Source organism: Mytilus californianus, unplaced genomic scaffold (genome assembly GCF_021869535.1).
Source record: "Mytilus californianus isolate M0D057914Y unplaced genomic scaffold, xbMytCali1.0.p SCAF_1, whole genome shotgun sequence".
Lineage (NCBI taxonomy): Eukaryota > Metazoa > Mollusca > Bivalvia > Mytilida > Mytilidae > Mytilus > Mytilus californianus.
Window position 1 is genome coordinate 99,345,704 of NW_026262581.1, and position 220,193 is coordinate 99,565,896.

Genomic DNA, 220,193 nt, shown 5'->3' on the forward strand with positions numbered 1-220,193 from the left:
ACAATTATGCATATATCGAACCAGCTTTCCGTGGTAAAATAACCAAGGGAATTTAAACATCAATGAACGGAAAAGGAAAGGAGAGGTTGTCCAATATGTCCTATATTTCTTTTATGAAAGTGTAACCTCAAGATCAAAGATTTCAAATTGCTAACATTCACACTGCATACCTTCATGAGTTCCATTTGAAAATCAGCATCATTTTTACACATTTCTGAACATGAGACCAAATTATAAATTTTATAGATGGCACAAAACTGCATTGTTGAAAGATTTTACCCATTTTAAATATTTTACCCATAAAATAATCCAAACCCAATATTCAAACGGAAGTAAAGCTATGCCACTATGCATTAACTTTTGATATCAATTAGTTAAAAAAGGAGATGTGGAGTATACGTCAAAGAAACAGAAACCCTACAACACATAAAACCAAAAGACATCAAGAACTAGGTCAACATACGGTGACCTTTGATGAAAATTTTATATAGACAAAAATATATAATAGTATTTACATGCAATCATAACAAAGTGGGTTTTTTAAAGCTGGTTTTATAATTGCACAAAATGCATGAGGGTCTGGATGGGGGTCCTTGAATTCTGTATTCTTTAATTTTTTGGGCAGTTTTCTCTATTCTTATTAAAAGTTTTGCCAAAGGGTTATTTTTTAACCCCCCATTATTCTCTATTCTTTTTTGGCCTAATTTTCTCTATTATCTATATTTTATGCCCTTTATGATGCACTTTTTGCCCATTATTCTCTATTCTGTAAACCCCATCCACATCCTCATGTATAGTCGTAATAGACTTGTTTTATTTTTATTATAACACCAAGAACCACCCTTTACAGCAAATTAAGAATAGACGATATGAATAAAGACGTCTAAAACATAAAAGATATGATAGAAATTCCATAAATGAAACAGATGGCAAAAAGGGAAAAATAAAAGATGCAAAATATGTTACTTCCCAATCATTAAAAATAAAAACAGAGATTTTACACTTTCTCCAACAAGTCCAAGAACAACCAATACCTAGATCTCAAAATAGTAGATGGACCACCTGAATATCCGCAAAATAGCGAAAAAGGGCCTAGGCAAACTCCATACTATGATTCATGCATTGTAAGAGGGCCTCAGTGTCCGAGTTGTCTTAGTAGTTCAACTACTGTATCAATAGCTTGTGAACACTGAGGTTACGCAGTGGCGGATCCAGAAATTTTCATAAGGGGGGCCCGTTCCAGTCATGCTTCAGTGATTCCTTATATAATCAACCAAATTTTTCGCACGAAAGGGGGGCCCGGGCCCCCCAGGCCCCCCCCCCCTTGGATCCGCCTATGTTACGAGTTCGAACTCCGCACGTGGCAGGTGCGTTCGACTCCTATCTAAATAGACTATGAATGCCGAAAGTCGGTGGTTCTCTAAGGGCACTCCGGCTTCCCCCTCAAATAAAATACTGGCCCCTGCTACTGTTAAAACTATCATTAATTTTAACCACTCCCGACGACACTATTGTGGTCGCATAAAGTGCCGAGAGCGTCTATGAGAGAGAGAGAGATTAAAAGCTACTGGTAAGCATGAGAGACATAGCAAATTAAACACCAAAAGGCAGCACAATATCATATTCTTTTTTTCTTCGTCTGGATTTTTATTGACAGGTGGTAACGTATATAATTATGTTCCGCATAACAGAAGTTCCCCTGGAAACTTTGTTATAAACAATGTCATAATGTCTGTTCCTGTTGGAACAAATATTCTATACCCTTTATTCCGCAAGGAACAAATACTGTGATATTTGAATTTGTTCCAATGGAAATACTATTGCAGAATATGTCTTCCACTTGGAACTTATATTATGAACAATCTAATAAAAATTAGTTCTCCGCACTTGCTCCTCATTTTCGTTCGGTTGTTTATATGCCGCGCGTGGGAGACAATGGTTCTGGAATTTCGTATATGATGTAAACTAAGTATAAGAATAAGGATGGACGGATGGCTCAAAATGACCGGTGCATGATTTACTAACATGTATATCTGAAAGAGCTATATTTAAGGTCCATTTTGAAATTTTGAGATCTTTTTTAACTAAGCATTACGATTGTAAGAAATACATAGTTTAACCTTTAAATTTGTCTTTAGGCTACTTGTAAAAACTGTACATTGACGTGGGATCATGGTCGTGGTCAAGTGGTTTTGCGAGTAGTTTTCTTAAGTTTGGGGTGTGACTGGTTTGAAATTTTTCATTGGTTTGGTCTTTTGTTAGCCGGTGTAAGATTTCCCGCTCAATTATTTCATTATGTTCTTTGTTTTTAGACGACCAAGAATTCGCAGTAGATCTGCGTGTAACTAAAATGCAGATGCAAGGTATGACCCAATTATTCTTAGCTGGCGTTTATCGTTTATCAATTTGAGAAAAAAAAAATAATGGCATGTCTAACTTTCAAATGTTTTCTCATTTTGAAAACTATCATTGACATTATCATTGTTCTTTATTTCCGATATTTTGTTTCCAGTGCTGCAAAGTTGGCCTTTTAGTTCCATGGTCAAGCCAAATAAACGACTCATATCTTGGTCAGTCAAATTACTTACTAATCCTGTCAACTTTCGGAAGACAAAGGACAAAGAGGTAATAATGGAAGAATTAAAATTAAATTATTTGGACTGAACCAGAGACATATATACACATGTCTCTGACTAAACATTTCAAAAGTAGGAGCAGTTTTAATACAATGCCGGAATTATTTCTTTTGAAAAAAAATCGTTTCGTGTCATAATATTAAATGAACAATTAATAACACTGTAATACAGCTGAGACCAAAGTTTCCTGCTACTGGTGCACACCTTTTAAACAAATCAAAGGACTTTTCGAAAGTCAAGGTAAAAAAATAAGGAAGTAGAGATAATGTTTTGGTACACGACTTTTGAAGATTCATTTTACAGTTCCTTCCATGGACAGGAAGTTATCTCTTTTTTTCTTTTTTACCTATATATTTTAATATAATATAGGTAATTTTTTTTTCAGAAACAAGTACCTGTGGTTCCTTCACTGAATGTTTAGCTCAGCAAGAATGTGTATAGAATCAAAATCCTTGAGCTAGGCATGCAAATTCGAAATTGTTGATATTAGGTAAAAATGTATTCTGAAATTTTTAATCCGGCTCTCATCCTGAATATGCATAAAATATTTGCCACTGGACTATTAAAAATTGAAAGAGAAACTGTAAAGAGCAAAAACGATCAGAAAGATAAGATCTGGGAAGAGTATACTGACTCAATATATTATGTCCCAGATAAGATCTACAAATAAGTCAACTAAACAAAAATAGTTGAAACCTTATAAAGTTATCATAGATAGAAACTGTTAAGACCAAAATGATCAGAGGATGAGATCAACAAAAAAGTCAATATCAAATTGAAATTGTCAATTGATTGCTCATAGGTTGTATGACTTATCGCGGCCATAAATTTACGAATTTTACCCATTTAATATGCATTTTTGGAATTCATCTTGGAAACTTTTACAGATATAAACTACAAACAGCAAAAATGGTCAACAGGTTAAAATCTACAATTGACTCAACACTGATATTTCCATTAAACAATGATAAAGAGAAACAGTTATATAACAAAAATGATCAGCAAGATAAGATTACAACTAAATTTTCAATCAACTCCTGATAGGAGTTCTTGCTCTTGATTGTCAATTTTTATCAATTTTTGGCAATTTTTTTGTTATTTGTTTTGCAAAAATTAAAATAAACAGTAAAAATTATCATATCAAAAATTCTACAATTAATTCAGGTGAAATAGTCAATTGACTACTTACACCAGTTATTGCCCTTAAATTAGGATATTTACCAATTGAATGTTTTTTTGATAATTATCTTGAAAAAAGTTTTGAATAGAAACTTTAGACAGCAAAATAAGATCTACAAATAGGAATTCTTCAGTTCAATTAAACACCCATATTTGGAATTATTGCCCCTGAAATGTTAATTTTTAGCAAATTTTAGTTTTTTGGTTATTATCTTGAAAAGTATGCTAGATAGAAACTGTTCACAGTAAAATTGACCATAAAAATAATATCTACAAATAAGTCAATATGGCTGAAATTATCAATTTACCCATTTTAAGAGTTATTGTCCTTGAAAGATGATTTTTACCCTTTTTACAATTTTGAGGAAATTATAGTAGATAGAGAAATTTTTATTTAGTAAAAATTATATAAACAATATAAGATCTACAAAAATGTAAACATGACAGAAATCATCAATTGGCTCCTCATAAGAGTTATTGTCCTTAAATGACAACTTTTATAGATGGAGAGAAAATGATCAGCTAGAAAAGATCAAAAAATATAAACAATCATAACTTATAGCAATATATATCAAAATGGCATATTGTTGCAGGGTCAATAATTTAGGATTTCAGGAGACTCTAGTTGTAGAATAGTCTTACATGTTAAAAATTGAGAATAAGAGTTTAGGTTAAATCCCTCATGTGACCTAGCATTGGCTCCTCCTATGTACTGATCCAAGGAAATAGTTTCGCCCTGCCCAAAACAGCTGTTATGGTTTTCTGTCTGACATTTCCAACTAATACAAGGTACGTTTATTTTCTTTGAGGGGGGATGTCTTTTTTTTTTAAATAAACTGTTTTGATTCCAAATTCTTGAAAACAAATAATTTGTCTCAAAAAAAAAATTCTCAAAAATAAGTGTATTGAAATAATATGAAAAAAAACAGCATTAATTGAAAAAAAAATTTCTTGTTCCTGTATTTTATTTAAAATTTTTTTATTCTTTTAAAGTTGAAAAAGATTGAATGTCCTAAAAGCAAATTAATGGTTGATGCAGAAGAAGAAAACTCATGGTAGTCCTTTGATTCTGGAGGTAAGTAAATTCAAACATGTTTGTACTTCCACACACATGAAATAAAGGGAAACACTTATATATAGAGTGCTAAACTCTCATTTAAAACTTTGACACAATAAAGGGGAGGTAATTTCAAGATTATTTTATTGGTTTGCTACCAATATTTCACAATATACACTGTGTTGCACTGAGAGAGATACCTTCCAGAAGTCAGACATTTATAGAAGGGCACAAAGAAGTATTGAATAGCCAATGAATATCATAGATTATATGATTTTAGTTTATTTCAAAGATAAAGTAAAATGTGCAATTTCTACAATTTTTTTATTTGAAGTGACCTATCCTTAAAGGATCTTGAGGGAAATCTAGCTAAAATTCGGAGACAAGAAAATAAGTCTTTAAGATGGGTTAAAAATGTGAGTGCAAACTACACATATCAAAATTTCAATCTTAAGTGTGACATCATAATTAGGTTGAAAATATTAAGCATTTTTAGAATAACATTTTTTTTTTATTAAGAAATGTTCAGCAAAACCCTATAAACTCTTTTTCACAATTGAATTGTTCTGACGATTTTACAAACAGAAAATTTTAAATAGGGAACTGATAAGAAATTGCCATGTTATAGAGTTAACTGTCAATTGTTATAAGATGTGTGTCCACTATTATTTTTCTTCCTTTATTCATTTGTTGGGTTGATATTGTTATATACCTGATACAACTTTTAATTTATACTTAGGCATTGATGCAGTAACTGAATTGATGTCTGTGTACATGGAAGGTACAGATTCCACTGCCAATCTCAACTAAAACTTGCAGGTATTAATGTATTGATGGAATGAAACATCTGTTGATTCTGTTCACTGACTGCATGGTAAGTATTTAAAAAATTGTATAGCAAAGTTATTAAGAAAACATTATAGTTTGGGCTTTTATGAATATAAAAACATGTATTTTTTAAAATAGCTTAATCTTTAGCTTTTAACTTCTAATGAAAATGAAATGGTTTTCAATTTACAGATGTTAATTTTTAGATTAAATAATACAGACCCACTAAATTCCACAAAATTTGATCTTTTTATACCTCAAAAAGCTTTATACTTATTAAATATTGAATAATAATGAGAGACATCTATAGAGGTCTTCAACTATAGACTGATGTTTACACAATCAGTAAAGTTGTAAATTGTTTCAAGTCAAAAAGAGTTGTGAACGAAATGAACAGAGACTAACAAATGTGAACACCAAACTCTGACAGGCACATGAGCATGTGGCAGACATTTTTTTTTATATCAAAGCTCACCATAGTAGTGAATTCTTGCATTTACTGAAAGCAAGCTCAAAGTTCTAGACCTGTTGATATGAAATCTTGTGCAATGCCTAAACCAAACTACAAAATATCAAGCAGAACACTTTTTTCTAAATGGTTTCAAAACGTTAAATTAGCTAATTTTTGTCCTTTAAAAAAAAATACTACCGGTAGATGCAATTGTTGAACAACAAAATTTTTTGAAAATCTATGAGTTGACATCAAGAGAAAAATGTCACTCTTATTATTTCATTTAACATTATCTCATTGGGCTTTAAGATTATTTCAATTGCTCTGGTACATTTTCAAGTTTTTACAAGTGAATGGAAGTTGTTTTTATGAAGTTTACTTTTGATCAATGGGAGATAACTTTGACCACATGTATTGAAATTTTGAAAACTCAGTTGTTACATCTGTGATAAGCATTAAGATTATCATTTCTTTTTTACTAGTAAACGTTTCTTTCCATTTGTTTTTGGCACAGAAAATAATACTTTTCTTATAGTAAATCAGTTATTTTATTGAAATATGTATAATTATCTCTATACCTTTGTAATTTGGTTTGTGAGAATAAAGATATATATAGTTATTGCCTTCTTATAAATGTTTAATCTTCTTGTACTAAGTTGTGTCAAATATGTCAATTCTAAAATATTCTCCACCATTTTAACCTTTATCAGCGAAATGAATTTTTATTTTAATTTTTACTTATTTTATTTATTGTATTTCAATACTTGATTTGTCGCTGTGATATAGCCTTTTTGTGCTGATGCGGCATATTAATAAGCAATCACCAATCAATCAATCAATACTTGATAAATTTATTCAAGTGAGTTATTTCACATGTATGCTTTTTCTAATTTTGGGTTTTTGATTGAAACAAAATTTTATTTTCACAAGAAACTATATTTCTTTTCTCAAATCTTCCTTTTGTTAGTGACTTTGATATTCATAATTGATAACTAAGATAAAGAAATACAGAAATTGGTAATACAACATAACCCTTTGTCATGCTTACATCAACAAACAAATTTGTTTTTCATTTTCCACAAAAATAATGCAATGATGTAGGATGCCATTCTTCTAACAAAACAAGTTAAGCATGAAGACCCACATCAGCACACTAACATGTCAAATGTGTATCCTACTTCAGCATGGAGACCCACATCAGCACACTTAATATGTCAAATGTGTATCCTACATCATAAAGCATTGTAAAGCAAATATAAGACCTGTTGGTGACCTTCTGCTGTTGTCTGTTCTATGGTCGGGTTGTTGTCTCTTTGACACATTCCCCATTTCCATTCTCAATTTTATTTAGAATATTTATTACTTAAAGGGACATACGCTATGATTTAGACAAAAAATAACAGCATTTTTTTCTTCCAAACATTAATTAAAGTGGAATAATAAAGAAATAATTTGCTATTAGCAGCCAGTGGGGTTAAATTTGGTAAAAATGAGCTCAAAACCATTGCTGATATATTGTTTTCCAAAACAATAATTTAACCTCATTTTGGTCTGTATGCATATAACATTTAATTTGACTCATAGTAGTAGATAGTTGCATATATGCTCAGCATGATCAGATATAAAAAATAAAGGAATGTCAAAATCAAAAACGGTTTCGCCAACTGATTTGGACCACAAAATTATTCTTTCACAGGTAAAACTTATGCTTCAACTTTTGACAAGCTTGAGAGAAATTTTCTTTGAAAAGTATAAATCTTATAATGTATATTGGCAGCAGTCATATCACCTAAAGTTTTATGGAAAAGTGAACTAAAAAACTGTAATCATTTTTTTGGTTTTAAATATATTTAGATTTTATAAAGGTTTAAAAGAAAATTTAAAGAATTGAAAATAAGGTTGGTTGATCCATTTTATTTTATATGTTTGTATTTATAATGTTGTATATACATTTATATTTCATTTCAGAGTTCACCCACAGATGTTTAATTTATGATTTTGATTTTTGCAGATGCAGCCCAGAGAGGATGTTACAGTTATAGACCTTGAATATGGCTCCGTTGTAGCAGACTAGGGAGAGTGGCATATAGATTTCCGTAACTCTATACAATAGTAGCAAGATCAATCTACTCTGAGCTTGTTAAAGGGCCTGTTTGATGGAAGTGACACCAACGTTCTCTAACACACTACTTATCATAATTTTATTTTTGTTACAGATGCAGCCCAGTCATAGACCTTGAATAAGCTCCGTTGAAGCAGACCAGGAAGAGCGGCATATAGATTTCCCCCAGTCTTTACAATAGTAACAAGATCAATCTACTCTGAATCTGTTAAAGAGCCTACTTTGATGGAAGTGACAACAACTTTCTCCAACATATCACTAATCTTTATTATTTGTTTCCATTACAGAGTTCTTACAGAGAGGTGTATAGGTATACTGTATTGTATTATTTCTAACTTGGTCGTTATATGTCTTATGCACGTTATTGTTTGTCTTAAAGAAATATCAAGTGGTATTAATGGCAATGGAATAAAACACACAGAAGAAATCAACTTGAATACCTTTATAAGTATCAACACTGTTCTAAGCATTTTATAAACTCTGCAAAGACTATCATTGCAGCATTAAATGTACAAGCTGATTGAGTTCTTATCAGGATAATTACAATAACCACATTGGACAGTATAAATGTTCATGTTCAGTAGCCATGTGCAGGGTGAGAACATATATTTTCTTAAAGCGAAATCATTGATTTCTGAATTAAATGGTGTAATTTGAGACTGAACTCCCTGGTACACAAAAATATATACCACTTCACAAAATTCAAGTCATGAAACATCTTAAATTTTTCCTTTTTTTTCATGAAACATGTCAAAAACTTTAATATAGTAGAACTTAGAAGGTGTCCATGTCCTAGAACATCTGGGAATGGCTTATCTCTAATAGTATTTCCACAATTATCCTTACGTTTCAAACAGTCAGGTATATGATCAACAGAGATAAATATAGATTCTACCACTGCATCGAGTGTGATACGATATTTATCCACTCGAGACAGTTAAATTTTCAAATTTAAAACGCGAGGCTCGCCGAGCGTTTTAAATATTTAAAATTTAACTGTCGAGAGTGGATAAATATCGTATTACACGAGATTTGGTGGTGGAATCTGTTTCTCTAATGATTTTCAAACAATATGCAGGCAAACTTATTCCTTCTTTTTGAATGATCTGCAAAAAGATGTGTTCTTTCTATGTGACGTCATCAGGCATGGTCGCCTTTTTTCATGCCGTCACAATAGGAAATTCAGAGGAAAGCAAGAAAAAATTCGACGTCATAATCGGATTTTAACCAATGAAGAACTGAGATCAAACGAACCACACGTTGATTAAATTTTTTTTATACAATGGGTGCAGAAAGGGATAAATTGAAGAAGAATTAGAGAAACAAAAATATAAGATACCAAGGGGGCAATCTTAAACCATGGGGTGAAAAAAGACAGACAACACATAACCAAAAGATATCACAGACAATAGTCTACGAAACAATACTATTGTACAACAAGCCTATCAAAGACCAGGGATGAACTTGGGCACTGCCGAAGGGTAGTAAGTATTTAATATGTTAACTAATTTACAGATTGACAAAGTTTAATGCTTTTTTTTTCATTCATTTGCACAAAGATTTTTTTCAATTTTAAATGATAAATACCTTTGTGACAAGTTAAAGATGGCAAATAAAATGCGAATACATTTTTCAACTTATAGTTATTTTTTGTCTGTTAATTTGTATATCATGTTTCACACATTGTAGCTTTGGATTGTTATCTCATGGACATATTCCCCATGTCTTTATTTATTCTAATAAAAATTGTCAAAATGCAACATTGATCTTATGTGTGTTTTTTCATCTATTTCTACAAAACATTTTTACTGATTAGAAAAATTTTAACTTCCATTGAACTACACAATGTATTAAAAATAATAAGTAAACAATTTCTTGAATAAAACAAAATATTGAAATGTTATTTCAAAAATTTTCAAACCTTTTTCATACATAAAATAATTAAATTACTGAATGTGTTAAATAACAGACAAATTTCTATATTTAAAAAAAAAATATATAAAGGTATGCCTCTATGATTTTTTACATTTAAACTGTTCTAAAATGTAATTGATAAACCCTTTTTTTTTAAAGAAAATATTACATCAAGTAAAACAATGAAAAATGATGACTCAGTCTTACTGCATGAAAACACTGATATCTTACATGACGGTAGAGAACAAAAAATATTACTCAATTAGAAGGGGAGGTAACTCATACGAAATGGTGATACCAATCTGAAGCATGTCATTTGGTCTCTTGTGGAGAGTTGCCTCATTGGCAATCATACCACATCTTATTTTTATATATATTAATGTGCAACAACATGGCAAGCAAAAATAGTGATTGAAGATTAACCCAGGGTGAAACCCATACTTTACTTATTTAAGTTGTTTTTTTACTTTGGATGAGGTTGTAATACATTTCTCTGTAATTACTCCACAACAGACTGTCATTTGATTCAATGATGGACAGATTTTTTAAAAACATTTTGAACATTATCTTCTTAGCTCTATCAGTGCAAAAAATACATGTAGTTTTGTTTGTTGTACAAGTGTAAAAAACGATTATCATTAAAATTAGTTTTTTCAGATTCATATTGAATTAATTTTTCTAAAATTTTTCTATTTTCAATACATTGTGATTGTCAGATTGTAGAATAACATAGTTCTCGAAATTCATTTAAACACTTGGTCAAGTTCATTCAAAGTTTCATAGCAGAACACAAATGTTTTATCTAAAATGTAAATTTTTAGACTAAGCAAATATCAAATTATCATTTCAGAAATACATTGTGCTTGGAGCGCTGCGTCTTTACTAACATTTAACATAGTTACTTATTGGTGTATAAGCTTGCAGTAGAGTTGGTTAAATCTTCTGTTTGTTTCATTTGTTCTTTGGATGGTTCTATGGTTTATATGTATTCAGGATATGGTGTATATAATTCAAAAGGATCTTTAAATGTAATTCTGAAGTGAAATATATTTGATATTTTTACAGTCATTAAGATTTAAAAAAGCAATGTTAGAGCTAAATGCTGCTTTGAACTTTGAATCTGTACAATGGTCATTCTTTTTTTTATTTCTTATTTTTAAAATTATGTTACAAGCAATTATCTTAAATTCAAATCTAAATTTTATTTGACACATTATGATGCTTTGGAAATGGAAAAAGTAAAACACATATTTTTTGTATGCATGTTGTATTAAATTGAATTCAAGTGTAGTGAAAAATGATCCAAAAAGTATATATTTACTTCGGCTTCTTCAAAAATTGTTTCTATGCATCTGATTCTTCAGACAAAGCACTGATTGTTAACAAGGTAATGATATGAGGCACATATTTAGTCAAAATTATTGTATTTAAGGAGGTCCTGAAATTTCAATAATTATGATGAAATCAGTGCCTCATATAATCATGAAGTAAAAATAACATTTAAATACAGTCTTATGTGGATGTATCTCTTATTTATCATATACCAGGATAATCACTTAATGTTTTGACTAAAAGAAAAGAAAATTATATTAATAATTCCCAAATACCCAAACAAACTTTCATTTAGAGCTATCTGAAACTATCATCATCTCCCTGAGTGACGGCTTCAAACATCTCAACCTTAGGTTAATTTTCAATTCTCACCAACACTTTCATTCAGGCATTGAATGATTGGAACTTTAATTACTTTCAATCCTGTTTAACCCATTCTCCATACAAGCCTTTAGAAATTTATTTTGTCGAAGACTAAATTTGAGGTTCACCTGAATCCTAAAAGTTGAGTAACCCAGGAATAATAATGAATCCACAGACTCAGTAGATTCTTTTTGCTTTCAACAAACCTGTATTTAAACTCCATTATAAAGCTTGAAATGGTGCATATTAGTTATATATGAGTAATAATTTTGTTGTTTCTTTACACTGCTATAAACCAGTACTATGTATTAAGGGGGATAACTTGCTTCAAATATTTATTTTCTTATTAAATTCAAGTTTCTAAAAATGAGTTTTGGGAACAGGCTATTTATTATGTCTTTGTACATTTTGCGTCATATTTTACTAAAATTGTATTTTTATTCTTTTTTAAATCACTTAATGAAGTTACAGGAAACCTATTTTGGTTTTTACTGGGGATCTGTTTCATCTCCCAATAGCCAAAAAGATCTGTTTCCTGTAAGTCTGTATATTAAATGCAGAGCTCTGGTTCAGTTTTGACTGTTTAAGGAACCAGTGGTTTCCAAGAGTTACCTTGTGTCAGTCCATCTCTATTAATGACAAGATATCAGTGTTTTTCCTTCTTATCCAACAGAAGTCATCGTAAGCAGTCTTTTGAAAAATGAAATTTGCTGAAATCAATCAATATGCTTCTAAACATATGATAATTTTGGAACAGTTATTATTTAAGTATTATTTAAGTATTATCGTTTAAAAAATTTATTGAAGTGACACCTGAATTTCACCAACATGGTTGGCTTATCAAGTTTTTCGTACACAATTCCATTATGCATCATATTTGTATTTTTTTTATTTCAGTGTTTTTTGTGCCATGGACAGCCATTTTCAGTTTGCCTCAAAAAAGTTTTGTTGATATGTTTTGTTGATATGTTCACTTCTTTCAAGGCCTAGAAACTTAGTCATTTTCATCAAAATTTACAAAGAGCTGTTTTCTGCTCTTTGATCAAGTTGTTGTCTTTTTGACACATTCCCCATTTCCATTCTCAATTTTACCAATTTTGTGTAATCAACTCCTGCAGTTTTTAATCTAGATCCTTGAAACTTCACATAATGATTACACAAACATAGAAATTGTTCACCTGCTACTATGGAATTTTTTTTCCATTTTTCCCCAACAGGAATTTTTATCAGCAAAATATTTCAAAAGATTTGTTTTTAACCCAGATCTTTGGAATTTCAGATAGTTTGTATACCAGCTGAGGTTGAATGCCTGTCAATATGGAGTAATTTAAAGATTTTTCATTATTTTTATTTTTTATATTTCCATAATTTAAATTTCAGTATTGGCCATCCTCCATTTTTTAAGAAACAATCTGTGTAACTGAGCAGTTTGAGTCCATGATCCATTTATTGACCATACATGAGTACTGTACCATGAAAGTTAAGCACAAATTCACACCTATGTGCACTATTCACTGGTAGTTAACCTATAAAAGAAGAGGTATTAAACTATGCTTCAAAATATTTTTAAAAATGTGATTGATTCATTTTAAACAACTCATTCTTGCTGTACATTTTTGTTTTGTCTTCAATGAGAGATGCAGTTAGAAAATAGCTGGCAACAAAATTAAAAATGATTTTCTATTTTATACCATCACAGACTTGTTAATGACTGAATGTATTATACCTAGCCTATCACTTAAGGTATTGTGTTTGGAGTCCTAACAGGGCAAGGGGAGGTAATACCCCTGTTTAACTCCTCATACTGGAAGATCCCCAAGTGTTAGGCAATTACTAGACTTTTTTTTATTACATTTGTATAAGTATTTACATATCAGATGTCTGCTAACTGATGTATAAGCTATTATTTAGAGCTCTGTAAATAAAAAAAAATGTAAACATAGTTCTAAAAAATACCTTTAATGGGTGGAAGAAATTGGGGGTTACTGAAAACATTTGGTAAATTTTCAAAAAACAAGTAACATGTACAAAAGCACATCTGGTATTTTTGCATTATTTTATGACTGAATTTAATAAATTATTTGTATTTTACACATTGATAATTACTCCAGTTGCCGTGATTGGAAAAAGAAAATGTTGTGTGATGCTTTGGAACATTCTGGTGACAAATGTATATTTTATCAAATACATTCTGTACAATGGAAAGGACATTTTATTAATTTGATAAAATGGATTCAGTGAATTGATTAGCATAAACAATAAACACCTATATTGAAAAGCCTATTAAAGCAGTCACGATAGAAGATCCAAGGAAGAAGGCTAAATAAATCTTCAACTAAGTCTGAGGCTTTACCAAGAAAATAATAAGGCAAGTTTACTTAAGCCAAACAATTTGTATACATTCTCAAGAAATACTTGATAAAAAGTGAAAATCAAAACAACAAACAGCATCCTTCTTATTTTCTGCATGCAAAACACCATTGACCAATTAATTTACCAGTTTAATATTTTAAGATACCAGGTATATGAACAAGATTTTCTATTAAAATATCAATAGTAAATCCTGAGATGAATACAACTTCAAGGGGAGACTAGTACAATTAACAGGAAGATTTGTTTTCCATCTTTTATATAATGATATTGTACAAACTGGTGTTGATGTTATACTACATGTAATGTGTTCATGAAGTGTTTAGTAAATTTGAGGATGACAGTTGAATGGATTTGTAAAATGTATAATGTATCAATTTTAATTCCTTTTTAGGTTCCTTCTGTGATGCATTTTCATGGTGTGGGAATAAGACTTGGTGGTCTTATACAGCTAATATGATGGTAGGTACCAGTATATTATTCCTGTTTTGAAAAAAAAACCAACAAATGTATTATAAAAATTATTTGGAAACACTATGTCCTTTAGGCTTGAAGGTTTATAAGCTGTTGGTCAGAATTCTACTCTCTCTTCTATCAGTACCATTATATGAGTGAATTAAAGGATCTGAATTGATTACGTATGTAAAATTTTGTTGGATTGTTTGATTGGTGTCTTATCGATATATTTTCAGCATCTATTACATATATATAACCCATTTTCAATATAATATACATACAGTAAACCAACAGTGATTCTTTTAAACCATTTTCAATGACTAAACCATTTATATTTCAGGTTAGCATCACAGCTTGTCCATAGGGATTGAGGCTGGGAATGGTCATTGGAGCTGACTTTTATGGTGAGAAAAAACACAAAAGATTTATGTTATCTAAAATATTCTCCATATATAAAAATAAAGAGATTTGGTATGATTGCCAATGAGACAATTATCAACCAGAGACGAACTGACGTGGATGTAAGAGACTAAAGGTCACTGTATGGCCTTCAACAATGAGCAAAACCTATACTATATAAGAAAGCTATAATAGTCCCTGAGGTAACAAAATGTAAAACAATTCAAATGAGATAACCAACTGCCTGATATATGATAAAACAATAAATGAAAAAAAAATATTTCGGGCATCGACAAGCAGCTTGTTTTTCATTCTTTTTTGTGTAAAAACACTGGTAATTTATGGCAACAAATCTGTTTAAAACAAGGTAAACATAATGTTATATGCATAATAATTGTAATGCCCAGTCATTTATTCTAATGCATTCAATATTGTTTCAATTTTCATAGTTTTGACAGATGTGTTTAAGAATGTCTATTTCTTTTTCAGGTAACTTTTACTGTGGCTGCATAAAATAATTGTGTGATATAAGTGTAACAGTTAAGGATGAATTTCAGACAATTTTTGTGTATGTTTGAGAAAATGTTTATAGTTTTTTACAAAAAAAAAAAAAAAAAAAAAAAAAAAAAATAATGTAAAGATTCTCCATTTTCAACAATATTGGAAGTTGTAGGCTAAACTTGTATTTGAAATTTCTAAAATTTTTCTTTTTTCCATTAAAATCCATGGATATATTCTGGTATCTCTTCTCATGTCCATTATTGCCGTGACATTTTTTGTCATGCTTATGGAGACTAAACTGGTTTTTGGTATGTTGTTTTGTAATGGTGAGTTCATAGTTCAGATTCTATTCATTAATTTTTCCCCTGTAACTAGATTTAATTCGTACTTTGAAACTGAAGTGAAACAGACCAATTTGACAATTTTACTTGTAGACCTACATAAGATATCTTAATAATGGTCCATGTCTAGTCAAAACACTTTCAGTAGGTTTAGAATGGAGAATCTATATAAAAAAAAAAAAAGAAAGAAAGAAAAAAAAATGTTATTTTATTGAAATGTATTTTTGGGGTTTCCTGAATTGTTAGATATATATTTTTAGCTAAAAAAAAGTGAAGATTATTTCACAAAAGCATAGGAAAGGAACATCTTGGTGAATAAAGATTGATTTTTGGTGTGAAACACCATCTTCAGCCCGATTTGTTATATCTTGGTGGCCATTTTTGTTTATGGTTGAGATAGTTTGAGTAACTTCAGGCAGGAAAACTGGCAAAACTAGTCAATTAAGATTTGAGTCGAACACACCCACATGCTGGGTTTGAACTATCAACCTCAGTATTGACAGGTTGGTGATACAGTAGTTGGAACTACTTAAACCACTCTGCTATCAAGGTTCCTAGGCGAAAACTGATGTGCTTAAAATGTTATTCAAATGTGTTGGATTTTTTAAATCACATTATTTTTTAATTTTAATTATACCATTTTTGGTATTTTTGTTAAATATAGCAATGATAAGGAGTCTTAACAGGGTGAAATTTAGGTCAAAGGGAGGTAATTTATTATACCCCTGTTTAACTCCTCATACTTGAAATTTCCTCAATGTTAGGGAATATATAACTTTATTTACTGGAATATTCACATTTGTATATTTTTTTTTTAAATATCATATGCACACTAGCTAATATTGACTGTTATTTAGAGCTCTGTAAATAAAAAAAAAATGTAAACAGAGCTTTAAATAATAGATATGAAGGGTGGGAGAAATCATGGGTCACTACTGGTACAAGTGATTTGGTGAAATTTTCAAAAAAGGCGATTAATTGAAAGTGCATCTGATAATTTTTTTACACATGTATATAACTAATTTTTAAAAGTAATGTAAAAAAATGGATTGGCAATAAGATAATGAGGAAAGCCTACTTGGCAGCCAGGAAAGCAGCTCTAAGGAAGATGGTCAATTAAATCTTCAACTAAGTCTGAGGTTTTACCAAGAAAATAATAAGGCAAGTTTATTTAAGCAAAACAATTTCTATACATTCTCTAGAAATATTGGATAAAAGTGCATTTTATCTTTTGCATGCAAATGACCATTGAATTAATTTAGCAGTTTAATAATTTAAGTTGCCAGGTGCATGAACAAGATTTTCTATTAAATACAATAGTAAATCCAGATATAGGAATACAATTTCAATAGGAGACCAGTACAATTTACAGCCAGATTTGTTTATTCAATGGGAGATAACTCATTATAAAATATGCATATGATTTTTGTCCATTTGAAATTCAAATCTTAAACCCAAGACTCTTTTTTCTCCTTTCTTTTATATTAATTTTACAAACTGGTATTGGATGTTATACTATTGTGTACATGAAGTTAGAAATCAGAACAATGCTTGGTAAATTTTATGTTTACAGAAATGGATTTGTAAAATATATAATGTGTCAATTTTAATTTCTTTTTAGGTTCTTTCTGTGACATGTTTTCATGGTGTGGGAATAAGACTTGGTGGTCTAATACAGCTAATACTTAGGTATGTACCAGTATGTTATTCCTGTTTTGAACAAAATTACAAATGTATTATAAAAATTATTTGGAAAAATTGTCTTCTAAGCTTAAAGGTTTATAAGATGATGGTTTGAAGTCTACTTTTTCTTTAATAAGTACCGTTATACAATGTATTTAAGAATCTGATGTAATTAAGTAAAAGTTTGTTAAGTTGTTGGATTGCTGTCTAATCCATATCTTCTCAACATCTATTATACATTTATAGACTTTTTCTTTTTTATATACATACAGTATAGTGGTACCAACAATGACCCTTTTAACAATTTTGAATGACTAATCATTTTCTATTCCAGGTTAGCATCACAGCTTGTCTGTAAGGATTGAAGCTGGGAATGGACATTTGAGCTGACTTTTAATGGTAAGAACCAATATAAAGATTGATGAACTAATCATCAAAGAGCATGTTAATGCCCTAGATTTTTATTCTGCACAGATGTAGATCTTACATTTTAATGTTAATTGAATATATATTCTTGAAGGAGGTATCAAGATAAATATGGGAAGTCAAAACTTGTAATTTAGAAAATCATCTGTTATCTAAAATTGTCTCCATATATAAAAAAAAAAATGACATGGATGTAAGCAACTAAAGGTCGCGGTTAATTTTTCTTATGCATTATATATTGATTCAATTTTCATATAGGTTTGACATATATTTAAGAATAAATATTTCTTTTTCAGGTAACTTTTACTGTGGCTGCATAAAGATGATTGTGTGATATAAATGTAATCGTGAAAAATGTAATTCAGACAATTTTTGTGTATGTTTGAGAAAATGTTTATAATTTTTTACAAAAAAAAAAATATGTAAAGATTCTCCATTTTCAACAAGATTGGAAGTTGTAGTTTAACTTGTATTTGAAATTTCAAAATTTCTTTTTATTTTTTCCATTAAAACCCATGGCTATATTCTGGTATCTCTATTGCCTTGACACCAATTTTACAATTTTACTTGTTAGACCTACTTAAGATATCTTAATAGTAGTCCATGTCTTGTCAAAACACTTCCAGTTGGTTAAGAATGGAGAATCTAAAAAAAAAAAAAAAAAAAAATGTTATTTTAATGAAACGTATTTTTTGGGTTTCCTGAATTGTTGGATATATATTTTTTTTCCAATTTTTTTTAATTTTTAGCTGAAAAAAATTAAGATTATTTCACAAGAAGCATAGTAAAGGAACATCTTGGTGAAAAAAGGTTGATTGATTGATTTTTGGTGTGAAATGCCACTTTAAGACCAATTTGTTATATCTTGGTGACCATTTTTTTTTTGGTTGAGAAACCAACTGTCAGCAGAAAAACTGGCAATCCTAGTCTAATGCACCCACATGCTGGGTTTGAACTCTCAACCTCAGTATTGACAGGCTAGAGATACAGTAGTTGAACTACTTTGTTCTACCACCAAGGCCTCCTAGGTGAAAAATAGATCAAACTATTTTTTGATTTTAGTTATACCACTTTATGTATATTTGTTGAATATAACAATGATGTGGATCCCAACAGGGTGAAATTTAGGTCAAAGCTAATATATGCTATTTAGAGAAGGTTTTCATTGAAACTTTCAGATTATCATCTGTAACTAATGGCAGTGTTCTTTTCATTTTATTATAGTTAAATCTTGGGGGGTTCCCAATTGAAATGAATGGACCTTTTGAATATTTTGATAATGTTGGGAAGGAAACTTCTCACCAAAATTTTGTCATGTGAAGGATAGGTTGGTTTGAATATCTTTTATTGTGTTTTTAATTTTGCTTTTAATAATTAGATCTCATTATGACTAAATTTTCATAACATTAACAAGAATTCAGGATAAATTCTGCTTTAAGACACTGATATATTACCATGGTAGCTTTTACGTAAATTTTATAAGGCTTTGCTGTAACAAGATTTGTGTTTTATCTGGTTTTATATTATTTTAGTGGTTTTTATGTGATTTTATTTATTTTATTGTCAAATCTTGTTATACCAAACTTTAAACAAAGTTTGAGGGGGAAAATTAATAGATTTTGTTTACAATACAAAATACTTATTAACATAATGAGATCTGACATTTTTTATTTCTTGATGGTTTAAAAAGAAAATGAATGTATTTTACTATTGCTGAGTTCTTGAAGATTGACCAAATTGCAAAATTCATGGTTGCAAGTTCAGCTACAACTTAATCTATGTTGATATCAGCTGAACCATCCTATTCTTCAAAACTAGTAATAAGATGTAAGAATGTTCAAATCCATTTTTCGATTGGAGAACCTTAAGAAATTACAAAAAAATGGTACAATGTCGACAGATACTGAAGATTATTTGAAAGTTTAGGAGAAGCTGATTTAATCCTTTAATTGTGGGTTAAAGTTAGTGATGAACAAACATATGATACACTTGCTCACTACAGTACATTTCCTAATGGATAAATCAGACAATGAAATAACTTGGTACCAGTAACCTCCTTCCTTTGCAAAAAAGTACTGGTTCCCTTAAATAAAAAAAAATATATATATATCTCATATATACTACTTCAGTAAAAAAAATAACTTTGCATAGAGATTGGGTGGAAGTAAAGAAACTGTATATAATAAAAACAGCTTGGGGTTAAAAATGAGGAATTAAATGCTGTTAACTCTTTTGGTGATCTAATAACTTTTGCACAGATCAAGATATTTAGTTTATTTCAATTACCCTTTAAATAAGTTGAGTGCACCTCAAAAATTAATTTGATTCATGAATTACATAGGTTTCTTCTGTATAAAAATTGTATTTATAAAATACCCTTTTTAAAAGTTTGAGACAAACTGGGGATTCTTATTTTTTATGGAATTCTATAATTTTTTTACAAGTTTGGTAAGTAATGGAAAGTCTCAAGTTTATATATTAAAATAAAAATAGTTACTTTGATAGGAACTAATGATAAAAAGATATGGTACATGTATCCCAAAACAGACATGATTTTCTTTTAACAACCAGCAATCAATTTCACTAAAAACCTAGTAAGTCATGAACATACTCAATTTTAATCTTTTATTTTTGTGAAAAGAGCCAGAGTCTGAGAGACTGATATCAAGGAAATAAGAAAGAAGCCTCAGTACTGTCAGTTATTTTGTATAATTGTAATATTTTCCTAATAGTATACAACCCATGATGCAGCTCCTTTTTCTCATTTCAATTGTAAAGTTGATATACAACCATGGTCAAAAGCTTGGTTTTTTGTCGAGTCAGATTATTTTGTTTTTGTTTTTCGACACTATCAATGAAATTATTTTTTTTCAAAATTTAACACTATAAGGTATGGGGAAAATCTGGATTCAGAATTTTTTTTTCAATCAAATTGGGGATCAGAATATTTTTTAGGAAAAAAACCATAACCCCCCCTTGAAGTTAAATGGTCGTTCCCTTACTAGTTATTTCTATTTTAGATATTCAATACACACCTTATGAATCAGATTATGTCTTGTACATTTTGGTATTGTATATTTTGATGCATGATAATAGTATAATTAATTGATAAATAAAATGTAATGAAGAAAATCCATCTTATATTTCATGTGAGTCTGGATGACAAATGAAGGGGGAAGAGGTTTCTGTGGTCGAGGGTATGACAAAGATGATTTATATTTCCATCAATTGGTGTCTATCATCATCATTCTTTAAAAAAATTTAAAATGTTCATGAAACTTCCTTGCTGGTTTGAACAAGTGATGCTTTAGGTACTACCTTACAGAATGTTCATTGGACTTGCTGATTACCTTAGCTACCAATGCTTTAAATAGACCAAGAATGCTAACATGATCTTATTGTCTTGCCTGTACCACATGCAAAAAAAAGGGATACTAATCTGGCAGCGTAGTCGTCATCATATAAAACTTCATTATACAGACGGTAGAAGAGCTGGATATACCATTTCTGGTATGCTGATGCCTTATGGTCAGGTTTTCATCTGGCATATGACCAATGTCGACCTCATTTTTAAGGTTCAATGACCACTTAAAAAAGTGTATAATTTTTCTTATAAAAAGAATTTGACTGTTTTGTTCGTAATAAGGACAACTATATTTGGTATATAGATTCATTGCAAGGTATACATGTCCTTCAGACAGGGATCACCTTATAGTGGCACCATGTCATGGTTCAGTGATTAATGTTTAGTTTCTCAGGTGCTCTCAGGTGCTCGAGAAGGGTAGGCAGATCCTGCTTCACATGTGGCATACATAGAATTCAATTACCATCAGTTACACAGACCAGTGGCAGATCCAAGATTTTTCTAAAAGGGGGGAGAGGGGCGTAATTCCATTAAACGGATTATAAACTACCTAACAAAGCCAGTAGAAAAAAATTTTGGGACAATTTTATGCTAAAAAATCATATAAATCGTGAAAATTATGTTTTGGGGTGATCAAAGGCACACACCCCTGGATCTACCACTGATAGACCATTGACAGATGTGATATATATTGTACTATAAACAATACGCCACTGTGTGTAATTATGAGAGTTTTGTATTTAAAGAACTAAAGAAGGTCATGCTGCCAGGGCGGATTCAGGCGGGGGCACACACGCCCTAAAATTTACAAAGCATTGGTTGTCCTCAGCTTCATAGAAGAATATTTCGATAATTTCAAAATAAAAATTTTGCCTCGCTCTGCTCGGTGAAAATTTAAGTTTGCACCCCCCCTTAAACCTAAAATCCTGGATCTGCCCCTGTAAGAATCAATGTTTCAGTTTCAAGCATTTGATCATTATGTGTTCATGAAGGAATTATGATACTGTAACATTGTATGTGTACTTTTGAACAGTGTTAAAATGGAATTTATCAATCATTTTCACAATGTTGCCATTGATAACATAGAAATCCTCACTTTAACGTGTAACTTGAAAAAAGGTTTTGCATCTTCAATTTACCAAAATCAGTTAAAAATAGTAATGAATAGTATGTTGAAACTTTGATTTAGACAAACATTCTTTGAATAATATTTAATTTAAAGTGTTATTACTGGTCAAGGTATAACGACTTATTATCGTAAACTAAAACAAATCTCTCTAATAACCAAAAAGAAACATGTCAATTAAAAACAAATAAATGATTGTGATTTTGTCATCAATGATAACTGAAGTTGCCTTTTAATTTTATATTTCGATTGTTGACAATTAAACGAAATACAATTAAATTAAAAATGGTTTGAATATTGGGGAACAGACAAGCAAACAATTTAGTACATTACGTCCTTCCTTTATTTGCAGGTTCCTAATCATACCATAAATGCACCGGCAAAATCGTAGAAGTTTCGACTGAAAATGGTACCAATTTTGCATTTTACTGGTTTATTTCTACATGAATTTATGTTTCAGATTCTTAAGAGAAAGAAATGTTTTCAACTTGTTAATGTAGACTATTTATTTGAAAACTCATAATTTAGAAAGTGAGTTCCCAACACTGTCTCGTCCTAAACAGGCATGCAATATTATAATTTTGCTACTGGACGTTAAGGAAACATCAATCAATTCAACATTTTCCATTGTATTTTCATTGACAAAGGACAAGCAACATACGTAAATAATGAAATTCTCTGCAATATACTTGATTAAACGTCACGTCTATGACTAGTTAAAGTGAGCATGTAAAAATGAAAATGTTGGAAAAAAAAAAAAAAAAAAGAAAGATTAATTTTTTTGTTATGAATTATGTTAAATTGGCAAACCTACATGGTACATGACAACACCTACCTTTGTCAAATTGTACTGAACCTACTCATACTTTTACCAACTTGTTCTTCAGTCTTCACCAACTCGTACCAAGGATTTGTATAGTTAGATAAACAAATCCTTGCTCGTACCCATTGCTTTTTACTTGTCCGAGACATGTAGTACATGTATGTCTGTCTCTGATCTAGGCCAAACTTAAAAATATTTTGGTTTGCCCAAACCCTACCCAAAGGTAGAGACAGTGGGTAGGTAGGTAGGCATTTTCTTTTTTTTTTGACAAAGAGAAATTGAAGTGTCAGATGTTTTTTAGTCTTCATGCCTATCAGATTAAAAAAAAAAAAAAAAAATTCACATCAGGATAATAAAAGATATTGAGTAGGCAGCTATTTTCTGGGTAGGTAGGATTAGGGCAAACAAACACATTCTTTTTTATGGCCCTAGTGGTAAAATATGTTTAAAATTTATTGGTTGACTTTTTTTTTGTTTCGTTCTTTTTTTTTTTAATCAAGTTTTCGAGTCCACTGTTTAGCACGTCGGGAACATTACCTTATATGGATATGCATAAATTAGCATACTAATGTCCTCGAAAATATAATTTTTTATTTACGCAATTTTTTTTACCTGGGTCAGGAAATAAGATTAACAGGGGCCCAGTAGCCAATGCTACTGGAAATTTGGCTGGGCCCTAACTTTTTAACAGAATATTCCCATATGGTCAATACAAAATTTTCACATTTTGTCAGTTGGGCCCCTGGAGTGATATTTCAAAGCTTATTCCTTGTGGGTTTTTGACCAATCCACTATATGAGTAACAATGCATGATGGACTACTACATGTTGATGATCTATCGAGAGCATTTGTTATTTACTGAAATACAACACTTTTTTTCATGCATTGCGAGATTAACAATTTCGCTTAGTTTTTCATCTTTTGTATCTACATTTATAGTCCATGGTATAAAGTATTTGTTCCATGCTCAGATTAACAAATAGCTGTTTCTATGAGAAGAAACTACTCGAGTGTTTGAATTACCTGAAATATAGTCATTCAGTCTCTGATTCATGATTTTTTATTATTAATTGTTTTGGCTTTTAACTAGCTGTCAGTAACTGCGAGTACTCTCAAATCGTACTTTCTTGTTAATTTGACCTGTTGATACTAGTTGTAATGCTTTTTTGTTATTTAATGTTAACATGGATCTTGTCTACATACCAGCTTTGATTATTTGGAATTAATACAAATTTTCACTTCTTCGTACTATGAACATCAAAATTATTTCATTTCTCCTTAGATAATGTTCTTGCACCTGTACAGGAAATTTTATCTAGCACTAATTGTATAGTTTTATTGTTGATATTCACCCCATATGTACCAAGTGTTAGATTAGTTTTATTGATATTAAAGAAATTTCTTGGTATTCCTAAACGGAAGATTTTATCCACACAGAAGAAGAAGTATACTTAACAACAAAATTATTTCCATTTACCTGTGTATAATATGACGCAGTTTTTTTCAAAAGTGATAATTTTCTAAATATTGTTTAACATTTCACAGTGGTATCATACTTTAACTTTGTTTCAACCTGTTTATTTACTTTTGACCTTAGTTATTTATCCCTTATGATTTTTATTAACTATGTATTTGCATTCAGGTATCACAGATAAAAGTTATTCGTTCATTATGTGTTAATTTACGTTTTTTGATTGAGTTAAGCCTTCCAATTGATATTTTATAGTGTGTCTTTCTATGTTGTGATGTTATACTATTGTTTCAGAAAAAGGGAGAAGGTTTGGTACTATTAAAACGTTTAATCCTGCTGCAAATGTTTGCACCTGTCCTAAGTCAGGAATCTGATGTACAGTAGTTGTCGTCTGTTTATGTAGTTCATACGTGTTTCTCGTTTCTCGTTTTTATATAGATTAGACCGTTGGTTTTCCCGTTTGAATGGTTTTACACTAGTAATTTTTGGGGCCCTTTATAGCTTGCTGTTAGGTGTGAGCCAATGCTCCGTGTTGAAGGCTGTACCTTGACCTATAATGGTTTACTTTTATAAATTGTTACTTGGATGGAGAGTTGTCTCATTGGCACTCATACCACATCTTCCTATATCTAATTAATATTATTGATGATCAGATATTCGTCAACAAGACAGCAACGAAACAACAGTGAAAAACATAATTACCCATAAGATGAACTTTTATTTGGATAGATAACTAGAGGCTCTCAAGAGCCTGTGTCGCTCACCTGATTCTACTTTGGTTTTGGAAATCATGTAAAAATAGATTAAAATCATACCAGATACCCTAATAATGATTGAGGCCAAATTTGGTTTAATATTGGCCCTGTAATTTAATTTAAAGCAGAAGACTTTTGTAAAGTTTACAGAAATTACCAATAAATTCATTGAAATTGTAGAACATGACTATAAGGACAGTTACTCCAACAAGATGTCAATTGACAATTTTGCTCATGTTGACTTGTGTGTAGATCATCTTTTCTTGATATTTTTGCAGTTTACAGTAGATCTCAATCTATAAAGATACATGTATTAAGGTCTTCATCAGCACCTCATAAGGAACATTTATGCCATGTTTGGTTTCATTCCATTCGGTGCTCCTCTAGAAGAAGCATTTGTATGTACTTTCCATAGGGTCTTATGTTAAATTAAGTCCCCTGCTGGCGGCCATCTTGGATGATGGATCAGCTTCAAAGTAACAACACTTGGTCAGCACCTCAAAAGAAACATTCATACCATGTTTGGTTTCAATCCATTAAGCGGTTTTCTAGAAGAAGACATTTGTATGTATTTCCCAAAGGGTCCTATGTTACAATAAGTCCCCGCTGGCGGCCATCTTGGATGATGGATTGCCTACAAAGTTACAATACTTGGTCAGCACCTCATAAGGAACATCCATGTCATGCTTTATTTCATTCCATTTAGTGGTTCTCTAAAAGAAGACATTTGTATGTATTCTATAGGGTCCTATGTTAAACTAAGTCCTTCTCTGGTGGCCATCTTGGATGATGGATTTGCTACAAAGTAACAACACTTGGTCAGCACCTCATAAGGAACATTCATGCCATGTTTGGTTTTATTCCATTCAGTGGTTCTCTAAAAGAAGACATTTGTATGTATTGTCCATAGGGTCCTTTGTTAAACTAATTTCACCCTTGGTGGCCATCTTGGATGATGGATTGGCTTCAAAGTAACAACACTTGTTCAGCACCTCATAAGGAACATTCATGCCATGTTTGTTTTCATTCCAATCAGTGGTTCTCTAGAAGAAGTTCAAAATGTAAAAAGTTAACGATGACGGACGCCAAGTGATGAGAAAAGCAAACTTGGCCCTTCGAATAGCCTCTAGGAACAAAGGAAAAGAAATTGAGAGCATAATTCCCCTGTTTGCATATTTCAGTTTTTTTTAATTTTTTTTCTATCTCAAACTGTTTCCTTTGTATACGACCAAAAAATTTTGCGTTTGTATAATGCTATTGTCGTCGTCGTTGTCCGAGGACACATTTGGTTTCCTGACAATAATTTTAGTTTAAGTGAATGGATCTCTATGAAATTTTACCAGAAGGTTCAATACCACAAAAGGAAGGTTGGGATTGATTTTGGGGGTTATGGTACCAACAGTTGAGGAATTAGGGGCCAAAAATAAGCATTTTTGTAACTTCCAGACATAACGTGTGTGTTAGTGTATGGATCTCTCTGACATTGTACCACAAGGTTCCATATCTCAAAGGGAATGCTGGGATTGAATTTGGGGGAACTTGCCTCAAAATTTTAGGAATTAGGGGCAAAAAACAAGCATTTTTCTAGTTTCAGGACAATAACTTGTGTGTAAGTGTATGGATCTTTATGAAATTGTACTACAAGGTTCCATATCACAAAGGGAAAGCTGGGTTTGAGTTTGGGGGTTATTGCCCTAAACGTTTAGGAATTTGGGGCCCAAAAACAAGCATTTTTCTAGTTTCCAGACAATAACTTGTGTTCAAGTGTATGGATCTCTCTGAAATTGTACTGCAAGGTACCATACCACAAAGGGAAGGCTGGGATTGAGTTTGGGGGGGGGGGGGTGAATCATAAGGGGGTTCAAAAAAATTTTGGGGGGGGGGTTTCCTTTTTTTATACGACCGCAAAAAAAAAATTTTTTTCTTTAAAATTTTCCATTTTAAATTTGTTATTTCTGATTTATATATAAAAGCAAATAATAATGATATGGTTTGAATAGGTAAATTAAAAAATTTTAAGTTCTTAGACCACATTCATTCTGTGTCAGAAACCTATGCTGTGTCAAATATTTAATCACAATCCAAATTCAGTGCTGTATCAAGCTTGAATGTTGTGTCCATACTTGCCCCAACTGTTCAGGTTTTTTTTAGGGTTCATATTTTTTTCTTCAAAAAAAAATTTTTGGAGGGGAATTTGTTTTGAAATTATTTTTTTTTTGGGGGGGGGGGGGGGGGACAAATTTTTTGGAGGGATTTTTTTTTAAAAATTTTCCATTTTTACATTGATTATTTCTGATTTTTATATAAAAGCAACAAATACTGATATGGCAGGAGATACACACCAAACAGGTTGTGTAAATTATTATATATAACAGATTAAGTAAGTATTGTGCAACAGCACAGTATTGAGCTATAGCACAGTATTGAGCAATAGCACAGTATTGCGCAATAGCAAGAAATTTTCAATTGAAAATAAATACAAATCTTTTAACCAATTTCAATGGGATTAAATTAAGTCTTTAATTTTTGGGAGTTCTAACCTTGTATTACTATTTTGGATATATTGGGCCCCATTTTTAAATTGGTCCACATTGAGGTCCAACGGGTCCAAAATTAAACTTTGTTTGATTTCATCAAAAACTGAGTAATTGCGGCTCTATGATATGCTGAACCTTATTGTGCATTTAGATTTTTTATTTTGGGCCCTGTTTTCAGATTAGTCCATATTAAGGTTTAAAGGGTCCAAAATTAAAGGAGTAGGCCCAGTAAGACCCCTTTTTGGCCACAAAATATAGCAGTTTTACAAAATTGTTAAAATGTAAATTTTAAGCTATTTATTGGAAAGAAGAATACTTCTGTTACATAAATATGTGCTGTTTTTGACAATACAATGCACATGTATCGGGTACTAGCGTCATTAAGTCATGCTAAATTACTGAAATCTTCGAAATTTTCGCATTTTGGTTAATTTTTAGACGGTTTTCGTCTGAAATGGAAGTGGCCGCATTTGTGTTCATTCTTAATATTTAAATTTAAGTTGTATTTGATGATAATACATAACATATATAAAGGTTGAGAATGAACACGGATGCAGCCACTTTCATTTTTGACAGAAACCATCTGAAAAGTGACATATTATGGCATATTTGATAGATTTTTCATATTTAAGCTTGAATTTGAGCGTCTTTAATGACTAAATCAGTTCAAATCTTTCACATAAACTAATTGAATCGACTGAAGTAGACACTTAAGTGTTTAAAAAGTGTCCAAAATCTTTCATCAGATGAACCTGAATTTTGAGGCCAAAATCGGCCCTTACCGGACCTACTCCTTTGTTTGATTTCAACTAAAATTAAATTTTTTGTGTTTTTTTATATGCTGAATCTAACTATGTTGTTAGATTTTGGATATCAGACCATACTAGGTAAATTAAATGTCCCATTTCAAATTTTTAAGATCTTTGACCACATTTATTTGGTGTCAGAAACCTATATTATGTCAAAAATTTGATCACAATCCAAATTCAGACAGTATCAAGCTTGAATATCGTCTCCAAACTTGCCCCAACTGTTCAGGGTTCGACCTCTGCTGTCGTATCAGGCTGCGCTCAGTGAAGCATTTTATTAATGTTTGCGATTATATTTCTCTAATATGAAATCTAAGCCCTGATGAGCATCAATGCGACCACTATGGAAAAAAAGACTCGTGTTTATTTAAACAATTTCGAATTTCAATGTTTTTGGAATAGCATTAATTATACAGGATATAAAAAATCCAAGAGTGTATATATATATATATAGAGAGAGAGGCGTGCAACCGATTTAACGGGTTTCAAAATCTCAAATAATTTTTATACTGGATACAGGTCACTTCATTGGAAATTTCACTGTTTCATGTGAAATTAATGCACAGGTAAAATGGACAACACGTGTTCAACTACTTTTACAAGGCCAAAAAGAAAGTTGAATCTTGTATCCAGTAAACAAATTTTTTTCAATCTGAGCATGCAAATTGAAGACTATGTTTTACATTTTACATTTAATACATTGGTGGTACAAAAATATTTATTATGTGAGTCCCAGACACTATATAGGTAGACAGTTTTTCCACTAATTCCATGTGTTTTTGAGTGGTAGTAAACTCCTAGTAGCCCACAATGCTTTGTAGTTCATTGAATCAATTGGTTATTTTTTCATGGCCATGTTTACCTTGGAAATTACTATGCAAATATATACTGACGTCAGAAAATGTAGTGATCCTGACCTGTTTAATGACCACTAATTAGTATGTTTTATGATTATAGTTTGAAATCAAAATATCTATATTTCTGTTTATTTCCTTTAATTTTATATGATAGAAATAACTACTATATTGCACTGAAAATTGAGTACAAGTTAGTAAAAATATGAGTTAGTAAAAATTGGGTACGAGTTGGTTGAGTACAAGTTGGCAAAGGTACGAGTTGACATGTATCAAACCCACATTAGTTGTCCACATCAGTCTTGAACAAGCCAGACACGGGATGAATTTTGCAGGACATGTCTGGAAAATCAGACCATTTTGGAAGCCATGTCAGATTGAAAAGTTGTCTTTAAACTGATAAAATCTAAAATGTGACAGGTGATACATGTACATGTACCTGATGAGCTCCTTGAGGTTATTGGTTTTTAAAGTGGATTAGCTGCTTGTTTATTTTACTTACCCTCACACTTTTCAGTAATCACATGTACAAATTTATGGGAAACCATATCCTAAATGACAGTTTGAGGAAGATCCTCATAAACAGGTATTATCCTATTATATGGGTACTATACCCTAAATCAGGTACAGTGGTACACATTGACTTTGTATTCATTATAATGGCCATCATGGCACACACCATGTAAATGGCAACATTTTTCCTTTTAAGATCTCAGTTCAAATTAGAAGTGAATAAAACTAAATGTCCAACAAAATTATAATTTGTGAAGACTGTTAACTTTTATGCAGATGATAATTCAATCATGGGGTCTTGTGACAAAATGTTGCCTATTACATGAATATTTGCACCATTATTACAGCAAATATCTTGAAATCCAATGTTCAATTTTATATTAATTTAAATTGATACTTGTTTTGGGATATGATACCCTTTTAATAAGAGGATCGCCCCCAACCTGTTTAGTGTTATAATGTTTTGTAAAAAATTGCAGGTACATTTAACTGCACTGCCTTCAACAATGAGCAAAATACAATGTATGGTAGCTATAAAATGCCACTGAATTACAAAATGTGAAGCAATTCTCAATGACCTTATTTATACTACAACAATACATGGAAAACTAGAATCACTTCATAGATTAATTTTGTAAGACTTCAGTTTTTAGGCAAAACATGTACAGGGCCCATCGTTTTTGTGGAAAATGCTTAGATTTTCGTTAGTTCTCAACTACATGCAGTTTATTGATCAAAAATATTAAGCAAGTTACAGCAAGTACAATTTGCCAACTAAATAATTTACCATGTTGTTTGTCTATATGAACGAAACCTCTCATGTAAATATTGATTTGGTACTTGCATGTGCTCCATATTTCTTACTTCAAAATATGTGTTGAAAAATCAAATAAACACAATTTCATATAGCAGTCCTAAGTATGAAATCGTTCAAATTATAATGGCATATTGTTATTCTAAACTGTTTCCCAAAATTGATCGCCCTGAAGATCATAAAAAACAGTTTATTAAAATAAAGTATGTCAATAAAGGTTTTGATTTTGTAAATATTGCCGGTATTTTTAACGACCATTCTGTTAAAGAACAAATTCCGGGATATTTTGATAATACTGAGCTCCCTCTTATTTGTTATATTTACAAGAAATCTACCTGGAAATTTGTGTTTAATTATAGCCAATTGTGTAAAGATGTTAATATCAGTGAAAATACACCTACTTCATGTAATTGCAGTAATTCTGATTACATTTATGGACCCATTTCCCATGTTATAACAGGAGATCTTAACATCGTTCAAGACCGAGAGTTAAAACCATTCCTCAGTAAAGGACCTAAATATCGTCCCCCGTCAATTATTAATTGGAATGAGTGTCGTAATATCATCCACGACTCACTCCATACTTACTGTTTGAAATGGATAAAACGGGAAAAAGCTGACAAAAAATCTTTGGACTCTTTTTTTAATTCAGTAATGAACATAGTTGATATACGTATTCAACATTTTAAAGAACATTTTACTCTTAACAATAACCACAATAAACCTATTTCTCGTATCAAACATAAACTAAAAGAACTAGCCAAGGAATTTGTTTATGTCCCGGCCGATAAAGCTGCTAATAATATTATTATTGTTTGACGTAAATTTTACATTGAGGTTCTGAAAAAAGAAATCACCAATTCACCAACATTCCAACTGACTCCATTTTCAGAAAACGACATCTGTAACAAACAAAAACTTTTAGCTACTGCTTTACAAGCAGAACCAAATACAATGAAAGTCCCAACTATGTATTGGCTTCCGAAGCTACACAAAACACTTTATAAATATAGATTTATTTCGTCTTCAAGCCATTGTTCCACTACTAAATTGTCTATTCTTCTTACCAGTACACTTGGTACAATCAAAAACCTGATAATAAATTGTTCAAATAAGGCCTTCGAAAATAGTGGAATTAATTACTTTTGGAGTGTCAAGAACTCGTTGGAAGTACTTGATAAATTACATGCATATATTGGTGATTTTGAATCTGTTCAAAGTTTTGATTTTTCTACCCTATATACCACATTGCCTCACATTCTCATTAAGAAAAAATTCACACACCTAATTAAATGGGCATCTAAAAAGTCAGAATGTGAATATATATGTTCAAACTCTTTTAGGTCATTTTTTAGTAGCAATAAACAAAAAAACTATGTCAATTGGACATGCTTTGATACTATATATGCCCTTGAATTTTTACTAGATAACATTTTTGTTCGCTGTGGAGATTCCGTATATCGTCAGGTTATCGGAATTCCAATGGGGACTAACTGTGCACCACTTATTGCGGACCTTTTTTTGTATTGCTATGAGTTACAATTTATGACAAAAATCAGCAAAGACCCATCGAAACAACATCTGATACACAAATTTAATAATACTTTTAGATATTTGGATGATATTTTGGCTCTCAATAATGACGACTTCAGTATGTATACTAAAGAAATTTATCCTGTTGAACTTACTTTAAATAAAGCTAATACTAACAATGACCACTGCCCTTTCCTCGATCTTGATATCTATATCATTAATGGAAAGCTTAATACTAAAATATATGATAAAAGAGATGATTTTTCATTTCCTATCGTTAATCATCCATTTTTAGATGGTGACGTTCCCTTGTCACCATCTTACGGTGTTTATATATCTCAACTTGTACGATTCGCTCGTGTATGTAGCAATGTTTTAGATTTTAACGAGAGAAATTTATGTATTACTGAAAAATTATTACACCAGGGTTTTCGATATCACAAACTAGTCAAAACATTTACTAAATTTTATCATCGGTATAAGGACATCATTCGTAAATATAGCTCAACATGCAGACTTCTTATACGTTCAGGTATTTCACATCCAATTTTTTATGGAAATATTCTTTATAAAGCACAAAAATGTCAGTATTCACCTCTGAAGCTAACAAAACCTTTAAATAGACTTATTAAGAAGGGATATAGTTACGATACTGTTGTCAGGTCATTAAAGATTGCATATTTTGGCGTTAATATTGATTCACTTATAGGGTCTTTGCATCGGCACTAAACACATTTATTTAAAAACCAGTTGTTGGCATGACACTGGTTATGTTCTTCTCATATATGTTATGATGGTATGATACTAAACCCCTAACGGGAAGGATTGTGCCTGATATTCATATGATGAAGACATAATCTTTCAATCAGTTTAATTGAAGTCTGGAGCTGGCATGTCAGTTAACTGCTAGTAGTCTGTTGTTATTTATGCATGTTATGTATTATTGTCATTTTGTTTATTTTCTTTGGTTACATCTTCTGACATCAGACTCGGACTTCTCTTGAACTGAATTTTAATGTACGTATTGTTATGCGTTTACTTTTCTACATTGGCTAGAGGTATAGGGGGAGGGTTGAGATCTCATAAACATGTTTAACCCTGCCGCATTTTTGCGCCTGTCCCAAGTCAGGATCCTCTAGCCTTTGTTAGTCTTGTATTATTTTTAATTTTAGTTTCTTGTGTACAATTTGGAGTTTAGTATGGCGTTCATTATCACTGAAGTAGTATATATATTTGTTTAGGGGCCAGCTGAAGGACGCCTCCGGGTGCGGGAATTTCTCGCTGCATTGAAGACCTGTTGGTGACCTTCTGCTGTTTTCTGTTCTATGGTCGGGTTGTTGTCTCTTTGACACATTCCCCATTTCCATTCTCAATTTTATCCTCTCTCGACTTCAAAATCTTGGTAAATTTTCATAATGTTTTTATATTCTTTAGGGTAAGAACTTTGCATATAGTCATAAACATATATGTTTAAATCACCTCATTTTGTAATTAATCAAGATTTAGGCCAAGAAGAGCCCTTAGTGCACCTCCATTATTTAATTTTGACATTAGAAAAATACCTTATGAAATACACTTTGTCTAACAGACAAAAAGCCAAAACAGAATATTTTAACCTTTAAAAGATAGAGTTGTATACATTTGTAATTTATTCTGAGGTTTAGACATTCAAAAAGTATCTTTGTATGACAGTGACTGCCAAAGTCCTTTCTCACAATTTTGACTACAAAGGGAATATATTTGTAGTTAAACATGATTTGTTGATGGAACTACAGATCTACTTTTTTCAGTGGTCCATTCCCTGTGTTAAATGTACCTGGATACAAATGTAAACAATTATATTTATGAAGAAAGATTTTTACATGTAGGATGAATAAAGTTATCATTATGTGTTAGCAGAGTTCTGTTTTATTTTTTTCAGCTGCCTTTGTCCCTGTTGCGGACTGCTGTAAACCATCCTATGGTAAGTCTCACAATTTTCTCTTCTAAAAAAATAACTGAAACTATCATTTAAAAATTCTGTCACTGTTCTTCTTTGTACATTTTTTTACTGGTCAGGATCATCTGTAATCCAGTATTTTGGGAGCTAAGCTGTCTTGCAAGTAACCATGGTAACTGTAACACAGACATCAAACGTGATTATAAATTCAGTTACGTATACATGTATCAATGGGAACTCATTTCCATGCATCCCTCCGAATTATTTACCTTTTTAAATAGTTTAAATTCATACAACAGAGAAAGAATTTGGTGGTCAACCTGGCATATCTTTCCCTGTTCTTTTACACTTGAATTATATGGTAAGTCTGTACAGAGCTTCCTGCTTTGTTATTATCATCATCTCAGAAAGTAGGTCTGAAAAAATGAGCATTCCAAAGGAGCGACATATCCATTTTTACAGGGATTTACAGTAATTTTAGTTGATTGTAAACAAAATTTAAGCTATGTGTCATTTAGATAAACCCTTTTTCTGTTCTTTAGTGTGTTCATATTTGGCAAGAATATTTAGATGTGTGTTGAGGTCCATTGCTTAATAACTGTAATTTATAAATTCATTTAACAATGATATTTTAGTCACCTTGACCTACATTTTATGCTGCCAATAGGATGAATTTGATGAATTTTTGTATTAATGTTAAGATGCGATTTTATGGGACCTATGATAATATATATCAGTGATATGTTGACATTATATTTTGTTTACTATGACTTAAATGTCACAATCAAACAAATTTTGTTAGTTTAGCATGTAAAGATCCATTTTGAAGATTTGATAATGATATTGTACAACCACAGTCCTTTATTTATGTTTGAGGAATGAACATTTTGTATAAAGCTGACTAGTAATGTTATACTGTGGACATTTCACTACAGTACTCATATATGATCAAAATAATTCCATTGTATTTAGTAATTATACCTCAATAGGAATGAAAGTACTACTTAATATACTAGACATTTCAACAGACCACAGCAACAACCACAAATTGACATCTCTGACAAAAAACTATACAAAGACAAGCAGCAATAAACATTAACATCCATATTTCTTGCTTGAGGAACTATGGTTTGGTTCATATTTTGACCCAGAGATAGACATCATTAATGGTATTTTAATAATATTTAACTTCTACATTATTAAAATATTTTATTGGTCTGAAACATTTGGATCATCATTTTGATTGCATTTAGTTTTGCCTTGAGGTGTACATTGTATTTAAAGTGCAAGTTTTTCACATACCGGTAGTTCTTTTAAGGCAAAAAGCCACATTATCAGTATTATGTAATGCACTTATTTCATATTCATAGTTGCAGACAAGATGCATAATATAAATAACATGTTAAATTTACTAACAAAATATTCAAAGTTTTAGTAATTAAAAAAAAATTTGACACCCAGAACAAAGTACCGGTATGCTAAACCCAGTGATAAGGGGCCATAAGAGCAATTTTTTTAATTGAGGTGTGAGCATTTGTTCAATTTTAAGTCTTCCCTGTGACTGAGTTGTAGCCTTCATAAATGTTTACACAAATCTCTGAAACCAGTGGACCAACAGTTTCTGTGCAATAACTTATGAACTGTTCAACCAATGCTTTTCAAAATTTGATATTGACGATTTTCACTTTTACTGTTCAGGAGTTATGGTCCTTGATAGACTGGAAAATGGCACTTTATGTCGTTTCTGGCAATATCTTATGAACCTTTCAACTAATGCTTTTCAAATTTCATTACATTGTTACTGATGACAAAATGGAGGTCAAGCCAGATATTGACTATTTTCACTTTTACAGTTCAGTAGTCATGGTCCTTGATAGATGTGAAAATGGCACATTATATCATTTCTGTGTGAACCTTTCAAACAATTTTGATATGTTGTCACTGATGACGATGTGGAGGTTAAGTTTGATATTGACTTTTTTCACTTTTACTGTTCAGGACAAATGATTTTGGTAGAATGGAAAATAGGGACAGAAAGTGGCATTTTAAACAAGCCTAAATGGCTATATATTAGAATACTTCAGTTTCATTCGTACAAGCTGCTCTGTTTGGTTCAACAATGGTCACCTTTAAAATAATAAATGGACTTGTCCTGCTAGAAACCCAACAGCTGTTACTAATAGAGCAGATGACTTCAATAGAGAGAAACTGAATAAGAGCAGTAGACAGGAGCTTATTTTATATAATTATGAAAAGCAGGATAAAAATTGGCTTATATTATTGAAGAAATTGATAGTTAAGATACATAACACATATGTGACTAATAGTGTTTTAAATTGTCAAGAAATCTCAACAAATAAATAAACTTGTGTAAAAGAATGATTAAAAAGTATTTAATCATATTTGAATCCCCCTTTGTTTACCATAAAATAAAGACATGTGCTAATTTTAGAAGAAAATCTATAAATCTAATATTTTGTAAATATATCACATATTTGTGTTGAAAAGGTGTTTAGGACAAAAGATTTTTGGAAAAATATTTTAAGAAATTTTTGGCATTAACTCAATACCTTCTATGAAGTACTAGTAATTCTTTTACCATTTTTCTGTTGCATGCAATATAAGAGGACCAAACTTCCAGCAAGGGATTACATTGCAATATTCTTACTTTAAAGGGTGATAAGAGTACATTCTCCTTTCTCTATAAAAATTTCCTACACTGTATGTCTATGGACTCCTGAGATCTCTGTAAATGACTTTGTGTTAAAACAGCTTCTTGTATTTTTGATAGTTGGTGGAGTTAAAGAATGGAGAAACATACAATGGACATTTAGTCAGCTGTGATAACTGGATGAACATCAATCTCAGAGAAGTTATTTGTACCTCCAGGGTAAGTTAATATATGCAAGGTGGTAATTAAGATAAAAATATACACACAAAAGAAAATGATTGATTGATGGTTGATTTTAAATGCCATTTTCAGCACTCTCTGTACTGGTATTTCATAGCAGCTAACTTTTATTGACCTAAGGCAGAAAAACTAGCAATCCTAGTAAAGATTGGAGTCGATCCCACCTTGCAAGGAATGGGGTTTGAACTCTCTCCCTTGATGTTGACAGGCTTTTGATCACTGTAGATGAACTACTCAGACCACTCTGCCACCTAGGCCCCCCCCCCCCAAATTGATATTACTTGACTCCTTGATCAAAGCCCCAAAAGACTAAGGGCAATGCTGCATGAAATGGATTTCACAAATTTAAAAGTCTTGGCTACCATTTAAAGAGTGCATGTTACAGTTTCACTAATAAGATTTATTTTTTTAAATCATTTTAAGGTAAAAATGAAAGAGGGTGTGGGATAATTGTCAGTGAGGCAGCAACCAAAAAATACAATATAGATGTAACCTTAAATGAACTAGTGCCAACCCGATTATAGAGCTCCTACTGACAACATATATGACAGAATCTAAATGTTTTTGGATGTTGATGTAGTCTATAACAATTGACATTAATGTGAAAGTCTGTTCCCTAGTCAAAAAGTCTTTTTAAAACTTACACCTCATAATTCTTGTTTAATTGTCTTTCATAAATGATTGTCGGTTGTTTAACATTCACTGACAAATCTTTCATGCATATTCAGGTAATATCTTTATGGTGGAATTGGATAATAACAAAATATGTTTGTTTGCCCTAAATTTACACTTTTTTTAATGGATAGGTAATGAAATAGAGGAAATGTTGTATTTTTAACATGTTTTTATCCCTGATTTTCTTGTTTGAAATGAAAACCCGATGAGGAACTTTTAAACCTATGTCATCTCATATACAAAATACATATAGATCTGATTGAAACTTGACTTCCAAATTCTTTTTTAAGTGCTTCATTTTGAATTAGCCATGTTCAGTGACTATATTAATGAATCTATACATGTCATTTTTGTTGAGCCTGCGACTTTTGTTGCAGAAAGCTCGACATAGGGATAGTGATCCGGCGGCAGCGGTGGCGGCGTTAGCTAACTTCTTAAAAGCTTTATATTTTAGAAGGTGGAAGACCTGGATGCTTCATACTTTGTATATAGATGCCTTATGTTACGAAGTTTCCGGCTGTCACATGTCCATTGTCCCTGACCTCATTTTCATGGTTCAGTGACTACTTGAAAAAAAAGTTAAGATTTTTTGTAATGTTAATTTCTCTCTTATTATGAGTAATAGGATAACTGTATTTGGTATGTGCGTACCTTGGAAGGTCCTCATGCCCGTCAGACAGTTTTCACTTGACCTAGGTTTTATTTGACCTTGACTTCATTTTCACGGTTCATTACTCAGTGTTAAGTTTTTGTGTTTTGGTCTGTTTTTCTTATAAGCAATAGGTCAACTATATTTGTTGTATGGAAGGATTGTAAGCTGTACATGTCTGCCTGGATGGTTCATCTGACCTTGACACATTTTCATGGTTCATTGGTCAATGTTTAGTTTTCTTGGTTAAGTCTGTTTCTTAGAAACTATAAGCAATAGGTCAACTATATTTAGTGTATTGAATGATTGTAAGGTGTACATGTATTTCTTGTTCGGTTTATATGACCTTGACCTCATTTTCTTGGATCATGTTAAGTTTATGTGATAGTTGTAGTAAAGCTTTATATTTAGGACTATCAACATAAATATCAATGATTAGTGGAGAAGGCGAGACATTTCAGCATGTGCACTCTTGTGTTTATTATCGATTGAAAGGTTTATTAAATATACACATACATGACATGTAACTAGGTTGAGCCATTGAAGGCACATTTCTATCTGTTCCATTCAAGTTTGCATCACTGTCATGGGTGCTGGAATTTGGTTAGTTTGCCCAAATCTTAATTTTGACACTCATAATGCTAATGGCATTTTTTGCTTTTTTGTCCTTTTGTCTTATCCTAATTTTTCATTATTAACATAATCACATGATCAGAGGGTTGAACTTTCATGTTTCTAGTATGATAGTTATTGTGAAATTTTCATACTCATACATTTTTGGAAATCACAATTAAAGTTTAACTCATTTGAATGGTTGCTAGAAATGAACATTAATATTTGCTTTTCACAGAGGCATATTTTCTGTATTTGTAAGGGGTCTTGGTGGCCGAGTGGTCTAAGTTGTCAAACTACTGTATCACTAGCCTGTCAACACTGGGGTTATGAGTTCAAATCCTGCATGTGGCAGGTGAGCTCGACTCCAATCTTAGAAGACTAGGACCGATTGTCTGTTTTCTTTCCCAAGATCTGTGGTTCTCTTCAGGCACCCTGGCTTCCTCCATCAATAAAAATGACCGCCAAGAAATAGCACAATAATGCTGAAAGGGGTGTTAATTACCAATCAATCAATCGATCTGTATTTGTGTTGTTCTTATATTTGTTTACTCATTGTTCCTATCATTCTGGCTTTTGTTTTACCATCCTATATTAGATCAGATCTTGGTCAATCTTTAAAATCTTTAAACAAGTAAAGTTGCTTCCCAAAGACTATTTTAAGACTATAGATTTGTTTGCATGCCAAGTATAATGTATTAGTAACTTTATAAGATCAGAATTATTTATTTTTAGGATGGTGATAGATTTTGGAGAATGCCAGAATGTTATATAAGGGGAAGTACAATTAAATACCTCAGAATACCTGATGAGGTCATTGACATGGTAAAGGAAGAGGTCATACAAAAATCTAAAGGTCGTGGTGAAGGAAGAGGTGGAAGAGGAGGTCCACAAAGGGGAAGAGGAGGAAGAGGTATGATACTTTTCAGGATGAAAAGTTTGAATTTAATCAATTTCCCACAGTAATTTAAAGTGAATTTCATCACTAGTTAAATCTTTTATAAAGCAAACCTTTTTGTTCAAATATTCTCTTGTAAAAAGAGGGGTGTCTGGCCTGAAGGATTTAATCTGGAAACACTATCTGATTGTTGTTTGACTTCGGGTCTTGTAACATTGGGGACTATGCTGGGTTATTAAGCCTATATTTCAAATTTGCTCATATTATAGGGAAATGCTTAAAATCTAAAAATATAATTGAAAATATAAATAAAAATTAGAATAAATATATAGAAAAAAAAATGAATAAAAAGGCAAGTTTGCAATGTTGTGTCATGATTATTACATTATGTATACTGATAATTCATGAAAATGAAGAAAACTGCCAATTTTATGAATTTTTCCATCTACATATTTTCCTGTGTCAAAAAAAAATTGTCCACAGCAAAATAAGATAATTTTAGAGGAGCTTTCTTAATGCTATTTACACAATACAACCAAATATTAAGTTGTTATGTTGGTGCATCCATTCTTCTCCAGTCCAAAATATACTCAAAAGCATAACACAGAAAACCATGAAATTTGATAAAATATACTAATTTCTTCAATGTTTGTTTTCATAATAACTTGTCAAATGCAAATTTTGTTTCTATTTTCTGAACACCTTTTACCTTGTGGCAAAACGAAGATCATGTACAGACCCAAAATCTTGGGCAAAATTAGGGCTGTATCAATCTTACTCATTTGCCAATATTCCAAATCATTAAGGTGCATAAAAAACTCTAGAATAAAATATTTTACATTAGTCAAATTTAATACACCAAATCATTTAACAACTGTTTATATGACAAACTTTAATAATTGTATGGGAATGCGTGGAAAATATTAAAAAAAAAATTGCTCCATCATCTCACTTGTATTACAAAGTGGTCGGGGCCTCATATTTTTACCCTCGTCTGTCATTCTGTCATTCTGCAACAAACAATTATACTGACTTTTTTTAAACACCTTCACATATTGAGCTGATTTTTAGTATGTGAGTCTACTATGATGAGTTACATATCGAGTTTACATTTCGTTCCGATCTTCTGATTTTGCCAAATTACAGTTTAGGTTCGTTCCTCTCCGCTGACGATTTTGCCAATCTTTTTTTGCAAGTATGGCCATTCGTGTCATTCTGACACATCTAGTTTTAGATACATGCTCACCTCAACATCCATGATTCTGTGTTGATTGTTTATTAGGTAACAAATGGTAAACTATGACACCAAAACCTGAAAGTTAATTTGTAGCCAAAGTTTTCTATTACCAATTGCAATATTTTTTTTTGATTTTACCTTATGGATTTGTATTAAATGTAAAAAAAAATGTGCACAGAGGGCTTAGTTTAGAAGTTTTGTATGTATTGGTTCAATGATTTCCTAAACATTATAATTATCAGAATCTTGTTTCATGTGACTTTAAGTGGTTTATTTGATTCATATTAAAGTCATGGAGCAGAAACCTAAAATTTGACTATATTTCATATTCTTAAAGTATTATGGGTGTCTTTTGCCATCTTGGATTGTAAAAAAGCCAAACACAAAATTGGTCTAAATTTTCAATCAAATCAGCAAAATTTGATAGGGGACTGCAATTGACTACTGAGAATTTTTCTTTTTCTTATAATAACTATTTTTTTTACAATGGTAAATTATTTTTGCTTGATTTCTTGTTTTTCTCTCTTAGCATTTCTAAGGGGTGATTATTCAGAAATAGTATAATTTGTAAAAGAATCTAGAGGAAATTTGTCTACTTTGTGTTATTTAGGGAAAAACACACGGTGACCCCAATTATTCTTTTGATATTCTGAAAGTATCTTCTTGTATTTTATTATAAAATTTTATCATTTAGTTTACCTTCTACCAGGAATTACATAATAATGCTTTTTCTCTGTATAACCCATACAAAATGCGTCATTTTTTCAGAACCTGTGGCTTGAAAACTAGCTCAGTTACCTATCATTTTTATTATAATTTTTAACATATCCCAATGTACACTTCATTTCATGTATGAACAAATTCTTTCATTTTTTGAAATTTTCATTTATACTCCCATACCACCTTAAGGGGTATAACTCTATGATAAAAGTAAAATAGGTCAAATTTGTCTAGTATTGTGTTTAAATTTTTTCATTGAAGTATACAAGTACGGCAAGTACCTAAGTAAATGAAAAGAGATGTTTTCGTCAGTTCCAAGGGACATAACTCTTGAACAATAAATATGAAGTATAACTAATATAAATGTGAAACATATTTAGTATACTTATTTCTAAACAACATTTCCAAATTTCAAATGATTTTTCCAGTATGAAGGTACATCAATTTCATGATGTAAAGATATATGGACAAGGGTAAACTTGGGATCAACAATTGCCTTTTGTCTGAGGAGGTACAGAAAATACATAAATAAAAACCTCATTTACTGCATATAACATAATCCAGTCGATTAAGTAAAAAATATGCATCAATCATCCATCTACTATTATCCTTTTCACAATATTATAACATTAAATTTTATCTTTACACATCAAAATTTAATCTCTTTAATCTTCTCATGAAGTAGGAGGGAAAAATAAAATGAAGCATTTAAATCTTAATAACATTACATAATAGAAAACATTATAATGTAAATCCTATGTGATTTCCAGTGCAATTATAACTATGCTGATATTTTGGCATTAAAAATAAGAGGTGTTTATATTAGATCAAAGAGATAGATTTTCTTGGTTGAAAATGATACTACTATGAAATGATATCTTAGTGAGTTTTATCTGTACATCTGAGGAAATCATATTTTTATGCCTGTTTTATGTCTATTGTATCTGGGTGAGAAAAAAAAAAGATTCAGAAAACTGATAAACGATATAACTTACTTACCTGTTTATTAAAATTATTAAATACAAATTTTTAAGGTATAATTTTTTGTTACCCTGTATAGTTTTAATGGGATGTTGTTTATTATCAATGATTATAGGTTTCTGTCTGCAGGTGGGCTTTGCATGTCCAATTTGACCTGTTATAAAGTCATAATATCCAGATTTCTTCAAAGTACTTTTATAAATAACAATGCATAAAATATGAATTTACATATCGTATAAAAGATACAATGTTGTACTTTAATGTTATACACGATGTAACAAGTTCTACAAATGAAAGGAGACTCTTTAAACCTTACACAATTGAATTAATCATAGAAATATCTTCAACTTTTCAAGTGAAATATTCTTTAAACAGCAAGTGAAAGAAACTGCAAATATGATATTGAGAAGATAATCTGTCAGTGAATACCATTTTCTGAATCCTCACAACCTTTTTTTACTCCCTAAAAATTATTTATTTCTTGCCACTAATGCCTTAGCTTGAGAATACCCTTTGGAATGAACAAGACCCAGTAGATTTTGGATCAGTTGGTCAAAGGTCAAGTTCACAATACCCTATTTTCCATCATTAACTTATATTGTCAGCAGACTTTACAGTCTTCAATACCGTACCAAAAAAAGAAAAAATTAGTACCCAACACAAAAATCTTTTTCTTAATGCAATGGTTTGGTTTTTAGCTCACCTTTCCAAAGGAAATGTGAGCTTTTGCCATCACTTGGCATCCGTTGTCGTCCGTCCGGTGTAATCTATTTCAAACATCTTCTCCTCTGAAACTACTGAACCAATTCCTACCAAACTTCAGCTGAATGATCCCTAGGGTATCTAGAATAAAGTTTGTGTTTTATTTTCTGTTTAGTCAAAAAACATGGCCGCCATGGCTAAAAATAGAACATAGGGGTAAAATGCAGTTTTTGGCTTACTGTGGATTCATTTATTTTTGTGGGTATCAATTTTCGTGGATAGAGAAAAAAAGATGTTTCGTGGTATACGTAAATTCGTGGATCGCTGATTAAAAAAAAAAAATCAGATACGTAATTCGTGGATTTCTTTTTGATTTAGGAGATCATATAACCTCCTTGGTTTGATCAATAATAAAATAAACAAAAAAGAAGGAATTCATTGAAAAAGTTTTGAAATGTCAAAATCCTCGCTTGGTCATTCTAGGTTAAAGTGTTCATTGAAAACTTCTATTACAATAATGGACAGAGACAACTAATTATTTGTTTGTTTTACAATTTATAAATTCTGGCAGAATTTTATAAGGCATTCAAAACTCTATGATTGAAAGCTCATTCCATAAACACGATATAATAAATAGTCATATAAGTAAAAGGTGTGAAAATAAATGTTCCTGTCATAAACAATATTACCTACGGGCAATATCCCTGTACTTAATCCTATTGATTTTTAATCACCAGTAAACCAAACTATGACACGGTAATTAACAACTTGCAGTTATTTTCCATGAACAGTTTTAATCAATTTTAAAAAGTAAATTATCACTGATATTCGATATATTTATTATTGATTTAATCAAAATACTTGTTTCTTCTTTCATTAAAATGTGTTATGTTACAATGTTTATCGCTAGTCAACACTATACTAGAACTGCATAACATAACCGGAAATAAACATCCGACTCCATACACATTTCTTGGGATTATTCTTCGTTGAATTCTTAAACCCAAGAAAATTGGTATACCACGAATAAAAATGAATCCACAGTATATCTCAAAAACAAAAGCATTTAGAGCAAATCTGGGTACAAATGTTCATTAGGTCAAGTTCTATCAGTCCTGAAATTTTCAGATGAATCTAACAACCCATTGTTGGGTTGCTGCCACTAAATTGGTAATTTTAAGGAAATTTTTCAGTTTTCGGTTATTATCTTGAATATTATTATAGATAAAGATAAACTGTAAACAGCAAAAATGTTCAGCAAAGTAAGATCTACAAATAAGTTTTCTTATGACCAAAATTGTCATTTGACCCCTTAAGGAGTTATTGCCCTTTAAGGACAATTTTACACAATTTGTTTATCATGTTTTTTAACTTTAAAAAATCTACTCCTCTGAAACTACAGAACCAAATTAAACCAAACTTAAGCTGAATGATTCTTAGGTTATCTAGAATAAAGTTTGTGTTTTATTTTCTGTTTCCTAAGAAAACATGGCCTTGGCTAAAAATAGAACATAGGGTAAAATACAGTTTTTGACTTATATCCCAAAAACTAAAGCATTTAGAGCAAATCAGACAAGAAGTTAAAGTATTCATTAGGTCAAGGTCTACCTGCCCTGAAATTATCAGCCAAATCGGGTATCTGATTTTTAGGTTATTACCCCTGAATTGATGATTTTAAGGAAATTTTGCAGTTTTTTGTCTCGCCTTGACAGAGTCAAAAAGCAAGACATAGGTATGCTGTTTCAGGCGTTGGCGGCGGCGGCATCAACAATGTATTAGTTTGTGATTAGGTCTAGTTAATGGTGAACCACTAGTGGTAGGTCAAAGATATTTGATATGCAGCTGTATTAGCATTGGCACATCTCATTTCCATTGAAATTATTTGGCCCTGCCCCCTCAGTCATGGTCTATTGACTTTGAAACTTTTGCTTAGTTTACATGTATTAGTTTGTGATTAGGTCAGTTTATGGGGAATCATTAGTGGTAGGTCAATGATATTTGATATTCAGCTGTATTAGCATTGGCACATCTAATTTCCATGGAAATTATTTGGCCCTGCCCCCTCAGTCATGGTCTATTGACTTTGAAACGTTTGCATAGTTTACATGTATTAGTTTGTGATTAGATCAGTTTAAGATGAACCGCTAATGTTTAGTCAATGATATTTGGTATGCAAATTTATTGGCTTTTGCAAGTCTCGTTTCAATGGAGATTATATAGCCCAACCCCTCAGCATGGTTCATCGACTTTAAAACTTTTACATAGTTAACAAGTTTATGTTTGTGTATAGGTTTGTTAAAAGGGAACGACTTATAATAAGTCAATGTTATTTGGAGATTGTTAAGCCATGTACCTTCAATCATGGTTCATCGACTTTGAATATTTGCATAACTTACATGTTAAAGTATTGCTATATTAATTTCAACATTTGCATTATCAAAATTACAAAAAGGCGAGACATATCTCTGTGATAACAGTTTATGGTTATTATCTTGAATATTATTATAGATAAAGATAAACTGTAAACAGCAAAAATGTTCAGCAAAGTAAGATCTACAAATAAGTTTGCTATGACCAAAATTGTCAATTGACTCCTTAAGGAGTTATTGTCCTTTAAAGACAATTTTTGTCGAGCCTGTGACTTTTGTCGCAGAAAGCTCGACATAGGGATAGTGATCCGGCGGCGGCGGCTATGGCGGCGGCGGCGTTAGCTAACTTCTTAAAAGCTTTATATTTTAGAAGGTGGAAGGTCTGGATGCTTCATACTTTGTATATGGATGCCTCATGTTACGAAGTTTCCGTCAGTCACATGTCCAATGTCCTTGACCTCATTTTCATGGTTCAGTGACTACTTGAAAAAAAAGTTAAGATTTTTTGTAATGTTAGATTCTCTCTTATTATAAGTAATAGGATAACTATATTTGGTATGTGCGTACCTTGCAAGGTCCTCATGCCCGTCAGACAGTTTTCACTTGACCTCGACCTCATTTCATGGATCAGTGAACAAGGTTAAGTTTTGGTGGTCAAGTCCATATCTCAGATACTATAAGCAATAGGTCTAGTATATTCGGTGTATGGAAGGACTGTAAGGTGTACATGTCCAACTGGCAGGTGTCATCTGACCTTGACCTCATTTTCATGGTTCAGTGGTTATAGTTAAGTTTTTGTGTTTTAGTCTGTTTTTCTTATACTGTATGCCATAGGTCTACTATATTTGGTGTATGGAATGATTGTAAGGTGTACATGTCTAGCGGGCAGGTGTCATCTGACCTTGACCTCATTTTCATGGTTCAGTGGTCAAAGTTAAGTTTTTGAGTTTTGGTCTTTTTTTCTAATACTATATGCAATAGTTCAACTATATTTGGTATGTGCGTACCTTGCAAGGTTCTCATGCTCGTCAGACAGTTTTCACTTGACCTCGACCTCATTTCATGGATCAGTGAACAAGGTTAAGTTTTGGTGGTCAAGTCCATATCTCAGATACTTTAAGCAATAGGTCTAGTATATTCGGTGTATGGAAGGACTGTAAGGTGTACATGTCCAACTGGCAGGTGTCATCTGACCTTGACCTCATTTTCATGGTTCAGTGGTTATAGTTAAGTTTTTGTGTTTTGGTCTGTTTTTCTTATACTGTATGCCATAGGTCTACTATAATTGGTGTATGGAATGATTGTAAGGTGTACATGTCTAGCGGGCAGGTGTCATCTGACCTTGACCTCATTTTCATGGTTCAGTGGTCAAAGTTAAGTTTTTTTAGTTTTGGTCTTTTTTCCTAATACTATATGCAATAGTTCAACTATATTTGGTGCATGGAAATATTTTATGATCTATTTGTCAGTCACGCAGGTTTTATTTGACCTTGACCTCATTTTCAAGATTCATTGCTCAGTGTTAAGTTTTTGTGTTTTGGTCTGTTTTTCTTAAACTATAAGCAATAGGTCAACTATATTTGTTGTATGGAAGAATTGTTAGCTTTACATGCCTGCCCAGCATGGTTCATCTGACCTTGACCTCATTTTCATGGTTCATTGGTCAATGTTTAGTTTTACTTGGTTAATGTTAAGTTTATGTGACAGTTGTAATAAGCTTTATATTTAGGACTATCAACATAATATCAATGATTAGTAAAGAAGGCGAGACATTTCAGCGTGTGCACTCTTGTTCACAATTTGTTCATCTAATTTGCTGACTTTAAAAAATCTTCTCCTTTGAAATTGCTGAATCAATTTCAGCCAAACTTGGGCTGAATGAGTTTCAGAGTATCTAGTATAAATTTTGTAATTTTATTTCCTTGTACGTCAAGAAACATAGCCACTATGGCTAAAATGGAACATAGGGGTAAAATGCATTTTTTTGCTTTTGAAGAAAATATGACAGATACAAAGAACATTTAAATGGCATTTTTAAGCCACTCATTAATATATATTGAAAAGCAAAAATAATTATTGATGAAAGATTTAAGCAAAAAATTACAGGTGAGCGATTCAGGCTATTGAGAGCCTCTTGTTTATTTGTTCTTTTTTGTTCTTTTTTACCTGACCTGGCCTGAAGGGCCAAGTGAGCTTTTCTCATCACTTGGCGTCCGTTGTCGTCTTCGTTAACTTTTACAAAAATCTTCTTCTCTGAAACTACTAGGACAAATTTAACCAAACATGGCCACAATCATCATTGGGGTATATAGTTTAAAAAATGTGTCTGATGACCCCATGGCTAAAAATAGAACATAGGGGTAAAAATTCAAGTTTTGTCTATTATTTTGAAAACCGTTATGAATAGAGAAAATCTGACGGAGCTGAAATGTTCAGAATGCTGAGCTCTACCAATTGTCCGATACGTCTAAACTGTTATACAACTTCTTATAGGAGTTATTGCCCTTAAATGACAAATTTTACCTTTTTTTTTTCATTTTTGCCTATTATCTTGAAAATTATGATAGATAGAAACTGTAAATTGCAAAAATGACCAGCAAGACAAGTTCTACAAATAAGTTTAACATATTACACAATAACTCTAATAAGGAGTCGAAAGCGTCAGTCGACTCCTTATTAGAGTTATTGCTCTTTGATGCTAATTTTTACCAGTTTTTTGCGTTTTTTGCCTTATATCTTAAAAATTATAATAGATAGATAGAAACTTAAATAAGCAAAAATGATCAGCAAGACAAGCTCTACGATTAAGACAACAAGTATATGTCGATGAAAGTACCCCATTATACAAGTTTTTATTGATACAGATGTTTGGAAACTGCCATTAGGAATCAAGGGGATACCCAGCACTTTGACTAAAATAGATTTGGCTTGTTTAATTTTCATAAAATTTTGACACAATATTTACTTTGACCTGTTGACAAAAATATGAAAGAAATTTGATCCACACAATTTAAAGGATAAATTACATTGAAATAGCAATGTGATAAACTCAAATTTTGATCATTGAGAAACTTGATTTCTCTTTACTCATAAAATGTGATTAAAACATTCAGCTGATTTTTAAAGAGTTAACTCCCTTAGGTGTTCCATTCCCCCTTGATTGGATGTTATAACATATGTTACAATGAAATACAGTGATTTCCAAGTCAAATAAAAACCACTATTTCACATGTGAAACATATCCTGTATTTTCACCTCTCTGATGTCATACAACAATATTTGACTTGAAGATCTTATCATTAAAATGAAGTGAGAATATGTAAAAAAAAAAACGTAATTCTTGCATTCTCTTCTTTATTAACAGGAATAATGTCAATGCAAAAGAAAAAAAGCTTATCATCCAAGAATTCAAGTATGGGGGAAAAAATTCAGCAAATGACTATCTACACATTAATTCAGGAATGTCTGCAGTGCAATTTTTTTTTATTATGAATAATTCTATCAGTATTTTATCTGATTGCACCATTACAATACTGGTTGCCTATTTCAGGTGCTTTTGGTAGCCGAGGTGGAGGCAGAGGAGGAGGAGGAGGAGGTGGTGGACGAGGGGGAGGCCAACAACGACCAGGCAAAGGAAGAGGAGAATCATAGTGTCTATCTTTGTTGTGTTGTACTGTATGAATCCATAGTGTATGTTTGAGCTGATCAGTAAATTCTGTATGGATCATTGATGTGTTACTTAGATCTGATCTGTTGATTGAATGAAGGAGTAACTGAGTGTGGATATGACAGATGCTACAATAAAACTTAAAACTTCACATCATTAAATCTTAATCATGATTGTTATTGTACTTACATTCCTTTAATTTTGAGAGATATTTTTACTCCCTTAGAAATTTGTAGTTCACTTAATCACTTTAGTTTGAGAATACAAGGTGTGTTGACATCAACAAGTATTTTCACTTTCAGAGTCATACATCAGGTGCCATAAGAGATAGGATCAAAGAATTTTGCTATTTTTCTATGTCCTTAGATGAAGTTCCATTCTATAACAAACATAGATCAAAACGTTAAAATGAAGTTTTACATCAATGCATTTTAGGTCCACCACTTGATACATCTCATAAGACCTTTTGTTAAAGTTTACACCAACATTTATATCTTGGATTCTGATCATTGTGGGATTATGGAAATGTGTGGTTATAATTTTTTACTACAAAAATAGACCATCTGATGTTGAATAAGTGGAGAGAGATGCTTTGCATAGTCAATGAGATAAACCCAACAACAATTTATCTTTATTTCATCTTGCCTTTTCATCACTTGTCATTTAACAGCATTGTTGTAAATATTTGCAATATCTTCTCCGCTGAAATCAGTGCAAATTTCAACCAAACTAGGACTGAAAAATCCTGTGTTTGGATATGATTCAATATTTTAATAGGGTATAGAAATATGTAAATCCTTGTCTTCTAAACTCCAACAGTAAAACCTGTGCTCAAAAGGGTATCCATTTGGTTGTGCAGAATGTATAGATACACATGCCATGCATAATCAAAATTGGGACGTTAAATCCAATGCTAAGTGTTTGAAGAATGCCATGTTCTCTGCATATTAAGAACCCTTATAACTACCAGCATTTTTGCTTTTTATTTGAAATATATACTAATTAGTTCGAGAGAAACTGTAACAACAAAACTGATCAGCAAATCAAGATCTTCAAATAGGTCAACATGATAAAAATTGTTAATAGACCCTTAAATGTCAAATTTTACCCATTTTTATACGACCACAAAAAAAAATTTTGTGGTCGTATATTGGTATGACGTTGGCGTCGACGTCGTCATCGTCGTCCGAAGACACATTGGTTTTCACACTCTAACTTAAGTTTAAGTGAATGGATCTCTATGAAATTTTACCATAAGGTTCGATATCACAAAAGGAAGGTGGGATTGATTTTGGGGGTTATGGTACCAACAGTTAAGGAAAAAGCGGCCAAAAATAAGCATTTTTATAACTTCCAGACATAACTTGTGTGTTAGTGTATGAATCTCTCTGACATTGTACCACAAGGTTCCATATCACAAAGGGAATGCTGGGATTGATTTTGGGGGTAATTGCCTCCAAATTGTAGGAATTAGGGGCCATAAAGGGGCAAAAAACAAGCATTTTTCTAGTTTCATGACAATAACTTGTGTGTAAGTGTATGGATCTTTATGAAATTGTACTACAAGGTTCCATATCACAAAGGGAAAGCTGGAATTGAGTTTGGGGGTAATTGCCTTAAACGTTTAGGAAAAAGGGGCCAAAAATAAGCATTTTTCTAGTTTCCAGACAATAACTTGTGTTCAAGTGTATGGATCTCTCTGAAATTGTACTGCAAGGTACCATACCACAAAGGGAAGGCTGGGATTGATTTTGGGGACAATTCCTTCAAAATTTGAGGAATTAGGGGCCATAAAGGGGCAAAAAAACAAGCATTTTTTTAGTTTCAGGACAATAACTTGTGTGTAAGTGTATGGATCTTTATGAAATTGTACTGCAAGGTTCCATATCACAAAGGGAAAGCTGGGTTTGAGTTTGGAAGTAATTGCCCTAAACGTTTAGGAATTTGGGACCAAAAAGGGGCAAAAAAACAAGCATTTTTCTAGTTTCCAGACAATAACTTGTGTTCAAGTGTATGGATCTCTCTGAAATTGTACTGCAAGGTACCATACCACAAAGGGAAGGCTGGGATTGAGTTTGGGGGTGATGAATCATATAGGGGGTTAAAAAAATTGGGGGGGGGGATTTTTTTTTTCCTTTTTTTTTCTTTTATATTTTCCATTTTAAATTGGTTATTTCTGATTTATATATAAAAGGAAATAATAATGATATGGTTTGAATAGGTAAATTAAAAAATTTTAAGTTCTTAGACCACATTCATTCTGTGTCAGAAACCTATGCTGTGTCAAATATTTAATTACAATCCAAATTCAGTGCTGTATCAAGCTTGAATGTTGTGTCCATACTTGCACCAACTGTTCAGGGTTCGACCTCTGTGGTCGTATCAAGCTGCGCCCCAGGGGAGCATTTAATTGCTTTTTGGGTGGCTTTTATCTTGAAATCTTTTATAGATCAAGATAATTCTATTTAGCAAAATGATCAGCAAGATAAGATCTACAAACAATTCATATAATCAAAATTGGCAATGAGGGTTTTGATTGGTTTTACAGAATAGAGAATGATGGGGCAAAAAAATTAAGGATTGAGAATTATTGCAAGATGGAAATGAAGACATCCAACCATTGAGTTTAAAGAACTTTTCAGACTAATATAAGAGTTCTTTAATAATGATTGTAATCCAATGTGAATATTTTTGTCTATTAACTATAATGGGTTAAGGAAACTGTAAGCATAAAAAATTATCAATAATATAAAATCAGAAACAATGGGATTGCAAAAAGGGTAAACTTGGAAACAAACCACATTGTGTCCTTGTGTATAAAAACATGTTTGTCCAACATAACAAGTCAACACGATTAAACAGAATTATTTAAAATTGTACATTTTAATATGTAAATACTTTTTGATGAAATAAACAGCAAGCTGCATAATTTGATATTATGTGAGTAGGAATTGCAATTTATCATTTTTTGACTGATTGGGACAAAGTCCAAAACGGGCTTATGATATGGTGGTATCGGGTTGCCAGACAAAAATGAAAACCTAATTTGCATTATTAACTGGAGTAGAATTACACTACTTTTTGAATTCAATCCTATGTAAGATCATAGTAAAAATTATCAGAAGAATTGCAGACTCAATTGATGACCACCTGCATAAAGAACAAGCAGGTTTTTGCCCTAGGAGAGGTTGCATTGGCCAGATCTTTACATTTAGAAACATAAAACGGAACAGAATGGCAATGGCAACTATATATATACATTTTGTTGACTGAGAAAGCATTTGACAGCATCCACAGGTATAGTCTCGAGAAGATATTAAAATCATATGGCATTCCACAACATCTTTTTAATCTCATAATAGCATGGAGATCTGGGCAATATCCCATCTGCACCAAACACTTTACAGACGATGTGTCTTCCCTGTACTTCTGTACTGTATGGATCAGAATGTTGGAGGATGATGGATTACACGAATCTTTTGGCCACAAAAAATCACAATCCAGAATCTTCTCACCAGATGCCAACAAGAAGATATAGCCACTACTATAATTAGAGGACGATGGAGGTGGATTGGTCATGTCCTATAGAAAGAGAAAGAGGAGATCACTAAGACTGCACTACACTGGATCCAAGAAGGTAAAAGAAAGAGTGGAACATCTAGAATGACATGGAGACGAACTGTAAAAGCAGAGGCTAGTCAACCGACATGGGGCACTCTACAGAAAACTGCCAACGAATGACAGAAGTGGAAGAACTTTGTTACTGCCCTACATGCCAATGTCGTCCAGGGCAGAAAGTAAGTACTGTAAGTAATTTACATAATCAACTCAGATCCCTGAACTGCACATGTCATTATGGAAATGTTTAAGAAGGTTTTGCTATTTTTCTAGAACATAGTCTTTTTTCAGCAAATTTACAAAAAAGGATACCAGTTTGATGTAATTAACATCACTTTTCAATCTAGATCCCAGACGTTTTACTGAAGGATTGCACTAATGTTGAAATAGGAATTTTTTCCAATTTTCCACACTTGGGAACTGAATCATTTTTCAGCACAATTTTTAAAGATGGTTCAGTATTGTGTAATCAACTTCTACTACAGTTATCAATCCATATCCTTGAAACTTCAAGAATAATTGCACATATATTGCAGTTGTGCACCGTCTTATATGGAATTGTTCATGTAATTTTTCCCATTTCTCCAAATCTCAGAACCTAGTTATTTTTTCAGCAGAATTTTGAAAATATGGTAACATTTATTTTTAAACCAGTTCTTTGGAACTTCACGGAAAGTTTGAGGTTGTGCACCTTCCATTATTGGGTTGTTTTAAGTGTTTTTCTATTGTTGACTATTCTCCATTGTTAAAGTAACAATCTGTGCAACCGAACCTGATCCATTTTTATACGATTCGTATATTGGTATGACGTTGGCGTCGTCGTCTGGCTCCGGAGTCTTCGTCCGAAGACACATTGGTTTTCGCACTCTAACTTTAGTTTAAGTGAATGGATCTCTATGAAATTTTACCATAAGGTTCAATACCACAAAAGGAAGGTTGGGATTGATTTTGGGGGTTATGGTACCAACAGTTAAGGAATTAGGGGCCAAAAATAAGCATTTTTGTAACTTCCAGGCATAACTTGTTTGTTAGTGTATGGATCTCTCTGACATTGTACCACAAGGTTCAATATCAAAAAGGGAATGCTGGGATTGATTTTGGGGGTAATTGCCTCAAAATTTTAGGAATAAGGGGCCAAAAAAGGGGCAAAAAACAAGCATTTTTCTAGTTTCATGACAATAACTTGTGTGTTAGTGTATGGATCTTTCTGAAATTGTACTACAAGGTTCCATATCACAAAGGGAAAGCTGGAATTGAGTTTGGGGGTAATTGCCCAAAACGTTTAGGAATAAGGGGCCAAAAAATAAGCATTTTCTAGTTTCCAGACAATAACATGTGTTCAAGTGTATGGATCTCTCTGAAATTGTACTGCAAGGTACCATACCACAAAGGAAAGGCTGGGATTGATTTTGGGGGTAATTGCCTCAAAATTTTAGGAATTAGGGGCAAAAAACAAGCATTTTTCTAGTTTCAGGACAATAACTTGTGTGCAAGGGTATGAATGTTTATGAATTTGTACTACAAGGTTACATATAACAACGGGAAAGCTAGGTTTGAGTTTGGGGGTAATTGCCTTAAACGTTTAGGAATTTGGGGCAAAAAAGGGGCAAAAAAACAAGCATTTTTCTAGTTTCCAGACAATAACTTGTGTTCAAGTGTATGGATCTCTCTGAAATTGTACTGCAAGGTACCATACCACTTATAAGTTCTTAGACCACATTCATTCTGTGTCAGAAACCTATGCTGTGTCAAATATTTAATCACAATCCAAATTCAGTGTGTATCAAGCTTGAATATTGTGTCCATACTTGCCCCAACTGTCCAGGGTTTGACCTCTGTGGTCGTATCAAGCTGCGCCCAGCGGAGCATTTTATTAGCCAATAACACCTGGATAGACGTATCAATATCTTTTTTCAAATTCCTCACATGCAGATTTATTTCTTTGACATATTAAAAGTTTTATCTTCAATCTCCTGCATACTGCTATATGTATGGTAACAAATTACAAAATATATTATTTTCTTTTTGAATTCTTTTGTATCCACCTCTTTTTATCGAAATGATCCCATTTAACATTATACCTTCTATTTTCAAACTCATGCTGAGGATAAAACATGGGTTTCATATTTTGTGTCATTTTTACTTGAAAACATAAAATGTGAGTATTCGATTTATAGAAGAATGTTTTGATGTTATGTGGTATTTTATGTAACTGTCAGTAATATAAAAACACTCAGCTGTTCATGTGTTAGAAATAACTAATTCTTAACAGTTTTTGGACTATTTTAGTAAATTTTAATTTAACATCACCTGCAAAATCATCCACTTAGTAGATTATCCAATACTGTAACAGACTTCAGCTGCAAAAATTAACATAAAACTGATTTATTAAATTTACCTTTAATTTCATTAAGTGTGTAATATCTTTTTTTATTGTAAGTATATGATAATTTTATGACTTACAAAGAATTACCTAAGATTTTATGATTTATTGATTATGTTTGCTCACCCTGATGGAATAGCAGGATTTTGTCACCAGCCAGGTGAAGCCATGCAAGTTCGTGATCTACAATATAGATTAATGTCTTATGAATATGTTGATCCACTTAGCTACTATTACTGTACTTTTTTATATCCATTAAATTTCATATCCATTAAAATTGTACTTAATGTGCTCATAGGATCATACTTTTGATTACAATGAACATTTTGTCTGAAAAATATCCTGGGCCGACATAAAAATATGTCCCAATTACAATAGATAAATCTGAATTCATGTTATACCCTTTTTAATCTAATGATAATCTACATTTATAGATTTAAGTCATCATAATAAACGTATTTTTTCAATACTACTATAGAATAAAATGCTCACCAAAAGTATATGCTGTCTAGTTCATATAACTTTTAAAGTATTTGAAAAGATGCCACTATCCTAGGTAACAAAAGTTGTCTAGTATCTCTCTGTAAAGTAGAAGTCTTCAAAGTGACAAATGATCATTAAGCTAGATTGATATTGACAGAGTTACAGTATGCAACTATAGGTTTGAGTTTAAGGAAAGTAGCTATTTTGTTTTACCTAAGAACAGACAGTTATCCTTAGCTAGAGGCTTAGAGTAGAAGTTGGAACTATGAAAATCAAACAATAAGACCCTTGTCTGAGAAAACGGTCTGTAACATTTTGCTCAACTCCTTTTGTGAAAGGAAAGAAGGAGCCTTTGTTCAAGAAAGAGCCACAAAGAACATCCATGCAACTGCAGATAAACAGATCATACCTGTGTAAAAAATTTCCCTGACCTGTTTTGATGATTTATCCAGACATTTTTCCTCACCTGTCCTTTCATTGTTCAACATTCAGTTTGAAAATCATCTCTTCTAAAGCACTTACTGGAACCAAGCTTAGCTTGGGTCATCTTTAGGGTGGTCTTCTTTGTATAACTAGCAATTAGTTTATTTCTGACCAACCAACATGGCTAAAAAATAGAAAATAAGGTAACACCAACATAAATTCAATTAAAATAGTTCTAACAAATTAAGTAAAAGACCAACATTTGGTGAAGTGATTTATTTTCTCTACATTGAAAAAATATGGTTGACAAACTTAAATGCCATTAAAAAATGCATCCACAACTGAACCTAGAAAATTTGACAAAAAAACAAATGTTTTGAGGCTATTTGCTATAAAAATCCCTTGAATGGCCAATTGCTACTAAACTTTTGGAAGCAATTAATTTTGAGCCCAGATGAAACTGCTTACAATCCAAATGCATTCAGACTTGATTATTTTTTTTGTCATTTCTGCAATATAAAGACCTAAACTATTAGCCAAGTGCCTTACTTGTGAATGTCATTAATATATTTGTTTTAATGCCTGCATTAGGTATGAAAAATAACACCAATCTCATCCATACCATCCAGTAGTGTAACAATACACTACGAGAAATATCATTATATGATATACTATTGTTAACACTAGAGAGATTGATGGGTGTTTATGTACTGTTAAGTATTATTCAGTAGTTTTTCCATGTCAGACGAGGGAACACTATGCATGTTTCGTTGCTCAACAACCTGATGGGTATTTTCCAAAAAATTGCATCATCTTTTTTGTTTATATTAAGCAAAAGAGCCAATTATTTAACAGAATTTATAATAAATGTTTGAAACAACACTTCAATGATCAAGTGTGATTTCTAACTTTAGCGGTCTCTGTTACATTTAGGTGGTATCTCTTTTCAATAGATCATAACTATCATCTCTGCTACCTTGAAGTGATATCTTTTTTAATGGGTCAAGTTCAGTCAACCCATTGTAATTAATGAATTTACACCTTGGGGTTTTGTTGCTTGATATTGATATCTTTATCATTGTGTATACACACTGATCTGTGTATACTTTAGATCTTTATCAATGAGTTAACTCTGTGATATCTGCTACAATGGAGTGATATCTTAATGAGTTCACACTACATTATCTTTGTTGCCTTAACAACGAGTTTACACTGTAACCATGTAGTGACATCTTTATCAATGTGTTAACACTATGTGATCTCTATGACCATAGTGATATCTTTAATATCTATGCGTTAACACTATGATCTATAGTTTCTGGGTTGATATCTTTACCAATGGGTCAACACTAAGAAATCATTGCTACCTTCGAGTAATATCTTAATCAACGAGTTAACACTGTGATCTATGTTACCTTGGAGTGATATCTATACCAATGAGTTAACACTACGTAATATCTGTTACCGTGGCGTGATATCTTTATTGATACTTTGTTATCTTTGTTACCTTAGAGTAATATCTTCATCAACGATTTAACACTTTGTGATCTCTGTTACCCCGGAGTCATATCTTCATCGATGATTTAACACTCTGCTATCTCTCTAACCCTGGAGTGATATCTTACCGATGTGTTAATACTAAGCTATCTCTTATTACCTTAGAGTGATAACTTTATTAATGAGTTAACAATGTGACCTCTGGTACCTTTGAGTGATATCTTTATCAATGAGTTAATGCTACATGATCTCTATTGCCATTGAGTGATATCTTCATCAATGATTCAACACTTTGTGATCTCTGTTGCTATTGAGTGATATCTTCGTCAATGAATTAACACTTTGTGTTCTCTAATACCATTGAGTGATATCTTAGTCAATGAGTTAACACTCGGCTGCTCTCTGCTTCCATTGAGTGATATCTTCATCAATGATTTTAACACTTGGCTGCTCTCTGTTACCATTGAGTGATATCTTCATCAATGATTTAACATTCTGTAATCTGTTACTATTGAGTGATATCTTTGTCACTGATTTAACATTATGTGATCTCTGTTGCCATGGAGTGATATCTTCATCAATGAATTTTAACACTGTGTGTTCTCTGATACCATTGAGTGATATCTTAATGAGTTAACACTCGGTTGTTCTTTGTTACCATTGTGAGTTATCTTAATCAATGATTTAACACTCGGCTGCTCTCTGTTACCATTGAGTGATATCTTCATCAATGGTTTGATTCACTCATTGAGTCTTTGCATCGGAAATAAACACATTTATTCTAAAACCAGTTGTTGGCATGATACGGGTTATGTTCTTATAATATATTTTATGATTGTATGATACTAAACCCCTAACAGGAGGGATTGTGCTTGATTTTCATATGATGAAGACATAATCTTTCAATCAGTTTGATTTAGGTCTGGAGCTGGCATGTCAGTAACTGCTAGTAGTCCTTTGTTAATTTATGTATCATTGTCATTTTGCTTAGTTTCTTCTGTTACCTATTCTGACATCGGACTCGGATTTCTTTTAAACTGAGTTTTACTGTGCATATTGCTGTGTGTTTTTTTATTCTACATTGGCTAGAGGTATAGGGGAGGGTTGAGATCTCACAAAACATGTTTATCCTCGCCGCATTTTTGCGCCTGTCTCAAGTCAGGAGCCTCTGACCTTTGTTGGTCTTGTATGTTTTTTTTTTAATTTTAGTTCATTTATATGTTTCGGAGTTTAGTGTGACGTCCATTTTCACTGAACACATTTTTGTTCAGGGGCCAGCTGAAGCCCGCCTCCGGGATTTTCTCGCTGTGTTGAAGACCCATTGGTGGCCTTGGGCTGTTTTCTGCTCTTTGGTCGGGTTGTTGTCTCTTTGACCCATTCCCCATTTCCATTCTCAATTTTATTTAACATTCTGTAATCTCTGTTACCTTTAAGTGATATCTTGATTTACTGTGACTTGACTGTTAGTGTTGCTCTCCACCTATTGCAGTTAATTCAAAATTCTGACCAAATTGCAATTTGTTTATCAAACCAAACTGTTCAGCTGGTCAGAACTTTTGACAAATTACTGTAGAAAACCACAGTCAAGTCATCAAAGTGACGAAATTACAAAACACTAAGGCTGTGAGTTTGAACCTGCACATGACTCTAATCATTATTGCCTAGAATTGCCAGTTTTTCTGTCGAAGGTCTGTGGTTCTCTCTGGGCACTCTGGATTCCTCCAACTATAACTGGTCGCTACGAAAAAGCAAATAGTGCTGAAAGTGGCCATTGTCACCACCTGGCGACCGTCTTCGTCGTCATACCTTGTTGTTAATTATTTATGAAAGTCTCTCCTCTGATTTCAATCGAACTTAACTTGAATGATCGTTAGGGTATCTAATATAATGTTTGTTTTTTTTTTGTCCCCGCCAACCAAACGTCATGGCTAAAAATAGAACATAAGGATAAACAATAAATAATTATGTGATATCCTTAAAACGATAACAGAAAGGAAAAACAATTGACAAGTTAACAATGCTGAAAATGTCAACCAAGTTTCATTAATACTTAAATTAACAGACGGCTCTTTATTGGAGTTATTGCCCTTCAATGACGATTTTTATTATCAATTTAAGCGTGTCTGCTTATGTTATGAAAACTGTGATAGATAGACAGAAAGTGTAAACAGCCATAACGATGACCAATACAAAACCTGCAAACATGCCGACGAGAATAGAATCTTCAATTGATTCCTTATAAATGTTACTGTCCTTATATGATGATTGTTGACAAATATTAGCGTTTTTGTCTATTATTTTGAAAACTATAATAGATATACAGAAACTGAAAACAGCAAAACTAGAACTTCGAGTCAACTCGCAAGAGAATATCCCGCCCCATACAAGTAGTATTGTGAAGTAACTTCTATAGATATTCCCATCATCATGTATAGTGTTTAACAATTGTGTAAAATTTTATCAACATCCGTCAAGCTGTTTAGAAGTTGTACTAACAAGGCAAATGGACAGACACAAATTAGAGTACATCCATTTCAACATGTTGGATCAGTATTATGTGCACATTCTCATATAGTGTTCTACAACTCTTTATAGTTTCATCCATGTCCGTGTAGTCGTTTAGAGGAGTGGCGCTTACAAGACACATTGACAGACAGATTGACGGAGGGGTTGCCGGACAGAGTGTAAACCCTCAAAAAAAATTGTTTGCAGGGGACATTTAACTGTTGCTGAAGACCGTCTGTTGACGTCTATATGTATTTTAGTCATGTGTGTCGTGTTGCTGTCTCTTCGAAGTATATCAAAATAGCTGGAAAGAGGTAGTTTGTAAAAATTTGACTTCAATCATTATTATACATTTATATCATTCGATAAAACTTTACTGTTATACATTTAGTTATATAAATTATTCATATATATTGTCAACTACTTTTTTTCAAATTAATATAATTTGCGATGATTCATTTTTTTAAACCAAATTCGTTTGCACGAAGTACACGATGCGAAATATAGTGTTGATTCATTAGGGAGGCGGAGCTAATAATTCTGTAATCTTGTTGCTTTCATACGGCATGGGTTGTTTTCATACAAAATGAATGCAAATAAAGGAATCAAATGGTTTTTCTTTCGACCAATAAAAGATCAGCAATAGTATAACTAAATGATATTTACGATACTCGAGAATTGAAAAGTTTCAGGCGACACGAAGACAGCAGAATCAGTTTGTTGTAATATTCTGTGCCGACATTTGGGGCATTTTGGGTCGGCAGGAAATCCAAAATACTTACCGTTCGAGATAAGGATGGAAGCAAATTAATCCTTCACTGTTGCAAATGAAAACAGTAGCTGACGGGATAACTCCCAAGGACTCTGCTCTATATTGCTCCAGTCCACATTCTATACGCCAACAGGTACTTATATGTCACTGGGTATTGTATTAAAATGACAGTCGTATGGTAAATGAAAATGAGAAAATCTTATATGCAATGAGAATGAATGAAATAGGGCGGTGCATTACATTTGCGCGCATTACCATTACGTTTGCGCGCAGCTTTTGATTACATTTGCGCGCATTTATTTTACATGTAAATACAGGTAATAATACTTAACTATTTACAAATACAAGTGCCCCTTCCGTTGGTCTTAGTCTCCTGCTCAACATCGAGGAGGTGGAAGTGGGATTTCGAGCAGGATAAGTCCAGAAATATATACAGATAAAAATGTTAAAATGTTAAAACATATATATATATAACAAATCTAAAAAGTAAAAGTACTGATTTTACATGTCGGTACGTGTCGAAATTTGCAGCCCATTGCTTTTAGAAATGAAATTCTGTTAACTTCTCCATCCTGGTATTTTCTCAAACTCTTCATTTCTTTCTCAATAAGTGTTTCTTCTTTTATATTCAGTAATTCACAACGGACTAATTTCATTGAATTTGAACTGGACACTTTGTCAGAATGGGTCAAAACAATCGGGTCTCTGATAAAACGTCGCATTCATAAGTTGAAAAACTCTGTGAATGATCGACCAAAGTCCGTTTTAAGAGCCAAAGAGGCCGTGAATTGTCTATCATCTCTTCACGATAAGTATGTTGTTGTTCCTGCGGACAAAGCTTCGAATAATTTTGTCTTTGTATGTAAATCGTACTACTACGAGTGTCTTGTAAAAGAATTAGGAATAAATGAGCACTCAGGTAATCCCACATACAAAAACTTATCATTTGACAAGGGTGAGATTTTGGCGAAGCATAAGTCCTTCATGGCTTCAATGGACATTACATTGAACAACAAATCGGAGGACTTACCTTGTTTGTATTGGATACCTTAGCTTCACAAAATTCCGTACAAACAACGGTACATTGCCAGCTCATCTGCATGTTCGACTAAAGAATTGTCCATTAGATTGACAAAAATTATATCTGCAGTGAAAGAGGGTTTTCAGAAATACTGTGAAACTGTTTACTCGCGTAGTGGTATTAACCATATGTGAATTCTAAAAAACTCAAAAGAACTTCTGGATAATTTTAAATCGCGATCTTTTTCTGAAATAAGTTCTATCAAAACTTCTGATTTTTCAACCCTGTATACCACCATTCCCCATGTGAAATTGAAAAATCGTCTAAAAGCAATAATCCACAATGCTTTTCAACATAAAAATGGTAGCATACGCTATAAATTTATTACTTTGGGATACCATACGGCAAACTTTGTTAATAGTGAACAAAAAGGTAAAACATGCTACACAGAGGAACAAGTGATCAGTATGCTGGAGTTTCTTATTGACAACATATTTGTTGAATTTGGAGGTAGACTTTTTCAACAAATTGTCGGCATTCCTATGGGAACGAACTGTGCGCCTCTCCTTGCCGACCTCTTCTTATTTTCATATGAATCGGACTTCCTTCAGACACTTGTCAAAAACAAGAAGATCAAAGAAGCCAGGTCATTTAATTTCACATTCAGATATATTGATGGTGTTCTTTCCATTAACAATCCAAACTTTTCTGATTGGGTTCCATTAATATATCCCCAGAACTAGAAATTAAAGAAACAACAGACACGGCTCCTCCGCCTCATTTTTAGACTTATACCTCGAATTTGACATACACGGTCATCTCAGTACCAGAATCTATGACAAACGAGACGATTTTAATTTTGAAATTATCAATTTTCCCCACCTTAGTAGCAATATACCAACTTCACCTGCATATGGGATATACATTTCCCAACTTATTCGGTATTCAAGAGCTTGCAGCTCCTACTCAGACTTTGTAAAACGTTACCAGTTTCTGAATAGAAAGTTGATAAACCAGGGGTAATGTCAAAGAACGTCACGTCCTTTTTCTAAAAAAGTTCATCGGAAGGTACCAAGACCTTGTTGATAAATATTCCGTATCAATTTCACAAATAATGCACGATGGTCTTGAAGTCTAGATTATGAGTACTGGCGTTGTTTATCATCTTAATAACGTGTTATGGTATTCTTTTATTTGTCTTTATGAATATTACTTTTACTGTTTAGTCTGTTTTTGGTGATATCCATTTGACGTGGCTCTGTACTTATACATCCCGTCATTGTGTTATTGTTCTATGATAATTTTTGTATTCTTGTCTTTCAAATTTTGCTAATATGCTTTGTCTATATGCCTTTTTGTGTTTCTTTTTTACATATGACGTAGCTCTGTACTTAAACACCCCGTCATTGTGTTATTGTGCCATGGTAAATTTTTATACGACGGTCGTATATTGGTATGAAGTTGGCGTCGTCGTCGTCGTCGTCCGAAGACACATTAGTTTTCGCACAATAACTTTAGTTAAAGTGAATGGATCTCTATGAAATTTTACCATAAGGTTCAATACCACAAAAGGAAGGTGGGGATTGATTTTGGGGGTTATGGTACCAACAGTTAAGGAATTAGGGGCCAAAAAGGGGCCGAAAATAAAGGTGTATGGATCTCTCTGAAATTATACCACAAGTTTCCATACCACAAAGGGATGGTTAGGATTTGCTTTGGGGGGTTATGGCTCAAACCGTTTAGGAATTAGGGGCAAAAAAGGGGGAAAACAAGGGTGTCCTGGTTAATGGACAAATACTTTAGTACAAAACATAATTTAAAGCAGTGTAAGGGAGGTAATTCAAATACATCATTTGAATTACCTCCCTTACACTGCTTTTAAATTATGTATAAAGTAATGGTTAATGAACAATTAAGACAATTTAAAAGCAGTGTAAGGGAGGTAATCCAAATACAACGTTTTGATTACCTCCCTTACACTGCTTCTAAATTATGTTTAAAGAAATGCATATTTATAAAGGAAGACCAGTAAAAATATCTGCAAATGTTGCATCTTTTTTTTTTTACAAAATCCATATGAAAGATTTGACACCATATTTTAAATTCTATTATAAAATAGATTAAGTTAGCACTATGGTAAATTTAAATGGGTGGTTATGGTTGCAAATTCCATTGGAAATTTGAATTGAGATGATGACCATATCTTGAGGGAAAGAATTGTTTGGGGGGGAAAGGGGGGGGGGAGGTAAAAAGAAATTGTGGGGTCAATTTTTTCTCATTTCAGATTTCAGAAATTAAAAAGAAAAATTCTTCAAATATTTTTTTTGCAAAAAAAAAGTGTTTGGGGTGGGGGGTTAAAACGCAACAGCATAGTGTATTGCACAAAAGCAAAAAAAAGGGGGGGTACATTTTTGTTTTTGGTGGGGGGAGGGGGGGGGGGGTCAATTCGCAACAGCAATGTGCATTGCACAAAAGCAAAAAATTGAATATAAATTCAAATCATATAACCAATTCTAAGTTCTTTGACTACAGTTATTCTGTGTCAGAAACCTTTTATGTGTCAAATATTTAATTACAATCCAAATTCAGACTTGTATCAAGCGCGAATATTGCGTCTATTTTTGCCCCAACTCGGTTCAGGGTTGCACCTCTGCGGTCGTATCCAGCTGCGCTCGTCGAAGCAATTTATTGTATTCTTGTCTTTCATTTTTGCTAATGTGCTTTGTCTATATGCCTTTTTGTGCTTCTTTGTTACATATTTTTTTGTTTTTATAGTGATTGAGATTATAACACAATGCTGACTGCTGTACCCCTATTTTTGACATTTTTACCTATTATATCTGTTTGTTTTGTTCACACATCGTTGTCAATATAATGGGATTTTATGCGACTGTCATACAAGTGAGATGTTTAGCTAGCTATAAAACCAGGTTTAATCCACCATTTTCTACATAAGAAAATGCCTGTATACCAAGTTAGGAATATGACAGTTAACTTGTTGTCCATTCGTTTGATGTGTTTGTGCTTTTGATTTTGCCATTTGATTAGGGACTTTCCGTTTTGAATTTTCCTCGGAGTTCAGTATTTATGTGATTTTACTTTTTTCATAGGCCTAGCAGTTATGTCTGCTGTCGCTTTTTTATTTACAACAACACGGATAATCTGCCTCTCAAGTTTTCTAGCATCAGACTCATGTGTATGTTCACAGTTACCATTTAGAATGGCACTTGAATGTTCATCAGTTTTTATCCTGGTATTTTTCCCCGATTTGTTTCTGACAAACAAAACTCCATGTTTGTGCCTTGGCGCAACCTTACAAACTGACTTAAATTATTTACTAATTTATAAGCGATCACTATTAGGTAAAATTAGGAAACAGAATACTATTTACTCTGAAATTACATGTTTGCCCTAAGCTATTACGGGATTTCTTGATCACTATATATATTTTTTTAGAAGTCAATATGAAAAATATATAATTTGAATTAACAGATATTTCCAAAATTAATAACTTATAGTCATATTTATTATAACTAGAGGCTCTCAAGAGCCTGTGTCGCTCACCTGTATCTACTGTGGTTTTGGAAATCATGTAAAATAAGGTTAAAATCATAATAAATAGTATTAGATACCCTTATAATGATTGAGGACAAGTTTGGTTTAATTCGGCCCAGTTTGGTTTGATTCGGCCCAGTTGTTAAATTTAAAGCAGGTCATCCCATTGTAGTCTTACAATATAGTTACTGAAGACCCGTTAGTTTCATAGAGATAAGCCAAAAACTGCATTTCACCCCTATGTTCTATTTTAGCCATGGCAGCCATCTTGGTTGATGGGCGGGGTCATAGGATACGTTTTTTAAACAAGACACCCTAAGGATGATCTAGGCCAAGTTTAATTAATTTGGCATAGTAGTTTCAGAGGAGAAGATTATTGTAAAGTCGACGATGGACAACGGACGCCGGACGCCAAGTGATGAGGAAAGCTCACTTATGAGGAAAGCTCACTTGACCCTTTGGGCCAGGTGAGCTAAAAATTAATATATTATAGCCATATTTATTATGAATTACCTTTATTTTTACCTGTGTTACCTGTAAAATGAATGCGCGTAAATGTAATCAAAAGCTGCGCGCAAACGTAAAAAAATTAATCCCCAAATTCGCGCAAATGTGGGTCTCGCGAATTTGAATTTTGACAGGTATTACGTTTGCGCGAATGTACCTGTAATTTACTTGAGTTTTTATCTGTGTTTTTATCCTGAGAATAACCTGAAATTTATGATATTTTTTTTAAATTAAGTATATTAATAGATAACTTTAATAATCAAAGAGGTCTTTGTCCGTTTATATAAACATTAAAAAAAACATTACATGTATGAAGAATAGCAAAGTTTGGAATACAAAAAGTTGTTCTTTCTTGGAAGGGAACATCATAAGTATATCATCCTTATTCTGCCAGAATAAACACAGTATGTAATCTCCACAGGAACAATATATAAGTCAGTCCTTGTTGTGACTTTTGTGCTTTTATTTGGAACAGTCGTCCACATTCTTGGAGGTATTATATACTTACTGGTGACGTAATTTTTAACTAAGTAGTTGGCAAATAGTTTGCGGCTTTCATTCTAAGTAACATTTGACATGAAATCATCTACAAAACTGCCCCAAACTTTCACCGCAGGAAGAACTGACAACCAGAAATCCTGGCCGTGCTTAAACTTGGCCACTTTTCAATTTCAGTTGACGAATTTTGAATTATTTATTCTTAGAAAATTTAATTGATTCGAGCAAACGTAGTAACTTTTCAAAAAGTAAATTTCGCGCAAAAAACGTAATGTGTTTTGTCGTGAAAACATGGAAAATTGTTCGCGCAAACGTAGGACAAAATCGCGAAAACGTACGTAACGCGTCCATGAAATGTCCGAATATCTGTGATTGAGAACCTTGAATTTAGTTTTCCCTTTTTACATACAGAGGCCACATGTTTAATTCAATTTTGAACAAGGATGTTTAAAATTTGATCATGGTACTTCAAATCATTTCTTTCATCGGAATAGTGCCATCTGTTCTGGGACAAAAATATTGTCGCCAATTATCAGTTTTTGTTGTGCTGTAATATGACACAAAAATGGTCGGCAGCTACTGAGACTACTACTTGAATTGGTCATAAGCATCTACTTAATTGTAAAAGACACGCGACTCATAAGTGGACACCGGCGAGTCCTCTTACGGAAAATCTCATTATGAAAATAATCTTTCGAATTTTTCTGACCAATATAACTTGCCAGATCTGATATAAGTGTTATATCTCCAGTCAAGGAAAAATCCTTGCTTCATTTTACAGTTTTGAACTTTCTAATTTATATAAAAATATTTGAGATATTTTGAAGCTCCAGTTTACAAAAAGACATTATGTTTGCAATTTATAATTAATAAAACATTACATATCTTGAAGTTCCAATTTACAATTTAAAAAAAGTCACAGATATTTTGAAGTTCCAATTTACAAATAGACATCCTTTTTATGAACGTGACATTTAGAAGATGAAATACTACTCGAGCCCTTTAACAGGTAAAATACCGAAGAACATAAGAATGTTAGGATTATTAAATTTACGCCGAGTGATTTTTCGTTAGATTACCACACAAAAAAGCAATTTCTCTCGTAATTCATTCGCGACAAGATTGTAATTCATTTACGTGATACACTTTTCTCTAAAATAAGCACGCTAGTTTATCACACGTTCAGCTTATAATATTTCATTTTGTATGTAAATATAGGTTTATTGACTTTTTAAATGTTGTCCGTAGGTGCAACAACATCCAAAGCCTATTTGTATACGGATTATGGAACGGCCAATCAGACGGCTGTTAATTTTGATGGACAAGTTATCGTAACAATATTGGCGATCTGACCGTGGATTAGCGTACTACAAGAACAGCATACTATAGAGAACCGAACAAAATGGATTTATATTCATTCATACGCAAAGATGATTAGAAACTTACGAGAATGGAGTTTACTTAGCGCATATCGTATGATTTTAAGAGTGTTATTTTCTAAATGGAAAAGATGAACAAAAATGATTTATGTATTTATTGTTTTCTGGTTTTGTCTTCGGTGTACATTAGCTGATCTGAACACCCAGTGTGATACACACGATCAGGTAGGTTTATCATTTATTCCTTTTATTTACTCGGGGAAGAGTGCAAACGGACCCCCCCTTTTTCACAAAATTAGCAGAATATAATGGGGAACGTGAAACCTTTGGGTTATTGAAGCCCCCGCCCATTACTCTTTTAAATACAAAAATCCCTTTAAAGTGATCTTTGGAATCGCCCTGTTATTGTATTTAATACAAAAAGATGACTTGAAAAACTCTTTAAGTAAATATGAATTTCTTAGTGTAAAGAACAAACTATATATAGCTTAAATAAAGTGAATTATAGAAATTCAGATTTATATTTTCTCTGATTTTTTTTTAATTGATTAATAGTATTGTTAAGTGTGAAAATAAATGTACATGTACTTTACAATTGTCACACTTACAAATGTCAAAGTATGATAAACATGGACTGGGTATGGCCATGGGTTAATTAGTTCAACTATCACAATTTTAACCTATTGTATTCTATTAATTGACCATTAAACAAGTTAAGTTATTTTGATGTTTAAAATGGTAACCTGTTAAATTAAAATACTCAATTACTGTCAAATAAATTGTTGAAATGTCAAATAATATTTAAAAGAATGTGATAAATTAGAAGGACATTGTTGTAAAATAATGTATGTACTGTTAAATGTGAATGACTTCTAATCTTTAGGTCAAAAAGGAACTGATTCTAAAGTATAAGTGCAACTAATTCAAATCAAATTGTTTAGATGTCAAACTTGCAAAAAATGAAAAAAGAAGTCCTTCACATTGAAAAGGGAGAGGACTATAAGAATTACCATACAGCTAATTGTATTTAGTTCTGCTGTTCAATTTTGGGAATAGCTGAAACAAGTGATGTTTACTCTACATCTCATTTTATTCACACTTTTTAATTCATGTTAACCTTAAGATGTATTTTTTGTATTCCTGCCACATTGGTGTAATACCTCACATCTCAATTTATTCAAATTTAAAATAAGTAGATGTGCTATGACAACTATCCACCAGACACCAAACGATGTGGATATAAGTTCAAGTTTGTTTCAATTTGGTATTTTCCTTAAGCACAAGTTTCCCTATGCAAAGATCCATTTTTCTCTAATTCTTCGTCAATTTATCCCTTTCTGCACCCATTGTATAAAAAAAATTTAATCAACGTGTGGTTTGTTTGATCTCAGTTCTTCATTGGTTAAAATCCGATTATGACGTCGAATTTTCTTGCTTTCCTCTGAATTTCCTATTGTGACGGCATGAAAAAAGGCGACCACGCCTGATGACGTCACATAGAGATAACACATCTTTTTGCAGATCATTCAAAAAGAAGGAGTAAGTCTGCCTGCATATTGTTTGCAAATCATTAGAGAAACAGATTCCACCACCAAATCTCGTGTAATACGATATTTATCCACTCTCGACAGTTAAATTTTAAATATTTAAAACGCTCGGCGAGCCTCACGTTTTAAATTTGAAAATTTAACCGTCTCGAGTTGATAAATATCGTATCACACTTGATGCAGTGGTAGAATCTATATTTATACAATTAAGCTTTAATGAAAATATTTCTAGATACATTTTAAAAGTTGGAGGATATTTAAAGTTTGTTTCTTTTACTTTTTGTGGTATTATTTTATCTGTCATATAGAAAAATATGTAAAATGTATGAAAAATAATAGGAGGCCCAGATAATTGTTCACTTGTATTTTCAGGAAAATAGGTTAATTTCTTGTCCTCAGATACTGGTTGCATTCTTGTTCAAATTATGTGAAACATTGGCTTACTGTAAATGCAATTTTACCTTTTGAACTTAAAAAAGATGTTTAGATTCTATCCCTTTCACATGTTTTCATTTTGAAATATTATACAAGAGTTAATGGATTTCATATGTAGGACTTTTGATGAAATTTATTGGTAACTATAAAATTTTATATTTGACTTAGTGTACTTTGTTTAAGATGAAGAGTTGTTAAGTGACAAACTTCAACCTCTCAATTTTGGCTTAAAAAGATTACAACTTTTTTGTATATATTGACAACATGGTGACCAAAGTATTCTTTTTTAATCAAAGGTAATTTATGGTAAATTTATCAAAATTCTAGGTCAAAACGTGTATTGATATTCTTCAAAAGGTGTTTAAATATGTAGATTAAAATTTAATAACTGTATTTTATTTATAAATGACCCCTTCATGATGTGTTCCCCTCCTTGTAAATTTACTCTGCAAAGTAAAAACATTTAAATGAATGTAATTTATACATTTTTATCTTAAGATATATCTAGGTATATGCCCAGTATATCATTTGAAAAGATCTTTCGCTTGTGAAACATAAGATGAGGAGATAATTTTTTTTTCAATAAAAGTCACTATGAAATACAAGAAATTGATCCTTTTACCTTCATTATGATGAATTAAATTTGCATGATAGCATATTAACATTGTTAGTTTGAAATTAAACTTGATCAGGTAAAAGAAACTCAATCTAGACATTTTAATTTCACATTTCAATCAAACTAATTATATGGGAAGTTTAAAAAGGAATATGATATTTAATGACAAAGATTTACTCTGTAGTAGGTTGATTCACAGAGATGTTGTATAATTTTTGCAAAGACATGTACTCACTACATTACTACAGTATTTTATTTGATAGAAAGGGAGACAACCAATCATACAGTAGTATTTGAAACAACCTATGCATATTTTTATTAGGTCGTTTTGGTTTAGGGATATCTGTTATATGTTCCTAAGATTCCCTTCTTAAATAAGTCACATTTTTGTTTTGAAAATCAGTTTGATATGAAATAAAGGAGATATGGTATGTTCTTTGTTGAAGACCCTACATCAACTGTCAAGATGAAGAACAGGAATAAAAGCCCTGTTCATTGATAATTTTCTATGTTTTCTATGTATTGTGTGCGATTTTGTCCCATGTACATTTACTCCATATCCTTTCATTTTCTATTTTATGATTGCCAATGAGGCAACCATCCACCAGAGACCATATAATGTAAATGTTGGCAACTATGGGCCACCATACAGCCTTCAACAATCAGCAAATCCAATACCACAAATCAAGCTATAATATGCCCTGACATAACATAATGTAAAACTGATGGCCTGATTTATGTACAAAACAAGAGACGAAAAAGCAAATATGATATACAGTAACAAAAAAAACCCACTGAATTACAGGCTCCTGTTTACCCAATCTTAGTAAAACATTGGACATTATCTATAAACTAAAGGTTGGGATATGATTGCCAATGAGAAAACTATTCATTGAAGGACATTGATGTAAACAGGTTGCCATACAGCCTCAACAATGAGCAAAATTCATATTGTATGATGGCTTGTTTTCTAATAAAGAATAAGTCATAATGTACATTCTTGCATACATGTATTTTCTATCCAAGAATATACATAATTTATATACATGCAGTTTTCTACATCAAAGTCTTTCATATATTTTAGGAATACTTTTTAAATATTTTAATTCAGAATTTGACCATATCTGCTCAATAAATACTTAAATAAAATTCTTAGACTATCATGACTTTCAGCCAATTCAATGTATGTCAAGGAAAATATGACATACAAGAAACCATTAAACATCTCCTGAAATGACTCTAACAGAATTATTGATATTATTGTTAGAATAAGATTACTTCATTTTAATTAGTTGTTGTAATGTAATTAACAGATACCTGCCTTCTTTGATGTACAAAAAGGTACTTAAAAAGATAGTTTGTTTGTATGTAAAATCTGGAGTTATCATTACCATTTTCTCATTGAACCCTTTGATGTTTTATTGGTTTCAAGGAGTGACTTTAGTGTAAAATTTAAAACGTATTAATCATTTAATGTCCATGTAATAATTTTATAATGTTTGTTAATAATAATTTAGGATTCAACTTCAGAGGAAAGTTGATTGATTTATCGTACATAAGGAGTACAGTATGTTGTACTGTATATATGTCTATATTGTATTATGTATATGTCAGATACCCTCCTTCACTCAATTATTGGGGGTGGTCTGAGTAGTTAGAAAAATGCATAAAGTCAAGGTGGAAATTCAAGAAAAAGGTCCTACACAAAATTGTTTTTATGAAACAAGACAGAATTACAACAACTACAGCACAAAAAACCTGAAATATCAAATATTGCAGTATACATTGAAAAATGATTGCAAAAGCATGCTAAATTTGTTGTTCTTTTTATGTCTTTACCATCTTGTATACAGTCCTAAATAAAAAATACATTCAATAGAAATGATGATTCAGGTCTCTGCAAGACAAATTGAAACAATTTTATTGCTTAAAAAATATCACAACTGCAATATTTTACACCAAAGATGCATCATAGTTAATTTTCTGCAACCAAAGTGCTTTTCTTGTTTAAACTAACCAATAGGAGTGCTTGGATCTAGAATGAATACGTTTGGAATTATATATAATCAAAAGGGACCTAAACGGAATATCCAATCGTCAACTTAGTCAATAGTTAACTTTGTCTCATCAAAATGTATGTAAAAAAAAGTCTTCTCAACAAAACTTAAAATCATTTTGGTGTAAAAAGCTCTAAAGAGCTTATGTCATTACTGTTCGTTCATGCCAAATAGAATTAAAGCTTTCTTTGCCTCTTGACCTTTGAATGTTTTAAGAACCAAATTGTCCTTATTACTGAAAACACTGAAGGAATTTTTAATCTACACAAAATATTTTGATGAAATTTGTTCTGTCTATCTTTTGAGTTCATTATTATTATACCTATTAAATTTTTTTCAGTCAAAGTCTTACAATTCTTTCCTGTGGAAAGTGAAGAGAGACCCACCAGCATATTTCTTCGGAACAATACATGTACCCTATACTAGGGTATGGGACTACATTCCAGAAAATACAAAAATGGCTTTTGATCAGTCTGACAATATTGTATTTGAATTAGAATTGACAAACCCTTACACAGTATCTGCATTAGCAAATTGTCAGCTTCTCCCAGGGGGAGAAAAATTAGCCAATATCTTGCCAGCCGAAATTTATACACGATTAAAACAACATTTGGAATATGTTAGAGTAATGTTACCAGTTTGGATGACAGCCGATCAGAAAGGTCGAGGACTATATGCAGATTATTTGTTCAATGCTATAGCTGGAAATTGGGAGAGGAAACGGCCAGTATGGGTTATGTTAATGGTCAATTCTTTGAATGAACATGATATCAAGTCTCGAGGAATTCCAGTTTTAGATCTATATTTAGCTCAGGTTGCAGAGAGGGAAAGCAAAGTTACGGGTGCTATAGAACGGGTAGAAGAGCAATGTGTTCCATTAAATGATCTGAATTTTTCACAGGTAAGGGTTCAGTTACATGTGCAATGTAATGCAGAAATGTTTCAAAAGGAGGTGGAAATCAGGTACTAATACTTACAGTTATAAAATACATTTTTAAAATACAAACTTTAAAAATGGGAAGATTTTTTATAGATCTCAAGTCATCTAGTAGTTTATAATTGAAATGTACCACTTGAACAAGATTGAATACCAGATCACTTGAAGGTGCATCTTGTATCAAATTAAAAACACAAATAACAACTACAAAAAAAACATTTATTTTATATGTATAGCTATATGTATAGCTACATGTATAGCTAGCTTTGTTTATTCTTACAACACAAAATGTTTGAAGGATAAACTGGCTTGTAAATGTTCAGACACCCAAATTACATTTATATCAGGTACTGATTCATTTATGACCTATGTTTACACTGGATTAGGAATGCATTTAGGAAGATTAACATTTGAACCAGATGTTTCACACATGCCTTTGATAAAACTTGACCAATTTACAGCCTCTCATTTTCCTTTGGACACCTAGCCTTTTTATACCATGCTAATTACTCATCATGTTCTTAGACCAAGTGAAAGGAAATAATTGAACATTTTGTTGGCAGCTATTTAAGTTTGCTTGACATATATACTGAATATAATCTGCGTTGAGAATACCACTAGGATAGCAATATTGTACATAGGGGCACAATTTAAGCAGATGATGTTGATTTTCCATCTATTACAGATAGTGGGGCCTAATGTGGCCCCCAGTGGTCTAAGTAGTTAATTTACAGTGGCCACTAGCCTTTCAATTCTGAGGATGTGATATTGACCCCTGCTGGTGAGGATTGTCTGTTTTCCTGCTGAGGGTTGGTGGTTCTCTCCACTAGTTCTCCAGCCAATAAAAACAGGCTGCCATGATATAACTAAGGGCGCTGAAAGTGGTGTTTAAACACCAACAAACAATCAAATTACAGCTTGATACATATTTACTGTGGATTCATTTATTTTCGTGGGTATCAATTTTTCGTGGATTTAGGAAAACTTGTATTTTCGTGGATATTTGATTTCGTGGTTTTGCCAATCTGTGCATACAAAACCTATAGAAAATTTGTAATTCGTTGAACATTTGAATTCGTGGTTCACCTGTATCCACGATACCCACGAAAATCGGTATCCAACGAATAATAATGAATCCACAGTAAGCAGTCATGTGATTGTCATTCTAATAAGAGAAGGCATGAATATGTGAACAAAGCAGTTCTTTTATGACATCTTTAAGTTTGATTTTGATTCTGCATTTAGGGAACAAAATATGAAAAAAGCAAGCACACAATAGTATGTTATGATTTTTTTCATGAAAATGTCTCTTGTTTTGTTCCCCACCTCCATCCAGATTGCAAGACAGATCTATCTAGCAAATAAGAACATCAGTTAAAATGAAACAGAATTCAACTTTAAGATTTGTCAGAACAACGAAATACTTGTAAATCATAACTGTTATGACAGTCCATTTGGATTTGTTATAATTTGATAATAGCCAGATTTTTACCATGATAATCATTCAAATAAAGATACTGAGTTTTGAATAAAAATAAACAGAATATAATGATAAATTATAGTATCTACATTTTATTTTCCGTTTCATATTTTTAAAGATATTTTTAATGTTTTATGGAATGGATTTTGTCTGGTAGGTCCACCCATATTCATATGACCTAATGAAAATTGCACTTCATGGCATTATTTTATAGAAATTTTTAATATATCCTTCTTTCAAACAAAAGCACCAGGATATAAAAATAAATTAAAAATTTTAAACAATCAGGTTACTCATATGGCTCAACTACAGATTTTTAAAATCTAATGAAACCAACTGCACTGGTCATAAAAACTTGTATTGTGACAAATCAGAGATTAAATGATTAAAAAAATAGTTGTTCAATCAAAAATCAATTAGTGGCTTCCTGATAACAACACCTTCTTGGTCAACATTATTATATGGATGAAGTCATACACCAAATGTATGTGCCAAAGCTGTAATGTACTGGATAAACCTGCTTTTGTAATGGGGGATAGAATTTCTCCCGATTGTAAACCCTGATCAAATTGTTTTGTCAGAAATTTGATTGATGACTTGAGAATATTTGAGAAAATGAAGTGATTTAATTTATTTGATGAATGTAGCTTGATCAGGAAGGTGACACTATTTGCATTTTCATCTGATTTCTTCACCAGCTTTGGTATTGATGTTTGATTTCATGCTAACAAACATAAGGAGTGATGGATTTACCACCAGTTATTTCTATTAAAAATATTGGTATTTCTGTTAAATAAATAAAATATCACATGTAACCTCTAAATTAAAATAGCAAAATCTTGTGTCAATATTTTGGATTGTCAGTACTTTATTACTAATAATGGAGTTCTGGTATGCAGTGGGTTACATTGTACTTTTGTAGAGAAAACAAAGACAGTTTTGTTTTCTGAGTTAGAGAGATCTGTCCAATATAATATGTTTTATTGCTTTCTCCATGAAGAGTATTGTGCTAAAATTTGTTTATTTTATGAGTTTAATTTAATATTAGGTCAAACGAACCCTAAAATAGAATTGCCCTTATATAACAGTTACTAATGATTTTTTTTCTGAGACAGTTTTATAATTCACTATACAATTTCCTTCAAAGAGTAAAGGAAATAAAATAAGAAATAAAACCTCATACTTCAAAGTCAGGCTAAGGCAAGTAGAAACATTTGTTTAAAAAGTTTAACTTATAACATTATTTAGGGAAAATATTTGATGAGTTGCTTGAAATACTTTTAATGTCAAGATTTTTTTGGCTTAGTTAAGTATAGGTTGTTGATAAATTGAGTTTATAAATCATGTTAATTAATTAGTAATTCACTTTAATTTATGTATTTAGGAGTCTTGACATTAATTAACTACAATTGAATGTACAGGTAGATTTACATTTCATGGTCAGTGAAAACTAAATGTTCAATTATGCAGTAAATTGGTGGAAGTTTTACTATGAAGAATGAGTTCTTACACGATTTATCTCCTAGTCAAGCATTTTTGCATGGATGATCATTAATGTTTCTCAAGTTTCTGTACAATACCACTCTGCATTATGTATTACATTTTCTTAAGACAAATTCAATGTGAAGACTGATTCTAGTAAATTTTTTGAATCAGTTTCTGTAAATAGATATTGTGTTTACTCTCAAAGAAAAGTCACATTGTTGCCATATATTACATGTTGTTATTTTCATTATTTGTGTTGCTGTCGTACTGACCTTTCATCAATCGGCCATCTTCATTTCTTGCAGATTAAACTTTTCACAAAGTACACGTTGATCTCCAATGTTTACACCACATTTAAAAACACCATTGAAAGTTCCTTATCAACAGTACAGTATTGTAAAGTAATCTTTGCCATCATTTCTCTCAATCCATGATAAATCAACTTGTTAAATTGATAATGTCAATCAGTTATTTGGAAGATAGAAATGCTAAATTTTGCCAGTGGAACAAGTGGCAAAAAGTACAGCCACATGCACTGATCAGTTGTCAAGATACAGGTAAATACAGTCACCACTGCCACCAAAGATGTTGAGTGACTCACCTGGATGGTCCTGGTAATGAACTTAAAAAGAATTTTTAAACTTGGTTTTATTTCGTCAGTTTTTTTGCAGTTGCACCAATTTTATTTTCATCAGTTATTGTAATGTTGCGTACATCTGTCACCAAATTGAAATTGACTGATCCAAATAGTGTACTGTAAATTCAAAAATTATTGCGTGCATTTATTATTGCGATTTTATCATTTTAGACTAATATGGGAATTTAATTTTTGCGATATTGAGAAAAATCCTGTTTAATTATACAAGAAATTTCTAAATGCGAGTTTAAATTATTGCGATTATAACCCTGTCGCATTTTTAGCAACAATAAAAACATCGCAATAATTTCCGAATTTACAGTATATAATTTAGATAAGACAAAAATTGTGCAGTTTTCCCAATGGACCAGTTAGATTGGTGAAACTTTAATAAAGTTAGTTTTAAATTACTGCAAAATATTCTTTTGGACTGCAGCTGCTGGATTTTTGTGATATTTTGGACCATTTCAAGGTATAAATGAAATTTGAAGAAAACCGGTAAATGTGATTGAAATTTACTTTTTTTAAATCAGAAAAAAGTACAGATAATAACTGAATCCTTTATAAAAATTTGACTCCACAATTCATTATTTCTTTAAGTTTTTGGTATTCTTTTGTAATCATTCATGAAAAAATTAGGGTCTTATATATTCATTAAGCTTAATTTTTTTGCAACAGAAAAATAGTTTTACAACAATTTGAAAAACATAGTTGCCAGAACTCATTAGATTTGAAATGTTGTAGATGATTTTCAATGTTTCATTTTAAATAAGTTTGACAGAACCATTATTTGGCAAGAATTTGTTGAGACATTGGCCAATGATCATGATGATTGGTGTTTTTATGTCTGTAAGTTTATACACTATTTGATAAAGAATTGATTGCAATGGAATAATAAACCTCCAGCTGTTTATTATTTATCATTGTCTAAGACATGCATGAAAATCCATCTATACAGAACTTCAGATTTAACTAAGATAGAGATATTCTGCACATCTGCAACTTTTGCTTGGCATGCACAATCAGAATTTGACATTTTCTAATATCTAGTCTCAAAATCCAAATAATAGGTATCTGAGATGTATATAAACTTTTCACTTCAAGCTATCACATCCTTAAGAGGGCTAACATCTGTAAAGACTGAGCATTATTTAAACTGCCATATTTTGTTTTTTTACAAAAAAAATATAGTGTATAAATTTTGCAAGGATAGGTTAACTAATTGATATGAATATAGTCAGCCTTGCATGACATTGACAGTCAAAGTGAAAATTTTCAAGTTGACAGTCCCATTAATTTGTTACACTCATTGTGGAGCTGACAAATTTTTGCTCTTGTTTCTAAATTCTGTTTGCATATAGCGAGGAAGCAGCAGAAACTTTATGATTATACATATGGTCAACATCACAAGTTTGCTTTGGGTTACCATGGTCCACAACTTTATCATAGTCAAGTTTTCCAGTGCATAAGGTGTTATAAAAAAGAAATGGGAAAACAATACAACGAATAGACATATTGTGGAATGCTGATTAAATAATTGAGACCTCTTAAACAATTTGCTGGAATGATACTATTTGTAATTAGAAAATACAATAAATTGCAATGATATAATCAAGTAGCAAAATATAGTTTGTGCTTTCCATGTGGAAATACTTTATCTTTTGTAGAGATGAATTGTTAATTGTCTTTTTTAAGGACTAATTTACTTTCCATTTACCAATAATTATTATTTAGATTATATTTTTAATAACTAAAACATTTCCCCCCCCACTTTATAATATCTTATGTTTTTGGAATTAAATCAATTCTTGATAATTTTCCTTAACTAAAGAAATAATTTCTCATGGCTTTTCCTTGTTCTTTGATGAATTGGAATTTCAATATTTGCCCCCTTTAAATCAGAAGTCTTGAATTACCAAAGTACAGTGAATCCTTGTATCAGCTTCCATTGAAAATAATAAGCAAATGGCAAAATATTCTTGTGTAAAAGAAATTTTCACCAAATTATATAACAGTAATTATGCATCATAGAATAAAAATGAATAAATAGGCTAGTCTGAATAAAGAAATTATAAAAAAAATGACAGCATTGTCAGATTTCCAATTTATTTTGTTTGTAAGAATATGAGTTGGAATGATAACCACGCGTTTGATCAGTTTAGGTGTTGACAGAGGTAACACTTCCTCTATAGATATGATTACCAGACAATGGTGCATCTGTGGAATTATTAATTATAATCTTGTAGCTGAATAATTAGATATAATTGTTTCTATATGCGATATGATCAGGAAGGAATGTTCTTTAGTAGTCTGCTTATCATTTCTGACAAGTACTAAAAACACCAGCTGAATGTAGAAATAGGACTGGAAATAATATGGGGGAAGTTTATCTGATAAATTATTTAAGTAAGGATGCATGGCTTCAAAGATTTCCTTTAGATAATGAGAGAGAAGAATAAACTCAGATATAGCTACTTTTCTAGGTGGAAGTAAAAATTTCCTAGCTGAATTGACCTGGAAACAGCCATCACCCCTTGTTATCTTCTCCCAGGAAACATATCATTAATGCTTCTGTATCAGATTTCAGTGATGTGGATGGAATACTTTTGATTGGGAACTTGAAGATCTTATCCTGGTCTATGTAGATCTTATGCTTTTCTGTTGTTGATCTTATGCTGTTCTATGTAGATCTTATGCTGTTCTGTTGTAGATCTTATGCTGTTTTATGTAGATCTTATGCTGTTCTATGTATATCTTGTGCTGTTCTATGTAGATCTTATGCTGTTCTGTTCACTGTTGTATATCTCATGCTGTACTATATATATATCATTCTCTTCTGTTGTAGATTATGATGTTCTATGTAGATCTTAGTCTGTTCTGTTGTAGATCTTATGCTGTTCTATGTATATATTGCTGTTCTATGTATATATTGCTGTTCTATGTAGATCTTATGCTGTTCTATGTATATATTGCTGTTCAATGTAGATCTTATGCTGTACATACTATATATATATATATATCTCATCCTCTCCTGTTGTAGATAATGATTATTCTATATAGATCTTAGTCTGTGTTGCAGATGACATATGCTGTTTTGATGCAGATTTTATGTGTAGATCTCATGCTCTTGTCATGAAGATGAAATACTGTTCTATGTAGATATTAGTCTGTTCTGTTGTAGATCCTATTCTGTTCTGTTGTAGATCCTATTCTGTTCTATGTAGGTCTTATGCAGTTCTGTTGACTAGATCTCATTTATCTGTGCTTGAGATCCGACCATGTTTTGTTATGTGTTTCATGACTTTATGGAACTTTTTTTTCTCTTGTGGAACTATTTTTTATCTTATTAAAATAAGTAGCTTATAACTAATACAGGTTGTACTTTTCTCTTTATGTCAATCAAATTGTATATATTGTATCTAGAAAGATGGGCACTTTGTCTATACTATACTATACAATGAGTGTTTACTTTCTATGTGTAAAGGAATGTGACTGCTTTATCATTAGATTTATTTTCATGAATTTTTTTTTACAATAGTTCTGAAATACCATGTTATGTTAGCAATAACTATTGTGATTAGAAAAGTAACTTTTAATCCTTGTATGACTATAATGGTAGAGGCGAAGAAATAATAAACAAACTTAAGTCAAATATTTGTTTTACAATTTTTCTAAAATTTTCCTTTTAAACTAATTGTTATCCCTTAATGCATATATAGCATGCTTACACAGAATTAACCATTCAAAGACAGGACAAACAAAAATCACTTAAGAAAACAATTAAATAAAAGAAATTTTAAGTTAAATGTAATAGGTTTTCTTAACAATAATGGGTCAAACACTATTTTTAATCTTTTAGAACAAGTGAATCAACTTCTTTCTTTATTGATCACAAAAAAAAAGTTAACTGCTTCAGTCCTCTTTGATTCCTTTTGATTTACCATTGTCAAATAAATATTTTAAACTAAAATATTCTTGTTAGAAAAATGTATATATGCATATTCTAGTTTATTTATGTGCAACTGACCAGAAAACTGCGGAACTGTTTTTGTTTGCCTTGTTTGGATCTTTTTCCTACTCTTTTCATTTTTTTACCTGCCAGCTACTATCATTTTGCTTAACCAATTTTGATTATTATCACAGACATAGATTAAATGGACTTGTTATGAGAAGCTAACATATTAATCTCTGTCTGAACCAGGGCATTTACACTTATACTTTTCTGAATATTTTTAAAATCCTTTTTCTTTGAAATTTAAGTTTGTGTGGTTGAATTATTTGAAGAAAAACAATTAAGTTTGTGTGCATTGTCTCCGATTTATACATTGCTTTGAAGTTTGAATTCATCATTATCATTTTTAACAGATAGCAAATAGGCAGGGCTCAGTTCCTGTAGATTTCATCAAGAAAACTGCGAAAAATCTAATCTGAGGATGAAGTTTACAATATTACATAGGGTAAAATGTTGAATGTTCAGTGGAGATATGATCTTCAGATTTAACTAGAAGCTGTTATGTGTTTTTTAATGTCATCAAAATGACATTGTTTGTCTACTTCAAAGGTTGTGTAAGAAAACAGAGATTTTTAAAATTGTTATGAAAATATTTTTGAATAATTTGTGGATTTTCAAACCATTTATGATTATAATCAGTTAATTATTATTACTGAGAGCATAAATATTTGCACTTATGTGTGAATATTTATGTATAAAATCACCTTGAGGTATTAGAATGCATATAAATGTTATATAAATTGCTGATTGTGTTTAACCCTAGAAGGCATCAACTCATGATGTCACTGTTTCTAAAAATTCAATGGAATTTCTAGAAATGCATAAAATTTGATGACAATATGCATTTTTCATTTACCGTATGTACTGTGGCATACTTAATTTTCTGGCAACCATATTTACTGCATATTCTCAAAAATAGTTTCAGGATTTACAAAATTATGTCCATTTTGGAAATATGGCTTTCTCCTCATCCACCATCAGAAAAACGACTCAACATTATACATAGGTGACCCACAACTGATTTCATATAATTCTCCACACCTCCCCCCCTACAACAACAACAACGAACAACAAAAGCACAGTGTCTCATATCTTATATTAAGTTTTCTTTCATTCCTATTGGGTATTGCTTCAATACTGTTAACCAAATGCTGTTTTAACATTATTTCTGTACCCTCAGAACCCATGGTTTGCATCAGTTTCCTAAATTATTAATGTTATTTTCACTCAGTAGATATTTTATACTTGTTTATTAACATCCCTGAATATTTTCAGTGGTAAGGTTAGATGGTTACAACTCCAGATCATAAATGCTTAAGTTGTTTAATTATCCCCCTCTCCAAAGGAGGGGTACATATGTTACAATATATATGTCCATAACTTATTTCTGGTGCCTTTTTCTCATCCACTTCTTGGTAACTTGCACCAAGTTTCATCTTATGAATTGCCCTGTGACACATTTTCAGTTCCTTTGATCATTTTCAAAAACTAAAGGGTTTAGATGGTGATCAGTAGCTCACATCTTGTATCTATAACAGTAGCCTAAAAATTAATATGACCCAAACAATACTAGCTGTACTAGGTGCAAGGTCAATGTTTTAAGTTTTTAAAAGTGTTGTGCAGTATGAATAAAGTTATCTTTTTTCTTGTCACATATATGCATTCTTATATGGTGGATTTTAACACCACAGAACATAAGCTTCTATTTAAGCACTTTTTGATACAAGATTCTTACAAAATGGGGGTATATACATCTTATCATCTGTAACACTGCCAGTAGATCTATTTACAATATAATCAAAATGTTATAAAAATCTACATTTTATCTTATAATTGATAAGCATTCCTTTAATGTTTGAAGGTGGGATTACATTAATGTGATTTTTATTGTATAATAAACTGGAATGCAAGTCAAATTTAATACACAAAATGAACTTCCACAGTCAGTGATATCAAAAATTGACAGTTGCTACTCCCAGGTATATAGTCAAAAGATCAATATTACAAAGTATCTGTTTAATGTAATTGTATACATAACTATTGAAACTGTCAAATAATGCCAAAAAGGTATGTCTGCTTGTCTGTTATTACCATCTGTATTGTAGGAATGTTACAAAACACGAACTGGATTTTGGACCGGTGTCATGATGCAAAAAATTTCTTATCCCTTTTTATTGCTAGATTGCAATATCAATTAATCTTTGGCAATGGTAGTGAAATGATAAGAGGGATGTTCAACAATTGCATGTTTTACACAAATCAATTGTATTATATAAGATGCATGTAATGCACTACCACAATATCAAAAATAGAACAGACAGTCCTGACGCACACATCTCTATGAAATATTAGAATTTGGCTGAAGTACATATAAATAATATGCAGGCCCTTTTCTGGAAGATTAATTTTAATATGCGGTTTTCAACAAAAGACAAGTATCTATAACAGCACAATTTCAAGCTCTTAGAAGTTATATAAGCTGTTTGTACTAAAACAAACATTAGAGATACCAAAAACTCTCGGTATGGATGATTATGTGCACAGTCATGGAATACCAGTAATATGAATGTGATCCAGAAATTTGGCTGCCAAACAGGATGGAGGTTTTGGCATTTTGAAATATATTCAGCCAAATCTATACCAATATAGATATAAGGAGATTTTGTATCATAGATTGCCAATGAGACAACTCATAATCCACCAGAGAGCAAGGACAAGGATGTGAACAAGTACAGGTCACTGTAAGGTCTTCAACAATGAGCAAAACTCATACCAAATAGTTAGCTTTAAAGGTCCAGGATGACTAAATGTGAAACAATTCAAAAGATAAGATTATATTGGTGTTTAATGTCCAGTGGCAAATATAACATACATATCAGAATGAGAACATGTTACTGTGAGATGAATTTGAACCCTGCTTTGTACTAGACAGAGACACTGAGCTGTATTGTTATCAGTCAGCAGAAAGACATATTATCCTATCAAGACACATTATTCTGAGTCCAAGCCAACCGATCATTGCTCTTACTCTTAAATGCTGCATGCTTTGTGGAGAAGCAGCAAACACTAATTTTGATTTTTTTTTTTTACCAGGTCTTGGGATCATCCTTTGACCTTCTCGCACTCCAAATATTCAATATTTAATAGGGAAACCAAGGCCAGGGTGTAATTAATAGTAATCAATTAACGAATACAATTATGGAAGTCAAATCTACAGTTGATTAGATGATTTAATTAGATTTTTGATATACCCTTGAACTACAGTAAAATATTTCATCTTTCTAATTCTCTGTGTGCATAATGCGACTGCCTACCACTATTAGAATGTCTTAATGTCAGAATGCTATTATTAAGTTTTGGAATAAGGACAAAATAATGAGATATTTTGAGAGTATTTAGACTACATTGTTAACACACCGAGTCTGTTATTGTTACATGGAATATTACTTATCTGATGTTTCAACAATTGTAAACAAAAACAAATTAGCTAATTGTAAAGTTAATCAGTAATCATTCCTTATCATTAGAATCTGAGGGAGGGGAAAGCTGTACCTACTTAATCATAATTATTATGACATTTTTTTAGGGGGTCATATGGTATGTATCATTCAAAGAAATCAACGCATTACATGATCATAAGGAGGTTTGAAGACCTGCATCATCTGCTTACTCTAGTATAATGTCTTCCCTTCTGTTGAGGAGAAGGCGCTGCTGTGTTGGGTTGTCTGTTTGTTTTCCCTAATTCTTCTTGCATTTGAACTTGTTCTGATATTTTGATAATTCACACTTTAATTAAATTGTCCCATGTGAAATCAGGAATAATTCGATTTTTCATAAAAAAATTAGAGAAACAGATTCAAATTTACTTCAGAAATAGTGATACATATCAACTCTTGATATTTAAATTTTCGAATTTTAATAATGGTTGGCAAGTTTTAAGATTTTAAAGTTCGAAAATTTAACTTTCTGTAGTGGATAAATATCGTGGTAGAATTTATATATATCTACAATCTACATCTTTTCTAAATACAGATTTGGATTTCATACAACTACAAACTACCCTAATATGAAAAACATCAAATTATGGACAGTTTATGGTATACTTAGATGGATGAACAGGATCATTGAATCGACTGAATCATTTTATTATATTTTGAATCTCTCAATTTGAAATTGCCCTTAAAATAAAATGTAATAGTGTCCATACTTGGGTGTTTTGAATAAGCAGTGACAGATTTAAGGGTAGGTGCAGAGGGTGTATGCCCCCCTTTTAGAGATAAAATTTGTCCAAAAAAAATCCAACTTGCTAATTTCAACAGTATTCTTATATTTTTCAATTATGCCCCCCTTTTCTATGGACCCTGGGTCTGCCCCTGAAGAGAATATAAATCTACATAGGAATCAGATTCAGCCAAGATTAAATCTTGTTTAATATTTATGTGCTGTGCATTTCTCCATTTAAACAAATTATCAGTGTGACAGAGATGACTGTGTGTGTGGTGAATATTACTGAGCATTTGACCTATTCAGATGAAAAATATTTATACAGATTTATACAAATAGTTCTTTCAAGCATGTTTCAGTGAACTTGCTTACATATGTGTGCTTATGAAAGAAACAGTATGTTTACATTATAGTACAACCATTTCCTCAAACAATTAATATAAGCGAGGTTGTATCGAAAGTACTTTTCCAGATCATTTCAGATCACAAGTATGAAGTTTTGCTTATTGATTTTGAAAGCCAGATCAGTGTTGTGTGGGCTTAGATGAAACATTGCTTTCTTTATAGAAGTGAAATCTATATCCCTAAGTTTTCTTTTTACAAAAGCCCCAGGATTCTCCGTAAAAAAATGATGAAAAATTTGTTTTTGTTGGCAAATGAAAAGGAAGCCTCAACCCAGGTGGTTTATCACTGATATTTCTAGACTTAATTTGATGTTAAATATGTTTTTCTTTTTTTTTTTACAAAGGAGATTTTTCAATGAATAAACAAATTAGTTCTAAAAATTCAATGAAAATTAAAGAGATATTTAATCGTGAAGTTTCATTTAAGCTGATAAATGAAGTTTTTTACATGAATAATAGGTTTGATCTAAAGAGAACATTTATTTGGAGTATTTGAGTCTGACATACCAATACTCTATCATCCTTGGGTTACATGTGTGGTAGGAATTCATGTGATATAATGTATCCTTATCTGAAGAAAATCACCAATTTCAAATGTAAATTTTAGTCTTAGATTAAAGGGAGACTACCCTAATGATAGGACAGGGGTATCGTTACTCTAACTAAATTGTTATGTTAGAACCTTGTATACAATTGTGGACAGTGACTAATGACCTTATATAATTGTATAAATTACAGTGAGAACCCATTTATGCAGTGATTTATTATGGTTTAAAGTACAAACAGTCATTTTGTGGTGAAGTACTTTTTAAATTGGTTTGTGGTTTAGAATAACAAGCTCTCTGGTGAAGAGACCAAAACAAATTGTTTCTTATTTAAGAAGTGACAGTAGAACTAGTCACAAATTCTCAAATAATTTTCCCCACTTTTTTTTTTTTTTTTTATCTAATAGCTATAATGTTCACCTCCTATTTTTTTGTTTACCCTGTTTAGGGATTTCTTATAGAAAAGAATGAACATTATGAACTATATATGTACAGAAGGGGTAGCCATCTTGTATCCCCAAGCACATCGTAAATCACAGAGACTGAATTTCAGTTTAATTTTACAAAATCTAATCAGTATTATGGCATTTTGATCCAAATCAGGTGCCTATCCAGGATTTTGAAAAAGGCCCTCCCCCTGGCAAGCCAACATTTGGAGTGATAATTGTAAAAAGTTTATGCATTTGTCATATATGAAGATGCATTAGGGCCAGGACCCAGGCCTCCTGGACCCCACTGCCCCCTATATCAGCCTCAGCAAATTATTTTAGCAAAACAGAGCCTTTACTATATCTATTCAAATGGTGATAATTGATATGAATTTGTGAGCTCTGCTAACAGATATACTTTCTTTGCAGTGATGTTTTAATTCTGCACTTTAATGAACTCATGGCATAACGCAATGCGTAATTTTATTTTCTTTTAAAAAAAGAAGTCATAAAAAATTTTGGACAGTGTAAAAAACCTGACAGCTATAATTATTGCTATAAATATCTTGAAATATGCAGAGAGCACAATAAATAATTTATGAGCAGTTGTTAATTCAAGACATTTAAAATAATTACACTGCTCCCATAGTTAATTTTATCTGAATACAGGTATATAAAATTTACTTTCAGGTTAAAAAGGTGCCCTAAAATCATCATCAAAATACTAAAATTTCAGTCTAACTGATAAAAATTATCCATTTAAGTTAGACTATTTTATTTAGTGTCAGTAGATTATCACCTGAATGCTTTGATTTGTAACTGATATATGTAAATTTATTCATCATTAAATTTTGCTGATGGATTTACAGGTGTAGTTTGATAGAAATTCAATTTCTTTTAAAGCACACATCTAATTTACATAATTTTGATGAATCTTAAATGTCCAAATCTATCATGTAGGCCAGTAAATGGTCAACAACAAAAATTGCATGTTCAGAAAAAAAACATTTGTGGTATGACCTTTTACACTTAATTAACATATTTTGAATGGATCTGAAAAATGATCAGCATAACATTTATGCAGTTCAAATATTTTAGAGAATTAGCTGTGATTTCAACCCTGATTTTTTTAAGGAAAAAAACTAACTTTTCCCAAAACTTTTTTTAATCTTTCAACTGCCAATCCATAATTGACCCTGTGATTAGAGATCCATTTGTATGAGTTGTTTCCCTTGGAAGGGACATAAATTTAAACTGCCAATGAAGAGCTAGTAGAAAGAGCAAATTGATCTGTGCTTAATGTGTGTAATCTTTAAGTTTTCTAATTTTTAATTACATTTAATCTTTTGTTTAACTAAAAACTTTTGACATAAATAGTTATCTTTCATTAAGAATTGATTGAAACATCTATATATCACTTTTATAATATCATGCTTTGCATGGGCAGGAGACCATTTTGTTTAGTCAACAATTGGCAAAGGGAAACAAGATCTGTTAAATGTGTTTTATAACAGAATCAAATTGGCAAATAGACTATTGGCAGCAATATGTTAACCCCAACACAAAACTGTGTGTTGTAAAATAGAATGCAAATTACTGTCTTTTCCATTCAGTTTCTGGGCACATAAACCAATAAGACGAAATGTCTGATTGTCAAAGCTTTCTTCTAAAGAACATAGAAACTAGGTAGTTAACATCAGTTTTGTGAAAATTACCACAAAACATTTTAGTTTTAATATCAATTTACATGTTTAAAGGTGTCACTCTTTCCATAGAAAAAGATTTAAGTGAGGAAATTTAATTACAAAATCCAATTTAGTTGCTTCTTTCAAGCTCACAAATAAATTTTTACAGACAGTAATTTAATTCACTGCTTTTAAGAAATGACAACAATATAAATAATTGCATGGTAAAAGTGTCTTCCATATTTCTAAACTATGTACAATGTATATAAATATACTTGCATATGGACTTTAAAATTTAATGTGAAAAGCCTATAAAGTGAATAATTTTTCATGTGAAATAAATTTTTACTGCACATAATACATTTAAGTTTTTTTACGAACATCCACTTGGACTTGTATATTTCTTTTGAGACTTGCCGATTTTCCCTACTTAAAGATTATGGTTCACCAGACATATTCACTGGGTAAACAAAGGTTTACCTGCAGTAAAATTCATATTGACGAAGTTTGCTTACTTTCGTTAAGTACTGTGAAGTGCATCATAAGCGCAAAGTATATAGGGGTGGTAAAGGATATATTTTTCTGAAACACATTTGCTAGTTTTATATTAATTTGTTCTTGTGCTAAAAGGCTGCTTTGAACTGTGTTTTCTGCAAATAGGTAGAAATGGAGCATTTTAAACTAAAAATTTATTTTATGATCATTATGGCATCACACTTTTATTTCATATTTTTGTGCATGAAATCCCCTTTTTATAACTCTCTATGTATATAGGTAGAAAAGTGTGACGACTTTTTTGGGGGGTTTAGACGTCTACTTCATAAAAGAGGGACTACATAAATTCTACCATTAGATAAAAGAAAATTTTGGCCTGGAATATCTCCAGCTATTTATAAATATTGACTTTTATTATTATATTACTATCAAAGTTTATTATTGAATTTTTAAACAGTTTCAACTCTATAAAGGAATTTATATTTAAACAGCGACCTGTCACACTGTCCTAAGGTAGGATTAATCAGAGTCTAACAGGGCCCACCCACACTTTAAGATACTTTACAATAAGAAATTTATTGGTAATTAGTTACTTATTCAATATTACATGAAGAATTGATCTACAGTATAGAAATGAAATCTAATATAATCAGGAAGTGTATTGATCTCCATCAAGTGGGTTAATTCGAATGGACTTAAAGTCACTTCCCACAGTGGTTGTGACAGGTGTTTTGCAGGTATAATTCTGTAATTACACAATACTTGAGACAGGCACCATTACACTAGCAGTGCATTTCATTCAATAAGATGAAAAAAGAAATTATTGGATAGATCTCAGTGGTTCATAGAAACCAATGTGAAATTAAACCTAGATACTCCACTTTTAAAAAACTGCTATGTGTATATATATATTGATGTATATAAAAGCAAAGCTGATTTTTTTGTACAATTGTTTTTATAAAGCATGTCAGCATGAAACGTGTGATGATATTTTATTGTCACAAAGCATTGAAAATGAATACACCAATCTCAAGTTGGTTTTTATGAATGAGTTACACTGGTTGACACGAGGTAAATCTGCGTAATATATCATCGAACAATCGGTTCTTACTGTGACGTAATAACATAAGCATTGTGTCATAGGAAATTTAGGGAAAGTGCATGAATTCGAGTCGTCCATTGTCAGTATTCACTTCTCATTTGGAGTACTCAAAGTGGGAATTCAAATTTTCAGCTTTAAACAGCTGACTCCCCTTTATAACCTCCATAACTGAAAACTCATAGGTTGGCCTAAATTGGTAGATTCTGAAAATGGTACCTCTGTTTTAAATCCAAACACCAATCAGATGTAACAGAATGCTGGTGTGAGATTAAATATCTAGGTTATTGATGATGTAAAAGATGAGAACAGAGATTCTACCATGAGATATTCCTGTTCACTCATTGCTTACCAATACATATGTGTGCATAAATGTACTGCAACTTAAAATTGGAAATAGAAATGGGGAATGTGTCAAAGAGACAGCAACCCGACAAAAGAGCAGAAAACAGCCGAAGGCCACCAATGGGTCTTCAACACAGCAAGAAAATCCCTCACCCAGAGGCGCGCTTCAGCTGGCCCCAAAAAAAAAAAATTACGTACCCGGTACTTGCTCTGAATTTTTTAGTTTCAGGACTTTACTACATTTGTTGACCAAATGACATTTGCAAAACAATCAGACCAACTTATAAATGTCCAAATACAAATGTCTGACTTCTAAATTGTCATAATTACTAATAACAGAGAGCCATCTGACCAGTGTTGTATAGTGTACATAGTTAGACAGACAGGATGTTAAAGCATACTTCCCTTGTTCTATACTGTTAGTATATGATCAAAGACATTGATATATATCATCTTTCAGTATGTATCTACATTTATCTGGATGCATTGAAAAAGTCCATTGATCCATCACTTAAGTAAAGTAAATTGACATTAAACAACGAACCATCACTTAAGTTTACTAAATTAACATTCACCAACGAACCATCACTTAAGTATATTTAATTGACATTCACCAACTTGGGTAAAATTGTAAGTTTCAACATTAACAAATAATGGGTGCATATTTTACAGTGAGTGTCTTGTCACTGAAAGCTAAAAATTGTTTGTCTTTTGAATACCTTCTCTGCCATTTTGAATTCTGTTTTTCACCAACTCTTTATTTGACACACATGGAACATGTTCTAAATGCAGTACCAACTGGTATTATTGAATTCACAGTTTATTGAAGTGATGGTTTGAGATTCTTACATCTTATGTTAAAGTTAACATTTTAAATATGTTACACAAAATTTGTATATTTAGACATTAAAAAAGTATTATATGTTGAAATAGAATATAAGCATAAATAATTAAATGGCAAGTTAAAATAATTGTGATGTCCTATCTTGTATCACTTTCCACACTGATAAAATACTGTTTATCTCTAAATATGGAGTATGTGTTGGTTAATTGATAGGCTTATAGGTCATTGTTATGTGCAGGCTGAAAAGGTTGCTGAAATTTAAAATGAGAAATAGGTCATTGTGATCTGTGCATTTGGATATTCATATAAGTGATTGAATTATTTTTTTCTTCCAGGTGGTGTTTGCATTAAATCAAACTTTATGGAAACATGAGCTTTCAAGACAATTGAAAAGTGAATTTCAGTATACAACTGAGGATTTAATCCACCATTATAACTGTGGAGATCTAAACTCTGTTATATTTAATCACGATTTATCAAATATTCCAAATCTAGTCAACAATACGTTACCTCCTAAAGACTTACAGACAGCTAAACTCATTGACAATTATTTTAGAATGGAACTTATAGATAAAAGGAATCAACGGATGGCAGCTCGCTCTTCTAGTTTACTTAAAGCTCATCCACAAAAAACTTTCTTCTTCGCTTTTGGTGCTGGTAAGTACTGTAAAAGTATTTTGGTACATGTACCATATTTACAAAATTGAAGTAGTACTTTAAATCAGATATTATTGCAATAATTTCATGAATGCAAAAAATGTGACAGTATAATTTTCGCAATAATAAAAACTCAGACTCATAATTTAAGTAGGGATTTTCCCTCACAAAATTTTTGCAATGGCATTGATGAAATCTCACATTTTTAAATAAATGCACATATTTTCAATGTTCATCTTTACTATGATAGTATAGATGTATATGACGACATACTGCCATACGACCAAAATATAGTTATTGTCCACTATTTCCAAATCTTGATGAGGACTTCTTAAATGTATCAAAGTCATATTACATATTTTGTACTTATACTTGTTCTTTAAGGGATCAACTGATTTTGAAAAAAATATTTGTAAGTCATGAACTTTTAAGTATATTACTTATGATCAATTTTTGTTGTAAGATTTTTTGTGAAAAGAGCCCCTGATTTGTTGATTATTTTCAATATTCTAATAATAGTAATATGCAAAAGAGTGACAATTAAATATACTGTTTGTATAACTTTGTATAAATGCATTAATTGTAGAATACATCTGATATAAAACATTGTAAATATGAGTAATGGAAATATGGTGTATACATTTATGAGACATCAACACATCAACACCTCACAATAAAACCAGGAAAGACAAATTGCCATGAATACTTGAATTTCATGTCATTCCAGGAGTTTTGAGAATGACTTGGAAATTATTTTAGTCTGTTAGCTTTTCAAAAAATTAAAATACTAGCATTCCTGACATTTTTGGACTTAAAAAACTTTAAAAATTAAATATGATGAAAAATATGTTTACTGCATGTACATTTGTACTTATTTACATGGGAAAATTCAATGCTAGACACATGGAACAATAGCTCTGTTGTTCTTTACATAATTGATAAAAAAAAAAATAGTACATTAGAATTTGAAAGAATGAAACAGAAAACCAAGACCTTTCTAATCACTGTAATGAATTTTTATTTGAAAAAAAAATTCCAATGTAGTACACAGAGAATTGTTTTTCCTTTGATGAGAAAGTTCTATAGCATTTAAATTCTATAATGGTTGTTTTGTTTTTCTCATGCTTTTATTTCACAAATGTGTTTTAGAATAAAAGTATGTAAAGGATTTGTTTCATGGTGATTGTACTTTACAAAGCAAATCAATTTACAGATAAGTGGTGAAGAACAGAAGTATCAATCTTTTTTATAAATCAGAAAATGAGAGATTATTTGTATCTGTGAAGAGCAGATTTTAGATTTAAAACCAGAATTTTTTGTTCATCATTAGGTTTTGGCATCACTCTGATTGATTTCTATCAAAATCAATGCACCCTCTGATAAAACTGAGAGTAACAAACTTGATAAAAACCAAATCATGATAATTTTACCAAAATCTTTTTGAATGCTAGATAGTGCCAATATATCATTGCTTGAATTATCAATACAGTTTTATTTTCTATTTTTGTGGTTTTAACTGTTTTTCACATTAATCTTACATAATGTGGCTACAAATCATTTTTTCATTCTTCAAAAGCATCATAAAGCCTGTGAAAAGGAAGATCATCTTTCCTCTTGTGGGGCAAAAAACTACTTTTCTTTACAGTTTTTATTTTTTCCGGTTCATTACAGAGTTGCACATATCTTCTAGCATCAACTGGTTGAGTGGTTCAGTAATGGATATTACAATTCTGCTGGGGAATGTTGTGCAAGAGATTTTTAGGAAATGGGGCAGAAACTAAGTAAATAAAACAGTATGATGATAAAGATTTTGTCCCTTGGTAGTAATTGTCATAGCAACCAGTATCCTATTTTTTTGAAAGATATCATTATTTATACATTATGAAACTACATTTCCGGTTTTAAAATTACCATAATTGTTAAGAGTAAATGATATCTTCCCCTATAAATGTCTATTTTTGACATTTTTATTCCAGTGAAATATTTTATGACTAATTAAACTGTTAACCTTTTCATGGTCTTTGCATAATTTTTTGGCTTTTTATAGAAATGAAATCCTTAATGAAATAGTTACAACATTTTTTCGTTTTTGAAGTTGTATCTATCCATCGTATTGCTCTTGATAAATATCAACTGTGCACACAAAAATAACTGTATGTAATTTTAACTGCAAAACATATATGACGTTTTTGGTTTACATCTTGGAAATGATATTTAAAATGATATTCAAATATTTTTTTCCATCCATAAACATTTTAATGCCTTTCTTTCTACAAAAATTGCCATAAATTAAAAACCATGAATAATAGAAATATAATTTAGAATAGTAAAGTTAATGCAGATATTTAAAAAGAAATGAAAGCAATATTGCTAACGAGAGTAGGAAATAAAAAAATAATTATCTACAGCTCATTGTAAAATTGGCAATGTTTTTTCATTATTTTTTAGGAAACTACAAAATTCTATGAGTTACTTCCCATAAAGTCTTGACCATTCCTGTAGTGACAGAGTTGTCTCCCTAACATGCATTCCATAATGTCTTTTTTTAGAAACTAATAATCTAATTTAATAAGAATGTGATAGTAATTAATGGGAAATGTAAATAGAGAACTGACGAGACAAGAGAATTAATCTTTTTTTCTGTCTGTCTGTCTAATAAGAAATAGTCATTAGATTTTGTGCTTCTGGTATTCACAATATTCAATATCTGTCAATGATGAAGTTATTCATTCTTGAAATTGCTTCTTATTATAGAAGAAGTGAAAAGAATAGGAATTACAAAGACCTCTTAATTCAATGATTGTAATTTCATGGGAATAAATAAATCTTTCTTGTCAATTCTGGAAAATGTTAACAGGGTTTTAGACGTATGAATTACAGTTTGGTACCATTTATAAAACAAGCTATTATTGATCACATTTATACAAAAAGATCAAGACAATATATCAAGGCTTTGATGCATTTTTTTTTAAATGTTTCAAATGTTTTAAAAAGCTACAACTAACATGACATGTGTATTTTTTTGTGCTCGTAGCCGAATGGAACTTCATGTTCAGGCATGGACCCAGGGAACAAGCGAGATTGTCTCCACTCTTTTGCAGAAAATTTGTGTTTTTTTTGTATACTTTTCTCACTTTTTACTATTGAGTGCCCTATGTGAAATTATTGGATCCAACAATGATGATTGTCTGTTGTTAAGAATAAGAAAATGAGTGATGAGAAAATTGTAAGATGTGTCCTTACAACAAGGACAAGCCTTTTTAAAGCAGGTTTGAAATTGTACAAAATCAAAAGGCCATACTTCTAATCACTTGGGGTCTCCTGAAAGATATGCTTCTGTTCCATATATAACAACTCATTTAGTCATCACATTAATGTGTCATTCACCAATTTCTCACACCCCTAAAAATATCTAATTGTATGTAATTTTTTTTTTTTTTTTCGTTCTAATTTTTTGTATGTATTTTTATTAAGATATCTTCAATAAATATTAATTTTGTATGAATTTGGCTGAATTGGAAACTTGATATGAAACTAGTTTTACAAATTTGAAATTTGCATACCCATTATATACTACAAATCATTTTGATATCTAAACTCAATTATACCAACAAAAAAAAGACCAGAATATCTATGAAATTATACAACTTTGATAAAACCAATTGTAACTGTAAGTCATCCACAACAAATTCAAAATTGATTTGTAATATAAAAAATGTATAACGTAATTTAACTTAATGCTTTTGTCCTAAATATGCATGAAATAATTGCCACTGGACATTAAATAAGCAACAATTAATCAGCACTAGCTTAAGCAAGTTCCAATAAAAATTTTGTTTCAGTAGATAGCCAAGCATTTCACTATGTGTTCCCGACACCAAACTTGGAAGTATATTTCCTCTTTAATAATTGATCATTTTAACATTCACAAAATACATGTATAAGCATTAAGAATAAAAAATATTCAATATATCTATATTCTACTTGTTTAAAGCTTACAAAATTTTTACATGAAATGAAGGAATTTTTTTCAATCAACAAATAGGTAGTTTATATGACAAGTAATTTTTTGTAGGGCATATGTTAATTCCCCTCTTACAAATACAAAAATTTTGAGGAAATCTTTAGTCCTAAGATTTGATCAAAATTTTTAGGTCCGAGATTTGTTAATACTGACAAAATTATAATAGGTCGAATATTTTTATTGTCTATGCAGTAAGGTCCATTTAAATGATTATAGTGAACGTTGAAAGATACATTATATGGTCTCTGTAAAAGCGCCAAGAATTCATATACCATCAACTTATTGAGTAGATGACATTTGTAATTAAATTAATATAAAATTCTTCCCTATGGTCAGTTGACAGTTTCAAAGGTGTAGACTTTGGTCTAAATCATGAACCCACATTAAATAGCATTTTATTTGAAACTTTAATAATAACATGGATATGATTATTGCATATAATATTTTATGTGTGAATGTAAATCACTGTACTATTGTCTCTGATTTCTGTTTGTGAAAAAGATTTTAAAATGATCACATTTTAGGAAAACTCTGTTGATTTTTGTAGGCATTAGTCTGTTTGCCAATCCTGTAATTGACCCTGTAATTAGTGATCCATTTGTACAGTTGTTTCTCTTAAGACAACATGAATTTTTTATTGAAAATGAAGAGCTAGCGATAAGAGGAAATTTATCTGTACTTTAAGTGTGGAATCTTTAAGTTTTTCAAATCTTATAACTACTTTTAATCTTTTGTTAAGGTAAAACATTATAGGTCTAATATATCAATGTGAAAACTTTTACTATATATTCAGAAATTATTGTGTGCGCTAATTATTTTACTTTCATCATTATTTTAAATGGCAGATCCTGTACCTTAAGAAAGGGGTACAATAAAAAAAAAATTAGAAAATATGTAAAAATTCAAATTTTCATCCAAAAGGGCCACCCTCCTAAACCACTGGATCCATAGCTAATAATTGCTGATCAATGGAAAAAATGTAAGATTAATGCTTCATACAATTGATGGGATAAAAATTTAGATATAATAATAAGGTTATGTAGTATGATTGCCAATGAAACAACTATCCACCAAATATCAAATGAAGTGGATGTAGCGGTAAGCAATTATAGGCAACCGTATGGCCTTCAACAATGAGAAAAAGCCATACCGTATAGTCGGTTATAAAAGGCCCTGACATAAAAAATATGAAACTATTCTAATGAGAAAACTAACAGCCTAATTTATAACATAACAATATATGAAAAACAAATAAGACAGACATGAACTAACAACAAACAACTGAACTACAGGCTCCTGACTTGGGACAGGCACATACAGAATGAATGTTCTAATTTATTTCATATGAATCCTATCAGATTGTTCTCATATATAAAAACATCACAAAAATATGTACTGTAAATGTTTTTTTTTAATTAAATTAAATTTAATCCTGAGTGAATTTGTGTATCCATTAATTTTTCAACTTCTAATTTTGATCTTTTCCAGGTCATTTTTTAGGAAATGATACAGTCATAGACAAAATGAAGAGAGAGGGATTTGAAATAGAACATGTACAACCTGGTGATGAAATACCTCTGTAAGTTTATTGAACATAATGGGCACTGCATTTGGAGCAGGAATCAATGTTGATAATAATAATGTATTAGATACTTGATAGCTCCTTAAACTTGCAGAATTAAATATCTTATGACACTGAAATATGCTTATCAGGTAAATTTGGCCATAAATTAACATCTTTCTTATAAAAATTATATCATTACATATAACGAATGTCCCCATGTGTTCTGTGATGTCCTCTAGAGAGTTATGTTTCATTTTTATATACAAATAGCTATTTTGATTATTTTTGCACCTGTGTCTTTAATATTAAACAAAATAAAACAATTCATGACTAAAGGTGATCCTCTGGTCCATTTATCACACCTAAGAAAAATATTTAACATTTCTTTACATAGGTAAGGTCAGAAAAATCTGTCATCCTTTGTTTTTGAAGAGAAGATGTTACACAATATTTGTCATTTTGATTAAAAATTGTCATTTTTGTTTTCCTTTTCTCATTATAGTGATGTGATAGAAACTTAAAATAATATCATTTCAGTGACCCTCACTTTTATTTTAAAATTTATATATCCCTACAATACCCTTGTTCTATATGGCAGTTCATCTATCAATAACTTTTGTTACATATTACTCATCTTCTGTTTTGAGGAATGACTTGATTTAATGGTCTCAAACTTTAAATGTTAAGTTGTAAAGTGTTAGCAATTTTCAGATCAGCAGGGCATTCACTTCCTGTTAGACCGTTTTATGTTAAACCCCTTTTTCATTACATATTACTCAGCTTCTGTATCAAGGAATAAAATGATAAATGGTCTGGGACTTGGAAATGACAAGTTGTGCCATTTCCCTGATTTTTGTATCTGCAAGGTGGTTTATTATGCCCCCGCCGTAGCGGTGGGGGCATTAAGTTTTACCCTTCTCCGTCCGTACGTACGAATGTACGTAAGTCCCAAAATTGGTTTCCGTTCTCTAACTTAAGTTTGCCTCAACCAAATGTTATGAAACTTATACACAATGCTTATTACCACAAAACACAGATTAAGTTTGAATTTTGGTGGTGTCACTTTAACTGTTCTAGAGTTATGCTCCTTTATAAATGGAAAATTTGCAGAATTTTTAGTTTCCGTTCTCTAACTTTAGTTTGCCTCAACCAAATGTTATGAAACTTATACACAATGCTTATTACCACAAAAAACAGATCAAGTTTGAATTTTGGTGGCGTCACTTTAACTGTTTTTGAGTTATGTCCCTTTACAAACATAAAAATTGCTGAATTTTTAGTTTCTGTTCTCTAACTTTAGTTTGTCTCAACCAAATGTTATAAAACTTATACACAACCGTTCTAGAGTTATGCGTGTTAACAAATAGAAAAGTTGCTGAATTTTTAGTTTCTGTTCTCTATTTAAGTTAGCCTCAACCAAATGTTATGAGACTTACACACAATGCTTATTACCACAAAACTCAGATCAAGTTCAAATTTGAGTAGCATCACTTTTACCGTTCTTCAGTTATGTCCCTTTTTAACTATATGCTATGCAAGCGGGGGTATCATCTGTGTTCACATGTGGACACTATCCACATTTGTTATAACTAAAATACAGGTCAAGTTTAACTTTCAACAGTAATACAACTTATATAAGTCACGAGTTGGATCCCTTAAAATTGTTTGACAGAATTACACCAAACTTGCACATATTCTTTGTTGACATCAACATTTTTTGAATACATTATTTTTAGATGGTAGTCAGCACACATCTTCCTTCGAACACTCATGTATTTTATTTTATTAAAAGTCAATAGTTCTCTATCCTGAATACGTCTAATTTGAACTGTCCTGTTTGTTGAAAATATTTAAGTAAGACCATATTCCCTTGAGTTTATATGTACTTATTTACACTCAGACAGATCAGTAACCAAACAAATTCTCTCTCTCTGTAATTCCTCATGTGATAAGTTTAAATTGAAGTCTGACATTATGTTTGATGCATCTTTTCAATCTTTCTAAAACATTAAGGTATAGGTCAGCTAATACACATCTGATAAGTCTTTGATCTGGTTAATTAGTCAGCTTAACAGGTGTAATTTACCTGATAAAAAGTCGTTATTTTACTTTGATGTCAAATTTATCAAGAAAAACAAAAGATAATTGAAACTATAATAGTTTTGAACATTTGATTTTTGCTGCAAGGTAACATTATAACATCATAGGATGTTTTTTTATGATGTGAGAGAATGCAATTACAATGATATGTCAGCGGTAGGTCTGAATATTTTTTCGAGAAGAAAAAAAATTTACGCAATTGATGTAATTGTATTTGTTGAACATTTTCTATTGTATGGTCAAAGACTGCATGATCCAAAAAAAATATTTTGTTGTCAGGTTCATGCCTACCTATAGATTTTTCTGAGATTGGTTCTTACAGATAAGTTCTGAGTAAAACTGTCAGAAATGTCAATTTTAAGCCAAAAGTCAAAACAAAGGGGGAAATTGAATAGTCTTTGATAAACTTTGTTTAACAGAAATCACCTTTCATAGTCTAACTGAGATAGGACTTAGATTTCTCAAAGAACAAGCACCATTAGATATACAAAGATACCAACTGACAAGGTACCACACTTATCTCAAGATGAAAAATTCTTATGATCTTCCATCAGAGATCAGGGTTCAAATACCAAAAAAACTCATTAAAGATACCAAGCTTATAATTTTGTTCGCCAGACATGTGTTTCGTCAACAAAATACTCTTTGTACGCTCAAATAAAAAATGTTTAAAAGCCAAATCAAGTACAAAGTTTAAAAGCACTGAGGACCCAAAATTCTGAAGGTTTTTCCAAATAAAGCTAATTTAATCTATTCAAGAAGTAGAAAATCCTTTGTTTTTAGACAATTCAAAGTTTGTGACTGTAGCATGATAAAGGAATACAGCTAGTATATCTTATTGTTATTTTGTTTTAAAGTCATACTTTTCTGTTGACAATATTCAAAATACATATATATTCCATGATTGATGAGTAGTCTTATCTTTTTAGGTTGAATGGAGAGAAGAAAAGAAAACACAGGAGAAGAAAATTAAAAGATAAAAACAGTATATATGGAGATATATGGTTTGATATGGATGAAGAAACTAGGTAATGTTATATTTATGTACAAGATAGTGACGGAAAGTCTGCAAATATCTGGCATTGTAATAAAATGGTTATTTTTGATGATGATAGAATGTTTATAGTGGTTAACAAGTTTAAAGTTTTCATTTTAACAAATACATTATAATGAAGCAACTAGACTTTGATGTGTGATTACAAATATTATACGTTATACCTCAAGCAATGAACATTATATATGTAGTACTAAATAAGCAGCTGTGGTCACTTTTGTATACAAAAACTACTCTCTAGACATCCTTTTATGCTAGAAAAAAATGATGATCAAAAGGAATTGCTCTTAGAGCATTGACCTACGCTTCATAAGCATATATTTTTTTATATAGTGTGATAGATTTAAAACACATAGTACAGTAATTCATAGTATGAGTCTTTTTTTTGGTTCATGCTATGGTATTAACATTTAAAATTTAAAATGTGGAAGATGATATTCCTGTAAATGTATCATGTCAGGTCAAATCAGATGACCTACTTTTTTCATGAAATGACACAATCCTTTCACAGGTTGGGGCATTTCCAACACAATTGGACACATCAAGTTCGATAAATTTCAGAATACATGCATTTAACTTATTTGAGAAACAACAATCACTTTGATAACAGGTAAAGTTTGTTTCAACTGCCCCCAACTACAGTACATAGAAAGTCTTAGCTCATACTACAAATAGCAGTAGCAGTTTATCCCAGTGATCAAGTTTTGAAGTATTGAAGACAGTTTTCTTCATCTTTTGAAGAGACAAGTTCTAAGGTTAGATAACTCCTTCAGATGTTTCTCATTACCTGAATATTTGTATTTCAGAGAATGGTTAGAAAGACAAAGTGAAAGACAGAGAAATTACAAAACAAGTTTCACAAAACCATTCAATGATTTGTGGATTAGAATGGATGCTAACAGGTACATAATTATTTTTGCTCTATGAGTTACTTAGATGTATTTTTCAATTACTGATTGATTAATTGATTGGTGCTTTACGCCACTTTCAGCACTATTGCCTATTTCATGGCTGTCAGTTTTTATTGGTGGAGGAAGCCAGAGTGCCAGAGAGAACTATGACTGTTGGCAGGAAAACTGACAATCTTTGTCACTTAAGATTGGAGTCGAGCGCACCCACAAAGTTTCTATACTAATAGCAATTTAAATGAGTTACACATGTACTGTAATTTTAATTTCTGTGAAGTCAGAAATATTTATTCTGCTGTGCAGCACAAAATAACAGGCCATTATTTTCTAGCAGGATTTTTCAGGGTTTTTTTTTGTTGAAGATATAAGCAAACAGCAATGGTATAGATGATTTTACCTCACAAATGCTACTTCAATTTTCAAAATTTTGAAGAATTAGGCTACTGAATTAAAATTTAATTTCTTGACTTAAAAAAGTGATTGCATGCATACTAAATTTGTACATTTCATTGAAATAACTTTTGTAAGTTTGTCACAAACAAAGGAAAATTGTAATAAAAAAATGTATGCATTGTTTCCTGTAAAGTCTATCATATTATTTAACAAAAATATAGTTTGTTCGATGAAGATAAATCACAAAGTCATTCAGCAGGTGAAAGAATTTTATTTTCTGAAATAATACTGACCAACATAAAATGATTGAGAATAGAATTATGTATGGGGTAAATGTATGTTACATAGTTTGCAAATAATATAAAAATTGCAAAAATTGCAATAACAAAGGACAAAAACAGAATAGCAATTATGTATACATCTATTAAGAAATTAGAATCCTGCCTATCGGAAATGGTCTTTTCATTAGTTGAAGGTCTTAAATGAATTCTAAATGTCTAAAACTTGCAATCTTGTAATGCTGGATTGCTGTCTTTGATGTTAACACTAAAAATTTTTTCATAAAAAAATTGAAATTACACATGGATGAAAGAAGTAGCCCATTATTGATACATAATTTACTTATATTTTTAATAAATGTATGAATTAATTATTTCAAAGTACCTTCCATATACAGTCGTCCGCCATAAGTATTCGTAAAAACAAAATGGCGGACAGTCGATGTAAATCTGCACATGAAAAAACTTCGAACTATTGAACAAGTAACAAAATAAAAAAATCCTACCTTAATACTTTGTAATGTTTCCTTTATTCCTCATTACTCGTAAAATCCTCCTAGGAATGCTGTTATACAATGATTTCCGGTAAGTTACAGTTAAATTGTCCCATATGTCACAAATTTCATGTTGCAAGTCTTTGGTATTATTTATGTTCTGAGTTCGTTTTTGCAGTTCCTTTTTTAAAACCCACCAACAGTTCTCAATGATATTGAGGTCAGGACTCTGAGCTGGCCAGTTCATGCTTTTTAACCCCGTTTCCCTACGAAAATCTTGAACGGATCAGGCTCAATGGACGGGGGCATTATCATCTTGAAAAACGTAGTCATTATCGGGAAAATGACGAACAACTACTGGCCACACATTATTGTCAATAATGTCAATGTATTTTCTCCGACCTTTCTCCAGACACTGACACAAGAATCCTGCCCAATGACTACCTTGCACTCATTGCTGAAAATTACTTTACTCCAGTGTGCATTCACAGTTTTATGTAAATTTCCTCTGCAATATGCCACTCGTTTTTTCTTGTTGACCTCACAGATAAGAATTTTTTTCTTTACTGACTGCTTGTGGAACCCCTCAGAATGTAATTTACGTTCAACAGTTCTTTTTGAGAAAGGTCGATCAATGCTTTCATTAAAAATATTAGTAATTTCAGATAAAGATTTACGGCGATTTAGTTTTACACAATGGAAATGTTTTCTCATGTCCCGGTCATGAAAGGATTTTGGTCTTCCTGATCTCCGAATGTTTTGTATATCACCCCGATGTTCATACCTCTTCAAAAAACTGTAAACAGTACTCTGTTTGATGCCTGTCAATTTGACAATTTCACTTTTTCTGTAAACTGCATCATTTAATGCAGCAAGACGACTTTTCTGATCAGATGTCAGTTCTTTACCCTTGCGACCTTATTTGTTTCCATTAGCTATAATGTAAGTGCAGAGGACTATGATGTCATCACGCACGTGTCACATGACAAGCACATGTTTTTCTACAGAACCACCTATATATAGATTCATTGTCATCCTGATTGTGCCATGGAGACAACAGTAAAAACTTGTTAACCCTTCAGTGACGTGACCACCATTGTTGTTTTTAGGAATACTTATGGCGGAGTACTGTATTTTGAATAAAGATTTATAATTTGTTTCTGTTTTTTGTTGTAGTCCTAACTTATACTCAAAGTTAGCAGAGAAATATGGTTACGACAGGACAGAGAGACCAACAGACGTCCCATATTCCAGAGCAAGCACCTGTTACTGCAGCATTCAAATGCTCATTCTATTTGTGATACTATTCATTTATCATTCCTAATTGACTGTCTTTCTATTGTGTTAATATGTGCAATATAGATGTATTGTAAATGTATTCCATAATGTGTACAGTGTAGACTTAAAGCATACTGGATCAAAGAGAAAATCCATTTTTTTTTATCCTAAATAGTTTTTTTTATTTCAATTTCCCATTTTTTCCAAAAATTGGCAAAGGGAGACAACTTATAGGTATGACAACAGTTTTGTAATTAGGTACATTTAACATGAAACCAACATAAAGAGTGGCATAAAAGCACTGGTGGTTTTACTACACAGCATATAATTTATGAGTTTCTATGTGCCATTTTTGAAAGAATATTATTTAACAGTTATATAAGAATATATCTGGAATAGGACTGTCCTTTTTATTGGTTCTAAATAAATTTTCCTAAAAATCCATGGTATTCTATCAATTATATTCAAAATACACAAATACAAGAATTCATTTTATGTTATTGGGCATGATTTTTATGAGTTGCTGTTTCAAAAATATGTTTTGCAGTTTTATCATTTACTTCTAAAGCCACTATGAATATTGATATTGTTTAGTGGTTATTTTTTCTCTATGAAAACTATTATAGGGACAATATCAAGCCAAACTTTTCCTTTTTTTTGTGTACATCATTTTCAAGTTTGTAGTACATTATTGTATCTATTATTTTTAATGTCAGTTGTGATTTTCAGGATTAACAAATTGTGTATTGTTTTTGTTTTTTTGTTTATTTGTGAATATTTTTTTGTGGGAATTGGGGGATAAACAGTCTTACATCCCTAGTATTTCTCATGTCCATTTTGAAATAAGCCATTTTTGAAATTAAAAATTACAATTTGTTCAGAATTACTCCCTTTCTGAGGTGCTACTGGTTTCCAGTAATGATACAGTTAAAAGCATTTTCTTTCATTATTTGATTGATATTTATTTCATATTAACTTCAAACATAGTTCTTGCAGCAAACCAGTTCTACTTGCCACAGAGAAGATTTAATCATTTCACAATCAAAATTCAAGGTTCCTAAGATAATTATATACATGTTTATAAACTACTGACCAATAATTCAAGCCTTAGACACTGCCTCTGATTTTTCCACCTTATTAGGGCAAATAAAGTGGTTGTAGTGAGTCAAAAATAACAACTGGATTATTGAGTTTTATATACATGGCATTAAATCCAGACAGTCATTCTTTTATAGAACATTTCCATGTATTTTATTTTTCTAGTCAGAAAATGATTGAACTTTAATATTGGCATTGACATTGAAATGAAACATTTGTTTACACATTAAGACAACTGTATGATTTTAGTAGCAGTCTATATATCTTCTTTACAATTTGAGGATAGCTATCCCAAATGGTTGATTGATCTTTAGCAATTGTTTAATGCCTGTCTTTCATTAATCATCACTTTTAATTTTCAAATTCATAATTGTCCAAAGCTGACAGAAAGGATTTTAAGAATCATTTGGGATTTCTTCAACACCTTATTATGGCATTATACACCCTCTATTTTATTTATTCCATTCAGTGATTTTTTGGTCTCAACGTGAAAAATTTGACTCCACCATTTTATCTTACCTAGAGGGATAAACATCTTGTAACTGCCTCTAATCCTAAACCTTAAATAATTGAATTTATTCATTGTGACTGTTGTTCTTAAATTAGATCAATTCTCAAAAAATGCCAAAATGGTAGTTTAATTCAATTGAAAGCAAACACATGCCTCATACTACTGTGGATTCATTGATTTTGTGGATAACAACTTTTGTGGATTGTGGAAAAATTTTATTTTCAAGGATTTTTTTTATTTTTCATGGTTTTTCAATGTCTCCATATATAAGCCTATAAAGAATAAACAACTCTGGATTTAGTTCATAATACTTTAAATGATGTTGTTTTATTCTGTTATCAGAATCCTTTGGGTTAATTCTGTTATCTGTAACAAGGAAAAGTTTATCAACTTATAACATTTGTTTGATATATGTATTTGATATTGTAGCCCCTTTTCATCCAATGCTATGATATTTTGGTATATAGATTGCCAGGACCATTATCTGGACATTCTTCTATTTCTCTGGCCTTTGTTAGTCTTGTATGTTTTTTAGATTTTGGCTCGTTTATGTTTCGGAGTTTAGTGTGACGTCCATTTTCACTGAGCTAGTACGGTATACAATATTATTTAGGGGCCAGTTGAAGCTTGCCCCCAGGTGCAGGATTTTCTCGCGGTGTTGAAGACCCATTGGTGGCCTTGGGCTGTTTTCTGCTCTTTGGTCGGGTTGTTGTCTCTTTGACACATTCCCCGTTTCCATTCTCAATTTTATTGTATTTCTTTGTTCACAAACTTTTTTATTTTGATATGAGTAGGTTATCCCTGGTTTATGCACATATCATTTACATTAATATAATTAAAATTTGACCTTGAGAATATCTAGCACTAAGAATAATCAAGTCTTAAAATGTAAACTGTAGTCAATATTTAAGTGAATCAAATATGTATTCATCATGAATGTCAAGAAGGCATTATATTTTTGTGTTTTCTTAAGATTTTCTTATTTCAAATGTTAATTTTAGATTATAAATTGACAATTATTTGTTAGCAAACAAAATTCAATACTCATTGCATGTAAATATTTTTTGTGATACTAAATTATTATCAGCGATAAAAAATCCCATGAACGCAGTGCTAAGAAATAGTTCTGGGTAATTTTATTGTTTGTATTTAACAAAAACAGGTAGTTTCATTGTTATTTCTTTTCACTTGTTTATATTGAAACTGGTTGTGTTCATTGCAATATTTTGATGTAATTCATAATTTCACAGTTGTACCATGGGAGATAACTCCGAAACTACCTCAGAGTATGTTACACATGATATTTATTTAACACCAGGTGATGTTAAATAAAAATGTTTAAAAAAAAACTTGTTATTTTTGCCTTTAAAAAGTCTACTTAAGAAACAATCATCATTTAAGCACACCTTAAAGAACTTTAATTTAAGAGTTGACTATTTGTGTACACTTCCATGCTTAATTTTCAGACACTGACATAAGCAGGTGCATAATGGAAAGACTGACCATAAGCCAAAGGTGAAGGTCAGCCAAAAATGAACAAGTTGAACTAGCTATTACACACTAATGATACCCCACTATTAGTGTGTAGGAAAATATTAGTATTTGGTAAATAGGAAGTTGATGAACGAAGAATATGTTAATTTATCACACAGTATAGCATATACACTTAAAGCGTGATACCAAATTTCTGGAAGCTCTGCTATGTATATCCTGAGAAAAATATGATCACAGTTTCATACATGGCCGTAATGTGAATAAAATACATCAGGATTCAGTAACGAGGAATTTGATGAGCATTGAATTAAAAAAAGCATGCTCACATTAAGCCTGATTCTAAATTTTCAGGCAGCTCTGATTTGTAGTTCTTGAGAAAATGGAATAAAAATCTTAAAGAAATAATAAATGTAAACCAGTATATCCCCCCTCTCGTAGGAGCAGGGGTATAGATATTTCACATTACTCTGGCTTTTATTAAGTGTAAAGTCTAACGTCAGGGTTCAGTTCTTGGATGCTGCAACATGAATCTAAAATCATTCAACTTGAGCAAGAAGAGACTAATTACTAACTTACATTTTAAATTGACTCACAAACAGTGGGTGGATAAGTTCTAAGATCGTAAATTACCTACAATCAAGCTACTAGGTGTAAGGATGAATTTTAGGGAATAAAGCAGTCTCCCAAAAAATTGTCTTGTCACGACAAAAAAATAAAAATAAGAATATGTATGATTGCCAAAGAGACCACTATTATGTATGATTGCCAATGAGACCACTATTATGTATGATTGCCAATGAGACCACTATTATGTATGATTGCCAATGAGACCACTATTATGTATGATTGCCAATGAGACCACTATTATGTATGATTGCCAATGAGACCACCATTATGTATGATTGTTAATGAGACCACTATTATGTATGATTGCCAATGAGACCACTAGTCACATGACACCAAATGATGTGGATGTAGACAACTATAGGTCACTGTATGATCTTCAACTATAATCAGTTTTATGTCCCATTTCATTTCTCAGACAATGAGTAAATTACTTTAAAACATCCTGTAAGAATGCAACTATGAAGTAAAACAGTGTCATTCTAGTTACAAGTTCCTTCTTGTGTCAAATATAGAAAACTGTTCACAGCCATTGGGGAACAGAGTTACCGAAAACCAAAAGTTAAATGGAAAATTCTAATATATTTGTAGATGTAACCTACAATCACACAACTTAGTGTTAGGATGCATCTAGGAGAGTTTAATACAGGTTGAAGTGATTGTTGTATCTGTTTTTTTGTTTATTCGTTTGTTCATTCACATTTTATCGAGAGCATTTTGAATATAAAGCAGCTGTGCCAAGAGAACATGATACGCCCTAAAATATCAATATTGAAAATGTTGCAAAAAAAATTTAAGGCATTTAGAAGGCATTTAATCAGGAGCAAATAAAATGGATCTGTAGAAAACCTGCATGAGGATACCCTAAGGCATTTAAATATTTTGTCAAATATGACTGTTTAAAGTCTTAATAATTCTGGAATGACAAATCAGAATATTTTCAAATTCTAAAGCAAGTCAACATTTTCCAATCCAAACAACATTGTTTAGTTTGTAGTAATTTGATCCAAGCATACTAGAGCTAAAAAACAACATTTAATAAAATGCTCTGCTGGGCGCAGCTTGATACGACCGCAGAGGTCGAACCCTGAACAGTTGGGGCAAGTATGGACACAACATTCAAGCTTGATACAGCACTGAATTTGGATTGTAGTTAAATATTTGACACAGCATAGGTTTCTGACACAGAATGAAAGTGGTCTAAGAACTTAAAAAATTTTAATTTACCTATTCAAACCATATCATTATTATTTGCTTTTATATATAAATCAGAAATAACCAATTTAAAATGGAAAATTTTAAAGAAAAAAAAGGAAAAAAAAATCCCCCCCCAAATTTTTTGAACCCCCTTATGATTCATCACCCCAAAACTCAATCCCAGCTTTCCCTTTATGGTATGGTACCTTGCAGTACAATTTCAGAGAGATCCATACACTTGAACACAAGTTATTGTCTGGAAACTAGAAAAATGCTTGTTTTTTGGCCCAAAATTCCTAAACGTTTAGGGCAATTACCCCCAAACTCAAACCCAGCTTTCCCTTTGTGATATGGAACCTTGCAGTACAATTTCATAAAGATCCATACACTTACACACAAGTTATTGTCCTGAAACTAGAAAAATGCTTGTTTTTTTCCCCTTTTTGGCCCCTAATTCCTAAAATTTTGAGGCAATTACCCCCAAAATCAATCCCAGCCTTCCTTTTGTGGTAAAGTACCTTGCAGTACAATTTCAGAGAGATCCATACACTTGAACACAAGTTATTGTCTGGAAACTAGAAAAATGTTTATTTTTGGCCCCTTATTCCTAAATGTTTTGGGCAATTACCCCCAAACTCAATCCCAACATTCCCTTTGTGATATGGAACCTTGTAGTACAATGTCAGAGAGATCCATACACTAACACATAAGTTATGTCTGGAAGTTACAAAAATGCTTATTTTTGGCCCCTAATTCCTTAACTGTTGGTACCATAACCCCCAAAATCAATCCCAACCTTCCTTTTGTGGTATTGAACCTTATGGTAATATTTCATAGAGATCCATTCACTTAAACTAAAGTTAGAGTGCGAAAACCAATGTGTCTTCGGACGACGCCAACGTCATACCAATATACGACCGCAAATTTTTTTGTGATCGTATAAAAAATGTCTTTTATATATCTGATGGTCAAAGTCCCATAACTCTGGAATGACATATCAGATTTTTTTTTTAATTGAAGGGTTTATGTTCAAGAATTCTAACAATTATGTAAAGTTTCCAGTTTTATCAATCCAAGCAAACTCAAGTTATGGTAAAATATGTTCAAAATATACTTAAATCTGACTATTAAAGTCCTGTAACTCTGGAAGGACAAACCAGGAATATAAAAAAATTACAAAAGGTAGCTTCCTTATATCAATCCAAACAATAATGTAAAGTTTTAAGGATATCAATCCAGGCATACTGGAGTTAAAGCGCAACATGTGAAAATTGCTGTAATTCAAAGCGATTAAAGTCCTGTAACTCAGATATGACAAAGGGAAATATTTTCAAAATCGAAAAGGGAGCTTTCTTCCATGAATCCTAATGTTGTGTTAAAATTATATGTTTAAGCAAGTTTGAGTTATTGTATGAAGTGTTGATGAATAGATGGAAAGACGGATGGACGGTCATTGGTATACCATAATACATTCCATCTTTAATGGGCGTTTAAAATGTGACTGCTGTTGAAAACTAAATTGCTGAGGTGAAACTCCAAGAAATCTAATGTTAAGACATCTGAGCAATTTCAATTTCAACAAATTACATATTTTAGCTTTTGATATTTTGCATAAACAGACGAGTCATTATTCAACCCATCAATGTGTATGGAAAACAACAGGATGAAATCAAATTCAATGAAAAACAACATTTTCATTCTACATTATTTTTACTAGATATAGATATAGTTTATGCAATCAGATACAACTAGACTACAAATGTTTAGATAGGTACTACAAAGTATAATTTTGTTTCAACTTAAATAAATTTATTCAAATAAATACACCATAAAAACTTCCCTGTTATTATGTTTAATTATTGCCTCTATTTTCATTTCATATCCATTTAGATTGAAAATTGTAATGACAATGAAATGTAGTTTTCATTGTAATTTCCTTATCTATGGGAAAACAAATTATGGATTGCTTCTGACTGATTTCTGAAATTTTCACAAAAACATACTTCAGCTAGTAGATTTGAGTAATTTAATTGATAAAGATATAGCTAGGAATTTAAAATAGTAGCCCTTTCTTTCAAGAAAAATATTTTTTATTTCTTTTAGTCACTGTTTTCTAACAACTTAGGTTCTTAACATTTTTTTGAATAGGCCAAAATTCATCAAGTCAAAATTCAAAGTATTCATAAATTAGAATATGCCAATAAAATCCATGTTAACATACAGTTCTCATCCATACTACACACTTTCTATAATTCAAAATGTTAAAAAATATCACTTTCCAAATTAGACATTTTACGAAAAAATTTCAAAACATTTTTTATGATCATCTGAATCTAAATAAACTGCTTCGCCGATTGCAGCTGTAAACGACTGCAGAGGTCCAACCATGAACAGTTGGGGCAAAAATGGACACAATATTCAAGATTGATACAGGTCTGAATTTGGATTATAATTAAATATTTGACACATTATAGGTTTCTGACACAGAATAAATGTAGTCAAAGAACTTGAAATTGGTTATATGATTTGAATTTATATTCAATTGAAGATTTCTTGCTGTTGTGCAATACACTGTGCTGTTGCGCAATACTTAGTAAATCTGTTTTCAGACTATATACAAAGAATTAGCAAATTAAATTGTGACTCCCAATTTTTCTTTCAAAAATTGACAATTTCTTAAATCTTAAGGAAAAAAAAATTGCCCCCCTCCTTTTGTGGTATTGAACCTTTTGGTTAAATTTCATAGAGATCGATACACTTAATCTAAAGTTATTGTCCGGAAACCAAATGACTTCGGACGACGACGCCGACGTGATAGCAATAAACGACCTTTTATAGATCAAATAACAATACATGATATTGGAAACAAACATAACAAACAAAATCACAAAAGAACAGTTCTTTTTTGCTTCTTCATAAGCAACAATGACAAAAGTACCAGCACTAATTGTTCTGAGGTATCACAGATTTTATAGATTTAAATATGCTTATAAATTTAATTATCATTTCTATATATAAATCAATTTTGACATTTTCACCTTTTAAATACCATAATATTCAAAATAGACATTGTTTCAATTTCTTATATTCTTTAAAATGACTATCTAATAAGATCAAAAAAAAAAAAAAAAAAAAAAAACATGAACAAGAAACTCTGATATAGAGTTATGTCCCTTTTAAATATTTCTTACTGAGATTTTTTTGGCTTTGCCAAGAAATTCAGGTCTTGGTTGGTGGCATATCTACTTCTTTAAATAAATTTGAATGACCATGTTCAACAAAAACAATAAAATCTAGTTTTCTAACTGTTTACACAATGTTCTGATTTCATTGACCATCTAAGAAATAGAACTAATATAGAAATGTAAGCATCAGGTGAGAAATTATTTTCATCCCCAATCATTCTTTTACAAACTATTATATTTACTGTAGTATGAAAAATAAAGTAACTAATTATCTTTTGATTTTTAAAACCCATGATGGTAAAACACTTATATAGTGATTATCCTGTGATTTTCTTTGAAAAACAGATGTGCAAATATTTCATACAAAGTTACGTACATATATAAATAGTACAAAAGTTTATCATCTATTTTTGCAGAAATACTTCATTTCAAACATGCAATAAGTACAGTGAATTCAGCACCTGATATCATCTGAGTGTAGAACCACCACAAAGACCAATGATATACTGTAAATTCATTTCATTTATTTTTACGATTTTTGAAGAATGGACAAAGATGCAAGATTAATTATTGCGATTTCAGGAAAATCTGCATACAGGTATATGTGTCAGATATCAAAATGTTCTTATTATTGTTCCTACTCGCCCAGTCGCAATATTCGCATTAATAAAAACCTTGCCATAATTTCTGAATTTACAGTATATCCTATAGTAGTTACTTTTCCTACAAACCTACTTTATTTACATAACTTAAAATTTTGTCTAGTGTATTTTAATGGATTTGATATTACCAGTAATCTCCAGATATGAGTTTGAACCTGTCTAAGATCCATTGTTTGCTCTTTTTTGTATACATTTTGTTCTTTTTTAGTACATATTTATCATTGGTTATGTTAGTAATTCAAATCATCTCAGAATTCAGCAATGTTGCTGATTTAATTCATCAATTTTTCCCATTGACAACAAATGTTCAAAGGTAAAAAAAAAAATTTTAAATGTAATATTTTAGTTACCAAATTCTGCAACGCTGTTGAAGTTTGACATTTCCAAAACTGGTTATAAAATATCCATAAGTTTTTTATTTAAAAAGAGAATATTTATCATTTAGGTTTCATGTACTGAAAATATTTTTTTTATTTATCTTTGCAATAATGGGACCAATGCTAGTGTTTTTTCAATATCAGATGTCTACACCCAACTCAGGTTCATGAAACAATTATTTACATTTTAATACTGATATAAACTTCTATTAAATGATGATACTGTAAAAATGAAGGTATGAAATGATATTGTAAAATTCAGTGAAATAGTACAGGATCTACATGACTGCTTTGTTCAGTATTTTTAAATGGGTTAACTTTCCTAAGGGGGAAAACATTGCAGGGATTGCATTTGTGTGGCCTTAAAAAATTACATTGAAGAAAATCAAATATACATAAATAAATATTTTTTTTTTTTAACTATTATACTTGTTCTTATTACCTTAAGCTTAAGAGCTTTACAACTCACCAGGTACATAAAGTAATATTTGTAATAAACATGCAGACAGAGAATGTTAATTAATTTTAAAAGCAAAAACAATAAATTTTCTTAATAAAGAGCTGCGCCATGAGCGCATGATACGCCCGTCCCTTTAACAAGAATAAAGTTCCATTACTCCTCAATGTCATATAAAAAATTTATAAAAAACTAAAGGGAGGTTATTTTAATAGATATAAACCAGTCACCAAAGTTTCATGAAAACTGCTCAAAGAACTTTTGAGTTATTGTCTGAGAACTGGAAAATCCCCCTTTTTTAATGAATAAAACCCCACAACTTGGAAACGTAAAATCCAAAATTTATAAAAATTGAAAGGGAGCTCACGACAATAGTTATTAACAATTCACTAAAGTTTCATGAAAACTGCTCAAAGCATTTTTGAGTTATTGTCCAAAATGTTGATGACGGACGGACGGACAGTGGTATACCATAATACGTCCCGTAAACGGGCGTATAAAAAGTCAAATCATACATAGACTTTACTACTGTATCAATTTCAACACACTCTGCTTATGCCAATAATATTGTTTGATAAATTTTACAAGTTTCTATTTGCAGGGCACACAAGATTGAAATGGAACTTGTCCTCAATACATTTACAGAAATATTAGGCACTTTCTAACATTATCCTGTGTCTATTCAAAATACAAATATGTGGTCATCAATTATTTTGAAAACTTTCAATTTTGCAAGTTTAGTCTGTAAATTTTGATATAAATAGGAAAATAATTAAAGGAAATAAGTTACAATAATAATTTAACAATCATAGAAAGAAACAATCATAAACACATTTATACAATAATTGATATAAAAAATATTAAAATAAAAAAGCATAAAAACCATAAAGAGATCAATGATTATGGAAATGATGCCTTGTTACTGACCATACACACAGTTGTAGAGGAATGATGTCATGTAAGTCAATTATTTATTATTACGTGAAAAATTCTTGATAATTTGTAACACAAATTACTTTTGGAAATGTATATGGTCAGCCTATCAGCATTTATTTCTAATGACTGTAGTACTAAAGTGTATATGGAGGACTACTAAACTGTACAATGGAGGGCTACTGTCTAATCACATCATGAAGGGACATAAAAAAAAACTTATAAAACAAGTCTAAGAACACGCAGAATTAAAGCAAATATGAAAGTATTTATAAAGCTAAAGAGCAAGTCTAAGATAAAGCAGAACCAAAGCCAATATCTAGTCTTTGATAGAAAGTATTTATACAGCAAAGTATTAAGTCTCAGAATAAAAGCTACTTTCTACAGTATATGATATGACGGAATAATGTTTTATATATAATTATAAGCCTGGTATCTTTTGATGAGTTTTAATACTAAAATCAAAATAATCAAACATAACAGTCCTGAAAAATCTTTCGAAATTCATTTTGTTTACCTAAGTATTTTCATAAGATAAACACTTACAAAAGTTATTTTTCAGATATTTTGATTGTTTTAGTACTAAATTGGTTCAGCACTGAACTCTTGATTTTAAGATAAAGAAAACATTGTGTTTCTGATCAGTATTTATATACTGAGAGCAGAATTGCAGTGTTCCTATACCATTATGTTATTTTCTAATGTTTTTACTTCCTGTTATTCTTTGATATATAACATACTTCACCAAATATTCATGATTATTAAACTCATTTGAGACATTGTGATATGAAAGTTTTGTATCACTGAATTTAATTGGAGAACAATAACACACCTTTTTTTAATATTCAATGGGCATAATTTATCTATTAAAAAATTTGAACTACAATTCAGTTATCTATATAGAAAAGCAGATTAATACAATGGACCAATTCAGAAAGTCAACTTAAAGGATTTTTGTCAATGACTTTTTGTCAAATTAGAAACGATATAATCATTTTCTAAACTGGCTCATAATCATTGCACCTTTTAAGTGAAATTTAACTGCATAAATTTAGAATGCAAAAACTAAGAACATTTAAAAGAATTGCAAAACTAGTGAACAACACATAAAAAAAACTAACAAAGTAAAATACCTCTAAATAAAAGATATTGATATATATAATGTTACACTTACGACTTTTTGTTTGTGACAAAATCAATGAGAATCTATCTATTAACTTATTGTGAACCTCTAGATTGTTAACATGGTAATTTATTGTCATTAAGTAATCTAGTCAACATATATGTCATCATAATGATCAACTCATATGTACTAAAAAGGTAACTTGAACATGGTTCATGCAGAAGGAAAATTTGAAAAAATCTTATTTTACAAGTTACCATGGCAACAAACCATGAGGAAATGTCAAAACGGCCTTAAGTCCTTTCAATAAATTCAGTGGTTTAAAGTAAAAGTTCACAAGAAAGAACAAGTAAAAACTATATAAGTGAGTGATGGATAAATACATGTGACAAATAGCAAGTGATGGCAATAGCACACATATCCATTTGGGTGATGGGAGGTAAAAGGAATGCATGGAAGCACAAAATACTTAAAACAACCAAAAACAAAACCCTGGGACTTGGTTGTATGCTAAGTAAAAAAAATATAGCATGTTCTTAAAAAAGGCACACTATTTGTAAGACAATTACAACAGCAAGTATAAACAATTACATGATATATGTTTCACATGAATATTCATTATGTATATTTCTTTATTAGACTGTAATAAATTAAGGTATACGCTCATTATAATGGAACAAATGACTCCTACAAAATTAGGCATTATACAATATTTTTACAAAAAATTACAAAATTTAACTATCACTGATGAGCTTGTTTGATAAAAATGACAAATCTACTATATCACACACAAATAATCTAGAAAGCCAAACATATAATAAAAATTGTGACTTTTGTTGTTTTCAAACTTTTTGTTTACACTACAAATGGTTTTAATATGGCAATAAGTTGGGTTTTTTTTAAAATAATATGGCACAATTGTCCCCAAGTTCATTGTATTAGAAAAGTACTAAAGCTAGACCCAGTATTGTAGTATTATAATAATTTTACTGCTATCAGACTTGAGAAATTTTTAATATTGAATACTCTTTCTTCAGTCTATCAGTTTTTTTTTAAGCCTACAGTATTTCATCAGAACTTATTTAACGAAGATAAATGTACATAACATAAAGATATACAATAACACATATAATAAACAAATTTCTACTCATACAATAGTAAGAATTGATAATGACATAACTGACAGTAATAACTAGAATTCATAAAGTATGCACTCAAGCCTTCGGTATATATAGGACACTTTACATTGGTAAAATCTATTACAATTTGTATGCTTGTGTTGAAATTATATTATTTATCATTTATGATTGGACAACTTTGGTAGACATTGTTTTAAGACATAAAAACAGTAAAAATGTTTTAAACTGTTTATATGTGAAGAAATTATGCGTTGTAGAAATGTAGAATTATTATGCAGAAAAATGCATATTTAAAATCTTCTTAAAAAATAATGATTCTGAAATTGCACAATTATAACAGAAATTATTTTTTGAAGGAGTAGAAATATTTATCATTGAGTTTCTCTTCAACTCCTTTGACCAAGTGTTTCAAAAATCATTGAAATCTACAAAACTAGCTGTCTATAACAGCAGATGTAATGGCAAGTTATAGAATTATGTCCCTTTGTATACCAGTGGACAAACTTACATTCAATCTGTCTGGTGATACATTTTGACAAGTTCTAATAAATAAGTGATCTGATTAAAAGCATATTCATTATTTTAAATTGTGATGCATATAAACAGACCTAAAGGGTTGCTAGTAAACTCTTTCAAAATGAAGAAGATTTTTGTGACCACAAAAGAAAAATTAAGTGCAAATTAAATCAATTTGTTTTAATTTCAATGAAGAGAATAACATATGAACATTTACCATTTTACAGATGACTCATGAGTGAAAATCATATCATTTCCTCTTAATCTTATTCAAGTAAAAATAAATAATTAAAAATGTTATCACTTTTTTTTCAAATTTACTGAGTCAAAAGTCTTTATGATAAATATTTATAATGGTTGATGAAGTACATGATACCAATACCCTGTAAGGTTAATTTGGAAAACGATACTGAATTTCATTTATCAACTGTAAAATATTACATTCTTATGTCATTCTATCAACTAAGATAAAACTATGTTCAATCTAATTTTGCATAACCATTGGTAAGGCCATTAGAATGACTGTTCCTACTGCCATTAGATATATTCACACCATCTTTCTTTGCTTTATCCATCTGTCTCTGATTATAGGATTTCATGTAGAAATTACCAAATAATATTAACATAGAAATCATGTAACAAGTCAACATATACTCTCCAATCTTTGGAAAATCACAACGTGTAAAAGCACTCTGTAATGTGTGTAATAGAATAAGCGTGAACTGTGTCTGAAATAGATAAACAGAACAAACATGTTATTGGTTCCAAAAAATTAGGGTGAAGGTTGGTAGTGGAATAGTCTACAGCTTTATTGCTTCATGTACAGGTCAGTCAACAGTTTCAATAAAATTACAGCCCGACAGAATGATTTCAATAATAATTGTTCATTAAAGGTTGCTAAGTGAAATTTCACATTCTTTATGTGCCTTTCCTATGTCCGGAGCCTGTAGTTCAGTGGTTGTCGTTGGTTCATGTCTGTCTTATTTGTTTTTCGTAAGTATTAGATGTAGGCATTTCATATCTGAGGGCTGTCAGCCCCGAAGATATGAGGCAACTACGTCTGATTTACACAAAATAAATAATTATTTTATCATTTCTATTGTTCTAAAAAGAGCAATTAGTTTTGATAAAGCAGGAAAAGTGACATGATTTAAAATTTTCCAGACTTTTTGTAGTTATGGATTTGGAATAAAATCTATTTGCGTTTATTTTTCTGTCAAATTGATACTTTATCATAGCTTTTGTGTGGCAATATGAATCGCTTTACTATCTTGTCTTTTTCTGGTTTAATTGCCAAAACCTGTATTTTTTGCTGATAAATGATCACACTTCTATGTAAATTGTTTTGTTATAATTAGGCCTTTAGTTTTTTCGTTTAAAACTATATCGGGTCTTTTATAGCAGACTATACAGTATGGGTTTTTCTCATTGTTGAAGGCTGTAATTGCCTATAATTGCTTACATCCACTTCATTTGAACTCTGGTGGATAGTAGTCTCATTGGCAATCATACCACATCTTCTTATTTTTATATTACACTGATGATAGGTTTCATTAAAGGTTGCTAAGTGTACATAGACTCACAGTAAGGTTTCATTAGAAATCATTAATTGAAAGTCTGATAGTAAAGGTGCAATAGAGGTTGTTAACTGAACAGTACAGTTTCATTAAACGATATGAGAGCAAAAACGGACTGTTACTTATATGCATGTCATTTGGACTCTGGTGGATAGTTGTCTCATTGGCAATCATTCCATGTCGTATTTTCATACTGATGGTAGTTTCATAAAAGATTGTGTGCTTATAGACTGACAGTGCAGTTTCATTAAAGGCTGTATGTGTACTCAAAGACTGAGGTTTTGTTTTCACTGTATGCCAGAACTGTAATTACAGACAAAAGGTAGTTTCATTTAAGGTCATATGAGCAATAACCAACTAATGGTATGTTGTAGTATACTTACAAACAAGCAGTACATTTTCATTTAGGGTCATAAGATTAATTACAGATTGATATGGTTTCAAGGAGCATCAAAAGTGCAATAATTGATTACAGTAGGGTTTCGGTAAAAGTTTTAAGTGGAACTACCAACTAACAGTATGGTTTCATTAAAGTTAATTAGTGCAATTCTTAACAGGATTTTTTTTTAAACATATTGTTTGATTCTTGATTTCTTATAAAAAATATTAACTTTTCAGAAAGGAAGTGAAAAACAATTATTTTTTCCGTTTAAAATTGAAAAAAACAAAAAAAACATCGAGTTTAAAAAAAAAATCTTGTTACTATAAATAAGAAGATGTGGTATGAGTGCCAATGAGACAACTATCCATCCAAGTCACAATGTGTAAAAAGTAAACAATTATAGGTCAAAGTACAGCCTTCAACACGGAGCCTTGGCTCATACCAAACAGCAAGGGCCCCAAAAAGACTAGTGTAAACTGTATGTTAGTGTTTAACAGATTGTGACACTATAATAAACTATTTACTCACTTACTTCTGTTATTGAAAAAAATATTTTGTTTGTGAATAAAGTCAAAAAGAAATGTTTGTCCCAAGAAAAGAAAAAACCTTCACAAGAGATAAATAGTTGGTTCTGAAGGATACATCAACAAAAATTCATAAAGTTATATGTAGAGAAAACAAAATTAAAGTATTATCAAAATAAAATATGTGGATTTTGTCAGCAAAGCTGATCATAAATGTGAACTGTAGGCATTTGAAATAAAAAGAAAATTTTAATATGTAAAACTCACTAGCTGAAATTTAGTAATATACTTTTTCCACCATAATTTTGACCGCATGGAAGGAATAGCTGCTAAAGCATAATAAGCATACATGACTACATGTACTGAACAATTCATACTGCTTGACATCCATGCTGAAAAGAGGAGAAAATGTCACAATTATTAAAAATGTTTTGACATTCTACATTGTGTCCTACTGTGGATGCAAGCATATAATATAACAGATGAAAAAAATTCTCTAAAATTAAAAACTGGAGGCTCTAAAGAGCCTGTGTCTCTCACCTAGGTCTACGTGCATTTATAACAATGGACACTCTCCAACATTTTGGCAAGAATAGAATTCATGACAAAAATCTCTTTTTTGTTGATCTTGTATTGCTGATAAATTTTTGCTTGTAAACAGTTTCTCTCTATCTTTTTTAGTATTTGCCCAAAACACAGAAAAGGGTCATATGAAACAAGTTTCTTGTCATTTTAATGTTATTGAAATTATTGAACCAATGCATGCATATATACTTAACTAAGTCCTGTATGCACCTTTTTATACATTTATTACATAAAGTTGAGAATGGAAATGGGGAATTTGTCACGACAAATAATATTTCATTCAGTGATTCTTGATCCCAAGCCAATTAACTTTCGAGTTTGTTGCAGAAGTTTACTTGATCGTGACAATGATAAACAATTAACATAGATCACACGGAGTTGTGAACAATAGCGAAATTAATAGAGCCATGATATTTTTTTTAATTTTCCATGCATTCCCATTTTTTTAATTAATTAGACAATATACGTATAGTGTCTTGAAATATGAAATTTATTTGTACGAGGCTGAGAAACTGGGGGAAATGCGAGGTTCTACCGAGCATTTCCCACTGTTTCGTGCCGAATACAAATAAATTTCATATTTCAAGACACTATACGTATATTGTCTTTATACTGAAATCGATAAAAAATATCAAAAATAAAATACGTAACAAATAAATTGTTAAAAAGAAAAAAAAAGTGTTCAGAATTTCCCTTTTGGGGTACCATTGTTGGGTATTTCCCTTTATAGCGTAGTAATTCATAAAGTCCAGGCGATAAGACATTGATATTTTTAGGAAATAGAAAGAGAAAATGAACTAGATTAATAACAGAGTGACATTTAATAAATATGGTATGTAAATCAACAATTTGAAGACATAAAGAGTTTGAATTTATAAAAGTTTGACAAATGTTACTACACGTTGTGATCTAACGGAATTTGGCGCGCGGCCATTACTGTTGAGGCGGTTTGTCCATGTAAACATTGAGGGAGTTGATGTGGAGAGTAGCGCCATAAAACATGGAATTGATACGGCTGGACATATTGGTTTGCGAGCTAATGGAAGGTGCCATCATATCAAGGTTGTTTTGTTGGTTGACAGGTTGAGACAAAGATGAGAGGACTGTTGAAGCTGTTGTGCACGGTAAGTTTGGCCCGGTGGAAGTGTGACAAGTTTCCTCGCTGCTTGTATTACTTAACAAATTTGAAATTTTTCTCTGTTTGTTTTCTGAAATTGAACTGTAACTGTTTATGGAATTAACATTTTTGTGACCCGAAATTTGCATAATGTCCGTGTCAGGAATTTCATTTGATCTTAGTTTCTGAACAAGATACTTTCGGGCACTGTGGTTTGTTAAACGCTTGTTTTCATCTAACCCTCCTTCAATCTTCATGGTTTTAACTATTGAACCCATTTTTCTCTCTCCTATTTTCTGTCGAAGAAACCATATTTGGGAACGTGTGTCGGCCAATGAAATTGTGCGTGGCGCCAAGTAGAATGGGTCCTCTGCATCACTGAAATTTTGTGGCCTCTTTGATTTATATACTTCATAGTACTTTATTGGATCATGATCCCCTTTTGTTTCATATATTTTAGGCGACACTTCTCTAACGTCTGCAACATTTGCCCCTGTTCGAGTTTTTGTCTGCCTTTCATTTAATTCTAGGTATTTTGTGCCATCAGATGCCGTGTTTAAAGTTAAATCTCCCCAACTGAAAAAAAAACAACATCGTTATCATATTTTTCACAATTTGAGAATAATAGTTTGATTTATTTATTTATTCACGAGTTACACCAGTGGACTTGGTCAATCGCAGTTAACAATGTCATGATATCAGACAATCCGTTCTTACTTTGCGGTAGATTGCCAATGAGACAACGATCAAACAGAGACCAAATTATGTGTATGAAAGCCTTCTACAATGTATAAAAATCTATAAAAGGCCAAAATGTCATATTTGGACGAGAAAACCAAATGTTTTATTTAAATGTAGACTTTATTTCATGTTTGTTGTGTATGTATTCTTACATGTATGCATTATACTCCCTTCACCTTAATTAAGTGACTAGTCTCATTTTTGTATTTATTTTATTTTCAGAGATTCTGATTTGCTAGCTGCAAGAATTTGAACACCATACCATTCACTAACTAAGGAGTAGTTATGTATACATGTCTGAATTTGATTCATATTTGTGAGTGATGAAGTATTGTGCTAGAATTATTTATAGAATTAAAAACTCCAAGCTGTGACAAAAACTTTTTCTACTATGATGCAAAATTTCACTCGCAGTAGTTTATTACAGATGAAAGATGTGTCACAAATATAGAGAATTGTACAGAATGAGACGCTATTAAGTTTATTCATCAAGTGGATTTATATGCATGTATTATTCAGTGAAACAAAAGCGACCACCAGATGCAGTTTGTACACTAAATATGGACTTCGTAACTGTTCGCCACAAAACATGTATAACTATGCGGTCTGAAAGTGGCCTTAACCACCATCAATCAATCAACATATAGATGCATTTTATGTACAATGTATGTACATTGTTTATTCACCTGAAGTTAGAAAATTTGATTACACTCGAGCAAATGTGCAGTAAAAATGATCCGTGTGTTTTCTAAATATTTTATAAAAATAAAATGTGATTTATTCCTGTGAATATTTCAGCTTTTTTATGCTTGTTTAAAAGAAACGATGTGATGTGATATGATTGCCAATGAAACAACTGTATAGACGAGATCTAGGAGAAAATGGTGTGTGATTTATGACATACATGTATGTCATATCGCTTTAATATTGTTCTTTTTTTTATGTAAGTTTTTTGAAATTCTCTGATATTTTATTTTTGATATATTTTATTGATTTCAGTATAAAGACAATATACATATAGTGTCTTGAAATATGAAATTTATTTGTAATCGGCACGAAACAGGGGGAAATGCTCGGTAGAACCTCGCATTTCCCCCAGTTTCTTAGCCTCATACAAATAAATTTCATATTTCAAGACACTATACGTATATTGTCTTAATTATTCCTGTGATTATTTCAGCTTTTTTTATGCTTGTTTAAAAGAAACGATGTGATGTGATATGATTGCCAATGAAACAACTGTATAGACGAGATCTAGGAGATAATGGTGTGTGATTTATGACGTACATGTATGTCATATCGCTTTAATATTGTTCTTTTTTTTATGTTAGTTTTTTGAAATTCTCTGATATCAATTTTTTATTGCATTTAACAATACCTGTCTCGGAACTTAAATATTATTTCATATAAAAACATACCGAAGTGAGTAATGTTCTGAGACGCCTCTTAGTCCAAATTGAACACAATTGTTCAGCCATACTGTGTTGAGGAGGGCTTTTGGAGAATTGTCACCAAGAATGTTCTTGTCAAATAGCATGCTGATCTCCTCATCTGTTAATGGCTGGGCCCTTTTAGGTTTGTTGCCCTTGCCTTTTTGTTTTAATAGTTTTTGCTTTGCCTTTAATGTTTCTCTAGTAAGGTGGAAACTCTCATCATTGTCATCTCCCATGATAGAGTGACCATATTTGTGACGCCTGAGTTTTCTCTCGACACTACTTATGAAGCCACGGATAGTCGACGGTTCATACTCTTGGCCATCTTTTTTTCGTACAGTAAGAACAAAGTTAGAAAGAAGAGAGTCAAGCTCAGCAACTGGTATTGTTTGTATTTCTCTAGTTTCATTTTTCTTTCCAAGAAACCTGGTAACCAATGCTAGGTCATAAAATGATTTCTTTGCAGTGTTTTTGTTTTGTTGCTTATCAAGAAAGTTTTGTACACCAGTTTCATCAAGATGTAAAAAATCTTCGTCAAACTGTTTATCTTCAAGTTCCATGTTTTCATGTGTTGTGTTTGGAACAGTTGGAACAGCTGCAATACATGTATTTGCAGTGTCAGTGGTGTGTGTATCACTATCAAGGGAGTATTCAAGACCTATTTCAGTACTTCCTTGATCAGCCAGCATATCTATTTGGATGAGGACATTTTCTAGATCTTCATCAATATTTTAAGATACATCTTGTTCATCTTCTAACATATTTAATGGAGACCACAGGAGATTGAAGTTTGCAACTTCGTCTGACATTTTTCTGGAAATTTTAGCAGACGAAGTTTGGGGGGAGGGTTTATGGCATTGGAATATGTTGGCTTTTCAAGAATCAATTGAAAATGTCAAAAATTATAAAAAACAAATATATAATTGGTTCAAGAAAACAAAACTATCGAATCTATTATTATTTTTATTATTAACACTGACCGTTGATCGACAGTTTAACGATTGTTGACACAATTGCCATGGAAGTGACGTGACATTGTTGAAATAAAGTAGTTCCGGTAAGTAGGCGTGGCTAATAGGTCAGTCGAGGTCATTGACGTATAAAGCTTACGTTTATACGTATAGCTTTATCTGTATAGTAAAATAGCTGATTGCAGTATAAACTTCCTTAACAGTTGTTGAATGTTTTGGTGTATTTAATCTGTGTCTAAATAATGAGTTATTACTATATATCTTCCAGTGCACATTTGTTCACATTCTTTCATCACAATTTTCCCCTTGCACTTGCACTGAATGATGGCTGAAGTTCTAACGAGAGGTCTAATGCATACAGGAAAATATCGGCAAATTAGAGTACGGGAAGACAATAATTCAATAGTTGTAACTTATGCAGAGTATAAGTAATGTTTATACAGGAGGAGTGGTTTCTTCCGTGAGATGGGACAGTCAAAGGTCAATGCATACAGGAAAATATCGGCAAATAAGATTACAGGAAGACAATAATTCAAAAGCAGTACATTTATGAAGATTTTGATAATAGGAAGGATTTTCTTTGACAAGAAAGTTCATGTACACTTGTTATATAGTAATATAAAAAACATTCATTTTTTAAAATTTATATGACTTTAAGGACAATCACTCCTTTAAAGAGTCTACTAACGATTTCTCAAAAATTATACTTATTTGTAGATCTTGTCATGCTGATTATATTTTCTATTTAAAGTGTTTATCTATGAGATATGGACAATAGGTAGAGCTCAACATACTGAAAAATTTCTGCCCTTGTCAGATTTTCTTCAAAGCAGTAGACGAATTTGAATTTTACCCCTATTTTTAGCTATGTCGTCCATGATCGTTTGGCAGGCAAGGTCATTGGACACATTTTTGAAACTTGATACCCCAATGATGATTGTAGCCAAGTTTGGTTAAATTCGGCATAGTAGTTTCAGGAAAGAAGATTTTGGCAAAAGTAAACGGATGATGGATGCCAAGTGATAAGAAAAGCTAAAAAAAGTGTTAAAAAATAGTCCAGTTTATAGTATGTCCTGTAGCAGAATTATGTTTTAATAATCTTACATGGAAGCAAAAGTATTTTATGTAACTGCATATACTGGATTTGGGTTACAAATTTTCATTTCAGAGGAATGGTAAAATTCTGATTTACATTAAAAAGCATGTTTCGATTTTTTCTATCAAATATACTAGATAATTCTGTGTTATGTAGAGAGAAGTGCTATGAGTACTTACACTGTCCTCCAGGCATATATGTCATAACTATCCACCAGACCATCAATATAGAACTATGATGATATACATGTAGATAGGTTATCTGGTTGTCCTTCTTTCTCAGGATCATTAAAAATGTATCCATAAACTCCAAAATTTTAGACAGGAAATATATGTATAGGACATTGGCCAACTAGAAAAAAACAACGTTATTTAATGTCAACACACGTTTATCAGTTAACATAACTGAATTGTGGATTATTTAGCACAACAAAGAAAAAAGTGGAAATGGCTAATAGCTTCATTACTGTAAGCAAATTAATACACGTAATATAAAATTCCAATGGACAATGCAGAGTTGACAATTGCAGAAATCTGGTAAAAAAGCAGCATAGATTCATTGCTATTATATACATGCTAAAAATCTAGGGGAAAACAATTAACTCCTTCAATAATGGACACACACAAAAATTTGATCGACGACTTAAATGGCTGGGTTGCACAGATTGTTTCTTAAACAATGGAGAAGGGTCTATACTGAAAATTTAAATATATGGAAATATAAAGAGAGAAAATGAGAAATCTTTAAACAACTCCATCAGCACAGCCTTAATGGGTTTTCAAACTCTCTTTGCAGTTCCAAAGATCTGGTTTAAAAACAATAATTGTTACATATACCATCTTTGAAATCATTAGCAGAAAAACCACTAAGTTACCATGTCTGGAAAAAAGGGGAAAAATAAAACAATTCCATAAGGTGTCCTATAATTGCTTATATCCACTTATCAGAAATCTGGTTGATAGTTCTCTCATTGGCAATCACACCACATCTCCTCATTTTTATATAGAACAATATTAAGACTACAAACCCTCATTTCTTTAGGATCTTTGTAAGCTTCTGAATGCTTGTATTTAGCACAGAATGGATTACTTGTACTAAAATATCCTATTAGGTATGAACTGTACAATATCTGTAAAAGAATTTATTTCATTCAGTGAAAAGTAGTAGTGAAAAAAAAAACAAATCCAGGAAGTAAATAACAGTATGTGTAATAGTGACCAAAACAAAATCTGTGAACACCATTTGAAGATGCAAGCTAAATATTACATAAGATGCCTTGAATTTGCAATTATTTTCTGAATATCTTGTTTCCAACAAATTCAACAGTAATTTTGTTTACTTGAAAAACTATAGTTTGTTGGTGATTTATTATTTACTTTACATATCCATTGCACTAACTTTAATCCAAAGAAATCTAAAAGCATTTGAAAATTGAAATCCCAAATTCTTCAAGTGCTTAATATTCCAGAATTATAACTTGGAATGAAATGACAAAATTATTTTGAAAGATATTAATACACTGAATATTTCAGAATAACAACGGAAACAAAAAACACATAACACATTACATGGATAAATTTGTAACATTTACAGAAAATTTACAATGGTTATTTAGAATCAAAGGACAACCCCATCATCTCCTGACTGTCTAGATTAATAAATAATCTGCAATACAATAAATTAGCAGTTTTTTCCTCCTCAGAAATTTTTTTTTTGTCCCAATTACATAATTATTTACAGGATTTTCAATGTTTTTTTTCATGAATATATTTTCTCATTCTTGTTCATTGTTTATCATTTTTAATCATACCATGGAAATAAAGAAATGATTGTTAGTAATGACTGCATAAACAAGAAGATTCCAAACAGTGCAATTTTAGCCCAAAAAACAGTAATTGACAGATAGTTTGAACTATTGGTGAAGTTTTCCAAGCTATGACTGTCTTGAATTTGAAGTGAGTTAGGATAATTTTCATTTGCTGAACCTTTTACAGATTTTCAAGATGATAAATTTTCAAGAAGCCTTTGTTGTTTTTGTAACTGAAAATTGTATACCGGTACTTACTTCAAATGTCATATAAGCTGATAATATAACTAGAAACCAATTATATATAATCATAAATGTCTGTAATTCATAGGGTTTTCTATTCTTCATAAATTTTGGTCCTTGCCATACTATGAAATAGTAAGCCAGTATGATAAGTATTACATAAATAGGATTATCATTCAACAGGAACCAGTTTCTTGTTCTTGGATCTGGAAAAGAAAATTCAGAAATCTATATAATATATATATATATAATATAAGAAAAATGTGTGGCTTATAAGCTTAACATTAATGTATCCATTCTTATATGATGATCTTTTTTCAATTCCAATAGATCTTGAGGTGCAAGTGCATGACGTCACAATTAAAATTGCAACTACAGTTGTATTTTGAATGACAATTTGGATCAAAACAGACATTTCTGTTGGTGTTATTGGCTAGGAAATTAAACTAAAGGCTCTAAAGAGCCTGTGTCGCTCATCTAGGTCTATGAGCATCTTCAACAATGGACACTCTCCAACATCATACCATTATATGATCCCAAAATTTTTTTTGCGGTCGTATAAAAATTGTCATTAAAGAGTAAGAACTCCAATCAGGAGTCGACTGACAATTTCAGATATGTGCACTGATTTGTAGATATAGTCTTGCTGATCATTTTTGCTATTTAAAGTGTCTATCTATATATAAAAGTTTTCCTTATTTATAGATCTGGACTTGCTGATCAATTTTGCTTATTTAAGATTCTATCTATCTATCATAGATATAAGACAAAAACACAAAAAATTGGTAAAAATTGTCATTAAAAGGTAACAACTCCTAATAAGGGGTAGTCAGTCAATTTCAACTTTGTTGACTTGTTTGTAGATCTTGTCTTAGTGATAATTTTGCTTATTTAAGTTTCTATCTATCTGTTATAGTTTTTTTCAACTACTAGGCAAAAAGGCAAAAAATTGATAATAATCTTCATTAAGGGCATGGATGACTGACCTTTTCAACAATGAAACTTATTGGTAGATCGTATCTTGCTGATCATTTTTACGTGTTAAAGGATCTATCTATCTACTATAGTTTATCAGATATATGGCAAAAAGGCAAAAAATTTGTAAAAATCCTCATTCAAGGGCAATAACTCCAAAAAGATGTCATCTGACAATATCAACTATGCAGACTTACTTGTAGATCTTGTCTTGCTGAACATTTTGGCAGTTTTAAGTTTCTCTCTATCTATTATAACTTTCAAGATAATAGGTTTAATCAAAACTAGAGGCTCTAAAGAGCCCGTCGCTCACCTTGGTCTATATGAATATTCAACAAAGGAAACTCTCCAACATTGTAGACAAGAAAAGAGAATTCATGACAGAAATCTCTGTTTTGTTGATCTGGTATTGCTGATAATTTAGTCTGTTTAGTTTCTCTCTATTTTCTTTAGTTTTTTGCTCAAAACACAAGAGAGGGTAAAAAAAAACCTTGTTTACAGGGCAATCACTCCTATAAAGAGTGACAGTATATATATGGCAAAATTTGATTTGTTAGTAGATCTTGCCATGTTGATAATTTTTTGTGATTTAAAGTGTATAATTATCTGTTATAATTTTTATCATATAAGACAAAATGCCAAAAAAATGGTAAAAATCATCATTAAAGGGCAATAACTCCAATAAGGAGTTGTCGGACGATTTCCTTCATGGTGTCATGATTGTACATCTTGTCTTGCTGGTCATTTTTGCTTATTTAAGTTTCTATCTATCTATTATAACTTTTAAGATATAAGGAAAAAACGCAAAAAATTGGTAAAAATCATCATCAAAGGGCGATAACTCTAATAAGGCGTCAACTGACGATTTCAACCATGTAGAATTATTTGTAGAACTTGTCTTGCTGATAGTTTTTGCATTTCAAAGTTTTTCTTTATCTATTTTAGTTTTCAAGATACATGTAATAGGCAATAAATTGCTTATCCAAGCGCAGCTGGATAAGACCACGGAGGTCCAACCCTGAACAGTTGGGGCAAAAATGGACACAATATTCTCTCTTGATACAGGTCTGAATTTGGATTGTAATTAAATATTTGACACATAATAGGTTTCTGACACAGAATAACTGTAGTCAAAGAACTTAGAATTGGTTATATAATTTGAATTTATATTCAATTTTTTGCTTTTAACAATACACTATGCTGTTGCCAATTGACCCCCCCCCCCCCCAAAAAAAAAATGTTTACCCCCCCCCCTTTTTTGCTTTTATGCAATACACTATGCTGTTGCGAATTGACCCCCCCCCCCCCAAAAAAAAATTCTTTCCCTCAAGATATGGTCATAATCTCAATTCAAATTTCCAATGGAGTTTGCAACCATAATTACCCATTTAAATACATCATAAAAGTCTTAAAATCAAAAATGACATACATAATCATGGCTAAAATTAATATTCCTTAATCAGCATTTTAAATAGTAACTTCTAAAAATAAATTGACAGTTAATCACCTAAAGAGAATACAACATTTCATTTTATATAATTTAAATGCAGTGTAAGGGAGATAATCCAAACATAACATTGTCCTTTTTTTTAATTGTCCATTAACCAGGAAACCCTTGTTTTTCCCCCTTTTTTGCCCCTAATTCCTAAACGGTTTGAGCCATAACCCCCCAAAGCCAATCCTAACCATCTCTTTGTGGTATGAAAACTTGTGGTATAATTTCAGAGAGATCCATATGCCATTCCACAAGTTATTGTCTGGAAACTCGAAAAATGCTTATTTGGGCCCCTTTTTGGCCCCTAATTCCTAAACTGTTAGGACTATAACCCCCAAAATCAATCCCAACCTTCCTTTTGTGGTTATAAACCTTGTGTTTAAATTTCATAGATTTCTATTTACATTTACTTAAGTTATTGTCTGGAAACCAAATGTCTTCGGACGACGCTGACGAAGACGATGTGATACCATTGTCATTGAAGGGCAGTTTTGAGGTATAAAACAATTGGTAGTGCTCAACATTCTGAACATTTTTGCCCCTGTCAGATTTTCTCTTTTTATAGCAGTTTTCAAGATAATAGACAAAACTTACAATTTACCCCAATGTTCTATTTTTTAACCATGTCAGCCATGTTGGTTAACAGGCGGGGTCATCAGACACATTTTTTAAACTAGATTCCCTAGTGATAATTGTGGCAAAGTTTGGTTAAATTTGGCCCAGTAGTTTCAGAGGAGAAGATTTTTGTAAAAGTTAACGACGATGTACTTTAAATTATGCTAAAAGTAAGTCTACATGCATTTGTACACTTTTTAATTGTGTAACAGGTAGTTTTCTAGTACATTTTTGCTTCGTCAAATCAAAACGGCTACCTATTTTCTTTCCTTATAGAATGCAAAATAATTCTTTCAAGTCATTTTCTATGCTTATTTTAATTTTAACATGGATAGGCATTATTTTTATCAACATTTTACACCTCTATAACATTTGGTTTAAAGATATAGACAAATAAAAATCCTACCTAATTAGCATAGAGCATGACATCAGACTTTTTTTTTAAATAAATTTTACTTTTCTGTAAATTTTGTAAGTTCTTGTTTTCTAAACATCTGTAAAATGGTGCATTTACAAAAGTCACAATTTTCTATCCAACTAAACAATGTCACTGAGGTAAATAGAACGGAGTCTGTTCATATGATTTGAATTTTCATCTGATTGAAACAGCCAAAACAAGTCATTTGAAGCCATAAAGAAAAAAAAAACAGATCTTAAGATTCATAATTTTCACTATGGTTGAAATTTTTTCCCAAATTTTCAATTACTATTATAGACATGTATATGATATTTTAATAGCAAAAAAAACAGTGGCAATATATGTGTAGGACTCTGAACTGCGATGGTGGTCGGAACCGTGATGGTCACGCTGATGTACGATGGTTTGACGCTGAAGTGCATTTTTAATCACGCTGAAGTGTGATGGTGGCATTGTGACGCTATCTTGTTGATAGCTACGATGAAGTGCGATGGTGGTAACGCTGAAGTGCGATGGACTACATAAACTATATTTTGAATGCTTTTCATTTCAAAGTCAATTTGTTTGTTAGAAACGTTTTTCGGGTTTTAAAGTTAATAAGGGGCTTATACACCTTTAATACTTCGGGAAATGGGGTGTGATCGAGCGAGAGTTAAAAGTAAACCTTCTGAGGGGATTTTTTTCTTCGAAATCTACGAAAGTTTTTTTCAAGTTACGTACAATGGCGCGTGGCATTCTCTAAATACATACAGGTCCACAGACTCTCCTAATATATAAGGGTAAATGAGGATCTCATGAGAGGAACAAAGAAAAGATAAATGTTATCTCAGAATTATGTCCACATGCAGAAAATCAAAGAGGACTATTGTTCATTTTGTATGCAACTGTAACAAATGACATACATAGACAATAATGAATGCTAATCTATATACCAACTATACTGCTCATAATAATTGCACATCTGTAGATTTTAAAATAGCTATCACACGTCATATAGACCATCGCACTTTGGCGTAGACCATCGCACTTCAGCGTGACCATCGCCCTTCAGCGTCCCCATCACACCTCCGAGTCCTACATATGTTTAGATTTTGTTACAATTAAAGTGGTAAAAACATGAAAAAATTGACTTTTTTTCATGTTTTGCAAGCAAATTCAAAGTAACTTGTTTCTGTGGCAACCAACACTTCAACTTTAGAATTGAATATATTTCTGTTTTCAGTGCATCATAATAAACCCCTGATATCAAAATAAAGGCAATCCTGGAGTATGCATTTCTTATTTTCTTTAAATTTCTTTGATGCTTACAGAGAATGAGTCTTAAATTGTCAGCAATCTGTGCTGAACTAACACAAATAGGAGATATAACAAGTTTTACTGCAAGCTATTGTTGACCTATGATAATTATAAGGTTAACAGGAAGTTGAAGAGCAATGGATGTGAAAACAAATCACACAATATTTCAGGCTCACATTAATGTTGCTACCAAATTCATTTATCTGTTAAATTTTATCGCAAAGAAAAAACGCCTTTCCTGTCTTTTATTTGGGACAGCTATAGATAATTATATTTAATATAAGGAAAAACATCCTGTTTAAGGAAGTTAAAAACTCATGTTCTAAAGATACCTACTTCCTTTTGTTCATAAAAGAGAGATGGAACATTACTGATAAAAAATGCAACTCGTTTACAGTGAACACAGAAAAAAAGTTCTGAAACTTAACTCTGAAGCTTTCATATAAGTTTATTTTAAATACATTTCTGCCTTCTTTCATTCATACTTAATAGAGATAGAAAGTTACTGATAATGAGGAAATCACTTGTTTACAGTGCAAACAGAAGAAAACAAGAATGCATGCGTCGTCATACTATTAATACACTTTCTCATAATTCTAAGTATCGTAAAATGGGAAGTAAGTGTTTGGCAGATCTGAGCACGTCAGTGATCTGTCACTGGAAATTGGTATTAATCTGCATTTTGTAGATAGCAGTATTTTGGGCAACTGTATGAGCTGCCATGATTAATCTATAATCACATAGAAACATTTTGGTTTTAGGTAAATTTTACAATATTTACTGGATTTCTGAAAAATGCTATTTTTATTTGTAAATACATATAAATAAGAAGATGTGGTATGAGTGCCATACATGTAAGTCAATGCTATTTTAAAGTTGGTTTCATTAGCGACTGTTTACCTCTGTTCTAGTAGTTGTCTATGTTATTATGTATCATGTACGTTATAATTGTTGCCTTTACTTGGACAACAGTAGTTTTTAGTTTGATAAAATCCTTATTTCTATTGTGCAAAATGCCTTTGCCAAAGGTTGTCTCACAATAAATAAATAAATAGCTTAAACAATAATAATTATATTAATTTAATATCAATACAATACATATGTTTAACATTTTTTTGTAGTAGGTTTTCGTATGTCAGAAGTATTTAACTTATCATTCAGCTGATGAGTTCGAATTCATATCATAAACATGTTTACCGTGGGAAATCCCCATTAATACGCCAAATCACACAATAACATTGTGTGCAAGAAATAGGTGGCTAACATTCACAGTTAATCATGTATTTACTGGCAGCGAGTACATAAATTTAGGATGATTTAGAAAGCAAGCACGGTTTTGTCTGTCTTGACACCTATTAAGCAATATATAGCATGTAAATATAGCAGTAACTAAAGAAATGTAGGAAAAACAGCAAGTACCAAAACAAAAGATGTTATTCGTATATCACAAGTTGGTGGAATTTCGTAACACTAAATCAGCAACTGTCAAGTTTGCCGGGAGTGACGTTATGTTCACACAACGACACTAACACATAATTTAACATTCACAACAATGTAATTATTCAGAATATGTCTTATTTCTGATATCTGGCAAAATAAGTCTTAAAACAAAAAATTGATGAAAAAAACTACTCTCTGACCAGTAGAACTTACTGTAAATTCAGAAATCTATTGCTGTAATTTTTGAAGAAAGGACAATAATACAGGATTAATTATAGTGATTTCAGTAAATGCTACATACAAATGATGCTATCAATATTTCAAACAGGAGTTTTTATTTTTGAGATACCTTTTACGCTGCAATATTCAAAAAATTAAAAACATCAAGAAAATTTATAAATTTCCAGTAGCTGATGTATGACATGGTCAGTGATATTTCAGGTCTTTTCCATTTTTATTGGCAGGTATAAAAACCCTAATATGTATGCAGAAAGAGATGTCTTACTGGAATCATTGATGAATTGCAATTTACAGGTGGTGATTTGTATCAAAGAAGAGTTGTCATTTGTATTTACTAACAAAAATGTACATGAAAAATGTACATGAAAAACATACTAAAAATTCATCTTTATTTACATATTTATATATACTGACATGATTTATAACTTACTTTTCTAAAATTCCCCATTTATAAATTAAGAAATTATTAAGAAACTAAGGTTCCAACTGAGATACTCTCTCAGACAATGGACATAGTTGAGATTAGATGAATTTGGCTATTCTTTTTTGGTCCCTTTTTGGCCATATACATGTAACTCCTAATGTTTCTACATATTTATACATTCCTTGCTTTCAAATGTTCAACAAATTAATAAAGTGTTATTTTCAATTTTACACAATTGCAGCTTTGAAGGATTCTACAGTATTTAGTATCGCAATGTACAAGAAGTTAAATTGCTATATATGTTGTAACTTAAGTAAATGTATATTTAGGAACTGTGGAGGAGTCATCCATATTTATGTGTTTCAAATGTTCATTTGTACATTTAGAACCTTAGTATGGAAAATTTATTCATCTGTATTTTTATGTTTCAAATGTACATATAGTTACATTGTACTCTGGAGGGTTCATCTGTATTTACAAAAAACATATGTGTGCTTTAAATGTACATGCATTATTTTTTCAGTTATGAATTGAAAGAGATTGCAAAACCTAGGAATATGAATAAAAGTATATAAATGTAAGTATTTTTCTTAAGGATTTCCTCCATTACAGTTTTAATTTATGCAATTTCTTTCTACAAAAATTATTTAGATTTTCCATTATTTATTGTGGATTCATTATTGTTAGTGGGATACCAGTTTATTGGGGATTCATCATTGTTAGTGGGATACCAATTTATTGTGGATTCATTATTGTTAGTGGGATACCAATTTTTGTGGATTCATTATTGTTAGTGGGATACCAATTTTTGTGGATTCATTATTGTTAGTGGGATACCAATTTTTGTGGATTCATTATTGTTAGTGGGATACCAATTTTGGTGGATTCATTATTGTTAGTGGGATACCAATTTATTGTGGATTTCGTTGGTACAGGTTAACTACAGATTCAAATGTTCCAACAAAGTACAAATTTTTATATGCTTAAATGCAGACTTTTCCAAACCACTAAATCAATTATTCACGCAAATACACTTTTTCCTCACCAAAATTGGCATCCATGAAAATAAATGAATCCACAGTAACTTGTATACTGTAGGAAATATTAAATGAAAATCAACCAGACTATTATCCTTACCCTTTGTTTCTTTAGTCCATTCATAAAACCTCGAAGATTCTTCTAGCAAACCCATTTTCTGCAAAAACATAAAACAATGTATATTAAATAGATTTTATGCCTTAACTTGATTAGCCACTATGGCTAATAATCTGGCATCACTTTTCTTTCAATGTATTTTCAAACCAAAAAAAAATATGCATTATTCATAATTTCTTCCATTCTTCTGAAAGTAATTAATTACCAGAGTAACAGTAGAGCATGATTTTCCTTTAAAAAATTACCATTGTAGTAGTCATGAATAGTAAGCTACCACTCTATCAATTGAGCGGAAACTCAACTAGAACAGTTACACGATTTAATGGAGAGGTTATAAATCTACAAGGTGGAACAGTTACATGAGTTAATGGAGAGGTTATAAATCTACAAGGTGGAGTAGGTTTGTTTGTTGGTGTTTAATGTTACTTTCAGGGACCCTGGCTATATCACGGCATCCACTTTTTATAGGTGGAGGCAGTCCAAGAACCAAAAGAAGACCATCGACCAGAAACAACTACATTGTACTAAGTTAAAGGAAACTCAATTAATGACAGATCCAACATCAAATCCTTGCTTTTCCATCTACTAATTTCTTTTAAAATCCATGAGTTTTTCAGCCTTATTAAACCATAGAATAATTTACTTAGTACATAGAATATTTATTATTCCAATCAAGGGCCCTTGATGGGCAGCATGACATGTACACATAAAACAATACATCATGATTTGTAACAGAATTTTTTTTTTTTAAACATTGAAATGAAACATTAAAAAGTTCAGACATGTTACATGTTATATTAATTAAGAATTAAATGCTTCTTCTTGCAGTTTTATTGGGGTGTAAAAGCATTGACTGAAAAACTTTTTGTATGATATGCCTCATATTAAAAATATGCACTTTTGACAGAAATTTGTTCTTTTGAAAGATACCTTAATACATGTAATAATTCTATTACCTTTTAACATTCTTAACAGAAAAGTTAAAGTTAAAAACAAATTTTTATTTTTATTTTATTCCTTGATAAAAAGTGGAAAACCTGACACTCACAGGGACATCATGACAGACAGTTTCAAATTTCATGTAACTGCTAGTAAATATCTCAGTTTTAACCTACACATATACCTTAAATTGATACTGAACAGCATTTAATATTATCCTCTTAAAATCTTATAAAAGGTTGTTAACCACATATTTTGTGACGGCAAAAATTTGAGCAGTACATGTATAAGGAAAAATTATGTACAATTTCACCAGTTATGATAATACACCATATAACGTTTGTCTCATGTTCCCTTGAAAACTAGCAATTTTTTTTTATACAGGTTTGTTATTTTGAAACTTGAAGCTGACTGGAGGCTGCAACACTCATCTTCATCTGCCTTATGCTTGTTACTGTTCAATCAACATGTATTTTAAAATAACACTGCTACAATCAAACTAGCATACAGGCTCTCACAGTCATAATTATTCCTATTAGATTTTTATTAAATGGTCTTAACCTTCCTATGATCAAGTAGTTTCAGACAAGGAGACAAACATGTAAAAATTAAATGTATAAAGACAAGGTGTCTGTAAACCAGACATAAAAAGCTCATTCTTTAAAACAGACTGTCCATAAACACTAACATATAATGATAACTGGTTTCTTTATTTCAAAACATAGTATAGTCCTATATTTCTATATATAAATTAAATACTAAATTCATGAAAGGTGTGAAGATGATAACATTAGTCATATCCTTTGAAGTTGTTTTTATTGTCATAAAACAAGTACTCATGATTTAAATATTCTTTTTTTACCATTATTTCATTCATAAAAAATTCATTTATATAGATTCATCTTATCTATAAAATCTTTAGAAGCCAAGTTATTTTCGTTTGTTTGAAAAAACTATGTATAAACCATACACATGTACACTTTTGTGCATTCCATAAAATCCAATTACAAATTTGGGTGTTGACTTCATGTACATCATGTACATTGGACATACATGTAAATTCAATTTATTATTCATTCAAATATATATGAAAATTGTTAATGCTGTTTTCAATATAAATGAAAAGCAAATATTGTTATTAATTCCTTCTATGGTACTCAATTGAAAGTCCTAGCTCTATCATGAAGTGAAGGCACCTTTTGAAAAAATATTTATTGTTGCAGAACTAATTTTTAAAATGTTTTCTTTTTCTAGAAACTTCATGGTCTTTTCTGTGCAGAATGTATATATATATATTGTAAAGGAAACAAATAAGGCCACACCCATTTGATGAATAGTTCTTTGGATTTTCCTGCTCCTGTTTTGGAGAAATTGACTTTTCAATAAATAAAAATAAAATGCTCCGCTGGGCGCAGCTTGATACGACCACAGAGGTCGAACCCTGAACTGTTGGGGCAAGTATGGACACAACATTCAAGCTTGATACAGCACTGAATTTGAATTGTGATTAAATATTTGACACAGCATAGGTTTCTGACACAGAATGAATGTGGTCTAAGAACTTAAAATTTTTTTAATTTACCTATTCAAACCATATCATTATTATTTGCTTTTATATATAAATCAGAAATAACCGATTTAAAATGGAAAATTTTAAAGAAAAAAAAGGAAAAAAAAAATCCCCCCTCAAATTTATTGAACCCCCTTATGATTCATCACCCCCAAACTCAATCCCAGCCTTCCCTTTGTGTTACAATGTATGGTGCCTTGCAGTACAATTTCAGAGAGATCCGTACCCTTGAACACAAGTTATTGTCTGGAAACTAGAAAAATACTTGTTTTTTTGCCCCATTTTGGCCCCTAATTCCTAAAATTTTGAGGCAATTACCTCCAAAATCAATCCCAGCATTCCCTTTTTGGAATGGTACCTTGCAGAACAATTTCAGAGAGATCCATACACTTGAACACAAGTTATTGTCTGGAAACTAGAAAAATGCTTATTTTTGGCCCCTTATTCCTAAACGTTTTGGGCAATTACCCCCAAACTCAATTCCAGCTTTCCCTTTGTGATATGGAACCTTGTAGTACAATTTCAGAAAGATCCATACACTTTCACACAAGTTATTGTCTTGAAACTAGAAAAATGCTTGTTTTTTGGCCCCTAATTCCTAAAACTTTGAGGCAATTCCCCCAAAATCAATCCCAGCCTTTCCTTTAGTGGTATGGTACCTTGCAGTACAATTTCTGAGAGATCCATACACTTGAACACAAGTTGTTGTCTGGAAACTAGAAAAATGCTTATTTTTGGCCCCCTTTTGGCCCCTTTTTTCTAAACGTTTTAAGCAATTACCCCCAAACTCAATTCCAGCTTTCCCTTTGTGATATGGAACCTTGTAGTACAATTTCAGAAAGATCCATACACTTACACACAAGTTATTGTCATGAAACTAGAAAAATGCTTGTTTTTTGCCCCTTTTTTTGCCCCTAATTCCTAAAATTTTGAGGCAATTACCCCCCAAAATTAATCCCAGCATTCCTTTTGTGATATGGAACCTTGTGGTACAATGTCAGAGAAATCCATACACTAACACACAAGTTATGTCTGGAAGTTACAAAAATGCTTATTTTTGGCCCCTAATTCCTTAGCTGTTGGTACCATAACCCCCAAAATCAATCCCAACCTTCCTTTTGTGGTAAAATTTCATAGAGATCCATTCACTTAAACTAAAGTTAGAGTGCGAAAACCAATGTGTCTTCGGACGACGACGACGACGCCAACGCCAACGTCATACCAATATATGACCACAAAAATTTTCACAAAAATTTTTTTGCGGTCGTATAAAAATTACGGCTTCCGCAAATTTTTGGTCCGCATGCCGCTCCAAAATTAACTTCTCCTTGAAATTTTTTTTTCACATCTATAGACGCTTTTCTGTTGCATATAATGCTCCTATCGTTTTTAACGCATGTGTGATAAATCAATTTTTAAATAAAAGGTCAAAAATCGGGATGACAACATGCAGTTGTGTCAGCTCATTGCCATGGACAAGTAGTTATTGAATACACAGTTATCCGAAATGCTTTTTGTTTTACTTTTAAAGACCTGTTCTAGGATGCAAAAATTAAAAATCTTTCGTTAGATGACCACAAACACATCAATATTTGTTAGAACCATCGTCAACCCCGATCCTTGTTTCAACAGGCATATAGACCTATTATTTGGATGAAATGAATTGTAAATTTCCACTAACTTTTTAAAAACTCATTGAAGTATTTGATGAAACCCCATATCCCCTTGTTAGTCTTTTGGCATGTAAGCAGAACTCTTTTGTTGGGGGGAATTTAAAGAGTTCCAACGAGACCATGGTGATGCCGTATTGTGATTGGCATGCTCCTAATAATTAGGGGTGTGTAATTGGTTCAACCACGTACTTCTAGTCAAGCTAAAGAGTTTGAAATGCATTACAGCTTTTAGGAGTAAAAGAAAAGAGTATTTTGCGCAGTAATGGGGTGACAGGTATTTTAAGGGAATATTTTAATACATTTGGATCTGCATGTATAGCAATATAACTATCTAACTCAGGATGTTGTTTTAGTAAAAAGCAAGAAATATTCACCTCACTCATTATTTTGATCCTAAATATGCATAAATAGTTCCAACTGGATGTAAAGCAGCTAATAAATAAAGGTAACAGTAGTATACCGCTGTTCAATAGTCATAATTTGATTAAGCAAGAACAAATCCGGGTAACAAACTAAAACCATGGGAAACACATCAACTATAAGAGGAAAACAACAGAACAACAGAAACACTTAACTACAACAATAAACAATCATTACCATATAATGAAAACTATCAAATATCTTTCAGGGGCATTTTTTTGGATACATACACATATTTTAATTTCATTCAACATGTGTCATTTACCTAACTAACATACTTCCTCTTGTAAAACTGCATCTGCAATGCTTCCTACACATATATATGGATTCAAATGAAAATTCACCTAGACAAAGCTTACTTGAAGAAAATAACCAAAATTAACTAAACCACAGTGAGACAAGAACGTCTGATATGGTACAGGCACCAATAAATCAAGTTATATGCATTAGAGCATCTGCTGATCCTCGTTATTCTATGAAATAACCCAGTTATAACATGTACATGTACATAAATTGTACAACTTCTAAATCACACAATTTAAAAAAAAAAATATACCGCTCGCTTCACTTATAGAGCACTAGCCTAAAAAAAAACTCATTTTCAAGAAATATATAAAAACAAAAAAATTTTGCTCGCTCTCCCCATATTTTTTGGAGCTTTTGTCCAAAGAACTCAATTTACGAAAGTGGTGTGGCCTAATCTATTATGCAATTTGTTTACTATGCCTAGAGGTCAATTCATCATACAAATGATAAAAATATACATGTAGCCCGATGGTGATAAATTGGTGTTTAACAACCTGTTGCAATAATTACATGCATATCAGGAAGAGAAATATTAATGAAATATGAATATCAACCCTACTTTGTACTAGACAAACACACCAAGTCAGATTCTTCATAAAATGTGCTAGTTCTCAAAATAACAGTCCACAGAAAGACATGTCACCCTACCCTGACTTTTTTAAAAATATTTTAGTGCTCTTTTAAATTTTATAAAGTAGTTACTCTAAACATTTTAGTGCTGACAATAAGCCTGTTTTTTAAATGAAATATTTCATGGTTTGAATGATTCTGTATGGTTAAAATGCATGAAGTAGGAAAAATGTTTACGTTTTTAGAATGTCACTTTATTTTGAAACAATAACAAAAAATTATTTATAGCAATACACTTACTAATACACGATTAAACAATTATTCAACACAAAACCAATAAAAAGGGTGTGAACATGAAAGGGGTGAACATGAATGGGAGCAAACCTGATTTTCTTTCCTATGTCACAATGGTTAAATGTTGTAACATCACAGTAAGATCCGATTGTCGATGACGTACAACGATTGACCTCAGGTCAACCTGTCTAACTCATTCATTAAAACAACTCAGATTGGTGAATGGAAGATGGTGCACAGACAGGGAAGAGGGAGCTGTGTCTCTCTATTTTGGGCTAGTTATGACACTGACCAGGATGAAGGGCTGGAAACCAGTGCTGCACTTGGTAGGTTAGGGTTATCAGCTATTGCCAGTTATTGGTCAGCCTATGGGTCACAAAACACAACTGCGGCTGACATAAGTTTACCTGTTTACATCGAGCTAAGATTGGCAAACATTTAAGCAAACTATTCATGAACTTTCCTCTTGTGTATAAATCAAGGAACATGATGCTGCAAGCCAGCATCGAAGAATGAAGAAACGTTACTAAACTGATAAGTTGAGCGATATTTTGAAATGTTTCAACTGTTTATACAATTGTGTTTTTAGGCAAAATGTTTAAGAAAATGCTCTATCGTTCTTACCATACAAAATCAGTGGTATTTGATATTATTCGTGTAGCTACGCAACTCTAACATGTGCGTCCTGTCAAGCCGACAAGCGTCATCCGTAACAATTTCACTGATTGGTTAAAGTTTACACTGACTGATCCTTCCACACCAATAGATTTCTCTGTTGAAAAAACCGTTAGGGCGAAAGTTCACTTTATGTGCCTTGAACTCTCAACTGACCTTCCTTCACACAAATATTTGGGTCATACAGCAATGTGTCCTATTAGTGGGTGTGAGGCGAAAAAGGGAAAGTAGTAGGTTTTCAAGCCACAGATTGTGCAAAATAAAAGTCTCATCTATTTTGTTAGGATTTATCAGACACATAATTATTTGTCTCTGGATTTATTAATTTGATTCAAGGGCAGGACTAAGGTTGGATGAAAGGGGGTGTATTAAATTATTCAAACTTTCAAAAATACAGAAACTTATTTAAAAATAAGAAGAAGCGGTATGATTGCTAATGACACAACTCTCCTTCAGAGACCAAATGATTTAGATAGTTAGTAACTATAGGTCACCGTACGGCCTTCAACAATGATAAAAAAACACACCGCATAGCAAGCTATAGAAGGCCCATTTCAAGTAAAAAAAAGAATATTTTTTCTGATCAAAAGGCCCTTTATCATGTGTCTAAGCTTCCTTGAATATTCCACTGGGATTAAACACTAAAAAGGCACAGATAGAACTTTTTGATGTAAAATGTTAAAAGTTGCTTTACAAAATGCCTTTGAACAGAAAATAAAAATGAAAAATGTGGTCTCTGTACTCGCTTTCCCGCTACAATACAAAATAAATGAATTTGTCCAGTTCATTCGTTTATAATAAAACTCTCCTTACATTGCAAAATTTTTAATGATAGCATTTTCTACATTAACTATGATTTCAATTTATTTAAATTTTGTACTGATGATTTAAGATCAAATAGCAGAATGCTCTCATCCTAGATTAACAGGAAAGTCAACAACTACTAAGAAATTAAACCTGAAGTAAAGTATAAGTCTGCACACCTTTCAAATTTGTGCACTGGATTAACAAACAGTTTAAGTGCAGACTTTGAAGATGCACACATATACAGTACAGCAATACCACTATGTCTAAACTACCCTGGCAAAAAATGTTTGGACTCAATAGTTTCTAATATCCGGTACGGTGACGGACCATCAACAGACAGAGAAAAGGTAGGGTTTCTGTTTATTTATCTGTTATTTTTATGATATTGAAGACTATACATACACATATAACTATTTTCGATTGTGAGATGTAATATTTTCTACAACCATTCTAGATTTATGGAGAAATAAGTAAAAAGGCGCATCAAAATGGTGAATTGAGTGAACCTTGCCTCAAATTTGTTTTAATTTCTCGTTAAATTGTGCACATTGTACGAAATGAAAGATACGGAAAGAAAGATATTAACATGGAGATTGCAAGACTAGTCACTTTTTAACACCTCAATATTTGTATTTCTGTGCATGCAACGAAAGAAATGGGTCATGTCAAAATGGAAGAACCCGGTTTTGTCAATGTTGTTGACTACATAAGGACCCGGTTTGTCTTTGTATAGGACCCGGATTTGTTTTGTTTTGAAACCACATATTGATGAAAAACAACGTTAACATGGACCTGAACATTGTCCGTCAAAGGAAATTCAATATATGAGTCATATATATGTTATTGTAAAACAAACCTGTCTTGTTAAAATTTATTTTAAACGGAAACTTTTCGAAATATGGAGAACACATTTTTCGAATGCTATAAGTATACCTTATTGTACTTATCTTTGAACTATTAGTTTCAATAGAATATAAATACTTTATAGCATGCACTTACATTAATTCTTTTATAACATTATGATGTTTGTTTGTTTTCTTTACTAGTATGCAACATTTGATGTAAAAATAAGAAGTTGTGATATGATTGTGTTACCATATCAATTTATCAAAAGAGTAAAGCTAGTATGCGCTACTATACTATACACTAAATGTTCATTATAAAACAAGAGAATAAGACAAATGTATATGCATGCAGAATCACCCTAGAAAATGAATTTCCATGCAGGGTAAAGGATCACAATAGCAATAGTTTAAAATCTTTTTACACCTCCTTATAACTATTATACTAAGTATAAATTAGTATGATATTCTCAGGCCATCCAGAAAATGCAATAATGATTATTTTATTAATAATTCTATAAATAAACGGTTCTTTTATCTCACCATTGTGCAATGATTATCGTACATTGACAAATGTTCTACATTTTAGTTGTCAATATGAAGGGGTGGATCAGAGATTTTTGAAAGGCTTGCATGACTAATCTGGCTTTAACTCTCACTTTCTATACAGATAAAGATCATTGTTGCAATTAAATTGTTTTCTTAATGACTGCTTTAGACACAAGTATGCCTGGCTAAGGGGGATTAGTTAGTTCATTCTGAAAATCAGTGAAAATAACTTAAATCTTCTCCCTAGTTGGGTTATTTTTCATCATACATTTCTTGTCAATATTCTAGAATTCAAAATGATTCCAGATTCAAATAATTCCTTGTTTTAATGCTCTAAATAGAACACTATAATAACAGGCATTCTTAAAGCATTAGTTAAAAAGCATATAAAACAGTAAAGGTTAATAATCTAAAATAACTTTCAATATATTATTTTTGATATGTGCTAAAAAATATGAAAATGGTAGGGTGGCAAGATGAAAAGGAAAATGGGCACAAAAGGTGGATACTGCACCCTGTGTTAGAATGGTCTAGCTGGAACACTGTGGGGATTTATGGGTTTCTGTCTTAATGATGAAACATAAACTCCACATGTCTATTTATTCATATGAATTTTTTACAATAATAATATGAATATTTCAAATATTCCAGAGAAATTATTTACTGTAAACTTGGCTTGTTGGCTAGCTTAGGCTAGCTGATTTGACTACCGGGGTAGCAACCAAGTTTTAAAAAAAGGTGTAGGTTTGTTTTTGTTTTTGTTATTTTGGCCAAAATTTTGTCTCTATTTCTTCAGCTTATGATTGTATAATACCTCTTTGGTATCTTCTTCTTTATGTTGCTATAGTAATAAAACGTTAAAACCAGTTTTACGTGAGTTATTCAATAAAATTAAGTTATAGGGTTCCTTTGTTAAACTTGCCCTTGTCCATTATCATTTGGTTAAGTCTTTTCAGGAGTAAAGTATTTAATTATTTTTGACACAGGCTTGATATTTTTTTGCTGTTATTAGTTTTTGTCTCACCTGTGACGAAAGTTGCAATATGCGAGACTTAGGGATTACTATCCAGCGGCGGCAGCAACAGCATAAACTATTTGTATAAAGCTTTATATTTCAGATAGTAGAAGACCTGGATGCTTCATGCCTTGTATGCAGATACCTTATGTTACGAAGTTTCCGTTTACCATATGTTCAGTGTCCTTGACCTCATTTTCATGGTTCAGCAACTGCTTGAAAAATAATTATTGTTTTTTTGTCATGTGATTTTCTCACTTGTTTTGAGTTATAGGATAACTATATTTGGTATATGGGTTCCTTGCAATGTCTAAATGTCGGTCAGGCAGAGTTCACCTGACCTTGACCTCATTTCATGGATTAGTGATCAAGGTTTAAGTTACGTTATTGGGTTCGTTTCTCAGATACTATAAGCAGTAGGTCAACTATATATGGTGTATAGAATGATTGTAAGGGGCACATGTCAGTCTGGCAAGTTTCATCTGACCTTGACCTTATTTTCATGGTTAATTGGTCAATGTCAATTTTTAGTGTTTTGGTTTGTTTTTCAAGTACTATAAGCAATAGGTCAACTATATTTGGTGTACAAAATGATTGTAAGGTGTACATGTCTTGCTGGCAGGTATTATTTGACCTTGACCTCATTATGATATCATGGTTCATTGGTCAATGTTAAGTTTTTGTGTTTTGGACTGTTTTTCAAATACTATAACCAGTAGGTCAACCATATTTGTTGTATGGAATGATTGTAAGGTGAACATGCCTATCTGGCAGGTATAATCTGACCTTGACCTCATTTTCATGGTTCATTGGTCATTGTCATGTTTTTGTGTTTATGTCTGTTTTTCAACTACCATAAATAAGCAGTCAGTCAGCTATATTTGGTGTATGGAATAATTGTACGGTGTGCATGTGTTGTCTGTCTGACCTTGACCTCATTTTGATGGATCTTTAAGAATGTTAAGATTATGTGATACTTGTAGTAAAACCTTTATCTTTTAACATGAAATCAATGGTCAGTAAAGCAGGCGAGATATTTCAGCATGTGCACTCTTGTTTGTTAATATGAACTTCTACAATTTACATGTTTTTATTAATGGAACTGTATTGTTGAGTTGCTGTTTCAATGATGCCTCCATTACATTTCCTGTTATTCATAATGTTAGGTGATATATTCAGGTCATAATAGGATATAATTATTGTGGAGCCTGTGACATTTATGTCGTGAAAGTGAGACATAGCCATCCTATATTCCGTCGTCGGCGTCAACATTTAGGTTCAATCTGTGGTTAAAGTTTTTTTTAGACATCAATTACTTTTTCAAACCTTCATGGGATTTTATGAAATTTGGACAGAAGCTTGTTTGTGACCAAAAGACAGTATCCAGAGCAAAATTTTGAAAATATTTATTTTCATTTTTCTGTATTTTACTGATAAATGGACTTAGTTTGGGTTTTTTTACAATTAACATTCAGGCTCAGTCTGAGGTAAAAGTTTTTTTTTACAATTAACATTCAGGCTCAGTCTGAGGTAAAAGTTTTTTTTTTACAATTAACATTCAGGCTCAGTCTGAGGTAAAAGTTTTTTTTTACAATTAACATTCAGGCTCAGTCTGAGGTAAAAGTTTTTTTTACAATTAACATTCAGGCTAAGTCTAAGGTAAATTTAGTTTTTTTTTTACAATTAACATTCAGGCTCAGTCTGAGGTAAAAGTTTTTTTATACAATTAACATTCAGGCACAGTCTGAGGTAAAAGGTTTTTTTTACAATTAACATTAGGCTCAGTCTGAGGTTAAAGTTTTTCAGTCATCAATAACTTTGTCAAACCTTCATGGAATTTGATGAAATTTGGACAAAAGCTTATTAATGACCAAAATACAGTATCCAGAGCAAAATTTTGAAAATATTCTTTTTCATTTTTCCATATGTTACTGATAAATGGACTTAGTTTTTTTTTTACAGTTAGCAAGTAGATACTGTCTGGAGTTAAATTTTGTTACAGATCAATTACTTTGTTAAACCTTCATACAATTTTATGAAACTTTGGCAGAAGCTTTTTTATGATTAAGAGACAATGTTTGAAGCAAACTTTTGAAAATTAATTTTTTTTCATTTTCAGTAATTTTCTGATACAATGTAGATGGACTTAGTTTTTTACAGTTAACATTTACAGACAGTCTGGGATTGAATTTTTTGACATGATAAAATTGTGCACCTTCTTGGATTGTTATTTAACTTGGACAGATGCTAATCTTCAAGACCAAGAAATAGCATCTAAAAAAAAAAGTTAGATTTTTTTTTAAATTCTGTATTTTACTGATAAATGGACTCACTTTTTAGGTCAACATTACACTTTTACACTGACAGCAGCAATCACAGGCGGGACAAGGGGTTACTGACCCCTTAAAAATTTTTGAATAAGTTGTGACACTTTTTTAACTTTTAAAAAATAATTCTGATAGGGTTCAATTTTGTAATTTTGGAAAACATACACATGAATAAGTTAAAGGTAGCACATTCCTCTTTCTCATTACAGATATGTAAATGAGGTTAATATCAAATAATACCCTGCAAGATTTTTCTCTTTGCAAAAAAAATTGAAATAAGAAAAACTGACTAATAAACTGCTTTTACATCTTTTTAGTTTGATATTCCTGATCACAGCATAATGGCTGATTCACGACAGCTATGTACATGTAAGACTGGTTTTTAAATTTTTTTTGAAAGCAGGAGTTCAATTTAAAACTTATTAACAGTTTATTTTTGCTGTTTCAAAGGAACCGACAAGCATTCATATGAAAACATGACTTTAATTAAGTCATAGAAAATTGTGTCACTAAATAACATTACTATATAATATACAAAGGTAACCATAATACACCTAATGTATAATACTTTTAAGTATATGAATTTGAAATAAGTAAGCCATTTAAAGGTATGAGTCCTATTTTCTGACGTTTAAACTTGACCTTGAATATAGTCTACCTACTTCACTATATGTATATGTCAGTAATCTGAATTTAAATAGCAGAATTTTGTTAACCATAAGGTATATTTTTTTAAGTTAGATTTATTGTTAACAAACTGATATATTTTCACAAAATCTTAGGTTAACGTTATACCATACAATATAGAAGACCAAAATCAATGTAATCCTAAGAGGGGAAAAGATTAAGTTTTTAAGTCTCCTTAATAATAATAATGTTGATAATGATCAGGTCACACGAAGTCCAGATATTATATGTATATGTATAATTACTACATGTATATCTGCATGGAATCCCAGGTAGACATTACATTATGTGTATACATATGAAATAATGTTACCCAAAATGTCCCTTTTGTTAATATAGAGTATTTTTTTTACAGAAAATGGAAGTGTTTGCATGCAAGATCACTGACCTTGACGGAGATAGGAAAAGGTTAAAGATAGACAATTATGATGTTATCATATTGAGACACAAAGGGATATTCTATGCCCTAGACAGTTTCTGTTACCGTAAGTATTGATTGGAATAAATATTAGTAAAAAATTCAATCATACAGCCACCCAACATCAAAAGATGACCAAAATAAACATCTAAAGGTCTCAACATGATTTCCATTGACAGACATGTGCCCTCACTTACTAGCTTTGAATAGCTCTGAGTCTAGTGAAGTTCTACAGTACCCACAAAGTGATTCATATAATGACCACTCTAACTGGTACTCAGTGAATGATTGTGAGGCAGGGTGATTTGGGGGACTGCACTCTGTCATATAATATGAAGATCACCAGAACCAGCTGCAAACTATTTTAACAAGAGTGATTTTAACTGAGTTGCCTTTTGTGTGCAAATTTATAAATTATTAATCAAGAACATCAGATATTTTTCACCAACACCTTATTTTTAACAAAAAGCTGACAATCTATGGTTTTGAAAAGGAAAGGGAGTTTCTCAGCTACTATCTCATCAAGTTGTAGAGGAAAAACATCCTAAAGTTTGAGGGGCCTCGGTGGGCGAGTGGTCTAAGTAGTTCAACTACTGTATCACTAGCCAGTCAACACTGAGGTGAGTTCGAATCCCACACGGGGCAGGTGCATTCGACTCCAATCTTAATTGACTAGGATTGTCAGTTTTCCTTCTGAAGGTCTGTGGTTCTCTCCGGGCACCTCGGCTTCCTCCACCAATAAAAACTGACCGCCACGAAATAGCACAATAGTGCTGAAAGTGGCGTTAAACACCAATCAATCAATCCTAAAGTTTGAAAGACGATAGACAATCTGTTAATCACTATTTTCCTTGGCAACATCTGAGAAAAACATGGTAAAATTATCACACAGAAATTTCAAAGGAAAATTTGAGAAAAAGAGATTAAAAAGTTTTATTTAAATGTCCACAATTCAAATTTACAGAATTTTATTTCAGATGCTGGTGGACCACTGTATAGAGGTGATATTGAAGTAAGTTTTTTCAGATTTCAAGAAACCCCAAAGATTGACTGCAGCAGAGAGATAGGGTCATCCTTTGGACTTCTCCTGTTCTGGCAGTAAATTCCTTGCGAAAGAGGGGCGTCTGTTTAGCTGTTTGGGATGTATCAATACACATGCAGTCATGTCAGGTGGAAAATGTGAATGTTAAATCTGATGCTTCATGTTGAAAGAGTGCCATTTCTGTGCTTGGAAAGAATCCTTGCAACATCTCCCTGAGGGGTCTGTAGGTGGCCTGTTACAAGGGAAAATTTCTGTCAATATCCATCATACCTAATTTTCCAGTTGTTGTCCAAATCTCCCACCCTTCAACAACCAAGTTGACCCATACCTTGCAGATCCTTCCTATTGTATTAATTGTTAATTTGTTCTTGTCCTGAACATGCATCATACATGAAATATTTGCCACTGAACATTAAGCAAACAACAATCAATCAGTCATCCAGAAAAAAGTTGACTGCAAGTTCTGAGCTTGAAACTTAATTCATAACAGAATTTTGCTAGTTAAAAGAAACCTATAACATAACAGGACAACTTAGCTAGTTCTAAAAACTTCACCTAAAAATGAAAAGCTTAATTGGAACGCAAAGCCCAAATTAAAATTCCTTCAGTGAGTCTTGCTTGGTACTCTGAATGCAAATACTGTCTCTTAGCATAGGACATTATAAGATGCATTATATGTATTTAGAAGATTTTATGGAGAGATTATCATGTGTTTCAAACTATACCAGGTCTGTCAATTTTTCTGAACTATTATGCATGAGATTTTGTTGAATAAGATTTCAGACAACACACTAAAAAGCGATGTTAGATTGAAGTTAATATTTGTTGCCTTACGTTTCAAATGGAAGAACATTTAAGATATTTTACTCTTAATGAATTGGTAAAGCATACAATTGAGATTCAAAATTTTCCCTGCTTAAAATAGCATTATTCAATATGTTAATCAAATACATAAAAATGAGTGAAATTTTTGTACATTTCTTGTAAAACATGCAAATTAGAGCGTGAAAAATAAGTAAAAAAACTTTGTCCTCACAGTATTGATATGTAGGACATGGGAAAGAATTTATCCAAGGAAATTTTTTGTGGTTAATGAAAGATTTCATTCAAGGAAATATTTTCTTCAAAATTTCACATGATGAGTACTAGTTCCAGAATAGCTTTATAGAGAATAACAGTAGATTGATTGTTGGTGTTAAGTGCCACTTTCAGCACACTTGGCTATATCATTGTTGGTGTTAAATGCCACTTTCAGCACACTTGGCTATATCTTGTTGGTGTTAAATGCCACTTTCAGCACACTTGGCTATATCATTGTTGGTGTTAAATGCCTCTTTCAGCACACTTGATTATATCATTGTTGGTGTTAAATGCCACTTTCAGCACACTTGGTTATATCATTGTTGGTGTTAAATGCCACTTTTGCACACTTGGCTACATCATTGTTGGTGTTAAATGCCACTTTCAGCACAATTGGCTATATCATTGTTGGTGTTAAATGCCACTTTCAGCACACTAGGCTATATCATTGTTGGTGTTAAATGCCACTTTCAGCACACTTGGCTATATCATTGTTGGTGTTAAATGCCACTTTCAGCACACTTGGCTATATCATTGTTGGTGTTAAATGCCACTTTCAGAACACTTGGCTATATCATTGTTGGTGTTAAATGCCACTTTCAGCACACTTGGTTATATCATTGTTGGTGTTAAATGCCACTTTCAGAACACTTGGTTATATCATTGTTGGTGTTAAATGCCACTTTTGCACACTTGGCTATATCATTGTTGGTGTTAAATGCCACTTTCAGCACAATTGGCTATATCATTGTTGGTGTTAAATGCCACTTTCAGCACACTAGGCTATATCATTGTTGGTGTTAAATGCCACTTTCAGCACACTTGGCTATATCATTGTTGGTGTTAAATGCCACTTTCAGCACACTTGGCTATATCATTGTTGGTGTTAAATGCCACTTTCAGAACACTTGGCTATATCATTGTTGGTGTTAAATGCCACTTTCAGAACACTTGGCTATATCATTGTTGGTGAAGGAAGCCAGAGTACCATGTAAGACCCAGAGACCTTTGACAGGAAAACTGGCAAGCCTTATCAATTAAGCATGTACTCAAACTCACCTTGCTAAGAGCTAGGTTAGAACTCACTATCTCAGTGTTTACAGACTTGTGATCACTGTAGATGTACTTCATAGATCACTCGGGGCCTCGTTGGCCGAGTGGTCTAAGTAGTTACTACTGTAATCACTAGCCAGTCAACACTGAGGTTGTGAGTTCAAACCCCGCTCGTGCAGGTGCACTCGACTCCAATCTTAATTGACTAGGATTGTCAGTTTTCCTATCGAAGGTCGGTGGTTTTCTCCGGGCGCTCCGGCTTCCTCCACCAATAAAAACTGGCCGCCACGAAATAGCCCAAAAGCGGTGCTTAAAAGTGGCGTTAAAACACCAAAAATCAAAAAATCAAATCATAGATCACTCGGTCACTGAGGCCCAAATATAAAAAAAGATGCTAGCTCAAATCAAAGACTTAAAAAAAAATAAGATCACTCAGTCACTGAGGCCCAAATATAAAAAAAAGATGCTAGCTCATGTCAAAGACATAAAAAAAAAATAAGAGATGTCCAAAGAACATGGATGTAAGCAACTATAATTTTTAAAGTAAATAAAAGATCACTGTGTTTTCACACAGATTTAAAACCTTATCTATAGCATCTTTAAAGTGATAATGTCTAGGTTACATTCTAATGGAAGAATAGGCTAAATTTGTGCCATGTTCCTAGTGATTACCTAACAAGGAATTGACACTACAAGGAAACACTTTCATGGGGAATCCAAATTGATAGATATAAGAAGATGTGGTATGAGTGCCAATGAGACAACTCTCCATCCAAGTCAAAATTTATAAAAGTAAACCATTATAGGTCAAAGTAAACATGTTTATAAGTGCATTTTAAGGCTTAATTGATTGCATAATTTAGCTCATATTTTAATGTTTTATATTTTTCATCACATTTGTAGATATTTGATATCATTCCTTAATGGATTTGACCTTAAGCTTAATAAGAGACCTTAAGTTTAAAGGCAATTTTAGTTATGATTACTGAATAGAATGCTCCAAGTATTTTACTACCCCAAAAAAATCCCTAAATTATATATTAAAATTTTTTAATAAATCAACTCACCTGTATAAGTTGGATGAAATGAATCTCAGGCTCACCTAAAAAATGTGTACATGTATATCCGTTTAGTTGATTTTTTCTAGCCAGGAATTCAGATATAAATTCAACCAAAAATAGTTTGAAACAAGAGAATTAGGTGTTTTTCAAACAAATTTCTTTTGACTACCCTTTCTAAAATCAAATAGATCCCAGATAAAAAATGCACATACAGGATACTAAACCAAGATTGGTAAATGAATGACAGTACAAAATCAGAAACAATTTAAAAAATGTTAACTTTGTGATGGGGTATTTTTCCTATAAGTACACTCTACATCGCAGTGTGTTATCATCTGTTATAAGTGAAGGACAATAATGTCATAATATATACCATGGTGTTTTTATTCATTTCATGATAACATGATAAATTAATTAAAAAATGCCCTATGACTTTTGTCATGTACATTTTACCTTAGATTGTCCATGAAATAGACCACTGATACACTAAAAGATGAAACATATTGATTTATAGATAACAGTGCATTACTGAAATGTACTATATATTTCAATGACATATCTGCACTTTAAATTTACAATTTAAACATAGTTTATCTTGTCAAATGGTCAAATTTTAGCCTTCGCATCACAGTGGAACTGTGGCTTCTTCATCCATCTATCCATAAGCATCTGAAACTATTTAGTCATTTGTTTTAATATTTAATTTCAGATTAATAAGGATCATTATAATGAGACAAGATGTTGTAAAAGGGATATATTAATGTCATTGTCCATCTGTAACACTGTTGATACTGAAGAGTCCCAGTTTATAATCCAACTTTATCAAATACTTGATCATGGAGAAAGCTTAACCCTTTTTAACGGTTAAAGGTCAAATATCAATGTTACAATATGATTTTGGAGATAACCTCTTGTAGGCACTGTTAGCTTCACTTGTGTAATCTTCATCAAAATTTGTTCAATGCTTGTCTATAAGGAGAGCTTGAACTGTAATTTCAAGGTCAGAGGGTTCAGTCACAACTCAACTTGAAAAATAAAAATTTGTAGACCTTATTATTAAACTTTGGTATTGCTGTGCAGAGCCGTTTTTGAACTCTTTTATATCAAGGTCAGAGATGACTGGTCATGAATACAGTATGACTGAATGGATTTAGATTTTTATTATTTAAGAGAAAATGCACCTAGGCATCAAATGAAGTACATGGAGAGAATATTTAAATCCTACTTACAAGGTCATAGGTCAAATCATGTCATTTGAGGGTATCATAAAATTCTAGTCTTGCATCCAATCTTGGAGATAGTCGAAGATAGTCTAAATCATCTATAATTTCAAAGACTGATGTCAGACTCAAAGGTCAAGCTCAAAACATGTAATGAGAGATTAAAGCTGGCAGATCACATAGCACTTAAATCACATTAAATCTTTACTATAACTAACACCAATGACAATGGATGTTTAATAATTGAGAGAGAAATTTTAAAGTCAATATCTTACAATGTATATCACCTGATAGAATTGATAAAAAACAACCATTCAAATTTTATCTGATGTGGAAGGAATGCTCTTTTTCATAGTGTCCTTGCTTTTTTAAATGTTTCTGCAAATTTGATACAAACTTAACAAAACTGACTCCTCAGACACTACTGCCAATAGCTATTTAGAGGAGGCAACTTTCAGCAAATGTTTGTAAGAATTCTACACTTATTTCTTTACCTGTACTTTAGTTGTCAAGTGAGGATAATAAACAATTTATATATGGTTTGAAGTGAGGATATTAAACAATTTATATATGGTTTGAAGTCAGGATAATAAACAATTTATATATGGTTTGAAGTGAGGATATTAAACAATTTATATATGGTTTGAAGTGAGGATATTAAACAATTTATATATGGTTTGAAGTGAGGATAATAAACAATTTATATATGGTTTGAAGGGAGGATAATAAACAATTTATATATGGTTTGAACATGTTGAAGTGAGAATAATAAACAATTTATATTTGGTATTCTTTGTCGAAAGCTCATTACAGAAGCAATAATCATTGATATGAATAATTCGTTAGATAACAAAGATAAAATAGTTTACATTTTGCTTTTTCTATCATTCTTCATTAACTTAAATTTTAACACAAATAACTCTGCAGTAAAGATCTTTTCTATATCTGAAGGTTTTTTTTTAGGCTTTACTATTGTCTGTTTTATATTAATAAAAGGAGATGTGGTGTAAAAGTCAGTGAGACAGCAAATCAACAACAAAAATAACCAAAGACATCTAGATGGCAACATATTCTTCAAAAATTAACAGGTGTCCATTCAAAATGCCAAATTGAAATCTGCCTAAGTTAAAAAAAAGTTGTGAATAATTAAACTGTGATTAAACTCACAAAAGGATACCCCATGCTCCCCCACAAATTGGATTATCTCCCTCTTTAACCTGTTGGACAAAGATTTTCATCCTTTAAGCACATCCAATGTTTAATAAATATCCATCCAGCTTGTAATGACCACTTACAATGCTAATTACTTGGGACAGGTACATGCACATTTGGCAGAGTTTCAGGCAAGTGGTATTAATGAAAAATGAATACCTTACTTGTCTATACATATTATGTAGGGTGATCTTATCATGAATTTTCACTTCCTGTCTGTCCACAATACTTTATTATACGTATAGGTATATATATTTTAGGATGTTCTTTATATATCACTGTATTATATTTGTAAATTTTATAGGATTTCAAATTTGAGTATAAGAGATATTAGGTGCATTCCTCTAAAACAGCAATCCAACAATACTTGTTCACAAAAATAAGTGTCTAGAGCTCATCATATAGTTTGCAGAAAGTTAAACCAGATTTGTAACTCATTCCTTTCCAATTATCTCAATTAGCGGAAGAACTAAAGTGCTGCTGCAAAAGAAAAAAAAACAATACTATATCTAACCATATGAAAATGCTCAAAGTTACTGAAAGAAAGCAGAAGATATTTTATTTGCAGTCTATAATAAATAATTTTTATTCACATTTCAGGATATTGGTAACCATTCCTGTCTTGTTTGCCCATGGCACAGATATAAAGTGACATTACAGACAGGAGAAAATTTTTACCAGGTAGGTATAATAACCTATGAATCTAATAACCTGAATGAGACTTACAGCATTCTTAACGAAAATCAATGTAATCTAGTACCATCAGTATTTTCCAGATGCTTATTACTATTGATTTGCTGTTTTCTAACATAGTTATTCATGTATAATGTATAACAAAAATATTCAGTGTTTGGTTTTTTTTGTTATTAAATACAACACACATTGTATAATCAGGCTTATGGTGGATCAAGTATATATTACATTAGATAGAATATTCTTATACTTTGCCAAAATGTAGATTTTACCATGCTTTTTTTCAAAAATATAATAAAAAGTATTGGTCCCCGTGCTATTTTTCAAGCTACAAGTCATGCAAAATTGTCCAATTTTGCAAAGATTATTCATGAAAAACTTTTTTTGTAAATAAAAAAAAATTTATGGGATAGAATTTTTAAATAAAATATGAGAAGATAGGTTTTATAACATGCTACAAGTAAAAAACGAAAATTTCATGAGCAATCCTTATAAAAAATTTACTTTTTAGAGTTATCTCCCCTAGAATAGCTAAGTTGAAAAATTGATTCGAACAAAAAAACAAATATTTGGTATTAGATAAAACAATCTAAATAATGCAATAAATTACTTATTTTTTCTTTGTTCATCAGTTTTACACATTAATTGCCAATCTGACTCATCTTTTAAGATTTAAGCAAAGAACTACCGATTGTGTACTGCTATTTTACAATCCAAGATGGCAGTATACAGTTAATCTACCTTAAGAAAAATAGGATAGAAGTTGAGCAAGTAATTGCAAACTCTATCATGACTAAAAAAGAGAACCAACCACTTTCTAGAACCCTACTCTCATGGTGATTGACTGCAGTTATCTGCACTATTTTATTATATTCTTGGACCATTTTGCTTCTTTAAGAATAACCGCTCATTGTAGATTTTATAAATTATTCTAACAAAACTGTGATATTGCATCATTTGTATTTACTTAAATGTTCTTGTAAGCTTATGAGATAAAAAATGGACACAACATTCGCGCTTGATACAGGTCTGAATTTGGTCTGTAATTAAATATTTGACACATAATAGGTTTCTGACACAGAATAACTGTAGTCAAAGAACTTAGAATTGGTTATATGATTTGAATTTATATTCAATTTTTTGCTTTTGTGCAATACACTATGCTGTTGCAAATTGACCCCCCCCCCCCTTTTTTTTTGCAAAAAAAAATAATATTTGAAGAAATTTTCTTTTTATGTTCTCCAATCTGAAATGAGAAAAAAAATTGTTCCCCCTTTTTACCCCCCCCCCCCCCCCCCCCCCCCAATTTTTTGTTTCACCTCCCCTTTTTCCAAAAAAAAAAAATTCTTTCCCTCAAGATATGGTCATTATCTCAATTCAAATTTCCAATGGAGTTTGCAACCATAATTACCCATTTAAATACATCATAGAAGTCTTAAAATAGAAAATGACATACATAATCATGTCTAAAATTAGTATTCCTTAATCAGCATTTTTATTAGTAACTTCTAAAAATAAATTAACAGCTAATCACCTCAAGACAATATAACATTTCTTTATACATAATTTAAAAGCAATGTAAGGAAGGTAATCCAAACACAAAACATTGTACTTAAAAGTAATTGTCCATTAACAAGGAAACCCTTGTTTTTCCACCTTTTTTGCCCCTAATTCCTTAACGGTTTGAGCCATTACCCCCAAAGCCAATCCTAACCATCCCATTGTGGTATGGAAACTTGTGGTATAATTTCAGAGAGATCCATACACCGTTCCACAAGTTATTGTCTGGAAACTAGAATAAACTGCTTCGCTGAGCGCAGCTAGATACGCCCACAGAGGTCCAACCCTGAACAGTTGGGGCAAAAATGGACACAATATTCAAGCTTGATTCAGGTCTGAATTTGGATTGTAATTAAATATTTGACATATTATAGGTTTCTGAATAAATGTAGTCAAAGAACTTAAAATTGGTTATATGAATTGAATTTATATTCAATTAAAGACTTCTTGCTGTTGTGCAATACTTAGTATATCTGTTGTCAGACTATAAACAAATAAAGTTCAATTAATTCTCAATGTCATATTAGAAATTTATGAAAATAAAAAGGGAGCTTACATCAATAGATATAAACAATTCACCAAAGTTTCCTGAGAATTGGTGACAGCATTTTTGAGTTATTGTCCGAAAACTGGAAAATTACCCCTTTTTTTAATGAATAAAACCCCATAACTCAGAAATGTAAAATGTAAAATTTCTTAAATTCTAAAAGGAGCTTAAATCAATACATGCAAACAATTCACCAAAGTTTCATAAGAATTGCTGAAAGCATTTTTGAGTTTTTGTCCGAAAACTGGAAAATCCCCCCTTTTTTTATGAATAAAACCCTGTAACTCGGTAACGTAAAATCTAAAATTTATAAAAATCGAAAGGGAGCTCATGTCAATAGATATAAACAATTCACCACAATTTCTTGCAAGTTGTTGAAAGCATTCTTGACTTATTGTCTGAAAACTGATAAATCCCCCTTTTTTTAATGAATAAAACCCCATAACTCGGAAACGTAAAATCTAAATTTTATAAAAAACGAAAGGGAGCTCACGTCAATAGATATAAACAATTCACCAAAGTTTTATGCAAATTGGTGAAAGCATTTTTGAGTTAATGTCCGACATGTTGACGACGGATGGACAGACGGACAACGGTATACCATAATACGTCCCGTAAACGGGCGTATAATATAACCCCCAAAATCAATCCCCACCTTCCTTTTGTGGTTATAAACCTTGTGTTTAAATTTCATCGATTTCTATTTACTTAAGTTATTGTCTGGAAACCAAATGTCTTCGGACGATGCCGCCGACGACAATGTGATACCAATATACGACCACAAAAATTTTGTGGTCGTATAAAAACTTGTCCTCATCTTTAATGCTGCACATCTTTATAATTATTGTTAACCTTTAACTTTCAGTCAATTGATCCTTATAATACAAAGAAAGCACCAGTATGGACCTGTGGAGGTGTAAAACAGCGTACTCATCAAGTTATTATTAAGGATGAAGATATTTACTTAAAACTATCTCCATGTTCAGGTGATCTAGCCTCAGATCATTACAACTCACCTGAATATAAGTACAAAAATGATCTGACCTGAAAATGAGCAAGAATGGAGTTGTCTCCCTAATGTTAACAATTCATGTCCTAGTGGTCCTATCTCAATAGTGAAGTACAGAAGCACTTGGGGAGCAGAACGTGGTATATTGAAGAAAAATGACTAAATAAAGCTGTGAATGCCTTTATTTGTGGAAAGTTTATGTGATACTAAAAATTCAGTGGGCTTTTGTTTTTTGCCTCAATCAGAAATGGTACAATCCAATCGAAACATGCTGTTGGGTATCTGATTTCACAGAAACACTGTCATACCTTAAAATACTGGACCATATGTATAAATGTAGACTTTGGATGTATAAAACTGGATTTTACTTAGAGATAAAAAACACATATGGAATTAGTCAATTTTATTACTAGTAACAAAGTAACTATATCAAAAACAGGACATCATAACAAATATCACATGTCATTTTAAAACATATACAATGATGGCACATTAATTGGCCTGACACTTGAAATACATTATTGCTCCGCAGAGCCTTCTTACTCTATGCATAATACAAATAATTCCAACAGTATAGTTAAAACAATATCAGCAGAAACCAAATAAATATTGAGAAATGAATGTGAAGCTTTAGTTAGATTAAATGATAATAAACAGAAAATAAATGATTGAATTTCAAAGGTGCAACATTTTTAAGATAATCAAAATAAACATAGTGTTTGTTTAAAATTTAAAATTGGTGAAGTTCAGCTCAAGGGGGAGGAGTGGGTGTTAGAAATATTTTATTTTGATTTGAAAACACACCATATTCAAAATGTTAGTTTTATATGCCATCTGGGGTTGTTGTCTAATAGACATTTACCACATTTCTTCCTGGTTCAATGTGGCTTGATGAGAAAATTCAACCGTATAGTTATATATATCTGTCTTTTTGTTCTGTCAGAGAATATGTCTTACAATAATATATACATTACTTCTAAATAATGAAAGCAACAAATAGAGATCAAGGTTCTGACTAAGAGTATAGAACTGCCAAACATGAAAACTGGTATGATTTTGACTATTTCAATGTGCTGACAAACTCATTTTTATGCCTCATGTTCAATTTCAAATTATATCTTAAAAACAAAAATCACCAAGTTAAACTATTAATTGGGAATGGGATATAATTATCAATTGCTTGTGCTGCCCAAAAAAATCATCAAATATGAATCTTGCTATCTACCATGTCTACTAAAACACAGACATGTATACACACTTCATGAACACACAATACCTTTCCTACACAGCCTTCCACAATCTCTTTGCAAGGAGTTACAAAATCAGTACCGGTAATTTGATTTATATGGGATTAGATCTTAATTTTAAAATTTGAATACTTAACATTTGAAAAACAGAAATGTTAAACATCACTGAATCATGACTGCAGGACACCAATTATATATTTTAAAATGCTTTTTACTGAAATCCATGAATGATATTGTAGCAACATAATAAATACTACTGGTCTAATATAGTACTTAAGGAATGGCTGTAATATTTTTTCTGTCTATGAAGAAATAACATAAAAAATGTGGTGCACACTGAATAACTGTGTAGCGGGTTATTTAAAAGTGTGCACAACATTTTTGAGGTTATTTCGAATAGACAGAAAAAATATTAGTCATTCCTTATAATTTAATGCTAAATTCCATTTTTAAGGAGTAAATCATGAAAAAACGTTGATGACGTCACAGTCACATGACCAAATTATGTCTATGAGCTGATAGACAAAAAACTTTCAGCCAATCAAAAGATGTCTATATCCAAAATTAAATTATTTCTTCATAAACACACTTATTTGAACAAATGTAAGATGTTGTCATGAAAAAGAAGTTCCTTTATAGTATTAGTTCCAAATGGAAGAAATATTCTGTAATATTTTTTTCCACTGGAACAAATATTCTGTTTGGCTGTTTTCTGCTCTTTGGTCAAGTTGTTGTCTCTTTGACACATTCCCCATTTCCATTCTCAATTTTATGTAATATTTTTTTCCACTGGAACAAATATTACAGAATTTGTTCATTACAGAACAAAGGGTATAGAATACAACAGGAACAGATATTACAACATTGTTTAATATAAAGTTTCCAGGGGAACTTCTGTTAGGCAGAAAAAATATATGTTGACACTGTCTTGTCATCAAAGCAAAGACTCAGAAAACAGTCTAAAATTCTGTTGGAAATGAAATGCATGTACTGGTATGCTAAATATGTAACAACATTCAATGTGTGAATATTAACCTATCAACATATTTCTATTACAAACACAATCAAACATTGAAAAATTCAAAAGTCACTGGAGCATAGCTACAAGGAGAAAAATTCCCTGTGATATATTTTAACTAATCTCTATTGGGAATGTCTACATAACACCTATTCCTGGCTGTTTTATAAGACAAGAAATTTCCATCAAAGACAATAAAATCAATATTTACAAATAAGCATAACATCAACAAATATATATGTGCACATGATAGAGATAAGACATTCATTCTAACTCAGAACATGGCCGGGTTTATTAAATATCAACTGCACCACATTAAAAATAAATTACTTGCCCTTCAATACTAGAATCTAATTAAGCTTAGAGGGCAAGGTAATTTTGATTAGGCTTGCCATGTCAAGGTGATAGTGCTTATTTCCACCTATGCACAGTACATTCACTACATTATATCACATAAATTATTTCTATGCCATTTCTTAGTCATATAGTTAACAGCCAAAAAGCATTACCAGTATATACAATTATAATAACTGTTGACAAATCCATAGAGAGGTTCTAGGAGTTATAAGCTTTTTTTTATATATTTGCTTTTAAATCAGGTAAAAATCAATACCAATTGAGTTGGATCCTCTCCCCTTCACCAAGTGGTAACTCCTAGAATCCCCCTTTTTCAAGTTTCTGAATAGTAGCCTAATAACATCATGGTATATCATAAAAGATATGTGTATGACTGAATTGTTACTAAATGAAAAGTGATTACCAGATTGTTTATATCAAATTGAAATACTACTCTGAAAACTCAGCACATGAATATCCAAATAAAATACCACAAAAATACAATTCTGATTATATCTTTTTGATTGAATCAATGTTAATCGTATATTTATTTATAACAAATACATTATAAGCACTGAGATCAACAATTTTACAAAAATGAGTATAATAGATTTGATATGAAATATATGTAATGTATCATGTAAAAGATATCTTTTTCTATCTACATGTAAAATAATATAACAATATAAACAATCAGAAGGGAGCTGAAAAATACATATTTAATTACATGAAGTTACCTTCTTTTATTGCTGCATTATTTTTATAATAGCATAGCAAACAATTTATCATACCTGGAGGTTTTAACCATTCAAATGAGTAAGCAGAAAAAATAGGTTATGCATCAATCTAGCATATTTTTAACTCTGCACATTTTGGATATTACCATCTCATGTACATCTACCCTGTTTTTTATTTCTTAAATAAATAAAAGAAAATTGTAGATAAACCTCAATAAGACAGCAATCCAACAACCAAAATTGCCAACTAATATCTAGATGGCAACATTACATGTCTCTGTACAATAGCTCTTAATCATCCCATTTTCTGTGGATTTATTATTATTCCAGGAATGAAAATTTTCATGGGTAAAGGTGAACCACAAAGTTGAATGTTCAATGAAGTTAAATTTTAGATAGGGTTATATTACCTTATATGCAGACTTTGGCAAAACCATGAAATCATATATCCATGAAAAATACAATTATTCCTCAATCCATGAAAACTGAAACCCATGAAAATAGTAATTAATCAACAGTACACCAAATTCTAGTACAACAAGAATGTGTCCATAGTACACGGATGCCCCACTCGCACTATCATTTTCTATGTTCAGTGGACCGTGAAATTTGGGTCAAAAATCTAATTTGGCATTAAAATTAGAAAGATCATATCATAGGGAACATGTGTACTAAGTTTCAAGTTGATTGGACTTCAACTTCATCAAAAACTACCTTGACCAAAAACTTAAACCTGAAGCGGGACTGATGGACGAGCAGACGAACAGACGGACAAAAGGATGCACAGACTGAAAGACAATCCCCATAAATGGGGCATAAAAACCTAAAGATATTAAGACACCCACTGACAAGGTTCTTGTTTTGGAACAGGAAATAGAACATGTTGTGAGGTTAGATCTCAAACCTCCACCTTTTAATCTGAATTATTCAACTAAAAGCAGGTATATAAAATACATACAATAAAAACAGTACAGGAAAAGCACTTTACTAATATACTAAATAACAGTATAATAGATAACAAAAAACAAGTATAAACAATATGATACAATAGCAAAGAAACTTACTAAAATGAAACTCAGTACTTAGTTAATCTTCATGGAAGATTACATGCAACAATGTCATAAACAGTACAAGTGCAATGCACAGAACAAACAACAGAACTTCAATGCAGAAAAATAAAAGAAATATTTGTTAAAGTATTTCTTCAAACTACAAAATTAATAAACCAGTGAATTTATGTTAATCCAAAAAATAACAGATACAGTAATTGAAAAATACTTATAATCTTTATCAATAACTTTATCAAGATAAAAAAAAGTTTGACCAATTTATTATATCTTTATCCGTGCTGTAAAAGATATTTAGTAATGAACATATTATGCTGACCAAATTCATACATCACTAACTCATGGGCTCATTGAACCAACAGAGAAATCTGCACTCCATAAGAAGGGTCAAACAATAAGTACATAGCAATCAAGGAAAGGAAAATTGACCATTGGAATGGAAAAATTGTTACAAAGTCTATAATGGAAATGTTTTTTATACATAGTTCTCTTGTTTGACCTTCATAAATGATCAACAGTGAAAAAATTTGAATACATACACCATATCATAAAGCTGAACAAAAAAGACACTGATAATTAATGAGGTAGGTTTTATGTCTTGGTACAGGTACATTCTAGCTTAAATGCACATTTATATTTTAAGATCTAATATTGTACCAAGTTTAAAATAATTACAGCACTGTTATTGATTGTATAAGTATTTATCTGTTCCTATTATAGTCAACAATAAAAATTTGACCCCATTCCAGTCTATGTAATCATATATCTGAACTGTTCCGTTGGTAAGAAATTTGACCACACTGCTCTTAGTCATGTATATTTGTACAAGTAGTCAAAGATCAAAATGAAAGCATATACATGGTCATATTAGATTTGAAATTTACTTTCTGTTTAAAAATGACATACATGTATATAATTTGAGACTTCTATAAAATCAAATGAAAAGTAAGATATAAATTTTTGAATTATTGCAATTAATGTTATGAATACCTGATAATGAAAACAAGGTACGTTCTGACATTAATGTACCATGGATTTATTTATTTTTGTAGATACCAATTTTCGTGGATTTGAGAAAAAAAATGCATGAACATGGATTTTGAATTTGTGGTATTGCCAAAGTCTGCATACAAGCCTATTGAGAATTTGTACTTCCTGAAACATTTAAATTTGTGGTTCCCCTTCATCCATGAATGCCATGAAAACTGGTATCTCACAAATAATGATCCAAAGTAACCAGGTATGATAAATTGAATATAACTATTGTTCTAGCTATCATTTTGGTCATCACTCTAACAAATAACAAAACCGGTAAAATATATAATAATCACTAAATTCTTGGTTAGACTCAATATTCCTAAATGTATTACAAATAAATAAATGATAATTTGAGTTGTAGGAAACAAACTATGACAATCTTTAAATGCTAAGATGAATAAATGTGTACGTAATGTTTCCCTAGCCGTGATGGAAATTGGTGGGTAATCTGTATCCCTACTACAACTGGAACTGGTGAGTGATCTTGATCGTTGCAATGATCTGATCAGATGAGTAATCTTGAACTGTATCTCTGCTATGACTGGAACAATAATCTCTGATAGTGTGGATAAATCTCATTGTCAGACAGATGTAGTGAAAACTCCAAAGCCACCAAACAAGCAAATTCAAACGTCAACAATTCCTTTCTGTGTAATCTAAAGTCATCTTCTACTTGCTGTTTAAAATAAAAACAAATTTTAAATAAATCATAAAAATGCATTCAAGTACCGTTAATAACATTAGGTAAAAGATTTTTTAAAATTTATAATTTTTAATGCATTGATATATTGGTGGGCATTAACCCTTTTTCATTTTTCTATGCTGATCAATTTCTGGCACAAAGAAACAGATTGTGAGATAGGGCATTTTTTTGGGCCTACAATTTGAATATTGTTAGTCTTGTTCTATCAATTCATAAAAGATAGCAAAATTACTATAAATGAAGAATCAAGGTAATTGATTATGATTATATCATGATGCCATTATAATCTATACTTTGAAAAAAGCATAATAGATGATTTTAATTCAAGCATTTTGTTCATGGCATTTGCATTCAGAAAACATCACCTAAAAACATAACTAAACAAAATATTTTAAGGGAAATAAAACACATTGTACTTAATATATAAAGATGGCCCATACATGAAAGGACACGTTCCTAATTAAAAAGAGGCAGGAATATTGAGCATAAGAAATAGAATTCTGAAAATTCTTCAAAATATGTGACTTTTATGATACCATAAGAACATTGTAAGTTTTCTCCTTTTTTTTCAACTGTTGTATTTTTTCTGAAACACTTGTCGCAGTACAACCAGTTTCATTTGATTTTTTAGTTTCAGTCTATTTTAGTACCAAATAACTGTAAACTAACTCACTTATCCTTTTTTTAAAGTCTCACTAAAATAATTATTATACAAAATGGGACAGACAATTAATTTAATCAGCTTTAATTATGCTTCATTATATATCATAATCCTGGGCTTGCTCAGGTTAATAAGTGAACCTTTACTTTATGTCAAGGCCGCACGCCTTTTTTCACAGCTGAGTGATTTTTTGTCTGACCACTACTATATAAGCCCGTGCAGAGACGTGACCAGCCTCTTTATTTTAAAAGGCCGCACGTGGTTAGTCGACTCGATTAAACGCGAAATAAAAGTTTTACAACAGACTCTGTTGTAAAATAATTTATCCGAATCGGAAATATTGAAAATAAATTTCAAAACTTGGCAGAATCTGTCAGCTGTTTATACAGAAATTATGTCGCGCTGTACATCGCGTTTAAGCGACAGTGACAGTAATGACAATGACGATGAAATACTAAAATTATTTGCGTCAGACGAAGAAGTTGATGCTTCATTTTCTGGTTTTTCTCAAGTTGAGAACATTATTGACCCTGAGTTGGATAACCCGGAAGCACAAATATTAATTGCCGAGGACATCCGAATGGCAAAAACACAAAAACAACAACAGACTGAAAATTCAGTAATGAAAGGTAAGAAGAGTACAAGCTCTACAAAAGGCAAGGCTTTAGCAAGCAAGTAAAAAACACCTAAAAGGCAGGTGACTGAGATGGACAACGAGTTGCCATCAGGGAGCGGAATAACAGTAAGTCCGGTTAAAAAACGTGGTAAAGTTACGAAGGCTACTACGAAACCTCGCACAACCACAGGCACAGTTAAGAAAAATACTGCAAAGAATCAGCTTGACCAGTCAGAGTTACTTAAAACTCTATTTAAAGGTTTGTCGGATACTCTGGTATCCACATTGAGTCAGAATAATGAAAAGTCACAAAGACCAAGTAGTAATATTGACATTGAATTTTCTGAGAATGAGTCTGTAGCCGACGAGCAGGTGATTGACACCAATTACAATATTTTTTCTGATGAAGAGAATGAACCTCAAGTTGTTGCATCAGATGATGAATTTGATTATGAACTACCTAAGATTTTTGAAGATGATGAAAAATACGATGAAGAGGTAAGCCAATCATTGGCTAAAGTATTTGACAATATATGTAAAAAGAAATCTGATGTGTCAGTAATGACGAGAGAGATGAAGATACCTGTTAATTGTAAAAGTCTGGTAACACCCCCAGTTAATGCTGAGATATGGCAATTCCTTGAAAGAAAAGCTAAAACTGCTGATTTGAATCTGCAAACTATACAAAAATCGCTGGGTTGTGGTATGGTACCATTGATAAGAGTGGCTGAAATTCTGAAATCCAAAACTCCAGATGTAAAACTAATGAGAGAAAATATTTCTAAAGCTTTGGCTATTTTAAGCAATACTCACTTTGAGCTATCAATTAAAAGACGGATGTCTTTAAAGCCACACATAGACAAGAAATACCACCAACTTTGCAATCGCAATGAAGATGTAGGTTCTAGCCTTTTTGGAGATGAAGTTGGCAAGCGATTGAAAGATATCAATGAAATTAACAAAATAAACAAGAACATTACTAGTAGCTATAGTAGAAATTCAAATTACAGAGGAAGTTTCAGGGGAAGAAGCCGTTTTTTAGGCAGAAGGGGCTATCAGCCGAGACAAAGTTATCAGAGCCCACGGGGTCAATTGAGAGGAAACAGACCCAACACCTTCAATCAGAAAAGAAGATTTTAAAGGTGAGAAATAAAAGTATAAATATTAAAAGAAAGTCGGGTAAACTGAAAAAATTTATTTCAAATTGGAAATATTTAACCAAAGACAATTGGATTATTTCTACAATTAAGGGATATAAGATAGAATTTGATAGAAAGCCAATTCAGGAAAAAATTCCATTTCCTATAAAATTTAACAATAAGGAAAAGGCCCTTATTGACAAAGAAATAGTTGATATGCTTGAGAAAGGTGCTATCAAAGAATCTTTTGATGAATCAGAACAATTTATTTCAAATATATTTCTAGTAAAAAAGAAAAATGGAAAATTTAGGCCAGTCATTAATTTGAAACCATTGAATCAATTTATTAGCTATCACCATTTTAAACAAGAAACGCTAGATTTGATTTTAAAAGGAATTTCTAAAAATAGCTTTTTTACATCTTTGGATTTGACAGATGCATATTTTTCCATTTCAATCTATGAATCAGACAGAAAATATTTAAAATTCATATGGAATGAAAAATTATATGAATTTCAATGTCTACCATTCGGTATTGCTTCTGCTCCAAGAGTATTTACAAAAATACTGAAAGTAATATTTTCACATATTCGGAGCATGGGTATTGATTCATATTTTTACATTGATGATTCCCTGTTGCAAGCAGAAAACTTTGATTTGGCAATCCAAAATAAAGAAAGGGTTAAAACTTTTATAGAGTCAGTTGGGTTTGACATCAATATTGAAAAATCAGTTTTTATTCCAACCAATAGAATTATATTTTTGGGATATATTATAGATTCAGTACTATTTAAGGTATTTTTACCAGAGGAGAAAGTACAGAATATAATTGAACTATCAAAGAAAATGCTTAAAGCTCACAAAGTATCAATTAGAAGTCTAGCACAATTAACAGGACTTTATTCATCTGCACATTATGCAGTACATTATGCTCACTTGTTTCATAGATATTTAGATTTAGACAAAACACGAGCTTTACATACATCAAATAATAATTTCAATTCATTTTTGAATATCTCAGTAGAAGGCAAATCTGAAATAGTTTGGTGGTTAGAAAATGTTAAAACAGTTAATGGGAGACCTATTAGAAATGATTCCCCAAGTTATTATTTACATACAGATGCCTCCCTCAATGGTTGGGGAGCTGTTTTTCATGGAAAGCAAACTCAAGGTCATTGGAGTTTGGAAGAGCAGTGTTTACACATTAATACTTTAGAATTAAAAGCTATCTATTTTAGCATAATATCACTTTGCTGTCATGTAGAAAGAACACATATTTGTGTAAAATCAGATAGTTCCACTGCTGTAAACTATATAAATAATCAAGGAGGATCAGTTTTACCTTTATTAGAAATAACAAAACAAATATGGTATTGGTGTATAAAAAACAAAGTTTTACTATCTGCTGTTCATATTCCAGGGAAAGAAAATATTATACCAGATAATTTATCAAGAAATTTTAATGACACTTCAGAGTGGAAACTCAATGAATCAGTTTTTAATGAAGTAACCAAACATTTTTTCATACCAGATACAGATTTGTTTGCCTCAAGGCTAAATAAACAATTGAATAATTTTGTAAGCTGGTTTCCAGATCCTGATGCTTATGCAACTGATGCTTTTTCATTTTCATGGCATAAATTATATCCTTATATATTTCCTCCTTTCAGTCAAATCAGCAGAGTACTTCAAAAGATAGAAGACGATCAGGTAAGCAGGGCAATTTTAATCGTCCCTGTATGGACAACTCAGTTATGGTATCCAAAGTTATTGAAAACATTAACAGATTTTCCTGTAAAATTGCCTCAGTTGTCAAACTTGCTAACTCTAGCACACAACAATCAAAGTCATACAATCAACACAAGAAAAATGTTTCTTATCGCCTGTCTTGTTTCAGGAAACATCTCCTTAATCAAGGGTTTTCAGACAAAACTACAAAAATCTTTCTTAAATCTTGGAGAAAGTCAACCAATGTTCAGTATGAATACTCTTGGAGAAGCTGGGTTTTGTGGTGTAATTCAAGACAAACTAGTCCCACTTCTCCATCTGTAAAGTTACTCTTAGATTATCTGTCCATTTTATTTCAAAAAAGTTGGTTCTTATAGCTGTATAAATAGTCACAAATCAGCAATATGTCAGACACTGACTTTATTGGGTAACTTATCTTTTGAAAATAACAGTTATATTCAAAGATTTTTGAAAGGTGTGTTTAATCTAAGACCACCAAGACCAAGATATTTGTTTACTTGGGATGTTGGCAAAGTATTGAGCTATTTAGAATCTCTGTACCCGTTACAGGATTTGGATTTAAAAATGTTAACTCTAAAATGTGTTGCTTTAATTGCTCTAGCATCTGCTCAAAGATCACAAACACTTGCAAGTCTTAATTTAAACTCTGTTCTCAGTACAGGCACATCATTTATTTTTCGTGTCACAACTTTATTAAAGACGACACGACCAAAAAACATAGGACAAGATGTTATTATTCCTATCTTTCAGAAAAAAGAAATTTGTCCTGTTGAAACTTTAAAACATTATATTCACCGAACTAAAGACTTGAGAAAAAGTAGTAAATTGTTCATTTCATTCAGAACTTTAAAAGCTGTAACAAGCTGTTCAATTGCCAGATGGTTAAAATTGGTACTGTCTAATGCAGGCATAAATGTGTTGAAATTTAAGGCTCATTCATACAGATCTGCCTCCTCTTCTGCAGCTAAAAGAGCAGGTATATCATTAAATGATATCCTGAAAACAGCAAATTGGGCATCAGCTCAGACCTTCAAAAAGTTTTACTGTAAGGATATTGAGGTAGACAATACAAATTCAAATTATGTTCATTCAGTATTTAATCATACTTTTACAGCCTGATCACGTTGATGCTGACAGTAACTTAGAGATACAGTTCCAGGGTTTTTTCTGCATCAGGAGATGTACTGTCTGAGGAACTAAAAGATTGGAGATGGAGGAACCATTATTCCAGATGTTGATTCTTAATAGTGAAGGAGTAGTGACTGGACTTTTGCGATGTTATTTATATATCGTGTTGCGTGTATGGACATACTAAAGATTTATGAACTAGTGATGGACATCAAATAATATTTGTTTTCCAATTATATTGTGTTTACATGTGATGCATATTAATACACAAGATTAAAAGAATTAATCATATATTTTAATTTTTCTGCATTGCTACAAGAATTTTTAGGTGAAAGATTTGCTTTATACTGGGTCTAATTAGACTTAATTTTGGTATTTGATAAAATTGCAAAGTATGTGGAATAAAGACTGGAGAGCAAAGACTTGTCTGTCTTAAAACAAAACTTGTCAAAATGATTTGACTGATTTTCAAATCAGTTTTGTGTTGGATATTTATATTTGGTGAATTTCTTTGTTTATATCTCTGTTCAAGTTTTTACTGGTAATGTACATGAGATCAGTTGGTTATTAATTTCCATTTATTTCTTATTATATTTTGGAAGTTGCATTTATTGGAGCTACAAAGAGTTCACTTATTAACCTGAGCAAGCCCAGGATTATGATATATAATGTTACCTTATCCAAGCATCATTTATGATGTGAAGGATAAGGTGCATTATATGAAGAAGCCTAAGGGCTTCTAGGGTTAATATGTACCCTCCCAAATTATGTATTCAGTAATACGCCCGTCCCAAAAATAAATATTAAGACCAATAAATGCCCATAGCGGTTTGGGTTTTTAAAAAAGAGGCTGGTCACGTCTCTGCACGGGCTTATATAGTAGTGGTCAGACAAAAAATCACTCAGCTGTGAAAAAAGGCGTGCGGCCTTGACATAAAGTAAAGGTTCACTTATTAACCCTCGAAGCCCTTAGGCTTCTTCATATAATGCACCTTATCCTTCACATCATAAATGATGCTTGGATAAGGTAACATTATTTTTAGAAAATTGAAATAAAACAAGTTTGATAGTTGGTTTTTCAAGTAGAATATCACTAAGTATGAAGTATTTATCTAAATTAAGGTTAAATGTGTCCCTCTTCTAATTTCATCATTTTGGTTAATTGCATCTTCTTATTCATTGAAGCAAGACATTAACATTTTAGTAGCAATATTCTTTTGATTGTGGAGATTGTAACTTTTAGTGGAAATACTAAAAACCTCCCCTGGGTGTATTCTATAATTCAATAATGTGACTACAAGTCGGTCAATAAATGCAAAAATAAGGTTTAGTTTTCTAAAATGTATTTACCTCAATAAGTTTAGTAAGCTCTGGTCCTTTCACATCGTTTAACTTAGCAGACAGAATCAGGCATGCTCCAGCACACAACTTTCTGTTCTGTTTATTTATCAATAGCTGAAAATAATGCAACAACATACAAATCAATAGAATTCAATCTCAAAAATAATAAATTGCTTCGCCGAGGGCAGCTGGATACGACCGCAGAGGTCCAACCCTGAACAGTTGGGGCAAAAATGGACGCAATATTCGCGCTTGATACAGGTCTGAATTTGGATTGTAATTAAATATTTGACACATAAAAGGTTTCTGACACAGAATAACTGTCGTCAAAGAACATGGAATTGGTTATATGATTTGAATTTATTTTTGCTGTTGCGAATTGACCACCCCCCTCCCCCAAAAAAAAAATTTACCCCCCCTTTTTATTTTGCTTTTGTATTTTGATTAAAACCTTACACTGCTTTTAAATTGTCTTAATTGTTCATTAACCATTACTTTATACATAATTTAAAAGCAGTGTAAGGGAGGTAATTCAAATGATGTATTTGAATTACCTCCCTTACACTGCTTTAAATTATGTTTTGAACTAAAGTAACATTAACCAGGACACCCTTGTTTTTCCCCCTTTTTTGCCCCTAATTCCTAAACGGTTTGAGCCATAACCCCCCCCCCCCCCCCCCAAATCAAATCCTAACCATCCCTTTGTGGTATGGAAACTTGTGGTATGATTTCAGAGAGATCCATACACCGTTCCACAAGTTATTCCTGGAAACTATAAAAATGCTTATTTTTGGCCCCTAATTCCTTAACTGTTGGTACCATAACCCCAAAAATCAATCCCAACCTTCCTTTTGTGATATTGAACCTTATGGTTAAATTTCATAGAGATCCATTCACTCAAACTAAAGTTATTGTGCGAAAACCAATGTGTCTTCGGACGACAACGACAACGTCATACCAATATACGACAATTTTTTGCTGTCGTTTATAAAATCATCTGTCATTTATTGTTTTTGTGCCAATCTGCCTAAGATTCAGGCAGTGGTGAAAACATGACAAACAAAAACCCACTCAACTTGACATTAATTTATGTTTAAAATGTATAATGGTGCATGAATATAATATTTGTTTCCTTTTCCTGTTCTGGTAATTCAAGATATAGTTTGGTTGAAATGCACTAGAAATTAAACAATTAAGGGGAGCTAACTCCATAATTTTCTATCATTCTAACCAAAAGTTATCTAAGAGATTTCTCGAATTACCAGACACCCAGAAATGAAAGACCTACCATTTCTAACTCAGGATGAGGGTAACTTCAAAATAGGATACTGTAAATTCAGAAATTATTGCGAGGTTTTTATAAATGCGAATAATGCGACTGGGTGAGTATCGCAATAATATGAACTCGCATTTTGATATCTGATACATATATCTGTATGCAGATTTTACTTAAATCGCAATAATTAATCTTGCATTTTTGTCCATTTTTAGAAAATCGCAATAATAAATGCACGCAATAATTTCTGAATTTACAGTAGTTAGGTCAGTGGGTTATTTTCGGCCATGTTTTGATTTTTTTCAAAACTGCCTGATTCTTACAAAGACTGGCATTAAAAGATCAACACCATCTTACGATATTAAGATTTGCCCTATTCAAATGATTAACATCGTATTTAAACGAAAACTAGAACAGTCCACTGAGTAGTTAGGCTGAGGCCTTACTTAACATAAGATAACTTTTGTATGCTCTGGCAGAACATGGGTACATGTCATGAAATACAACAAATTAGTTGTTTTGAGTATTGCTTGGAGTTTTAAAGTAAAACAAAAACCATCCTGAAACTTAACCATTAATAATGAATGTTTCATGAACTTGAGATTACAGGTCTTTTGACAGTAATCTGATGCAGTTTATATCTTAGTGTATTTTTACATATACCAATGTTTTATAATGTTTACCCGACACCAACCTGGTTAGCTATACAAAGTAAATATGTGAAGTTCACCTTTTGAAAAATTTTCCTAGATTTTCAGGTAAACTGTAAGCAAAACTAGAGGCTCAAGTGCTTGTTTGGCTCATCTGACATTTTTGCATAAAATTGATATAATGTGACAAGATTATTTGTTTTTAATGGAAACTGTGTGGGCCACAATGTTGTCTTGCTGATGGTTTTTGCTAACCATTTTTGTTATTATGACTTATTTGTAGATCTACATATTAGTTGAAAGTTGAAGAAGAGGGATGCCAAGTGATAACAATAATTACTAGCCAAAAATCTTTAAAACATTATTGTCATTTACATTGAGAAGATAGTTTAATAACAAAAGAGTTGGAAGATCCAATAAAACAACATTTTTTTACGAACAAACTCAAACTGTAAAATAACATTGTCTGATAAACAAGTTCGAAATATCTAGATTAAAAAAAATTGATATATACTTAGATATAGATTATATTGAAATTTAATTTATATATCATCATAATTCACAAACAACAACTTTCATTGTACTTTTATTGTTACTATAACAGCAGACACCAATTTACTTGCATGCTATATAGTGTACAGAGAAGTTGTATAACTCCTTGCCAAAAAATACTATCTATAACTTAAGATTTAGTGAACCTTACCTTTAAAATTAGCTTTTCAAAATACACATAGGCAACAGCTACAACCCATAGGTCAACATTGCTCTGAAAGAAATACAATATACATGTATTTAACTCTTGAAAAACTTAATTAGACGACATTTCTACAATTTCACTTAAGTATTGCTTACTTCAACTATTAGAAACTTGATTTAATCTTTTTTTTTTCTTCTCTTATGTTTAAATTAAAAGATATATCCCAACCAAGTACACATGTTCAAGGCAAACAAAATGTTTAAATTTTATGTTTTCATTCCTGATCTATGGAAATCTAGTAATTTCACTGTAATACATTTACCTTGGATTCATTATTATTCGTGGGATACCAATAATGGCAATTTTTGTGGATTTTGTTGGTATAGGTGAATTTAAATGTTCAACGATTTAAAAATTTTCTATAGCGCCTTGTATGCAGACTTTTGCAAAACCAGGAAATTAAATATCCATGAAAATGCAAGTTTAATTAAATCCACGAAAATTGGTACCAACAGAAATAAATGAATCCACAGAATCTTGATAACCAAAATTATGAAGTTAAATCATCCAAGTCATATTAATAATACAAAGTATTCAAAGGCTACAATTAATAAACCTTTTTTGACATTTCCTCAGTGTAAGATCAATGGACAACAGAAATGGGTTATCATATGTTTTTATATTTCTTTAAAAATATTAAAAAAACAGGGGGGTAGTAGTTGTGACCCTGACCTTTAGAAAGTTGACATAAAATTGATAGGCATTTCCTCTCATCATATTAGACCCTTAATCAAAGTTTAATTCTAATCATAAGGTTCTTAAATTATCATCAAGAAACCAAAATTGACATGACAGACTGATGGACAGATGGGCAAGTAACTATATGTATAAACCAGGCAATACTTGGTATAGCATTGGGTATAATTCAATAAATGAAATTAATTTAAAATTATTGTTAAATAACCTGCTAACCATGTTGCATTGATTCACAAATCTGTAATGAAATATAATCTTCTGCTACAGATTTAATTTCACTTTTCCTAAATTTTATCTGTTATTAAAAGAGTAATACAACTTACACCAAGATGTCCTTAAATTAAATTAGATACCCTGCATTTATCATGCCTTTCAATAGCATATGATCAAATCACTGAAAGACCCCACCCCTCCTAAATTATTGAAAACTATCATTCTGTCATTGACAATAATATCTTGGTGTACATTATTTACACCCATGCAGGCTAATGCCCTCAAGGTGTATCATACATACAGTCACTAAAAAATTTCTATATCATATAATTATAATGCTAAAATAATTGTTTGAAAAACTTTTATTCAATAGTATGTTAACTAGTATGTTAACTATTTTATCAGAATGCTACATATTATTAATAACACTTTTATCAGAAATATTACAGATAATATTTGATCACACCCATGAACTTGAATATAAATAACTGAGGTAATCCATATTTACTGTGTCCTATTTTTCCAAGGTTACTAAACAACAAATAAAATTTTAAACTTTATATTCAATTTTCAATAGATATGAAAGAAAACAGTAAACTGACCACTAGAATTAATTTCTTCTAGCAGCCATTTTCAATTCAGCTAACTAAAAGCTATGTGGTAGCAGAGGTGCAAACCACAACACTCAACGAGCTAGAAAATTGAAACCTTTGTTGTGGGTTTCAAAATTATCTGTTTTTCAAATGTTGAGAAAAAAGGTTCATTGTAGTTTCAGGAGAGAAAACAATTTGAAATGGTCCAATTTCAAAATCCAAAATTCATTGTGAAATTTGAGAAAAGTTACTACTGACACACACATTTTGTATGTAATACTTTCAGACTGGTCAGTAGTTGAAAGGAGAAAAGGAGAAATGATTAATGAATTTTGGCAGAGCATGAATCAACTGCTTTTCAGAAATTCAATATCATTTAACGATAACTTTTAATTTCTAAACATGAATATTGAAAGGGAGGTTACTCATCCTTGCCTCTTACACTTAAAGCAAACAGCAGTTATTTCCTAATAACCAATTCATGCATGGAAAAAATCATATATACAAGAGAAATGCTTGTTTGATTGTGCAGTTGAATGGGTAGACAACATTCAGTTAATGCAGTTACATTGTCAACATTTTCAGCAGGAAATTCAATCATGTTAATCATTAATTGCTATTGGAACATCTTCCACTTAGAATATACACTGTGGATTCATTCATTTTCATGAGTACCATTTTTTGTGGTTTGATTGGGGGGGGGGGGGGGGGGGGGGGGGAAGCATTTTCTTGGATATTTGATTTTATGTTTTTATCAAAGTCTACATACACCTACAAGCCTATAGGAAATGTGTTCTTCGTTAAAGTTGGGTATGGGTAAACCACACATTTAAATGTTCTGAACATTCAAATTTATGGTTTACCCATACAATCCACAAAATGGGTATTCCATGAATAATAATAAATCCACAGTACCACGAAGGTTGTAGCACATGTACATTATGAAATATATTAAGATTCCCTGTGGTTCATAGCTGCAGAAAATTCTAACAGATATAGATAAACAGGTGATAAATTTTAATTTGTAAAACCCTTCTTTCTTTGCATTATTGTTCAGGAAGTATTAAACATCAACATACCTTAGTGTGAGTTATGACTTTCAGTTCTTTCTTCAAACTGTAAAATAACATTGCCTGATAAACAATTTAGAAATACCTAGATTTTTTTAAAAATCTAAATACACAGGTATACTTTCTTCTGAAATTTAATTCATATATCATCATAATTTCCTTAAAAATTAACTCTCCTTTAATTCATATTCTAATACAGTTACTGGAGCAATAAAGTGTAGGAAAATAAAAACGGTTCTTTTGCTTGGAGTTTTGTCGAGAGATCGTAAAGATTTTGATTCATGAATTAATGCACAATACCCCTTCTTTACTAAGATGACTCATATATCAATAAAAGCTGTCCTAAACAAAAGGATTGCATTGGGGATATATCATTTCTATATCAAGGCTATCTGAGAATGGGATTTGAATACACACCTTAACATAACAAGAGGCTCCTAAGAGTCTGATTTGCTCACCTGTCAAAATTTGGCTTTTTATAGTTTCTACCTATATTTTATTATTTCAAGAGAATGCAAAAACTGGAAGTAAGTAAAAAACTGATATACATCAATAACCTTTACAAGGAGAGTCATTAAATGATTTCGTTCATTTTTGTAGATGTTGAAATTGCTGATTTTTTTGAGATAGTAAGCAAAGGGCTTTTAACTCCAATAGAGGGGCAATTTAAAGTTTTTCTCTATAATAACAACAAATAAATGCAAAATTTGCTAAAAATGACATTGAAGTTGCAATTAATCCTAAATAGATTGTCAGATTTGTTTTTAAATTCCATAGGAGATAAATGTTGTACAAGGTCAGTTTTGCTCCAAATACTTTTTATAATAAGTCATAAGATATAAGCCAAAAACTATAAAATTTGACATTTCAGGGGCAATAACTACATAATGGGTTGTATGATTTTTACAATTTCTAATCTAGATTCCCTCAAGTACATTCAGGTAAAGTTTGGTAACATTTGGCTCAATAGTTTCAGAGGAGAAGATTTTTCTAAAGTTTACAACAATGGACAACAACGACAGACACCAAGTGATAGCAATAGCTCATTTGGCCTTTTAGGCCTTTTAGGCCAGGTGAGCTAAAAATAAGAGGAGGATAATGTTAATCAAGTTGGAGCATAAAAATCCATGTTTCAAGAACAGGCCTTTAATGCTACAAAAGAAAACCTTCTAAGAACACTTGCTTCAACTCGATACAACTCGTCAATCAATTATTTAACATGCATTCTTATTGGTAGAAGAGGAGTCATTATTGATACAATGTATATGTTATGATATGTTGCCAGACAAAATTTGTAAGTATACAACAACAGAATAATTTCGGTCCGATAGTTTCGAAGGAGATGTCATTTTGGAGTTGTAAAGATCAATTTTACTGTCTTTCTAACATTTCACTGGAAGCCTACATCTTGGACATCAAATTAATGCAATTGACATTATAAAAATTCAATATTTCAATACATAAATATACTATGATATGGGACAAAATGGAACCCTTTGAAATTTTTTAAAATTTGATAAGAATTAAACATGTTTTTCAAAATTTGATTAGAATTTCAATTCACAGAGATTAAATAACAAAGGAGTATTTATTGTATGTTTTGATCCAAGAAATCCTCTTTAGAAAGTTTCTGGTTTTACAGGGTCTGGTTTAAAAAGGTTTCACTAAATGAAATATAATGAACCAATTGAGCTATAAAAATATTCCTCTGAATAAGTTATGGGTTTTGCAATAATATGAAGCTTAGGTTTGCAAGGTGAGATAACATACCTTCTTAGTTTTGTAAGAGTCAGTTGAATATGTGGGTTCTTTGCTTTGAATTTCTCATTTACTTCTTTTTTCAGAGAAGATGGCTTTACATAATCTATGACAGATGTCTAAAATCAAATACACAATAAATATAACATTTCAGAACAATAATGTAGCTTTCCAAATAATTCTGCATATAACATTGCCTAATGAACAAGTTAGAAATACCTTGATTTAAAAAAAAATCAAACTACTGTAAATTTAGAAAATTTTGCTTGCATTTACTATTGCAATTGTCGAACAATGAACCCAAATGCGAGATCAATTATTGTGATTTCAGGAAATGCAGCATTCAAATAATCATTAATGCTATTTAAAGCTGAAACTTTTTATTTTCGGGAAACCCTTTCCAATCACAATTTTCGCAACAATAAATACATCAGTTAGTTTCTGAATTTACAGTACATGGTGATTCCATTGAATTGTCATGAAATTTAATTAATATGACAATAACCATGAAAATAAAGATTTAAGTTAAGAGCATTCAATACTGAACAAGATATCTACAATAAACTAGTTGATCCTGTACAAAGATCATTAATACACAACAGCTATTTAGGAAAATGGTATCATCAATTTTCTGTTCCTGGTATGTTTCACAATACAGGATCAAGCCAGTAAATGAACTTCATTTTTAAGTTGATGATGATCAATTGCTGTTTAACATCCAGTGGCAAATATTACATGCATCAGGATGAGAACATGTTAATATTTTATTGAATTGGAACACTGCTTTGTACTAGAAAAATAGGCTGAGCCTAATTTTTAATGCTGATTCACAAGGTAATAGTCTGCAGGAAGCAAGACACATTATTCTGGATCCCGTCTGACCAATCTTTGCTCTTCCTCCTAAATCCTGCATTCATAGCAGAAAGCAAAAAAAAAATTTCAAGTCTTTGATTTGACAGTTTGACCAAGCAAATCCATAATCTCTTGCATTGAAGGTGAACAACTACTACAACACAACTAAGACAGATAACTCCATTATGAAAAAAAGTCCACACTAATGAAAAGAAAATTAAAATATTGTCATCACTGAAAATTTTGTAATGTAAACGAAATTATTCTGACTTGAGCTCTGGATCAGCTATTTTGCATGTCGTGTATTTCTGAACACTAAGGGGCTATCAATACATACCATATAAGAAGTGAAGGTGAGTAATTTCCTGTAACTCCCAGACTGTAACTCCGGATCATCTAAGTATTTAGGATCATACTGGTGACCTGTTCCTTCTTCTACAACTAAAATTATAAAATACTTATATGTTACTGTTCATCAAGATTGATAGCAGTACTGGTTTAATAAAATATAGCATTTTTTTATTTCAAAATAGATCCAAAATAACTAAGTTTCTGTAACCGCTTTATTTTTACCTGTAAAAAGACAATTTTCTAAAAGGAAGTTTATTTTTGTTTTTCAGAATTGTTGACATAATTTGACTTGTATGAGGAGAGGCCCAAGTTCCAATGCAAGTTCACTTGGAAACAGTAGCATTCTTACATATAGTACTAAACAGAAGATATATTACAAGTTGCCATGTTTTGGACTAAATATAACAGTATTGAATTTAGATATATCTTGGGTTTTTTTTTTTTGCTATGCGATTTCAACTTCGTCTATATTTTCTACTTAACCAAATAACAGGAGTATTCATAAAACTTGTTAAACCCAGCCATGGTTATGCATTGGTCTACAAAGTCAGAAACCTTGTCTGTGGTGTCACCATTTATTGTTTTTTATTTTTATAAAGTTGTTATGTCATATCTTCTTGTTTATGTAGGACTTGCCATATGGTATGGACATTGTCTACTAGAAAAAAACTGTATGGTTATGATGTAGATCTATAAATGTTTACTTTTGGTGAACTTGTATTGTCTTATTGGTGTTATCATATCACTCCTACCAATCACAATATATTCATTCAGGTAAATATAAATGTCCACACCAATCATGAACCACATCAGTGGTTGTATTTTTTTTCTGTCTTAAAGAAAGTTATAAAAATAAGATGTAGAAGAATTCCCAATAAGATAACTAACCACCAGTGACCATAGAATGAGGTTTATTTTAGGATACTGTTAACAATATTACACTGATAACATTACAAGTGTATAAAACATCTTTTCTGCTAGTTTGACTTGTCCCCAGTCTGATGAATGTTGGAATTGTATACATTTGTAGGAGACATTTTCTAGCTTTGCTTGCTTGATATACATTACTGTTTTTCTCTGTGGGACAGAGGTTCAAGGCAGCCTTGGGAAAATGCTGTGCATAAAAGACTAGTGGTTTATAAAACTGTGCAATATTTAAGATAATAAATATACATGAAACATTTAAAAAAAAAATGCACAACATAAAAGTTTTACAATCGAAACAAATTAAATACTGCTAAAAGTTACACTGATATGTTGAACATGTTGAAAGAATGTGGATAATTAGTTTTCACTATACATTGTTTGTAGTGCTTTATTCTATAAATCATTGTTTTCAATCCATCAAAACCTAATAGAATAAGATTAAACTGAAAACTGGCAGCTCAGACTCCAGCTTGGGAATAAATAGTTAGAGGGAAAACAAGTGGTATACCTCTATGATTATTTCAAAATTAGTTTTTTATTTCAATTTGTTTACCCATATTGAATTTTATCTAAAACAAGATATTCACATCAAACAATGATGCAAAACAATTGTGTAAAAGAGGTATAGTCAATTTCCCCAGAATTTGTTTCTCACTCATGAGGTGAAAATTTGAAGGTTGATGAAATACATGTCGGACAGGTCTATATTGTATAATCATTACCTCTCCCTTGCATTAAAATAAATTATCATATACTTGGAGTAAATAACTTATAACTTTTACAGCTTGATTGTAGCTTTTAAATACGGTAAATTTCATATTTTTCTAAATGGTACTTAGTGGGGCTAACAGAAAATATATTAACTGCTTCAAGTTAATATTGTATGTCTGTTAATAATATTATTGCATGGATCAACAAATTCCAGGAAACTATTACAATTTCAATGAAAAAAGTAACACAGAAGAAGTAGAGACAACTAATAGGAAATAGGAAAATATATCATGAAAAGTATAATACAAATAATACAATATACATGGATACATTCTTTTCAAAAATTTAATACTTTTATATGCTCTATGAGTGCAACAAAGTTTGGAACACCTTCACAAATTATAGACAGTCTTGTCTGCAATGTTTGAATACATTTTTGTCGTACAAAAGTATCAGTACAAAATCCCTAAGAAATATAATTCAATGTGGAAATGTATGATAAAAATGTGTTATTATGACATTTTTCATTTCAGATGAATTATCAGCCTTAGTTCTTGGGCTGATAATACATCGAATATGAAAACTGTCATGTAATCAAAGTGCTTGTAAGCACTGAAGGGTACAGATTGCATTCATTTTGCAGTGGAAACAAAAAAAAACATTGTAATGTATTAAGCTTTGGAAGGCAATACATAATGTAGTCGTTTCAACTGCAATTGTGTATAAAGGAAGATAACTTCAATTTTAACTATTACTTTACTAGTAACAATGACATCATTGATATTTTTAGAACAGATACTAGATTCATTACCATGCATAATTTATTTAATTTTCTTAACAAGTATGGTTAAACACATACACATCATTTTGTAACTTGAGTATATATCATTATTCAATTTCTTGATATTTTCATATGTAGGATGTAAAAAATGTTTTGCTTAATGCACTCTGGTTTGTGTATATCAAAAGTAGTCATAAAATCTGGAAAATTGATATCTATCAAGCCAGCCACACAAGAGTTTTGATTACATGAATGCAATCTTTACCCCAAAAATCTGACATTTTCATCGCAATAGGTATGTTAATTGTATAGAATATAAAGCATATCAGTTCATGCAAAACTCACAATCAACTACAAAGAAATTCTAAAAACACTAGATGAATTCATTTTTTATAATTTCAAATCGTCTTTCATTTAAAAACCCTAACTGGAACTATTAAATTAAAAAAAATAAATTGCTTCACTGAGCGCAGCTGGATACGACCGCAGATGTCCAACCCTGAAAAGTTGGGGCCAAAATGGACACAATATTCACGCTTGATACAGGTCTGAATTTGGATTGTAATTAACATTTTGACACATAATAGGTTTCTGACACAGAATAACTGTAGTCAAAGAACTTCAAATTGGTTATATGATTTGAATTTATATTCAATTTTTGGTTTTGTGCAATACACTATGCTGTTGCGAATTGACCCCCCCCCCCCCCCCCCCCACCCCCCCCCCCAAAAAAAAATTAATTTTACCCCGGTTTTTTGCTTTTGTGCAATACACTATGCTGTTGAATATTAACCCCCCAAAAAAAATATTTGAAGAAATTTTCTTTTAATTTCTGAAATCTGAAATGAGAAAAATTGTCCCCCCCTCCAATTTTTTTCACCTCCCCCCTTTCCCTTATTCCAAAACAAATTCTTTCCCTCAAGATCTGGTCAGTATCTCAATTCAAATTTCTAATGGAGTTTGCAACCATAATTACCCATTTAAATACATCATAAAAGTCTTAAAATATAAAATGACATACCGGTACATAGTCATGGCTAAAATTAATATTAATTAATAGTAACTGCTAAAAATAAATTGACAGTTAATCACCTCAAGACAATCATCATTTCTTAATACATAAGTTACAAGCAGTGTAAGGGAGGTAATCAAACATTGTTCTTTAAAATTAATTTGGATTACCTCCCTTACACTACTTTTAAATTGTCTCAATTGTCCTTTAACCAGAAAAACCCTTGTTTTTCCCCTTTTTTTGCCCATAATTCCTAAATGGTTTGAGCCATAACCCCCCAAAGTCAATCCTAACCATCCCTTTGTAGTATGGAAACTTGTGGTATAATTTCAGAGAGATTCATACACTTTAACACAAGTTATTGTCTGGAAACTACAAAAATGCTTATTTGGGCCACTTTTTTGGCCCCTATTTCCTAAACAGTTGGGACCATAACCCCAAAAATCAATCCCAACCTTCTTTTAGTGGTTATAAACCTTGTGTTAAAATTTTATTGATTTCTATTTACTTATACTAAAGTTATTATCCGGAAACCATCTGTCTTCTGACGACGCTGACGACAACGTGATACCAATATACGAACAAAATTTTTTTTTAATTTTTGCGGCCGTATAAAAATTAAAGGGCACTTAAAAAGGCTATTAGTTGATGAAACCAGGTTGAGAAGCTCTATATGCATTTTATCTGACCTACATTGTGTAATGAGGAAAAGTATTATGTATATATGAATGAATAATAGCACACTACATATAAAGGAAAATTATTTCCAAACTATGTAACCATCCATGCAGACTACACTACGGACATTCAAAACAGCAAAGTATGTCTGTTATAGGTCCATTTTGTCAATCAGTGTTAAAAATGGATTAGATCACTCCTAAAACGGTTAGCTTTGAATATATTTATAGACGTCAATCAACTCCTTAAATACTGCTTGCTTTGAAAACATGTTTAGATGTGATTGAAAAAAAAACTGCTTCGCTGAGCCCAGCTGGATACGCCTGCAGAGGTCCAACCCTGAACAGTTGGGGCAAAAATGGACACAATATTCAAGCTTGATACAGGTCTGAATTTGGATTGTAATTAAATATTTGACATATTATAGGTTTCTGAATAAATGTAGTCAAAGAACTTGAAATTGGTTATATGAATTGAATTTATATTCAATTAAAGATGTCTTGCTGTGCTGTTGCGCAATACTTAGTAAATCTGTTGTCAGACTATAAACAAATAAAATCTTATAACTAGGATACGTGAAATCGAAAATTTATAAAAATCAAAAGGGAGCTTACAAAAATAGATATAAACAATTTACCAAAGTTTCATAAAAAATGCTGAAAGCATTTTTGAGTTATTGTCCGAAAACTGGAAAATCTCCCTTTTTGTAATAAATAAAACCCCATAAATTGGAAACGTATAGTCTAAAATTTATAAAAATCAAAAAGGAACTCATGTCCATAGAAATAAACAATTCACCCAAGTTTCTTGCAAATTGGTGAAATTGTTTTTGAGTTATTGTCTGAAAACTGGAAAATCCACCCGTTTTTAATGAATAAAACCCCAAAACTCGGAAATGGTAAATCCGAAATTTATAAAAAACAAAAGGGTGCTCACATCAATAGATATAAACAATTCACAAAAGTCTCATGCAAATTGGTGAAACTGTTTTAGAGTTATTGTCCGAAAACTGGAAAATCCCCCCTTTTTTAATGAATAAAACCCCAAAACTGGAAAATCCCCCCTTTTTTAATGAATAAAACCCCAAAACTCGCAAACGGTAAATCCTAAATTTATAAAAAACGAAAGGGAGCTCATGTCAATAGATATAAACAATTATACAAAGTAAGTTTCATGCATATTGGTAAAAGCATTTTTGAATTAATGTCAAACATGTTGACGACGGACAGACGAACGAACAGTCAGACGGATGGACAGACAGTCAATGGTATACCATAATACGTCCCGTAAACGGGTGTATAAAAACAATAAATTTTCTCCTAGCTGCATTTAACTTAGTCATCCAGTGGACAAAATGTGTTATGCACTGATCTATGCAAGTCTGACTGGGTTGAAATTTATTATTAAATATCATTTAAATTTAAGTTGAATATTTGTGATTGTCATAACTTCAGTTTAGAAGTACGGTAAATGTTCATGAATTCAACATAAGCAAGACAAACTACGCACCTAAATGTATACTGAAGAGATTTTATTTTTCTCTATCTACCATCAAACAGATTTTGAAAAGATGGGCCTTGTACATGATGTCAAATTAGTTTAATATTGGTCATAGCTATGTGAAATAAGAATATCCATCTAATTGAGAGCTATATGTGCTATAGAAACATGTTTTTTACATTAAAATATTGTATTTAAAACAGATTTTAACAAAGTGTATGAAATAATTGCAGTTTCTCGATTTCCTAAAATTACCCTAATACTCAGTTATGTTTATATGAAAAAATATTTCAGGTATCAATACATGTGATGCTATATTAATTTGGCTATATTTAGTGTTATATATATGCAAACTGAAGTTTCTGTCATGATCTAATTACTGTGGATTCATTTATTTACATAGGTACCAATTTTCAAGGACCTAGGAAATATTGAGTTTTTTTGTGACGTGATTCTTGAATGTGAAGTTTTGTCAAACTCTTCAAACAAAGCCTATGGGAAATTTGCATCACTTATAAGTTTTCCATTGGGTTAATTTGAGTTAAAAGTTATTTTTCTTGGAGGGCAAACTGGTTTATTTTCCTAGTTGACAAACAAATTTTAACATTTGGTACAAGCATGTCTGATAAAAAATCCTTTTTAAATCATAATGATGAATTATACAAGGCTAAAACAAATTAAACTTGTTTTCAGAAAACAACTTTTTGGAAAGTCTAGCAGTCAATATAACAGGTTGAAATTGGTTGACTTATAAATGAATATTGAGCATGCTGTCCTCCAACATGATGATAAGGGAAATAACTGAAAATTACATCAATGGCCAATACCTATACCCAATAATCCCACTAACGTTAGTACCACACTAATAATGATGATTCCACAGTAAGTTAGAACAATACAAAACCAACTACAAAGATGGAGGTATGATCACTATTTATCTCTATAATTAAAAAAAAAATTCAAATATATAATTATCTTGCAAATTATCATTTTATGAGTAGTCACAGAACAATTATTGAGATTATGAGTTTTGTTGCACATTCAAAATTTTAAGGCCAAAAAGTAGGCTGAACATACCTTCACCTCAAGAGTGCTAAGTGGGAAGTTTTTTGTTCTACAGTTAAATACACTATGACACAATGGACCAAATCAGACATATAAAGCTTTATACCTTTCTCAAGACCAGGTACAGCTGAAGGTCTGTGTAAGAGTACATTAGGGTCGTAAGAATGACTTCTATGAAGATCTCGGCCTGTAGACATAGACATAAACAGGTAGGAAAGAACATGCATATGAAGAAAAACAATCAACCAAAAAGTTAAATAAATGAATAAACAAAGCGTCAACTTTTTATCCTACAATCATTCTTTGTAAAATATGTACAAATGAATAATGGATTGGAGAGGTTGCAAATCAAGTTTTCTTCTGACCTGTTTAACTTAATCAGAGTTCCATTCATTATGCATTTTAACCTCGACTTTTACCAGTATTTTAGTTCTTAAAATGAAGGTCAAGGTGACATCTACTTGGATTTGTAGTTTAATACTAATATCTTATTCATCTTAATTCAAAATGTACTTAATTACCTGGATAAAATGCTTCACAACCTATCAAATACCCACTGGATGTGTGAATAAATACTTTTAAGATAATTCCATCAATCAGAACAAAGAGTGATAGTTCTTTGATCTCACCCTCTTTCTATGTGATAACTGTTGTATCAAAAAAATATTTCCTGCAATGGTTTTTCTGACTGAAATATTATATTATTCAATAATTTATAACAATTTCCAGCCGTGTGTTATTTCGGTACATTAAACTTGTTAACTAGTACTACATGTACCATAAAGAATATATGCATTTTATACACCAAAGGTCAAAGGGTCAGATAGTGGTCTTAATGATTCAGCTCTTCGATTCTACAACTTTCTTTACTATATAATCTTTTTATTTTACTGTGCTTATTCAATAGGCTTTGGCCTATTATTATACCAATTGCTCAAATAGTTTACCAAATTGCAGTTTGAAATCATCTCTACAAACTGTTCAACTGGTAAAATATTTTAAGTAATTGCTTCAGTGAAAGGTTGTTAGTGTGAAGTGAGTGTAGTGACAAAAAGTTATGCTTACTAATTATCTTCAGATATTTATTGTCTATGTCATGGAATTCAAACAAAATAATGACTTAGTATAATATAAGGCACTGGTTTAAAAAACTTTGACATGAAAACTTCTATCCTTAATAACTTTTATAAATAATTAGTTCAAAACATTGTTTTGTTGGTCAATGATTTATAGCTTTGTTTTCTAACAGGAAATTATTGCTTAATTGTGATTTGGATATTTTTTAAAAGCAATTATTACTCTGCTAATAATAAAGGGAAGTAATTGACATTATATAATCAGCAAAATTTTATTCTGTCAACTATCAACTTCCTTCATATTGACATTTTATAAGTAATTTATTCTAAACAAAATTTCCATGTTTATTTGACTATTTTCCTCTGTTCTTACGTTGTAAAAGAACTCAGAAATCTATTTTTAAGATGATTAAAATTTTGAATTTTTTTTTATTGAAAACATATTATGGGACACATTCAAAGTTGTATAAATCATACATATTCCTATGTAAATTAAGAGGGTATCACCAGCCCAGTAGTCAGCAATTCTGTGTTGACATGAATTATCATTCATATGGTCAAAATTATAAATTAACTGTTTTGTAAAAATTTGAATTGTTCAAAAATACTAAGGATTTTCTACCCTTGAGGATTAGATTATTTTATAAGCAGTATTTGGCAAAACATTTCATAATTTTGTTTCCTCAATGCTCTTCAACTTCGTACTTTATTTGGCATTTCAATTATTTTTTATTCGAGCCTCACTAATGAGTCTGCTGTAGACAAAACTTGCGTCTAGCATACAAAATCATCAGCCTGGTATCTTTGATTAATTTTTTTTTACAATGACTGAATAAAAATTATTTCCCTTTAATGCCAGCAGACAAGTAATTTTCAAACAAAAAAATATCCAAACAAGCATTCTGAGAGTATTGCATGGCAATACATAGTCCCCTACCGGGTAAAAATTCATTATACTGGAACAAAATGCTAACTTGTTCTATAACTTGTCATGGTGTAAACAAAAAGTAAATATCATGTCAATATCTTCAAGCATGACTAAAAACAGTGTGGAAAACTGATTCTATGAGTGAATTTTTCAAGTCCAAGGACCATAACTCTGCACAAAATTATTAGACTGAAACAAAAATTTGAACTTGATCTGTAACTTGTCATGATAAAACTATATACTAATTATTAATCAATATCTTATAAGCATGATGAAAAAAACATTAGATATGATTAAATAGTTCTCTAAAATTAGATATGATGTAATACAGTGTATATCTATTTTCAAATTATAATCAGATATATAATTAATAGTTCCAAATATTTTTTTCTTTCATTTGTCACAAACTAATATAGATTTGTAACTTATCTATAAAATGTCAACAACTTTTATCTACACAATGTAATGTATTGAAATATATACATTAATAAAAATAGATTATTATTTAATTAAAGGATTTCTCTTCATAATTTTTTTTTTATATATATAGCATTCAGAAAATTAGTTTATACTAAATAGCAAACAAACCTGTCAAAAAATTCTTCAAATAATTTAACAAAGAATGTCTTTTAAATAATGAGTTATCTCCCTTTGTACAGAAATATGGTTTAACATAGTACTCTAACATTAGATATGGTCCAGAGTTATGGTCCATAACTCTGGACTAAATCATCAGACCGGAACAAAATTCGAACTTGATCTATAACTTGTCATGATAAAACTATATACCAAATATCAAATCAATATCTTAAAGAACGAAGAAAAAAAGTGTGGAAAGCTGATTTGCCGGACTGACGGATGGACAGACGGACAGATGGACAGACGGACGGAGTGCAGACCTAAAGTCCCCTTCGACTTCGTCGGTAGGGGACTAAATTACAATTACACAATAACGTCCTGTTAGAAAACAAAGCAATAAATTATTAACCAACCAAACAATTGTAAGAACTAATTATTTATAAAATCTCATTAGGATAGAAATTTTCATGTCAAAGTCAGACATTTTTAAACAAGTGCCTTCCTTATATTATAGTAGGTGATTATTTGATTTCAATTTCCTTACACAGACATTAAATAACTGAAGTTGGATGGTAAGCATTATTTCTATTTCACTGTATTCACTTCATACTAACAATCTTTCACTGAAGCAATTAGCTAAAGTATTTTACCAGTTGATCATTTTGTTGAGATGAACTCAAACTACAATTATGGTAAACTATTTCAGCAATTGGTATTCTGATAGGCCAAAGCCTTCAGGATAAGCACAGTAACAGTACATTTTAATTTAAGTCTGTTTTCCCCAAAATATTGAGGTAAAATTGAACTAGAGGCTCTAAAGAGCCTGTGTCGCTCACCTTGGTCTATGTGAATATTAAACAAAGGACGCAGATGGATTCATGACAAAATTGTGTTTTGGTGATTGTGATGTGTTTGTACATCTTAATTTACTGAACATTTTTCCTGCTTACAATTATCTCTATCTATAATTAACTTGGCCCAGTAGTTTCAGAGGAGAAGATTTTTGTAAAAGATTACTAAGATTTACGAAAAAATGGTTAAAAATTGACTATAAAGGGCAATAACTCCTAAAGGGGTCAACTGACAATTTCGGTCATGTTGACTTATTTGTAGATCTTACTTTGCCGACATTTATTGTTTTTTACAGTTTATCTCTATCTATAATAATATTCAAGATAATAACCAAAAACAGCAAAATCACCTTAAAATTACCAATTCAGGGGCAGCAACCCAACAACGGGTTGTCCGATTCATCTGAAAATTTCAGGGCAGATAGATCTTGACCTGATAAACAATTTTACTTCATGTCAGATTTGCTTTAAATGCTTTGGTTTTTGAGTTAAAAGCCAAAAACTGAATTTTACCCCTATGTTCTATTTTTAGCCGTGGCGGCCATCTTGGTTGGTTGACCAGGTCACGCCACACATTATCAAAACTAGATAACCAAATGATGATTGTGGCCAAGTTTGGTTTAATTTGGCCCAGTTGTTTCAGAGGAGAAGATTTTTGTAAAAGATTACTAAGATTTACGAAAAATGGTTAAAAATTGACTATAAAGGGCAATTACTCCTAAAGGGGTCAACTGACCATTTCGGTTATATTGACTTATTTGTAAATCTTACTTTGCTGAACATTATTGCTGTTTACAGTTTATCTCTATCTATAATAATATTCAAGATAATAACCAAAAACAGCAAAATTTCCTTAAAATCACCAATTCAGGGGCAGCAACCCAATAACGGGTTGTCCGATTCATCTGAAAATTTCAGGGCAGATAGATCTTGACCTGATAAACAATTTTACTTCATGTCAGATTTGCTTTAAATGCTTTGGTTTTTGAGTTAAAAGCCAAAAACTGAATTTTACCCCTATGTTCTATTTTTAGCCGTGGCGGCCACCTTGGTTGGTTGACCAGGTCACGCCACACATTTTTAAAACTAGATAACCAAATGATGATTGTGGCCAAGTTTGGTTTAATTTGGCCACAGAGTTTCAGAGGAGAAGATTTTTGTAAAAGATTACTAAGATTTACAAAAAATTGTTAAAAATTGACTATAAAGGGCAATAACTCCTAAAGGGGTCAACTGACCATTTCAGTCATGTTGACTTATTTGTTAATCTTACTTTGCTGAACATTATTGCTGTTTACAGTTTATCTCTATCTATAATAATATTCAAGATAATAACCAAAAACAGCAAAATTTCCTTAAAATTACCAATTCAGGGGCAGCAACCCAACAACAGGTTGTTCGATTCATCTGAAAATTTCAGGGCAGATAGATCTTGACCTGATAAACAATTTTACTTCATGTCAGATTTGCTCTAAATGCTTTGGTTTTTGAGTTATAAGCCAAAAACTGAATTTTACCCCTATGTTTTATTTTTAGCTGTGGCGGCCATCTTGGTTGGTTGGCCGGGTCACGCCACACATTTTTTAAACTAGATACCCCAATGATGATTGTGGCCAAGTTTGGTTTAATTTGGCCCAGTTGTTTCAGAGGAGAAGATTTTTGTAAAAGATTACTAAGATTTACGAAAAATGGTTAAAAATTGACTATAAAGGGCAATTACTCCTAAAGGGGTCAACTGACCATTTCGGTTATATTGACTTATTTGTAAATCTTACTTTGCTGAACATTATTGCTGTTTACAGTTTATCTCTATCTATAATAATATTCAAGATAATAACCAAAAACAGCAAAATTTCCTTAAAATTACCAATTCAGGGGCAGCAACCCAATAACGGGTTGTCCGATTCATCTGAAAATTTCAGGGCAGATAGATCTTGACCTGATGAACAATTTTACCCCATGTCAGATTTGCTCTTAATGCTTTGGTTTTTGAGTTATAAGCTAAAAACTGCATTTTACCCCTATGTTCTATTTTTAGCCGTGGCGGCCATCTTGGTTGGTTGACCGGGTCACGCCACACATTTTTAAAACTAGATACCCCAATGATGATTGTGGCCAAGTTTGGTTAAATTTGGCCCAGTAGTTTCAGAGGAGAAGATTTTTGTAAAAGTTTATGGACGACGGACGACGGACGACGGACGACGGACGCAGGACGACGGACGACGGACGCAAAGTGATGAGAAAAGCTCACTTGACCTTTCAGGTCAGGTGAGCTAAAAATGACTAGCAAACATCTTAAAATTTAACAAATTGGAATATAATACAATTATTGACTGACTTTGAAGACAAAAGCTGTTTCCTTTGACCTGAAGACCAAATTATTACCAGAAGGTCAGAGGATCAACAATAACATCTGCTTTCCAGAGCAGTTTGTTGTTTTGAAAAAAGGACAAACAGTTTTCGTGAGGGTGATGTTATCATTAGCTAATTAAATGCAAGCAGGTGGTCAACAGACCACATTAGTTGAAAGCAAAACAAAAAATTATAAAAGTACAACTTTTGTGGCATTTCAAAATAGTGATTCTATTTTTCAAGACAAAAAATGCAAATATAGTTGTTTGCACTGGCTGAAAATACTAATTACCTGTAATCTAAAGCTACTTTAAATTACCTTGCATTAGTGTGAGAGTATGATCAATATTTAATGGTGCTCTCTCTGACATTGCTCTGTGTAAATGCCTTCCATGGGAGGGAACTAACAGTTCAATGTATGATACATCCTACAAAACAACATGTCAGTTAAGAAAAAAATTGAAGAGTAGAAAATATTTCAATAATATTCATGAAATTTACATATCTTACCATGTTTTGTAGCCAGATTTTCTACATACATGTAATAGCTTGTGTCTTTTTTTTCTAACAAGTTCTGAAAAATTTCTTGGTCCTTGACAATAAAAAAAATAAGCTGAGAAATGATAAATCAAATTAAAAGCAGCATCAAAATATATTGAATAGTTAAGATTTCAATGGTAGCAATATCTTACTTGACCATCTTCTACAAGTCCGATAGCATGAAGACCTAGATACAACAGTCCTTCATGGGATGTTCCAGACATATTTCTGTGTCTCGTTGATTTGATTTCCTCATTTTCTACCCTAAAATACAAAGAAAATGATATTTACTATCATAAAGTAAGGTATGTTGGTGAATTTTCAAACATTAGTTTCTACGTTCCCTTGATGACACATTAGTTGCTATGTTCCCCTGATGGCACATTAGTTTCTATGTTCCCTTGATGACACATTGGTTTTTATGTTCCCCTGATGGCACATTAGTTTCTATGTTCCCCTGATGGCACATTAGTTTCTATGTTCCCTTGATGGCACATTAGTTTCTATGTTCCTCTGATGGCACATAAGTTTTTATGTTCCCCTGAAGGCACATTAATTTAATTGTTCCCCTGATGGCACATTAGTTTCTATGTTCCCCTGATGGCACATTAGTTTCTTTGTCCCCCTGATGACACATTAGTTTTTTTGTTCCCTTGATGACACATTAGTTTCTATGTTCCCCTCATGGCACATTAGTTTCTATGTTGCCTTGGTGGCTCATTAGTTTCTATGTTGCCCAAATGACACATTAGTTTCTATGTTGCCCTGATGGCACATTGGTTTCTATGTTCCCCCGATGACACATAAGTTTCTATGAACCACTTTAATTACTTATTGAAGTCTTGCCTAGTTGAAACTGTTACAATAGAATACAGATTCATAGTTTAAAGATTATACACCTACTTCTGCAACAGAACATCTTGTCAATAATGAATACTCATATTTTACCTTCGATTATATGGTAAGGTAGAACATATAACCATTGGAGCTCTATTCTTGGATACAATGATTATCCTGAAACAAGATAAAATTGAGAATGCAATTTTGTAAGGATGTAGAGTACATGTACTATTATATCACACTAAGTCATTTGTCAGACATTACAGATATTACATGACTCCTCTTAATATTATGGGAATTAATTATATTATATATAAAAAAAACTATAATTTATTTCCACAATCATTTTTCTTCACCTGCAATCTTAAGTTGACTTAAACATATGTAGATATTTAGAAAACTAGAGGCTCTAAAGAGCCTGTTTCGATCACCTTGGTCTATGTGCATATTCAACATAGGACACTCTCCAACATTGTAGATGAGAATAGAATTCATGACAAAAATCTCTGTTTTGTTAATCTTGTATTGCTGATCATTTAGTCTGTTTAGTTTCTCTCTATCTTTTTTTAGTTTTTGCTCAAATTACAAGAGGGTAAAAAATCCTCATTTAAGGGCAATCACTCCTGTAAAGAGTGACAGTCTACTAACCATATCTGCAAAATTTGACTTGTTAGTAGATCGTGCCTTGCTGATCATTTTTTTGATTTAAAGTGTCTATTTATCTATCATAATTTTTATCATATAAGGCAAAACTAAAAAAAATGGTAAAAATCGTCATTAAAGGGCAATAACTCCAATAAGGAGTCTAAATTGTAGATCTTGTCTAGCTGATCATTTCTGCTTATTTAAGTTTCTATCTTTCTATTATAATTTTTAATATATAAGACAATAAATGTGGAATGTGTCCATGGGACACAGATGAAGCCCCTGCTTGCATATCATATAAAGTTATAAAAGAACATAACTGAAGAACAGTAAAAGTGACGCTACCTAAATTTGTACTTGATCTGAGTTTTGTGGTAATAAGTATTGTGTATAAGTTTCATAACATTTGATGAAGGCAAACTTAAATTAGAGAACAGAAATGAAAAATTCAGCAATTTTTCCATTTGTAAAGGGGCTGAACTCTAGAACAGTAAAAGTGACACCACCAAAATTCAAACTTGTTCTGTATTTTGTAGTAATAAGCATTGTGTATAAGTTTTATAACATTTGGTTGAGGCTAACTTAAGTTAGAGAATGGAAACGAAAAATTCAGCAATTTTTCAATTTGTAAAGGGGCATAAATCTAGAAACGGTTAAAGTGACGCCACCAGAATTCAAACTTGATCTGTGATTTGTGGTAATAAGCATTATGTACAAGTTTCATAACATTTGGTTGAGGCAAACTAAAGTTAGAGAATGGAAATGAAAAATTCAGCAATTTTTCCATTTGTAAAGGGGCATAACTCTAGAACGGTTTAAGTGACGCAACCAAAATTCAAACTTGATCTGTGCTTTGTGGTAATAAGCATTATGTACAAGTTTCATAACATTTGGTTGAGGCAAACTAAAGTTAGAGAATGGAAATGAAAAATTCAGCAATTTTTCCATTTGTAAAGGGGCATAACTCTAGAACGGTTTAAGTGACGCAACCAAAATTCAAACTTGATCTGTGCTTTGTGGTAATAAGCATTATGTACAAGTTTCATAACATTTGGTTGAGGCAAACTAAAGTTAGAGAATGGAAATGAAAAATTCAGCAATTTTTCCATTTGTAAAGGGGCTGAACTCTAGAACGGTTTAAGTGACGCAACCAAAATTCAAACTTGATCTGTGCTTTGTGGTAATAAGCATTATGTACAAGTTTCATAACATTTGGTTGAGGCAAACTAAAGTTAGAGAATGGAAATGAAAAATTCAGCAATTTTTCCATTTGTAAAGGGGCATAACTCTAGAACGGTTTAAGTGACGCAACCAAAATTCAAACTTGATCTGTGCTTTGTGGTAATAAGCATTATGTACAAGTTTCATAACATTTGGTTGAGGCAAACTAAAGTTAGAGAATGGAAATGAAAAATTCAGCAATTTTTCCATTTGTAAAGGGGCATAACTCTAGAACGGTTTAAGTGACGCAACCAAAATTCAAACTTGATCTGTGCTTTGTGGTAATAAGCATTATGTACAAGTTTCATAACATTTGGTTGAGGCAAACTAAAGTTAGAGAATGGAAATGAAAAATTCAGCAATTTTTCCATTTGTAAAGGGGCTGAACTCTAGAACGGTTAAAGTGACGCCACCAAAATTCAAACTTGATTTGTGTTTTGTGGTTATAAGCATTTTGTACAAGTATCATTTGGTTGAGGCAAACTAAAGTTAGAGAATGGAAATGAAAAATTCAGCAATTTTTCCATTTGTAAAGGGGCATAACTCTAGAACGGTTTAAGTGACGCAACCAAAATTCAAACTTGATCTGTGCTTTGTGGTAATAAGCATTATGTACAAGTTTCATAACATTTGGTTGAGGCAAACTAAAGTTAGAGAATGGAAATGAAAAATTCAGCAATTTTTCCATTTGTAAAGGGGCTGAACTCTAGAACGGTTAAAGTGACGCCACCAAAATTCAAACTTGATTTGTGTTTTGTGGTTATAAGCATTTTGTACAAGTATCATTTGGATGAGGTAAACTAAAGTTATAGAATGGAAACAAAAAATTCAGTAATTTTTCCATTTGTAAAGGGGCTGAACTCTAGAACGGTTAAAGTGACGCCACCAAATTTCAAACTTGATCTGTGTTTTTTGTTAATAAGTATTTTGTATAAGTTTCATTTCATTTGGTTGAGGCAAACTAAAGTTAGAGAATGGAAACAAAAAATTCAGTATGTACGGACGGACAAGGGTAAAAATTAATGCCCCCTCCGCTACGGCGGGGGCATAAAACAACAAAAAATTGGTAAAAATCATCATCAAATGGCAATAAGTCTAATAAGGAGTCAACTGACGATTTCGACCATGCAGATTTATTTGTAGAACTTGTTTTGCTGATCATTTTTGCAATTTAAAGTGTCTCCCTATCTATTATAGCTTTCAAGATAATAGGCAAAAATGTAAAAAATTGGTAAAATTTGTCATTTAAGAGCAATAACTCCTATAAGAAATCTTCTGACAGTTTTTATGTATATGAAAATTGGTAGAGCTCAACATTCTGAACATTTTTGGTCTGTCAGATTTTCTCTATTTATAATGGTTTTCAAAATAATAGACAAAACTTGCATTTTACCCCTATGTTCTATTTGTAGCCATGTCGGCCATCTTGGTTGGCAGGCGGGGGGTCATAGGATACATTTTTTAAACTAGATACCTAGATGATGATTGTGGCCAAGTTTGGTTAAATTTGGCCCAATAGTTTCAGAGGAGAAGATATTTGTAAAAGTTAACAACGTCGGACGCCAAGTGATGAGAAAAGCTCACTTGGCCCTTTGGTCTAGGTGAGCTAAAAAAGTAAACATTTGAATTTGGTGTCTTAAAATGATAGTTACCTTCTCCAAATTTTTTCCATATTCAATAAAAATAAAACGTGATTGCGTATCAATTAGTGAATTACGTCTTCTTTAAGAATAATGTCCCATGTGTTTAACTCTCCATTGCTATATTAGATTTGACCTAAGATATTTTGTTACTAAGTTTGTGGTTTACCTTTCTTCACCAATCTTTTTCTTACTTCTAACATCAAAGAAATTTACAGGCCTTTTATTCTGTGATTTTATTACTGAGTTTCCTGCAATTCTTGTTGATTGGTCCGCTAAATGAAGAAAAAAATCATTGATAGGATTATTTGTTGCATTTTCATATCTTTATAGAAACTAGAAACATATAATATGATTAAAAATTATTGATTTTGTATTTGCTTTTCTGCATTTATCTACAGAATCAATTATTACTAGATTTAATGCAAAATGTCATATCTAATCATAATACACATGGCAACAAATTAATCTCCTTTCTTTCAATATATATCAGTATCTGTGACATTTCAAATGACATTTCAAAGGACATTTGATTAAGATTAATGGAATATTTGATCTCACAACATTTGAGATTTAAAAAAAAAAAGCAAATACTGGTAGTTATATAAATATAATAATGCAAGAACTTACAGTCTTTTACATTATCTTTGTTGCCAAAATTTTACCTTGTAAATTTTCTCTTATTAAACAGGGATCTCCATATATAGATGATTGCTTTTTCCTTGAGTTCTTCTCTCTATCTATAGTAGCAGAAGATGTCCTGAAAAAAATCATCTATAATCATTCAATTGCCAATACTTTTAAAATATAGTATATATCACATTTTTCTGTGACAATTGCACATGACTCAGACAATACAGTAGTAAATTTAACCACTTAAATAGTCTTGTTACACATGTAGAAATTTTAACCACTTGAATAGTCTTGTTACACATGTAGTAAATTTAACCACTTGAATAGTCTTGTTACACATGTAGTTATTTTAAGCACTTGAATAGTCTTGTTACACATGTAGTAAATTTAACCACTTGAATAGTCTTGTTACACATGTAGTAATTTTAAGCACTTGAATAGTCTTGTTACACATGTAGTAAATTTAACCACTTGAATAGTCTTGTTACACATGTAGTAATTTTAACCACTTTAATAGTCTTGTTACACATGTAGTAAATTTAACCACTTGAATAGTCTTGTGATATATGCTGTGTATGTATCTCCTGTATAGTTAATTTGAACAAAAGCTGGATCAAACAGAATACTTTCAAATTTACTGTTACTCTTACAAACATACACGGTTTAGGTAGATAGTCAAAGGCTGATTTGGATCAAACTCAGAATAATAAAATTAAATTGGACAGGTCTTTATGTGAACTTTTACCTTGACTACCTGTAGTTACAATTACAAGCTATCAAATTAAAAATCCAGCTCAGTGTGTCTGTCTAGTACAAAACAGGCTTCGATTTCCTCCCATAAAACAACAAGAGTGCACACGCTGAAATGTCTCGCCTGCTATACTGACCATTGATTTTATGTTGATAGTTCAAAATATAAAGTTTTACTACAAGTATCACATTAACATTTATGATACAAGAAAATGAGGTCATGGTCAGATAAAACAAGCCGGAAATACATATACACCTTTAATACAATAATTCCATACAACAAACATAGATGACCTATTGCTTATAGTATAAAAGAAACACATCAAAACATGGAAATTTTATATAGACCAATGAACCATGAAAATGAGGTCAAGGTCAGATGAACCCTGCCAGACTGACATGTACACCTTACAATCATTCCATACACCAAATATAGTTAACCTACTACTTATGGTATTTAAAAAATTCGTAAGGGTTCCACGGAACCCAGTGTCTCGCCTACTTTTTCTGTTAATCGCAGGCTCAACAAAAATGAGGAAGTAAATCAATAAAAATATTCCACTTGATACTATCTTTTGATTGCAAGAAGCTTCTGTCTAAGTTTGGTAAAAATCCAGGATAGTTTATGAATCTAATAAATGTTTAAAAACTTTAACTGCAGACTGAATGTAATGTTAACTGGAAGAAAACAAAATTTCCTTCTAGATACTAGCATTTGATCATAAACAAGCTTCTGTCCAAGTTTGGTACAAATCCAAAATAGTATAAGAAAGTTATTAAAATTTTAAAAACTTTAACCACAGAGTGAATGTGTTGTTTCCTGGCAGAAAATCTAAGTCCATTTAAAAGTAAAATACAGAAAAAATGGATTTATTTTTTTACAAAATTTCCTTCTAGATACTAGCTTTTGATCATAAACAAGCTTCTGTTAAAGTTTGGTACAAATCCAAAATAGTATAAGAAAGTTATTAAAATTTTAAAAACTTTAACCACAGAGTGAATGTGTTGTTTCCTGGCAGAAAATCTAAGTCCATTTAAAAATAAAATAAGGAAAAAATGGATTTATTTTTTTACAAAATTTACTTCTGGATACTATCTTATGATCATAAACAAGCTTCTGTCCAAGTTTGGTATAAACCCAGGATAGCTTAAGAAAGTTATTAAAATTTTAAAAACTTTAACCACAGAGTGAATGTAATATTTCCTGGCAGAAAAACCAAGTCCATTTATAAGTAAAATATGGAAAAAATGGAATTTTATTTTTACAAAATTTACTTCTGGATACTATCTTATGATCATAAACAAGCTTCTGTCCAAGTTTGGTATAAACCCAGGATAGCTTAAGAAAGTTATTAAAATTTTAAAAACTTTAACCAAAGAGTGAATGTAATATTTCCCGGCAGAAAAAACAAGTCCATTTATAAGTAAAATACGGAAAAAATGGAATTTTATTTTTACAAAATTTACTTCTGGATACTATCTTATGATCATAAACAAGCTTCTGTCCAAGTTTGGTAGAAATCCAGGATAGTTTAAGAAAGTTATTAAAATTTCAAAAACTTTAACCACAGAGTGAATATTTGTGGACGCCACCGACGACGACGACGACGCCGACGGAATGTAGGATCGCTATGTCTCGCTTTTTCGACTAAAGTCGAAGGCTCGACAAAAACTGATCAAAACATAAAAACTTAACATTGACCACTGAACCATGAAAATGAGGTCACAGTCAGATGAAACCTGTCAGACTGACATTTACCCCTTACAATCATTCCATGCACCAAATATAGTTGACCTACTGCTTATAATATCAGAGACATGGACCTAATCACGTAAACTTTAACATTAATCACTGATCCATATAATGATGTCAAGGTCAGGTGAACTCTGTCTGATGGTCATGAAGGTGTTGCAAGGAACCCATATACCAAATATAGTTATCCTAATAGACCTATTGTTCATAATAAATGATAAATTCACATGACAAAAAGCCATAATTTTATTTTCAAGCAGTCGCTGAACCGATGAGGTCAAGGACAATGGGCATATGACAGACTGAAACTTCATAACATAAGGTATCAGCATACAAAGTATGAAACATCTAAGTCTTCTACCTTCTAAAATATAAAGTTTTATACAAATAGTTTACACTACCGCTGCAAGTTAGTAATCCCTAGGTTTCGCAAACTGCGGTGAAACACTGCGACTTTCGTCACAGGCAAGACAAAAAATAGTAGTTTTTTCAATTTTGTTTTATTTATTTACCAATAAATATTCCATATAACTTTTAAAAAAAGAGAAAAGAAATAAAATACTAATAAAAGAACAGAGTTCCAATGTCCCCCGCGTTGCACATATTTTATATTTCCAAGGGGCATAACTCTTTTAAAAAAAGTCGATCGTCCACCATTAAACTTGTCTGATATATTGCTGATATTAACCTATACTATAAGTTTTATAAAAATCTGGCAAGAATTGTACCCGTGAGAGCGCTAACGAGGCCATTTTCCATAAATTTAATATTTCCAAAGAAATTGTCTAAGAACTTAAAAAATTTTTAATTTACCTATTCAAACCATATCATTATTATTTGCTTTTATATATAAATCAGAAATAACCAATTTAAAATAGAAAATTTTTAAGAAAAAAAAAGGAAAAAAAATCCCCCCCCCCCCAAATTTGTTTAACCCCCTTATGATTCATCACCCCCAAACTCAATCCCAGCCTTCCCTTTGTGGTATGGTACCTTGCAGTACAATTTCAGAGGGATCCATACACTTGAACACAAGTTATTGTCTGGAAACTAGAAAATGCTTGTTTTTTGGCCCCTTTTTTGCCCCAAATTCCTAAACATTTAGGGCAATTACCCCCAAACTCAAACCCAGTTTTTCTTTTGTGATATGGAACCTTGTAGAACAATTTCATAAAGATCCATACACTTACACACAAGTTATTGTCCTGAAACTAGAAAAATGCTTGTTTTTTTGCCCCCTTTTTGGCCCCTAATTGATAAATTCCTAAAATTTTGAGGCAATTACCCCCAAAATCAATCCCAGCCTTCACTTTGTGGTATGGTACCTTGCAGAACAATTTCAGAGAGATCCATACACTTGAACACAAGTTATTGTCTGGAAACTAGAATAAAATGCTCCTCTGGGGCGCAGCTTGATACAACCGCAGAGGTCGAACCCTGAACAGTTGGGGCAAGTATGGACACAACATTCAAGCTTGATACAGCACTGAATTTGGATTGTAATTAAATATTTGACACAGCATAGGTTTCTCACACAGAATGAAAGTGGTCTAAGAACTTAAATTTTTTTAATTTACCTATTCAAACCATATCATTATTATTTGCTTTTATATATAAATCAGAAATAACCAATTTAAAATGGAAAATTTTAAAGAAAAAAAATATACATGTGATGGACTGTGAAACTCAGATCAGGAGATTGGGAAATTTTGGTCAGGAGATTAGGATTCAGATCAGGAGGTTTTTAATCGACATAAATTTTGTCGTAAATGTAACCGTGTGCTGTAAAAATTGTCTTTTAAAGTGTGTTTTCTTCAACTTTCAATCCGAATGTATTATGTATTATGTATTATGTTTATAGTACCCTTGTACTTATAAAGTTTCTTTATCTTTATATTCTACATGTTCAATCTAACATTCTTTGTTTTTTAGTATGTTCTTTAAATTTTTCAATTCATATCTTTTATATCATTATTCTATAGGACAACCATTGCAATCAGATCATTACCTATCTGCATTTGCAATTAAATTTATTTGAATAATCAGAAACTCATTAAAATTTGTAGCAAGGGCCATAGTTATTATACAAATTCAATTTAAGCCTTGAAAGAAAGTATAGAACCCTCAAATAATTTTCAAATTATTATTTTTTTATTTGTCCTAAGACATTTAAAATCATTTAATTACCATCCTTTTATGATTATTTGTTCAATTTATATTTTATTTATATTCTTTTAAAAATTTACATTATTTAAAGGAAAGTAACTTAAAACAGGATAAATCAAGGGAAGTAACCCAATAAATACACAAAGTTTTTATTACACAACAGCAGTTAGCCTGAGGTAAAAATCGTTGATTACCAGTATGTTTGACACCCAAGCTGACAAGTGAAGCCATATAATTATGCATGTTAATTGATTTACAGGTAAAATATAACTTCAGGTGATGTCAGTTACACCAGATGTCTGAGATGATATGTTGGGCAGAAATATTTCATACACAGGATTTTTTTCTCTTCAACGCAAGGTCGGGAGGAGACCAATGAAAACGGGATTATTGTACTCCCGTCCGGAGATTCACATGTATGATTAAAAAGGAAAAAAAAATCCCCCCCCCAATTTTTTTGAACCCCCTTATGATTCATCACCCCAAACTCAATCCCAGCTTTCCCTTTGTGGTATGGTACCTTGCAGTACAATTTCAGAGAGATCCATACACTTGAACACAAATTATTGTCTGGAAACTAGAAAAATGCTTGTTTTTTGGCCCCTTTTTGGCCCCAAATTCCTAAACGTTTAGGGCAATTACCCCCAAACTCAAACCCAGCTTTCCCTTTGTGATATGGAACCTTGCAGTACAATTTCATAAAGATCCATACACTTACACACAAGTTATTGTCATGAAACTAGAATAAAATGCTCCGCAGGGCGCAGCTTGATTCGACCGCAGAGGTCGAACCCTGAACAGTTGGGGCAAGTATGGACACAACATTCAAGCTTGATACAGCTCTGAATTTGGATTGTGATTAAATATCTGACACAGAATGAATGTGACCTCTTTAAGAACTTAAAAATTTTATGGACATTCACCTATTATGGTCCAATATCCAAAATCTAAATACATGGTTAGATTCAGCATATCAAAGAACCCCAAGAATTCAAATTTTGATGAAATCAAACAAAGTTTAATTTTGGACCCTTTTGACCTCAATGTGGACAAAGTTGATAACGGGGCCAAAAAATCTAAAATCTAAATACATGGTTAGATTCAGCATATCAAAGAACCCCATATTTTCAATTTTTGTTGAAATCAAACAAAGTTTAATTTTGGACCCTGATTTGGACCAACTTGAAAACTGGGCCCATAATCAAAAATCTAAATACATGTTTAGATTCAGCATATCAAAGAACCCTAAGAATTCAATTTTTGTTAAAATCAAACTAAGTTTAATTTTGGACCCTTTGGACCTTAATGTAGACCAATTTGAAAACGGAACCAAAAAATAAGAATCTAAATACACGGTTAGATTCGGCATATCAAAGAACCCCAATAATTCAATTTTTGATGAAATCAAACAAAGTTTAATTTTGGACCCTTTAGACCTCAATGTGGACCAATTCAAAAACGGGGACCAAAATCCAAAAACTTAATACATGGTTAGATTCAGCATATTAAAGAACCCCAAGAATTCAAGAATAAAACCCCATTGAAATTGGTCAAGAAATAAGCAATTTATACGAAGTATCTTCTTTTGCACAATACTGTGCAATTGAATATTTCTTGCTATTGCACAATACTGTACAATTGACAATTTCTAGCTATTGCGCAATATTGTGCTATTGGATATTTCTTGCTATTGCGCAATACTGTGCAATTGAAAATTTCTTGCTATTGCACAATACTTATTATATAATAATTTACACATCCTGTTTGGTGTGTATCTCCTACCATATCATTATTATTTGCTTTTAAATATAAATCAGAAATAACCAACTTAAAATGGAAAATTTTAAAAGAAAAAAAAAAGGAAAAAAAGAAAAAAAAAGGAAAAAAAAAAAAATCCCCCCCCAAATTTTTTGAACCCCCTTATGATTCATCACCCCCAAACTCAATCCCAGCCTTCCATTTGTGGTATGGTACCTTGCAGTACAATTTCAGAGAGATCCATACACTTGAACACAAGTTATTGTCTGGAAACTAGAAAAATGTGTTTTTGGCCCCTTTTTGGCCCCACATTCCTAAACGTTTAGGGCAATTACCCCCAAACTCAAACCCAGCTTTCCCTTTGTGATATGGAACCTTGTAGTACAATTTCAGAAAGATCCATACACTTACACACAAGTTATTGTCCTGAAACTAGAAAAATGCTTGTTTTTTGCCCCTTTTTGGCCCCTAATTCCTAAAATATTGAGGCAATTACCCCCATCATCAATCCCAGCCTTCCCTTTGTGGTATGGTACCTTGCAGTACAATTTCAGAGAGATTCATACACTTGAACACAAGTTAATGTCTGGAAACTAGAAAAATGCTTATTTTTGGCCCCTTTTTGGCCACCAATTCCTAAACGTTTTGGGCAATTACCCCCAAACTCAATTCCAGCTTTCCCTTTGTGATATGGAACCTTGTAGAACAATTTCAGAAATATCCAAACACTTACACACAAGTTATTGTCATGATACTAGAAAAATGCTTGTTTTTTGCCCCTTTTTTGGCCCCTAATTCCTAAAATTTTGAGGCAATTATCCCCAAAATCAATTCCAGCCTTCCCTTTGAGATATGGAACCTTGTGGTACAATGTCAGAGAGATCCATACACTTACACACAAGTTATTGTCTGGAAGTTACAAAAATGCTTATTTTTGGCCCCTTTTTGGCCCCTAATTCCTTTACTGTTGGTACCATAACCCCCAAAATCAATCCCAACCTTCCTTTTGTGGTATTGAACCTTGTGGTAAAATTTCATAGAGATCCATTCACTTAAACTAAAGTTAGAGTGCGAAAACCAATGTGTCTTCGGACGACGCCAGACGACGACGCCAACGTCATACCAATATACGACCACAAAAATTTTTTTGCGGTCGTATAAAAATGCTTGTTTTTTGCCCCTTTTTGGCCCCTTATTCCTAAAATTTGGAGGCAATTACCCCCAAAATCAATCCCATCATTCCCTTTGTGATATGGAACCTTGTGGTACAATGTCAGAGAGATCCATACACTTACACACAAGTTATGTCTGGAAGTTACAAAAATGCTTATTTTTGGCCCCTTTTTGGCCCCTAATTCCTTAACTGTGGGTACCATAACCCCCAAAATCAATCCCCACCTTCCTTTTGTGGTATTTAACCTTATGGTAAAATTTCATAGAGATCTATTCACTTAAACTAAAGTTAGAGTGCGAAAACTAATGTGTCTTCGGACGACGACGACGACGACGACGCCAACGTCATACCAATATACGACCACAACAATTTTTTTGCGGTCGTATAAAAATGCTTATTTTTTGCCCCTTTTTGGCCCCTTATACCTAAACGTTTTGGGCAATTACCCCCAAACTCAATTCCAGCTTTCCCTTTGTGATATGAAACCTTGTAGTACAATTTCAGAAAGATCCATAGACTTACACACATGTTATTGTCATGAAACTAGAAAAATGCTTGTTTTTTGCCCCTTCTTTTGTCCCTAATTCCTAAAATTTTGAGGCAATTACCCCCAAAATCAATCCAAGCATTTCCTTTGAGATATGGAACCTTGCAGTACAATTTCAGAGAGATCAATACACTTGAACACAAGTCATTGTCTGGAAACTAGAAAATGCTTATTTTTTGCCCCTTTTTTGCCCCTTATTCCTAAACGTTTTGAGCAATTACCCCCAAACTCAATCCCAGCTTTCCCTTTGTGATATGAAACCTTGTAGTACAATTTCAGAAAGATCCATAGACTTACACACAAGTTATTGTCATGAAACTAGAAAAATGCTTGTTTTTTGCCCCCTTTTTTGCCCCTAATTCCTACAATTTTGAGGCAATTACCCCCAAAATCAATCTTAACATTCCCTTTGTGATATGGAACCTTGTGGTACAATGTCAGAGAGATCCATACACTAACACACAAGTTATTGTCATGAAACTAGAAAAATGCTTGTTTTTTGCCCCTTTTTGGCTCCTAATTCCTAAAATTTGGAGGCAATCACCCCAAAAATCAATCCCAGCATTCCCTTTGTGATATGGAACCTTGTGGTACGATTTCAGAGAGATTCATACACTTACACACAAGTTATGTCTGGAAGTTACAAAAATGCTTATTTTTGGCCCCTTTTTGGCCCCTAATTCCTTAACTGTTGGTACCATAACCCCTCAAATCGTTCCCAACCTTCCTTTTGTGGTATTGAACCTTATGGTAAAATTTCATAGAGATGTATTCACTTAAACTAAAGTTAGAGTGCGAAAACCAATGTGTCTTCGGACGACAACGACGACGATGCCGCCGCCGCCGTCATGCCAATATACGACCGCAAATTTTTTTTCAATTCTATAAAAAAGTCGGTCGTCCACCATTATAGAACTTGTATGAGATATTGCTGATATTAACCTATACTATAATTTTTATAAAAATCTGGCAAGAATTGTACCCGTGAGAGCACTAACGAGGCCATTTCCCATAAATCTAATATTTCCAAGGGTCATAACTCTTTTAAAAAAGTAGATCGTCCACCATTATAGAACTTGTCCGAGATATTATTGATATTAACCTATAGTATAAGTATTATAAAAATCTGGAAAGAATTGTACCCGTGAGAGTGCTAACAAGACCGGATGGACACACGGACGGATGCCCGATATTTCCATGTTCCTGGCAAAGCGTTACATGGGGGACAATTTACTTTGAAACATTTCATTAAATCCTACTGAAGGACTTTTAAACAAGCATTCTGAGAGTATTGCATGGCAATACATAGTCCCCTACCGGTTAAAAATTCATTGTACTGGAACAAAATGCGAACTTGATCTATAACTTGTCATGGTGTAAATTATATAACAAATATCAAGTCAATGTCTTCAAGCATGACGAAAAAAAGTGTGGAAAACTGATTATTTAAGTGAATTTTCTAAGTCCAAGGACCATAACTCTTCACACAATCATCAGACCAGAACAAAATTCGAACTTGATGTGTAACTTGTCATGATAAAACAATATACCATTATCAAATCAATATCTTCAAGCACAAAGAAAATAAATGGGGAATGTGTTCATGGGACACAGATGATGCCCCCACTTGCATATAATGTTATAAAGGGATATAACTCAAGAACTGTAAAAGTGACGCCACCCAAATTTGTATTTGATCTGAGTTTTGTGGTAATAAGCATTGTGTATACGTTTCATAACATTTGGTTGAGGCAAACTAAAGAAAGAGAACGGAAACGAAAAATTCAGCAATTTTTCCATTTGTAGAGGGGCATAACTCTAGAACAGCAAAAGTGACACAACCAAAATTCGAACTTGATCTGTGTTTTGTGGTAATAAGAATTGTGTATAAGTTTCATAATATTTGGTTGAGGCAAACTAAAGTTAAAAAACGGAAACAAAAAATTCAGCAATTTTTCCATTTATAAAGGGGCATAACTCTAGAACGGTATAAGTGACGCCACCAAAATTCAAACTTGATCTGTGTTTTGTGGTAATAAGCATTTTGTACAAGTTTCATAACATTTGGTTGAGGCAAACTAAAGTTATAGAATGGAAACAAAAAATTCAGCAATTTTTCCCATTTGTAAAGGGGCTGAACTCTAGAACAGTTAAAGTGACGCCACCAAAATTCAAACTTGATTTGTGTTTTGTGGTTATAAGCATTTTGTACAAGTTTCATATCATTTGGATGAGGTAAACTAAAGTTAAAGAATGGAAACAAAAAATTCAGCAATTTTTCCATTTGTAAAGGGCTGAACTCTAGAACGGTTGAAATGACGCCACCAAATTTTAAACTTGATCTGTGTTTTGTGGTAATAAGCATTGTGTATAAGTTTCATAACATTTGGTTGAGGCTAACTTAAGTTAGAGAATGGAAACCAATTTTGGGACGTACGTACGGACAAGGGTAAAACTTAAAGCCCCCTCCGCTACGGTGGGGGCAATAAAAGTGTGGAAAACTGATTTGCCGGCCTGACGGATGGACAGACAGACAGACAGAGTGCAAACCCAAAGTCTCCTTCAAAACTGATTTGCCGGACAGACAGACAGACAGACAGACAGACAGACAGACAGACAGAGTGCAAACCCAAAGTCCCCTTCAAGTCGGTAGGGGACTAAAAAAAAAAAACACAAACATATAAAAATTCACAACTATAGTTTCTTAAATTTTGTTCAATTTACAGTGCATGGCCAAAAGTATTCCTCACATTCAGTTTTCCCCTATAAATTTCATAAAAACTACATTTTTTTAAAAAAAATTATTGTGGGGTCATTTCTGGTTGGATTTTAATCAACTTGGTAAAATCAAAAAGGTTTCTGTTTTGAGCAAAAAATTGAACCAATTTTTGTTATATACTCCAAATTTTATTTCTATCAAATAAGCATGATAAATGTTTTGTTTTCATAAGAATACAGGCGACCATATCTATTTAAAAGAATGTATTATATGTTAATTAAGCATTGTAATTAGTATTTATTTTCCTAAAGATTGAAACATCATATCTTGTTTCGACAAATCAGATATGGGTAACCTATTTAAGGAATAAAAGGTTTCAAATTTTAAGAAAATATTCCTATTTAAGGCACAGAAATAATGTATCCAAATATTTCCTACATGAAAACAAGAATATCTTTAATAATAAACAGTTAATCTTTATAAAAACAACCACATGTATTATACCGTTTAGTTCATCGGACACTATAATCAACAGATCAAGAACTTGCTACATGTACAAACCTCATCATGAGACCTTCTAATCAACAGATCAATAAATGCATTAGTAAAATTTTTATTCTAAAAATGCATAATTAAAATTCATTTATCTTTTATTTGTTTTCTATAACTATTAGCATTTACTTTTCCTTAGTGCTGGTTCAGTTAATTCGCATGCAAGATTAAGAGTGATTTTTTCTCATTGGTTCAGTGAATTTTATATTTTACCTAGCTTGTCCATTTCAACTGGTCCTGCTTGTAATTTCTACTCAGTAAAGTTTTCTTTTCAAATCACTATATTCGTATGGTCATTCTGCTAATCAGTTTTCTTTGAACAGGTCATAATTTTTATCAAGTTGATGCATCGATGGACTACATTTATTATTCTTAAAAAGTGAAATATAAAAAGAAATATTTTAGAATTGAGTTCGTCGAATCAATACTGAATGTTTTTTTTGTTGTTTATCTTAATTATTTTAATTATGTTAAGTAGAGTATTTACGGTACTAGTTATTCAAACTTTGATATGAGTTCATGCAGAATATTTTCGGTACTAGTTAATCTTACTTTGAGATGAGTTCACGCCGGCGAAGAAATCTTCCATGTCTGAATTATAAGAAATTAAATTTTCTTGGTCTTTCAGATACTAAGTTTGAAAGTATTTTTCAGAATAATAATATGGATGAAGAATTGAACCTTTCAATCTCAGCTGATGACGACTTTGGTGGTCTGGATCTAGAAGAAGATCCAACGGCAGGAGACTCGTCTTTGGTTAGGGATAAGCAGGTGGAAGGTGCCAAGGTGTTAAGGCCGGACAAAATTCACGGAGAGGAACAACCTGTTGTGTCCGAGGAAGAAAGTGGCGACGAGGATTTGGTACTTCATCTTTAGTTGTTAAAGGAGAAGCTAGATTCCCTTAAGAAGGAGAAGCTGAAGAAGGATATCCGCAAATTAGAGCAGGAGATGGAGCTACTTACTATAGATTCAAAGACTAAGGCAGCGAAACCGAAGAAAAAATCTGGTGAGGTCATTAATTCGAATGTTACCATCAATGATCTGAGTAAATTAAAAAAATTATGTTCAACAGTGAAATCTCAAATGTATACTTTAGGTCTTGAGTTAGATAGTGAACAAGATCATACTTGTAAAAAATCTAATTCTAAGTCTCAAAAAGAAGCTGTCGATGTTGGTGCATCAAAACAAAAATTGAAACCTAAAGAAAAGATAAAGCGGAACACAAAAACAAACGCTAAATTAAAATATAATCCAAGTTCTAATTCTGAATTATGGCATTGCGATGCAGATTCTGAATTTGAAAAACGTTCGAAGCGTAAATTGTGTTCAAAATTAAAAAAAGATGGTCTTGACAGCTCTAAATTGAAAAGCAAGAAGAAGTTATCAAAGCATAAAAACAAATCTAGAAGGAATCTGAAGATTAAATTAAAACCAGATTCTGATTCTGAATCTTCGAGTAGCGATTTAAATTCTGAGTTTGTTTCTTCTGATTCTGCGGACTCTTTTGATTACGGTAAATATGATTGGAGTGGTCATAATTATAAATCTAGCAGGAACAAAATCAGGGACTGTTTTAAAATCCTCGGACAAAGTGAAAAATCCTCAGTATTTTCCTCACAATTTTTTACAATTTGAAAACATAAATAAAGACTTGAAATTCAAGCAGTTGAATTTTAAACAATTTGTAGCGGGGGAATTGGAGATAATATATAATTTTTGTAATGATAAATCTGAAAAAGAGGGCAGGTTAAAATTACTGCATCAAATTTCATATTTTTCTTCCATTTATCAATGGTCGGCTATTTTGGTCTTTTACGCTGCTTGGTTATGTCAAATAGAAATAGGCAAAAAAAGTTGGAGTGATGATCCACAAATTTTGGAGAGTGCAATATTGACTGGTAAAATGTTTAGTTTTGATAAAACTGACTCAAAGTTTAACAAAACCCAGTCTTCGAAATCCACAGTTTGGTTTTGTTACAAGTATCAAAGAAATAAATGTGAGGAAAAGACAACACCACCATAATGATACGATTAGGGGGGTTGTTCGATCTATGTTACATATTTGTGCAACATGTTTACAAAAAGATGGTACGCAATGGAACCATCCTGAATGTGCTGAGTCATGTCCACATAAACGTAAATGACTATGTACATGTAATATAGGGAACATAAATTCTATATTTGATGGTGATCACTGTCAGTCAGGGGTACTACTTCTACAAGTAATTTTTATTTACTTGAAGAAGTAAATATTAATATACTTATATAAGTAAATTTGTAGGATACTTATACAAGTGTCTTTTATTTACTTGTATAGGTAAATTATTTTTTGGCCTATTTATGTCCCTTAGACATTCAGATTTTTTTACTTATACAAGTAAAAAAGTCATCCTATCTTCCTTTCTGGAATTCTTAGAACTTCTTTGCTCTAACAGAATTTTGAATTGTCTGTCCTTTGCAGATGTCTTTACTAATCATTTAAGTGTAATTTCATAGATAATGAAAATCTCATTTGTCTGTTATCTTCAGAACACTGCTCATTTACAAGCCCCAAGGAGCAATTTTTGAAGGCCTTGCGCAAATACTTAAGATCTTTGCACAATCAGTTTCTTTGTTGAATTAATGAGATGAAACATTGAACTCTTATCAAAAATTATGAGCTAACCTGAGAAAAATTGTTAAAGGCATGATTTTACATCTCAAAACTTAAGATTTTTTGTGGAATTGTAAAAAAAATTTACTTATACAAGTAAATTTTTGAGAAAATTAAGGGGAGATTATTCAAACATTATAATTAACTTATATAAGTATATTTTATTTACTTCTTCAAGTAAATAAAGATTACTTGTACAAGTAGTACCCCTGACTGACTGTGCAATGTGTAAAGAAGTTTACTTTTAGAAGTTGGTCACACTTCTGATCTTATAGATTTACATAATCAGTTAGTTTTTTTTTCAAATACTTACAATTTTGAGTGTTTAAATATTTATTTATTTTAAGTTGAATATACGATTTTGGCCTTCTCAGTTCGAGTTTTATTTTGACAAAGTCATTTGTGAATTTTTAGAATTTGGTTGGCCATTTGGAATAAAATACCTAGAAAATCTTGCTCTTGTCGAAAGAAATGTAGAAATCACACTGGGGCTGGGTTTTATCCCAAAGACATAGAAAAGTATATTAAGAAAGAGAAAACGTATTGTGCAGAGTTAGGCCCATTCAAAGTTAATCCCTTTTCTGATAAGTTGGTTATATCTCCTCTTAATTCTGTTCCGAAATCTGGTTCTGTTGAAAGAAGGGTCTTTATGGATCTTAGTCACCCAAAGGGTCATTCTGTGAATGACTGTTTTGAATGAATGAATGAATATTTGGGAGATAGAGTTTGATCTTCATTATCCTAATGTTGATAAACTAGTTGACATTATTAAGAGTAAGGGTCCGAATTGTTTAGTTTTCAAGAGGGATCTTCGTCATGCATATAGACAAATATTATTAGACCCAAGGTCTATAGTTTTGTTGGTTTTTCTTGGCGTGATCACATTTTTGTCGATTGTGTTTTGCCAATGGGTTTGAGATCATCAGCCTATATTTGTCAACGTATCACTAATGCGATCAAACCATTGCTACAGTGATGAATCTGAAAACACATCACACGGTATAGCTGACTCATATTAACCCTGAAACCAAATTTCAGAAATCCTTGTAATGTAGTTCCTGAGAAAGATGCGACGAAAAAATATTCATGGGACGGACAGACTGATGGATGGAAGGATGGACAGACAGAGGTTAAACGGAAGCAAGACAATTCGCCCCACTGCCAAATCGCCCCACACAAAATCGCCCCCCTTTTTCACCAACACGCCCCACTTTCTAAAAAATCGCTCCACTCTGGTTAACCAACTCGCCCCACTCATGAAAAGGTACGTAACAGAAATGCTGATACTTACTTCTTTCTGCTTTATTTCAACCAAAAGAAAAGATTTAAAAAAACAAGATGCATTTTAAGGTTTTCATCAGTATTCATTTAATTCATAAGTGGGGCAAATTGGTAGGCCTTAATTCAGTACAGTTTATTTCTTTTATTCATTAGTGGGGCGAGTTGGCAGACTTTTATTCAATGGGATTAAACTCCTTTTCATAAGTGGGACGAGTTGGTAGTCATTAATGCAGTAAGATGTTATTCTTTTTTCCATAAGTGGGGCGAGTTGGCAGACCTATATTCAACGCGATTTTATCCTTTTTCATAAATAAGTGGGGCGAGTAGGCAGGACTAAATTCATCAGGATTTTGCTATTTTTCATAAGTGGGGCGAGTCAGTAGACCTTTATTCAGCGAGATTTTAACCTTTTTCATAAGTGGGGCGAGTTGGCAGACCTATATTCAACGGGATTTTACCCTTTTTCATAAGTGGAGTGAGTTGGTAAACACGAGTGGGGCGAGTTGGTGAAAAAGTGGGGCGAGTTGGTGAAAAAGTGGGGTGATTTGGCAGTGGGGCGAGTTGTCATGGATTCAGGAAAAACAGTTTACCCCCACTTTTTTAAAGCAAAAAAAATAATAATACTACATGTACCTAAACAATTTTTTTGGTGTAATTACTCCCTGATTTTCCAAAAATACATTCAAATTAGCAGAATCCATAGAATTTTTTCTACATTTGATGCCTGTATCACTTCCTGGCTTCTTATGAGAGACACAGTTTATTTGATCGGTGACGAGACGTTCGGCTTCCACGTCTTCACTTATTTCAAGCTCACACTCTGACTCCTCTTTCAGTCTGTGGTGTTTCCTATTGAACATGGCATATTTAGTGTCTTTGTGGGTCCCATCTAAAGAAATATTGGATAAGAAATTAACTGCTGCAGTTTTTCTTCTTGATTTTCTTTTCAGATATTTCATATTGGCTGCTGCCATTCTCAGCTGTTGCTGTTGATGGGTTGTGTTTTTTTCACACTCACCAGCGTTCTCTTAATTTGTATCAAAACGTTGCAATGTGGCATGATATTATTAACAATGAATAGCCGTTAATATAAATAAGTACTGTGCATGGATACAAGTTTTCGTCAATTGCGATGTATTGCTAAACAATTTAATATAAAACCACTTTTTTATCTCCTTCTTCTTCTATTGGATATCCGCCCTATTTGCAAGGTCATCGCATTAATAATAATATATGCATGTCTTTAAAAAACAAAATTAACACAAATAGGAATACCACACTGAAAATGCGTCATCAAAATGACTATAAGGTTTTCTAGAGTTTTCTGAACCTCGACCATGTTTGAAGGAACTTTGACAGTCTTGGGTTCACTTTTTGAAAGATATCATTGACAATCATCAGTTTCCTCAGAAAAAAATCTGCAAGGATATGTTAAAGCCCATCCATTCAAGGTTACACAATTGTGAGCTGGAATCATATGGTTATTACAACTCACTTGAAAATTGTCTATTTTGCAAGTTTTCATTTTAAACTAAAAAAGAACTTGAAACACCGTCAGTTTTGCCCAAATCAAGGATTTGTATAGTATACTATACAAATCCTTTCCCAATTGCAGGGATAATGTGTGTTATGATATTAATCAATGAACCATTGACTGCTAGTCTGGAAGTTTTTGCAGATATTACCTCCGGGTTCCCGTATGCGAAATTAAAATTGTGCTATCATCTGCATACACTGATAATTTATATTCAGCGCTAACGCTAATAGACATGTCCTTTACACAATATAAGAATACAAGGGAACCCAAAATACATGATTGATGTTCACCACATATGTAACCGTTTGAAAATTAGATTCAACATCATTACTTAATGTTGCTTTCATGTCGATCCGGCCCCACGTCGATCCGGCCCAAGTCGATCCGTCCCACGTCAATCCGGCCCAACGTCGATCCGGCCCATATTTTAAGTCGATCCGGCCCAATAAAAAAATATATTTATAAGGAATAAAAATAAAGATATATATTAATTGTAATTCATAAATGTTTATGAATTTTATTATAATGTAAAAGGTGTACGGTAAAAAAAAAATGGCCTTTGACAAATATTTTCTTATGAGTTTAAAACAACTATATGTTGATTATGTTTTCATTACAAGATTTCAAGATTAATGGATATAATTATAATAAAAACGTATATAACAGAATTTAGTACAATCAACAGACATCAACATCAATCAGCAGTAATTAGCATTTTCTTTCAATTGACTGTGATCTTAACAAGTCTTTCATCCTGTGTAATAACAAATAATTACATACACAACGGTACAAGCCGATCCCCAAGCTGATACATACAAACTTTGTTTTTGTTTTAAGTTCTTAAAACTTCTCAAATGGCATCAAACTCCACTTCTACAAGATGGTTCCAGCGCTCATCAAGGAAGCCAAAACTGTTTCGAGGCAAGTGCGTCTGGAAGATGAACAGAGTCTTGCCCGTTGGCAACGCACCAACACTGTGTATCATCGCCACCGGAAATTGGGTACTAACGAAGCGGAGAGAAATGGAAAAAAAAAGTAAACAAGGTAAGAATTCATTCAATTTAAAGCATTTCTACTGATTTGACAATGGTACCGCTTAAGAAATGATTTTCTGATATATAATTCTTTAAATTATTAGGCCGATAAGTACAAAATTAAGACAAAATTTTGTGTTATACTCCAAAACTTGCCACTTAGTACCTGAAAATTTCGAGGTCGATTGTCCTCTGTCGCCCCATTGACAAGATATTCAACTGTTTTTCATTATTTTTCCAGACACGTTTTTAGATTGTGATAGTGTGACATCATATTGACTGAAATCTGTTGTCATAAAGATGTTTTTAAAAGAATATGGACCAAAACATTGTTTGTTTATTGTCCACCCACAACCCATCCCCGAAATGTTCATCACTTATATGCAAATGCTGACTAATGTTGTATGGTTAAAACATTTGGTTGAGGCAATCTAAAGCTTGAGAACAGAAACGACAGCTTTAGCTTTTTTTCATTTATAAAAGGGCATAACTCAAGAACGGTAACAGTGACGCTACCCAATTTATAACTTGATCTGTGTTTTGTGGTGATAAGCATTTCGTGTAAGTTTTAAAACATTTGGTTAAGGCATACTAAAGTTAGAGAACGGAAACCAATTATTGGGACTTTCTGGACGTACGGGAGGGACGGGTCGGACATGGGTACCCTCGTCAAATCAGTAGAAATGCTTTAAATTGAATGAATTCTTACCTTGTTTACTTTTTTTTCCATTTCTCTCCGCTTCGTTAGTACCCAATTTCCGGTGGCGATGATACACAGTGACCAAGTATCAACGGTCACAGGGACGCCTCTCTTCACTATGGGAGCAACTTCAAGACGGTACCATCACCACCTCCTTCTTCCTTCGTGCCGTCGGACACATGTACGACATTCCTGTGCCAAACCCAGAACCAGAAGAAGACACTGACAGCGAGTGATTTAATTGACATTGAGTGAACTGTATGACTTGTATTATGTTAGTGCATATATGGCTACAATCTATATGTTTATATAACATTTATTTATTAAATGCTTAATGAGTATTCTTTATGTTTAGAATAATATAGTGCGTTTTTTCTTGGTGAGCTAATCAAATTGAACAGTTATAGTGCTGTTAGTTGTTCTATATATTATATATGTACTGCGTATGATAGTTACTGTATTATATGTTATTGTAGTGCTGCAAGTGTGACCCCTTTTATATTATGTAAGTGACAGTGTAACTGTTAGTGTAAATGATTTAAGAGTTATATATATTTATGTGAGTGTCAGAGCATAGATGTATAAACCCTATGGTCAGAGATAGTGTGTTTGTTAGTGTGTATGAATTTATTGTTATTATAGTAGTGCTGATATTATATTTTAGAGAGTGAAAATGTGCATTCAGTGTGATTATTTTGTTATTATCTTGCAATAAAGAATAATGGATACTCATATAACTTGTTTTTTTATCTACACACAACTATTCAAAATATTGTCGACTATATTCGATATTACAAAAACAAAAACATGTATTATAGAAGCCTCTGATGGTACCTGAAAAAAAAATACAATTAATTATTATAACACATAACACCAAACAAAAGATCAAACTATAAAGACCTTGTTGATTACGTAACTTTAATCAATCAGGATTTGATTGAATTAAGTGATTACGAGTGGCATTACCTTAGTTCACAATCATTAGACAATTGTTGAATAAACAAACCAATTATAGACTAATGATTTGATTAAACAAGTCATTATGATGAGTTAAATTTTATAGGTTCCATTGGACTGTAAATATTTATTTAGCTATTCTGTGTCTGAATTAACTAAAATAAAAATCGCCATGACATTCAAAGTTATCATGGAAAATAACTTCATATTAAAATATGTTGAAGCTGCTATAAAAATTGCACAAATTGTCAATCACACTCATTTTCGTATCGATGTAAAATAATTCTTTGACTGGTACTCCAATATTTCACTTACCTGTTGTCATCCATCAACGATACTTTTTACAAATTCCATTTATACTGTTAAAAATTTGTCACAAAATCCTTCAAAGTCAATATAGTTTATTCATTTTTTATTATGGGGCCGGATCGACGTAGGGACGGATCGACGTGGGCCGGATCGACTTGGGACGGATCGACTTTGGGCCGGATCGACTTGGGGCCGGATCGGTTTGGGGACGGAACGACCGGATACCCTTAATGTTTCAGCTGCCTCTATGTCATATATGATTCAAACTATTCTATGTTTTTTACGCCCATTGTTTGTGGTATAACTTCAAGTTATAAAATAGAATGATCAACTATATCAAAAGCTGTTTGCAAATTCAGCCAGAGAAATGAAATTCATATGTTGTATGATATGTCTTTGATTCGGCATATCATATTGGTCACAGCAGAGACATATAATATTATATGTGTTACATGTCTCTGGTCACAGTAAAGCCCCAGACAGAAGACTTGGTCAAGTAAATGAACTTAACATGTATCCGTAGAATACGAGGCCCTGAAGCCTGATTGACAGCTATATAAAAAAATATTTTAACTAAATAATTTTCAAGTTGAGAATAAACCGATTTCTTAAGAATTCAGTTAGATACTATAACCAAAAGGCATTGGCTACGGTTACATTGAAATGTAACAATAATAAAAAAGTTATTGTTACATTAGAGACTAATTGCCGGAATGCAGGGTTGGGTAAAAATAAGGACCTGATTCATGCCAAGAAATTGCCTCCGTTGAAATTCTGCAAACACCCCATAGAGCAAATTACATGGATGATTAATATTGACCATTTGGTATATGGCCGTTTTCTAAGCGACACGTACATGAAGGTCATAAATTAATTTGTTGAATGAAATCAAATCTTTAGCTACTAATGAGTGCCGTAGGAGGTCGACCGGAATTTTTAGCGAGGATTTCTTGGCATGTAATTACGAATGTAACAATAATATTCGTATCTACGGATACGTTGTGTTATTGTTACGTTATATTTATTAAACCAGAGACATATATGTCTCTGATTAAACTTAAACCTTCTATAGTTTTGTTGACGTCTCTGAGTAATGGACTTCTGTCATTATTCAACAAATGGTGTTCAAATAGTTTAAAGTATTAAATGTTTTGATGTTCTTCAAGATACTACTACAGTTTAGCAGTGCCAAAGGCGAAAAATATAGTTCACGGATGGTTCTATGT

The 220,193-nt window shown here is 31.7% G+C and overlaps 6 protein-coding genes and 3 long non-coding RNA genes across 14 annotated transcripts; 5 read left to right on the forward strand and 4 right to left on the reverse strand.

The window, feature by feature from the left end:
- Positions 1-17,574: 17,574 nt before the first annotated feature.
- On the forward strand, positions 17,575-18,524 carry LOC127727627 (uncharacterized). Its single transcript, XR_007993859.1, has 3 exons — positions 17,575-17,638; positions 17,967-18,031; positions 18,355-18,524. It is a non-coding gene; the product is annotated as an uncharacterized LOC127727627 (long non-coding RNA).
- Positions 18,525-22,906: 4,382 nt separating this feature from the next.
- LOC127727562 (U6 snRNA-associated Sm-like protein LSm4) lies at positions 22,907-52,968 on the forward strand. Its single transcript, XM_052234778.1, has 5 exons — positions 22,907-22,957; positions 34,579-34,620; positions 37,388-37,486; positions 40,179-40,356; positions 49,901-52,968. The coding sequence occupies exons 1-5, from the start codon at positions 22,955-22,957 to the stop codon at positions 49,999-50,001; spliced, it is 423 nt and encodes a 140-aa protein (XP_052090738.1). The 5' UTR covers positions 22,907-22,954; the 3' UTR covers positions 50,002-52,968.
- LOC127727638 (uncharacterized) lies at positions 38,720-47,745 on the reverse strand. Its single transcript, XR_007993860.1, has 3 exons — positions 47,399-47,745; positions 46,918-46,958; positions 38,720-38,833 (listed from the first exon to the last, which is right to left on the reverse strand). It is a non-coding gene; the product is annotated as an uncharacterized LOC127727638 (long non-coding RNA).
- Positions 52,969-68,404: 15,436 nt separating the features above from the next.
- Positions 68,405-107,656, forward strand: LOC127727278 (metalloprotease TIKI1-like). The gene is made up of 7 exons (XM_052234755.1): positions 68,405-68,883; positions 73,654-74,214; positions 92,269-92,590; positions 98,103-98,193; positions 101,208-101,306; positions 102,139-102,234; positions 104,582-107,656. The coding sequence occupies exons 1-7, from the start codon at positions 68,800-68,802 to the stop codon at positions 104,727-104,729; spliced, it is 1,401 nt and encodes a 466-aa protein (XP_052090715.1). The 5' UTR covers positions 68,405-68,799; the 3' UTR covers positions 104,730-107,656.
- Positions 107,657-111,716: 4,060 nt separating this feature from the next.
- LOC127727385 (elongation of very long chain fatty acids protein 5-like) lies at positions 111,717-143,002 on the reverse strand. The gene is made up of 7 exons (XM_052234763.1): positions 142,930-143,002; positions 136,516-136,573; positions 128,491-128,681; positions 127,453-127,554; positions 126,605-126,776; positions 120,750-120,874; positions 111,717-118,727 (listed from the first exon to the last, which is right to left on the reverse strand). The coding sequence occupies exons 1-7, from the start codon at positions 142,930-142,932 to the stop codon at positions 118,479-118,481; spliced, it is 900 nt and encodes a 299-aa protein (XP_052090723.1). The 5' UTR covers positions 142,933-143,002; the 3' UTR covers positions 111,717-118,478.
- Positions 143,003-143,168: 166 nt separating this feature from the next.
- LOC127727506 (Rieske domain-containing protein-like) lies at positions 143,169-181,517 on the forward strand. Of its 5 annotated transcripts, none has more exons than XM_052234775.1 (6): positions 143,169-144,134; positions 148,838-148,889; positions 149,563-149,692; positions 150,603-150,637; positions 156,894-156,974; positions 159,959-160,498. In XM_052234775.1, the coding sequence occupies exons 3-6, from the start codon at positions 149,566-149,568 to the stop codon at positions 160,139-160,141; spliced, it is 426 nt and encodes a 141-aa protein (XP_052090735.1). In that variant the 5' UTR covers positions 143,169-144,134; positions 148,838-148,889; positions 149,563-149,565; the 3' UTR covers positions 160,142-160,498. The 5 variants fall into 5 exon arrangements, with proteins under 5 accessions (XP_052090735.1, XP_052090734.1, XP_052090737.1 ...); XM_052234774.1 differs by lacking the exon at positions 148,838-148,889 and having other exon boundaries at positions 143,169-143,210; positions 143,901-144,134; XM_052234777.1 differs by lacking the exons at positions 148,838-148,889; positions 159,959-160,498 and adding an exon at positions 181,368-181,517.
- On the reverse strand, positions 160,493-215,424 carry LOC127727258 (CDK5 and ABL1 enzyme substrate 1-like). Of its 2 annotated transcripts, XM_052234750.1 has the most exons (13): positions 215,064-215,424; positions 199,110-199,204; positions 198,614-198,719; positions 195,047-195,112; positions 194,251-194,362; positions 193,878-193,986; positions 187,879-187,959; positions 181,085-181,188; positions 179,908-180,014; positions 178,147-178,183; positions 175,512-175,574; positions 172,892-172,996; positions 160,493-166,221 (listed from the first exon to the last, which is right to left on the reverse strand). In XM_052234750.1, the coding sequence occupies exons 1-13, from the start codon at positions 215,402-215,404 to the stop codon at positions 166,081-166,083; spliced, it is 1,467 nt and encodes a 488-aa protein (XP_052090710.1). In that variant the 5' UTR covers positions 215,405-215,424; the 3' UTR covers positions 160,493-166,080. The 2 variants fall into 2 exon arrangements, with proteins under 2 accessions (XP_052090710.1, XP_052090714.1); XM_052234754.1 differs by lacking the exon at positions 187,879-187,959.
- Positions 167,547-169,590, forward strand: LOC127727353 (uncharacterized). The gene has a single exon (XM_052234761.1). It carries the CDS (start codon positions 167,616-167,618, stop codon positions 168,663-168,665), a length of 1,050 nt encoding a protein of 349 aa, XP_052090721.1. The 5' UTR covers positions 167,547-167,615; the 3' UTR covers positions 168,666-169,590.
- On the reverse strand, positions 206,142-207,602 carry LOC127727605 (uncharacterized). Its single transcript, XR_007993857.1, has 2 exons — positions 206,903-207,602; positions 206,142-206,503 (listed from the first exon to the last, which is right to left on the reverse strand). It is a non-coding gene; the product is annotated as an uncharacterized LOC127727605 (long non-coding RNA).
- Positions 215,425-220,193: the final 4,769 nt, after the last annotated feature.

Excerpts from the sequence above, each read along its gene's own strand:
- LOC127727562 (XM_052234778.1), top strand. Across the intron at positions 37,487-40,178 it reads AAGTTATTTGTACCTCCAGG|GATGGTGATAGATTTTGGAG; the intron begins GTAAGTTAATAT and ends ATTTATTTTTAG. Across the intron at positions 40,357-49,900 it reads AAGGGGAAGAGGAGGAAGAG|GTGCTTTTGGTAGCCGAGGT; the intron begins GTATGATACTTT and ends TGCCTATTTCAG.
- LOC127727278 (XM_052234755.1), top strand. The coding sequence starts at position 68,800 with ATGATTTATGTATTTATTGTTTTCTGGTTTTGTCTTCGGTGTACATTA. Across the intron at positions 98,194-101,207 it reads CCTGGTGATGAAATACCTCT|GTTGAATGGAGAGAAGAAAA; the intron begins GTAAGTTTATTG and ends TTATCTTTTTAG. Across the intron at positions 102,235-104,581 it reads ATTAGAATGGATGCTAACAG|TCCTAACTTATACTCAAAGT; the intron begins GTACATAATTAT and ends TTTTTGTTGTAG.
- LOC127727385 (XM_052234763.1), bottom strand. Across the intron at positions 128,682-136,515 it reads ATGGACTAAAGAAACAAAGG|ATCCAAGAACAAGAAACTGG; the intron begins GTAAGGATAATA and ends TTTCTTTTCCAG. Across the intron at positions 126,777-127,452 it reads AAGATCCTAAAGAAATGAGG|TTGGCCAATGTCCTATACAT; the intron begins GTTTGTAGTCTT and ends GTTTTTTTCTAG.
- LOC127727506 (XM_052234775.1), top strand. The coding sequence starts at position 149,566 with ATGGAAGTGTTTGCATGCAAGATCACTGACCTTGACGGAGATAGGAAA. Across the intron at positions 150,638-156,893 it reads TGTATAGAGGTGATATTGAA|GATATTGGTAACCATTCCTG; the intron begins GTAAGTTTTTTC and ends TTCACATTTCAG. Across the intron at positions 156,975-159,958 it reads CAGGAGAAAATTTTTACCAG|TCAATTGATCCTTATAATAC; the intron begins GTAGGTATAATA and ends TTTAACTTTCAG.
- LOC127727353 (XM_052234761.1), top strand. The coding sequence starts at position 167,616 with ATGGACAACGAGTTGCCATCAGGGAGCGGAATAACAGTAAGTCCGGTT.
- LOC127727258 (XM_052234750.1), bottom strand. The coding sequence starts at position 215,404 with ATGGCAGCAGCCAATATGAAATATCTGAAAAGAAAATCAAGAAGAAAA. Across the intron at positions 199,205-215,063 it reads ACACCAAAAAAATTGTTTAG|GACATCTTCTGCTACTATAG; the intron begins GTACATGTAGTA and ends GATTTTTTTCAG. Across the intron at positions 198,720-199,109 it reads AATAAGAGAAAATTTACAAG|CGGACCAATCAACAAGAATT; the intron begins GTAAAATTTTGG and ends TTCTTCATTTAG.